The 288,358-nt window shown below is 39.6% G+C and overlaps 12 protein-coding genes across 20 annotated transcripts; 5 read left to right on the forward strand and 7 right to left on the reverse strand.

Annotated features, from left to right (window-relative positions):
- Positions 1-8,896: 8,896 nt before the first annotated feature.
- stpg2 (sperm-tail PG-rich repeat containing 2) lies at positions 8,897-76,303 on the reverse strand. 3 transcript variants are annotated; one of them, XM_074670826.1, is made up of 13 exons: positions 76,034-76,303; positions 75,684-75,787; positions 75,438-75,491; positions 73,910-74,077; positions 70,241-70,356; positions 69,036-69,147; positions 63,948-64,055; positions 57,518-57,677; positions 55,842-56,005; positions 55,588-55,674; positions 31,458-31,623; positions 21,535-21,650; positions 8,897-9,092 (listed from the first exon to the last, which is right to left on the reverse strand). In XM_074670826.1, exons 1-13 carry the CDS (start codon positions 76,137-76,139, stop codon positions 8,925-8,927), a joined length of 1,629 nt encoding a protein of 542 aa, XP_074526927.1. In that variant the 5' UTR covers positions 76,140-76,303; the 3' UTR covers positions 8,897-8,924. The 3 variants fall into 3 exon arrangements, with proteins under 3 accessions (XP_074526927.1, XP_074526926.1, XP_074526925.1); XM_074670825.1 differs by having other exon boundaries at positions 75,357-75,491; XM_074670824.1 differs by having other exon boundaries at positions 75,324-75,491.
- Positions 76,304-78,209: 1,906 nt separating this feature from the next.
- Positions 78,210-82,659, forward strand: bri3bp (bri3 binding protein). Its single transcript, XM_074671132.1, has 3 exons — positions 78,210-78,539; positions 79,922-80,024; positions 80,148-82,659. Exons 1-3 carry the CDS (start codon positions 78,363-78,365, stop codon positions 80,567-80,569), a joined length of 702 nt encoding a protein of 233 aa, XP_074527233.1. The 5' UTR covers positions 78,210-78,362; the 3' UTR covers positions 80,570-82,659.
- Positions 82,660-85,521: 2,862 nt separating this feature from the next.
- Positions 85,522-91,242, reverse strand: wdr31 (WD repeat domain 31). The gene is made up of 10 exons (XM_074669505.1): positions 90,969-91,242; positions 90,404-90,474; positions 90,053-90,185; positions 89,730-89,804; positions 89,485-89,629; positions 88,786-88,886; positions 88,567-88,634; positions 87,787-87,928; positions 87,317-87,479; positions 85,522-87,199 (listed from the first exon to the last, which is right to left on the reverse strand). Exons 2-10 carry the CDS (start codon positions 90,448-90,450, stop codon positions 86,997-86,999), a joined length of 1,077 nt encoding a protein of 358 aa, XP_074525606.1. The 5' UTR covers positions 90,451-90,474; positions 90,969-91,242; the 3' UTR covers positions 85,522-86,996.
- A 1,985-nt stretch (positions 91,243-93,227) lies between these two features.
- Positions 93,228-110,478, forward strand: LOC141789932 (guanine nucleotide-binding protein G(q) subunit alpha). Its single transcript, XM_074669504.1, has 7 exons — positions 93,228-94,293; positions 105,435-105,619; positions 107,918-108,072; positions 108,177-108,305; positions 108,746-108,875; positions 109,788-109,941; positions 110,219-110,478. The coding sequence occupies exons 1-7, from the start codon at positions 94,158-94,160 to the stop codon at positions 110,407-110,409; spliced, it is 1,080 nt and encodes a 359-aa protein (XP_074525605.1). The 5' UTR covers positions 93,228-94,157; the 3' UTR covers positions 110,410-110,478.
- A 4,377-nt stretch (positions 110,479-114,855) lies between these two features.
- LOC141790144 (guanine nucleotide-binding protein subunit alpha-14-like) lies at positions 114,856-124,167 on the forward strand. The gene is made up of 7 exons (XM_074669813.1): positions 114,856-115,166; positions 120,060-120,244; positions 120,434-120,588; positions 121,183-121,311; positions 121,408-121,537; positions 121,606-121,759; positions 123,755-124,167. Exons 1-7 carry the CDS (start codon positions 115,046-115,048, stop codon positions 123,943-123,945), a joined length of 1,065 nt encoding a protein of 354 aa, XP_074525914.1. The 5' UTR covers positions 114,856-115,045; the 3' UTR covers positions 123,946-124,167.
- Positions 124,168-125,009: 842 nt separating this feature from the next.
- vps13a (vacuolar protein sorting 13 homolog A) lies at positions 125,010-158,711 on the reverse strand. Of its 3 annotated transcripts, none has more exons than XM_074671314.1 (76): positions 158,510-158,711; positions 157,822-157,865; positions 157,697-157,739; positions 157,525-157,620; positions 157,176-157,277; positions 156,063-156,172; positions 155,875-155,934; positions 155,675-155,734; positions 155,310-155,390; positions 154,870-154,927; positions 154,418-154,545; positions 154,207-154,313; positions 153,915-154,086; positions 153,204-153,266; positions 152,448-152,580; positions 152,219-152,313; positions 151,941-152,083; positions 151,594-151,795; positions 151,380-151,494; positions 150,896-151,032; positions 150,639-150,771; positions 149,906-150,023; positions 149,667-149,808; positions 149,472-149,583; positions 149,183-149,358; positions 148,899-149,055; positions 148,656-148,735; positions 148,478-148,537; positions 148,047-148,245; positions 147,809-147,925; positions 147,500-147,603; positions 147,152-147,319; positions 146,434-146,741; positions 146,169-146,316; positions 145,718-145,889; positions 145,488-145,612; positions 145,225-145,394; positions 144,885-145,132; positions 144,524-144,705; positions 144,286-144,429; positions 143,971-144,180; positions 143,612-143,755; positions 143,273-143,374; positions 143,019-143,171; positions 142,676-142,934; positions 142,230-142,390; positions 141,873-141,976; positions 141,436-141,748; positions 141,188-141,324; positions 140,742-141,036; positions 140,536-140,640; positions 139,791-139,937; positions 139,244-139,375; positions 138,972-139,105; positions 138,635-138,703; positions 136,907-137,039; positions 134,957-135,014; positions 134,697-134,868; positions 134,208-134,361; positions 133,938-134,084; positions 133,703-133,784; positions 133,538-133,607; positions 132,978-133,092; positions 132,739-132,852; positions 132,483-132,628; positions 132,319-132,400; positions 132,085-132,198; positions 131,868-131,943; positions 131,545-131,708; positions 131,401-131,446; positions 131,181-131,304; positions 129,399-129,513; positions 126,656-126,741; positions 126,395-126,518; positions 126,217-126,291; positions 125,010-126,136 (listed from the first exon to the last, which is right to left on the reverse strand). In XM_074671314.1, the coding sequence occupies exons 1-76, from the start codon at positions 158,607-158,609 to the stop codon at positions 126,086-126,088; spliced, it is 9,825 nt and encodes a 3,274-aa protein (XP_074527415.1). In that variant the 5' UTR covers positions 158,610-158,711; the 3' UTR covers positions 125,010-126,085. The 3 variants fall into 3 exon arrangements, with proteins under 3 accessions (XP_074527415.1, XP_074527414.1, XP_074527416.1); XM_074671313.1 differs by having other exon boundaries at positions 144,524-144,708; XM_074671315.1 differs by lacking the exon at positions 138,635-138,703 and having other exon boundaries at positions 144,524-144,708.
- Positions 158,712-159,447: 736 nt separating this feature from the next.
- LOC141791095 (C2 calcium-dependent domain-containing protein 4C) lies at positions 159,448-161,956 on the reverse strand. Its single transcript, XM_074671316.1, is given in 3 exon segments — positions 159,448-161,121; positions 161,124-161,711; positions 161,858-161,956. Coding segments are annotated over 2 exon segments (1,227 nt in total). The 5' UTR covers positions 161,653-161,711; positions 161,858-161,956; the 3' UTR covers positions 159,448-160,423.
- Positions 161,957-172,051: 10,095 nt separating this feature from the next.
- On the reverse strand, positions 172,052-173,976 carry foxb2 (forkhead box B2). The gene has a single exon (XM_074670827.1). It carries the CDS (start codon positions 173,513-173,515, stop codon positions 172,550-172,552), a length of 966 nt encoding a protein of 321 aa, XP_074526928.1. The 5' UTR covers positions 173,516-173,976; the 3' UTR covers positions 172,052-172,549.
- A 7,346-nt stretch (positions 173,977-181,322) lies between these two features.
- On the forward strand, positions 181,323-230,848 carry LOC141789944 (uncharacterized). 5 transcript variants are annotated; one of them, XM_074669519.1, is made up of 20 exons: positions 181,323-181,739; positions 192,840-192,941; positions 195,028-195,230; positions 195,723-195,889; positions 197,982-198,089; positions 200,040-200,128; positions 209,172-209,321; positions 209,521-209,852; positions 209,985-213,566; positions 216,559-217,095; positions 218,316-218,404; positions 218,733-218,948; positions 219,065-219,244; positions 219,560-219,659; positions 220,087-220,218; positions 221,382-221,468; positions 221,848-221,946; positions 222,435-222,476; positions 228,145-228,177; positions 228,893-230,848. In XM_074669519.1, the coding sequence occupies exons 1-20, from the start codon at positions 181,701-181,703 to the stop codon at positions 228,921-228,923; spliced, it is 6,318 nt and encodes a 2,105-aa protein (XP_074525620.1). In that variant the 5' UTR covers positions 181,323-181,700; the 3' UTR covers positions 228,924-230,848. The 5 variants fall into 5 exon arrangements, with proteins under 5 accessions (XP_074525620.1, XP_074525619.1, XP_074525621.1 ...); XM_074669518.1 differs by having other exon boundaries at positions 181,324-181,739; positions 216,556-217,095; XM_074669520.1 differs by lacking the exon at positions 222,435-222,476 and having other exon boundaries at positions 181,324-181,739; positions 216,556-217,095.
- A 95-nt stretch (positions 230,849-230,943) lies between these two features.
- Positions 230,944-233,472, reverse strand: LOC141789945 (beta-1,3-galactosyl-O-glycosyl-glycoprotein beta-1,6-N-acetylglucosaminyltransferase-like). Its single transcript, XM_074669523.1, has 4 exons — positions 233,019-233,472; positions 232,782-232,875; positions 231,602-232,006; positions 230,944-231,466 (listed from the first exon to the last, which is right to left on the reverse strand). Exons 1-4 carry the CDS (start codon positions 233,318-233,320, stop codon positions 230,981-230,983), a joined length of 1,287 nt encoding a protein of 428 aa, XP_074525624.1. The 5' UTR covers positions 233,321-233,472; the 3' UTR covers positions 230,944-230,980.
- A 13,141-nt stretch (positions 233,473-246,613) lies between these two features.
- LOC141791091 (beta-1,3-galactosyl-O-glycosyl-glycoprotein beta-1,6-N-acetylglucosaminyltransferase-like) lies at positions 246,614-249,359 on the reverse strand. Its single transcript, XM_074671309.1, has 4 exons — positions 248,899-249,359; positions 248,662-248,755; positions 247,448-247,852; positions 246,614-247,312 (listed from the first exon to the last, which is right to left on the reverse strand). Exons 1-4 carry the CDS (start codon positions 249,198-249,200, stop codon positions 246,827-246,829), a joined length of 1,287 nt encoding a protein of 428 aa, XP_074527410.1. The 5' UTR covers positions 249,201-249,359; the 3' UTR covers positions 246,614-246,826.
- A 2,753-nt stretch (positions 249,360-252,112) lies between these two features.
- Positions 252,113-257,220, forward strand: rfk (riboflavin kinase). The gene is made up of 4 exons (XM_074671411.1): positions 252,113-252,665; positions 253,671-253,822; positions 254,833-254,935; positions 255,096-257,220. The coding sequence occupies exons 1-4, from the start codon at positions 252,584-252,586 to the stop codon at positions 255,266-255,268; spliced, it is 510 nt and encodes a 169-aa protein (XP_074527512.1). The 5' UTR covers positions 252,113-252,583; the 3' UTR covers positions 255,269-257,220.
- The last annotated feature ends 31,138 nt before the right edge of the window (positions 257,221-288,358 follow it).

The raw sequence follows: 288,358 nt of genomic DNA on the forward strand, positions 1-288,358 counted from the left end.
TTTAACCAGCCCAAAACAGCACACGTCACCCAGCTGTCAATCTCTCTTTACTGGCTTCTAGTAGCAGCTCCAATCAAATTCAAAGCTCTTCTCCTGGCTTACAAAACATTAACAAGAATGGCTCCTGCCTACCTGGGGTCCCTCATCCAGGTCTACACTCCTTCTCACCCACTACACTCTGCTTGTGAAAGACGACTGGTGCTCCCAGCCCAGCGAGGCTCCAAATCACTAGCCAGACTCTTCTCCTCTGTTGTGCCCAAATGGAGGAATGAATTACCTAACTCTGTACGGCCCACAGAGTCCCTTTCTACTTTTAAGAGAAGTCTGAAAACTCATCTGTTCCGGGAAAACTCAGGCACTTAATCTGAGCCTTCTCCTCTTTGTCCTCAGGGGGAGAATGAGTCAGTAGGTCTAAGACTCTGCTCTTGTGATTTTTTAGCACTACCACCGTCACATTTTACACTCTTCAGACCAGATGTGATGTATTGTTTGAAGATCATCATGGGATGTTACAGTTATGTTTCAGTTTTATGGTGGTATTAAAATCATCATCATTATATCGTTTTCTATGGTATCATATTGTAATTCCAGCTAAACTTGCTCACAGGCATGCTCATTTTTATAAAAGAGTTGAAGAGGTTCACCTGGGGAGACTTTGCATGGGAAAGATGAATTATAGAAGATGAATAACAATAACCTGAAACATATTAAACTGGTCCTTGAAAAGCTTTCCTACACAGTTAATTAGACCAATGAATGTATAATCCCTGAGCTGCTTTTTCTATAACGCATTGAATCAACAATATGAAACCATCCATTATATTTCAGGAATATGTATTCATCTATTCATCAACAACCTCTAATTTATTTCATTTTACAGTATTGTCCTGAGCGCTGACTCATAATGATGTGAGGGAACAGCCGTTATTACAATCATGAATATTTGTTTGCAACTTGTTATGCTGCATATCTCAACTTTACACAAACACGATGTCTCTCCTGTGATTCAGTGCTTTGCATGATTTTCCCTGATTCACCGCTGCTGCTATCTGTTTGAGGATGAGCCCTGATAATGACACCGAGATGAACGCAGCAGAATGTGGAAATGAAATCAGACATCTATTCTTGAACTACAATGGCCTGATGGGGAAAGACAGGAGCGGAGGGCGAGGGACGGGGGTGTACAGGTAAATTAGATTGCAAGGGAGAGAGAGGGCCAAGCAGCACAATGTGGGAGAAATGGAAATAAATCAAAAGTGTGAAAAAGAAATGATATACTGTGGTGAGACTGAAAGTAGGGTAGTGTGCAGCAGGGAAAGGGAGAGGGGGGGGAGAAGGAGGGAGCTCTGAGGAGAAAATCAGCTGCTTTCTAATGGGCACTGATTACATCTCCTCCTAAATGTCAAGTACATTTCCATTTAAAGTGCCTTACTGCTTAAAAAGGCATGAAGAGACGAACGCCAGGGCCACACACACACACACACACACACACACACACACACACACACACACACACACACACACACACACACACGGGCTGATCCACAAAGTAATAGTCCACATGCACAGGAACACAGAAATGCAAAAACATGTCAGCAAGAAACACAAGTGAAGTTGAAAGTTGAGTTCAGTCTGTGAGAACATGTGTTCATGCATCACGGCTGAAAACATCCCTCATTTCACATCCATGAATCAAACCAAAATGACAGGAGCTGGAGTAAATCTTAACCTCATCAATAAAACACACACACACACACACACACACACACACACACACACACACACACACACGCTTCTTTATCCTTTCATTTCTACCCGCCCTAAAATCTGCTGTGAACCAATGAGGTGTGTCCTCCCATCGGGGTTTAGTAATGACTGCCAATCAGGATCACCATGGTTGTGCCCAACAGCAACAACCAGGAAGATAGATGAGAGGCCCTGAGGCCTCCACTGCACTGGAGCGGGCAGAGCTTAGGGATGGCTTCAATATGTCACCGTAACAAACACATGCACCGACACTCCCACACACATGGTAAAAGCCTGAAGAGAGGGACAGAGTGTGTATGTGTGTGTGTGTGTGTGTGTGTGTGTGTGTGTGTGTGTGTGTGTGTGTGTGTGTGTGGGCGTGCGTGGATATAGTAAGGCAGCATCTGTTTAGACATAAAACCAAATAATACTTAATGTTTTTCTGAATGGCTATTATATTTGTAATTCAACATCTGTCTATATATATATATATATATATGTTTATATGTATATATATATATATATATATATATATATATATATACATGATATATTAAATCCTTCGTCGAATATTGACCTTGTGGCTGAGAAAAATTAACCTGACATGCCAGACAAACAGTTCATATATCCACCACGGAAAATATTTCCCTAGTTCATCTGGGTAGCAGCTCTTCCAATTTGTTTTCAGAGGCGGGACTTTAAAATAAAACCGCAGCTGGTGATTGGACGACCGTTCTCATTAACACACTCACCACAAGTACGAAAGTCTGCTGACGTCACGTCTGCTCCCACAGCTCCCGCCTCTCTTCCCTGATTGGGCCGGTTAGAATTTAGCCAAGTGAAATTGTTGGTCATTGGAGCCTTTCAAGATGGATCTGCAGGAGTTCAGAAACTGAATCAGGCAGGTCCGTCTGCTCTGCAAGGTTAGAGAAGACTAGGGACAGCTTTAAGATAACCACACAGAAAACGTCACCTTCTGCATAGTTTGTTTTGCAGAACATAGAGACACAACAGCATTTCATAACCAGCTGAAAGACCTGTCACTCTATACTTCAGCACACAACTCTCAAATATTCCCTCTAAGAGAAGAATTTGGACCAAAAATCTCTTCCCTACCATCTTTAAAAAACTCAACATCTGGCCTTGGGGAAATAAAGAATTTTAGGTTACGATTTTATTTCTACCTTATGTTTTGCAGTGTGTGAAATGTGTCTGCATTTTTAACTTTTTAATTAATCATGAGACTTTTTTCAAGAAACACTTTGTGAGAGCACATAGAAGTAAAAAAAAGCAGAGGAATAACAAAGAAAACAAAGTTTGAGGTCTGCATATAACAGTTACATGCATTTCCCACATGATACAAGGCAAAACTGCATATGGTCCAAAGCCTTTATCAAAACCCTTTGATAAGTCTCAATGGACTTTTTTTTAGAAGCATTAAAGTGTAAGCTTCCACCTTCTAAAACAAACCACCCATAATGCACCTGTGCCCCACGTAAAGTGAAAAATCCTGCATGTGCAATGGTCAGTAGTAGGAAGAGCTGGATAGTGGCTGCCCAGTTGTAATCGTGTCTCATTCCACTCTCTGTATCTAAGTGAGGCCTGGCTGTCTGTTCTGCTCTTGTCAGCACTTGTTAACCTCTGCATCGATTCTACTGCACGACTGTATATCTCCTTTAATCAAAGACACCAGCTAATCTGGCTTCAACGAGCTGTATTTACAAGCGTGAAGCTGTCATCTCCTGATGACTGTGGCTGAATATAACCCTTTGAATTTACATGTATTGACACATTGAGTAATAAGGTCAGTGGATGGTTGACAAAAGTAGAGTGACCTGAGTTTTTATTTCTATTTTTTCTCCGATGACTTCCCCTGCTTTTGCAAAGATGTATCAAAGAGTCTAAAGATACAGATGTATAATCAACTTTTCACAGTCTATCTGCATGCTTACTATGTCATAAACACATGAATATACCACTTTGATCTTGGTTGTTGCAGTAGTATTGGCACATTGGAGCAATGGCCTCCTACTTTTTAATTAAGTATGTAAGCCATACGTTTAAAAGTCTCCAGAAATCAATAGAAACATGAAAAGATATAGACAAAATGTCAAATAATGTTTGAGAAATTAAACATCACAGTATCCAATTATTTCAAAGCATGGATCCTAAGCATCATCTCAAAAAAATATGTCTTCTTCGTATTACAAACCATATAATCCACAACAGCTACTTTAACATACTCAAGAAACCCTTAAGAATGTATATTGTCTGCTTTGAACACCCACTAGTGCATAAAGTGATGTGAAAGGAAAATAGTAAATTTGGCAAAAAGAAAGAATCAAATAAATCAGCAATAATCATCAACTACCTTTGCCATCCAGGTTATCTTAGGATGACTGATCTTGTATTATTTCAGGGACTTGTGTGAGCGTTATTATAGGCCAGGTGCAACACATGCAAGTCAGTGTGGCTGTTTCTTGACATCCAGGGGGAACATTTACTTCTGTTGCAGTGTGACTAGCTGTGTGTCTCATTTTGGTTGGTTCAAGACACATTTCCCTCTGAGGACAATTACGTTTAATCTGTGTAGCTCTGTCTGTATTAAAAGCTAAAACTGACAAAATAACGGGCTATGAATATTAATTTCATGCATGATTTCTCCAAAAAATTATACATCTGCTAATTGCACAACTGAACAACATATGCTTCAACAGTTACATCCCATAAGCTGTTATTTCCTGGAAGCAGACCTTAGCTTTAGAAGCTGCTGGTTGTTTGTGCATGTTTTTAATGTATGAGAGTCATGCTGCACCCACTAAAAAACACAGATCAATTTACCCCTGTTTCATGATTTTCATGAGATCTCTCAAGTACAACGCCAAGGTTTTTAAACTAATTAGATTTAATAATGGCTCAGTGGCAGAGACAGACTGCTTTAGTCAATGAGGTGATAAAAAAGGGCCGTCTGATTCTTGCATGGGCACAAAGACAATGAAAGTAGCCATCATGAGGGGACAGTGTAAGGACGCTGAACAATACGTCTTCCTCTCACACAAGACATCTGTAAGTGATGCTGATCAGTGCCCTGCAAGAGACAAGAAGAGGGGAGGAAAAAGGGCCCATTTGTGCATCGATCAATTTTATGCCCCTGGTCTGTTTGCATATTTTAGGCCTATAAACAACATGAATGATGTGCCGTGTAATGCACCATAATCGAGATTTATTCAATCTAGGGTGGAGGGAGGAGATGTTCACAATCCAAGAATCAGGAGAAGATGGTGTGTCTTGGTATGAGTGAGTGTGTGTGTGTGCATTTGTGTGTGTGTACTGTGATTTATTTGATTTAATTAGATCGCCGATGTAAAACAGCTCGTGGGGAAAAAAGGTAAAGACGAGTGCCGAGGGAGGCATAAATAACACCAGGCTCTTTCTCCTTCCTCTCTCCTCTCTTTCTTTCCTCCTCTGCCTCTCGTTTACTTTCAACTCTCTGATCTTCCCTCCAACCGTATATAATCTCTAATTTTTCCCTCATCCTTCTGCAGCTCTGCTTTTTTCCCCACATTTTTCTCAGCTTTTTTCTCTTTCCATTTTGCTCCTAATCTTCCCCCTCCCTTTTCCTTTCCCTGTGCTGCGCTCCCAGCTGAATAATGATAGGGGGTAAACACCTCATTAGGTTAAAAGGCCCACAGGAACAATCAGAGACATGGTAGTCGGCCGAACCTGTTACTCTGCACGCCCACTGAGACATTTTGAACACAGCAGGGCGAGGAGGGAATCTTCGCAGGAAGTAAAAGGAAAGGTGAGGCAGGAATTTTAATGGGAAGGATGCCTCAGATTGAGTATGAGCAAATAGCATTCAAACAACAAGATCTGTCCTCTGTTTTAACACCTCTTTTGGGTGTCCCACTCCACTCTTTGTCTTCTAGGGCTGAGAACACACACATTCACACACAGCCATGAATAACTGATTTATGGTGAGTGATCAGCTGAGGAGGGGAGCATAAATCTACTCTCTCTGCTGGTAACGGCCAGTAAAAGCAGTTTATCTGACACTTTGAACCGCCTGCGTCTCCTCATCTCAGCCTGCCGTTGCTACCCCTCTGATATCAGATGTGCAAGGTCAGGAACTTAACTTCACCGCACCATCACGCTTTTTCTCATGAACTCACATGAAGCAACTGCCTTTTTTTTTCTTTTTATCCCAACATGACCTTTCCATGCATTTAATTCTACCCAAATACCTTCCTCCTAATGCCCAAAGACTTTCAATGAACATGTTTCATTGCTCAAGGGCAATGCTGCACATTTTAATAATTTTTCACTACATTACATGTACAAACTGTCCCTTTAGCCTGTAAACTACCTTACCATAAATACCAGTGGTCTGAGCCCATGATCTAGAGGTGGGAGCGAGGGAAGAAGACAGCTTCATGGTTTTGTGAGAATGTGCGTTCTGCCAAATAATGTTCTGCTTTTGTGAAAGGTAAATGGACTTTATAGCGCTTTTCTAGTCTCTCAGACCACTCAAAGTGTTTTACACTGCTAGTCTCATTCACCCATACACACCACATTCACACACCGATGGTGGATTTCCTTTTGGAAACCATCAGTTTTTACATAGTACATCCACACACCACTGACCGACAGTGAGAGCAATTCAGGGTTCAGTGTCTTGCTCAAGGACACTTCGGCATGTGACTGCAGGAGCTGGAATCAAACCCCCAACCTTCCGATTGAGAGGCGACTCCTCTACCACTGAGCCACACTTGCTCCACTGTCATCAAGTCCGACAAGCAATACCTGTTTACTTTGTTCATGGAAGGTAGCAAAAGTCAAAACTTGTCTTAAAATACTAAATTCAGCAAGATTTACCTTGCAAGTTTATACAATATCTTATTCCAAGATAGCAAAAACTGAAAGTCTTAAAAATCTGCCAGTTGAAAAAAATATTCCTTTTAAAGTTTCCTGAATTTCAAGAAACAAGACACAACTTTTTTTCCTGATTCCATTAGAAGAGTTTGATTTACTGATTGCAAGCATCCCAGGCTATGTTTTTATGGGCTTCTATATCACAGAAACGTGACATTTTTTTCTCACAATATAAATGTGGCATATATTTGGTATAGTATGACATTTTTCAAAGAATTTACACAAAAACACTTGTTTATCTTTAAGTTTTAAGCATTAATTACAAATAATTTATCACAGAAAAAAATGTTGCATTGAAAAAAAAAATTCAGGCTAGTACGATCCCACAGTGTTGCCAAAAAAAATGAGCAGAATGAAAGTCGGCTCAGATTTGTGGTGGTGTGAATGGGTTTGTTGTTAGTGTTAATGTTTGTTTTTTTTTTAATCGATTCAGTCATCTACCAAAACCCATTTGATCAGAAAAATGTTGCTTCTTGTGTCAAATATTCATATCATATTGAAATGTGGTTGATGGCGGTTAATTAATTGTAAAGCCCCAAATCATTAAAAAAAAAAAAATGTTTTTTTTTTTTAATTTATACCTAAGTAAGGTTTGATTCTGTGTAACACAGATAGTATTTTACTTTTAGCTTGTAAACTGAGCTGTTAGTGAGTTTTAAGAATGGGAATGTGCCATTAAAAAGTGCAATGGTGTCACCTTTTTCCAGCACATTAGCAGCAGGAAGCAGGAGAATCTACATTGGCTTAACTACAGGATTTAAAAAAAAATAATGAGTGTTTGGGATTTTGATCCAGTCGTGATTAAACACATGAGCAATGATAGCCAAAGATAAGAACCACATCAGAAAAAACTAATAATGTCACTAAAAAGACTTAAGCACACAACACAGGTATGATCTCTGAGAGGCGTGTTCTCTCTCCTGTATTTCTCTTTCAGTTTGAAAGTCTCCATACATCATACAGCATGTTGATGGTTAATGTGCACATGTGAAATCGAAGGTGGAGCTGATTTGGTTATGGACTAAAGCATACAAGTTTATAACAATGAATATTAAAGCAGAAGTTATGAGTCTTCTATGTGACTTTCACACCCGTTTCCATAGTCAGCACAAATATGCATAATGCGTACCTTCATCATTTATGCATGCTATGTAATAATGTATGGCTGAAAATCTTTCTAATAGCAGTTTTTCTAATTGTCTCCTGTGCCCGTTCATTTTTATTAAATAAAACATGAATTCTAACTCTCCTGGTTACCCTGAATAAATATGGAGGCTGTATGAGAGTAAATCATGGTTAATACATACTATGTCCACCTTACACTTAAGCAGTTTGTGTGTTGTCATACAGTTCAAGCAATGAAGTCTAATCTATATCACAGAATCCTCCAGCAAATCCTTTTCAATCTTTGTCTTGTTTATGTCAGATTATGATGCATTGATTTCTGCTTTAGGAAAACAAAAAGCCCCGTGGACGTCCTTTTTTGGTTAGCATACGTTCAGGAGACCTCAGGCTGTATTTATATTAATAGCTTTTTAATTGTTATTGATTTACAGAGGGGTTTAAACAGGGAGCTGATCCACAACATAGCTGAATCAGGGTTGTCATTACTCAGGGTAAGAAATGAGGGAAACATCAGCTGTAGATAAGGGATGAACTGTGTATTTTACCCCCTAACACTGCATAAATGATGTCTTCTTCAACGAGCTGCCTGAAAAGATAAAGAAAATAGAAGGTTTTTTGTTGAAAAATACAAAGTAGTAGCTGTTCAAGTATGTAAATAACTTTGAAGTGAACTCGAACATAAATTCTTATAAATTAGGGCTATTATTACATAATTAGACTTGGGCTTATTGGCACACAAAAATATACATCTCTATTCAATTAGACGGAGTTTACAGGCTTCTTAAGTCACATCTTAGAGTGTGGGAGGGGATAAAAAAAACGTAAATAAGTCGATAAGTGTTATTGTTACAGTTTAACCATGATTTATCTAACTTGTTAAAATTATTCTAACTTACTTTATTTTTATACATGTTCTCTTTAAAATAAATGCTTTTTTATTTAACTTGTTAAATGAAAGCTAAACTTTAGAGATTAAAAACAAGCAGATTATTTACTCTACAATCAAAAGAATTCAATAGAATCATAAATATTCATGGAAATCAGCTTTTCCAATGAATTAAAATTTGATGACCTCTCACCCTGCTCACCTTTCACCCCCAAACTTTGACCTCCACATGGGGCTAAGAAGTGCGGGTGGCATTCAAGATATTAGGTGCAATGGTGTTTATGGTCTTGTGGGTCGTTAGAGGGCCAGGGGCCACTCGGGGAGAACAGCAGGGGCCCAGAGGGTTGTTGAGTGTCACGTTGAAGGTGCCCTTCATCACTGTGTTCATGAGGCCTGGACTCAACTGGAGGCACACAAACAGAACAGAGGTAAGAGAAGAGTTCAGGGAGATGGGAAATGTAGGTAAACAAACAGAAAAAAAGCTCTACACACACACACACACACACACACACACACACACACACACACACACACACACGCACACACACACACACACACACACACCACACACACAAACTTTAACTCAAATACCAAATTCAGTTTGCTTTTTAGCTCTGAAGCATTCACCAAGTCAGTCCCTCTATAGAAAAGACCAGATGTGACAGATCAAGGTAAGGTGATGGCAAGTCTCTTAACGTGAGGTAGTAATTCACTTTTTTAGACATTTTTACAAACACTGCTTTTTCAGCTTCACTTCAAAGAGTTGTACAAAAAGCTTACCATCCCTCAGACCATGAGCCTGTTGAAGAAGTGGCCTTGTTGTGGTTCAGGCTTCTGACTCTCACACTCAAGGGTCAATATTAACACCAAGCATTTACAAATAGCAAATTAGAAAGCTACCACAGAATTTTTGGGAATAACAACAGTTGTGTTTTTAGTTAAAATAAAGAAAAAACAAACCCAACCCAACCCTAACCCTCTAGAGTAAATACAAAGCTCAGTCTCTCTGTAAAGCCAATACTCTGAAATTTGAACCTCAGCAGTCAGACTTATTGTAACTGTAACTAATATGCAGTTACATAACAAAGAACACGCATAAATTGATTTTATTTTGTTGTTGTTGTAGCCTGAATTTTTTAAAATTTTCTTTATTTATTTATTTATTTATTTATTTATTTTTTATTTTTATTTTTATTTTTTGGGGGGGGGGGGGGGGGGGGGGGGTGTCATGTAGCACTCGTGGAAGTCTGACGGTATGGAATTAAAACTGAAATCAGAGTATAGGGGTGTCCATTAATTTCATGCTCGGGGGTTTGTTGCCTCTGGAGAGACCATGGATGGACCCAGGGGCAGGCTGGCCATCGGGAAATACGGGACTTTTCCCCAACAGCTGGCCTATTCCAGACCCTTACCAGCCGGTGGTCGGAGCGTTTTTATTTTAATTTATTTATTTTTTTAATTAATGATGTTGATAAAACAGAGCCGCAGCAGCCTGCCCTGCCAGCAGCAACCCCGGCCGCAGATAACACAGAGTCTGTGAGACGTGAAGTCAGACCGGGTCAATCTAATATTTTGCAAAATAAGGGGGATACAGCCCCTCTCAAATTGGACTGATCCATTTTCATGTTTTGTTTTCAAAAAAAGAAGAAAAAGAAGGATGGAATGAGTAAGCATGACGAAAAGAAAGAAGCAAGAATAAGAAATGGGTGGAGCAGAGAAACTAAGGGCAAAATAGAAGATGCTACTACAGGATGCGGCCAAATGTGTAAAACTAACCGATCTTTTCTGTGGAGGGGCTGCAGTCAGCCAGGCCGCTGACCACACGGGTCCGAGTGGCACGGCCACAGCAGGTTAGCAAGTGCAGCCTACATGACTTGGCATGCAACCTGCTTGTGTTTTTGGATGTGATAAGAGAAATTTAAAGGTATAGTAGCCATCAATGTTACACCATGTGGATCACTAATCTGCTTTATCAATTAAAAGTAAAATCCACACTAGTTGACCAGAAAATATATTTTTTTTAAATATTGCAAAAATATATTCGACATTACTCAAAAAAACATATTTCAGGAGAGGCTCTCTGTGTTCAAAGTTAAAAAGATAATAGCATATTTAGATCCAGGCGGTGCATTATGTTTTCCTGTTCTGTGTCTACATTTTTTTTACCAGCTCAAGAGAAATACATTAAAGTGAGTAATTATTTTACTAAAAGAAAAAAAAAACTCCAAACAAAAACAATGAGCAGATTATCAAAATCAAAGCGAAAGAGTGAGTCAGTGTGTATTTTAATGTGTGTGTTTTAACACTACATTCTTTGAAACATAGCTTTAACATTCATCATTGTTGCTTTTATTGTTATTATTAGCTGAAAAGGCCAGTGCAAGTCACAGCCAGTGTCGGGACAAAGAGACAGATGTGGAGGGACAGGAGGAGGAAGAGGAGGAGGAGGAGGAGACAGAGAAAAGACCAGGAGTGTCAGGTACAGGTGCACTGCACAGGACTGTTTTGTAAATTGGTCTTTGCATGGAATAGGAATAGGATTAAAATGTTACATGATGATTTTACAACTCCAGTCACACAGAAACAATAATCCATCTACTCCTGTAGTTATGTTCTGAAATAGATATGTTTTCTCCCCCCAATACAAATTACTTATAGCTAATTTTCATTATTACCTATCATAAACGTAAAAACCACACAGTGGTTTCAATTGTAATGAAGTATTTTCATACTTTGAGTAAAGTACTTGTGTTAAAATCACGGTTGCAGTTGCATCCTTCTTGCGGTCAGATAAAAGGCCTCTTGACACTAAGCTCCTGGGCTGAATTTAAAACCCAGTCCGTCCCTGGATGGACCTTATTGCTCAAATAAAGTGTCAAACTAAAGGACTAAAATATTAAGATCTGAAACACCTCCCATAATCTTTAAGCCTCTGTTTACAAAACTAAAACATGATGCAGGTGTTTTTGTGTTTGGTTTGGTTTGGTTTTGCAACAACTCCTTTAAGTATTTGCTGAAGTATTCTGTTATTCCATTAATATTTATTTTTACTTCCTTCATTCAATAAAACTGACGTTCATGAGGCTGCACATATTTGTAGAGCACCACAAATTCAATCCATAAATCTACTTGGGCTCATTTATTTGGTATGCTTAAGGAGACAGAGGTAATCTGGGTTCATCTTCATCATGTCATTAAAATGAGACAACACACAAAATATATCAGCCTCTCTGTCTGTTTCATGTCTGACAAAGGGCAACATAAGCCTTATCTGAGGAGTGAATCAATAAAAACGTGCATGTTCTACAAAGTCTGACCTTAAATTCACCTTTGAAATGAGTTGAAAACACAAGACTGTCACACACCAACAAATCCAGAAGCATCCATTACTAACTTCAAATCAAATTCAGATTCATACACATATGTGCAGACAGACTACACATGCTTATGAACTGTAAATGGCACACAGCTCCCTCTTAACCTACCATGTCTCCCACCCAGGTGCTGCTTGAAGAATCTCCTCATTTTTTATCAAAACACCGCTCTCTCCTTCCTCTTTCTCTCTCCTTCTCTCCTCGCGTGCACACATACATCAGTATGCCAGTAGTGCCACAGCAGGATTTAGGCACATCGGCGGGCCCGCTCAGATCTCAGTTATTGATCCTAATGGGAAAAGGGTTGTGGGTTCAACTCTAGGTCACCCCGAGGGTTGCCCAGGAGGTCGGGGGGATGAGGAAGAGCCCTTGGAAGTGGTTACACCACCAGCATGGCAATGATGGATGAGATTAAGGGCTGTTTCACTGGGTCAAAGGGGGAGAAGGTAAAGGGGATCCATGCAGGGAAATGATGATGATGTTACTCTGTGAGTACGCAGATGTGCGAAGCATGCTCACACACACACACACAGAATAAAGTGTGCAGAGTCTTTCCCACAACAGACACACAGCACATGACACAAAGAGAAAAACAACACAGGCCTCATTCCATACATGCATAATACATGTTGACTAAAGCTCGGCGGCTCATTCTATGTAGGACAGGAGGAATGTGCACATTCACTGCTCTCAAAGAAGGCTGTTATCGACAGTAACACAGAGACACATCCATAATCACTACACAGTGTACACAGTCATCACACCTTAACAAGTAAAGCATCTTTCTGTCAGAGCAGCTTTACTGATTCATTAGATTTCCCCCTGATCTGATGCCTCTAAGTTTAATTTTGGCAGAAGGAACAAAAAGGAAGAGTGAAAGATCAGAAGTGTATGATTTGACGTCATCAGCACCTCAGCGTGCTAATCTATGTGGAAGTTCGGAAATTAAGTCTTTGTGTAACACTGATGTCTGCCATCAAGGCTCTCAACACCAGGATCTGCACAGATGGGGTGCAAATTGGAAAAGCAGAAGTGAACCTCATGGGTTTTAGATGAGCAGCAAGGTTTATGCTGAGGAGAGGCAAGAAAGTTGGATTACAATGTGGTTCATTTGTGCTGGCTGTGTGAACTCAAACAGGGCCACAGCTGCATTAAAAAGACATTTCGGGCGTTTTAAACCTGCCGTGACAAGACCCTGACACAACAATTATACTTGTTACCTGGCACCAACTAAAGTCACAAATATGAAGACACCAAAATCAAACTAAATATAGTTTTACTGATTTTCAAGTTTTATATGAACAGATACAAATACCCCACATAAACTGAAATTTTTGCAAGGGTAAATCTTTTTTTTTTGGTAAAAAAGGTGAAACTATCTTTTTGTCTTATTAGACTTAATATGAGACTGCCAAGTCCAAAAAAGTATCTCATTTCCACACATTAGAAGACAAAACCATGCCTGAATGGCTTGATAAGAGAAATGCGCCGATGGGGTAAGAAAATTCACTCTATTTTCTTGAATTACAACATTAAATGTATTTAAAAAACTTGACAAGCAATTTTTCCTGACCCTATTGAGAGATTTTTTTTTTCATTCCCACCAAGCCACCAAGTCATCATTTTTGTCTTTTAATATCGTAAAATAAAGCATTTTCCTGGTCTTGTCAGCTGAACGTGTGTCAGATTCAGTCTAATAGGACAATTTCTTCTAAAAATAAGAAATACAAATTTTGGTTAGAAGCACTGCCATGCAGTGGCAATTGCTCTAAGATTGCAAATGCCCTAAAATGTCCCCAAAAAAGTGGTGATATGTTCTGCTGTGTGTACATTTCATTGACAAAATATGCGCTACAATTTCTTCATCTTTTGTTCAGAATCAGCTACCTATCACAGGTAACTGGCTCCACCTCCTTCTCTTTCATCACCTCAGCATCTCAGCGCTTTAAAACAGTCAGACGCTGGGCGTCTTCTGACTTCAGCGGGGAAGTGTAGAGTGGGTTGTTCCACTGTGGAAACTGCAGTAATTGGATAAACACTGGACTTTGTCCTGCCCATCGGACGCTCAGCATCTCCAGGGACCCCCCCCCCACCCGAGAACGTGCAAACGGAGGGGTAGTAGGTAGGGGGAGTGTTTAGGGGGCGGTTTGTAAAAGGCCCTGGGGGTCTATGAGGCAGTGGGCTGGCCTGGACCCTGGGCTTCTGCATGGTGATTGGATGATCTGTCTGAGGCCGAATCTCTATTTGATTGACAGTGAAATGAGCCAGTCAGCGATCTTGAAGTATAACCCTTCACTGGAGCATCTTCTCAGTTGTTCTGGACTGATCCGGAGGCTTTATCGATCCCCAGCCAGTTTACCTTTCTTAAAAACAACGAGCATTTAGAGAACACTGGTAAAATCCCTGGAAAAAAACTTGGTTGGTACAACAGGGTCACACATCATTGCCTTGAAAGGAATGGAGGGTAGAAGTTACGTTTAAATAAATAAACAAATTTATGACAAGGGTGGAAAAAAATGAGGTTCCCCTCCTTGACTGACCAGCAGCCACCACTGCTTTCATGGCTTCAGATTTGAAATCAGATTCTTGCAGCAAAGACAAACCTTTCACATAACTAGCTATTGTACTAAAAATCGACTTAAATGGGGTAAAAGCGGGATAAAATGTCAGAATTTTCCTCTTGATTGAAGCTTAAACTTCCAATAAAAAGCACACATAAAATACAAAACATCTAAATAAGAAAGTCGAACTCAACCACATAGCATGCCAACATTATATGGGGGCATCAAATTATAAAACCTCTCACATGGAGGATTCATATGTAGGGACTTGAGCTCTGTATGTGATCTGCACTACACAGGTGTTACATTTTGGCAAATTTGACAGCTTTTAATTAATTTTTGACTCTTCTTGGAGACACAGATGTTTTATTTTATCTGTATTTATGCCTTTAACACTGGCACCTTTCTCTGTTAAATAAGCTCAACCAATAAGAACGTTGTCAGGTGAGAAAGGTAATTGAGCCTCCTCTCCAGGAGTAGACGCCTCACATGATGCGTTTAATGGAAACACTAAATGAGTCCTCGCCATGACCTAATGCTGCTCAAGTAGAAAGCTTTGTGATATTACAGCTCCATGTATGGATGGACGCACACATGCACACTCTGATGCTCAAATAGCTTCTGTTCCATTACGCCGCCGTCTGCTTCAGATTGCAGGCCCTCAGAGCACATTTTCAGCTGTTGAATTTAACAACCCTCTTTAGCTGCTCGATTTGCTGCTGTCTGTCTCTCTGCTCCTCTTCCTCTGCGCTTTTCCATCACTTTTGCAGTGCCGTCTCACCTCCCGCCCGGTCTCCCATCTCTCTCTCTCACCCTCTCTTTTCCTGTCTTCAACACTCTCTCATCTTTGCACCACTTCACACCATCTTTAACTCTGTGGGGTCTGTGATGCTGTAAAGATTCACAGTCACACAGCTAATCACTGAGACAAGAGCTTAGACATGCATACAAGAGAAAGAAAAGAGGAGCTTAACCTCCTGAAGCTAAAATTTGACAGCTCACTCGCATAGATTGCATCAACACAGCATGCCTATACTTTTTATACATGCACAATGTATAAACTCAGCATGAAAGTCAACTTTTGATAAGTATTGCAAAACTGTTTTTGGTGTTTGTGTAATGTACGTTAAAATGTACTCTGATTCATTTACTAAGTAGGATGTTTGAATGTTTATGACTGCAATTAAAGAAAAGCACCATGACTTACAGTTCATACACTCAAACATAAATGTCATAGAATAACTGTGCATGTGTTACGTTAGGAAAAAAAAAATGTAGCATTTAATTTTTAGACCTTGGTTTTATTATTGCATTGGGAAAGACATTAGCGTTGCCATCTGTAGCTGCATGTTTTACTTCAGCTGTGTGTATTTGCAGCATGTGTGAGGATGGATAATGCAACTGCTTTCTTTAAAGAAAAGCTCCAATAATGCCGTTTTATTCCCACTAAAACAAGGGAATCACAAACTTAAAAGCAACAGTCCACAAAATGCACAGAAGAATCTGTAGACTTAACCAGCATGAGGAAATATTTCTGTTTTATCATCAAGTCAAATGTGTCTCAGAGTTGGTGGAGGTGATTACAGTGAGTACACTATAAGTACTTCAGTTATTTTTGTGCAGTTTATTAAAAAAAAAAAAAAAGATAAGATTGAGTGAAAATGGGTGGAGTTTGTTTTGGAACAAGTTGTCTTTATTCAAGACAACTTTTTACCAGACGAGGTAACTATCTTGGTATTTAGGTAAGGCATTCATCAGTACAGTTACACAGTGCTGTTGTCTATAATGTGACAACAAGCAAATGGAAGTTTGTAACGTACACCAGTAGTCGGCTATATGTAGTGCTACTAGCAGCCCAGTGCTAGGACATCTGTATCTGTAGGCTAATGTGACAACAAGCCCACTGTCAGCTCATACAATACTTTAGTAATTATCCAGTAAGATAATACTTTATCGTCTGATTGCTCAGAAATTTGTTTTGCACCGTCCAGCTCATGCCAACAACACACTGTCAATCATATTCAAAACAAAAGCATCACGTTAAAACAAAGGTACTAAAAAGTTAAGGAATTCCAACCTTCCAACTAAGGTCCCAATACAAGTACACAAGAATGTCCAACATTGGTGTAAGAGTGTATGTGTTCATGTGTGTGTGTATTGAGCTGTGTGTTAAGCTGTCCCTCCTCTCCTCTAGAGATATAGAGTGAGAAACAAAAGAGAACTTGTACTTATTTTTCTTTACAGTTTGGCCCCTTCAAACGTCTCCCTGAAGGTCTCCATAAGTACTAACGTGTCAGTAATGTGTAACATTAGTGAATCCTAGTCATGTCCTGTCATCTACCAAGACAGATCCGTCTCACTCCTAAACTTTGTCAGTTGGTGTGGTGTTGTCATGGAGCAAGGGTGGCCTACCAGTCAGAGACCAAGAGCCACACGGGGTCTTTCAAACACACTTCATCTCACAAGTAAGGAAATGACATAAAATGAAAATTAAAACATTTCCAATTTTCAAAACAAGATTTACTGTGTTTGTCAGTGTGTTCAAATTTTGTACTAGAGAAGGGAAACTGAAACTTAAGTATCAACCTGTACACCCAAACATTGATCAATACTGAACCCAACATTGGCATCAGTATATTAATATTTTAGATTGATCGGCACACCGCTACTCATAGCTTAATATATATTTTTATGAATGGATCGAAGAGCCACAGGCTGAAAGGCAAAGAGCCACATCCAGCCTTTGAGCCACAGGTTGGCAACCCCTGTCATAGAGATTTAGAAGTGCAGTAAATCAATCCAGTCCTGCTTGACCCAATTGGGAAGCTACGAAGTAGCATTTTGAAATAACCTATATTGGCGCTGATAATAAGTTTTTAAAGTGAGGAGTGGGATAGGCCCCATTCCTGGAAGGAAGACTTTTCAAGATCACTTTGAAACTTCCCACACCCCCTTTAATGCCAAAAGCCTCTCAGCATCTATTTTACTCTCTGACATGATTCAATGGGATACAATCAAATATTTAGAGTCAAAACTGGTTTTTGTTTTCAAGTTTCACTTAATGACCTGACAGAGTTTCATTAGAAAAAAAATGGAGCAAAGAATGGAGGAGGGTGAAAGAAGCTCAACAGTTTTACTCGTTGCAGTCGGCAGGGGAAAATTTCTGCAACTGAAGTTCCCACTTAAAGCAGAAAATGATGGAGCAGAAAGATGAGGTAATAGGCAGAGAGGGAGAGGGAAGAAGAAGAGCAGATAGTGAATTTTTTAATGCATGTAGAAAAATTCTAGGGTAAATACAGATAATTGGTATTTAAGTGACAAACTGAGAGAAGATGTTTCAGTGCCTGCTTTATGTTTTTTTATTACTGGTATAATCATTGTTTATCAAAAAACAGTAAGTTCCACGGAAAAGGAGAATAATGAACATTATGAGCAGGAGGCGAAGTCAAGGTGAGCTGCTGCTAGTGTTTCAAGCAGGAAAAATAACTACCATAACTCTTCTTGTTTGCTCGCTGGTGTGTGTATCTTTGGTATCTCTGTGTATCTTTGACCTGTGTCAGTCGATCGTTACTATAACTGTTGTTAGTGACAGCCGAGTAAACATTAGAGTACATTCAGCACCTAGAACACTACAAGCTGATATGAACCTGGTCTGACTGTGCTGACCTTTTGGTATGTATGAAACATTTTATACTTACATTCGATTCTGACAGATCCTGTCAGTGTATCTGTACATGTACATTATCAATACAGTTGCAGTGCTGTATGTCATGCTTGAAAGCACTCTGTGCCTCTGTTAATGGGGAGATGGAGACTTATCGATTCTGCTGCGATGGGATCACTGCAGATGCCTAATGAACTGAAAATAACCCACAGTTCACCTGCTAAAACTTTAGTTTCTTCCATAACGGTAAGCTTGCTAACCATAACATAATCAACAACCCAAGTCCAAGTTAATTGTGGACGGGCGTCTATCAAAAAGTTCAAGACTTTCCCAACAATTGTTCTTTTAGATATCATACATATTTCAGTGGAAAAGAAAAAAAAATGATTTGTGGCACCTCTATTTGGCTGCTGAACAAGACCGCTCCTGCAAGCACATGCAGATGAACGCCACATGTTGGCATCTCTCACTGGACACAAAAAACATCCAGCAATAAGCTGTTCCTCCTCACTCACCTCTTAAAAAGGGGGCATTATGCTGATGTTCTAAATATGAAGTAACAACGCTGTATATCAATACCTATACCAAGCAATTTTTCAAAACACTATGTATTTATATGTTGTAGAAATTCCTGAATCTGTCTGTAAACTTAAAAAAACACTCTTTTTGTCATGGTTTGTTATTTTGTTTGTATATTTCTGGGTTTACTTGTGTTTTAGTCTTCTTGTGTTTCTTTGTAATTCTGTGCTTGTCCTGTGTTTCTGTGTCACCTGTGTTACTCTTAGTTATTATTGAGTGTTCAGTGTTTCCGGTATTTGTCCTTGGTTTGTGTCCCTTGTGGTTTTGATTTGGTTCTTGTCATGTGTATGTCTTTTTGTGGCTGTCTTTGGTGTTTCAGTGTGTTTTATGTATTTGGTCTCTGTCTGGGCCTTTTTCAAACCGCCCCCTACACACTCTCCCTACCAGCTACCCCTCCGTTTGCGCGTTCTCGCGGAGTGTCCGCCACATTAAGGGCCATCCCAAACCGACCCGTGGGGAGGGGTAGTGGGCTATAAAACCCTCCACGAGCGAGTCTGCATGGATGCTGACTCACTGAACACGTGCAGCGCTAAATTGTGTCCGGTGTCAGCCATGGAGGAAGCAACAGACAAATGTAAGTCCAACGCATATGTGCCTGCACAAACACTGTTAAACTAACACAAATATTTAATGATTGTCATGCAGATGTTCACCACTTTAGATGTGCATGTTATTGATTAAGGTCTGCCTTGCATTTGTTTAGACAGTTTGTGTTTATTTGAGCGTTTAATATTTACAAAAAACAAAATAATTTATTCAAATAAGATTGAAACATGAAAAAATCTTCAAAAAAATAAATAGAAATGCAGCCAAAGAAGCGTGGGAGTAAGTTTCTTTTGTATTTTCTACGTTATATTTTCTTTTTTTTCTTTTGTCTTTTTCCGCCTGAGATCGAGTGAAGTTTCAGTCCCAAAGCTGTATTTATACCCTACACCCTGGTGAAGTGAACTTTTTTCAGCTGTGAGTGTGACTCTGTTACGGAGTGCACTTCGTCATGGAGGGGGAGTCTGTAGGGGGCGTTTTGAAAAAGGCCCTCTGAGTTTCCCTGTGTTTTGTTTGGTTTTCCTTGCATTTCCCTCCTAAGTTTTTGTATTTTGTTTCTTTTGTTTGAGATTTTGAATATTGAGTTAAGTTAAAATAAAGTTTTTGTTTTATCTGCTATTGGGTCCTCCTCTCTTGTTTTACCTGGGATTCCTGACAGTTTTCTCGAAATCATTTGCGATCTTTATGAGATCTTGACAAGATCTGATAAAATGCTGGGGTCATCGCTTTCTTCTAAACTATAAATTTCCCCATTGTGGGACCAGTAAGGTTTATCTTGTCTTAACCAGTTCATGACACTATGAAGGGGTGGGCCTAAAACACCAAGGTCTGCTCTTAGCTCTGCCCCCAACAGGCCTCAAGAGGATGTATTAGGGAAAAAGGATTTGTGGAATGGGGAGCCTCAAAGAAAGAGCCATTAAAACAAAGCATTTCAGACAGAGGCTGATATTATATATATATATATATATATATATATATATATATATATATATATATATATATATATATATATATATATATATATATATATGTATATTAACACCAGTTTTTGAAAATATAGTGATTTCTTTTGGCAGTAAATCATTTAAAGCTACTACAGGGGTAGCACAGTAAGCCCTCCTTAAATGACAGCCTAAATCATGAGTTGAAATTGAGCCTGAGTTTTGGGTTACTATGACTCTTGTTTAAAATTTGTTTTATGAAACACATAAACTACATCATTCTCTTAGTCTCAAAACCCACTCAAAGAAAAGAAAGAATTAAATCTTTGAAAGTGTCAAGGTGCTTTGCTTCTCAATCAAGAAAGGGTTGAAGAAAGGAGCTGCTGGGGACAAAAGAAAAAAAGAGTTGGGGAGACAGGTCCACACAGAGACAGCCACAGACTGAGAGACACAGCAAGAGAAAAGAGAGAACAGAAGGCCCTGTGATAACACTGCACCCATGAACATGAGTGTGATGATGAACTATACAGCAAGGTTTAAATCAAACTGTGCTTTTGTCTTTGATGTTCACTTCTCAATGTCAGCAGGGACTGGGAGCTACATTCGCTTTTTCAATCATCTCACACACACACACACACACACACACACACACACACACACACACACACACACACACAACCACTCGCAGCTGTAACACAAAACTGTAATTTATATTAAACACACTGAAATGGAGCAGACACACATTAGATTGTGGTTAGGTTTCATTACAGCTGTATTATGCTTCAACCAGAGAGTGCATTTGTCTCTGTCAGCAGTCTGCGGTGGCTGCATTAAACAACTTTTCACTTAATAACAAAAACACTTACTTTTACATGTTCCACTGAAGCAGGCTGCTCAATTAAGGACAACTCTTTCATAAACCTGTCCCACATGGGAGACTATATCTCTCAGCCTTGTGTTGCAAAAGTAAGGTTTATTCCAAATAATTTGAAAGTTAATGGCATTAAGAGTTTGCTCCTCATGGAGCAATTTGTTCATTTTGCAGGGATTAAAGTCACAGAGAAAATCTGAGGAGACAGCTAAAGTGTGTGCTTCACCACAGACCAACAACAAGGTCTCTATGCTCACTCATGTCTCGATATTCTCTCTTGAGGAGTAGAACGAAACGTTCAAACCTGTTTACCTGATAAGCTCCAGGCCCAGGATTGGTGTTCATGGAGGCTTTGAAGCGATCTTCTCTGGAGGAGATCAGAGCCGTTTGAGGGCGGGATTTCACACTGGGGTCGTACTGGCCTGGACCTGATAAATACACACAAACATACTTTACACATAAATGCATTTTTTTCCTGGGGGTTGGTAAAAAGAAATACTAGATGCAGTCAAGCGCAAAGGTGTTATCGACATATTCAGACCTACATGATCTCTAAAGGACTTCAGACGTAAAACCTACAGCGTTCAGATGAGTAGAGGTGTTATATTTTATTTAAAAAAAAAGACAAATTTAATCAACTCCAGTCTGTTCAATGACACCCAAAGTGAAATTTCTTGTTTAATGGTAGGAGACTTTAACTACTCCATATGTACTTCATAATAAAAGCAGCTAAGAGTTTTTCCACGGATTTTTCAGGCACTAAAGATGACTCTGTAACCTGCTTTTAGGTCCCAACTCATCATTCCCTTAAACAAGGGAATAAAAAATATTTCTAATAGTGATTCTTACAGTGCTCCAGTAGATCATATACAGTAGAGGTGTTTGTATGAATGTTTAAAGACAAAAATAAATTATTCTGTTGGAGCTTTCATGTTTTCCTCTCTTATATATAAAGCTACCTATCTGACTCATGCTTTCAGCCTTTCCACTTTATTCAACAACAAAAGTCACAGCAGCGTTGGTGCATTGTATACCCAGCTCTGTCTCCATGGGCTGCAGCTTAATGTAACTGTATCTGTCTGCTCTTTGATCAAAGAAAAGGGCACCAGAGCAGCGAACCGCCCCGCTGTCCATCACTATGACATGTTACACAACTCAAAACACTGCAGGGATTAGAATTTATTTTTCACTGTGGAATGCTTCTGGAAAAAGTCACCATGTTATGAATATACTTTGAAACCTACACAAAAGCAGATGGAAAGAGACGCATTGACGAACACCCCCTAAATCACGACTAGTGCAACAATACGGGGTGAAAACACTGACATTAAAGAAAAAAAAATTACACACACTTACACATTCACTGTGCTGCAGATAAACACTAGAAGAAACATTTTCAGTGAAGTCTGAAAAATGTAAACTGCTTTCAAAATGAAGAGGCTGAGCCTCAGGGTTAAACAACGACTTCATAAATCTCTTTTATTATTTAAAATATCAGCTGCCAACTTTTCAGAAATCATAGAAACAACTCAACGGTTGATTTTGAAATGCTCTAATGGACCTCAGGGCTGCAGACTGTACTCAATGCATCAAAAACGGAGACAAGGGCAATAAAAAAGAGAATCCATCACTGGTTTGCCAGTTTTACAGTCAACCAGCAGGTAACTTCCATCCATTATCTTCTTCTTAAGCCTATTCCAGCTGTCATTGGGGGTAAGGTGGGGTACACCCTGGACAGGTTGCCAGCCTATCACAAGGCTAACATGTAGAAACAGACAACCATTCACACACAATCTCACCTACAGGAAATTTAAAGTTATCAATCAACCTGATCACAATATTGTTGGGCTGTGGGAACTGGCACATGCACTGGAGAAAACCAAACAACTCCAAACATAGGGATGGGAATTGAAAACCGGTTCCCGTTGTGAATCGATGAGAAATGTTTCAATCCAGCGATATTGTTAGCCTTTGTGCTTAACGATTCTCTTATCAATTCTTTACATTGTGCCAGAGCTGCTGGAGCTGTTGGACCTTTCGTCGGCTAGTCTGCCGCAGCTATCTTAGCTTAGCAGTTAGATAACGTTTCCCAAGAAAACTCTGATTCAGGATTTTCAGCTTGAAGTTTTACTGAAGAACTGACTTCATAAAGAAATGTAGTATTAGGGAAGGCCGCAAGGGGCGCAATGTGCGATTGACGTGTCTCCGTCAGCTCCCGCTGATATGCTCTTAATTTAAGAGTTTTTTCAGTGATATCATTACTTTTTTCTTACCAAACTCTCGGCATCTGAGTCATAAGGTGCTTGTGAACATTTTGAACGAACAACTAGCTGTTGATGTATCTGAGAAGTGCAGCAGGAGGCAAAGAAGACCTGAGCCAAGCCACAGAGAAGCGTGGGAAGCGTGGAAAACCCACAATGGCGGCGGGTACCGAATCAGACATTCTCAAGGCGATTACTGAGTTGAAGTTGGACTTTTCCACGTTTAAAGTGGATCTCTGTACCACCTTGGATTCCCGAATTGAAACTGCTACCCAGCTTCTTCGAGGGGATATCATACGTTTTCAAGAAGAGATCCGCCCAGCAGTATTGGCTCTAACAGAAAAAACGGAGTTTCACGCCACCAAAATCCGTGATCTTGAAACTGCTGCTACCGCTGCCTCAGACACTATTACAGCGCTGGATAAAGAGGTAAAAAGACTATCTAAGGAAATGAAGGCTGTGCAACAGAAATGTGAAGATCTGGAGGGACGCTCTCGTAGAAACAATCTCAGGATTTTTGGGATCAAAGAAAATGTGGAGGGTCCCCGTCCCACTGATTTCATCGCAGGGCTGCTTATGGACTCACTATCGTTGGATAGCTTGCCGATCATCGACCGCTGCCACCGCGTCTCCCGAGGCGCTCTGACCAGCGCAGCCGGTGAGCGAAGCCGACCTCGCGAATTCATTCTACGAGTCCATTTCTTTCACGTGAAGAATGAGATCCTACAACGGGCACGTAACTCCTCTTTGGAATATCAAGGGCAGCGTTTCTTCATCTACCAAGACTATACACCCACAGTTGCAAAACAGCGAGCGGGTTTTGGAGAGATTAAACGGAGGCTGCGTGACTACCCCGGGGTGAAGTATGGTCTGCGTTTCCCTGCCCGCCTCTGGCTGTCCTACGAGGGTAAAAACTTTTCATTTGACTCTCCGGAGAACGCACTGGCCCACTTTGAGCATCACATTAAGAAACAGTGAAGGAATTTAAAAAATGCAATACCGGATGATGGACCGTCACAGGCACAGCTGATGTGAGTACAGTAATGGCCTGTGTTCATGGGACGCTGTTTGAGTCTACCAATCTGCACAGCGTCGAGGTGCGCGCACTGAGCTGTCACCTGAGAGTTTGATAATGATTAGACCCATCTTCAAATGTTTAAGTAGGTAAGCTATTATTATTAGTAGTATTAGTATCAGTGTTCTTGTTTTCTTATCTTATTTAATATTAATCTATCCAAGAGGGCGGTGTAGGTACCTGAGTTAATGTGTCTCTATTTGAGAAATAAATACATATCTATTTTTGTAAGCTTCCTGCCGCACCAATGAGCATTGATGGAACACCTCTTATTTATATAATTGTCTTTATTTTTAAACAATTTTTCTTTTACTATTTTCTTTTTTTCTCTCTCTTTTGTTGGGAAGGATGGCACATTTAAAAGTGATAAATATAACTAGTCTGAGTCCATGTAAAAGCAAATAGATATCTCTTTTCCTTATTTCTATGTCCAAGTATTAACCTCTCTTTTGTATTTTTTTTTTTTGTTTGTTTGTTTACTGATATTGACTCTTAACAAATTTCTTTTTTCTTTTTTTTCTTTTCTCCATTTGTGTGCCTTTTTGAGTGTGAAGTACTCACTTGCTAGTAATTGTCATATTATGAGATTATTCCTTTAAAGTTTTTCTTTTTTTTCTTTTTTTTTTTTTTTTTTCCCCCCTTTTTATTAGTTACAAACCTATTTATGCACTGTTGGTGCTCTTATGATATGGGTTAGAAATACTGATATTACTGATATCACTGTTTAACTTGTGGCTTTGAAAGTACAATGACAAATGGGGAGCTAGAGGTTTGTGGGAATTAGTAATCTCTCACAAACAACTTTGGGAAGAACATGTTGTGTTTGGGCTTGTACCTTATTTGGGGAGGTACTTCCTGGGGTGGAGGGGTGGGGGGTTGGGGAGGGGCGGCTCTCTCTGTATTTTGTTTCCCCTTTTTTTCTGTTTCATGCTCTTTTGTTGTTAATATATCTATCACATCACTGTGTTTTCATTTTACCGTCTGTGTGTTCATGATGTATTGTTTACTATATGGCGGGGAGACTTAACAGTATAGGTAAGGGTGACCAAAACGGTATGAACTTCATTACTTGGAATGTCAAGGGTTTAAATAATCCTGTTAAGAGGAAAAAAGTCCTGAGCCATCTCAAGGGTCTGAATGCACACTTTGCTTTTTTACAAGAAACCCACTTAAAAACAAGTGACCAATTTAGAATAAGGAATGACTGGGTTGGGCAGTTGTTTCATTCTAATTTTCATAACAAGACAAGGGGGGTTGCTATTTTAGTAAATAAGACTACACCGTTTATTGCCACAGATGTGATAGCAGACAATAAAGGAAGATATGTTATAGTGACTGGCAGTCTTTTCTCCATTCCCCTTGTTTTGGCCAATGTATATGCACCCAATTGGGACGATACAAACTTTATTTCCACCTTTTTATGTAATATTCCGAACATGGACTCTCACTCACTAATTTTAGGTGGAGATTTTAATTTGGTGATGTCACCGACCTTAGATAAGTCTAAAAGGGCAACTGCCCCATCAAAATGTGCACTGCTAATTCAAATCTTTCTTCGAAAGTATGGCCTTTGTGATGCATGGCGCTTTTTGCATCCCTCAGCGCGACAATATTCTTTTTTTTCTCATGTACACCATACATTTTCTCGCATTGATTATTTTTTTATGGACAACAAACTTTTACCCAACCTACAGCACTCTAGCTATGAGACCATAGTTATTTCTGACCATGCTCCCCTTATACTTAAATTGAAATTTCCACAACCCCCCCCAAAGAGTTTTCAGTGGCGGCTTAACCCAGTTTTGCTCTCAGACAAAAAGTATATTCAGATGATATCTGCAGAGATCCCTTTATTTTTGAAGAACAATATAACCACGGGTATGTCGTATTCTATCATATGGGAGTCTCTAAAAGCATATTTGCGTGGTAAAACTATAGCTTATACAGCCTCCATTAATAAGACACGCACGCAACGTCTTGATGACCTTAACAAATTAATTTCCTCTCTAGACCATAGATACTCAACAGACCCTTCGCCGGAGTTATATACACAACGCCTTTTGCTTCAATCTGAGTATGATAGCATTACTACTGTACAAGCAGAGAGTTTGCTCCATCGAGCTCGCTATAGAATTTATGAGCAGGGCGACAAGACCACCAAATTACTTGCCCACCAGATCCGCAAATCTGAAGCATCACGCCTTATCCCCCAGATAAAAACGAGCTCAGGTGCGATTACTGCTGTCCATGAAGAAATAACCGATTGCTTCAAACAGTTCTACACCTCCCTTTATGCTTCAGAGTCCTCACAGGACCCTCATCTGATTGACTCATTTTTTAATGGTCTTATCATTCCTTCAATTAGCGGAGACTCTCGTAACTGTTTAGAACATGGATTTTCATCAGAAGAAATAGAAGCTGCCATATCAACCATGCAGAATGGGAAAGCAGCCGGTCCAGATGGCTTCCCCAACGAGTTTTATAAAGCTTTTGCTAACCAGCTTTCCCCTTTTTTATCATTATTATTTGCAGAATGCCTCGAGAACTCATCTCTTCCTCCCACATTTTATCAAGCATCAATCGCTCTAATTTTAAAGAAAAATAAGGACCCGCTGGAGCCTGGTTCTTATCGAGCAATATCCCTTCTAAATTCAGATTACAAAGTTCTAGCAAAGCTCTTAGCAAAGCGCATAGAGAGCCCTCTACAAGAAATAATACATCGGGACCAGACAGGCTTCATAAGAAACAGACATTCCTTTTTTAACATTAGACAACTTCTCAATGTGCTGTACTCACCATCCTCGAAAGATCCTGAAGCAGTAGTATCGTTTGATGCCGAGAAGGCGTTTGATCGCCTTGAGTGGGACTATTTGACATGCGCCCTTCAAAGATTTGGATTTGGACCTAAATTTGTAACGTGGATAAAGATCTTATACTTGTCTCCTATGGCTTCAGTGCGTGTTAACAATATTTCATCAGAATATTTCCCTCTTCAACGTGGCACAAGACAGGGGTGCCCTCTGTCCCCTCTGCTGTTCGCTTTGGCGATGGAACCTCTGGCCATAGCACTACGGGCTAACAATGATATCCAGGGCATTTCCCGTGGGACTAGGAAGCTCAAACTCTCCCTGTATGCTGATGACCTACTTCTATTTATTACTAATCCAAATGATTCCCTACCCAAGGCTTTAATGGCTATACAAGTATTTGGCAAAATATCAGGATATAAGCTGAATGTGGGGAAAAGCGAGTTGTACCCCGTTAACAATCTTGCTTTGAATACTTCGTACTCACATTTTGAGTTAAGAGTGGCCCGTGATCAATTTACATACCTAGGTGTGAAAATAACAAGAAAATATTCAGACTTATTTAAAGAGAATATTGCTGTTTTAGTTGATAGTCTTAAACAGTCCTTTATATTTTGGAAGTCTCTACCTCTCTCACTCATTGGACGGGTCAATATTATCAAAATGAACGTGCTCCCAAAGTTTTTATATTTTTTTCAGTGTTTACCTGTTTTTATACCCTCATCTTTTTTTACTTCAATTGAACAAACTTTTTTGTCGTTTATTTGGAATGGTAAAACACCACGTATTAGCAAAGGACATTTGCAAAAATCTAAGGACCTGGGAGGCCTTGCATTGCCCAATTTCAAATTATATTACTGGGCTGCAAATTTCAAAAGTCTCCTATACTGGATGCTGTCAGACGAAGAGCACATAACTCCTCTTTGGGTTCAGCTAGAGTCACAATCATGCAAGCCTGCTGCCCTCTCTTCTTTACTATGTTGCACTTTACCTCTCTCTTTAAAAAAATGTGGCAACAATCCAGTGGTAAAACATTCATTCAAAATCTGGAAACAATTTCGATTAACTTTTAATTTAAAACACCTTTCCATGTCAGGTCCAATATCACAGAATGTAACGTTTCCACCTTCATTAAACGACAGAGCCTTTAAAGTTTGGCAATCATTAGGACTGACTTCCTTATCGCTGTTATACATTGATGATATATTTGCCTCGTTTGCACAGTTGAAAGAAAAATTTCAGTTGCCTATGTCTCAGTTCTTTCACTACTTACAAATAAGGGATTTTGTTAGCAAAAATACAGTTCAATTCCCTAATAAGCCCATGGGAACTTCTCTAGAGGATATTCTGAGTTTAGCCAAAGCCCAAAGGGGTGTAATTTCAGGTATTTACAGAACAGTTGCCAGCCTTTTGATTCCACCATCTTTTTTCAAGGCACAGTGGGAAAAGGACCTGGGGGAAGAACTTGGCGAAGAGACATGGAGCCTTATTTTAAACAGGGTTCACTCCTCCTCTTTTAGCGCAAGACATTCTCTTATTCAGTTTAAGGTAGTCCATCGCATTCACTGGTCCAGGGCTAAACTGGGAAAGATATTTCCAAATACCGATCCGATTTGTCCCTGCTGCAAACAGGAACCAGCAACTTTATTACATCAGCTCTGGACATGTCCGAAGATCTCAAATTTTTGGGGCCTTATTTTTAAATGTTTTTCAGAGATCTTTGAATTTGACTTCAAACCGTGCCCTCTAACTGCTATTTTCGGGATCCCTCCAACTGGCAGCCCTTTGACATGCTCTCAGTCTGACTCAGTAGCCTATGCCACTCTGTTGGCTAGACGCGTTATACTGTTTAACTGGAAACTTACCTGTTTGCCCTCCTATAGCCAATGGATCAGAGACTTACTAAGCTGCCTTAAACTAGAACAACTTAAATTCAGCTCTCGTGGAAAACCTGAAAGTTTTCATATAACTTGGTCTCCATTTCTAAAATATTTCAGCCGTGTCACCCTGTGACTTTTTTTTCTTTTCATCTTTTTCTTTGGTCTTGGAGCCCTGTTACACTACTGACGGTCACAGTGTCTTTTTTTTTTTCTTATGTGATGTGAGGATCAAACATGTTTGATTTTTTTTTTTTAATTTATTTTTTTTATTTATTTTTTTTAATTTATTTTATTTCTTTCCTCTCTATTTTCTTTGTACTATATTTATTTTTTGTATGAGATTTAATTCCAAAATGTGGGATATATTTGGGTTTTGTTTATGTACTCTTTTTCATAGTTTTTGTTGATCTTTCCTAGCTTTGTCAAAAAAAAGAACAATAAAAATATCTTGCAAAAAAAAATAAAGAAATGTACATTACTCTTTCACAACACCAGATTCCCATTCAGTACATTCAACAGGGTATAAATCTCCTTATTTACCAAAAACTACAGGAAATTACATTGATATGCTAGCAGTTAGCATAAAGTAAACCTGCAGGCTCATGGCTGGCTTCATAACTAAGGCAAGGTTCCAAACATCTCGTCCATCTCTAGATGGCCTACATCAGTCAATGATATATTACAGGACCATTAACGTCTCACGACATGCAAATTTTACTTATTGTTATTTATTACGTGCAGAGATATCAAGATCCAGTGTCCAATTTCATACATTTTTTTCCTTATAAACTCAATGAAAAGTTATTGACACCGAAAATTTGTAAAGCTACCTTTTGTACAGGGAAAGTTCACATGAGGAAATGATAAGGGGATCGATAAAGAATCGGATCAATAAGCAGAATTGATAAAGACATTCATATCAATAAAATCTTAACAATTCCCATCTCTATCCAAACAGCTTACCACTCTCATCTTATGACTGCACAAACGTGATAGTTTGAAGTTACACACAAACACAAACCAACTAAAGGACAGTATTGTATAAAATAAAACACCTTAAGCTATTCCTGAATTTAATGGACTGTAAATGAGAAACCTATTCTTCGGGGACTTTGAGTGTGTTTCACAAGCATTAAGTAGTTAAATCATGGGTACTATTACAAAAACTTGAGTCACAGGGGGCCGGCATGATGAGGAGTAGAAGGCTCCCTAATGTTCTATACAGGCCTTCTTATAATGCAAATATAATAATGGGCAAAAATGATTATATGTGTGCATTACTACACACCTATCAGTGTGTTTGTGTGTGTGTGTGAGTGAGTGTTTCAGAGAGCCTGTTTGAGTCTTTCACGTGCTTGCATGTGCACATCTGCTGTGTGTGCGTGTGAGTGAAGAAGAAACACTATTGCAAACAATCCAAATCTATTTATATGCAAATTGGATTTTGGTTAAACGATTTGGGGTGCCTCGTGGGTTGAGTCCCTTGGTGAAATGGGGCTACTCATAAATTATCCAAGTAAGTCATGAATCTATCAATTTTGAAACAACATTTTTCAACGGGAGTGTAATTGAGGTAAATATTAGGTCAGAGGCCCGCAGAGATGGAGCTAATTGGACTGCACGATGGAGAAGAGGTGGAGCCGTTTGGCTGATAGATAGATAGATAGATAGATAGATAGATAGATAGATAGATAGATAGATAGATAGATAGATAGATAGATAGATAGATAGATAGATAGATACATAGATAGATAGATAGATAGATAGATAGATAGATAGATAGATAGATAGATAGATAGATAGATAGATAGTGTGAACTGACCTTTTAGCTAGCTTAATTTTATTTTCTGATTAAAAAGACACAATTTGTATACAATGTGTAGGAAGACAGACTGATAGAGGAAGGAATGAAGTCAAACTCTGTGAGTAACCTGAAAACTCTCTTCATAAAACAATCCAGGCTTCAGCCATTTATCAGCTGCATTTTTCTCACTTTGTCTGATTTTCCTGAAACAGATTTAATGTTACTTCATATAAAAAGTATCCCAATCCACAAAGATGAGATGAAATTCAAAACCTACCCATTAAAATCTTGATTCTCTCATGGATCAATATCTTTCCAAGCATAATAAATCAATACAGGTTCTGTTAGTTAATGCTGTTATGAATGTGTGTGCGTGTGAGTGTGTGTGTGTGTGTGTGTTTGTGTAACCTGGTATACTTGGGTCACATCGCAGGAGGAGGCTCTCCCTGGGTGCAGCAGAAAGGAAGCAGCTCTGACGTCTCTTGGCTTCTTCACTGCAGGGTTGCAAATAGGAGCGACCGTTGGCCTTTTCAAATGACTGACTCACATTATAAGTGTTGGGTGGAGGGACATCCTGCAGCAACGAGAAAGCACAGAAGAAACTGTTGGTTAATATAGTAACAACTTATACCACACAGACTAGGCCTTGCTAACAGCACTGTGAAGATAAATCTACCATCACGTTTTTTAAAGTTTGACCACATCTCATATGGAATGATTGGGGAAACATCGTTTTTGACCTATACTGCAGTCAGGCACCAGGGGGAGCAGTTTTTTTTTACCTCACTTGCCACAAAAGCAAGATGTCTTTTTTTCTAACAGTTTGTGGTTAAGACCTGCACTTTCCCATTAAGAGCAAGCCATAAACATAAAATCAGTTGAGTCAGTAAGTTAAGAATTGTATTTTTCTGCTCATTGTTAGGCATAGATTTTGTTTTGTTGAAAACTAGTGCGCTTAAGTAACTTTAATCATGTGTGTGGATGTATTGTAGGAGGTGTCATCGATAAGCTTCTGATACAGAGTTTTGAAAACCATTGCAAACAGGGTTATTTTGGAGAAAGGCTTTTAGTATGCTCACTGTAAATGCTGGTTAGAATTTGAATATGAATTGAAAACACTTGGCTCTCTATCCTTTTCATATCTTCTCTTTTTTAACTTCAAAACTTTTTATTATAATGAACAATTTTGCTCCTGATTGACTGTAGAAGCCAAGCAGTATTGGTAGCAGCAAGGTAAGGTTAAAGCAGTTCATGCTCACTGACAGGAGGACATGTGCAGGGAGTGACTGGATGTCACAAGCTTTTTTCATTTTTCCAGTATAGGGTGCCACATCTACACCTCTTTATGCCCCACCTTCAACATGAATGCCACAGATGGATGATGGTGGGATCAAATCCTCTGCTGTGCCAGTACTGTGGGTAGTAACAAGCATTATAGAGGCAAGATGAGACTGCTGTGAGCCAGGAGAATGTTCATCCCTGAATGTGTGTATCTTATTTTTAGCTGTGTTTGCATAATAGTGTAGCACAATATTAAATGATATAAAATAAACATTACACCAAAGCAACCTGTTGCAGTTGCAGTTGGAGTCTATGCAGTCACCAGAACAACATTTATGAGAATGTTATACCATTACCAGAACTGGATGCAAACTTTTTAGCTCCCAACAAAATGCAGTTGAACAATAAAGCTGACAAACTAAAAAGCAATTTTGAATAGGTGCAAAAATCTGTGTCAATCCCTGTAAGTATTCAGAAATTTTAAAGGTCCCATGTGATGCAAAAATCACTTAATTAAGTCTTTTAGTGAAATTTGTGGGTCTTTGGCTTTCCTCCCAGCCCACAAAATGTGATATTTAATAACCAAACCTGTACTTAGAAGTGCTTGTGAATGTAAAATCCTGACCTAAAACGAGCTGTTTGGATTTGGGGGATTTGCTGACGTCAGTGATTTCCTTTTTTGACCGATCATAAGCAAGTCTGACCTGATTGGTCCACCGGAGCAGATACCCCTGAACCTCCACCCTGCCCACCCCCCTCCCCGCTGCTGGTGGGAAATCTCTCCAGCAGCAGGGAGGAGAACACCGAATTTGATATATATATATATATATACACACAATCTATGGTTTTTGGCTGTAAACTGCCACATAGTTCCATGCACAAGCTTCCCATCTCAGAAGAAGACAAGTCTAAGTGGCTACAGTTCATTTATCAAGGAAATGACCCAGCTACACTCAGTAAAACTGTACATGTTTGTGCTAGTCACACCAAGGCCGACTGCTTCTCCAACTTTGGACAGTACAACAGAGGGCTAGCGAATAGACTGGTCCTGAATCCAGGCGCATTACCAACCATCCACCAACAAACCCCGGACCCTGGAAATGTGAGTATTTTAAATACTGTGTGCTGTGGAGCGGATGTAAGAGCTTTTCCTCAGTCTCCCCCCCTGTCTCTGTGTTAGCTCCAGGATGCTTACTTTAGCTGCAGTTAGCCTGTTGTTTTAGCCTGTAATGTTACGGTAAACCAGCTTTGCTGTTTTCTAAACATTGTGCAACCGGAGCACGTGGCCCTGCCTTCCAGTGACGTGGAAAAGCGGGGCGGTATCAGCCGTGGCTCATTTACATATGAAGGCCACGCCCACTAAATCAGAGCGTTCTAAACAGAGGGGCTATGAGAGCCTGGAAACAATGCTGCTGTGCTTGATTTATTGGCTATTTGGACCAAAACATGTTACTACCATTTCGTAAAGACATCAATGATCCATATTAAACTGCAGAAAAGGAGCGGAATATGGGACCTTTAATGCATTTCATCAAATGACTTGTGGTGCTAAAAAACAGGACCAAACTTTTTAGACATCCTTTTTAAACCAGTCAGCATTCAAGTATTAGCCTCACTACTTTCACCTTGTATATACAGAAAAGCCTGTTAGAGAAAAAGTAATGCATGTAGTGTCTATATATCAAAACAGCTGTATCATTAAGATGAAAAAAAGTTTCACCTTTCACTGTCACACAAACGTGTAAAAACGTAACACAATCTCACTCAGTACCTGGTATTTCTGTGGTCACCTCATTAGATTACACAACCTACTGTCCTCTGTGTAACAGTCGCACATTCATTATACATAACAAACGACCCTCTCGCTATCTGTAATCAGTGCACACTGTCAGAACAAAGATGATATTACCAATGTAGACACATTCATGCTAGAATATCAGAGCACAGGCGCAAGGACATGCAGTACATGTCACATCATTTACATGCAAATGCAGACAAGCAAACACACCCACACACACACACGGACAGAGATGTCCTCCACGCTGCAGCTGAGCAGTTTATTCACACCTATCATTATCCAGATTCTACATGCAAATGATGGAAACATGGGCACCATTGCAAACATGTTACAGGTAATATAAGATAATCAGCCACCATAATAAGCTCATTACATACATGGTCATTAAAGATTTGCCACCAATTAAGAGTTACATCACACTCCACCTGAAGTGAACATCTATTGGTTCCTAGATGTGCAGTTTAGGATCTGAGCAGAGAACTGGGTGAACCTTGTTCCCAAAGTTGCACTCGCCTCGCTGCAGTGGAGTCTAAGTTACAGGGGATTTGTCTTGTCTGTGGGTCTTTGAATAATTGATGGCAAAGGCTGAATATAGCCTGCTCGATCCATTTATCCTAAACATAGAAGAGCTTTCATTTACCTCAAACTGTCATTTCCCTACTGCTGTTTTCTCCTTCTCCTCCTAGGTAACAGTCCATCTTTAATCATTGCTAACCCAGGCCATTTAGCTTTTCATTATCGACACAGTGGGAGGAAAAGGAGGCAAGCATAACATGTGCACGACAATACAACCTCGAACACATGCAGAGAGAGTCAATTTGTAGGTGCACACACACTGGCACAAACAGGATTCTGTGGGATGTGGAAAGCAAATGTGGCTCTGCTGAGATGAATTGAATGATGGTGCGAAAAAGAATTTGGGCCACCTGTTACTGTATCCCATGGTTCGGTGTGTCCCCTGGTGGATTTGATACACTCATACACACATAGAGAAATGCACATACCCGTAGTAACACATCTGTCACAGATCTTATCTAACGGTGCAGTGCAATCATCCTCCAACGTGTGCTACATAATGTGCACAGGCGCCTGTCGAGGTGCCCTATGGTCCATAATTACACCTGAATCTGAAGCCAACCACTGTTCCCAGTCGCAGTCATCACCTATTGACAGCACTCAGGTTGTCTTTAATTACACACCCTTGACATTTAGACAGCTCAATACTTATCTTGCCACATACACACAGACACACACGTTCTTCCTTTTCTTAATGATTCTGTCACACTGTCCTTGGCTGTCAAGGAAAAAAAAATCTCAGAGTGCATATAGTATACTGGAGGCAAGCAGTGACACAGAATCACTGAAATAAAAACAGATGTTGAGCTGGCACCAAGAGTTACTGTGAGGCCTGACAATCATTTCTAGTGGAACCAGAGAAAGAAAAGTTAACAAGAAATTATAAACTTCATGGTATTGATACTCACAAATACCCCATTTAATAACACACACAGGCATAGTTTGAGTAAACCATGTGGATGTTGAAATTTTGGGAATAATGTAAGAGGGATTCTAAAATCATGGAGTCACAGTAAACACTAAATAAACCAACAGGTGAACACTAAATTAACCAAAAGTAGATGGAGGGGGCAATGCAGCATGAACTGAGCAAAGTATATCCTGAAGTTTATTCTGCAAGTCGCAGTATTTTCTGTCATGGTTCTCACATGGTGTTTGCAACAACAGGCCTCAAAAACAATCAACATATTGCATTATAGATATCAAAACACTCTGGACTAAATGATGGGAAAATTACCTGCAGAAAAGTTGACAAGAGTATGAGAGGTTGACGGGATATGTTTCCTCAGTTCAGAATTAAGTTTTATTTTACATGATCCGAGCAATTACCTCAGAGATCAACACCGATGAGCCCTTTCTTTTTTCAGGTGACTTGCTTGTTTAAAAAAGAAAAAATCTTAGGGTGTATTCACACCTGGATTGTTTGGGGCAGTTGCTCCGAAACAGTGAGCAGACCCCTAAAACCCCGGTTTGTTTCGGCATATGTGAACACAGCAATCACTCTCATATGTGGGACAAAACAAGTGGGTTGAGATCCATTCGAGCCCTGTAGAGGTTCCTATACAGTGAGAACACAAACCCTCCAGCAACCAGCACAACTGACTTATAACTATGGCTCACACTTTAGGGATGCGAGCAGTGGTAGTCAAAACAGTAGACGAAGAAGAAGTAGAAGAATCACCCACAGCAGCAGAAGAAGAGGAGAAGACCAAAGAACTGAAGAAAATGAGTCGTGGGCTCATGTGGAGCGGTACAGAAATAAAGTGCTTTATGGAAGTGCCTTAATTCAGTGGGGACTCTTTAAAACTACATGTGTTGATAGCATAGCACACACTGTTACATGAGCTATAATGCTAATAGCCACACACATTGTTGATGGTCCATGAAGATAAGGGAAACTCCCCACCTTCGGTGTATGATTTCTGACCAATGAGAAAAAAAAATTGATCCCATATGGCATTTGTTTGCAACTTTGGACCACAACAAATATTTGCATTGTGAACACAAACAAACCAAGTGACAACTGCTACAATTGTATTATTTTTGCCCCTGAATCAGAACAAAGGAAACAAGCCACAGGTGTGAAAACACCCTTAGTGGCAAATATAATGAAAAATGTGGGGGGTTTTTTCCACTTTTTTTTTTATATTGTTGACTGATGGAAAGCAACCTCTGTTAAACTGGTGATTATTTTTCAATAACACAATGGTTTTAAGGTGGGAGGTGTTTTTAACAGTTTTAAATACTGAGTGCTAGTTCTGAAAAATGCTGTCTTAAGAAGCTTTAGTGAAGGCTTCTGCACACAGCTTGGAAGTCGTGACTCAGCATACTCTGTGACAGTTTATCTGATTCTGCACTGAATCTTGTATTTGGGTAGCAAAATTTTAAAGCTGGGCATCAATTCCTGCGCAGTTTACAAGAAGGCATAGAGATGATCACTGTCTGTTCGGCTGCTCCTGACTGGTCAGATAAGTTTCTGACAGGCCTTCAGCGTCTGTGGGAGTTTTCAAAGAGAACTTTCAGTGTGGACACTCCAGTCATGCCTAAAAATCACACTGTGCTGGAGAACATACATTGCTAGCTTTGTTTGTAAGTTGTTGCTCCCATAACGGGAGGTGACATTCCACCACAACATTTATACCACCCCACACTGTATGTACCTCCCTTTTTTCGTCCATTATAACCAACACTTTTGTAGCTGTCAACAAACCGTTTTACTGTTTCATTCTTTGCATGAAAAGGCAATGCGACGCACATTCCCAGTTAAATGGCCAGCAGTAAAGAGTTTAGAAAAATGCAAACGCAGTTTCAGTTTTGTGCCATTATCTTTCTTCGCGTCTTCTCTCACTAATGGCCACTCAAACGCACCTGACAAGCATCTCACTAATGATTTGGCTTAGTATAGTCAGTGACAGCTTTGACTAATGGTCCACATAACACATGCCACGTATGTGTGTGTGTGAGAGAGAGCTTTTTGTGTGTGTGAGCATGCTACTCTTGCCTTCCATTCTTCATCCTCTCATTACTCTTTAAACCTTTCATTCTTTCTGGTGGAGCACAGTGCTATTTTCAGACAGTATTTCCATATTTCAGATCATCATGGAGGAAGAAGTACAGATTCCCTCAGTGTGTGCACACTAAAGCATGAGCTCATCTGTACGCACTATATGTGCGTGGTATATCTACACTGCACTCTGCACAAACAAGCCATGACGAATCCACACACAGCAGCTATTAGTCAAGTTCACTATTTATGCTTAGTTGGTGATCACTCTGCCCTAATTAACCTGTTGTGCTGAGAAATAACTCAGCCTGATTTAAAAAAAAACAAACTCCTGAATGGTTAAAACTGGTCTTGGGCTCAATTATGGCTCTAGTTTGGAACACATTTGAGTGTGATGTCTCCTGGCTCTATGAGCGTTTTACAGCCTTTGTATCGTAGCCTTATGATGTGTTTCATACTGAATCAATTAAGTCCAAAATGATGCAGGTCGTCCCTGTTTTAAAAGCCCCGCATCATTAAAATCTAGACGCTCTGCACTTTGTCCTCAGTCTTGCTGGCGTATAATGCAGATAATGAGCAGGTTGCCCACATTTAGGGTCTGACAAATAATAATGACTTGACTTGAACTGTGTCTAACATGCACAGAGTTACACAAGGTTTATATCTACCTCTTCATATTGAGAACTTTAGGAGGTGACAGAGTGCACAGTGTAAAGAATCACTTTGTGTGTTTGTTTATCTTACATAACTGCATGAATTGTAATTAAACAAAAGTGAACACAGCTTTTGTCGCTTGTTTTCGCCCTGAAAAGACAATCTTTGTCACTGTGTGTCATCAGCACAGCTGGTGTCTCATCATTGGGCTTGATAACCATCTGTCTGCTTTTATCAGTCGAGGTAAGGCTGGTGTCATAAGGCTTTAATGAGCTTTCATACAGGTCTTCTATATAGATAGGAAGACAGAGGGAAACCATATGGGCCCCATTCACTTCGATTTCATTCTTTATAGAAAGCAGTTAGCGTAACAGTTTGCTGACAGCCACAGTTTTCTGCTGTTTTGTTGTCCTATATATCTTTCCTTCTACTTTACCTACCTCAGTCGTGCATACCTTTCCTAATTTCCGCCGCAGCTTCATGGTTTTCTCAGTTTTCCCCTCTCTTCTCTTAATTCAGCAACCTCATTACATTACTTTATTATGTGCTGAGCTAAATAGCTAATCTGATTGAAGTACACCAGTATGAAAAATTTTAATTCCACTTTAAACATTAGGTTTGAAGCTGCAGACTCACAGTTACTGTCTCCCTGTGGCTGATTTATATACAGTATTAATCAGTCATCTGTCCATGGAGTCAGGGTGGTTTAGAGTCCTGTGTAAACACTGACACCCACAGCTGGGTCCCTTCTGAACCTGCAGCCATCCAGCAGAGGTCCAGAAGGCCCTCTTGAGTAAACGCCCAGCCCAGGCCTGCTTACATCATGGCTCAGCTCTGCCCGCGCTCTCCCTGGCCACCTGCCGGGTGGCTGTCTGCTTGGCTCCTAAAATCATCACCTGCTACTAAACAGCTGTTTGCAACCAAACATACACAAAACACACAGCTGCTGCAGAGAATGGGAACGTGCCCACACCTTCAAATAGGCCCACACACACACGCCCTTACACACACTGCACACTGCACTACACACACAGCTGCTGGCCACAGCTGGTGCCCATTCTTTGGATGGAGAGATGTACATTTAGGCGTGCACATGCACACAGCGGACACAGCTGCTTACCACATGTGCTTCCTTTATGCAGATGAGGAGCTGGGTAACAAAAAGACAGAAAGTCCAAGAGGGAATGATCAACTTAGAAAAACTGATGAGAAACTATTACAGATAGAGACCAAAAACACCAGCCAGTAATATCACAAGGCCAGGCTTGCTCACGTTTCATTTCATTTACTCTGATCTGAAAGTGTCAAATAAATTCCCAATCAAATCTAATACTCAACTTGATGCCGGGCTGGTTTCTTCCTGTGTTTTTTTTTCTTTGATAAACAAACATAAAAGCTCTTAACCATCACTGGAGACTTACAAAAGCAGCTCAATTCAAACCAAACTCAACAGACTCCGTTCAGATCAAGTCCATCAAAAGACAGAAAAGATGCACCTGAAGGGCTCATCTTTGAAAAAAAGTTCATTTACTTTAGTACTGTACTGTCAGAGTTTGTGCTAATCTGTTTTCCAAACGTGGCACTGGATGTAGGAACTAAAAGAAGATAAGAAATAAAGAGTGTATGTGTTGAAATTGTCTGATCTGGTTCACTCTGAAATAATAAGTCATTAACAGATGCTGAAAGTGTGATAGACCCCTCACATAACAAATGACTAATTACACAGTGTTGTTTGTATGATGCATGGAGTGAAATAAGACGGCCGACACAGCACACTGCGCACCAAGGGATTCCACTTAGCAACAAGAAGAGCCTACAATCTCAAAACTTTAAATCTTGCTCAATTTCCTCAAGTCAAATGTAAACTTGGAGAAAACAAACACATCAGATTACAATAAGGTGCCGTCAAACTTTGCTAGCTGCTCAGCTACCTGGTACATCCAGCAATTTCTAACCCCTCCCCTTGTTGGTTTTATTCTCCCTTCTTCTTCACACTGCTTGCTTTCTCATTGGCTATCCATTTCATGTGACGATCCACAGAGTGTGGGATTTTCTTCAGGTTTCTCCCCACACAACATGAATTTATGTTATGTCACTTTCAAATCAGCTTAATTTCAGCCTTTTTTCCATTGGGGATCAAAACTGGAGCACAAACTTTTGGGGTTACCAGGCACAGTATACAGGGGCTTTCACACGCTTTTTTTTATATAATTAAAAAAAAGGATTCTTTTAAATAATGTTTGACTTTTTAAAGTGTGAGATAATATTCCTTATTGTAATGCAAAACAGCTACGAGTAGCCTGATGAAACATTACACAAAATCGTATTGAATATGAGTGCTGCTTTAAACAAAGTAAATGGCCAAGCGTGGATTAGAATTTCAGAGTGGCCTCTTGGGTAGCTCTACCCCTGATTCTTACAATCCATACTGCATTTCACAACCATGTTGAGGACATTTTATTACACATAAAACATTTGCAAATCCAGTGTCCAAAGCAATGCAAACCCTTTGATGTTCACATCTATCTTCTCTGAATTTGTAGTCGTCTTTAGTGTCCTTCCATGGAGCAATGATAGGTTTCCTGATGTCCATGTGCTGCACAAGAATTTCAACTGTCACTTAAGCTTTCTAATTATTTCAAAAGAAAGAAAGAAAGAAAGAAAGAAAGAAAGAAAGAAAGAAAGAAAGAAAGAAAGAAAGAAAGAAAGAAAGAAAGAGAAAACAGAACAAGTAATGTCTTTCAAAGACATGTCTCCAGAGGGCTTCTAGTGGTCACTTTGTACCCTTGACACAATCTTAAACTTTTTCAGCAGTGTTGGATTAGAAAGTGCTTGTATGAAGTAATGTCTAATGGTCTTTTTTTACCCTTTTAAAGTCAAGGACAAAGTTTGCCTTACTTATGGGTAAGGCAAGGAACTTTCCTCCTTTGACCTGGAACAACAACATTTTACAGTTTCTGTAGTAAATTACTTTTTCCACCTCCTATACTTTCTAATCGTCTCAATCACCACACACTTTGGCTGCCACTGTGTGTCTTCAAGGGCTGTGTGACCAACAGTGTTAGACAGTAATGCATCATTAGTACGCATTCCAGTAATAACGTTACTTTTACTAGTAACAAGTAGTTACGGTAATAATATCAAAGCTGCTTACACATATAATTACATTACTCCCTATAGTTATTAACCTGCTGATACCTTAACAACAATCCACAAGGTGTGCAGTTTTCCTCCAAAAAAAAGGCATCTTTATAAGGCGCTGCCACTGGCAGTTTTCGGGGGGGCGTGGGTTTGTTTTTTGGGATTTTTTATTTTAACCATACCTGGCAACCTTGGCTATTAGCTTAAAAGATGTGGCAGGACAAGTTTACATTAGTCACAGTTACATGAGGAGTTTTTTGTCTTTCCAAATGGAATCTTTCTGAATGACTTTTCCGAAAACAATAGTTTACATGGAAAGGAATATTCAAATCTCTGGTCTACATGCGCCGTATAATCAAACAGAATAGTCAATGGGGCATGCGCAAACAAACATAAACAAACGTAAACAAACATTAACAAATTGAGGAACGTTGGTTGCGTCTTAAGTCCTATTTGAGCATGCCCTGAAAGAACACACTATTTGAGTGGATACATGATACCTCGATTGGTTTGGAGAAAGGAATATTCCACCCCCGTGAAACCGATTAATTGGCACTTTTATTTTGGAATGAGATGTATTAAATGGTTAAATTCTTTCCGTTTGAGCAAAGAAACCAAATGCAAGCAGAATATTTGGGTCCATGTATATGTGGCTACTCAGCCGCTGGAAACATGCCGATTACTTTAGTTTTGTCGACAGAAACGACAACAGCAACAACATTGTCAGATGTAAAGTGTGTCCTAGCACTAGGTCTCTTTCAACTTAAATCAACTAAGTCTGGATTTAAAAAAAAATTGTCTCTCATCCTCAATTGAACCAGATGTGTATTACATACAGCCTGTAACTTTGATGTGTTCATAGGCTGCAGAAAAGACACACTGGCCAGTGCTTCTACTTGTGACATTCACATTGAGGTAATGTGCAAACTCAGAATCACAAGGAGAGGAGACACAGTTATCAATTTTGTGGGGCATAAAAAAAACAATATAATCAGTAGTGCAATATATTACTGTTACATTTAAAAGGAGTAACGAGTAATGAGAAACATATTACTTTTTTCAGTAACAGGCCCAACACTGGTGGCCAATGTAATGTAAGTGATGACACTGCATACAGCTAGCTATACAGCAAGAAGCAGGTATTAATTCCAGAGCAGAACAAGTTATTGTGAATATAAGAGAAGTCATGTCGTGTTTATCCACCTTTACTTGTAAAATGTCTTTTACTTTAAGTCACAGGCTGTTTTTTAAGGAAGGGCTGTTTTTCAGTTGACTTGTTTTATAACAGCAAGACAGCAGGGAAGTAACAATAACCAGGACTTCACAGCAAGAAGAGAAGAGAAAGAAAAAGTATTTCACCGAGTGTGTGTGATCTCTTCCTCCAAGCAATAACTTAGAGAGCATCCACACATCATAAAATCTGAAAGTGCTACACAGACAAGTTCTCCATCTGTGCCCCATCTCACATTTTAAGACTCACTTCTTCTGCTCTCTTTTTTCACTGTCTTCCTCTGCTGCTCACACATGCATTCTCATTTATTCCAGTCATTGCAGTCCTTCTTTTATCTCTATTTTCACTCATTTGTCCCTTGACAGTATCTCCCTCCATGAAATCTTTGCAAATCAAGATATGAAACAATATTCCTGTGTCACTCACTGTCACTGTTATTAGCAACTATATTAGATTTAGTTTTAGTCTTAGGATGAAAATTCTTTTTAGTTGAAAAATTTCAAGCTTTTTTGACCTTTACTGTTGAGGTCTAGTTTAAGATGAGGAACACTTTGAGATATGCAAGCTCTAGAATCCAATGAAGAGACACCTGTGTGTTCATAACTAAGAGCATTTATGACAGTCCCTGACAGTGCTGAGGTGACAGGTACATTGACAGGCTTCATCCAGACTCATCTGCATTTACATATTCCTTCATAGTCAACAGTTGATCAAAACGTGAACATCTTGTTTCCTCAAACCAAAAAGATTAACTATGAAAGAAACAATGCTCAGCCAATAACAGGAAGCATCAAGAATGGTCTATCAGACATTGCACTAGTTCTGCCTGTACTCCTGATTAAAAGAGAAATAAAATAGAGCCCTTACAAAAGTACAAAAAAGTGTTTTGACACATCTGTTCACTGCTGCTCAACTTGATGAGCATATTCATCCTCTCACAGGAATAATCAGCTATAATTTTATTGAACTTGTGGCTTTTCTAAAGCACCACTATCAGAGCAAGCAGAAGTAAATGAAATATAATTATTCCTGAATTATATTTGTAATGTCAAAATCCTTTGGGGTTTTCAGAGACATTAAAACAGCAGCCTCAACAGAACTGTTAGCTTTGGGGATGATCCCTTTTGTTGATTGTTATATGACACACATCCTGTTTCAATCCCTGCTAAGTGATTATTATGTTTTAAGATTCCAGGCTCTCATAGCCCCTCTGTTCAGAACGCTCTGATTTAGTGGGCCTGACCTTCATATGTAAATGAGCCACCGCTGATACCGCCCCGCTCTTCCACGTCACTGAGAGTGGAGCCATGTAACCATGACTACCAAGCTCTGAGTGCACAATATTTAGAAAACAGCGAAGCTCGTTTACCATCACATTACAAGCTAAAACATCAAGCTAACCACAGCTAAAGTTAGCATCCTGAAGCTAACACAGAGACAGGGGGGGCACTGAGGAAAAGCTCCTACATCTGCTCCACAGCACACAGCATTTAAAATACTTACATTTCCAGGGTCCCAGGTTTGTTGGTGGATGGTTGGTAATGCACCTGGATTCAGGACCAGTGTATTTGCTAGCCCTCTGTTGTACTGTCCAAAGTTGGAAAAGCAGTCGGCTGTGAAGTGACTAGCACACACATGCACAGTTTTACTGAGTGTAGCTGGCACATTTCCTTGATAAATGAACTCTAGCCACTTAGTCTTGTCTTCTTCTGAGATGGGAAGCTTGTGCATGGAACTATGTGGCTGTTTACAGCCAAAAACAAAGCAGTGATGGCTCTTTGACTTCAGCATTCTCCTCTCCGCTCTCCAGCAGAGGAGAGGAGAGTGGGCGGGGAGGGACTCTCTGCTCTGGTGGACCAATCAGGTCAGACTTGCTCCTGATTGGTCAAAAAATGGAATCGCTGACATCAGCACATCCCCAAAATCCAAACAGCTCGTTTTAGGTCAGGGTTTTACATTCACAAGCACTACGAAGTACAGGTTTTGTCATTAAATATCACATTTTGTGGGCTGGGAGGAAAGCCAAAGACCCACAAATTTTACTAAAAGACTCAATAAAGTGATTTTTGCATAATATGGGACCTTTAATGGAGGATAGTTTAACAATTTAGCTGTGAAGATGGAGGAAACTGAGACAGAGACAGCTTGACTACGATATAAAAAAGACATACTTTGGATCAGACTAATTCAGTCATTTGATAACTTAATTTTTTAAGTCAAAAAAAGGGATTCTCTAAGACCATCAGAAAGTAAAGATGGCGTACATGTGCGACACTGAGAACAGGTTGTGAGGAATAGGGGGGTATATGTCCAAGTTTATATTCTTGGTTATGGTTAAAATGAAAGTTTGGTCCCGTTGGGCCAGTGGATAATGCTACTAGACAAGCTTGCAAGCAATGTAGGAAAATCAGACATGCTAGGCCTTACGGATTCATAGTTGTGTAATCATGTTGCTGAGCAAGTGGATAAGAAGTTGAGTTGCATGTTGCTCTTAATTTGAAGGACTCCGTTAGATATTTTATGACACTGCTCTGCTGAATAATTAACATAGCATCTTACGAGGACAAGATCCGGCAACTGCAGATTGGTAAGGACAGGTAGACCAGCCATAAATACACAGTGGAAAACTGACTGATTCTCATGCAGAAATCAATACCAGTTTGTGTCATTTTCTTTTTTATTTGTTTTTGGCCCAGAGCAGAGTGGGAGGAGAGACAAAAAGAAAGATAGAAGGAGTGATAATCTTGTATGAAAAAGACTAGTCAATACTACTCTGCAGCCCCCCTCCTCTTTCTTCAAATCTTTCCATCCATCACATTTATGAACTGTGCAGAGCATGATGGGAGTGTAACTGTCTGAAGCCTCAGGGTTGGAGAATCACCAAGCACTTTTCTCATCACTCAATTGTGCATGGTCGTGTTTGTTCCTATGTGGTACAACATTTTTATGTGCATCTAAATTAATGCATGCAGATATGTTGTCTGCATGTCGTGGGTATTGTGGCGTACATTAAAGTGTGTGTCTGAGTGTGTAGGAGAACATTTTGAATAAGTCTTATCCTCTGTGCTTGTATGTGTCCATGCTTAGATCCTCAGAGGGAGTCACATCATCATCATTACCCTGACAGCTGACAGTTAAATCCATATCAAATCTATCACTCCATTTTCCTGTTTTTGTTCCTTTCTTTCATCACCCGACTCCCTTGTCTCCCATAAATAGAGGCTGCAGCGTGACATGCCATTAGCTGTCCATGGATATATCATAAAAATGCAATGAAACACAGAGACAAAAAGTCAATAAGTGACAAACCCTGGACCACTGCATATTTTCCCATCCCAGATCCTTCAAGAATACCTCGCCTGTGGCATTACCTCATGCTGCTGTCAAGCTTTTTGTCTGACTCAAATGGCTTTTTATTTATTTATCAACTTGATCTTTTTAAAGACAGACACAGCAATGTCTCACTTCTTTCCATCTTATTTGTGTTTTATCTGTCTTTGTTGTCTCTCCAGCCCTTCTTTGTCCATCTCCCCCAGTAAAATTTTCATTTCTGTCTTGTGCATAGCAGGGGGATGATGTTGCTCCTTAGTTTGATAAATGTATGTTTAGCAAACACTCTAATTATCTCAACCAGAGCTAATAGGATAGATAATTACACATTATACACAGAGGCACTCTCTCTGTCATTCTCTTTGTCTTTCCTTCTTTCCCTCCCACTGCTCTTTCCATTCAGAGTCATCCCCCCCCTCCCTCTCTGTCTTACTTGAGTCCACTGTGTGTGGTATCTCTTTCTGAGAGCAATCTGGTGTTTTTCCACTTGTAATTGGCATTAATGAGGTTTTCCGTGATGGCGTCAGGCCTCTGAATGATGTCTGTCCATGTTGCTTTTCCAGAAAACACAATAAAGCAGCTGCTCAGTATGATTTTATGTTGTGTGTGACTCTGGAAACAAGAGGAAGGGAGAACACAACAGGTCAGTCAGTCTCCAGACACTCCTATTAGCTCATACCAAAGTTACATTTTGATCAGGTGCACAAGAGGTACAACTGTGTCATCTGTAGCGCTTCGTTATATGTGACGCAGAGGCATAATTTTGCATTCACAGCAAGAAATTTTCACCAGTAAATTACAGTCCTCTTGGAAACGTGTACCTTCCAACCTTTCAATTCCAGCTAAAGCAAGAAAATGACAAGTTGGTGGTAAATGTACAATGAGTACAGAGTCATTTTTATAGTTGCCATGCTTTTGAAAGAGAGTGAATTACATCTGCAAGCAGCGGCAAGAGCTGCCAAGTTAAGGATGGAAATGTCTCCAGCTTTGAAGCGACTCCTTTTTCTATTTGTTTTCATTATTATTTTCACATGCTTGGTGTGTTATGAATCCTGTTTCCAATCACTGTCAGTGGTCAAAGTAATAAAAGCAGTGTTTTAATATTGTGTGCCTGATTCCATCGTACCAGTTTCACACTGACAAAGGAGAATTATGGAGCGTTGTTTGTTCTCAGGGTGGCAGATATTAGTGCAGATTATGTGAAATTTGACTGGCACAGACATTATTGTCTTCTCTCATCTGTTTAAAATGACTTTGGAAGAGTCAACAGATATGCAGGAAAAACAGTTTTTGTAGTATTGTCAAATATTGAACTTGTGTGTCTGAAACAGAAAATAATATTCTGATTCTTTGTGAAAGCATGTTCTATGAAAATACTTATATTGGAGCGTGCATAAATGATAAATTATAATTTAGTTGGCCTGTTTGAAATTACTGTCTAAAAACGCAATGAAGATGTTTGATGCTAGTTTTAACTGAGCCTTTTAACTAAGTATTGATATTTTTAAATATGATGTTTTTTCCAACACTTTAAAAACTTTACTGCCCAAGAAATCTCTTTTGATGATGATGATGATGATGATGATGATGATGATGATGATGATGATGATGATAGCTTTATTTGTCATTGCACATGTTTCAGAGCAACAAAATTACATTTCAGTTACATCCCGTCAAAGAGCATACAGTGACAGACCACAGACTGTATATAGAGTGGACAGCGTGGCTCCGCCATTTATCATTGTACAGTTTTGAAGCCAAAATACCCCTGTCACAGGTGCAGCCATTGTAGCAGTTTTGCAGCCAGAGTCTGCGCAGTAGAGACTGTGAGGTCTAATCACTTCTTGACTCTACTTCCTGACATATTTTACAGTCCCCGTCAATCATCGTTAAGTGTGACGTAAAACCTCATTTTTAACCTCTTATAGCTTATGAAAAGAGAGGACTTGAATACAAGGCAGTCAATTATATCTCCAAATCGCCACAACAATCGGACATGAGAAACATTTCTACGAGGTGTAAGAATTTTTTTTTAGTTTGACCACAGCCCATCTGGAATGGCTGGAAAGCCAGATTTTTTAACCTATACTGCAGCCAGCCACCAGGGGGAGAAGTTTTTGTGGAGACCTCACTTCGAGCTAAGCAAGACGACGTCCTTTTTTTTAGTCTATGTGACAGACAGGGGAAAGGACAAGAGCCGGAGAATTGGGAGGCAGCAGCGCGCTCAGCACCCTCACTCAGGTGAGAAAAGGGAATACAAGAGGCAAGTAGAGCAGGAAAAAAAACAGCCAGTTCCAGACTATGCTCTTTAAGACGAGGGCATAGTTTGAGATTGGGAAAAAAGAAACCTCAGCATATAAACATATGAACAACAAACAAAAAAAACAACTCAAGGACCTGCACATATGTCACTGGACAGACACCGAGGGGTGCGCTCGCATCCTCACTTGGGCGCATGCACATCAACCCTCAGCAGTTTATTTGTTTATTTATTTCAAAGGATCCCTGTTAGCTGACGCCAAGACAACAGCTAGTCTTCCTGGGGTCCAGACATAACATACAGTTGAACTGTAACAGAGCCAAAGAAGGCATTGAGTCTGAGGTTGTGTGTATGTGTTGATATTTGATTCTCAGGTGTTTTATTGGTCTTTAGACTGTGTTTGTTAATTGACACATACGTTATTCTCAAACTCAACAGACATTCTGAATATCAAATGTTTTTTTTCCTGCTCTGACAACGTAGATGTGTTTAATACAAAAGGATGGAAAAGGTACGGGGTTCATAAATGGATGATAAAGCTGTGGAGAAAATAAAATCTAATAAAATAATGTTCAACAGTTAAAAACATTCAAATGTAATTACACCTCTTGAGATGCATAAGCTTCCACATTGTTACATTATCACCTTCTCTATGTTAGCTGCAGAGCAGAGGAGATACTACTCACAATGTGAAAGCCAGCAGTAGTGAGGGAGAGAGGGGGGATCATCCACTAGTTAGTTAGTAAACATAAAGAAGACATAAGGAAGTCACACAAGAGAAGTAGAAGAAATGTAGCACTCTCTGCTGTTTACTAAGTGTGTTGTTATTTATTTTACATCTCACTGATTACCTTTGTTCCTGATTCTGTGTGCATTCCAGCCTTTGTGGCTGAGTACCCCACCCTTCATCGGTGTCTTGCTGACCTCACTAGAGTCCAACTACCTAATACTTAGGCTTTCTTGTCCTATCATCTGAGCTGTCTCCAGTGGACTTTTCCTTTTTTTGAATTCATCACCCCATCCTACCCGTGCGGATATTTTTTTGTGGGTTTGATTTTGTCTGCACCATTTATTTATTTATTTATTTATTTATTTATTTTTAAGATTTTATTGGGGTTTTTTTTCTCCAGACTCTGGACAATGAGGCTTTTGTTAAGTGTCTTTATTGAATTTTTGATACACTCCATTTTGAGTTAACACGATTTAGTGGGGGCTGTTTTTTACAACTTAGGGTTGACAGCAAACTCTTGACTGTCTTAAAGTTATGTTGTAGGGGGACAGTGGCTCCTCCTATTGGAGAAACCTGTGCCTCTACTTCTAATTCCTTACATCTCCTATACTGTGTCAGCATCAGAGCCAAAAGTATCTTTAAGTTGATCAACTTTCATCCGACGGCCAATGTGAAACCCATCCAAAACTGTGTTGTTTTGGCCCTGATGCTTCTCTGCACAGAATTTCTTCCTGTCTGCACTATGGAAGCCCTAGATGGTCATTTAAAATCAGTCACGTAAAACCAAACAGAAAACTAATTCAACTGCATTACACGCCTATAAAAGGCAGCACAAACCCAATACTGTCCAGTTTTATTGCAGTTACATAGAGATTTTGGGAAACTTTATTTACTGTAAAAACTTAAGCTATTTTTTTTTAAGTTTTCATTTAACTTTATAAAACATGCTGCTAAGCCTGGGAGCTGTTTAATGAACATATGCTTGAAGGCATTTGATTGCAGTTAAGTGTTGGAGTTTGTACTGTTCAACATTTTTTACGCCAATATTTTCATTTTGACTGCAAATGAATATCGGCTTCAAATATCGGTTATGGGCCTCCTTGCCTACTAATGATCAGTATGGGTATCAGCCCCAAAAAATCCATATCTATCTCTAATCTGTATCTCTAATCAACAAATATTTTCACCTCTGTATTCTTGTTACAGCGCACAGTTAGCTATCACCAACACCTTATTGTTGAACCAATGCCCTTGCCTCTGACACTACCTCACTCCAAGTATAACCATCCATCAGGACCACTATTAATCTCAACATCATTGGCAACAGAACAAAATCGACACAGATGACGACAGGCTGAGGCAAATTAGTGGAAAAGTGACTGACGGAGAGACAAAGCCTCCTGTCAGCCTCTCTCCTGTCGCTTGGAGGGACAGGAAAATATTTCACTGATGTATGGAAGAGAGAAGAATTCCATTGCCACAGGGTAAAACATCGGTCCAAATTAAATTCCACACTTATTCTCTCCCAGCGCTGCCTGAGGGTATCCCACGACCTCTGCTACAGAAGGTCATTATCAGGAAGTGTCAGAGGAGAAGGCAGGAGATGGAGAGAGAAAGGAGGAGGAGGAGAGAACATACCAAGAGCAATAAAGATGGAGACTGGGGGAAATAGTGCTGGAAAAGAGATAAAGGAATCCCTCATTTAAGATATGCTCCGCTCATTACAATATCTTCTTTCATGTTTGTCATTTTCCTCAACAACATGCCTGATGCTTTCATCCCTACAGACAGGTAATCATCCACTTTCAGATCCAGACCCATAGCTTAAGCCCAAATCTGACTTGTCATCAGATATTTGAACTAACGTTTTTGAAATGTGTTTGATTGAATCTAATATTTAAGCGCCCTTTGAAGGAGGATATGCCACAAAACTCAATCCAAAAAAATCACTTCAAGTTTTTCAATATGTTAAATATATCAAACTAAATATAGTATGTCCAGCTACAATCAAAGAGGAGCAGCCAAAATCTACAACATCAGATAATAAATCCTCTCATTGTGTTGAATGTGTCCTACAAGACAGCTGCTATAATTCAAAATGACACGGTAAAGCTTTCATACATCTGATTCTAAAATCAATGCAGTGCAGAAACTTTCTCCCACAAAATGTTAACCTTTACTGCAAGTTGAAGCTTTTAAGTCAAAGTACTGACGACATTAAATATCAAACATCAAAAAGATCATTAAGACATTCTTTTGGCCTTTTTTCCTTTCTCTCTTTCTCGTATCCCTTCACATGAGCGTGATCGTTTCCTGATTAGACACTTTTAATATCCGTCTCAGCAGGGGACCGTTACTAGGGATACAGTCGAGGCTGCAGCACTGCATGTGGCTAACTGTTACAGCTAAGACGTCCCTGGCTGATTTTTCATTAACTGGTCATAAAGGAGGCTCAGTGTGGAGCCATTACAAAAGGCCTCAGATCTTCTCCACAGAGCACTCAGAGGTAGTGCCTGCAAAGAGGAAGAAAGTGGAGCGAGACTTTGAGGGAAATATGGGTAGGATATTACATCTCTTAAGAAGAGTTTAATGAGCTTTTGGGTTTATTTTTTCTTTTTCCTTCGGTTCCTTTGGTCCAAACTCTGGACCAGGAGGAGAGTCTTTGTGACAGCTAGCCATGCTGTTTTCCCAAGAAGGGTTGCAGACGGACATGTGCTGCCTCTGTCACACACGGTGCCGCCAACTGTTTCTTTTCACCCTGACCTTGCCAGCTCCCCACCTGCGATTGTGGCCAATTATGTTTGTAGGAAAACGAAAATAAGCTGGAGGTACAGCTATAGGGAGCTGAACCAAGTTACAACTATTGTTCAATATTTAATCACCGTTTGTGTCTAGCATATAATGAAATTCTACTCCTGATCGAGGAACTTGCAGTCCTGCAACCCCCAGGTTCTGAATGATCTTCACCGTATCAGTGCATGCAATGTGAAATGCTTCTTGGACTGTGTGTCGTAATGCTGTCAAGTTTTCCACTGTCTCCATTAGGATTTAGCACCAGGGATTGTGAGTGAGCCAGATCATCCATCAGCACAATATACTGCGGCCTGACAACAAACTACACGGAGCCATTGTGGTGAAAAATGGCAAACAGTGCAGACAGATATATGAGGTACAGACTATTACAGAGACGATCAGGACCAGAATTCTTAATGGATCATTCTCTGCTTTCTAATGAGTGTCATCACACTCACTGAAGTTCATTTATGATGTGCACACAAAGTGAAGAATACACAAATCTGCATCATCCAACTAAACAATACATGTAGAAAGAAAAGCAACTTCATCCAGACTGTTCATCAAAATTATAAGTGTAAGAAGAGTGGTAACAGATGCCACACTCACACTATTGCAGACAACAAAAATTGATGCTTCTTATGATCCAGATAGTGGTAAACATAGTAGTAAGCTTTAACAGACATCAGCAGGGTGGAACAAGAAACAAAGCAACTATCTCAAGAGGGAGCTGAACTTAATCAGCATTGTTGATCTTGAGGACATATTTGATGTTACACCAGTGTTTTGTAAGGTGGCACTCCTCATCTGCCATGACAGCATCTCTCAGTCCTTTCCCTCTGTGCCACAGTCCTGCTGGTTTTATGTCCTACCAACTAGTTAATTGCTTTCACTTGGTGTCTGAGTTGAAAACCACATTGTGATTATGGTAGGGATGAAAACCAGCAGGGCTCTGTGTCCTCACAGCACAGACCGATGACTACAGAGAACAGGTGATGACAGAGCACAGCTGTTTTTATGACTTGTTAAACTTCGCTTTCAAAGCTGATGTTTGATGAGAATATAAAAGAATTTAACTGTTTGAATTCAGCTCTAGAAACCAGAGTGTAGAAAAATTTCCTCCATCTCCAGTTTCCTCTTTTTTTGTGTTTAAACATTGTGCTGAGTTAAACTAGGGGAGGCATCCATGAAAGCTGCAAGATGACAGACCTAACCCAGCAAACTGGCACATCACAGTATCAGTTCTCTGCTCTCTGTTATGAGTATGATATTGCACTTTAAACTCTGTTTCCACAGAGCAGTGTGATTTGCAGTGTTAAAATAATTTCTGTAGACCTTTGCCTCAAGATTCTGATAACACTTCTAACCTTTGGAGTAAATCAGAGTAAACACCAGCTGGTACCCAGAAGGGTACTTGAAAACACAAATTGTGTATCTGGAATTTTAAAATGCTGTTGCATACACTCAGGAAAAAATTTACATAATTTTCCCCAAGAACATTATTTTAATACTGGTGTCAGTCGCTAACCCTCACATCCAGCTGCTTCTCTGTGTTTCTTCATTAGCACATTATTTATATGCAAGAAAACACCTCCCTGTGCCACACAGGGCAAAGAACCACAGCTTTCACAGTTCAAATGTGTTATTTTTTTAAACATAGCACAACATTTGGTCAACATAAGCTGCATACATGCTGCAAGGGGAGTAAATATAAAGACAAGGCTTATCACGATTTTTTATAGAAATTTGATCCTGAAGTGGACTCAATCATTAAAAAAACAGCTCAAGAAAAAGATGCAACAGATTCAAGTGTTTCCAGTTATCACCAGGCTGTGCTGCTCCTATTTTAGAGAGCGGCTCTGTATATGTTATAAATTATCTATAGCATGGTGAAAGATTACAACTTAATAATTAACATAGATGCACAAAGCCCCTGATAAATAATCTGATTCAGACATGTGCCTACACGTCTAAAGCATTTAATGTGAATAAAGCCATGCACAAGTGACCTGTCGTCAGACTTTGAAATGAAGACAGAGGAAAACATTCTTCTATTTTGTTCAGAGCTGGAAATGCTCTTTTGGATGAGTGACACGAAATCCTGAGTAGAGGACAAGTAATCAAGTTGCCTTTTGGATTAAAATTTGTGACACATAACTGACATCATTTGGAGATAAAGCAGTAGGCGATTGGTTCTTTTTTTTCCAAGTTATTTTCATTGCTCTTTACTGCATCAGTTTTGTTTAGCACATACAAGATCTTGTGGGAAGATAGCAGCTGTGAGGCTTATTCCATTTACTACATTTAAAAATATTAAAGGTTCCATATTGTGCAAAAGTCTTTTAGTGAAATATGTGGATCTTTGGCTTTCCTCCCAGCCCACAAAATGTGATATTTAATGACAAAACTTGCACTTTGTAGTGCTTAAAACGAGCTATCGACGTCAGCAATTCCCTTTTTTGACCAATCAGGAGCAAGTCTGACCTGATTGGTCCACCGGAGCGAAGTGGCTAGAGTTCATTAATCAAGGAAATGTGCCAGCTACACTCAGTAAAACTGTGCATGTGTGTGCTAGTTACTTCACGGCCGACTGCTTTTCCAACTTTGGACAGTACAACGGAGGGCTAGCGAATAGACTGGTCCTGAATCCAGGCGCATTACCCACCATCCACCAACAAACCTTGGACCCTGGAAATGTGAGTATTTTAAATGCTGTGTGCTGTGGAGCAGATGTAAGAGCTTTTCCTCAGTGTCCCCCCTGTCTCTGTGTTAGCTTCAGGATGTTAACTTTAGCTGCAGTTAGCCTGTTGTTTTAGCCTGTAATGTTACGGTAAACAAGCTTTGCTGTTTTCTAAACATTGTGCACTCCGAGCTCGTGGCGCCGCTCTCAGTGACGTGGAAGAGCGGGGCAGTATCAGCGGTGGCTCATTTACATATGAAGGTCACGCCCACTAAATCAGAGCGTTCTGAACAGAGGGGCTATGAGAGCCTGGAAACAATGCTGCTGTGCTTGATTTATTGGCTATTTGGACCAAAACATGTTACTACCATTTCATGAAGACATCAATGATTCATATTAAACTGCAGAAAAGGAGCAGAATATGGGACCCTTAAAGTGTTCTTGTCCTGTACCTCTTGTTTAGAAAACCATGTCTGTGATTAACTTTGTATATTGTTTCTTTAAAAGCAATAACTGTTATAGAATTATTGGAAATAATATTTACATGACTAACATTACAAAAACTCACAATGAAATGGAATTTAGTAGTTTTAAACTAAAATTGAATGATTATACTCAGTATGAGGACAATATTTGTTACATCAGCTTTAGATTAGATAAGAGGAATAAAGTTACCAAGAGCGAAACACAAAAGAAAGATCACAGTAGAGGAAAAATCAGCTTTGGAGAAGAAGAAGAAACTAATTATCCAAAATCTGACCTGTTTTCTTCAGCATAAATGGGAATGAGGAAAGAGAGGAAAAGAAGAAGTCAAAGGAAATCATCTGCTGGAAAACAGGAACTCATGGCATAGCAGGTCAGATGCCACTGCTGTGATGTCCCAGTTTATCAAAGTAAAATCTTGGCATGAGATGCTGTTTTACTTCTTCTTGGGCTCCTCTGTTGAGTAAGTTTCTGTGGCTTAACAACATGGACTTGGTGCGAGGATCAGAGCAAGAAAAAGATAACTGAGGCAAATTCAAGAAAAGGAGCCAGAAGGTGTGGAGAAGGAGAGACTTACTTTAGCAGGTAGTGATAAACGTTCTGTGGCTGATCTGAAAACAGCTGTGTGCTGCTGTTTGTAACTCTCCTCCGTCTTCTTTTCTGTCTGAACACAAATACAGTAAATTCAGACACATGTACATAAAAGAGTGGGCTGTCAGAGATCAACAGAGCTTCATATTTCAGACTTTTAATCCAAGAGCATTCATCTTTACAGAGAAAAAGAAAACAGAAAGAAACATATTGAATGACCAAAGTGATGGATCTTCCTACCTCATACTGCCCTGGACTTGGGGTTTCTATCGATTCCTTGTTGTGGAAGATGAAGTTGCGTTGAGCAGTGGAGCCAAAGCCTCCCTTCCTGGTTCTTTCTAAAAATGCCTTTTTGAAACTCTCACAGGCTAAACTGTGCTCAGAGACATTGTAGGACCCTGGACCTGCACAGAGAACACAAATGTTTTTCTATTGTCACTCTTTTTCACTGTTCTGGATGTACTAGATCCACTAAAACCTCTACAATAACACAGCCATGTGGTAAAAGTCTGTTTAAAGCAACAGACAACAGACATGTGCAGCGTAGGTGTGACTTAGGCTTTAGGATATTTCAGTGTTGGCAGAACAAGCAGCATTTCTATTGGATTGGCTGGAAATTACGCATACGCTGAATTAAATGCCATATGGAGACACACGTGTTATGCCTTTGTTATTGGTTGTCTCCGGAACAATAGACTTCCATGTCTGCGTATGTGAGCACAAGCTTTGCTAACAGCTTGAGAGAGACAATGCTCAGAAACACAAAAGGATGAATCACTGTTAAACATGTTTAAGTACTTAAGCAAGTACTACTTCCAAAGACAAAACAGGCAATTCAGAGAGAACAGACAATGAAGAAAACATATCAGTCATTAATTCCATCGCAAATACAGACCCAGTCTTCAAGCCATCAAAATTAAGCCCTTTGTCTAAATTGCTCTTACCCATACACTCATACATTTTCATGCCCCCAACAAATGAGCTGAGTACAAAATGTTCACCTGATTCCTTACATATCCAACTCTCTGACAACATCATAAAAACATACGTTATACAACTCACTTCACCAATCAATGATCATTGTGCTGTGGCTGACTTGAGTATAAAAGAGTGTTTTTTTATGTTTCTTTAATTGCACACACATTGTAAAATAAAAGAACTAAAAAGTTCACAAAAGCCTGACATTTATAAAGAAAAAACTTTTGAAACAAAACCACAAATGATGAAATATGGTTCAACTTTTGAACACTGTCTACAGAAATGACAGAGAAGTAAGGCCTTTAAAATCAGCCGTGTGGTACAACAGTGACATTTAAGTGTTGCCTCACTTGTCAATTTTGTAGCACAACCTATACATCAAAACTCCATCACCTGCTTTTAAACCCCACACTGGTATTTAATCTTTCCAGACAAGTCATGGTTTCCTTCTTGGTGATGTAATGTTAGGTTTGACATAAATGTCTGATACTGAGGCTTTAATATGGAAAATAAATATTTGCTTTTCTACTTTTGATTTTTGATTAAAATTTTACACTGACTCACTACAGTGTTGGAAAAAAGGTATGCTATAAAAAGACATTAATCATTCACACCCTGATTTCAGAGGTAGCATCCAAATTAGATAAGATTAGATTAGATTAGATCAACTTTATTGTCCTTTGCAGGAAATTTGTCTTAGACAGCATTACTACTGGCCTAGGACGCAGTATTTTAAATGACAAAATACTAGACACATACAACAGTCACATAAGCAAGAGGTCGGTGGCAAGCATGGCCAGAAGTAATTGCGCAAGGATGTTAAAGTGCCATGCTCGACACAATACGCAGTGAAGCTAAGCAGAAACAAGTTAAAAACTGAGTTTAGTAGGTCATAAGAACATGATATAACTTGTCACACGTGTAATGCAAACGCTGACCTGGCATGGAGCATTTATTATGGTCAGGACTGAAGCGTGCAGCAGTGATGCCAAATGGACTTTTCTTTACTCCTGTGATCCTCCTCAATAGCTCCAGGGCACAGCGCGGGTCATTATATGCACCAACAGGGGGCGACACATCTTTCACAGGGCTGAATCTCTAGAAGAGAGATACAAGGAAAGAGACAACAGAGGTTTAAAAAAGTGACCATGGAGTCAGTAAGGAGGATTTTTTTAAATCTATCTGAGCTCTAGTCTCTCAAAAACTGCAAAAGCACAGCTCAGCAATGGCAGTGGTAGCTGTTATCTTTGTGGGCAGCTGTGGCTCCACTGTAGAGTTGTTCTCCATGTTTGTAACACTGAGTCAGGCTCAAGTCCTTCCTGAACTGGGGTTTGAGTGCTGATGACTTAGACACTGACTCTGACTTGAGTATTGACTTCATTGGGACTTGTAATATGTTGATTATTTTTCTTTGTGGCTGGCAAACAGAGGAGTCATGTTACAAAGTTTTGCTTTTTATTTTGGAGCAAGACTTTAAAACAGCTGCAAAAATATGTTGTTTAGAGTTAAAATCCACCCATAAAAGAGAGGAACAATCTGAAACCAAATGCACAGAAGAGTAAAATAGATAGGTTACTGTGAGCTGGCAGCTAGCTAATGGTAACACACAAAGGTCTCCAAAGTGACTCACCCTAGAGACCAGGATGTTTGGTTTGTCATAAAAAAAAGATAAGTTACAGGTATTATTTTTTGTTTATTAGACACCATAGACTGTAAAAAAAAAAAAATGGACGGTATCTTGCTCGGCTCGAAGTGAGGTTGCCACAAAAACTGCTCCCCCTGGTGGCTGACTGCAGTATAGGTTAAAAAATCCAGCTCTCTAGCCATTCCAGATGGGCTGTGGTCAAACTTAAAAAAATAATAATACTCCTCGTAAAAATGTTTCTCTTGTCTGATTGTTGTGGTGATTTGAAGATACCATTTGGCTGCCCTGTATTCAAGTTCTCTTTTTTTTCTAAAAAGTTTTGTTTTCATCAGTTATCCAAGGTTAAAAATGAGGTTTTACATCACGTTTAATGTTTATTGACAGCTACCGTTCTACTGTATTTTTTCCCAGGATTATAAAAAATATCATGAGCTAAAGTCAAGAAGTGATTAGACTCTCGAAAGAAAAAAAATTATATATTATTTAATTTTTTTAAATATGTAGGTAGGATCTACCTCTGATGTATCTAATGTTAATCTAATGTAAATTGAAATTAAAAAAAAAAAAATTCCACACAGGTCAATACAGGTAATAAATTGGGCTGAATGCCGCTTGTCTTTGGGAATTTTTTGGCGATGAGGACTCTACTTGGCCTCTTCTTTGTGGCTTCAGACTCACCTCTGTCTTTAAACACAGAGGACTCAAGTCTCTAATCAAATATGAGTATAGCATTGGTCATCTCTTAACTGGAAGGTTTGAGGTTCAATCTCCCACAGTGAAATCAAAGTGTCCTCAAGCAAGACACTGAATCCTGAATTGCTCCCAGTGGAACAGTTAGCAGTGCATGAATGGGATTGGTTAGTACTGATGGGTACTTCAAATTGCATCCTGTGCCATTAGCGTACGGATAAATCATCCTGACTTCCACTGTAAAAGCACTTTGAGTATTCTCAAGACACAAAAACAATGAGTGTGGTCTATTTAAAACTTCTTTCTATTGCCAATAGATAGATGAGCACTGTGTTATGACTGTCCGTCATATGTTTGTAGCGCGGATGGGGAAGCGCTGTTTTGTTTGTTTCTCTCTCTGTCCTCTGTCTCTCTCTAGTTCTACTTGCCGCTCTCCTGCAGGTGTGACCTATGATTGGCTGAGGGGTGTGGGGACGCACCGGCTTCTGGTTGGAGGAGGACGTCACATGGCGGGCAGCGATTGGCCGGACTTGAATGACGGGGTTTTCAAAGGGGGTTCCGGTAGTTCGGACGCTGGCCCTTCTGCCTCACCACCGCCATTCGTCTGAGCTGCATTAGAACGTTGCCAATCTGTGTGTGTGTGCAGTCAGTATAAATCTGACTTTGTCAGATTTTGAAGACTACGATTGCAGTCGCGGTAGTAGGGGAGAACAGCGTGGGAAGGGGGATTTTTTCTCCTGTTTTATGTTCAGGGAGTCAGTCCCAGGGTTTGTATGGTTTTTTTTTTAAACTCTAGTGTTAGGTAAGTTATTTTGATTTACCAGAGTGATTTTTGTTTGTTTCTTTGTTCGTTTGCTGTTCCTCCCTGAGGTAACCTAAAGGAAAAAAACAACCTTTTGAAAGAATAAAATATCGGGTTAAGACTGCAAACTTGATTCTGTTTCTTCGTTTCTGTGTTGAGACGCTCTGGTGGTGAGACAGGAGAGGTCACTTTATGTTATTTCCCAGCACCCCTAGACTGGGTCGTAACAACTGTTTATGATCAACAAATCCATCTACTTATCTTAAGCACAAATAAAATTCCAGCTGTGGATATTTAATCATGGCATTACATGCATTAGTTGTTGAGATATTTTGGTCAGGCAAAAAAATAGAAGGGGGAGGCACTTAAAACAAAAGAATGAATTATTTAAAGTGCACACGGCTGATTTTTTTTTACATGCACCTGACACATTGTTTTAAGAACCTGGGATCAAACCCTTTCACAATTCTTTGATGCACTCACCAGCCAAAGAACAAGCAGACAGACTCACATGACTGTCCATCAAGCCCCCCAGATGGTGTTGAAATCTGAGTTGTATTCAGACACGTGAACAGCAAATCAAAATCACAACAAGAAGAAAGAGAGAGTAAGAGATTCACTCGAAAGAGTGAAAGAGCACAAAATGCAAATAGACAGGACAGATTGGCGAGATAAGAGAGGAGAAAATGAGATCGAGGAAACAGCATCTCCCTTTCAAAAATAATGATGCACCCAATCAGGTATGTAATGTTCTTCGACTGTTTAGCTGATATCAGGGCTTATTCAGCACAGCCGCTGCATGGGCAGCTTCACTTCCAGGTACAGACCTGTTATCTGATAGCCTAACAACACCGGCAATCAAGAGCCTGAAAAAAGATAAGTTGCCTTTTCAGTCAAAATTACTGAAGGTGAACAGCGGTTCTGTGTTACTCTAAATTTCACTTCAGCTTCTCACGACTGAGCCATTAAGCCGCTTGTTATCGATGCACAGAGGAATAAAAAGGACCTCATTCCCTCTAGTAGCAGCATGTTCACACTTATAATCTCAGTGTCACATTCCTATTAAAATCAGCTTCCCTACGAGATGCTGAAATGACAGAGTTATCCCACGGTTTACTATTTGTTCAAAGTATCATCAATAGCAATTCTAATTTCAAGAGAATTCAGTCTATGGGAAATTGTGGGAAAATAAGAATAGATGCACCACTGAATTATCAACTATGAGGAGAGCAAAATGAATTTAAGATTAGAATTAAAAAAAGAAGTTAAAAGATTCGGGTGGGAGAGGAATGTGTTGGGTTTCAAAAATGGTGAAAGTATCAGAAGAGAAGAAAGACGGGGCAGCTGTTACATGACCATGACATGCTGTTTCAAGGCCAAAATAAACCGTGTTCATTCAAAATCAGCTGTGGAGCTCTGGTTTGTTGCAACCTGTCAATCTAACAATAAAGCCTTATTCATGGAAACACTTTTTTATCATTTCCATTCAACTTAGCTTTGTTGGTATTTCACACTGATCCTCTTCTGTTCTAGCGGTGGACTTCCATTTAAACAAATTGCAAAAAAAATCACAATCCGTTATTTCAGCTGCATTATTTTGGCAATATTCTGCATGTGTCCCACTTTGGCACTCAAGTATTTAGTTTTTTATGTTTTTGAAACATGCATCCCAATGTTTATTAGACATCACTCTTGTGGTAATAGGGTCAACTCAATAATAACTGTTGCAGACAATCTCTGCACACTTAGCATTGTTTTATAATGTTGTCCTTTATATTACAGGATCAGATAAAAGGTTTGTAAAGCATCAGAAGAGTGGATGGTCTCTGGGGACATATGTGAGTAAAAAGGAGAGACAGAGGAGAAGGAGAAGATACGGTTGTACAGGACAGGAAACAGGATGGCAAACGAGGGAAACACTAGTCCTTTAACCTTAAATATTCTCAGAGTTAAATAGCAAAAAAAAACTATGAGATTTAATGAAGGCATGAAAAAGAGAGAACAAAAAGAGAAATGGGTGATGAAGGGGGAGCGGGGGCAAGAGAGAATCAAGGAAAGGCCTGTTTTGACAAAGTGTCGGATTGATGCTTTGATATTGGGAAATTGCGACGTCAAAGGGAGAAGGAGAGGCGAGGTCTGGATGATTCCAGCTGTCCCTCTTATCTCCCCCTCTCCCCCGCCTCCTCCCTTCACTCCCTGCTTCCCTCGTTTCCTCTCCATCCCTCCGCAGGGTAACAGCGTCAGATGGAACTGGACTCACAGGGAGACTGAGATCTAAGAAAACTGTCGTTCCCCGTTCTGCAGATGACTTGTGACATGAAGACACACACATATAAAGTCACAGTTCTTAGGTGGGTGTCAGTGACGACATCACAGGGTCGATGCACTAACACAGCATGTGTGGGGAAATTAGGTCAGAATGTACTCTAATATACTCAAACACACACACACACACACACACACACACACACACACACACACACACACACACACACACACACACACACACACACAAGCAAACATATACAAAAGAAATAAAGCCCAGAATCTTGCATCAGGTGTTATAACTAGAAAACTAAAGAGTGTGTTTTCTTTATGTTCCAGACATTATTCTGTGTGTGCATGTGTGTTTGTTTCATTGTGCCCCTGAGTGATAATTGAATCATCAGTCAGAGAGTTTCACAGGAGTGAGTCTGTGGGGCAGTGCCACAGAGGAGTTGAGCTCTTCCTGAGAGGTAAAACTACTCATCCTCACATCCTTCATGTGTGCTCCTCAGAGCCTCTTAATTAACTCATCTTATCTCCCCCCCATGTGAAGAAACCTTCCTCTCCCAGTACATTAATTAAACAAGCAAAGCCTGGCTCTGTGTCTTGGATATGTAACATAATCTTAAATATTCTATATTACAAAGCCTCTCTCCTCTGAGATATAGTGAATTAAATACTTTGCCAACCAAAGATTGTCCCTGAGAGTCCTTTTTTTTTTTAACAATTTCTGAAGTCTCAATATCCTGTAAGTTGTTAGGTGAGACCTCCATTGACTGGGTTTTATTGTCCAGTATCATCCAGCTGATGTTTGACTGGGAAGGGATCTATGGTTATTGTGCTCCTCCAGACTAACTTTTCCTGCTGTCCAGTTCTGATGTCCATTGTGGCCACTTGCAACATTGGACAGGGTCAACAAGAGCAAACTAATTGGTCTGTGGCCAAGTGGCACCATAAAAAAAAAACTGCAATCCATCATGTGTCCTTTTACCTTTCTTTTAGAAAAAAAGTTACTATTTCAGTATTCTAATCCCTTGGGGGTTTTCTGTTGGTTCTAACAACACAGGCTAGTCTAGGGCTGAACAATTTTGGAAAATAATCGAATTGCGATTTTTTTAGACCAATATTGCGATTGCGATTTAGCCCATGATTTTCTAAGGGTGACTTTTATCTTCTACATTTTTCACTTAACACAAGTTTTAAGTCATTTTAGAGTATGACTAACACGACAAAAGATACTGTTGACATTCAAACAAGTCTTTTTTTACATTTCTTGAATGAAAAAGAAAAAGGAACACTGGAAAAGTTTACTGACCTCCCGTTGTCAGTAAGAGTAACAATCCATACAGAACAAAGTGATTAAGGGGTATGACTCTGCCAGCCACAATCATTCTACTGGATGGAGCTTTGTAGCTCACAGGGGAGGGGGGTGTGCCAGAAAAAAACAGCATTTTTACTTTTGCTGGTTTCAAGGGAGCACAAGTACAAGTTACTATACTTCCTCCAGGTCTGTGTACATGAAACTTTTTTTTTTTAATCGCAGCCTTTGAAATTTGAAAATTGCATCCTATTGCATTGCGATGTCGGTTTAAAATCGATCAATTGTTCAGCCCTAGGCTAGTCTGTCTTTTACTCTGTCACATGTTGCATTTTTTTTCCTCTTGTGACTACTTTTGGTATTGATCAGTTTGGCTCTAGATCCAGTTAAGTTGTCTTTTGCTAGTGATGTAATAGAAACTAAGAGAACCTCAGGTGCATTGGCCAAAATGATCCCTGACAAAAGTAAAGGCTTTATGCAACAGTTTTGTGAATTCACATCAGTTGTGCCGTTGAAATAAAGCCAAACACATCTAAACTTAAGCAAACTTCTGGAAAAAATTGAGGTAGGGGGGATACTGTTTCTCTGAGCTTAGGCTGTACTGACGGGTTTTTTTGTGAAGTGAATCAGATCCTGTTAGTTTTTTACCTCAGACTGAGAGAGAAAGGAGCTGGTGAACTTCGGCGAGCTACTGCAGGACTTCAAAGGCATCTCAAACTGACTTCTGATGTGATACTGACCAGGACCAGGAACTCCCTGGAGCAACCAAAAAAAAAGACAGAAATGTACAGTAAGTACACAGTCATATCTGAGTTTGCATGCTTTGATTACATGTTAAATGAGTTGCATCAATTAGAAGATTAAGAGCCACATTAGCTGTTTATGAAAACACTAGAAAGAGAACAGAAAGTAGAAATCTTTTTTTTCTCTGATTTCAAATTAAGTTCCATTGTTTAAAAAAGAAATGAGTGGGAGAAAAACTCAAACTCACATTTTCTTTTTTCATGGTGACAGGAAACAATTACATCTCAATCCTACGCTATTTCTAAGCAGTAATTATTTTAACTATCAAAACAGCCTACAACACCAGACCTCCCACTTGCAGAGGTGCTGAGCAGCACAGAGCCAGGACATTTTTCTGCTTTGGTAAACCCAGAGGATTTCTGGTTTAACTGTAAAATGGTTATGCTATCCAAGGCACTTGTTAGTAGTCAAACCAAATCTTGAGGAGAAACCTTGATCAAGTTTCAGCCTTGAGTTTTCTTTTTGCTAACAGATAAAAACAAGCACATTTAAAATGATGAAAAGTAAGCCACATAGTTTGTTTACTTTCTGCTCCACCTTCTGTTTCTTCTTTTGCCCTTAATTATCAGATGTTTCATTGTGGCATGCTTGTGTTCAACTAGAACACAGTGTCTCTGCCAATCATTAATCCCCCTGAATTTAAGAGCCGTGTTTCTAGTTTCTAAAAGCTGCCCTTCCTACTGAAGTTCACTGTAAGATTCTTTTTTTTAAAAAAAGCTCTAATTTTGCCTGAATCTAGCTGCTCTGTCAACATGAGAAATACAATCTGTTCTTTTCAGTACAGATTCAGACATCTTAATGTGTAAAGCTCTGAATCAGGAATAGCTTCACTTAACTACACTTAACTTCTTTGCAATATGAAGCCAGTCTGATTGGTCAGATCAGAAATTTTTCACCTTTGTGCTACTCAAGAGCAAAACTTGTCAGAGCCATCTCCATTTTCACACTCCTGGCCCCAACAACACATGTACAAACACCACGGTGGAGAAGCAGCAGCCACTGCACCACAAAGGAAACCTTATTAAAGAAAAGACTCCTTTCTCCTCATCCTTGCCACTGTCGACTCTGAAATCAAACCATGCTGACTCATGTGTATACATAGTTGTTAATACCCTGACTAGTGGGCTGCATTTGACTGCTCTCAAGTTCAGGCGATGGAACCTTAAACTAGTCTTAAAAAACAGCAACAAAAATAGAAACTCTATTTGACTCTGTTTAGTTGATTACTGAGGTTGTCACTGCAAACACAGCTTTTGAATGCATCTGAGGGTCTCACTCAATTTCTTGCTTTGAGTTTGAACTCACAAGTAGCCAAAAGCATTTTTCTTTCTATAATTAAAAAACATGTAACGGTATATTTTCTAAAAAAAAAAACACCCCAGTTGTTGATTTGATTTAAAGGTAGAATATTCAAGATCTAGAGAGAAACAGCTGTGCCAAGTTTTTCTGCTTCTGCATCTTCTTTTCTTCACTTTTTCCCCGCGGGAGCTGTACTGCTTCCCCATTTCTAAAAATATCAAGTGCTGCAAACATCAACAACAAAATCCATGATTTTATTAACATGGAAATGACATAATTTTTAAAAGGAACTGAAATTGAACCTTTACATTTACAGAAAAATCTGTACAAGCCAAACTTTTCTGCTTTTGATAGCAGACATGTACAAGATAATGGTTTATTTAGGTTGTTGGCTCAGTCTTTGCCCTGGCCTTGTCACTGTGCCTGTTTAATGGGAAAATACCACATTCACTCTCCCACACACACATATACAGAAACTCTATGGGACAGCAGCAGCCCCAAGTCATTAGAGGCAGACTGTCTGCTGATCCCTGGGAAGTAAAGGTGTTTGTCCTGAGTGTCCCCACTGTGGGTAATGACCCATCTGGCCAGTGTATGTACGTGTGTGTGTGTGGTGCATTTTGGAGTACATGTGTGTTGAGATGTCAAGTGCTAATGATGATGGATGGGGTGCAGCCATCATAGGGGGGTCCAAATACAGCATGGTGCACACAAAGAGAGACCAAAGAGAGAGGTAAAGAGTTGAAGTCAGGAAACATTTGTAGGTTGTTAGAAATTAGTTGAAGCAAAGTAAGCAAGAACATTTGCAATAAACTGTCATGTTTAATTATCTTTGCACAATCAAATAAACTAAAACTGAGCTGAGAGGAGAGAGGTAGAGAAGCAGAATGTTCCAGGAAATAGAGGATGAGAAAAAGAAAAGACGTAGGTGTAAATCCACGTCAGAACGAATACTTCCAGCACTCGCTCCTGAAATCCAGTCCCACTTTTTTTAGACTCTGCCTCACCCACTCTACCCCTCTGACTGGAGGAATAAGGCATCACAAAGCATTACTCTGCCAGCACATTCAAGTTCATATGCAGGTGAGTAACTCCCCTCAACTCAACCGGCTTCAATTTATCAATGTGTGTTTGTGTGCATGTGTGCGTGTGTTTGTGTGGTTGCCAGTCTCTAACTAAAGCTTGTATTATACTGCCCTCTATGGGCCAACACATTCACTGACATGTTTGAACAAGGCACAGAGGAGGGCTTTAATCATTTCATTTGAAATCAACTGTGCTTCTCATGAGTCAATCCATAGCGCTTTCCTTCTGTTATGAAACATTCTTATCCTGCAGTTTTCAAATCCTATCATGTCAAAGCTATCCATGAAGAATTCCATCTTCTTCAACACTGAACAATACCTACATGTAAAAGTTTCAAAGTTATACCAGTATTCTTTATTCATTCATTCATTCTACTTATCCTGCTTAGGGTTCCATGCACTCACACATATGGACAATTTAGAGTGACCAGTCAACCTGATGGGCATGTTTTTGGAAGCTGTACCCAAAGAGAGCCCACGCATGCACAGGGAAGACATGCGAACTCCACACAGAAAGACCCACCACACCTACAGTTAAAAAACTTTATGCCATCAAAATCTGAACAGGTCATGTATATTCCACCTCTAACAGAAATAGAAGGGATAACTCTGGATAATTTGGGAAAAAATGTCATCTTTCTAAATACTACAATGTATTAATGTCTAACGCTAAAGAGTCATCACTAGACAAACTAAATGCCTGAATAAATGACATTCAAGAGAACATTGATGAAGCAGACTGGAATAATGAATGTTTAAAAGCAGAGAAACAAATCATAAATACATATAAATGGATGACAAGAATGTACATTACCCCAGTTAAACTTCATTATATGTCTGCTAGTATTCCAGATGCTTGTCCTAAGTGTGTCAAACATTGTCAATGGAAATGTCTCAAGATTCAAGAGTTTTGGAAGGATGTTATAGAAAGCTTGTCAGCTGTTTTTAAAACAAATGTACCTCTTAATGCCAAGCTCTGTGTACTTGGGATTTTTCCCGAAGAATCCATTTAAACGTATTAACACTTTTAGCTAATACACTTTGGACTTCTTCAAGCAAGGAGAGCTATTGCACCGTGTTGGGAGAGTATGGATGCCTCTTCCTTGAGGACGTGGACAAAGGAACTTGCAGAATGTATTGGCTTGGAAAGACTATCATACTTTCCTTAAGGCAAAAGGAGAAAGTTTATCCAGCTCTGGGAACCTTATTTGACCATTATTGAAGCCAGAAGTATAGGCTTAGATTGAACAGAAATGGTAAATTTATTTTATAATTATTATCATAATTTTATTGTTATTTTTACGTATGAAAAGTGTGCAAGTTAAGTGTGTAGGAGAGATTGTGTAACTTGTCACTGTGTGTATGTATGTTTGGGTTTGTCTTATGGTCTGGAACTGTTTATCTGTTATTGTATGTATCTTGTATGTTAAAAAACGGCAATGTAAAAATTTTGGAGGAAAAAAAAAATTAAAAAGAAAAAAAAAGAAAAGACCCAACTGGCCAACTGGGAATCAAACCAGTGACCTTTTTGCTCTGAGGCTGCAGCTTTAACCATTGCCCTGTATGTTTAGCTCTGTATCAGTATTTTAAGTCTTGTTATTTCAATTGCAAAAGAAATAAATTTGGACAGTTTTAGGTTTTGGGCTAAAAGGTTGGGGCACAGTTTTCACATTAGCTTGGGATTTCTTAAATTTTGCATTGTAGTGTTGATTTTTTAACATCTGTCATTATTTCTCTTTGCAGATTATCATTTTATATCAATGTGTCTGTCAGACTGAGAATTTGTAGTCAGCTACGACTAGTCCCAGTGTTTTCTGCTCCCTTTCACACTGTGTGCACTTATTTTAAAATTTGTTTTGTGGAAGACAGCAAGTAAGTGAAAACAGTAAGTCAAGCACATTTTTTCTTGCTGAGCTGGGTAGAGGAATTTTAAATACAATTTAAAAGTGTTCAAAGTGGGTTATTCTAATAGATCCATGCAACCTGGAATAAAACTGAGATGTAACATGTTTAGAGGCAAACTGAAAAAAAGAACACACATTCTTACTGTTACATTATCTGAATTGATCATGATCATAATAAAAAGGTTTGTAAAGGTTTATTCTGGCATGTTGGTTTGGCTCAATACTTGTATTATGCATGCTGTGTGGAGAAGCTGTATAGTCTTAATGCATCCTGATAGGGTCTAAATGTGACCCCCTGTATGCAAATCACTTCCTCTGGAGGCCTGAAAAAACAGTTATAACGAATCATCTACTTTGACAATGCAAGTGTTTGCAATAATGGTCACCACAGAGGCTTAAAGCCAAAATGTGCTTATACTGTAGCTTGTTGTGTTGCTCTCAGGTGCCTCGAAAATCCAATAAAGTAGGTTTAATTGCCCCTTGTGGTCATATTTGCCACTTATTAGCAAGTCACATAGGCTCAGTTCAAAGGGATACGTCACCCACAGGGGCAGAGGCTGACATGGACATGAGTCCTCTGCAGCTTTTATCTCTTTCTAATAAGCTTGGCATGTACAACCACACAGACACAGAGACATCCTCACCTTTTTTTTCTCTAGCATGGGCACCAGTTCATGGTAACGAGGGATGAAGAGCTCAGCTTTGCCTCTCTGCCCCTCTTCATGGTTCATGTTCACATCCTGCATTTTGATGTTTCTGGGACACAGAGAGTCAGTTCAAACATCTTTAAAATAGGAGATACAGAAAAACACACACAGGAGATAAAAACAAAAAACCAAGTGTTGTTCAAAACGTACATATATTGGGAAACAACACAGGATGACAGCAGTGGAGATACAGTGCACTGAAGAGGAGGGGAAAGAGATGTGAATTAGCAAGGTACACTGGAGGAGATAAAGCATAAACAGAGAGGAAAGGAATAGGGGACATATAAGAATAAAACAGCTGTTTTTGTCAGCAAGAGTAATGGGGATAAAGTTCCAGTTATTTTTTAATTATTCAAATCATCACACGTGTATTACTGATAGGATTAGGTTGAGTTTAAATGTCTGACAACTCTAAGCGTAATTTCTTACACACATGCTCTCCCCTTTCGTATTAATTCCCTTATGAATGGTCGAGCTGGAAGAGTGCCCAGCATTGTACAGTTAAAGTGCTTGGTAATGCCTATCCTCCACGGCCATCAGGAGAAAGACTATGTGATAAATGTCAAATATAATGCCCCAGCTCCAGGTTCAAAGAAATATTCCACTTTGTTTGAACAGCTTATCTGTTCTGCACATCTGTAACAGCTCAGGAGCAGTGAACTCCTGAGATTTAATGTCCTGGATCATCTAATCTCTCATACATTTTGTCTCTTAATTAAAGCGTTAAAATGGGAGGAAGGTTGTGATTCTAATAACTGCATTGCTTTATAAAACTATGAGTTTCAGTTGTGTCTATCAAGTGCTAAAAAATCAATAAATGCTCCTTTGGTAAATTTAAAAAAAATGATTGCACATTTCATGAAACCCTTAAAGGGGTTGTCGCCAAATGAATAAAATTAACACTAAATATTTTTTTTTCTTTCCACAGTAAAATAAGGATACGTTGATGTATTAAAACAAAAATCATAAATGAAGAGTAAATAAGATGTAAAAAGTTAGAAAGTATGTTTCTGTCTCCAGAGAGTCTTTTCACACACATCAAGCTCCAGGAAAAGGTGTCATGTCACAATACTAAATGTTGGTTCCTGCTTAATGGGTGCTAATTAAACACCACACCATGAAATATATACAATAATACTCACATCTCAGGGTGATAGTGTCCTGGACCTGGTCCTTCCTCCACTGTTCCTGCCCATCTTGTCCCTGTCATATTGCCAAAGTGGACTCCTTTATACTTCTGTGCAGAACTCATCTTTGACTACAGAGAGAAAGATGAAAAGAAGGAACAGACAGACACCAAGAGAGAGAGAGGGAGAGGATGAAAGACAGAATTAAAGAGGAAGAACAAATGAGAAGAGAATTGGAGGAGAAAGAGATAACAGGAGGGTAAATGAATGAACAAAGACAGAGAAAATAAAATTGGCTTTTTCCAACTTATCGGGTTTCTCTTCCAGCTAGGGCTCATGAAGCTGGCGCTGAATGAAACGTGAAGTTCAGCTGAAATGCCAGAGTGTGTCAGAGATCTTGCAGAGAGCCTCTGTCCTTTCTTATCTTTGCAAGTTTTACAGCAGACTTTCCTCGCCGCCAGCCTTTTAGATATCAGCAGTTCACTCTGCAGCTTAACAACTGAGAGAGTTTGCATCCAGACAGGAGCAGGCAACTCCCTCTCTAAACACAACAGAGAGATACTGTGGATATTTTCTTCAAGATAAGTTGCAAAGGTTTACCAATAATTATATCATATATTACTCAAAATCAAAATAACCTCTGGGTTTTGAAACAATCAATGAGGATCTTTAGAAACTGGTAGATTATTCAGTAAAAGTCTACGCCACACACTACATGCCACACACAAGAGTTTATCAAACCAACAAAGCCAGTACCAGCTATTCAGCAAGAGAACATGATTGTTTCACAAACTTCAAAGTAAATCCAAGCACTATTGCATAGTTCACTCTCAAAACTTGCTTGTGGTGCTTGTGTTGGATCTTTTTTTTTTTTTTTTTTCAGATCAATACCATATGAGCACTCTCTTTTGTGTACTCACCAATACCGAGTACCAATACCACTAGTACTTTTGATACATAAAATTTCTATTAAAAGTGACAGATCATTTATCAACACAGTCACTTTGCCATTAAGTTAAAAAGAAAATACTAACAACTCACACTGAATTTAAGAGTCATTTTTAATAAATTAACAAGAGTGCCAAATAAAACAACCGTCAGAGTTTTTGTGATTTAAAAAAAAAAAAAACTAAAGTGCAAAATAAATCAGTTTAACCGTAAACTCTACCTTGTTCATTCATTTTGTCTGAGCAGGACCTGATGCTGGCTGCCGTGGTACCGCAGCAATAGCTACGGTTACATGAGGAGTTTTTTGTCTTTCCGAATGGAATCTTTCTGAATGACTTTTCTGAAAACAATAGTATACATGGGAAGGAATATTCCAATCTCTGGTCTACATGCGCCGCTATAATCAAACAGAATAGTCAATGGGGCATGCGCAGAAAAATGTTAACAACATGTGATTTATCAATGATGGGGGGAGACAGGTTTTTTTGGCAAGTTTTTTGTCCGTCCAGTCCTGAAATTATGTTCAGTTCTTTCAAAGTTTGGACAAAAACAAACTTTCCATTTAAATGTCCATTTGGATTGGCACGTTTCTTTTGGAATGAGGTGTATCCAAAGGTTAAATTCTTTCCATTTGAGCAAAAAAAACGAATGCACGCGGAATGTTTGGGTCCATGTATACGTGGCTAGTGACAGGCCATAGTGTCAAACTGCACAGATGACCCACTGGTGAGGAGGACTTACTCGACGTAAGATTTTTTTTGTCTTGAGTATCAGTTGCTGTTATCGGCAGCCTTTGCGAGTACCGATACTTTGAAAAAAGGCTGGTATTGGCCGATTCCAGAACTCGCCCATCCCTACACATAAGAGTTAGAACTTGAAGTTTAATGCCATTAGAGTTTTAGATAAAGCCTACTACATCACAAACCTTATGTAGACCTATGACGCTTCCCTTTGAAAATAAATAAATAAACCATAGGGGGATCATATTAACAGTTTGGTTTGTACTTTCTTCATTTAAAAGTCTTTAACTTGGCCCACAAAACTCGAGCTAATGTAAAAATCAAAAAAGAAACATAGAATCATGCGTTAATTCAAGCAGATCTTAAACTTCTTCTTTTTTTTTTTCTGAACACAACCTGACTATGTGCCTCTACTTTGTGCGGCAGGTTGGGGAGGGTTTGACAGGCTACAGAATCTAAAAAAGTTTCCCACTCCATGTGGTGCCTTTTTCTTAACTTCAACAGTGAACAGAGGACGAGATCTGAAATTCTGTCCCTTTTGATCTACCAATCCAGTTTTGAGAGAAGGGAATAAAGAAACAAAGATGCTCAGATGCTTTAAAGTAGAAAAAAAGGCATAACTGTTCAGCATCACACACAGTCACATGCTACGTGATGGTATCACAGCTGGCTTTGAGAGGTATAAACAGATCATTTATGTCAAGGAGAGCTTTTAAAAGTACATACAGAGACACAGCTTGTAGGTATGAATGTATTCATCAAGCTTTCAAAAGGTACTACAGCATGCCATTTATTATTTAAGTGAGGATAAAAAAGGGATGCATAGAATTTTGTTAGTAGGGTCACATGAGGGCAAGATCCAGAGCAGAAATTGCTTTGTGCTCTTTACAAAAGCCAACAAAAACAAAATAACACAAAAAAAGGTTAATTCAAAAGAATTTATAATTAGTATCAGCAGTATGGCGCTGTGCTTCTGTTACAATACATATGGCAGGGATAAGATCAGCATACAAGAGTTGTGTGTACATGTACTGTTGATTTATCCACACTCCACTAGATCTAATGCCTACTAGTCAAGCCTGTTAGCCATCTTTCACCACGATAAAGTTTTAAGTGCATTGAAGTAATAGCTATGCCAATGCCAAATTAGATCTAAAGATAGATAATATCTTTTAAGATCTTTTTGTTTATCCAATATCACTTATAAAGACAAACCCTGCTCCTTTGTTATCATTCTCATGTCTTATCATTCAAAGGCTGCTCTAGCAGCTTTGAAGTCACATTCTCAGACAGGCACTTAGTCCGCCAGTCAACACTTGTGAACTCTGTCCAAGCAGCATGGGACAGAGAAAGCATTTGACTTAAAAGAAACAAGTGCGTTAGAAGGAGACACAGACAGAAACAGAGGCTGGACTTTCAAAGTGAGAGCAGAACAGGAGCTGAGACCAAAAAAAGCCTTGGATGGATGAACCACTGATAGCCCTAAATCACAGCATGCCTCTGTGCCTGCGCTGGTGTGTTGACACAGCCTCGGCCAACACTCAAGGACACTGTTGACTTCCTCTGGTCATTAACAGATGAGAAATGACTTAATTGAGAGCCAGACCAGCAGGCATGTGCATTATTTTAAGTGAATATTGTAATATCGCTTGAAGAATAATTACTAATGGCTCTCTTTGTTGGCATGTAAAATGGATGAGCATTGGTGCGCTGTGGCTTTTTTAAAGTGGAGCTGCATTCATTAGCTATGGAAATGGGTTTTGGGCCAAGTGACTGGAGTGCAGGTGGGGGGTGTCAGTGGTGCATTAGATCTGCCTAACGCTAATGGACCTCGCCTTGCGGGCAGGCTGAGTACACTCAGATACACACTTGTACAGAAAAATGAAAGTACACGTGCATGCACAAATGAGTCCTTCACATTTTCTAATGCATGTATATTCAAGTTTTAACATGAGTGTGTATGTGTGTGCACATCTGTGTGCATAACTGCACCTACCAGCAGTGGATTGTAGTAGGCTGGCCCCAGGGTTGTGTCTCTGGGAGGAGGCTGTTGCTTGCGAAGCAATCCCAGGGCATCCTCCTCGTAGCCATAGGCCTGGCCCGGGGAAGGAATGGATGGGATGTCTGACTGATGAACCGGCGTCAGACTTTTGGCCTGCAGCCACTGCGCAAAGAGAAAGAGAGGGAGAGTGTGGAGGGAAGTCAGGGTTTGGGATGGAAAGGATGCCCTTGCTTACAAAAAGGCCAAGCAATCCTGAAGGCCAATGTGGGAAAAGGGTTGAGGGAAGGAAGGAGAAAGGCAAGAAAGATGAAGAAAGACAGGATAATGGAAAAAGTGCAGGTGGGTGGGGCACATTTGCTATGGCAGCATGCATTGAACCATCTCTAAATATGTAAAAGCTGGGGCACTCACTTTGAGCAAATTTGCTGTTCAATTAATAATAATAACATCTAGCACACAAGGAGAGAAGTTTTACCTTAACCTCGTGTTTATGCTCAGGTTATAGCTCAGAAGTCAGTCTTAGCCATGTCTGCATGCTCTGGACATTAATTTAACATAGTAAGTGAATGTACAGTACAGCTTAATTCAACCTCAGCTCACTGTAAGCCTAGACTTCATCTGTTTTTCCTTCCACAGTTTTACTGTTAAGGAAGCTGAAAGCCACACTGGACGTGTCATATTAAGCAAAACTGAATGCCTTCTTTCAAAGTCTAGACATTACGAATGGGTTAGAAGGCAACTCTATTTTTTGAATTGCACTTCATTTGCCTTTTTAAATGTGGCTTAATCCAGAAACCTTACCATGAGTTAATGAAAAACATTACTTTTTTAATATGATAAGATTTAAAACATTAAAGTTAATATTACTTGTAGTTCCAAAGTCACCATTTTGTCCCCCTCAAAGGCTTTGTGATAGTATTTGCAAATTCCCACAGACCAATGATCAGCCTGCCAGTAGCAGAGGTGCCAAAGATAAGCTTTAAATTATGGTCTCCAAGTACTAGCAGTCACCACTTTTAGAGGAGGTGCTGCTGTACATAACATTTGTTTAACAAATGGCGCAGAAGCAAAACTTCTCAGTGCACATTGCCTGCAAGAGTTTTACTTTCCACTGCTGGTTACACATGAGAAACTGACTTGCTGAGAATGGGAAAATAAGTAATAACTTACTAAACTTGACTGCTTACAATAAAGCTGTTTGTACAAGAATTACATAAGGTGAATCTTGAACATGTCATAACAAGACAGGCGTTTCTCACACGTATTCCTCAAAAATGACATGCAATAAAATGCTAATTTACTGTAGTAGGGCGATACAATAAGCTGAAGGGAGAGAATTGCTCATTAGACAATTTTATTCAACTGGAATATTTGTTTATATTGTTCATAGCTTCACCCATATGTCTACCGTTTTTCTTCCAAGCTTATGTTCCTGTCCTACATTAGTCACCCCTGCCCTGAGTGTGTTTCCTGAAGCAGGCAGCACATTGTAGGCCCCCGGACCCGGAGCCTTTGACAGAACCTCTTCAAAGCGTCTGGAGCGGTTCTGAAGACTACAGCCACCATGGACATTAAGCTGAGGAGACAACAAAAAAGACAATAAGACACAGGGATACAATGCTTATGCATGCAGTTGTATATTTTCCCATCCAAACTCTGCAACATTGTAATTCTATAATTTCATGAATAAGATTAATGTAATCATACTCTAACTGTTTTAAAGTTTAAGTTTTGCCTTTATTGTATGTAAGTGTGTGAACTACAGCACCTTCACAGGAGAGACGTCATACTGGCCAGGTCCTGGTACCATTCTACTGGATTCATTGATAAGTGGCTGTCTGCTAGTCAAAGACAGAAATGGAGCATAGCCATCTGCAACAAAACAACACGAAAAACAATTGTCTGTTTGATCCAACACAGCAAGTATGTAAGTATGTTTTATAAAAAAATATTACATTTTCCTGTATGATTTCAAACTTCCGTTTCTTTGATTCTGATCTGTTAGCACATGATCTAATTATAGCAACCTAAAAAAAAATCAACCCAAACCTTTATGACGCCACATTTGTAACGCCTTGAATCTGTGGGCTGTGTACATTATGAGCTAGTACTTCTTACCTTCTACTGCATTTTGGTTCTGGGTGATATCGTACGATCCGGGGCCAACCGTTGATGGAGTGGGACTTGATGTCATGAACGTAACTCTTGGAGCTCGCCCATACATTGTGTCTTTAGCTGCACACCCCCTAAAACACTCTGGAAGCTAAACGTTCTTTCTACAACAGGCATCTGCCAGAGTTGGTCCAATGGAGAAAACTTCGAGACTCGTTAAAGTACTGAAAGACAAAACATTCCTTCACTGCCATGTTGTAAGTACCGTCATGTCTATGTGGCACCTAACTTGCGTCGTTGCTAGGATACATTATGTACCGGTTACACAGCAACTGGTCACTCATTTTCTAGACCTTTTTAGAATAGTAGCCCATATATATATATATATATATATATATATATATATATATATATATATATATATATATATATATATATATATATATATATATATATATATATATATATATATATGAGTGTGTGTGTGTGTGTGTGTGTGTGTGTGTGTGTGTGTCATCTGGATGATACATCAAACGTCTCAGTTCTTTTTTTTCTGCAATTTTAATTCGTCATAAACAGTGCTAATCTGTCACTGTTGTGATAACAACTGTTACAGCATTATTTGGCCTTGTGTTCTGCCACTTTTCTCACCTCTCCCTTTGTTATCATCATTTGCAATTTTGACCTACTTCATGCTCCAAACCGCAGTTAAATTTTGGATAATGAGAACTCAGGGGAAAGCAATCCAAGAAACAAGTGCTTCCCTCAGCAGTGAACTGCATCTTTATCTGACTTTCTGTCATGTCTAATAAGCAAAGGGTTTGGTACACTTAAGTTTGACTGAAAAATCTTGTTAAGCCTATAGAGGAGACATAGCCAGAAAAAATGCATTTCAAATCAAAACAACAGAAAAGTAAAAGGCACATAAGTTTAACTCTTGTATAATAGTTGTGGCAGAAGTCTAGATGTAGGACTGAGAATTTGGGAATTGATAATATGGTTAAGTGAATGAATCTTTATTCTGATCATGTAGATGACAACAGTGAAAAATACAAATAAGTGGTAAATCAGAAAAAAATGAAAACAAAAGAAGACAATAACTTCTTAAGGTTCTCAGGTTACATGAGCAAAACGAGTGGGAAGAAGTTTCAGCTAATCTAATTCTACCCTTTTGAATTTTGCTACTTCCTAACAGAAATGATAACACTGTCTTAAATTTACCAACAATTTTTAAACATCTACACTGAATATACAATGTATCATTTATACAGAAAAATACAATCATAACTATACATTCTGTACAAATGCAATTACTATACCCTGTAAAATTCGGATCCAACAACAGAACAACATATTGTGACATTAATTCAGCAAGCAACGAAGTGTTGTGATCAGATGAGATGTTGTTTCTATTTGGTTCAGGTTTCAGAAAACACAAGGAAGCAATCACGTTTGTGTATACACTCAAATAATGTGCTAATAAAACCCAGACAGAATGAAGACAAACATATTGGCCTGAAACTTTCTCATTCTGAATGAAAGGATCCACCAACATGGGCAGAATACAAATTGTTGATATTTTGGATGAAAAAATAATGTTCGGTTATTATTATTATAAATACATATTTAGCAAGGAATGATGCAGGTTGAAAAGGCAGGACATTTTGCCCAACACTGAGTATTGTTTGATGCGCTGGGTAGAACCTAGAACCAGTGTATTAATAGAACAGAAATATTTCTAATATCGTCGTAGTAAAGCTTGAACCAAACCACTAGAGGGCAGCATCAAACTTCAGATAGGCGGACACTGCCTCAAATCTACAGGCAAACCAAAGATCATTTTGATTGTCGTCGGAAATGTCACAACCCGACATGACACCAATACATACAAAAACTATCACAAAATACACTTCAATAGTTATTACATTTACTGGTGTCCTTGTTTGAGTACTGTCACAGCTGAGTCACACCAAAAATGTCTTTTGAAATTTAATCGACTGAATATGACAACAAAGGTGCATACCGGTAACCTACAGATAATACCCAATAAAGACGCCAAAATGTCATCAGTACATCGACGACCCTATATCAACAGCATTTAACTCACTAACTGGTTAACATTTTTGCCCGATAAAATATCAAAACACAATTTAGTAAAAAGAAATACGAATTTATGATGCGTCCCTGAAGGCAGCACAGGTCATCCCCACCATCACAGTCGTTTTGACATCCTCTTCCCCAAACGAGGTGTCACATTAGGCAGCTGTTTTACTTTGCTTATTTGGCAAATCATTTTGATACGCATTTCTGTCTGACACCTCAAGGCTTTGCTAACATGAGGGGAATCAGGTTTTTCGTGGTTTTCTTGGTGCTATCCGTGTCTCTACTGTGCACAACCGAAGCGGCCAGGAGCAGGACCAGTAACCAGAACAGCTTCCGACGAGCAGCTAATGGCATCTACCAGACCCTGAGCAGTGTTTTCGGGGAGGACAACATCAGAGGGTTATATAAGGTGAGTGTAGTACATGAGATACAAGGTGTTTTCATCATTAGCTCGTAGAGGCTAACGCTCCTAACCAGCGCGGTGTTGTGGTCCAAGAATGGCGAACAGGAAACAAGCGCGCCGGGGCCTGGCAAACAATTTCATGGATGCCATTTTGGAAAATTAGCATTTATCCAATTTTTAGATAGATAGATGATGTCAGGTGATGTAGCATTACCTTAACAGTAGAAACATGCCTTTGCAAGGCCGATATTCTACCTTTGTTGGGCAACTTGCGAATATGGTCATTAACTGTGTTGAGTCCATCAGCAAGTGTGTCTAATGCATATGCTATAGCATCAGAGGTCCAGACTAACAGCTGTCTGTTTATGTTTACTACTTCTGCTTTAACAGAAAACTGTTCAGTTTTATGGACACGCTTTAGCATGTACGCTGTCATTGGTCCAGCTGTACTTCCTGCCTATTTTAAATTCAATGTTAGTTCCTGTATGTGGCCGCCAAACACACCATGAGAGCGAGCGATCATAATGCGCTTACGTCACCGCTAACTGTCAGTGGAGGGAAACATGTCCACCGTTAAATAGTATGTAATGTTTGTCTTGAATCAGTTATTGACAGATTTATTGGTAAGAATAATGGGTTTCAGAATGACGGCACATTCTTTTTCAACCGAAGCATTATTGGTGCCATTCATAACGTCATTGTTTTGAGATATGATAAACTGTTTGTCAAGTTTGTGGTTAATGGGGTGGATTTCTTCCTGTGAGAAGTCAGCATGTTTGAATTTTTTATAGTTGCTTTTGTCCATTCAAAGAAATTACGAGATTTTTGTTCTGCTGCATAATAACAGTAAAACTTATACCACTATCAATGATAATAATTATAGTTATCGTCAAATAACAAAAATTGTATTATATGTAACAATTTTCGAAATACGGTTCTTTACATGGTAAAAATGAAAACTGAAAGAAAAATGTAAGGAGGACGAGATTAAAAACAAAACAAGAACAGAAGAGTATCAAAAAATATAAGAAGGCTTAAAACTACCGCTAGCTAAAATTAAATCAAACATTAGAAAAAGAAGAAAAAAACAACTGATGAAAAACACTGACACAATTAAAACAACAACAGTAGACACAACATTAAAAATCATGCCTGAAATCAAAGCAGCATGAATGTGTTGTTTACAGCTGTTTTTATCATATTGATATAACAAAAAGTTGTAATCTGTGGTGGTAATGATGACTGCTGGGTATTAAAAACTATTAATGTCACAGTAAACTATTGCCAGTTTTTTTGTATAATAATATTACAGATGTGTCTTTTGATCAATGTTGAGAGTAAACAATAAAATGACCCATACATCTGTCTGCCTCTTTTTGATTTTTAAGTTTTTCTCCAAGACAACAGAGAGGTTCGTCCATGGTGTGGACTCTTTTATGGACACTATCTGGAAGATCTGGTCTGATTTGCTGGATGTGATGGGCATCGACTGTAAGTTTTTGTGTTATCACGTTGCTAAGAGACGGGGAGGATGATTTGTTAGACTGACATTTAAAAAAAAAATTAAACTCTGCTTCCACTCTCACTCCCTTTCCGTCTTTCTTTCCTCTGTAGCCTCAAACCTCAGTCACTACTTCAGCCCCACATCCCTCACCAACTCTCCAGCACGTGCCCTGCTCCTGGTTGCAGCTGTACTCTTAGCCTACTGGTTCCTCTCCATGTTCCTGGGGGGCTTCTTCTACCTGCTGCACGCTGTGTTTGGCCGCTTCTTCTGGCTAGCACGTGTCCTGCTCTTTGCCCTGTCTTGTCTCTACATCCTTCAGAAGTTTGAGGGTGACCCTGAGCGCGCAGTGCTGCCGCTGTGCTTCATCATGGCTGTGTACTTTATGACGGGTCCTGTGGGAGCGTACTGGCGCCGGGGAGGTGGCGCAGGTTCTCTGGAAGAGAAAATCGACCACCTGGACACTCAGATCAGGCTGCTCAACATCAGGCTGAGCCGGGTCATAGATGGCCTGGAACGCAGCGGGGAGCAGTAGGAGGCAGCCATGATGGGAGGAAGGGAGGGAGGGGAACATGTTCAACAGCTGCAGCTGATGTCAGAATGCTGTTTCCTGAGCACATCTGCAGAAACACAACCACTGGGTATTTACAACTTTATTGTAAGATGGGGGACTAATCTAGTTTTGAAAACAGTTCTTCAACTTCTTTAGTTGATTTAAGTTACAGAATACTGAAAATTCTCAAAGGTGTGGACAGCTTACATAAGTCAAACAAACACTTCTCTTCTTTTCTTTTCCAAGCTTTGGAAGCTTTTGGCTACATCAGTGAATATATCAGAGAGATGTCCAGTGTTGTCTCACTGCTGGCCGCAGCTACTTCTGAGAAACTCCCAAGTCGGGGCTTGAATTTTTATGTGTTTTGGAGAAAAAAATCGTCCATGCCTGTGCTAAAGCAAATTATCGTTTACTTGGTTAATTTTTGTCCTTGTGAATAATCCAGGGGTTTTATCGCCCCCCCCCCCCAACTATTGAAGGTGGAAATGAGCTGGGTTTATGATGCAGTGGACCAGTACAAACAATGTATTTCTTAAATGTACAAATCCTCAAGATGTTAGATAGTTGTTCATAGTAAGATTTATTTATTCCATTTTACTCCCAAAATGTTGAAATCATGTAGGTCTAGTTTGCCTCGTCATCTCATTATTCAATAGTGGCAATAGTTTGACATCAGGACCTCTTTTTCATTGTACATGTGTATGCCTGCGTATGACTGTGTATGCATCTGTATGATCTGTAAGCGTATGTGTGTGAAAGCGTGAAAATTTGAAAAAGCACTGTATCAAAACGACACCATCAGGCTAGGAGAAAATGAAATGTTGACATGCAGCAATATCTCAGGGAACCTTCTAACATCCATCTCAGATTGGGAGAGAGAAATGAAGCATACTGAAACCATGTCATGGTAACTTTTAGTCACTTGTCAGCTTTTAGATTTGGTTCAGAATCTGTTGCAAAGTATATAAAGAAGATCAGTCAACAATTTCTTGCATCATGTTGAAATAACTAGATTTATGATGTTATGATCAGATCAAGCCTTTCATCACTTTTGGTCATTGTTGGAGTTACAGCGCAGGTGGTGATCCTGTAGTTGGTGGCTTGTTCAGTGCCACTCCATTTAGACCTGGTGTACTTTCATTGCATAGTTTTAAGATGAAATTGGCATGATTACTACCAGAACCTGAAAACATTATGTGCTTCAGAGATTTGCTTATCATGGATGCAGCCACCATAGTTCCTTTTTTTTATTTTGTTGTGTTTTTTTTCTCTAATGTTTACTATGAAACACTGGATCTTTTTCCATCATGCTCCTTTTTTGTCTCCACTTTTAGTTCTCTTGTGTAAGTTTCTTTTGTAGAATCTGGACTTTGTACACATGTTTTTTTGTTTCTTTCTACAAATGACCCTAATGCTGTGCAGATTTTAGGGGTGGGGGTATTGCTTTATTGAGAAAGGATGAACCTAAAATGAAGTAGGAGTGTTTCTGTTGAAGTTAAAGGCTCTATCAGTTGACACTACTGTGGCCAAAGAAATAACCAGTATTTGTACCATTGACAGTCAGATTAACAAACTTCTCATCAACAATCAGTATGCTTGAGATGCATTTCCAGCCCATGTTCCACAGTGTAGAAAAAGTGCAGTGTCTTCAGCATTTGCCAAAATTTACCCCTGTATCTGTTTTTAAAAGATCCAATACAGCGTTTGTCTATAATACTCACATAAGACATATTGTGTTTGCATATGAGCAAACAAGCTGCAACAAAAGCAGCTTAATATTTGAGCATTGCTCTACTTCATGTGTATCACTAGTTTGAGAAGATATTGCCAATCATTTTGTTTCAATGTAGTCCAATTAGCCAAACTAATCTGGGCTGTTCATGCATGCTGTATTTCTAATGCCTATAATGTTACATTTACATGTTGTTGACTGCTATGGTAGAGAAACCATCCAAATTGTAATATGTGATAAATTAGCCAGAATTTGATTATAATAGAGATTTGTTGTCTCAACAATGAAGATTGCACTGATGACTGTACTGTAAAAACCAAATTCCTTCACTCCTATGTTATTGTTTTTAACATTGCAGGATCTAACTGGACACACATCCTTTGAATTTTTATCTCATCTAATCATCTCAATCATTCTGTAGATCTTCTGATTTTTAACATGTTCACAATATTAAAATGTATCCTCGAAAGCTAACTGTAGAAAACTTGAAAGAGGTGCCCGATCCTGTTGTCCCATAGTGTTTGGTTACCTTGTGTAGCCGTTAGCTTGTGTATGTTTTACTAATGGTAGCATGTGTGATTATGAAGGTGTAGATAGAGTTGTAAAAGTCCTGTTAGTTATTGAAGGAAGAAGGATTATAATGATTTCTCTGTTCAATACATTCATCTCATCCTGTTGTAATTACAATGTATGAATGAAAAAAGAATTTCAGTTTATGAAACAACAACCAGCTCTAAAACCCTTTCATCTCTTAGAGGAGACACTGTATACATAAGGATGCTACTGGCTCATGTTCTTGAATACATTCCCACTCAGATGTTGAAACAGTTTGAATGCTACATTCAGAGTATATTTATTTCTTTGTTGAAAGTGTTGAATAGCTAGTGTTTCATACATCTAATGTACTGTATGCTACTTATTCCTATTATTCCATGTAGCCTGCTTTTTATTACATGCCGTGCCAATACGTTGGGTTTTTTGTGTTATACTTAACTGTATCTATTGAATCTTGAGTAGTTGTTGATTTTTTTTTATTTCATTTACGCCTTTTCATCCAAATATTTCTGTACTTCAGTGATGTGGTACTCACCAAAATGTTCTGCCTGCTGTTGTCTACTTAGTGAGGGTGAGTGTGAGTCTTTATCAAAACTCTGTTTTCTTGTGTTTAAAGTGAAAATGAGGTCCAGATTTGAATAAATCAAACACCACAGTATGATGAAGTTTTTCCTTTCATTCAGTGATCATATATTAATGGAGCAGCTTAAGGTGTATAATCATTTTTGAAGTACTGGGAAGGCTCTTCTGAATTCTGCCACTTATCAGTTTACATATCCAGAATGGGAGTTGATATTTCTTCATCAAACAAGTTTCTGAAAACAAATTTATTTGTAGTTTGTAGCGTAGTGAATAGGTGGAACCTACTGTAGTAAACACTGCTGTATCTAGCCCGGGTGGGTTAAGATAGATGCTCAGGTTTAAAAGTTCACTTTACAAGAGTCACTACCACCAAAATTTTTACCTTAGCAAAGACCTTTAAAGGGGACATATCATGATTGTTTCTCCTTTTCACTATGCCAGACTAGGTTGCCTGTAAAGCATTTCTGCCCTCAGTACAAGTCACTTAGTTCCTTCATTGCCCCACCATAGCGTTCTCAATATCCTCATTTTAGGCCATTCTGAAGATCTTGTTGAAACGCTCCGTTTGGAGAATAACCTCCAGTAACCTCGCAACGTCACAGCCCTTTGTGCTCTGATTGGTCAGTTCTATCAGAGGCGCGGAGGGGGTAGAGCCAGGGGGCAGTTTTTGCAGCATGGCAGTATTTACATTATCGCCACATTGAATGGAGCAGACCGAGCAAGTTTGCTGTTTGCCAAAACTTCACCGTAAGGCATTGATAGTACTAATAAAATGGCAGAGTGTAGGATACGTCCTTTTGTATTGGACCCCGAGTCAGACCCGGACGGTTCTGCAGCTCAGGAGGAAGAAAATCCACCTCGACACAGATCATCTCAGGACGCTTCAGTGTGGTGAGTCAAACCGGTACTGTAACATGTATAGTTTATACGTGGAAATATAAGCAGACTTCACCAATAAACTATTTCTATAACAGGGCTCCATCCTGCTCCTTGACTTTTCTCTGTCTGTTTTATCCATCATGCTGAAAGTGTAGTCTAAAGATCGCCTCTACCGTCAGTTCATCACTACATTATTACCACAGCATTATTGTGGTCCAGGTTCACAGTGCATGTCAGAACAAGCATGCAAATATCACAGTCTCACAAGTATTAAGACATCTGCTAAAACTACAGTGTTTTAACTGCTAATTCACCATGTAAAGCCGAGCTGCTCAGCAGAGCAGAGTCCCTGCATCCAGCATCTGAGGGGGGATACTCGGCTCTTGGTGGGTGTATCCCTCGGTGGCGGTTGTGTGACTAACTGACATCACAGAGGAGGAGCTGCTTTATCAGATCACTCCAATAAAAAAAAAGGATCCTCGTGTCGTCACGAAGGTCGAAATCTCGCGGCCAAATGGCAATGACCTATTTTCAGAGCCATCAAATCTCGTTCTAGGATATCAGAAAAAATACAATATCTAATTTTTTGAAAATTCAGGGGGTGAAAGGTCTTGTTTTCAAATGTATTATTAAATCAGGGATCAGCATGATATGTCCCCTTTAACAGAATAAGATCATCGGGTGGGTCTTCATATTTTTCTGAGGGAAATATATCTTAAAGCTTATCCCCAAGAGTTCTCCAATGGGCCTACAAAGCATCTCCAAGACTCAGTAACAGTTTGTAATTGGAACAGTTGTGTAACCCATCTGTTTTATATGTTTCTAGAAACATATGGCAGAGCCCATCTACAGGCACACTGCCATGAGGCACACCACAGGTGGTGGAGGATGACTGTTTTGAGCAGTAGTCTTCAGGTTGAATAATTCTGAAACACATCATCAATATTATTAGAACACTGCAAAAACTCAAAACAAGTGTTTTTGTCTTATTTTTAATAAAATAAAATCTCATTAGACTTTTTACATGTGAGCCACATTCATCTTACAAGTCAACAAATATGTCTGGTTTTGAGATATTATGAGCCCAAAATAAAGCCTTAAATTGGTAAAAAGTTTACATTTCAGAAGATTCTTTAATCAAGAATAACGTCTTAATTGAAGTATATTTTTTTTTATATATTACAAGCAACTCAGGTCTGATTTTCAGCATGTCATATCTTCAGAGTTTTTGTAACTGAGGCTCCTGTGATTCTCTGTCACAAAGCCAGCCACTGCATTTAACACGCTGAAATATATTTTTAAAAGTGCCATGAAGAATATAACTTTCTCTACATTCTCAGCAGAATGAGGCATAAATCATTCAAAGTTCGTGGAAAATGTGTGTTACATACTGAAAATAAGTGTTTTTAATTCTAATGAATCAAACACAATGCAAACTGTTTGACCTGTTTTAGACTGGTTATAATACAAAAGGATCATCGCATTATTTTGTTCCAATATCTTGAAATAGACTGTTTTTAGTGGTTTAAATTTTTACCTTTAAATTCCCCCTGAACCGCCTGTCTTGTGGTTTTTGTTCCTCTAGTTTCACTAATCTCTTTGGTATCCAGGGTATCCTCAGATATATGGTATGTAATGTTATGCTGCAAAAGTAGTATTAGTGTTAAATTAACACATCAAATATGACCATTTTTAGTAATATACTAACATGTCCAATAAATCCATTCACTTTCCAGCATTTACTGTCTAAAGAAAGGCAAATCTAAATCATAGATCTAAATGCATTTTCAGACAGTAAGAAAAATGATGCAGTCTAACAGAGTCAACATCACAGCATCACTGTTGATAAAACAATGTCTAAATGCTTTATTCCAATATGTTACATTTAAATTACATTTTATTGAAAGGAGTAATACTGAAGTATTTTGCATAGCTCATTCTGACACTTAGTAAAGTGGATTTCGGCACTAACATTAGCATGATTTAGAAAGCATTGGTATCCGTTTTGTTTTTCAATTTTTTGTCAAATTCTAACTCAAAAAGAAGTACACTGATTCATTCTTGTGCTGCAATGCATTTTGTCTAAGGCTTGACATTAAAGCTATAGAACATACTAATAAACCCATCAGTTAAAAATTAAAACTCACATCTTTTTACTCTGGTTTTGTTTATGACAAGTAAAAATACACGTCTGACTGCACCTATTCAATTTTATCCAGGGAAAACTAAAAACATACTCTTAGTATGACAAGTAACACCTGACCAAATGGCTCATTTCCTGCTCTGAGAGAGCTTCAGAAGAAGTGAGAATAACCCCTGGCTATTCTTTTTTAGTCCAGATAGGCTGCAGTCCAAGCATGATCGGTTTGATGTTGAAAGTCTCCTTGGTAAATAGTTGATGTGACTCACAGCTGGAGACTAGTTATGATCAACATCCAGTTTGCTTAGCTGCACAAAAGCTGAACCCTACTGTCATTCTTCAATGCATGGTGGTCTAGTAGCACAAAAAATGTTTCTAGAAACATATAAAAATTGTAAAAAAAAAAAAAAAAAAAAAAAAGAAAAAAAAAAAAGCACAGTGAGGATGGTGTCTGTATCCAGCGATGCTGCTCGGTGAGTCACAAGTTCTTCGTGTTTCAAGATTACAGGTTGCTCCAGGCATCAGAAGCGTGCCACCACTTTTATATCCAAGCCACCAGCTCCACCTGAACTTCCTCCAGAGCCCTGGGCCTGGTTTGCCCCCTGCCCCACCTGGATGTGATGGAGGCCAGAGTTGAAGCTGGCACAGAGCAGACTGCAGGAGTCATTTGGAACCAGAGAAACCAGGGGACCTGCACCATCCAGAGATAGTGTCCCTAAACAGGCTGAGCATTGCATTAAAAAAAAAAATTGGAAGAGATTTAGAACCAAAAGTGTCTGTATGTTTGCCTACATGTGTGTGATTTTAGATATATATGCATCTGTCTAAGAGTAGGTGCTACCTGCTGTGTTCTGATCCCAGATTTTGATGGAGCTGTCATGGGATGATGTTGCTACCCGAGCCGTGCCCCCAGGAGGTGTTGGAAGAAACATACAGCAGGCTGTGGTTTGGAGATGGCCTCTGTACTCCACAACTTTACATCCGGGCTGACGCAGATCCCACAGCTAAGAACACAAACATAATTCTCTAGAGAACTAATGACGACTGTCCACTCGTAGTTTAGTGTTGTTTTTGAGATTTACTAAATGAGTCAGAGAGATTTCTAGTATGGTTTTGTTTTACAATAAGTTTTTAAGATAGAGTGAAAGTTTGCAGTTATTTGCTGAGTAGCCTTCTTGCTTCCAGTGCTTCACACGAGTAACCCAGAAATATGTTTTTATTCATCAACCTGTAAACTGTCTTTTTTCTTAATCACCTGTGCATATACTCTGAGTAAGCCAAGATCTACAAAAACTCCTTGAGTGTTCTCACCGTGGCTTCACAGCCCTGTCCTCCAAAGCCATTGCTGCTGGACACCAGGTAGTATCCGTTTGGAGAGACATCACAGTGGGTTTGGATGTATTGCTTGGCTGGGAAAGTGTTGGTTACCTGCCATGCACGGCTATCCCACACCCTGTGGGAAAAACACAGTGTGAAAAGCGTACCAACCCAAGAACATGAGGTGCATGGACATAACATTTATATTAACAAAGCATCAAACAAAGCACACTTTAAATAACAGTTCTAATCATACACTTCTGATTTTACGACAGCCAAACTAATAGCCAGGCAGAATCTAATAACTCTCACTGTGATGACCTGCTAGCTAAAACTGCATACAGGATTTTAAATCACAAGCACCACTGGTTGAGTTAAAGAAGAATTTCATTTGTAATTCCCCATCATCTCTTAAAAAGAGAATGCCCTGATACTTGAAGAGAGGTGCAATCCTCACATTTGCTACCACCACAGGTATGACAACTGGACACTGGTTGTGCAAGTAAATGAAAGACCAATTACTACATTTAAAAGCAGTAAATCCCTGAGAGGTAAATAAGTGACAACCCTATTGCCTGAGCTCCTTTTGATTTCTATTTCTATTCTATCCCATCAAAAGCTTGAAGCTACCATGGTGCATTAATGTTAATACTTAGTGTAGTGAACAAGAAACATTCCACATCTGCCTGTAATTGTAAGCAAACATCTAACACATTTTTGCTTAATTTGCAACATATTTCACATTACCAACTGCAACAAACCAAATATCTTTACCTCACAGTCTTATCTTCAGAGGTCTGGACTATAGAGGAGCTGCCTGGCACCCAACACACATGTGTTACCTAAAAAGAGAAAGTGGAAAGTCGAATCAGAAAGTCCGATTAAATGTCTCATTGATTTCGTACCCTTTTTTACTCGAAAGACATCCATCCTTAAAACAAGTTTTTGTACAGGGGCTTTGTGCATTGAAAAAACATATAATGTCATTCTTACCAGGTTTCTAGAAATGTTGTGTCTCTGTTCACATTTTGCAGACTCTATATCCCACAGGCACATCCAGTTGTCACGAGAGCCGGTACACAGCTTTCTACCATCTGGAAACCAAAATCAAATCCAGTTCATGTTTTTGTAGCTTAGCAATGGGAAAGGATAAAACTAGATAAGACGCTGAGTTAAATCAATTATCATAAAAATATATAACAATAAGTAATAGGGAATTCATTAGTATGCCTAAACGTACTTTCACTTTGAAAAGAAAACCCTTTGGAGCCCTGCGTCATGATAAATTATAGAGTAACACTAATGAATGAAACATACAAAGATAAATAGTTTAAATATTTAACATCCAAAAACATAAAGTCCAGTCAAATTGAAAAAAAAGAAAAAATATGCAAGTGGAATAATGTTGAAAAAATACACCATTTACTGTTGAAGAATCTTGGCTGACTGGGAGATCACTGAGGGACATTTAACTCTATATATTGTAGATAATTTTTATAATGCTTTTAAAAGCATACATAACTTAAGATTAATAAGATGAACGCAGGGGATATGGCAATAAATTACTGAAGGGGTAAAAATATTTTTTGTGTACTTTCCCACTCAAAACAATTATTTTTAACTTTATCTTAAGTAATAAATATGGTTTACAACTTCTGTTCAAATATCTGTATGTGACTAGTGTGTTTATACCAGGGCTGATGGCGACTCCATTGACGACGAGCTCATGGCCACAGAATTCCTGTATAGGATCATCGCCCTGATTCAGGTCCCACATCAGAACAGTTTTGTCCCGTGAGGCACTAAATATCCATGTACTACCTGGATAACACAGCACCTGGGAAACACATTAGGGAAGAATTAAATAAGAGACGAGACCAGATGGTACATTTTTCTACTTTACAGTACCACATCATTATCAGCAGCATTGATGTTACCTTGGTAACCTCTCGGTTGTGACCCTGAAAGGACTGACACATTCGGCCTTGCTTCCAGTCATACACCACCACTGCCTAGAGTGGCACATAAATACAAACGCATGCACCAAACATGTTAACTATGTGTTAAATCATTATCAGGTATTCATGAATAGGCATCTTGTCTTGCATAAGAGAACTGTCTGTGTCTAACCATTACAACTCCAAGTTCACAAAGTATATTTATTACTTAAAGAGCAAAGCAGAGAAAAATTAAATTTCATTTACTTTAGAGAAATTTTATATTATATATATTTTATAGTATATCATATTAAATGATTTACCTGGTCACTCCCACCAGAAACACACAGCTCTGGAGCAAGATTGGTGACAGTGTTGATGGACCCTTGGTGGGCAGGATCATATTGAACCACCTGACTGTCAAAGCTGTTATCAGCTTTATCTCCCTGAGATGCCCTAAAAAAACAACAACAATATTGTAAAAAGTTCAGCCAAAGCTATTTTATCTTATATACACAAATTTGTTAATTGGTGCTGGTCAAAAATAAATACATGATGGCATTTTATCTGTCTTTGTATTGTATCCAAACTGAAGTTTTCTAGAAGTTAACATAGTATATATAGTCTGACCTACCTTCTCCATCATGTTTATAATTAGTAGGCACACATCTTACCTGTAGAGCTCAGACCTCTTGCGAAACTTGCTCTGCAGTTTTCCCATTTCTGCCAGGATCCTCCAGCCACACTGACACACAGAAACCAATGCCTGTATTAATTGTACAACAATCACAGAGGAAAATTTCTAAACTATGCTTCAGTTGATTATCAAACAATGATCTTTATTTGGAGAACATTTAAAAACACAGTAACAACCCAGCAAGTTTCTTGCTATAAAAAATCTTACATAAAACAAAGACAAACCAGTGTTAAAGGATTAAGACACACGTTCTCACGCAAACACTTTCTCTCACACACATTCAACAAAGCCTTTCTCTCTCTTTATCTCAGCGTACTCTTCAAACAAATCGTCAGGAAGGAGAGGGCTCAAATCCTATTAGAGCCGCATCATTACTGTCACAAGGAATTAGTCGCTCGAAAACACCTGTTATGAACTGTGAGTGCTGGCAATCATTACGCAACATAAAAACAAAGCATTTTTACCGGTAAAATTAGTCCGAAAATGCCCCTTGACACAATAATAACACAGTTCTAAGGGAAAAGCGGTACATGATTCCTTACCTGTCACGGGCAGGTGTGGTCGCTGTAAGGCTGAGGCAGTATTGCTAACTCAGTAGCATGCTAACTAATCTTTATCCGTCATGCCAAGATGTATGATTGACTAGTAGCACAACAACGTGGACACACAAACGTTCACGCCAGCTAGAGTCGTTTTGGAACAAAGCAAGAAGCGTATCCCATTTACTGCCATGTTACTGACTCGTCCAGACTGCTTTAGAAAGTAAAGTGAAGTGTCTTTTAACTACTCAGAGCTACCCGTCTCACCGTAGCGACCACAGAGCGACGCTTTCTCGTATCTAGGCGAGGGGAGGAGGGGTCACATGACAGGAAGTAACTGAGAGCTATTCTTTCAAAATAAGAGCCTCATTTTTCTGTTAATGGATTCTTTAACCATTGTTGCTTTTCTGGTTGTTGCCCACTTTCAGATTCATCTGGCTTGCATTATCTTAACTTGAACAGTGTGTCTTTTAATGAGTCGAAATACAATTGAACACAGTACACTACAATGTCTTTATTGAACTGTATTGCTGATTACCCAAACCTTTTTTTTTAAGATCAAAGTAATATCTTGAACGCTAAAAATAGTAATTCATTATCTACAAATGTGGATTTTTTTTTTTTTGTTTGTTTATTTTATGGTCATTTTGTTTGTCTGTTTGTTTTTAAATACAGGAACAAATAGTGGTAAAGCCCATTATAATTTGTGATTGACAAGTTTAGAGTTATTTTTTGCATTCCTTAAAATGTGAATTCAGTTTGGAACTCCTCAGACCTGTTCAATACAGAAAGAAAGAAAGAAAGAATCCAAATTAAAGCACTTCATGACATTTGGATGGTTCTCATTTTTATGGAAGGTGGTCTTATAATAAGTATTTTACAGAGTTTGTGCTGGATATGAAGCTTTATTAGTTCAAATAAACCTCATGTCCCCATGGTGTAATCAAAAAATTATTCAGCTGAGGCTGGCCCACAATATGATTGGTTTCTACATTTGCAATGACTAACTGTGCGAGTATCTTCTTGTATGTGTCCACACCCTGTGTGATGTTGAAGGAAGGTGTGATGTTAACATATGCAAGTACACTGGTGTAACTCAAAAAGTAAGTGATCACACTTTAATAAGATTAGCTAGTTGATGAAAGATTAGCTATTAATAGTTTCCATCCAACAAATGTCGGCTATTTGGATATAAATCAAGATTCAGTTTAAGACAACTGTGAATAGAACACAAGAAGTTAAAATAATATCGACCTTTGGCAGTGTGTCCCACTTGAGAGCAAGTTTTTGACCTTCTTTACAGACACAGGTTGAATGGCTCCCCAAGGTGGAAATCTGGGACGCACCAGACTGGTCCCTGGGCAGCTAACATTAATTCTACAAAGAACAATTGTACAAGTTTTTTTTTTCTTTTTTAACCTTAACTTCAATGTGGTCAGCTAAAAGTGTAGTTCTTATCGGTAAGTAGAAAAATCAAGAAAGAAGTTACTGCTTTGGATTTCATAAGTCGGAAACATCACATGCAATCAAGCACTGACTCACTGGGATATCCCCATTTAAACTGCCTTTATAGGCCACTTAGTTAGGTTACAATCAACACAGTTCAATACCTATGTGAGGTGACCTCAATAGTAACTTAATTTGCAGCAAATTATTTGAAAGAGTATGACAACAGATACACTTTCCATTTAGTTTGATGGGCATTATTGTAATTGTATTTTGAATTTTTCATTTGAATAAAATATGGAGTCCCCCTTAAAGACCCCAATCAACCCTAATTTAAGTGCTAATTAAAGGGTTTGGTCAACTAGCAAAAGGATCATTTGATTAATGCAGCTAGAACTTTCTGGCTCTCTATCAATCATCAATGGACCATGCTTTATAATCACCATTTGGAAAGTAATCAACTTGATGTGTTGATTAGCTCTGACATGAGCTCATATGTGTGGAATTATTGGTTAGTATAAATCATGTATTTTAATCATAACGTTCTTTAGAGCAGATATTTTTGAAAAAGTAAGTGTCACTCACAAAGGATACTGTGACGAATCTTGATGATGCATACACAAATTTGTGAGAAGTCATAAAGTCATAATAATAACAATAATAATAATATTTGCACGCCATTGCACACTCATACCCGAGGAGTCATCTATACAGTCTATTGGAGTCGTGTGTTTCGCTTCTCCATTCATACATATTCCCTATTCCACAGGTTGGGGTATAAACGCTTGTGTGTGGCGTTTGTTTGACGTGACACTCCCCCGGGGCCGACGTCACTCTCTATCAGCGGAGGAGTGGATGGCCTCTGTAATAAAATACATGAAGAGAATTGAGGAAAGGGAGAAGATTGGCCGGGGGAAAGCAACAACACAACGTTTATTCCTTTCGTATCACCCCACGACTGAGCTGCGGACGAAGACGCCTTTTGTACTCAAACTGGGATTTCTTTTCGCTGCTGCACCGAGAGCCCTGGCTAAAATGCTACGTTCTGTGTGGCTTTCCCGTTTTTTTCAGCAGACAGAGAGAGATAACTGTACTGTATCCCAGCCTAGCGGATTGGAGTGAAAGTCCGCCATATTCTGCCTTACCACGCCCGGGAGTGGAGCCATTGGAAAATAAACGGACAGCTTTATTTACATGTGATTTACTCCTGTTGTCTTCTCCCACGGACGATAAATTGAATACGAGTGGATTTTGTTGGTTGAAAACACCAACATAGAAGACTTTGGAGAGGGTGGCTGGGCACGGATGGCAGTGCTTCACAGTTAACGAGATCAGCCAGAGCTGCACGGAGGATGTGTCTTTAAAGGATCTGTTGATCATATTGAGAAGGAAAAGCAGATTAAACCAATTAAGATTGCACTGATATTCATCTCAAACTGCTTTGGACACTTATTTTGGAGCTGTCGGGAGGCACAGACAGCAAACTGAAACGGGGGGAGGGGGGGTAAATAATAATTTCTGAAATATCTAATTTTGGTTCCCAGCACAATCTGTGCGCTGTACAGACTCATTATAAAGGGCGTCCACGCGTTATTTCGCCACAAGCAGGCCTGTATGAGGACGTTATTTGGCATTCACGGGCCTTGGTTGTTTTTTTTTTTTTGTAACGAATCTGAGATCTAAATGAATCAGTAACAGGAAAAAGGCGTGTTTTGCTCCACGAAATCAAACATAAGAGACTTAAAAATGACCCTGGAATCCATAATGGCGTGTTGCCTCAGTGAGGAGGCGAAAGAAGCCAGGCGGATCAACGACGAGATCGAGAGGCAGCTCCGCCGGGATAAGAGGGACGCACGCCGGGAGCTGAAACTGTTGCTCCTTGGTAAGCTCCACAACACGGCAGACACCCAGGGGAGGGAGATGAACACACATTCCTCACACCAAAAATACCTTTGTTTGGCTTGGGGGGCGGGTGTGGGTTAGGTAGACGAAGGTGGGGGTCCGCTAATGGGACCTCCCACCTGTGGTAGAAATATCTCAATGAAGGGAGTGAGAGTGCACAGATTGGCAGGTCAGCACAGAGAGGAGAGATGCCCTGCGAGGCCTACACTGCTCCTGGTGTAAAAACCACCTCATTTGAATAACTGTGTTGAGGAAACAAATGCTGTCCAGCTACTATACTCCCAACCAAGCTCAGTACATCTAGTAGCTTGACACCTGTACATCCAGGCCAACAGAAGACCCATCCAGGTGGGCCAAAGTCTGGCGTTTTATTGGGAGGAATGAAGACAGAATTGCAGCTAAACGCTGAACCCTAGCAATGATTACCTTACAGGTGTCACCTTATTGAGCAGGTTGCAAGCATACTTTTCTAGCATATGAAAACTGGTGTGATGGTAAACCCTTGGTTTTGTTCAGAATCAATCATAAATCATTTGTACATAACTCCCAAATAAATACCTATCTAAAGTAAATGCACATTTACCACTCCAGGGTTTTACCTCTGTGTGGGAAAGCAAAGTTGTCAATACCATCCATAAGTATTAGTCATGCTGGAGAAAAATGAGCAAAACAAGTCATCTACTCACCATCCCATTTTTTAATTAGATTCTAGCAAAAAGCCCATTAGCTTTGATGGCCATGGCTGTAGAGAGTGGTGTCAAGAAACCTCTCTTCCTGTTCCTATGCCCTCTTCTCTTTTTCCTTTAAAAAAGGCAGGAAATCACATCATCCAAAGCGTCTCTCCGAAGGCAGAAAGTATCCTTTTCACTTTTCATTGGAGTTTTTTCAAAAGGAAGGAGTAAATGTGTTTAGTTTGTCCCCCTGTGAGACAAAAAGGACGAAAAGAATCCCCCTCACCCAGACGTGAAGGAGCTAACTGTAAAACTATAACTGTGAACAGCTATAACTATGTTCTTGTGGCTCTCTAATCTCTTTTAATACTCAACAATTTGCCTATTATGCAAACAAAACAAGCCAGTTGCTGAAAACAAAGAAAAATGTTTGAGGACAAGCTGTGTGCCTAGAGAGTACATTTGTGGCGATCCTTAAAACTCCCAAAACAGGCTGTTACTCCAAAATACTTAAAAAATGGACAAGAACAGGATGGAGAAAATAAAGCAGGTGAAGTGGGAAGAAAAAAGTTCCCTACAAACTTAACAGATGTGCAGTTTCTCTGGTTTTGTAGAGGGAAGACTCAAATTTTATTTTAAGGTACTTGCTGAGAGTTGAGATTAGTGTTGTGAAGACAGTGTGAATGGTGGCATGCAAAAAAAAAGACAATTCAGAGCTCTTGCTCAGGGCGATGAAATCAGACTGACAGCTGTCACATGCACATTTCAGGCAGACTGACAATCCTACTCCTAATGGTGGAGTTATCCTGTGAACGTTGTGGGTGTGTCGGATGGCTCCATTCACACATTATGCTATTAGTGCATTGTGGGCTTTGTAACTCACTAATTGCTTAATGTCCTGTGGGATCTATCAGAAAACTCTCAAGTCAAGTTCAGAAGTTACTCAGTTCCTTGTAATTGATTTATATCCACAGGGAACGGAGACAATGGGGCCCACCCAGCACAACAAATGAACAAGTTTAAAACATGGCAAGCATTTAATCCAACCTCACTGTGCCTCTTATATCCATTTAAGTGTTGTGAACTAATGAGGGAGATGTATCAATTTTCAACAATCATTTAATCTGGGCAGATGACGAAAAAAAACGTAACTACCAACAGGGCTGAGTAGATGTAGCAACAAGAGGAGAAGATGGAATTTGATAGTGTGACAGTTAAAAGCTGTCAGGCGTAAGAGGTTCAAATCCAGCTTATGAGTCAGATATGACAGACTACCAAGGTAGGTGACTCAGGGAGAGTCTGATAATGATCAGTGTCGGCCAAAAAACGTTTAGTGGGGGCTTCTCAGCAGGAAGCTACTGAAAATACCTCCTTGAGTGGTACAGGAACACAAACTGAATCATTCATTGAACATCTGTCATGAAACATCAGTTTTCGACACAAGTTTATGACACTTCTTTGCTTCATGATTCTCAAACCATGGCAGAAGAAATATAGAATTGTATAATTGTGTTATAAATTTCAGCATTGCATGCAAGAATATTAATCCTGCCTGTGCCCCTCTTGCTGTAGAAGATGAATTGACTTAGCAGGTTCATTTGGGAACAATAAAACAAGAGAAAACAAAAAGGAGTCTCACTGGGGGTTAGCAGGATTTTTGGTTTCCAAAGTTTATTTCCAAAACAACTTTTCTTTTTTCTTTTTAAAAGATTGCTCAACAGGAAGAGGTTTTGGAGCTTAAAATAAATAGTTACATGCTAGCTGCTGTAGGAGATAATATATAGCTCATAAGATGCTAACAGTGTGCTTCGACTTAAACAAGTTAATAAAACCGAGCTCATCTGCAAACCAAATTACAAAGAGTGAATTTAATTAGTTGGGTTTAATGAGTTATCAAGAACTTGACATGTATTTTTCGGTGGAAGAATAAGCCTTCTTGGGACATGGAGATTAACTCTGAGACTGTGTGGTTAAAAACCCTTCACAGCATGTGGGAAGTATCTAAATATGTATTTACTTGAGATCTTCCATCAGCTCTATAGTTGCCATGCACACTGTTGTTTCTAAAGGAGGCTCATCAACTTAGCTGCTCAGCTGGAGGAGTTGTCAGCAACTTATCGAGGGGACTTAAGATAAAGAGTTGAGTCATTGTGTCTGAAGCTTGGCAGAGGGGGGGATTGCTCTGAAACACTCTGTCATTCTTTCCTTGTGAAAGGGGAATCCCATGCTTAATGATAAAAAGACAAGACTTAGATTGTCCTTCCATGTTTGTTTTACTAGAGCATGAACTTCATCTCTTTAAGCGTGACTGAAGGTCTGCAGACATGTAAGCCATCACAGGAGAGGAGGTAGTAACTGTCACTCTGTTACGTTCACTGAGATTCCAAAGCTGTGCAGTCATGGGAAGTTCACAGTGAATACAGAGGAGAGAAAAGCAGCAACTTTGTCTTCTCAGAAACATTTGATTCTGGGTATGTTTTTCCATCGAAGCATGATAAAAAATTTGTGAGCATAGATTTAAAGACTCATCTGTGTTACTTGATTTGTCAACATCTAAAATTCTTTGTATAGTGAGGTTTTCTGACATCTATGTGTAATGTAGTTCCTGAAATTAATTATCGTATCTACAAACTGCCTCATATGAACATGTTTGCTGTAGGTTCACATCAAAAGGTTCAGACCATAGACTGTATATAGAGTGGACAGTGTGGCTCCGCCATTTATCATTGTACGGTTTTGAAGCCAAAATACCCCCGTCACAGGTGCTGCCATTGTAGCAGTTTGCAGCCAGAGTCTGCGCAGTAGAGAGGATGAGGGATTATGGGAGACTCTGAGTGGAGCCGGGTGACAAAAATAATATATATTTTTTCCTTTCGAGAGTCTAATCATTTCTTGACTTTACCTCCCGACATATTTTACAATATATCCCCGAAAAAAATACACGAGGACGGCAGCTGTCAATCATCATTAAATGTGACGTGAAACCTTGTTTTTGACCTCTTATAACTAAAAAAAAAAATCTTTTCAGAAAAAAGAGGACTTGGATACAAGGCAGCCAAATGATATCTTCAAATCACCACAACAATCAGATGTGAGAAACATTTCTATGAGGTGTATTAATTTTTTAAAGTTATACCACAGCCATCTGGAATGGCTGGAGAGACAGATTTTTTGACCTGTGCTGCAGCCAGCCACCAGGGGGAGCGGTTTTTGTGGCAACCTCACATCGGGCCGAGCAAGCAGACGTCCATTTTTTTTACAGTCTATGTTCAGACGTACACACAGTGTAGGGTCTCCTAGGACTGCATACACCTGTTTATGTATATGCACTGACATAAAAAACACGGTGGTTTTTAAATAGTTAAACGTGAATCATTATCAAGCAGGTCTTCATCAGACAAATTGATTTAAAATTACTCAATTAAAAAAAAGTGGCACAGCCAAACTTGATTCCCCCAGAGAGCATTGGACCTAGTTTATGGAGCCTGGCCCCCTTTTTCCTCTCTTACACATGTATTTACGCACACACACACACACACACACACACACACACACACACACACACACACACACACACACACACACACACACACACACACACACACTCATAGACAAGTGGAATTTCCTCCGTAGTCACAGCTGAGCAGCATTTTAAATCACTGCAGTATTCCAGCATGCCCCACCTGCACCTTTGCGCTCAAATTTTGCATATCATCTGTCAGAAACATTTGCAAAAGTGTGCAATCACCGTCAGCTGCTTTTATCGGACGAATAAAAGCTGTGGGAACTCTGTCAAGGCTGCGACTGAACAAAGTCCACCGCAACCTTTAACAAGCTTTTGACAAACACATGGTTGTAATTGGGAGAGGAGAGAGCCATAAAGAAGTCATATGATTCTTGTGTGAGAGCAGCCAAGTTAAAGTGAAGCAAGAGAAAGAGCAGAATACAAACAGAAAACCTGCTGATCATTTTGCAGCATGACACAACTTCACTACAACACACAGTATAGTGTGGTTAAATAGTTTTCTACTGCTACCTTTAAAAGCTGGCTGAGCACACCAGACTTATTCCTAGACAGATTTAGTGTTGTGTTTTGTTTCATTTTATTCATGCGTCTGCGTTGTGCATTGGTATGAGTCTACCTACTGCTGTCTTCAGGCTGTCTGCCACAAACTCTGTATCGATTTGACGCCCACTGGAGTGAGTGTCTTTTCTAAAGCTGCAAAAAATATAAGGAAGCAACGTCTACAATTCTCATTCATCACTTTCAATCATTCCATCAGCAATGAATCACTTTTATCAATGGATGTCATAACATTCAGTCCAAACTTTTATACCAGAAGATGATTTTAACAGAGTGCTGTTATGCATGAATTGAAGTGTAACCTTGTCATCTCCTCACTTGTGAAAACTTTAAATTCAACACATTGAGTCAGTCACGTATAATCTCACGTTAACAGCAAATGTTTGAGCTGAAGCTTCATGCTTTTAGTCTCAGTGTCACACCCTTTTGATAAACGAGGAGCAGGGTAAGAAGTGACCAAAACTTAGTTCTCTATACATGTCTTCTGCCTAGATGCCACAATTGTCATTAGAAAAACACTGAGCAAACTCAACTAAGTGTCAGGAAAAGTGAGTATGATGCTCCAGTCTGGCTCTGTGCTGTGCTTTAACTCTCCTTGGGGTCGCTGCTAAGCTGTTGATTTTGAATTATTACCCTCCTCTTTGCTCATGCATTTTTAAAATCATGATGGTAAAGCATTTCCTCTCATGTTGTCTGCTTTAAAAAGGGGACTTCTCTGTGCACAGGAGTTAATCCAGGGAGTGGTCGGGGTGCCCATCGCCTATCTTGAATTTAATTGGCTACCTCAGTAGCCACCCTGAAATCCTACATTGGCGATGTTATGCTTGGCTGGTCACTTGTCTGATGATTTTTGGACAGATTTAGGTAGGACTGCACCGATCACAATTTTCTGGCCAATCACAGATCTTTAAAAAGCCTGACCTGCCGATACAGATTTCGTCCAATAACGATTTTTATTTTTTATTTTTTGTAACTGGCAGCATGTACCGTATTTTCCGCACTACAAGGCGCTTCGGAGTATAGGGCGCACCTTCAATGAATGGCCTATTTGAAAACTGTTTTCATATATAGGGCGCACTGCATTATAAGGCGCAAAGAGTAGAAGCTATAGTAGTGGCTGGGGTTGCGTTATGCATCCACTAGATGGAGCTGCGCTAAAGGGAATGTCAACAAAACAGTCAGATAAGTCAGTCAAACTCAGGCTACATCCACACGGAGCCGCACATTTTCCTATCCAACTATTTTCTGTGCCCTTTTCAAAAAAAGTGCGCTGTAAAGACGAAGCCAAAAGCCGTTTCCAGAGATCAGTTCAAATGCCAACCCTTTAGGGGGCGCTGTATTGCTCTAACAATAAACAAGAGAAGAAGCCCGGTCCAGCCTGTGAGCTAATGTTAGCACTTAGCAGAATACCTCTTTACAGGTTCTTACCACTTCCCGCTGTTACTCCGACGACGCCCCCTGACTACAGTAGCCATGATTACTCAATATGGATCCATATTTAAGGCGCATCGGATCATAAGGCGCACTGTCGGCTTTTGAGAAAACTGAAGGCTTTTAGGTGCGCCTTGTAGTGCGGAAAATACGGTACCTTCAATGTTCCAATCTTACTTAATTGAAAATCATCGATCAATACCTGTGAAACAATAAAATCTTTGTGTTTTAACGTAAAAAACCAATAAAGTGTCCTGAGTTTCAGGTCTCAGAGCAAAAAGCAACAAAGGCTGGCTGTCAGACCTTGCTGGAGGTATAGAAGATCACTTTCATATGTAGGATAGGCCGATCCCTGATCTCCCATCACTGATCCCCCAAATTTAAGGAAATTGGCACAGAAAGAGCGGCTGGCTGATCGATTGGTGCATGTCTAGATTTAGGGTCTATTTTGCTTCCCCCGTCATAGGGGAGGCGTGACATGATACAGGACTCATCATAGCCTATCATTTGTCCAGATAATCTTGAAGTGTGCTGTGTCAATATGACCACTATGTCTTCCTGACCTGTCAGAGCCTCCCTGATCTGGAATTGTTAATATTGAACATTTTTGATTTTAAGATTCCTGTTTGGACTGCCTCCAACAGTAATGAATACAGTAATGATATAAACAGACTGAGAGGTGTTGTCAGTTAGATGTTACAGCTCATGAGCATGGCAGAGAGGGTTAATAAAATTGTACACAGAGCCAAGTGGAATATTGAAAATGAAGTCAAGCTTGTGCTATTATTTACCTGTATTCTTCTCTTAAGAGGTGACAGAATAGACGGTAGAACAGCCAGCTGATGTGCTGTCACCCTCCATGTTTGTTTATCTTCTGAGGCACATTTGGTCATGTGAGCTTCTGTGAGGTCTCACTTCTACGGCATCAGTGACTCAAAGATAGACATGCTAAAATTTGGTCTAAACTGTCCTTAAGTGTGTGGCCTTCCCAAATTTTGATATCAGTTAAGATCCAACAGTCACCCCGTGTACCGCTTGCCTGACTTTCTAAAGCTCAAAAAGTGTCTTTAAGGCATAACTGTTTATAAGTGAAATCAAATCAGCCTTTATTTATACTACAGCAATGATGAAGAGGAACCGTCATTAGCAGTGATAAAGAGGCACTGGTTCTGTGCAGATGTATTTGATGGCACCCCTGCACAAGTCAGTGCTCCAGCTTCTCCACAGCCCAGCTCCAATTAAAAAAAGTCTGGACACATCCCCCTCTGTGCTTAACTGACTCTAATGCTGTGGTGCATTCTGGGTAAAACTTCCCACACTTGTCTGATGACTAACAATGAACAGACATTTTAAAGTGGAGGGAGACACCAAGTTTGTACGACCTTTTGATCGTACTTGATTATTTTTGGGAGCAAGTCCCAGCTCACGCTCAGGTTTCAGATGTCCAGAAAGAGTTCTTTCCCTTTTTTTTTTTTTCTTTTTCTTTTTTTTTAGGAGGGTGTCTTATCACCCTGCTTCCTCTGAGTCTGACTATGTTCTCAAGTCCAGGGGGCCTTGGTTTCCGGACGCAGAGCTGCATTAGATGTAGTCTCCTCATTCATTCTTGCTGACCTCAAACACAGGGTTAGACACTGCATTGGTTTGAAAGATGACTCAGCAGCCTCTGATGGAAAGCACACTTTCATGCCTAGCATACCTGCTGCCTCTCTTTCTTTTGGTATGACAGAGCAGAACCAGATGTTCAGCAATCCTGAAAAGTTTAGATGTGAAGGCTTTTGAATCATTTTCATAATCATCCTATGTTTACTGGTTATAGGATCTGGTTCGATTTCTTTGTGTTTTCATAAGTTTTGCAGTCTGTAGTCATTTTTTTTTCTTTGTGAAGAGTTTTCTTGGTGGATCATGAGTTGATGAGTAGAGTCTCTAAATTCAGTCTTGAAAATTACACTAAGCTATATTGAAAATCATTTAAAATAAATTTGATACCAGTAAACACAAAACTACTGTAATTAAGACATTTTTAGCTGAAAAGGTTTCAACACAGGGAGATTTATGACCCAATCTTCTTCAGGTTCTCTCTGCGCTCAAACAGCTGCAAGGAGACCAAAAGTGTGCCACACAAGAGCAAACCCCAAAGCCCAGCGGTTCACTTAATTCAAGTCTTTGAGATTACTCACTGTTCCACTTTGTGTTGTATTTTTAGTCTGGATGCTTCAAGGCATAAATTCTTATACAGCTCTAATTCTGACAGCAACAACCACAACTTGTAGTTGAGGTTAATGCAACAGTCAGGTGGACAGATTGAGTGTGAAGAGCAGGTTTTCTATACTACAAAGTGAATACTAAATGGACAACACAACAGCTTGTGTACAGCATTAGCATGTAGCACTAACCAGCAATTTTAAAATCTTGACATGAACCCGTCCGTCCATTTTCTTCTGCTTATAGGGTCGGGTGGTGTTGGCTTTGGGCTAACCTAGTTCACCCAGACATCCTTCTCCCAAACAGTGTTTTCCAGCACCTCCTGAGGGACTCCAAACATTCCCAGACCAGATGGGATATATAATCCCTCCAGTGAGCTCAAGGTCTATCTTGGGGTCTCCTCCCACTTCAAAAAACCTCCAGAAGTCATCTCCCGACCATTTCACCAGACTATCTTTAATGTGAAAGTGCGGATGATGCACTTAAGATGTGATTTTCAAACCTGGATTTTGAAACATCACAATGAAAGTGTAGAGCTGGTTGCATGGTCTGCTCAATAGTACTATTAATGCATTTTGTTTTGTGTAATGTATTCTGTTATGTCGTAATCAGCAACATTTAAGGGTACAACTAGTATAGGCATAATTAAAGTCACTGAAAAACAGTTGTGTAAGTAAATTCAAATACATGAATAGACACAGCAGCTTGTTTTGATTGCTTTTTGCTTCTTACAAAACAAACAATATTTTAAGGTTTGTGGGCACTCTAGGGCATTTAAGGTTACTTAAAATGTAATTGCTCTGAGTCTGGTTTTGTCATTACTCCCCTCCCAGCTCATTTCAGACTTCTAAATTGTAAACCCTACAATAGAGCAGCTCGTTCTCTTGAGGTTGTTGTATTTCACAAGTTTCGTCTGCATCTAGGTTTTCTAAAGGGATTCGTCTGGGGAGGCTAGTTTGGCTAGAACAGAGTTTATATTATACAGTAGAACAGAGGTGAAAAACATGCAGACTTTTATAGCAGGGACGGAAGGATCCACTGGAATGCAGCTCATGTCACTCAGCCACCGACACGCAAAACACACACATACACTACTCCCTGCCGCAGATATTCAAGAGTTGGCGGTGAGGTAGAGTCAGAGTATTCAGTCTGTGTGCTGACATTCTCAATGAACCAAAGAAAAAATACAGCCCAGCTCCTTGCACCCAAACAGTTCCTGTCACCAGGGGGAGGAGAGAGAAGTTGTTCTTGGTTTGGTTAGATTGGTGTTAAATTTCTTACTTGGCTGCTGTTTGTGTCGTGTTTACTGTACGGAAAGTAAAACTGAAAGAGTTTGAAAATGTTGACCACACATTAAATGCTATACAAAGGTTTTGTGACCATTTTTTAGCTGCACAATAATGGGAAACTGGCTTCAATTGAACATTTTGTTGTGAGGAATCTCATTTCCTACAACTCTAAACCTGCAGATGTAAAGTAAATGACAAGTCACCTGTGTTTGGATTACTTAGGAGTATAAGCATCTTTTAATGTAGCTCTAGTTTGTGGAAAACTATAAGAAAATAGATGCTGACAGCTTGTCCATCATTGTCCAGTTCAGCCAGCCTCCACCTCCACAGGGTCCAGGACTGAGCTTCTTCAGCAGTCTGTTCAGTCTCTGTCTCCTGTATACTGTCTGCTCACAGCAGGTGAAGCTCTCCCAATATGGCGTCGGCGTCTGATGTTAGCTCTGTTAGCCATGTCTGTGAATAGCATGATGCTACTCTGCCTTCTGTTATTCCCTCTGTTGCTGGGTTAGCACAGCTAGCTCGTCCATCTTATTGGAGATAGATCTTACGTTCCCAATAACGATGGATGGAAGGACAGGTCCATGTTGTCACTTCTTAGCTCACACCTGAGAACCAGCACGTCGTCCTCACCTCCTTCTCATCACCTTGTGGGAAGACATCAGGCCTTACACCAGTTAGCATTGACATGCTACAGGCTGCTAACAGCTGAGTTCACATGTTTACAATGTGGTCATGGTTACATGTAGGATCTCCAGACAAACACAAGAGAAAAAGTTGTGAAAATATCACTGAAGCCACAAAAAGTTTGGTGTCCATAACCAACAAATGAGCCAAACAAAGTAATGATCGACTCCAAATACAAAGATTACGAAAAAGAGACGAAAAAATGACAAGAAACGGAAAAAGAGGAGAGCTGCTGCAAAAGGCAGCCATAGCCAACATGGCGGCGCCTAGCAACCTAGGACCTACTAACCCCTAGACCCCCCCCATGAACAAAGCTGTCCCCCTATCATCTTTACTCATGCTGACCTTTACATTTGTACACTTGTAGTATAAGTCGTGTTTTCTGACAAAAAAAAACGTATCCATTTTTCATCTGTGAGGTATCTTGAAACCCCTCATAAGGGTTTCATATGACCTGCCTTTTTAGTTAGAAGTTGTGGGATCCCTTCTCATATCAACTGATGCTAAGTCTATACACAAACCCTGATGGTGGTGAACTTATCAGAAAGATAAAGTATGAAAAAGCAAAGACTGCTGTGTATTTGAGTCAGCAGTTAGAACCAGGATCCCAAAAGAAACTGAGAAAAGTCTCGAATGAATTCTTGTCTGTCAAAGCCACATGGAAGCCGTCACTGGTTATGAAATGTATCTGGTTAGATGAAACCCTCTGAACGCCTGCAACATAAACAAACTCATCATTTTCTCCTTTCTTCCTACTCAGGCACTGGAGAGAGTGGGAAGAGCACTTTCATCAAACAAATGAGGATTATTCACGGTGCTGGGTACTCTGATGAAGACAAGAGGGGTTTCACTAAACTGGTGTATCAGAACATCTTCACAGCCATGCAGTCAATGATCCGAGCCATGGAGACGCTCAAAATCCCCTACAAGTACGAGCACAACAAGGTAAATGAGCTCCCATATCAGTCAAACTCTTTTTACTTCTTCAACTGAATGTTATGGAGAGAAATATATTTAATGTAGTCAGGAAAAAATGACCAGACTTGGTTTATTTTAAGTGCTGTCTATCTTATTAGGAACAGACTTCCCTAATCGTTTCCTAGGCTTTTTGAGACTTCCTGTGTCTTTAAGCCTTCTGGCACTCCATCACACCCTGAATGTATTTGTGTTTCCTTAAGTGTCTGTGTATAACACAAATACACAAGAGAGAGAGCTGCCCTACAATACTTTTCCAAAATAGACATCATCTTCTGCAGATATTACGCTGGAGTGTTTGGGCCACCCTAACATTTAGCTTACGAGAAAAAACGATGTGTTCAAAGAAAAATAAGATGTTATTTAATGAGAATGAAGTCTTTGCTATGGGACACGGCTAACTGATATGAATGTTGAGTTATCAGATAAGAGGATACCTAAACACTAGCCATCCTCCTGCTCCAATTTGAGGGATGTCATCATCATCTTGTAGAATTAAATTAAACAGTTAAGGATGAACTAGGGTTTCATTAGAGAGCAAATCTACCTGATAGACTGCATGTCTTTAAAGAAAACTCTCTTTTTGTGCATGGTTTTGCAAAAGATGAGCAAAAAGTTATACTAATATGTAAATATTTATATTTATTTATATTTAAAGTGTGGGCTACTGTGAGCTTTCAGTCCGCCCTTCAAGTAGCATACAGGCTAGCTGTGGCTAAAGGCATTGTTTTTCTAGTATTGCATCTTTATTATATCACAACTTTTTTATTGTAACAACACAACTTGAATCTTGACATCCTAAGACTGCATTTCATGTATTTCCTAACATTAGGACTTCATTTTTGTAAAAAAAAAAATAAATAAAAAAATTGTGTCAGCCCAGATCCTTGTCATAAGATCATTTCACTGGGTTGTTGTTGTTTTTTAACCCTAAATTAATTAAAGTTAGCCTAATAGTCAGTGAAGGAAGTCACTTTTGTGACCTTATACTCATCAATGGGAGAGCTAAATCAAATAAAAGTCTTGTAAACATATATCAACAAACAAACCAGCACTATCAGACTGCATGTGCTAGTATACTTTGAGAATGATAGGAGAGCGTTTTATTGGTGCAGCTCAAAACAGTTCACAGGTGGTTTAAAAAGAGTAGCATATTCCAGTCTGTGCTTATCTGACCTAACAGCACAGACCTTCCAGCCCTGGACAGAAAGCAGCAGGTTTCCAGGTCCAAGCTCCTGCTGCTGTACATGTAGTGTGTAATGTTATTGTTGGATAGGTGTTTCAGTGTTTGTAATTGTCATCATGAAATCACAGGTAAGTCCAACCAGGAGGAAAGTTAAATAAGGACAACATAACCCATCATGAACATCCATACAATTGCAATATGGCTCAGGAGTGTCTGACAACAGGTTCCCCATTACACTCAAAAAAGGTGAGCCAAATCTCAAACGGCTGTCTGCCAGCTGCGGATTAAAAAACACTTCAGAGAATAAACTGTGAGATTTCACAGTCTTCAAACTTGGTCCAAAGTTTAGCAGGTGCTTTTTTCCACTCTCGGCTGTAGTGGTAAAAGAGTATTGTCTGTGCCTGCTTTCGCTTCCCTCAAGCACAGTGAGAATGAAACTGAATGTGCTGTTTCAGCCAAGCACTTTCACCGCTTAACAGGCTCTGAACACAGTACATCCCTCACTTTGAAAGCCTGACAGCAGCATGATGAATAAAAATAAAACTGAACCTTTTTCACTAAGGGTTAAAAAAAATGTAACAACAGTATTTTACGATGCCTCTAACGACAGTATGAGAATTATTGCTTATACATGGCCGTCATAGCTGACTGCTTTATGATTGAGCTACTCTGCCTAATAAAGTTGTCTAAATCTGAATCTCGTGTTAGTTATACATTTAAATTATTTTGTGCACTGTGAGAAAGAGAAAGTTTTATTCAGGCTCATGCTGGTCTTCTATCATGGGACACAGGAGAGTTTTAAAGGGAATCTGGGGCGGCAAAACTTTCCCCTTAATGGGTCCACCGAGATTCAGATATTAGGACCATGTTGCGCCTGAGGCTGTAAAGAAGTTTCTGGATATAAGATATGTGAGTGAGAAAATAAACCAGTATGACCTGCACCATGAATTCTTTTTCAGATAACCAGAAAAGCTTGAGGAAGTTTTATGAAGTGAAGTAGCACCATTTTCTTAAATGTGAAACATCAACATGAGTGCTGGAGCGTGTTACAGCTGTTTTTCCTCTTTGTTTCATTCCTCCAGGCCAACGCCAACATTGTGAGAGAAGTGGACGTAGAAAAGGTCAGCACAATGGAGAACCCTTATGTAGATGCAATCAAGAGCTTATGGAACGACCCAGGCATCCAGGAGTGCTACGACCGAAGGAGGGAATACCAGCTGTCAGACTCCACTAAATAGTAAATACACTGGAATGCAGCTCCAGAGATGAAGATGACAGAACAGACTTTCCACATGTGGTTGAGGTAAAACAAAGTACTCATTGTCCCTTCTTTGTCTGTAGTTATCTGAATGCATTGGACCGGATCGCAGAGCCAGTGTACCTCCCCACCCAGCAGGATGTCTTGAGGGTTCGAGTCCCCACAACAGGCATCATCGAGTACCCGTTTGACCTGCAGAGTGTCATATTTAGGTGGGTGAAGAAACATTTTCAGCAAGTCAGAAGATAACACTTTGGTCAACGCTTGAATTAAATAACTCATTCCTCCAGCTCAGCTTTTAAGTCATCCTTCAGGGGAAAGTATTAAAGCAAACATTTCTTTCAAGACGGATTACAGAGTCATTACTCAGCTGGGCAGGATTTCAGCAGGAGACTTTGACTAAAACCTGGGGAAATCAGGTCTGGATGTTAAAGACCTAATTCCAACCCTCAACTGGCAATCAAGTTTATGACATCATTTTGTATGAAACTTTCAACTAAAACCTGTTTGTGTGAGAACCCATGATGGATCTTGTAACTGATTCTTAGATGAAATATTAAGACTAAACTCAGAGATCAGTTCAGAGAAATGCCCTCGTTTCCTCACTTGCTGACTGTTTTTTTTGTCCTTTTGGTTGCTGCTGCTGCTACAGGATGGTGGATGTGGGAGGTCAGAGGTCAGAGAGGAGGAAGTGGATCCACTGCTTTGAGAACGTCACTTCCATCATGTTCTTGGTAGCGCTCAGCGAGTACGACCAAGTGTTGGTGGAGTCCGACAATGAGGTGAACAATCATTTCACAAAATGTGTTTGTTTTTGACAGGAAACAGCAAGTGATGTTCACATTTACATCAAAACCCCACTTTGTTGGATGTGTTATTTCTAAGATGCTAAGTTTTACTTCTAAAAAATTAAATTATTCCACATGTTGTGTAACGTTGGTTTAAGAGCTGATGATGAGAAACTTAAGTTTCTTTTTAAATTAATGAAAATCAGATTCTCCTCCTGCAAGGCCATGCTCCACCCTCCTTTCCCTTGAAAAGCATTTGTAAATGATCTGCCAGCTGTTTTGAATACCACCTCAGGCCATGTCTCCATCTTTGCAAGATAAAGCCTGTGTGCCAGTTTGTTCAAGTGTATTAATGAGCAGGTGTGTGTGTGTGTGTGTGTGTGTGTGTGTGTGTGTGTGTGTGTGTGTGTGTGTGTGTGTGTGTGTGTGTGTGTGTGTGTGTGTGTGTGTGTGTGTATCCATGTGGCTGCAAGCTTGCGATCTTGAGAGGAGCAGACGGAGCAGCTGCATGTCCTCTGTGTTCTGATGTCATTGTATTAGTTTCGATAACCCACAGGAGATGTTCTGTTTAGTACTTTAAACACGCTGCAGCTCATGTGTTGTGATATCTGGGGGTTACTGTTAGAGTGATTGTTTCATTTAATTAAACACTGACTGAAGTGCAAGTGGAGAAATTAAAGTCTTGAAGGCAACATGGCTGCCCCTCTCTCTCATCTTTACAGCTCCCCCTCTGCTGTGGTAAAGCCTTTATTAAAATCTGTAATTAATGAGGGTGAAAGACTGCAGTTTAATTAAGTGGTTTTAACACACTCTCTCTCTCTCCCTTTTTTCTCTCTTAATATGCCCCCCCCCACATCCTTTCTTTCTCCCCTGTCTCACCCATGAAATGATACACTCCCTTTGTAGAACCGGATGGAGGAGAGTAAAGCTCTGTTTAGGACAATAATCACATACCCCTGGTTCCAAAACTCCTCTGTCATCCTGTTCCTCAACAAGAAGGACCTGCTGGAGGAGAAGATCATGTACTCACACCTGGTTGATTACTTTCCAGAGTACGATGGTGAGTAACAGCACCAGTTAAATATAAATAACTGCCCTATATCCAGAAAGAAATGCTCAGATAACTTTGTTTTGGACTTATAATAAAGACAGTACTTACGAAAGTGTGTCTAAGGGCGACTCTTCATTTCTGCATCACATTAATGAATCTGTGGCTGTAAAAGTCTGGATTTCTTGAAGGATTGTGCTTTTTTTTTTCACTAAAGGTGCAGTATTCTGAAGAACACAGTTGTGAGCTAGAAGGTTTTTTTCATGCAGCATTCTCTCCTCTCCTGCAGGTCCTCAGAGAGATGCCCAAGCAGGGCGAGAGTTCATCCTAAAGATGTTTGTGGACCTGAATCCCGACAGCGATAAGATCATCTACTCTCACTTCACCTGTGCCACCGACACTGAGAACATTCGCTTCGTCTTTGCTGCCGTCAAGGACACGATCCTGCAGCTCAACCTGAAAGAGTACAACCTGGTGTAGAGCGGGGCAGCGCTGCCATCACACTGACAGACTGACTGACTGACTGGCACAATCTGTGAAGAGAAAGACCACACCCATTCATGATAAGAAAATCAAACTAAAAACATAATGGTTGCATAATATTAATTTATTTGCAATTCGTCAATCTCTTGTACGCCGAGGAGTTAGCGAAAACATTGGTATCTTGCAATTTAAGGAGGTCTTAAAATGTGGGGGGTCGGGCAGGTATTTGGAGGACTTGTACAGCAGCAGTCCTCACTTGTAAGCCTTGTGCATTGTGAAGTTTTTTTATGTTCAATCATTTGACAAAAACAAAACTACTTTTTGCACTTAGGTTAAAGTTGTTCTGTTACATCAGAAATAGAACGAATGCAGCACTCTCCCTCTCTGGCTTTTTGTTATCCCCCTTCACCCTGCCTTTCCCTGAAATCTGAAGCATCTCTATTTGACAGCATTCCCTTAAGAGCAGGCAAAACTGTGACTTTTAAATGAACACACGTTGATTTAGTGTCAATCATCTTCAATCATACTCTTATATACATCAACTTCGGTACCATCTGATGAGTAGCACATGTGTGATCATTTAAGTATTTCTTCACACTTTAAGGGAGCTAGCCTTGGTTATATGTCAATGGCACTTCTGCAGCATCTCTGAGAGAGAATTTGGCTTTACAAAATGCTTTCTGAGCTCTAAAGCAACCAGCCCAGGAGGCACGCAAGGACTTCTCTGGTCTGTCATGGAAATCCTGACAGTGCTGGTTGCTCCACACAGACTGAAGGGAGTGGAGGAGGTTATAATTTATGAGACAATGTTGTTAAATGATTATGTTCAACTGTGCCACATTAACGCTTTTTATTATGGTAACATGTATTTATTGCCAATGCCAAAACAACAACACAAGCACCAGACTCCACTCTGCGCTGTTTACTTCTTTAATGAAAAGTGTTGACCAAGTTATTCCTGCAGTTCTGAAGTATTTAACAAAGTAAACAGTATCTCTCCGTTTCCAAGCGGTCCAGTCACCATCCTAGGCGGGGCTGCAAACTCCACATGCAGTCATATTGTAGCTGATATTCTCCAATCACCACCCAGCCATCTTGACTGTTGTAGTTCAGTAGCAGTGGAGAATAAATCCATCTAATTCCTCCGTCAAAGGGCAAAGTGTTGTTGTCAGTTTGTACCAAAGTAAGCCCTTCTCGTCTCATGATTGGCACCAACAATCATTCCTGACTCACTTTAAGTATTTATTTTGCTACAATTCCCAAGAACACAAGCCTGTAATTTACATTTATTGAGGCATAGTGCAATTATGAATGCTATAATCATTGTACATACATCTCTCTATATATATGGCAGCATCTTTGTCGGCTTTGTAATCATTACTTTTTTGGCAGATTGAATGTGCGGTATTGAAAATATGTATCTATGTAATTGTATTGTATGTCTAATGGCTAATCCATTTTTGGAAGAAAAATATGTTATTTACATGTTTGTTTGTGTTGTCTTTTTTAAGACGAGAATGTAAATGACGTGTTTCCTTATCTGAGAAACACTGCTGGTGACAGAGGGGCGTCATTATCAAATAGCACATGGACCTGTCTGCTGGGACTTGAAGTAGATGGTTTGTAATTAGTTGTTTGTAATCAATCTCCCTCTACAGGGCGTTTTGTAAATGTTTAGACTTTCAACAAAGCACTTATTTAGGCTTAAATCAAATTACAAATAGTTTTTTTAAAAGATTTACATCACAATTCCTATGGAAAAGTAAAGAATAAGTTTGAGATTTAAGTCTCTGCACATATTGGGACCCCAAGCACTCCCAACTCTACAACCAACCACCTCTTCAAGGGAGTTGTTTCAGTTAAACAGTAAAACTAGGATAACGAGAAGACAGGTTATCTGATTTCAATAGCATCACCTACAGTGAAGTATTCAAATGCACCCCCACCCTTATAGAAACTTTACATACGTGAATGACCAAATAAGGATTATATGTGTTTCAAGTGCTTTGGGTCCATTATTCACTTCATTTCCATCATTTTAGTAAGAATGTACAGTTTATTCAAAAACATATTTATGGACAAAGCAACAGAGTAAAATAAGCACCTGTTCTCATGTACATATTGCCTTACTGAACATGCTGTGCCTCTGAAGTCCCATGCAAGACGAGGACATGAGATTAGATAATGGAAACTGAGATAGCTATCATGTTTTACCATTAAGAACACATTGTGAGGAAGATACCTGATTTAAAACCACTCCCCCAGTGTATTAAAACTCATTGAACAGCTTGGTGAGACTTGGAATGAACAAATATGGAGAACTTGTTAGCTAGGTGTCACTATTGAGATTCTGAACCACCTGCTGACACGTGCAGTGTTTTCTGCTGTTTTGGCATCAAGCAGTCTATTTGGCAGGTAACCAGCGCTCACCTGGTTGTCTTGTTTTTAAATTTTCAGCCAGCTAACAGGAATGGCTGATTTTAGCAGGAAACCACTCCTAAGAGTTCATTTCCAGACCAATCCATGATGTAATGTCAGCAAATGAGGCTCCATCAATAATCTAAGTTCTTATTAACAGCACAGGAAAACCTTTCACCACATATTTCTCTGAGTGTTCAAAGGTATTAAAGGGATTCCACTTCTCTGTGTGTTTTATCTGTACTATAATAATGTGATATGATAACTTAAAAAGTTACAGTGGTGAAGAAAAGAAGTGTGTGCCCAGACATGCCCATATCAGAGCTCACTTTTCTGCTCTCTTTGCTTCTAAATCATTCAAAGCTTTTCAGATTCATTCTTAAACAGTGCAACTATGATGATCAGTAGTTTGGATTTTCAAAAAAGAAAACAAACAAAAAAGAACTTTCACCCATTTAGCATGTTTCTAAATGATGAATGTTGGTTACAAAAAGTATGTTGCTAGAATATGGTGCCAGCTACCCCTCACAATTAAATTTATGGCATGAAGGTTGGTGTTAAAGAAAATTCTGTGAAGCAAGTGAGTTCAGATGTTAAGTTTCCATCTATTGAAAAGAAAAAAAAGTATAAAATATTGGACTCACCACAACTTACTTTGGATGCTCTTTGCCAGAAAAGAATCCTGGTGTGACCTTTTTATCCCGTAATATAACATCACTAAGACTCAAATATAAACATTTTTACTTACAACTCAAAATCATATTTCTTAAAACTTCAACTTTCCTTTAAATAAAATCATTTCAGTTTTTTTGTTTTTTTTTATAGTAAAGTTAAACTGAAAACTTCCAGATGTGACCCTGAACATCCTTTGCTGCAAGAAATCATGAACTAAAAATAAGGTCTGTACTTCTGCAGCCCCCCGACTTTAAGCACAGATATGTATTTAAAACAACTCTTCAGGCACAGCAGTGACCTCCTGAAGCTAAGCTTTGGAGAATAGTGGTCACTGTGATCTGTAAAGAATTAAAAGGTGAACCAGATGTGTCTGTTTAACTTTTATGACATTCAACAGATTATAGTAAGTGGGAGGGTGTTCTGTGACTAAACCTAGCCTCAATTGTTGTTGTTGTTGTTGTTGTTGTTGTTGTTGTTGTTGTTGTTGTTGTTGTAATTACTATTATTATTACTACTATTATTATTATTATTATTATTACTATTATTATTATTATTATTATTATTATTATTATTATTATTATTATTTTATCATTTGTATCATTTATTATTATTATTATTATTATTATTATTATTATTTTATCATTTGTATCATTTATTATTATTATTATTATTATTATCATTATTATTATTATTATTATTTGGTGTTTTACTAAAATGATGAGCACTTAGCACTGATGATTTATTAACTGTTTTGCCAAACAGTATCATCATGATCATCATGATCATCATCATCATGATCATCATCATCATCATCATCATCATCATCATCATCATCATCATCATCCTCTTCAATGACCTTTGACATCCCACAAGTCTGTAAGTCTTGTTCATTCGCTCTCGGTTTGGCCTTCCTGCCATCTAGTGGCGACTTGCGGAAATGACAGCTAAAAAAACTTTTTGCTTTTTTCTCTTTTCCGTGGAAGCGCGTCCACAGCTGTCCCGGTCCTCTTCCCTCATATTTAAATGCTGAATTAAAAAAAAAATGGCTCAAAACTACACGAAACACATGACGGTAGGCAATTCCTTATTATCCTTGTGTATGAAAAGTTTGCATCTCTTCAACGCGTTGTCTTTAATGGCTCAGGGCTGTGACACCTCTCTGGATGGTAGAGACACCACTGAGTGCGTGCGTGGATGGCAACTTCCCATTTTATCCTCTTCTATTTGCAGCTCGTGCCACGCCCTCCACGGTGCACGGGATAAGTTCAAAAGTGTCGTCCCTCTTCAAACCAACCACATCACCTCATCAAGGAGAGTCTTCTTTGTCTCAAAACAAACTCATCCCGGGACTTTCTCCACATTTTTTTTTAATCTGAGGAAGAGTTTAGTTAAAAGAAAGCTGACTTAAACAACAAGAAGGCATCACCTTTTAAAGATGCTGTGCGCCTTCTCCATCTGACTTAGCAGACTGAGGCAGCTTCCAACACATCAACTTCTACAACCGCGGGCTTTCAGAGGAGCTGCTCAGTGAGTGAGGACCATGGCTGGATGTTGTATCTCTGCGGAGGACAGGGAGAACCAGAGGATCAACGAGGAGATCGAGAAGCAGCTGCGGAAAGACAAGAGGGATTCCCGCCGAGAGCTGAAGCTGCTTCTGCTGGGTGAGCATCCCTGACCCTGCACCAGGGTACACTCCAGACCTCACACTGTGTGCACTAACTATTTGGGGGATTTAGATGTGGGCCAAACACCAATTCAGAGTAAATAGTTGTGATGTGTGTTACTGTGTATCAGGAACAATGAAGTTTCATATCTGACTGTTCTCTACATTTCCTTTCTCCTCTTATCCGCTGTCCGGATGTGCTGCACAGTGCACAAGCTTTTCCAAACTATCCAGGGTGATAGCAGTTGAGCACAACTTTGCACACAATGAGTAGTATGGGAGACCAAAAGTCACTTTTCTTCAAAGCTCATTTTATGTCAAACTACAAATAACACTAAAAGAAGAACTGTTATAGATCATGGGCCCTTTTTAATCATGCTTTTTGTCATTTCCAGTCAAAGTGTATGGATACAGAAACTCATGATCATGTCCAGTTCAGTTATCTCTGTGCATTCTTGGAGATCTGCGTGTTTGCTCCACGGGTGGAGTGGAACCGTGGGTGTTATCTTGCTTCCTATTACAACAACTGTAAGAGTGACGTTGGATGGAAGAGAGAAGAGAAACACAGTGAGAGGGGTTAGGTAGCAGAGAAGTGGTAGCACAGTGTCTCTGATGGAGATGCTCAAGGATGGTTTCATCCCTCATGTCCCAGTGAAGGGTTTTCATACTTCTACACAGCACACAGTCATATCTAGACATATGTGGCCTTTGGACTCAATGCTAATGTCATTTCCTTACTCTGGGGGATTCAAATGGTGTAATTGTGGCCTTGCAGGAGCACCTCAGGTAGCATGAGTCACTGTCCGGGCCTCTGCCTGTGGTGCTCGAAAAACCAAAACTAGCTGCTGTGGGCGCACCTCATGTAAAAATCATGCAAATACAGATCTGTGCAGCGTGTCAGCTGTGGATCTGCCTCTGCTGCTCTCTTGGAATTATCCTCCTCACGAAACTAAGGGACAGTTTCTGAAGTTATGACACATCCCCCTTGCTTTAGTGAGTGGTTATGAATCATTGAATTCTAGGATCTGAATTATGTGGCAGACATTAACTTAAAGCATTGTATAATTCCCTGTAAAGAAATTCTGATATCTTTTTTTGTGTTCCTTTATATCTGCATTTTAATTATTTTTTTAGAACTTTTTCCAAGCACTTAACCAAAGTAAGAAAACAACAGAGATTAGCTAAATTATTTTCAATGCAATTTTCAGTACCTGTGAAAGTTGTTTTGGAGGGGCTCATTTACCTGGTCAGAGTGTCTCATCTCTCTGTGGGTTTTATTGAGACAACCACAGTCAGGCTTCCAGAGAAAATGAGTGGGAGGAAAGAAAAAAAAAATCAGCACGTGAGGGTTTGTCTATCTCTTTCCATACAGAGACAGCACCTGAAAAACTTGTGGACATTGCACAAGATGTAAAAATACTTTGTGAGGTCTACTACATGAGTCATTTGGCTTAGCTTCAACCTGACTGCAAAGACTTTGAAAAAAAGACAAAAACGTGATTATTAAAGGTTAAAGTTCAAAGCCTTTACAGTTTTAGTAGTTATGTGGGCATAAACTTTAAAAATATGATATCATATCATATGTCAGTGAATTAAAACTTATTTACCATGGACTCAACTGACAGATCAGACAAAACATATGGCCCTAATCAACAAGAATCAGGTTGAACTGGTTTTTGTTTTCATTACTCATATAAGCAGGGCATGGGTCGACATCAAGAATAAAACAGATAAATGTTCATGCTAAAAGAGTATGCTGACATGTTACTTACTTAAAAATATCACTATAGTTTTTTTCTTTTATGGTTTAGATTTCCTATCCCCTAATGTATCAGTGTCAGGTGATGGATGTTTGTAGTTCTTATCTCAACAGAATTAACCCGTTTATTCACACAGCCAAAACATGAAACATAAAACTGTCCCAAAACCAGGAAGTGCAGGTGTGAGGTTGTAATTGTGGTCAAATCTGTAGGCGTGTGAAGTCCCATGTCGCATGTGTGTGTGCGCTTGAATAATAAAAATAACCTTATTTCAGTTACACCCTCATCAACCAAGGACATTTTTTGAAGTCCTCTCTTGGCTGAAACAATTGTAAAATCATAAATTTAAAATTATAATTTTTGTAAGCTTTCCAGACCAGACCTTTTGCAGGATGTGTGTGTAAATGTGCTTGTTTTTGTGTCTAACAGAGACCTTTGAATCATAGAATGATCACCATCAGGAGACAAGTGATTAACAAGGGACACATTTTGAGTCTCCTTTTTGTCGTACCATCATCATCCTTAAACAATGACAAAACCACTTAGAGAAAAACCCCCAGAACAACTTACATCATAAACACATTCATGCATGTGCACAGACACAGGTCACCAAAGTGCAGCAGAAATAATATACTATGTAAGAGATGATGTTTGGTGAACAAAAGGTTATGCAAATTAGAATTCCTGACAGGGTGAGTGGGAAATCCATGTGAGGCAGAATCTAATTTGCTTAGTCTACTTAAAGCTGGCTACAAACTTAAGACCAGCTCTCCTGTTACAATACAAGTGCATAGACAAAGTATGGATGTAACAACGATTTTAAATTGAAAAAAATCCATCTGATTTCCCAGCTGGTAACACCACCAAGGGTTTTTACCAGGGAAAGCTAAGCAATAGGTTGCCTGATTGATAGAATGTACTGTACGCCGAGCAAACATTTTCTTTGAGGCCTCCTATATTTGTTTACATGTCTGTCCTCATTCAGCCCTCCATTTTAATGAAGCTTTGCATTTAACACCACTTCGCACATAAAACAAATGACACATACTTTAAAAATGTCACTGTCAACACTACAGGTACCCATATGAGATGATTTTGACCAATGTTTTGTATTTATTAATGAGTATTTATTTATTAATTAAAGGACCACTCTAGGTTATTAATGATCAACAATTTATACATTTACAGCCTTTTTTAGCCAATTAGCAGTGACTTGAACAGCAATAATAAAAGCAATATTGAGTGTGATCAGTGATTGATGTATTTGGGTCAACAGGTCCTTCTTTGTGTCTCTGTGAATTTGTGGTGAGTGTAAATCTTAGGTTGAATTTAAAGTTATCCTTAAGGCATGGATTTTATCTGCCACAATATGCCTCGAGGAAGACAGAGAGAGAGAGAGACAGAAAAAATTGAACCTAAAGTTATGGCACTGGGCGTATCAGCCCCTCAGGCTTCTCATGTGTGTCTGAGTATTGCTTTGTATTATATTGACTACTGTCTGCAAAATGAATTGCCTCTCTGGAAGATTAAAGTTATACTCCACTCTACTCTTCACTTCTGTGGCCATCTAAGACAAAAAAGAGCTAATTTTCAAGCACAAATAAATGAATAACCAATTTGAAATTTTAATAGCAGTTATTGCTTTTACCATAGTTCCAACAGCCCCTGGTACTCTGGACTTCCCAGTGTTTTCCCAGAGGGTCACTACTGGGAATTAATAACATTTGTTATGGGTTTTGATCAATCAATCAATCAATCAATCAACATTTTCACATTCTCAAAAAACTGACAAAGTACAAATGTGTGAAAAAGACGTCGTTCCCCTTTAAACATCAAAATATCTTTTTTATTTGAACAACATTTATCAGCAGATCAGATAGGTATGACTTGTAAATGTATTTTATTGATTTAAGTTTGATTGGAGCTTCTAGTGATAAATGAACAGTTCAGACCTACTTCAAGAAATGAGGAAAAAAAGGGACACAGTCCTGATTTGGGCCCTAACATATTTCTCGAAAAATGTGTCAGTATGGATAACAAATGTTTCCTGATTCATGTGTAAAAGAAAAATATGAGTCATTTTATTATCAGTTTAAAAAGAAAAGTGGCCTCTGAGCTCATGGGAGTCTTACTCTCTCTTTGCCTCTGATCTCATAGTTTCCTTCCTTCCTTTCTTACCCATCCCTGCTCATCTCCCAGAAACTTGACTTGTAAACAAGGTGCATTCAAATACAGATGATTTGTCTAAGCCTGTTTCGTAAGATGTGAGGATTTAAGTATGCATGGTGCCATGCAAAGCAGCTAAGGAAGTCAAAGAAGTGCTGCTGGACTCAGCGTCTCCGAGAGCTTCCTCACACAGTGTTCAGGAGGTTTACATCCACACTAAAACAGAAATGAGGTGTGTGGGTTTGTGTGAAAAATACACACAAACACAGACACACACACCTACATGAATGATTAGAGCCACAACACACAAGCACGGCAACTTTCAATATTCAGCTCTGTTGAGAAACACACATTTGTTAAACAAATGATTCAGCACCACGTGGTCTGAAGGAGAAGACCAGGAGCATGAGCTGTGAGAGAAATGAAGAGGAACAAGACAGAGACTGCATGTGAGACTCTGTGTGTGTGTGTGTGTGTGTGTGTGTGTGTGTGTGTGTGTGTGTGTGTGTGTGTGTGTGTGTGTGTGTGTGTGTATAGCTTAGTGAGTGACTGAATAATGTCAATAAAAATACCGTCTTTGTGATGAAAAGCACCTACGAAAAGTAAGTGCCCCATACTTCGTTGTGTGCATTTATGTGGTAATAAATATTTGTTTGTTAGTAATAAAATCTCAACATTTTTCAATTTGACACATCTATTTTGCCGTAATTAAACTTGCAATGCTGAGTTCATGTCCAGCATGAAAAATCATCTACTCTTCCACTCTCTTACAGTCACAAGGATGCATTTAGGTATCCAAACATGGTACCGTTTGATTTTATGTCAGTTCCCCAGACAGAAATTGGTCGGCACCTATAAAAGTACCTAATTTGGTACCCACCCCTAGATGTGGTGTGAAAGCGAGTTCTGCCAAAAAAGTGAAATTTAAGGCCTTTCAAAATGAAATGAATGAATTCTTCCATCAGGTACTGGAGAGAGTGGTAAGAGCACCTTCATCAAGCAGATGAGGATCATCCATGGAGGAGGATACACTGATGAGGACAAGAGGAGCTACGCCAAACTAGTCTACCAAAACATCTACACATCTATGCAGGCCATGATCCGGGCCATGGAGGCACTTGACATAGCCTTCCAAGACCCCGGCAACCAGGTACACACTGAGGCCCACTGGGTCTGATCTATGTGACAGCACTGATAAATAATCTTTTCAGCCGCACGTCTGACCTGTCAGTTTGGATTTGGTTTCTGAGCAGGGGCCAAACAAATTCTCAAAAAAACAGAAAGCAAAAAAAGTTTATGAGCAGAAACAAAACAAGTCCATGTGTCTGCGTGTCTTTAGAAAAATGCGAGCTCCATTCTGGAGGTGGAGGTGGATAAGGTGGAGGAGATGGACCAGGGCCTGGCAGCAGCTGTGAAGAGTCTGTGGAATGATGATGGAATAAAAGAGTGCTACGAGCGACGCAGAGAGTACCAGCTGTCTGACTCCACCAAATAGTGAGCTCCTTCCTTCCTCCCTTTTTCTTTCTTTCTTTCTTTCTTTGTGGCTTCTTTTTCCTTTCATCCTGATCATCGTCTTTCTTTCTTATTTCTTCTTCATTTGCTCTTTTTTCTACTTTTCTGCATTCTTCCTTTCTTGCTTTCCTTTTCTCCTTTCTGAATGTTTCCTTGCTTTGCTTCTTTTTTCTTTCTTTCATTTATTCTCTTCTTGTACCTTCTTTTTGTTTTTATTTATTAATTTAGACAAAGTGTTAAAGTTTTCATGATGATAGATGGAATTGTAGTCTCCATTGCAGACTCTGAGGTTTTGTTTTAAGTATTGCTCAGTGTTGTTTATGAAGTTTATGTATTTTGTAAGTTTTTCCTCTTTCTTAACAGAAGAGAAAAAACTTGTATGTGTTTTTTTATGCTAACTTTTCAGTTCAGTTTTTTATTTTTTATTGTTTTCTGTGAATCATTAATGTTCATGTGAGATTTCCCTCCTGTAATAACAGAAAAGACTTTGTGGTAGTACAATGAAATAGCAGAATAAAGTGCCTTATTTGGAAGTGATTTCTAGAAGGGTTACAATTGAACTCTCCCCATCTTCAGCTATCTCACTGACCTGGACAGAATCGTGCAGCCTTCTTACATACCTGACCTGCAGGACATCCTCAGAGTCCGAGTGCCCACCACAGGTATCATTGAATACCCCTTTGACATGGAGAACGTCATCTTCAGGTGAGAAAGAGCTTCATGCATGTCGTATCAGAACTGTCTTTTTAATAAGTATAATTTTGGAGCGCCACATGTCCTCTGTTGGTCTGTCACTGGCAGGATGGTGGATGTTGGGGGTCAAAGGTCAGAGAGAAGGAAATGGATCCACTGCTTTGAGAATGTAACCTCCATCATCTTCCTGGTGGCGCTCAGTGAGTACGACCAGGTCCTGGCAGAGTGTGACAATGAGGTGAGTACAAAGTCAGATCCCTCACTGAGTAAAGTGAAACTGTCACGGCTGCTTCTTTCTCTTTCCAGAACCGTATGGAGGAGAGCAAAGCCTTGTTCAAAACCATCATAACCTACCCCTGGTTCCAGCGCTCCTCTGTTATTCTCTTCCTCAACAAGACCGATATCCTCAAGGAGAAGATCCTGTACTCTCATCTAAACTCTTACTTCCCTGAGTTCACAGGTATGGCTACCAAAACTACCAAGGCTTTGGTATGGGCTGAACTAGATCGACACTGATGGTTTACTGTTCAAGGTCTTTCACTCATACTATCCCCAGAGGATGAGACTGGAGAGATTTGGCATTAACTTTTGATGCAGAACTAGCTTGGCTGGTAATTTGGCTCTAAATAACTACATTCAGTCCAGTAAAACAGTAGTAACTAATTATTTTGGCCAACCTTTTGATATAACAACAATAAAACAGAGGAATTGAAAGGAATGTGTGACACAGTGTCATTTAAAAGCCAATTAAACATCCCAGAAATAGAAGATAAGCTTTAATCAGACCCTGGTTAGTGATATCTGAGTGCTATTAGCCAAATGTTGATGAAACAGGCTCACCTCGGCTGAAGCCTAGGGGCCCGACGTTTGGAGGAGCCCTCTGATTGGTCAGACTATTTTTTGGAAATTCACACGTTGCCTATCTGAACAACAGGTGCCCACACGGCCACGCTCAACGATTTGTTTACCTGCGTCACAGCCGGCCGCTGGTGCTGTCACCATAGTTACCAAGTCTGATTTTTTTTATGAGACTTTGAGCTTGTTTTTTGTTTTGTTTTTTTTTGTTGAAATCACTTGCAAATCTCATCAGTCGCAGGCTGTGAGTTTTTGGGCTTGATTTGTTGCCTGTATGATACAGCCTGATTCTCAACTCTTCACCAAGGTTAAAATAGTTTTGGATTTGTCATTATAGTTTAGTTTTAGGTAATTTTGAATTTTTTTTTTCCATTACAGTTTAGTTTTAAGTAGTTTTAGAGCAGGCATTCTAGTTTTTATTTAGTTTTGATTTTTGCAACAAGGCTTAGTTTAAGTTTAGTTTCAGTTTAGTTTTAGTTTTTTCATACCTTATTAACAAGGTGCAGAATTCAAAAAGGTCAGAGCAAATATTTTGTAATACAGTTTATTTTCCAGTCCAACATGGTGCTCACTGCTCAGTCAATGCTGATATTGAAATGTTGGCTGCTGCCTTGAACACAAGAAAATAATATAAACTTAGTATAAAAATATAAACATAAATTATATAAAAATAATATTAACCTAAATTACATAAAATTAATATAAACCAAAACTATATAAAACAATAAAATATGAGCTTAAATATTTAGAAACTTGGACTCTAACAAGAAAGACAGACTTAAATACAACTAAAGTTAGACTCACATGCAATTAAACTATTACAGATGCTCTAATTCATTGCTCCACCACGTTTTGTCGCAGCACAGAGCACAGCCAGTCAGTGCAGTAAACAAGCATGTCCCAGTGCGTTGCTATGATGGTGCTGTACGGCCGAAAACTGCCGAAAACTGTCGTAAAATTGGAAAATGTTTCAGATTAATTAAAATCCTAAAGGCTATAAACATTGTCAGAAACTAAAACTAAGGGCATTTTCTGTATAATTTTAGTTAGTTTCAGTTAGTTTTGTGAACACGAGATAGAGTTTTAGTTTACTTATCGTTTTTGTTTTCTTTTTTAGTTTTTATCAGTTTGAGTTAATGCAATGTATTTTAAATTTTAGTTTTCATTTTTAGTTTTGTTTTAGTTAACTATTATAACCTTGCTCTTCACAACAACAAGAAACATTTATTATTTTTTGTTTAGTCTAATCATTTTTATTATTTCTATTTCTTTTATTTTTTTAACAAATGAAAATTTTATCATTTGAAGTTTTTTTAATGTTGACTGTGTTAACTGCCAATTTACTGCAAACAAAAAAAATACACATTCATACTAATATCAAGGGGTCTATGGTTCAAACAATGTAGCAAGTCACCTGTTGGGCTTGTTTTGGGCTTGTTTCTATCGTAAGATCTGGCAACACTACCTGGAGTGTGTGCCCATGGAACAGCATGATTTATAAGGGGGAGCCCATAGATAGCACAGCCAAGGGGCCCATGTGTTATGTTTTCATTGTACACAGTCACACAGATGTTGAAATGATGTCAACGCTGCATTTCAGGACCTCAGCAGGACGCCACCGCAGCCCAAGAATTCATCCTGAAAATGTATCAAGAACAAAACCCGGACAAGGACAAGACCCTGTACCCTCACTTCACCTGTGCCACGGACACAGAGAACATCCGCTTTGTCTTCGTGGCGGTCAAAGACACCATCCTCAGACACAACCTGAAGGAGTTCAACCTGGTGTAGAGAAGAGCAGTGGGACAAAAAAGGGAAAAAGATTTCTGTTTAAAGATTAAAATATTTTGATTTTTCATGAATTAGACATTCAAAGAGGAACTACTGCCTGGATTCTGTGTATCGTTTGTTTTATGGTTTGGTTGAAGCCTTAAAAAAGGTCATTTAACTTCACAGAAATGTTTTAAAACTAGTGAGAAGGCTGCTTACTTATTAAACTACGGCTAGTCCTTCAAGGGTTGCTCCTTTATTTTATTCAATTCTGAAACACTTTTCTTTCACTGTGCCAGTTAGTGCCTTATTCACTCAGGAGAGTAACAGCCACTGAGTCTGTGACCTTGTTTTAGATGTAAATAGTTGAAACTTTTGCTCTGAAATTTGTGCTTTACTGTTTGAGAGGAGAAATAGAAATTATATTTATTGACATTTGCAATAAACAAAGTGACTAAATGAAGAGTGCTTTTTGTTTTGCTTGAGAGCAGCAGTGGCCAACCAGTCAGAGACCAAGAGCCACAAAAATTACCAAGGTACTATAAAGAGAAAGAGTCTTTAAAACGCACTTTCTGTCGCACGTAAACAAAATGACATAAAATGGAAATCAAAACATTTCCAATTTTCATGGCGAGATTTATTGTGTTTGTGTGTTTAAATTCATTCTTTGAGTCGTGTCAAAGGCAAATATATGTTTTTACTGCAGACGAGACAAAGCTCTATCTATCTAGATAGATAGATAGATATGAGTGCATGAGTGATTGAAAGGAGCACATGTGGAGAGGAGAAACTGAAACTTAAGTATCAATCACATCACCCAAGTATTGATCAATGCGCAATCCAATGTTGGCATATCAATATTTCAGATGGATCGGCACACCACTACTCATAGCAATATTTTATTTATCTAAATTCAATTTAAGAATGGATCGAAGAGCCGCACACGAAAAGGCAAAGAGCCACATGCAGCTCACGAGCCACAGGTTGGCCCCCCCCTGCTTTAGAGGCTTTGGGTACAAGGAAGAAGGGGAGAGAGGAGCGATATTTGAAACATGTTTTATTAAATCTTTTTGAAAACAGAGGGAGACAAACATGAAGCCACTGCAGTGAACACTTCTCTCCCTAAAAAGCAGAAATGACAAACATGACAGAAACATTAAGTCGTGTTAAACTGCGACCCACCTCAAACCAAAGCAAACCTTTAAAATATTCCTCATAGCAAGCCGCAGCTGATAATTATCACAAGCATCCGACTCTTTTAAATATACTCTTCTCTGCATAATTCTTCAATACAGTTGGCATTGCATATTTGTGGTATAAAAACATCAAAATTACAACCTGTAATGCCATAATACAGAATATTGGGTGAGGGTAGATATGTACAGGTAGCACACTTTATTAGAGCATTATACAGCAGACTGATCATAAGTAGGGTATAAAAATAGCATGCGTCTCTAAATCACACACTGAACAGTCGTCATCTCGCATAAATGTATAAAAAAAAAGAGGAAATATAGAGTAAAAGAAAGCAGACACAACATTTAAATTACATGCGTTACAAAGCTGTTCCCAAATATTGAAATTAGACTCCCTTTTATAGAATAATTCAGTAAAATTTACAGCAATGGTAAATGTGCTACAACAGTGATGCTCGATTTGGCCTCTGGTGTGAGATTATTGAAGAGTGTGTGGCAAACTGAACTGTGGCAGTCTAAAAGCTGAGGAAACCCTCCAGTTTCAGCAGCATTTTAAATTCAAGCAGATGAGATTTTAAGCGTGACTTTTAATAAAATAAGTCTCTAAAAATCAATGCTGTTCAGAGGGAGAAGTGCAAACTGCAAACAGAGTGATATGAAGTGTGGTTCAATCTGAGCGTCTGTTGAATCAATGTGCGACACCAGGTGGATATTTAGAGCACTTCTTTTGGCATGCACACACACGCACACACACACGCACACACACACACACACATACAAACATTCATCCTTTAGCTATCTGGCACACACTAACAGTCAGCATACAGCTTTGTTTGTGTGTTTTAAGGTAAACAACTGTAGCATGCAGTAAACAACAAAGGCACTGACACACAGGCTCCATGTGTGTATTTTCTCTTTTCTTCCTTTTTTTAAAATTCTGATTATTTCTCGCTCTTCTTGGCTGGTCAGTATTTTGGTAAACTCTCCCTTGCATCTTCCAGTTTGGCAAGAACCCACTGAAAATGAAGAAGAACCAAAGTCAGAAGCGAGGAGTAATAGAGCTTATTGACACATCTCACTCCACACTTCATCTTACCTTGGCGATCTCAGGAGTTTTGAAGTTTATGATCTTCCCAAATTCCTTGGCATGGAAGACAGATTTGACTCTTTCCTGCAACGCACAAGGCGAGACATTACGAGCCATTATTGGTGTTAAAAGTGAATAAAATGTTAACAACGGTCTCCTGGAACTGAATTTGGACAGATCCTCGTACCTTGGCCTCGATTCGCAGTCGGCGCTTCTCTACGATCATGGGTTCCTTGGTGAACTCTTCAAACAGATACTGCCACTCACAAGTCAGCTGTCCAAACGTGCCTTTAGTCACGAAAAATATTCCCCTGGAGAAGAAAAAATACCATTTTTAAGGTCAGTTAATGTTTAAACAAACGTTTCAGATGTTCATGGGTTTTAATGTTAAAATGCAACACCCATTTGAACATGACTCAACTTGTGTTTAAGTTAATCAAACACTCACCTCTTTGTGATCATTAGGAAGTCGGAGTCGTTGACTTTGGCATGAGCAAAGTATCTGTACTTAGCAAAGCGTCCGTTCTCAATTTTCTGAGGAAAGAGCAAAGAGAAGTGAGCAAACAACAGAACTTCAAACTAGCAGGGTCTGGATCAACAAGATATGATAAAACATCTCAAACAATAATGTTGAAAGATCTTTCCAAACAATGATGAAAAGCTGCACCGAACTTTACTCTGATGAAAGTGGATAATGTGGTGAGGTGAAGAGGAAAGAAAGGATGAAACAAAGCAGCAGGAACAAGTTTAAAAAATGATCTTTTTATTGAGAACAAAGGTGAAGGTGAATGACAGAATGGGGAAACAGATGGATAAGGAAACAGAAACTAAGAACTCAATTTAACAAAAATAATAATCTCAATGTTTCCTTTTAAAGCTTGAGAAGAAATGGTGATAAATAAAAGGTAAATACACAATCTTTAAAGAAATCACACATCAAGATCATAAAACTGAAAATAAATGATATTTCTCTCCATTTCCTTTCTTCGGTTTGTTTAAATTCTCTAAACATGGAGAATCGAACTGACAGCTGGCAAGCAGAAACACTGAGGCACAGACTACAAAGCACAAAAACTGGACTACATCTGTCTCTACTCGCTTCAACTGTTCTCCTCATCACCCTCATCCTGTGAGCCACACTCTCTGTACGCCAACCTCCTCTGTGGACATGAGAGGAGAGAGGAGTCAGAGTCAGAACGCAGAGAAGCAAAGAGAGCTGCTGTACGGTTAGGAGCCACGACAGAGACACACCTCCTCATGTTAAATCACAACTCTAAAAGTACTCCAAAGCTCTGAATGCACTACTTTCTGTCCTCAAAGGATGGGTTACTACATCAAGTATAATGTTAACTGAACTCAGAAACTAATGACTTCAAAGCATATCTTATCAGCTATAACAGACAGGTAAACAATAAGCATGAAAGGTGCTATTTGTTAGGATTTGTTTTTACTCTTATCCTAATCTATCTGAGCTAAAGGGGTCACTAACACTTCTATTCAAACACAAAGCTAAGGCTTAAGCACAGGATACAGATGATGACACATTAAAGTATTAGCTTTAATTTAGAAAGAATAGAATAGAACAGCACTTTATTTGTCATTGTAACAAGTGCAACAAAATTGCAAATTTATTAAATTTATTTATCATAAAATATATAATTTATTCATTATTTAAATTTATTTAAATTGAAACTAGAAAGCAAATATGGGTTGTAGATGCTTTGGCACAGCATAAAAGATCTCACATTTTCAAAACTTTAATTAAAGGTCCCATATTGTGCAAACATCACTTTATTAAGTCTTTTTTTTTGTGTGAAATTTGTGGGTCTTTGGCTTTCCTCCCAGCCCACAAAATGTGACATTTAATGACAAAACCTGAACTTAGAAGTGCTTATGAATGAAAAATTGTGACCTAAAACGAGCTGTTTGGATTTTGGGGATTTACCGACGTCAGCAATTCCCTTTTTTGACCAATCAGGAGCAAGTCTGACCTGAGTGGTCCAATGCAGCAGATACCCCGAACCTCCTTGCAGCCCACTCCCCTCCTCGCTGCTGCTCCAGCAGCCATCATTGCTTTGTTTTTGGCTGTAATCAGCCACACAGTTCCATGCTCAAGCTTCCCATCTCGGAAGAAGACAAAACTAAGTGGCTAGAGTTCATTTATCAAGGAAATGTGCCAGCTACATTCAGTAAAACTGTGCATGTGTGTGCTAGTCACTTCACGGCTGACTGCTTTTCCAACTTTGGACAGTACAACAGAGGGCTAGCCAATAGACTGGTCCTGAATCCAGGTGCATTACCAACCATCCACCAACAAACCTCAGACCCTGGAAATGTGAGTATTTTAAATGCTGTGTGCTGTGGAGCAGATGTAAGAGCTTTTCCTCAGTGTCCCCCCTGTCTCTGTGTTAGCTTCAGGACGCTAACTTTAGCTGTGGTTAGCCTGTTGTTTTAGCCTATAATGTTACGGTAAATGAGCTTCGCTGTTTTCTAAACATTTCATGAAGACATTAATGATTCATATTTAACTGCAGAAAAGGAGCAGAATATGGGACCTTTAAAGAAAAATCCTTTGAAAAAGAATGTCTTAACTACCATAAAAAATATCTGATTCCTTTTTGAAATGGAGCCATAGTTCTGCTCTAAAGACAAGCTCAATCCCTTCATCTCACTAACTAAGACACTTTAATCTGTCATCTTTCTGTACACTGAAGGGAAATCCTAGTTATTAATCAAATAGGTGCAGATCTGACCTGGAACTCAAAAGCACAAACTTCAACCCACTCCATCACACTCGACAGCTAAAATAACGTCAGGAGAAAACATGATTCACAGTTTCAAGTAATTGACAGCTACAGAGAAACTACTGACAGCTGGCTATGTCCAGGAAAATGTGCTCATCAACAATCCTGCCATACGTGTCAGTGCACAACATCAACTAGTGGCAGCACAGAGACCCCACACAGATTGTGTAAAAGTAAAAAAATGCTCAAAACAAAGCAAACTGAAAAGGAAGGTGGATTGAAAAAGAGAGTTTGTCTCCACTGACAAACTTGGGTGAAAATAATGCCTCATTGAAATCATCATTTGATCTCCTATAAAGGTTGAAGAATTAAAAAATGTGCACTAATCACTTGTTTTATCCTAGGTCTGTCAGTAGAGAGATGGTGATTAAAATATTCATGTCCTACCTGGAGCATTTGGCTGCCGACGCCCTCCCTCTCCTTATATGGGCGTATGACACCATCCTCGTGGATGAAGCGAGGAGGACGCAAAGATTCAACGTCTTGGGAAGTTTCTGCGGCCCTAAAAACCAGACAAGACAGTCTGAGACACGTCTTCAGCTGATGGGGACACTGGATACACCCATACACACAGGAATGAACCATACAATTAATGACCTTTCTGGAAGAACACAATATTTAAGAGGTTTTCAGATCCGGTTTTAAATCCCCTCACAGCACCAAGTCAGCTCTTTTAAGAGTTTTTAATGATATACTTTTAGCTACTGACTCTGGTGACTGTGTTGTCCTTGTTCTTTTAGATTTAACTGCTGCATTTGACACTGTGGATCATGATATCTTGATTTCTCGTCTGGAGCATTGGGTCGGCATTAGGGGCATAGCACTTGACTGTTTTAGGTCTTACTTGACTGATCGCACTTTCTCTGTCAGCCTTGGTGATGCTGTATCCCCTTCCTCTGCTCCTCTCTCGTGTGGAGTTCCACAGGGCTCAGTCCTAGGCCCTCTCCTCTTCTCTCTTTATCTGCTTCCCCTAGGATCAATACTTAGGAAGCATGGTATTGCTTTCCACTGTTATGCGGATGACAGTCAGATTTATGTCCCCCTCAAAAAGAATAATGAGCACTCTCTTCAACTGTTGTTTGAATGCCTTGATGACATAAAAGCCTGGATGGGTCTTAATTTTTTAAATTTCAATGATAAAAAGACTGAGGTGATGGTTTTTGGTGGTACGACTGGGACCCCCCCTGTAGATCTGGGTTCCCTGGCCCAGTACAACAAATAGGCCATCACAAACCTGGGGGTTAAAATGGATCCTGATTTTAAACTTGACGGGCAGATTAAGGCTGTTGTGAGATCCAGCTTCTTCCATTTGAGGCAGCTGGCCAAAATTAAGCCAATTCTTTCAAAGCAGCATTTTGAATCAGTAATCCACACCTTTGTGACCACTCAGCTGGATTACTGCAACGCTTTGTATGTGGGGGTTAGAGGGTCCTCCATCGCCCGTCTTCAGACTGTACAAAATGCAACTGGCACTCGTAAATATGAGCACATTACCCCTGTTTTAGCCTCACTTCACTGGCTGCCCGTACAATTTAGGACTGATTTTAAAATTCTTTTATTTGTTTTTAAATCTCTCCATGGTCTCCCTACGCTACGCCCTACCTCTCTGAGCTTCTGCAACCTCACTCACCTTCTCGTTGTCTCAGGTCAGCCGATCAGCTTCTCCTGAAGGTCCCTAAGACCAAGTGGAAGCTCAGAGGGGACCGTGCCTTTGCTGTCGCAGCCCTAAAACTCTGGAACGGGCTGCCTCAAAGTATTAAACAGGCCCCATCTCTGCCCGTTTTTAAATCCTTTCTTAAGACCCAATTTTCTCCCTGGCCTTTGAAGCACAGTAGCTGGCAATTGTTTTATTGTTATAATTAATCTTACTTATTTTATTTTGCTTCTTCTGTGTTTTTATTCATTTTAATTTGTTTAATGTCTTTTATATTGCTCCTTGTCTTTGAGAAAATCATTTTACTTATGTTTTATGTCTGTTCCTTTATCTTGTATCTTATTCACTCTCCTGTACAGCACTTTGTTTCAACTATGGTTGTTTTTTAAAGTGCTTAACAAATAAAGTTGGATTGGATTGGACTGGATACAGCATAATTATATACACACACAATGGCACAAAAATGTGTTCCCTTCACACATTTACAAACATACACACAAACTAAATGGAAATACCTCTTGATCCCTTGGAAAGTACTGCTGGCCATGTCAATAATGCCTCCTGTGGGTCTGGCTACTGCACCAACCAAACCCTTCCCAACACCTTTGAAGAAGCCAGCTGCACCCTCCTTCTGGGCTCCTGCAAAACATTTTTATCATGTACCTCATTGTTCTGTCCATAAACTTTGAACCACTACATGTTACAAAATCTGAATGATGGTATAAATCCACACACCTTTGATAGGTTTGGTAACAATCCCTGTGATCCCACTGACAAAACCCTGCAATGAAACGCAGAAATATTATCCTCACAGGAACAAATCGGTCTTGGTGGCAATTTGGATAATTGATGAAATTATTGACAAATTTGAGTACGTACAGACACTAATCCCTTCCCACCCCTGGTCAGCCCCTCTCTCAGGCCACTGGGCTGTTTGTTCATGGCTTCTCGTCTTTTTTGCTGGTACTCCTCGTCCATCGTTATGGCAGCGACACCCTTCGCCATGGCACCTGTGATCCTGGAGGCCGCGCCTGCTATACCACCTGGAAAGGCAGAGATGAATCTTTCAATAGAGCGATCACCAAGTATATCACAGTTTCCAAAAGAAGCAATAATCTTCATGGAGAAAGACTTTTGTATCTTTACAGATCTGAATTATTCAGTCACTTTTCACAGGTGTCATCTTCCCGAGCTGATCTTACCTACAGCACCTCCCACCAGAGCCTTCACCCCAAGAGCCATCCCCTCAACAAACTCCTCAGGCCCCTGGATGGCTCCCTAGAAAACCACAGACAACAGGTAAACCAAGTTAACACATACAGTCTAAAAAGTTGAAGAAAAGCTAATAGATAAAAACAAAAACATGACATCAATGGTAACATCATATTACATGTGAGTGTAGGAGTGTTACATTCCCACCTGATAAGGCTCATAGAAGAAGGCCTCCACTCCCTCTGACAGCCCTCTGATGAGTCCAAAAGGATTCCCGAGCACATCCAGACCAAGAACCAGCACATACATCTGTTTGATAGCCTGACACACAGATGTAGTGAAGAAGTTTCAGTTTGTCATGGTTGATTACCAGAGAAGCACAAACATGAATGTCCTCTGCGCTGAATTCCATTGCTTTGTATGTGGTTGTGTGTGCGTTACCTGCTTTGAATAATGTCTGATGACCTCCCACTGGAGCTGCTGTGTGGTGCAAAACTGGAAGGTCAGCTCAAAGAAGGCCAGCCTAAAACAAGAGACAGAGTCACACAGGTGCTGCTGTGGTCTGATTCTGTGTTGCCTTTTGGAGCAGGTGCATGTGTGCGTACTTGAACACAACGTCCTGCACGTCAGTGAGTGTGGCCCCAATACTCTTCAGCAGCAGGTTGAGGGACTGGACGGGGATGATTTCTTTGTCTCTCTTCTCCTTCAGGCCATCTTCTCCTCCTGTACTCAGAGAGAAACTGAGGTGCAACTGGAAACCAAAGACATGGAAAACTTAACTCACACCTGAAGCATGTTTTGTAGTTATTTTATGCATTTTAATGTATAGTTAAGTAAGTACAAACTGAACACGAGTCACACCTTGATGGGAGAGATGTGGAAGTATTCGTAGAGGCTGATAGGAGAGGTATCAGCAGCAGAGGCGTGGTTTAACTCTGTCTTTATGTACTCGATGTCCTTCTCAAACAGTTCCACCTAGAGGAAAAATAAACACAAGGATGTAAACGTTCAAGGTCAGGCGTGTCTTTGTGACTCTTCATGTCAATAGACATTATAATGAGTCACAGACATGACTGTTTTTGGACATGTGAGAGTCAGACCTCCTGTTCTGAGCTGGTGATACTGGCATCCTCGGCTGTGAACAGGTCCAGGATGGCATACAGGAACCCAAGATCCAGCTTCAGATCCATCTCCTGAATCAACACCTTGAAGTACCTGAGGAGAACAGAAATTCAGATGAGCTGATTTATCAATGAGCTGATCAAAATTAAGTGAACAACTTTTGAACCCCGTTTCAACTGGAGACTATTTAAAGTTTTATAATAAAAAGAACAGAAAAAAAGGCATGTGAAGATCGCTCATTGAGCTCTGTTTAATTGGAAGAACATTCCCCAAATGCTTTTTGACATTGAATGGATTGAACTAATGATGTCAATAAAATTCACATTATTGGAATAGTCATTTGTTACTGGATGTCAATGGCAGGAATTGGCTACAAAGCAAAAACAAATACTTTCCAGGCCTAAAGGATCAAAGGAAGCTGATTAAAATAAGAATTGCAGTGTCACTTTTGCCACCCAAAGTGATAAGAAAATCTGATAAAGAACGATCAAACAAGAAAACAAAGTGAGGAAAAGATTATAACAGAAAAAACAATTACTTGATGCGAGAGATATCGGAGTGCCCGGCTGTCCTCGTGACGATGCTGATATCAGTGAGAGGTTTGGGCTCTGTAAGAAAAATAACACATATTACAAACTTTATCAGTGCATATGGAGAGTACATGCAGGTACGGTTAACATTGTTTAGAAGGAGAATAACAGACCTGCATCCATGGTGATAGATTTGGGTAGTTTTACAGGATAAAAAACGTAAGGGAAGATGGCTCCTGGCAGCTGATTCTGGATCTGTGGCAGGAGAGGATGATTACTTCAGATTCACTCCATTTGAATGATTATTTTATAAATATTAAAAATATATGTTTACTGATCTGAAAGAAAGTGAAGACTCATCTATGCAGCTAATGGGGGGGGGGGGGTAGTTTGTTTAATTCTTTTCACCTGAATACGGTGAATTTGGACGCGGTAGGCACTCTGTCGCTGTGAGACGCTGTACTCCACCTTCACTCCAGGCAGGGAGTGTCTCCTGAGAGGAGCTTCACACGGCTCAAGCATTCTCATATCCACGCCATTGGGAGTAAAAACCACCTGGAGCACATTTACAAACACCACAGAATCAAAACATTTAGGCCCACAACAAAAATCAACTTTAAAAAAAAAGTGATTATCTGAGAAGTAAACCTACAAGAGTCAAATTTAAACGAAAATCACCTGGTAGTTGTTTTCCAGTTCATAGACAGCATTCTCTGATGGTCCAGATTCAATATACTCCTGAAATTTGTTCTCAAGCATCTCAGCTTCTTTCGTGCTCAGAGTCTTCCAGCGGTTCTTCTTCTTAGGCTTCAGTTCCCACACCACATCAGAGCTTTGGCAAGAAAAGAAAAACAGAGTGAAATAAATGAAGCGTGTTCCTCAAGCACTGCACAGATTTCATGCATAAACATACAACATACAACAGTCCTGACAAACAATCAAAACATTTCTGGAGCATTAAGACACCATCAGGTTGAGCACTGTTGCGCTTTGGTTATTCCATAGCAACAAACATTAAACTCAAGAGAACTGAAGTTATGTTTTCTTTGTTATGACACAAGCACAACTGCATAACATTCAGCAGAACAATAACTGTATCTAGGCCACATTTGCAAGCATTTATGTATGTAAACATAAGCACTGTTATGAGTGCTGCTGCTTATCTACCTTGTGATCCCGATAAAGGAGACTTCCTGGCTGCTGCTGTTGTTGATCAGAGAGACGCCCATGTTCTGCAGCGACAGGATGATTTCTTGTTCAGCCAGCTGAGCCTTCTCGCTCTCACAAAGCAGCTTGTAGATCCGTTGCTCTTCAGTGAACAGAACAACGCGCTGAAGACCTGCGAGTCAATCCACAACACGCTGATTTAAAACTCTATTGATGCTATAACAATCAAAGCCTCTTATTTCAGCCTCTGTGCATTTTACCTTCATAAAAGGAGATCAAGAACAGCTTTCCATCATTGTGCATGTCCTGTCGCATGTCCTAAAGATGCCAGGGCAGAAAAAACACACAAGCCATTTTATAGGCAGGACTGCTTTCTCATACTACACACAACAAACAGAGCCAAAGGTGCAGCAAAGATGATAACTCAGTAAAAAAACGCTTTTACAAGGTAGTCACCATAAACTCATCAAGCATAGAAGAAGTGTAGAGTCGTAACTAATACAACTTGAATAATGGCCAAAGTAATAAGACGAATAATCTAACTCCCATTTTTTTTCTCCTTGAGTCTTCACATCTTAAAATAGGCAAAAGAAATTTTATCAGAGAATAATCTTTTTAAGATCCTCAAGAAATCTAGAAAATGGGTCTTTCTACAGGTTTTCTAAACCACTATTTGAAAACGGTATTGCTGTTTGGAGCAAAGCCCTGAGGGAACACATGTGCATGAATGTTTTTGTGCTACTGAAAGCAGCTACCCTGGATATTTATTTTTACCTTATACATTTAGTATCTGATAAGATAAAGAGTTAAGATTTTGATTTTCACTTTTAAATGGAGAAATAGTGTCAAACTTTTCTACCATAAAAGTCATACTAAAAAAAATTAAATCCAAGCAAGTGTTGGGGACTATTTTTACTTAATATGAGCCCGATACACCTGAAAAGTCAAAATATAGCTTCAAGACATTAAAGGTCCCATGTTGTGCAAAAATCACTTTATTAAGTCTTTTAGTGAAATTTGTGGGTCTTTGGCTTTCCTCCCAGCCCACAAAATGTGATATTTAATGACAAAACCTGTACTTAGTAGTGCTTGTGAATGTAAAATCCTGACCTAAAACAAGTTGTTTGGATTTTGGGGATTTGCCGACATCAGCAGTTCCCTTTTTTGACCAATCAGGTCAACCACCAGAGCTGATACCCCCGAACCCACTCCCCGCTGCTGGTGAGAAATCTCTCCAGCAGCGGGGAGGAGAATGCCGAAGTTGAAGACCCATCACTGCTCTGTTTTTGGCTGTAAACAGCCACATAGTTCCATGCACGAGCTTCCCATCTTGGAAGAAGACAAGACTAAGTATCTAGAGTTCATTTATCAAGGAAATGTGCCAGCTACACTCAGTAAAACTGTGCATGTGTGTGTTAGTCATTTCACGGTCGACTGCTTTTCAAACTTTGGACAGTACAACCGAGGGCTAGCGAATAGACTGGTCCTGAATCCAGGAGCATTACCAACCATCCACCAACAAACCTGGGACCCTGGAAATGTGAGTATTTTAAATGCTGTGTGCTGTGGAGCAGATGTAAGAGTTTTTCCTCAGTGTCCCCCCTGTCTCTGTGTTAGCTTCAGGATGCTAACTTTAGCTGCAGTTAGCCTGTTGTTTTAGCCTGTAATGTTACAGTAAACAAGCTTTGCTGTTTTCTAAACATTGTGCACTCAGAGCTCATGGTGTCACTCTCAATGATACTGGAGACCGGGGCGGTATCAGTGGTGGCTCATTTACATATGAAGGTCACGCCCACATCAGAGCGTTCTGAACAGAGCGGCTATGAGAGCCTGGAAACAATGCTGCTGTGCTTGATTTATTGGCTTTTTGGACCAAAACATGTTACTACCATTTCATGAAGACATCAATGATACATATTAAACTGCAGAAAAGGAGCAGAATATGGGACCTTTAAAAGACAAAAATGAAGTTAAAAATGTGTATGTAATTTTTTTTAACTAACAAAGTATTAATACAAGAAACTAACCAAGTATGTTTGTCTCATCCTATTGAGAGATTTTATTTAATCTTCATATAAATTCAGGTGTCGTTTTTGTCTTTTGATAATTTACAATAAGACATTTTTCATGACTTTTAACATGATTTTGTCGTATGTTAAGTCTTGCCTAGATTTCTGCTTTTTGCAGTGCATGCATGCTGGTTACATTACCTCCTCACTCTTCAGCTTCCCACTGTAAGCCCCACACCTCCAGCACAGCTGTCGAGACCCCGTGGGTTCAGTCCACGTGTAGTGAACAGCTTTCCCTGCCTCCAGCTCCTCCTTCTCTGCCTCTTTCTGAGAGCTGCAGTGAAACCCATCATATCACACACAGAAACACACACACATCATGGATGCGTTATTACAGTCTTATCCTCCACTGATTAAGATCAGAGTGAGTAAATACTGACAGACGGCGGTACAGAGAACAATATGACAGAGAAAACAATAAACCAGAGCCCAACACTGAGAGTCTATAACTACGACAACCATCCAATCCGAAAGAGCCTCCACAAAGAGAACATATACAGATCCATCAACATACAGAGATATGATAGAATATAACAGAACGTGACAGTATGGCAGCCAATCCCTGAAAGTCCCCAACGTACTCTTCTGGAGATAAATGGTTTGTTTCCACATTATCCCATCCATATTATATCTGGAGCATATTAAACGAGCCCTTGTCTAGGATGAAGATGGAAAATAAGAATACAAAAGTCAACAAAACAAAACTACAGAAAGAAGCAAGAGGTGCGATTCCTCCGGTAGAATCCCATCCAGTCAGCGGCATTCAAATGATAGTTTTCTACAAGAAGAGATGCTTTAAGACCAGGAAAAGGAACAAAGAAACATAATAATAGATGAGTACAATGGTTTAGATGTCAAACCTGCTCCTTTACTTTACCTCTCTGGTGCCTAAACATTCTAAATCAATTTGGAGATTACAATAAAAAGCATAAAAGAGTGAGATGAATTATGCTGCACCAGTAAACAATTCAGAAAAAGTGCTTTAATACAGCAGATTATAAATATTTCCCCTCCAAAAGTCTGGTAAAAAATGTGATGAAGTATTTTAGATGAGTAGTGCAGGTATTGATCTCTGATCAGTAAAGATGAGGAGCAGATTTCACAGACAAACCAGAGTCTGAGGTGAAGCAGTCTGCTTCTACGACTTATCATTACCTGAAAATCACTCTGCACTCTGCACTCAAGTGTGCTGCCACTACAAAGTGGCTGTGAATTTAGCATTTAAATCTAGCATCAATTTATATATTCACGCTGCATTGTTTGTTTGATTCTGTCCTCTTCCCTGCTTCCTTTCTGTTCGTAATTGTTAAGATAAGATGTGTCACATTACATGCTGTATGCTTATTTCTATCAGGTGTCATCTTCAGACCAGAGCAGCTCAATGACTTTCATCTGTTACCCATAAAATACTTAAAATAAATGTCACCTGACATTGCAGAAAACAATCCATCTCTACAACTCTCTACAACAGTATATAATAGTCAGTTACCCTGCAGAATTTAAAGAGGATAATCGTTGCATTTTTGCTGTACTTGAATTATTTTACTGTGTTATTTCTTGCATAAAAGATCATTTGACAAGCTCTGAAATAAACTACATTTGCATAAACTGGTTCTCTTGCTTGGTCTCAATATTTTCATAACCTTTGGGATCAGAGAACTTTTTGCACTCTATTTTTTCTATAAAACTCAGCTTTTCTGCCATCTTTTTTCATGTGTGTTTTAACCCTTTTTAAAAAGAGAAGAGATACACAATAAACAACTTATGCAGCGTTTTCAGAGTCCCCTTTTTCCATTTCTTAATTCTTAAACATCCTGAGTTCAGAGTGTGTCACAAGAGTTTTCTTCCCTCCTCCTCGTGTTTCTCTACCTTTCCACCTCCCCTGAGAAGGAGAGGTCAAGAATCGAGTCAGGAACCCACGCTGTTTCTTCCAGGGCGCTGCATGACCCATAACAAACAAACATAAATGACTTTAAGGAAAACAGTCACTGTTTATCACTGATTGAAGAGATTGAGGTGGCTGAAAAAAGAGAGCACAGTATTTTCATTCAACACATTCAGGAAATAGATAAATGCAGCACTGCAAAAACTGAACATGTCATGTTCATGTTCTATCTGGTGCGAGTCGCTCCGTTTACTGCCCCTATCACAAATACTTAATTCAGTAAAGTATGATGACATTTTTCCTACTGTTTCTGTCTCTCACCTCTGATGGAATTGCAGAGTCAGGTCTTTGGTGTGGTTAATGATGAGGAAAGGTGCTGCGCCGTCATGGTACTCTGAGAATCTGATGGTGGCTGAGTGCTCTGACAGGTTCACGTCAACAGTGATCCCACCCACCTGAAGGAAAACAACAGTCTCAATCCTGAATGTATCAAAGATAAATATATTCTTAAATACCCGGTTACATTTTAATCTGATTACAAATGTGTCAAAAAATCTAATTATAAATCCCCCAGTATCTTTATGTCCACTCACAGAGTTGTCCAAATGCAGCAGGAGGCAGTTTTCTGGGCGTGTGAAGTCAATAGTTTGAGGAGGAGACAGACAACCTTCTACTTTGATCTTCAGCCGCTTGGTGTCGTTCTCGGGCCAGAAGGGAATGGCTGACTAAATGTTGAAATACACAAAAACCATTACTAACAGTGTGGAGTAAAAGTTTCATCTGAAAGAAGTTAGACAGGAAATGACTCAGTATTTAAGAAGCGTAACTCTGAAAAGATAAGAGACAGTTTCACGAAAGGAGTTCCTGTGTTTTTTTGTTTTTTTTTGAGGCACTGAGTCAGACTCTATATTGAAAAACCCACCAATGAATCTGTCCACCTTCTAACTGAACACCTACCACACTGATCTGGACCTATGGTTTACACAATCATTCATATAAAATATGATTGCTCATGGAAGAGCCAAAAGTAAAAACCTTCTGTGTGGTATCCACTTTGCAATGATGGTGAAAACATTGAACACATCAAACATGTGTCTGCGAGGAAAACCTGATGAAAGCTGAAACTGGTTTGACTCTGACCTGCTCTGGCTCAGCCTCGGTCCAGTTGTCCTGCCCCTCCTCACAGATGAAGACGCTGTGCTTGGTTCTGTTGACCAGCATGTAAAACGGCACAAAACTAACGATGCGAGTCAGACTGAAGCTGCTTGCGTCGATCTTCACACCAACCTGAGATCAGAAATACACATACGCAGATGTTGACAGTGGGCTTGGACAGAAACAAAACCTGCCTTTCTTACAAACTTAAAGAGGGGGTATTAAGCTTATCTTTATTTCAAATTCATACTGAACGTATGCAAATTTTTAAACTGCTACATGTTAGCATGTTGTAGAAATCCCTGAATCTGTTTGTAAACTGATCAAAGCAATCTGTTCAAGAAATATCATTAAGTCTCGATAAGACTAAGTGTAATGTTGAGATCATCCCATAAGGAATTCCCACACGGTTCACTACATGTTGGACGGAGGCTTTAAAACACCAAGGTTTGCCCATAGCTCTGACCCTACAAACTCTTGTCAGAACTCTTGGAGCAGGGGGCCTTAAAGAGACAGCATCTTAAAGAAAGAGCTGTAGACAGAAGCTTTCTAAGGTATCAGTGTGAGAAAAATAGGGATTTTTTTACAGCTGTAAATGCTGTAAAGCTAGGGGTGCCAAAGGGACAGAATATGCCCAAAAAAGCGTGATACCCCCCTTTTTAATCAATTAAAACAGAGCTCCTTAAATAAACATGTCATAGTGTATTATATCTGAATGTTAAGATCTTACCAGATAATCTTTATACCGGCCTTTACATTTGACATCTCCATGACTACCCACTGTGTCCAGGGAGAAATCATCAGAGAGCTCGCTGTCAGAGATCATGAGACGGACCTGAAGGTTGAGAGGAATGGCATCATTCTTACTTTTGGTTCTTGTATAACAGAAAATCAAGAAGTTTCAAAAAGCTGAGATATAAACTTCGTCTGTTTTACCTTGTTGTTTTTCAGGAAGTATCGGGGCTTGAAGGAGAACAGCAGGGGCATGTCGTAGTCCAGGGGGTGTTTGCGGTGGATGTCGTCAGCCTTGTACTGCAGCAGCCTGCCGGTCTTGTTCACCATCCAGTACGGTGAGTGGATAGCAACCACTGTCTGTCCCTGGTCATATTTGACATGCACTGCAATATCCAGCTCTGCCTTCTTCCTCTCCTCCCCTTCGCCATCGTCTTCATCATTCTCTCGTAAAGACTGGAAAACTATGAAGGTGATCTCCTCCTGATCGCTGCAGAGACTGCATGAGAATATTGTTTGTACTGATGAGACTTGGGCTTTATTTAACAAAATAACAGTTACAATATATCATCAAAAAAGTAAGATACAACAAATATGACTAAAAACAACACAGATTAACAAATGAAGGGAAAGAATAGATGAAGTTAAACCTGTAGTGAGCAGACCAGTCCTGAGCCAGGTAGTTCAGTAAGCAGAGATCAAGACTTGACTGGTTGATGACTGCAGTGTGAAGATGGGCAGAGTGGCCAGGGTCCAGAGTGGCCTCAGGGGGAGAGACTCCACTGTCCTGTTGATCACAGTTTAACAGTCTAACACACTAACCCAACCTTATACTCCTTTTCAATCCACAATAGCCGACCTACAATAAATAAAACAATAACCAGTCAATCCATCCTACCTTCAGCTTGTAGGAGATGGGGTAGGGCAGCAGGTTTCGGAGCAGGATGGAAGGCCACAAGTGAAGCACAAAGGGCACATCAAAGTTCTCCCCGGCACCTCCAGTGTGCTTGAATGTCACAGAATCTTTTACTGGCACAATGTTGACAACCATCACACCCCCCTGATCTCCACTGCGACGGCATGTCTGCTGGAGACGTCCCTCAGGCGGCTGGTTGCTGACGTCTTCGTAACTGAAGCCCTCTGAGCATTCAAACAGCTCGTCCTTGCTGTCAGCATCGCCCTCTGTCACCGGCTGCAGGCTCAGCTCAGACCTGAGGGGGGCAGCAGAGAGTAGATATAGGCATGTGCTATGTACTATGTCGGTGTTTATGGACAAAAAAAATACTGTTCGAAAGATGTGAGTGAACATTAGTTTACTTGTGTGTTTGCACTCACCTGTATGAGTCCAGAGGAACACAGAACTCTTCAGTGGGGAGAGCTGAACCCAGACATGTTGATCCTTCAAACACTCTGAATGGGATTGAGAAATGATTGATGATCTGCAGGGAAGAAGAACAAAGACAGACTGTCATTTCACCTCCTCTTTAATGACTGATACTGATTCACTAAGACTGCTGCCTTTTTCAATAACAACCCAGCTACATTACTGAAATACATACTGAAAGATCTGAAGTAAAAACGTAACAACAGTTAAATTACAATCCATCATTACTTCACACTATCATGTGTTTTTTCACCAATCAATGTGAGGCTAAAAATGAACAAATGTGTATACATTTCTGTGTTAAATACCTGAAAAGGAGAGCGGATCTTGATGATCTTGCTGCCCTCAACAGAGTAAATCTGACAGACGAGGAAGCGAGTGACCCCTGATTCTTTGTGCATCACACTGTACATTCCCCTGCCCACTTTGATCAAGGGAATCACACTGGCTGAAGTGTGACCCATTGGAGCTAGACAGAAAAGAAGTCAGAGTAAGTCATAAGCAGCTGACTTGGAGGTATTCCAACTAAGTTATTATTCAATTACAGCAGAAGGGATGGATGAGACCCTGACAGATCTTTATCTCAAATAAAATGGAAAACAAGATCTCATTATTGTAAAAAATGACATCATTAACAAACTGGTTAGAGACAGAAAAGAGATCATTCTTTAAGATTTTTGCACAACTGCACAGTCTTGGCAGAAGTATATACTCAGTAGGCTTTTTATAAATTTGTGTGTGCAGGTTAACTTACTTGGCTGTATAAAATAGTCCTTCCCACTTAAGGAGATCATGGCTGAAAACTGGTCAGAGTCTGTTTTTGCTGAATAATCCATGCCAAGAGTTTCCCCGTCCTCTAGCTGTACAGTGCTGTTACTGCTCTGCATGCCAATGGGAGAAAACATCTCACTGTGGCAGACGGACACCGGTAGGCCCAGGCGGTTTTTGACAACAAACGGAGCTTCATCTTTCTGGAAGGAGTCAGCCGTCTGTTTGGCAGCCTCAGCAAATGCCTAGAGAAGGTGAAAAACATAAACATTACAGACGACTGCACATCAAAAGACTTTCTCTTAAAGAGATCACAGCACTCCTCATACCGTGCCAAGGTTACTCAGCATGGCCAGTCCACACTTAGAGAGGGTGATGTTGAGCTGGTCTTTACTGCTGATGACAATGACCGTCTTGTAGTCTGGGATGTTGTAATCAAGTTCATCGGACATTCCAGTGGACTTCACTGGCTTCTTCTTCATCTTGTTGGAGGAAAATAAAACAGAATGAAGAAGGATGTGTTTATCTGTGTGCATGTATGAGTATGCATCGTGAATATGTATGTATGCATATGGATCAGTACTTTCAGTTCCAGTCTCCATGGTTTGAAACCGTCTCTGGTCTCATCTTCTAGGGGCTCCAGCAGTGGTTCCCAAACTCCCATCATCTCATTGTAGTAGTGAACCTAGAGGATAAAAACATACCAAACATATGATAAATTCTTCAGGTAAAAACTGAAGACTTTGAAGATTTAATAGAATACCACCCTGTACAAAATTTATCTAAAGGAAAAGACATGACATTCTCGTGCTGCAACTAACCAAACAGTATGGAATGAGGCTGTTTCACAGTGAAGAGTTAATCATGTTATAAAGATCAGTTTGTAGGATAAAGTTTGGGAAACACAGAAGTTGTGTGTTACCTCCAGGTTGAGCTCACTGTGGAGATTAATGAGTGTTGACCAATTTTTGACGTCTCCATGGAAAGAGGACTTGGCCAGCAGCATGGGGACAGTGCGGTGTCCAACTCCAGCCTCCAGAGTCAGACAGATCGACTTGATGCTTAACTGCAGGGACAGACAGCAGGAAGATCAACACAAACTGTCTTACACATCACACTGGATCACCTTTTTTTTTTGGTCAAAGCATAAAATAGTAACCCACTGCTAGAAAAATCAGAGGTTTGTAGCACAAAGATGAAAATTTGCTGCTTAACAATAGCACAGCAGCATAAGTGACTGTATATGAAATCAGTCACACAAGTCACAATGCAGCTTAGCACCTGTAACGACTCTCCTTGAGGTATCAGTGGGACCAGAGATGCTGTGTCCTCATCCCCCTCCTCTTCTAGAAACCAGAGCTTCAACTCCTTCCAGCTTCTTTTCTCCCACAAGTCCACAGGAACAGGACTCTCCAGCTCCTCTGGGGTCTCCGCTGTGGGTGTCAGCGCCGATTGGATGGTGATTACTGTGTTGATGATAATTGGAGATACCTAAGCAAAGAGAGATGAGGAACGGTTTAAAAAAAATACATGTATACAAAGAACTTTCAGTCAAATTTATTGAATCAGAAAGTGTCATAATAAACCAAGAGTCACCTTCAGAGTGAGAGAATTGATGGAGACCTCCATTGCCTGAGGAGATGTTGGGGTTTGTGAACTCTGAAAGAACACCTGACACGGCTGCAGAACAGTTGTCACATTGTTTTTCCGCTTCTCTCTCAAGAAGGGACATGCCACAACCTGCACAACAATAATAATCAGTCATTTTTATTTTCTTCGGTATATCTTCAAATGAATATCTTTTGCTGTCAATGTTACACAGATAAATACAAACCTTGAGGTCTTTGATAGCAGCAGTCATCTGTGATCCCTCAGCATCACTTTTCATCACCAGCTCACACTCTGTGGTCATCACCAGAGCCGGAGCATCAGCACGTGTCAGGTCGGCCACAAACACGATCTCTGGATTACGCACCACAACATTCATCTCTGTCTTTGACACCACGGCAGGAGCTGCTGCTGTGGAAGAGGAGCAGAGAAACAGACAGATTGAGACAAATAAAGAGTAAATAAAATATCACTCTAAAAAGCTCTCAGATAAGCTCTTATCGGATCTTTTTATAATGAATAATTATAGACACCTTAATGTGTTTTTAGCTACCTAACAAAGTTAAATATTGATATGATTAACTCACAGGACTCTTTGGATGTGACAGAGTTGCTGATGTTCTTTTTATCAGTAGTGCTCTTGGGTTGTGGCACTTGAGCAAACCCCTGCTGCGTGGCCTTGAGGAAGATATCTGCCACTGTCAGCAGGAACTCCATGCTCGCACACAGATACACGTCCTGCACCACCGTGTCCAGGGTTGTGCCATCGCGGCCCTGGTGGTAGTTCACCTCCACCATCTTATTTTGCTCTGCCCCAGGACGCATCGCCATCATCCTAAAGAAGATAAAGTTGGACAAACATTTGATGGTTTCAATGTAGATTTAAAAATAGAGTATCTCTGATAAACAACTGAGTGCCCCTCGTACCTCGGAGTGACCATCTTGATCCTGGGTCTCTTGTCATCAAGAAGACAAGCAGCCAGTCGCACTGCAGCCTTCATTGAGCCGTCAGAGAACATGTGGATGGAGGTGGAGATGGTGCCTAAAGTAAACTCTGCCAACTTCAGCTGCTCATCATGTGAATCCAGCTGTTGTATCTGAATAAAGAAGTTTACATTGTGTTATAACAAGTAGCATATGTTAGTATTAATTATTTGTAGTATCAAAGACACTCTGTGTTTATGAATTACCACATTCCCATTGGGGCTGTACAAGACGAGCGTCATTGAGTCAAACTTGAAATCCAATTTGAGCGTGCTCTTCATTTTTGTGGATTTCTGAGTCTCCACTACAGCAGCTGTCACCACCGTGTTATCTACAAAGAAATATCACCAAAAACATCACATTGATTTGTTTTTTCTGAAGTAAAACTTTTGCAACTTCTATACACACATGAGCACAGTCACTAATAACTCCTTACTGCTGGCTGGTCCCGTGGTTCCAGAGCCCTGGGACTCTTTGTTAGACACAGAGTCTGAGGAGTGGTCAGTGGAGGGCACAGTAGGGGGAGCTGGAAGAGCGTCAGATTTTTCTGATAGATTCTCACTCAGAGTCCTCAAAACCACCGTCATGTCATCCTGGCTGAGAATCAGCTGTTAGGAGAACACACAGGATTTTAGAAAACTACTTTGGAAAACAGTTTTTGAGAATTCATAACTTCTGTTTTATCTGTTTCAAGGGTCACAAAAGGCAACAGATAAAATAAGGGTAAAAAAAAAAGATGAGACTAAAATCATTTTCCAAACTTTAAGAAAATGACATGAATGCACTAATAACAGATAATCACAATTCATTAAAAATAAATGTAAAAAAGTAACACACATGATGTAAGAAATTAATCCCTCCACCTGCAACCATGTAGCTGAACTTACACTCATTGGTTTGAGATGTGCAGTGATCTCTATGTCGGGTATGCTGTGGTACCAGTTGGATGATAGATTTCTCTGGATTTCCAGGTCCAGACTGACAGGCATCAAAAGCTGCGTCTCTCCCTGAAAACCTTCATTTATATACGTGGTCCTGAAAGCAGAAACAAAAAAACAGGTGAAGAGAAAAGTTTTGATTGTCGTAACTTTACTTTTTTAAAAAATAGAGCAGCAGGTTAACACTGGTTTCATCAGAGGGCTGCTCTCTGACCTGTACATCTTGAGGTCTGTCAGTTTCACAGCCATTTTATCCACCACAGGTGGGATCTTGGCACTGCTTTTACAGGGCTGCTTGTCAAAACAGTTCTTGACTGACAGCAGACCAAGGTCAGCTACAATGACATTGGAGGAAGACGAGGATTGGGGCAGAAAGATGACGGGTGCATTAAAGTGGACGTTCAGGGCGATCCGAGTGCTTCGCTCTGCCAGCTCCTTTACACCTGAGGCAGCCTTTTCTGCAGCCTGGACTGTGACCTCAGCCAGAGCCTCTTTAGCCTCCTGAAAGTTATTGATGAAGGCCTGTCAGAAAAACAGGATGGAAAAATTAGAATACTGGAGAGCTGAATGTGAATAGTAGATTGTGTGGTTGGATAGGAGGATGAGGAAGATGTAAACAAAAACACACTTTGATTCTAGGAAAAGCATTGTTTTTAGTAAGTTCAGAAAAACATTACATCAGATTTCAGTTTACAAAATCTAACTTAATTATGACCATAAGGAAATGAAAATCCTCGCATAAGAATGAATTGCAACAGAACAGCCCCACCAACATTAACCCTCACAAGTAAAACGATTTTAAAAGTGAACTGCATGTGAGAAAGAGAGAAGCTGAAATTTTCGGGGCCCAAAAATCCTGTAATGATCTAGAAAATGTCTGAGCTCTTCTGTGAAAGCAGTGTCAGAATATGTCAAGGACGTCTCATTCTTACCAGAATGGAGGAGACAAACTTGTTGAGGAAGATGACCTGGATGCATCCCACAGTCAGGGTGACAGACATGTCAACGTTTGACATGTCCAGATAGGCGTCGCCTTCTGTTGCATCTGTGTAGTTTATCATCCGAAAGGCAAACACTTCCTTATCTGCTATAGACACAGCCTGCAATGAGAGTAGGAGATTCCATAAACTGTGAATAATGGAAAATGTAAATCAAAACCATCAGCCAGCTACTAGTTAAATACAGAGTCATTGATGTGACAAACCTTGAATACATGGCAGTGACACAAGTACAGAAAGATATAACACATTAATACAGACTTTAAGACTTCTGCAATTTACCTTTTTGTAAAATGCATCCTTGTCACAGTCAAGAATCACAATGTTTTTCAGGTTGGCCAGAACTTCCATCTCCTTCTTCCTCATCAGAACCTCAGAAACCAGACCTGGATTGTTGAAAAAAATGAGATAATAGGCAAAGGGGTACATATGAGAAACTCCATCATAAGATGGCCAAAAAAGGAATTTTAATGCAAAATATTTTTTAGGAGGGATTAATGATGCATTATGACAGATAAAACAGGAACAATTCAGGCAAATCCACAAAGGCATACTTTATGTATCAAACAGGAGATGTTTCAACTTTTATACCTTCAATACTGATTTCAGAGATCCTGGCTTTTTGTCCTCGAATGAAAACTTTCAGACAGCGGAGATCAGCTCTGATATGAAGATTCACCACATCTGCAAACTTCTTAACCTTTGTACCTGCGGGAGTAAGGTGACATGAAGATCATGTGAAGGTCAAAGGACATACTGTAAACACAATCACAAAAGAATAACAGCTTAATTTATAGAGATTCTGACTGGAGATTTTGAGAGCTGTTACTTTTTTTCCTGGTAATACTAGCTTCCCCCTTCTTCTCCTCCTCTCTCTCTGGCTCTGCTTCATCCTCCTCGGGGATGGTGGGGAGCTCTTCCTGTCCTCCCTCTTTCTTAGGGGAGGGAGGAAGGAGGTTGTTGAGGAAGTTCATGGTGTTTAGTAGAGCCTCTATATGGAGATGGACATCCAGGGATGAAAAGGTCACCTGATAACGGGAAATAAAATGTTAAAATATTAGTGGAAAAAAAAAAAATTGGAGCATGCATTTTTTTGTTTTTATGCTCCCGTATTATCTGAATTTTTTTCTTTTTTTGTATTATTCTCTAGCATTCAATATTAAAATTGCTCAAATTTACCATACGCTGTCCTCAGTATTAAAGCACAACATAAATACAAACACCTAGAATATCATTCCAAGTAAATAAACATTCACTCACCTTGATGAGCTGCTCTGTGTTGTTGTGCTGGGTCTTGAACTCAGGGCCATTTTTATCAGCCTAAAAGGAGACACAACACCAAGTCATGTTTCCACCAATTGTAAAACAATACTTCTTGTGGATTTAAAAAAAAAAAAAACAGATATGCATCATGTCTATCTAAATTAATCACTCATACCTTAATATACTCAAGGGTCAGCAGGTCAACCTCTGTGTTATCTAGAGTGGTGATCAGCTGAACCTGCTTCTCTTCAGAGTCTAAACACAGGAAGGAACAAATAAAACATGACACATAAGAAGAGCAGTAAAGATCTCCCTGACTTTAACTCATATAAATGATGATTTTAATTCAGTAATCAACAAATTTTGGCCCAGAGAAAGTGGAGGAGGCAACATGCTACTGAAAGCATGATATACTGACCCATGTATTCAGGGCACTTGAGGCAGATCTCTCGTAGATAGGTGTTCGATGTCATGTCAAAGGTGCGTAATTTCAGTTCAGTCCCCAGACCTTCTATATCCAGGTGCAGTACTGTGATTTCCTGACCTCCAGACAGGCGACACAACTGAACAGAAAACTGAACAAAGATGGCATAGAGGGAGAGGCATGTGGCGAGATAAAGAATGAAAAATTAGAACTACAGAGAGATGAGGAGGGAATTGGAAAGACATTACAGACTCTATTTGAACCTGACCACTCTGTACCTCGCTAATTTCAAAGGTCAAGATGAGATCAGTCATGTTTTTCTTCGTATCTTCCTTCACCAGACTTCTTCTTTTGTGTAGGTCAGCGTACCGCAGGGGCATGGGATTATCTGGAAAGAATGGTCGATCACCAATCGGAGAGCTGGGAGCGTCATAGAACAAATCTTCTTCTGACCCTGAGAGGTAAAGGAAGCAAAACCAAACAATGACCTCTGTGTTGCACTGTAGTTTTAAATGAACAGAAGTAAAATGTATTTAAAAGGCTGTTTATGTGTGCCATGTCTCTCACCCAATGAGGTGATGCTGATGGTCTCACACGACTCAAAAATGAGAGAGGAGCGCTGATCCGCCAAGTTCAGAGGTCTCCTGGGAGTGAGCTGAGGGGTGAACGACTGTCTTGGCTGAGACAAAAAGAACAGTAAATCATAAGCACCAAAAAAGAGTATCAAACTACACTGAACTCATCAACCATGGCTGTCCTCACCCTTTGAGTGGTGGATGGACCAGAGCTGTTTGTAGGTCTACTCTCAGGCAGTGGGATACTCTCAACCAGCTCGAGAACACTTCGAAGTTTTACATCAGAAATGCGAAGAGACAGCAGAGGAAGCTCTCCAGACATCTTATACCTACAAACATGCAAAGATAGAGATTTCACACAAATCTGAGCTTTTTGTAGTCCTGATCTTTACCACAATAGTGAATATATTCATAGTTGGAACTTACTTTGCCATGCGGGAGTCTTTAACAACCATCGCCCTGCTAAAAACAACCTTAAGATCGACTGGCTCCAGGATGTGGAGCGGAGACTGTCTCTGCTTACGGGCTTTTTTCCAGTCCCCATCTACCACAGAGAGAAAGTTCAACATTTCTTTGTACATCTCAAAAATCAAGGTGAGATTTGTTGCTGCAATGTATCTAACAGCTTATTAAAAGACAAACATCTTTAACGCTGTAGAGATGACACACAGCTTAAAAGTTTGAGAGAGACTGAGCTAAAATGCATGTTAGAGCTGGACCCTGTTTATAGTTAACATTTGAATTCAGACACCAATGGATCGGTGCTGGTTTCCTTGATTTCGGGGGATCGTGATCAGGGATTAGGGATCGGCCCATACTTATATTTGAAACTGATCTTGTATACCTCTGGAAAGGTCTGACAGCCAGCCTTTGTTGCTTTTTGCACCAAGACCTAAAACTCAGGACACTTTATTGGTTGTTTAAGAAAAACATGAAGATTTTATTGTTTCACAGGTGTTCTATGATTTTCAATAAAATAAGCCTGACCATTGAAGTTAAATGGTGTCAGTTAAAAAAATAAACAATAAAAATTGGTATTGGCAGGTAAGGCTTTTTTAAGATCGGTGATAGGCCAGGAAATTGTGATTGGTGCACCCCTAGTTTAAGTAAACTCATTCTGTATGTGACCTCTCCAATAACATTTGACCTGTGTATGTACCTGGTTTGCTGTGAAGGAACTGCAGGCTGCTAAGCTGAATGTCAAAACTGTCATAGGCTCTTAACATGATGTCTTCAATGTTGCTGGAGCCCACTGACAGCTGAGGCAGATCTTTTTTGCTTTGACTGGACATCTGAAAAAAGTGACAAAATAACCCATTCATTTAGCCTTAGATTCCACTGACTCCAGATTGAGATTTGTCATAATTGTGTTTAGGTCAAGTTTACAGCAAAGTAATAAGCTTTCAATATTCTGACCTGAAAGTGTCCAAGATCCAGCAGCAGGATGTTCTGAGTGCCATCATAAAAGCCAGTGTGTGGAATGATGACATAGGAGGCCATCAGGTTCACCTTCAGGTCCAGAACTTTCTGTGTTTCAATGACATACATCAGACCTGAAAGGCAAAGTGGAAACAGAATATCAGAATAACCCAGCACAGATCAGAAAAAATAAACAGTAAACCATCCAGTCAACAAATACAAAAACTTTTGTGAGACATGAAAATCGCTTTGTCCATAAATAAATAAATTCTGAGGCGAAATGTGTCAGGAAACAATTAGCCTCAAGAAAATAAACAGGAACAACACAATCAAGCACTTTCAGAGTGTACCCTTTGAAAACATACAGAGAAATGACTGCAAGAAAAAAAACTTGACTTAGGAATGTAAACATTTGACCAGCACAGATTTCAGACCAGCTGCTGACACACAGCGCAGGTCTGTGCATGTCTGTGAAACTGGCCTGTGGCTGTACGGTCCCTGAACTGCTCCAGTTTCATGAGGGTTGCGTTCGTGAGCTCGTCCAGCTGCAGGTCGTCAGGAGGCATGAAGAACTGAGACATGCTGTTCACTGTTATCTACAAAATCACACAAACAATTGATTTCAATGAATGCCTGTTGTTCTTTGTATATTCTTTATAATTGTACATACAGACAGATAGACAGACAGCACTCACAGCATCGTAGATAATTTCTAAGGGCTGTGATTCCACATGAAGCCGCTGGTCAGCACTTTCGTCCAGCGGGTTGATCTCAAACAGGATGCAAAGCAGCGGAGTTCCTGCTCCTGTGGCTGCCTTCCGGGATGACAGGAGCGTAGGTGCAGGACGGTTACTGGCAAGGCCTGTGACTTCAAACAAACTGAGCTGGGCTGTGATTCTGATAAAGAGGAGCAAGAGGAAAGAAAATGTTAGTGACTGGTATTTTGGAAGGTACTGAAGATGATGCTATTTGAAACATAAAGCATGATTACTTTGAAAGTGATTGAGGAAACCCCCACAACATAACAATTTAAAGAACCAACTTGATAGCCTGTGCCCCAGGTCTCTGTGTGAGTGTGGACATGAGCTCCCCAACAGTCAGCTTGATGATCTCCTTCTTGTCCTTGTCATCTTCGAACGACACTGTCAGCCTCTCCATGTGGAAATTCACCTTCATGTCCTCAAACTACAAAGAGATAAAATCAAAGCAAAGGAAAACGTTTTTTCATTTTGATCTTAATGACAATGCTTAAGTGGGATGGAGAGCAGAAAAGAAGTGTATTATTAGTGAACAGGTGGGAGTATGGGAAAAGTGACTCACATCCTTTGGCAGGTTGGGATTTGCGGCAGTTTCACTGTATCCGATGGCAGTGTAGAGTTTAGATTTCTCAGCAGGGGTTAACAGCCCATCAAACCCTGCACACAGAAACAGAGCAGGGTTAATTGGTTAAATCATTAGCTACATTAGCTGTGGACTTGAGGTGTCTGTCACATATTTACAAGTAAATATTATCCGATACATTCATTTTTTTTAATTTACTGCATCCTACCTCCACTCTTAACTTCTTTTTTTTGTTTTTCTGGCTCTTCTCCCCAGTTCCACATCCAGCTAAGCCAGCCCTGAGACTCCTCTTCCTCCATCTTCATCCCAGGACGGTAAATGCACAAGCCAGCTTTGCTTGCCTGTTAAAGTTTAAAAATTGAGACAGTTCTGAGCTCTTTTCTTCCTTTTTTTCAAGTAGACACATCTTCACACAGATAAAGACAATTATAAAGCATTTAAAATAATACGTATGTGTTTTCCATTACTACTACCAGTTCATGATCACTTTATTCTGTGTCCACAGGAAGTAATCAAGTACATCACTGGGTTGTGCACAAATGTTGATTACCAGTATTTTGTAACAAATGTATTGTGCTGTAAAATTACAATGTACAGAAAGTGGCCGTGCAGGGAAATCAATGTTTAGTGTTCATCTCCAAACAGATGTTCAGTAAAAGGATGACAGTAAAATGAGACTCAGCACCACCCACAATACTAATGTATGACACTTAAGCCAAAACCTCAACCACTTGAAGCGGATGTGGTTTCCACTATCTGTTTTCTTCCATCACTTCTGCATGGTATATTGTAGGAGACATACTGTATGAACTAAGCTGTGTGTAAATTCTATACGCACTAATTGAACCTGTTTTTCTGATTTAAAGCATGTTTGTTTTATCTTTCGTGTATAGAGATACTACAGACACTTTGCAGAATAAGTAGACCAGCACAGACAACAGAGAAGGTTAGACAGGAAGCTTACCTCCACCTCAGCCTGCTGTCTAGCCAGTGTGATGTTAAAAATATCCAAGGTCTTCTCAGGCTCCTGTGAATGATCACAAGACAAATTGATTAGAGCTCTTAGCAGCTTCCTGCTTCACCATGCAAGGCTGCATCCATTATGATTCACATCGGGAAATACGATGCTTACAGAGCAGAGGACAGAGAGAGGAAAAGAGCTTTTGATTTAAGGTTGTGCTTCTCTGGCAAACAATATCAATCTCAAATGCACTTCAGTCAATCCCTCTGTAGTGTTAGACACTGGCTAAAGGGTTGTGATTACGGCTAGAGCAGACAGTAAATGTAACTTACTGAAACAGATATTGAGGAGGTGATATCTTTGCAATTAACTACTTTAATATTACATTGCAGGTATTTCATGGACTATATATGAGGTCTCTAAGTCAAAAGGGTATTTGACAGGACACAGTCAAGCAAGCACTGCAGGTCCTAATTTGCAAAAGCAAGAATGTCCTGCAACTAGTATATTTAGGTAAAAGTCAGCCAGGAAAACTCTTAAATACTAATGTGATGAAGCACAGTGTTGGTATATAACAGCAATAAAATAATTTCTATCTACCAAAGATCCTTGAGACATATTATTTGAAATTCTTGTAAAAAATCACAGATCTAAATTTGCCTTAAACCATGTGAAGCATGTAAAAGATACAAACTTAGAAGCAAGCTGTCTCACCTGTAGTGCCCTCAGCAGCTCTTCAGTGGGTTTCTTGCTTGTGATTTTTGTTTTGTAGAGCTCTCGATAGCATTTCACCATCTGTCGATGACGCTGGATGTGCCTCCATGACCACATGTGGAGACGAGGCTTTACATCTACTTCCAGGATGCCTTTGATCACATATTTCCACCTGAAAGATAAAAACAGCAAAACTGGCACTATCAAGCACTCACTCATAGGAGGGGTTAAAAGACACATGTTACGCATTACAGCATAGAAAAAGCAACAAAAGGTAAATGTGTTTTCTAACCATATATGGGCGTTTCTGTGAACTTGGACCATGGGTCTGTACTTCCTGTATGGCAGGTTTCGTGTCATCATATCCACTGAGCCCAGAAGCTCCAAGATGCTAATGTACTGGAAAGAGAGGAAGTCAGCGATTACTGACAGATAAAGAGTACTGGGGTTATCATCGCTGAGAAACTTCCTCAAACATGCTTACATACTAAAAGCACACCAACCTGGGCTCTGTTGAGTTCGATTGCCACCTCACTGAGGTTAACCATTAGGTCCACTTTGGGAGATGAGTGGTCCACATCTGACCGAGGATTCATCCGCAGTTTAGCATCAGCTGAGATGGGACGAAAAACTGTAGAAAAGCAACAGGAAACAGATTATTTCAGGCAAATTGTCAACCATTGTATCATGTTTCATAACAACCTCTGAGGCTGTTAATTGCTGTATTTTCATGGATTACATTGAAGTGTGTTTATGTTAGTGTGTTTCACATTTTTTACGGTGTTTTTTAGGCAACGCAAGGATCACAAACCAAGTTACAATTCATATCCACATAAAGGTGAGTGTTCATGATGCCAAGAACCAAGTAGCTTTGGAATAGTTTTACAGGTTATGGAGACAAAATGTAACACAAAAGAAACACAACATGTATAAAAGTTACACCATATACACTCACTATAGTCATGGCCGACAGAAAGAGAGCTGTGGGTTTCCATGCTACTCTGAAGACATCGCTGTAAGACATAAAGGCAGAGTTGCAGCATTTACCACTCATTTAACATGTTTAATTTTTTAAACTATCACTATAACACGTTTGCAAACATTAAAACCAACAGTTTACAGCCTATCTTAAGAGAAATACTGTAAATTAAAGTTATGGCATACAAAATGTCCAAGAGCCTTAAAAGCATTTTAGTGACCGTTTCCCATGCTCATCAGAGGAATCATTGTAAAGACTCTCAAAGAACTAAAAAGGCTCTTTAATCCTGTGACTCAAATTTAACATGGCTTAATGTTCCAACAATGGCAAGGTCTTGAGCCTAAAATACAAACAAGCATGGTTAAATCCGGGCGGGTGGAGACAAAGTTCAATACAGTACTACGAGGGTGACTCACCAAAGCCTCGTCTGGAGTGTGATTGGAGAAGAGAGTCGAGTTGACATTCCAGTAGGCAAACAAGTCGTCGAGCTGAACCAACTGAGTTGAGGAAAAAAACAAAGCAATTAGAGTGGCAAGAGCTGACAGAGAAAACATGAAGCAGAGCTGACAGTGTACAAGGGTTTGGTTTGGATCTGGCCCCAACGTTAGACATTAAAATACAACTGCTGGAAACAACAAGAAACGCTTAAAAAATCCATGAACTTTTAATTTACATTAGGTGAAAGTTAGCCAATTATAAACGTGAGTCATCATTTGGAACACACTTGATAATTCCCGCATATTTTCAGTGTTAAAGTTTATAAAGTGATTGAATTTCTTGCCTTGAAGAAAAGCCTTGAATTTTCATCCAGAAGACTGGGGTTCCAGTTCTCGTCAGATGTCTGTATGATCAAACAAGACGTTAGGCTTTCACTCGTGTGAACACTGATTTTCAGTAAAAATGTGCTGAAAGTTTATGTGCAACTTTGCAATAAATGTAATACAGGGTATATCAGACATAAAGAACATTGCAATGCATTACCTGAAGGCTGAGGTTTTTAAGTGACACTCCAAAGGACAAAGGACAGTTTGGATTAGTGACCTGAGGAAAGCAGACAGTAATAAGAGCAAAGCCCAGGTCAGTCTGGTTTATCACTTACTGTTTACTTTACAGAGAAAGATTTGAGCTAATGTGTATACAGTACATGTTTAATCAGCTTGAACACTTACATCATCTTCATAGCGGACGTGGATGTTGGAAATCTTGACCTGCAGGTTTTTGATGACCTGAGTGACAAGCTTCTCCACAAAGGTGTCCTGTTTCTCTAGACCAGGGTTCTCTGTCAAACAAAAAGGAGTACCATGACTACAACACGTGATCAAGTCGCTCAGCTCTACCCAAGCTTGCCTGAGGAACTTTTGTTTGACCTTTTGCTCCCTGACATTTAAAATGATCTTCCACAGACTCTGTAATTCACTTATAAATAATAATAATAATAATAATAATAATAATAATAATAAATTTTATTTGTAGAGCACTTTTCATCAAAGCGATCTCAAAGTGCAACAATAAAACAAGGTTAAAATACACTCACACAGTCAGACTGTGCTCTCAGAACTGCTTTATTTTCATCTAAATGTGTTCTTGCTGGCTTTTTAAGCACAGCAAAATAAATAGGAAATGTCAGCTTGATTTTTTCCAGTTACACCTTTTTCCACTTGCATTCATTCACTTTCACTTAGTTAAAGAAGCAGATCAACATGATTAACTTTATATATATAGACAAATATATCCACAACAACTAATAACTGTCAATATTTGTACATTGCTCTCATATAAGATTAATAATGTGCCTTTTTGGCCCAGTACTGCTAAAAAATATTTCAAGGAATAAAGACAATGCCTTGTTTACTGTGAAAGATTAAAAGATGGTATTCACTTAGCATTTACAGAAACAACATGAAAGACATTTTTCAGCAAACTCACCCGTTAGTTTTCAGGCTCCACAGTGTAAAACCACAGTCAGAATCAAGTGTAAAAAACAGCTGACCGCTCTAACACAGGAACTTACAACTTGACAAACCACAACTACAAGGCTCCAAATCTGTGCGTTTGCTGTTTGTTGCAAACATTACAGAAAAGTACTTTTTTTAACTACTTAATCTGTGGCCACCCAAATCCAACAGTAACTGCTCGCAACTGACCAGTCTTAACAGCTGTTAGAGATGACTTTGGAGTAAAAAGTGTGACTTTATGCAGCAACACACAGGGTGTGTTTGCTTGAATAACACATGTTTACGCACAAACACATAAGCACAGCCCCTTTAAAATTAAGCTCAAACCTTGCTCTGCAGCTTTCAGCTTTGTCTCCTCTATCCGCTGAAGCTCCCTCTGACGAGCCTCCTGCAGCTGCTTTTCCTCTTTTTCTGCATCATACTTTATACCTGAAAGAAATGAGTCAATAAAATGTTAACTTAGTAGGTTTTGCTCAATATCCTTGTTTGTCCTCCTGACATATACAGTACAGCCATAGGTGAAAAGTGTCTGAATGAGCAGTATGTGTTGTGTCTATACAACATCAGGGTTATTTATTGCACTTGGCATGAAACATTTGATTTAACTTAATGCTTCTGTAATAATAAATCTCTTTCAAGAGGATTCAAAGATGCATAGATTAGATAGTGATCATACTTGCTGTCGGGACTATGAGCAGATGGACACCATCTAACGTTGCTTCCACAGACTGGGTGTAGAGGTTCTTCCATGGAATCTTTAGCTCCAGCCGTCCTATGAAAAGAAATGTATAATGAGAATAACCTTCACTTGTACTAATGCAACAGATGAGTTGAGTCAGAAAACTCACCTATATGACCGGCTCTCACTTTAAAGGGAATGTCAAGTTGACTCTGCAACAACAGAAAAGTAGTGTCATTCCCTCTTTGATCACATGGCAGCAACAGTGACATGACATTTATTTTATTAGCTTACCAATGCATTTTCTTTTATTTCAAGATTTGTGAGAACAGCATCCCCTGTGACAGAAGGAAAAGCTGATTACTGATTGCAACATTTTTTTAATTCTGATAAGCCACATATAAGTGTGACTTTACGTTTGCTTTTTTAATGACACACAAATGAACGTACAGGTATATAGCTAAATCTACTGCCAGGGCCAGACATGAAAGGGTTGGTGAAATGAGGACCTCTGTGTTTGTGTGAGCTGCTGCAAGTTGGCACATGTCAAACTTTAACCTGGAACTTCTTTTCTAATCCTATCATTTAGGCGAGGATTTACAGAGCAATCACAATCAGACTGTCTACATGATCTTGTAAAAAGGTCAAGATAAAACACACTGGCGAGTGATAAACTGAGTAAGTGAAAGGGTGTGACCCTGTACAGGTCGCTTTTCAGAAACTCACATGAGCGCCCAGCCTTGCAGCAATAAGCGACTATGCTTTGTTATCAAAATACATTGATACCAGACAGAGAGTCATCATGTCAGGTGAGCAAACTCGGACGCGCTGGACAGCTAGCCACATTTTGGGAAATTAACTGACGCCAACAGCTGAGGGAGCCTGTCACACACGACTGGTAATGGCTAGCGTCTATTAGCATCAGCTAGCTAGCTTGTTGAGCAAGCAAGTCCACTAACATGACAGATACAAGTTCAGTTACCTCCCCATATGCCAAGCTTGAGCTGTGAGCTGTCGAGGTTGACAACGTAGTCCCCTAAAAATCGGTTCAGGACATCGACGACCAAGCTTTCGAAGACCATTTTGGCGTTTCTTTCATCTATCTGTCACCATGTTTACATTCTGGGGACTCGCCTGTCTCAACGGCTACAGTTGATGTCTTGAGGTGGGCGGTGCTTTGACGTCATTACGTACCTGCAATAGAAAGAAAGCGACTTGCGTCAGACTCTGTTAACCACGCCCATCGACGGTAGATAAAAATGGCGCCATAACACGTAGAGAAGTGTTGAAACGACACGAAGAGGCTTATTCTGCCTCACATCACATATTTGACATTTCAGTGATTTTTTTGGTCACCCTGTGTCTACCTCAAAGGCAGCACCACAAGTCTGCCTGATTGTCGCTTCACATTACATTGACCTTTTGAGAGAAGTAACACAACCACATGGCCAGGTTGAATACTGTGATTTCTTCAGATACAGCAGGTAAGAGCGTAATTTCACCTAAAAACATGTGACAAGGTTTTGAAAAGTTACAGCGCCTACGGTGTCAGGTAAAATCTCCGTATTAGGTTTATGTTCGCTCGTTTTGTCTCCTTAGGTCGGGGTAGGGCTTCATCGATCAGTTCACCCAAAATCACACACCAAGATAGAAGGGAATAACAAAGTTCACTTTGTATCATTGTTGATGACAGATAATACACCAGAACAAAGAACACACTTTCTCTTTAAGGTATTTACACAGGTGAAAAACCACATCGACAAATTGAAAATTTTTATTTTGACAAGACCAAACAGTTAACTCACAACATCAAAGCAGTTTAAGTTGTTAGTATACTTTCAATCACGATGTGCGTCAGTGATTGCAGGATGACAGCGCACAATCACAATAGATCTCTGACTAATCAACTTAATAACTTAGTAAGGGAAGAAAAACTATGTAGGTATTGTATAACTGGCCACCTTATCCCCATTTCAATTTTGCTCTGAATGTAGAAGAAGATTCAAAGGTAGATTTACATTCAGACTGAAGTTCAACACACAAAACACAAATGTGGTTCTCGATTTTTTTTCAGTTGCAAGATTGCTTTTAATTGCATTATTTATTACACTAAGGCTAAAACTCCCACATCACTGATATTTCCAACAACAGGAGACAAAGGGGAACTTGAACAAGCTCTACAAAAGCATTATTCAAGACTAGAGATGTAACTTTATTTACACACTGTTTAATATCTCAACAATGAAAAAAAATGATTTTCTGCATCTTTTTTCATAAACCTTCATATTCTGCTTTATTTTTCTGTTGTTTTGACATTTTAGCCACTAGGGGGCAGAGTAAGCTTTTTATATCGTTAGTAATATTCAACAGCAAACATTCAAAACATGGATGCAAAAAAAAAAAAAACCTTATAGCATGTCTACATGCCCATTGCTCACACAGAAGTGCATCCATACTCACATTGTTTGATTTGCTGTCAGACAAATCAAACACCAGATGGATGATATAACAATAACGTGAACAAAACACATAATCCTGTTTTCATTAACTGTAAAACATGGACTTTGACTCTATCTACTTCATCTCACAGATCCAGGACTTGTTTGTATCACTTGTTTCCTCTCATTCTGCCTGAGATCAAAGTTCTGAGCAAGATTACCTAACAAAAACACACTTTATATCACACTGCAGTTTGGTTCGTGGTTGATAAAGCTTTTGGTAAGTAATGGACTTTGTAGAAATTAAATAGAAAACCAAAAGTACCATAAAAAAATCCCCAGTAGCTACAATGTGGGGTACAATGAGTGTTTCCAGTGAAGAAATTTGGAAACACTTAATATTATGTGTTATTTTCCCATCATTTGACACAAAATTAGTTTTTTTCAACAACTAACTTTTAAATTGGAGTAAGTAACTGGGACAGTGGTTTGGTGATCACTCCTATCACTGTCACTCTCCTCAGTCCTGCAGCAGTAGATTTATTCACCACTTTTAACCTGAGCTGCAGTTTCTCCAGATCCTCTCTTCTAAGCTCTGCAAAGAAGAAGTCTTCGTTAAACACAGGGCAGCTGCAGTTCCTGACGGTGGCACTCTCCTGTTTTTGCAGCAAACCAGGGGTCAGGTAGAGAATAAGCGCACAGTTCAGAGCCTGTCTTTCAGTGTTACTGTATATATCCTTTACTGACATCACACGGATTCTGACTGTGTTGCAGGCTGAGTTTGTATCGGTGGGGGAAGTGATAAGCTCAGTGAGGAGGTGCACTTTACCTTGGCCCTGCAGCTTGAAGACGTGCTCTTGTTGAGGCTTCTTCTCCCCTTGCAGGGGAAAGGGGGCAGATGGGGTGAAGGTCAGGGAGCTTCCCTCTGGGCTTGGAGAACTGCTGTGAGAGGTGGCTAGACTGAAAACATCCCTCTTCTCCCTCCACTTCCTTCTGTCCTCCCTGTTTTCAATCAAAGAGGGACAAGATGTTGCTCCCTTAAGACAGTATCTGTAGTTGGAGGATTTGATTGAGTAAGGGGAGCTGAGGGGAGAGGAGTCACTGGAAGAAAATGTTTCACTCTCTGAACTTCTGCTCTCTGACAGGCTCTTGCACAAAACAAAGGGAGGAATCCAGGTACAGACCTCTTCAACTGGTTCTTCTCCTCTGCTGGCTTAAGTGTTGGGGGAGTATTTTTTCTGTCAACAATATAAACAGGTCGCCTTGAGTGGAACAAAGACTCTTTCCTCCGTGTGTTGGGGCTCTCGTATATACCAGCCAAACCATAGGCCTCTGCAGAGAACGGCAAAAGTTTCTTTGCAGAGGTCACAGGTGCAGATTCATCTCCACTCTTCTTCATATCCTCTTTCTTTCCATATGTTGTGTTTAGAGAAATGCTGCTCTTTGGTACCTGGCAGAGTTGGTCAGGCGGGCTTGTCTCGGCTTCCATCAGCTGGTTTCTTTTGAAGAGCCGCGGTGGCAGACAGAACTCAGGGATGTTGTCTGGTGTGAGGATGTTGTTGGGCAGATTATAGAAGAGACTTTCCTTCGATGAGGGATTCCATTCCTCTTTACTCTTTCCCATGTAGCGACTCAGCTCAAGAGGAATGCTCTCCACACTGTGTCTGATCTTTTCGATAACCCACATGGTGACTTTGTGGTGGTATGATAAAATGTGAGTGTAAAACTGGTACCAAACCTTTTCCCCTTTGGCAATGAGTAAAAAAGACGTAGTTTAGGAGAATCAATCAACCAATGCATATGAAATAACACGTTTTTTTCTTATCTATATGAAGAGGAATATTTAATTTAATTTATTCATAATGATGAAATGGTAAAAACGTTCTCCTCACCTGCAGGTTCTGATGTACCTAGGTCCAAAAAAAGATCTGAATGAGTGACTGACACACCAGTGACAGATTTATAGGGCTCTGCTGTACTGATCTGCTGCCCCCATTTGCGTCACAAATGCTCAAAGGGCACTGGCCCCCATGCTAACAGATGAACATGTCATGTAGCGAAGATTGTTTGGTGGTTGTTGATCAGAATTAAGTGTATTGCTGTGCATTTTGTTAAGATACAGTGAGATCAAAAAGTAGAGTCATTCTTCATCAGCATCGAGGGATGGGTACAGAATTAGGTACTTTTGTAGGTACCAATCGAATTTAGTCAAAAGTACCAGGTACCGATTCGTATAAAATCAAAAGGTACCATGTTGAGGTACCTAAACCCATCCTTGTGACTGTGAGGGAGTGGAAGAGTAGGTGATTTTCCATGCCGAACATAAACGCAACATTGCAAGGTTATATATTGGAGAATAAATATGTTATATATAAACACAAAAAAGTGCCAAAAATTGGTACTGTTGAGTACCAATACCTGCTGCCAGGTACTGGGCATCGTTTCAAATGTGAAAAGTACCCATCCCTATCAGCATCAGCACAGAAAGATGCATTTCAAATGTACCGTAAATACGGAAGCTTTAGTCAGCCAAGTATTGAATCTGTTAAGTGAATATGATACTGCGCCAAATACTTTTTGACATCTAAGTTAAAATTGTTGTCATCAGTTTTAAACTCTTTACATTACTATCGTGTGATTAATGACAGGAAAAACATACGGATTATAACTTCACCATTAAGGCTTTTCTAAGCTGAAGTATGGAAAGTTTAATAGAAATTGACACAAACACAAGCGTATGAGTGTGTTGGGGGGTTTTTTATGATGACATAACCTATTCTGTTTTTGAGAGAACCGCTGACCTCTCGATCAAAGGAAACTCACACCCCAAGCCTACAGACCGCACCCACCATCTCAAAGCCCTGCTGACCTTTAAACAGTGGGTCATCCAAACACACCTGATGTGCCCTCTGCTGCTCTCAGTAAGATTATATTTTTGTCTTGGTCAAATCAATATAATATTGCTTTGAAGCAGTTTTTAACAGTCAAAATGAGATCGGATGCTGAAAAGTGCAAAACAATTGATGTTATAGATCATTGTCTTAAATCATTTAGAATCTACGTATATGATGTCCTTTATAACCAAGAACTCTGCAATAAATGTTAGTTTCATATTTAAAGAATGGGGAAAAAAATAATCAGGACAAATTTATGTTAAGTCATTAAATTCCAGACACTTTGAACATTTTCAACATTTCTAACATACCAATACCAAAATTCTCAGGCCAACATTCTATTAATAGACTGTATAAAACAAAATCAAATAAAACAATAAACCAAAAATAAACAATAAATGTAAATTAAAAACATTATAAATATAATAAATCAATAAATAAAATAAACATTAAAACCGGTTCTATTTCATTGATTACTTTTACAAATGATCACCATAAGAGGAAATTAAATGCCTTGTAGTTTTTATATGATGTGAATAATGTTAGCTCTTTAACCACAAGAGGGCGCACAAGGATGAGATTTACTGGATGTTACAACATTCAGGACAGAGACAAATCAGGGTTTGATATAAAACTCTGCTTTAAATTTGTTTGAACAACATGGTAGATGTTTGTTTGAATGTGTAGTTTGCATTTCTGTTAGTATCATAGTATTTTATGACATTTCAACCATTTCTATTAAACTAAAGAATCAGTCTCATCAAATTGTAAATGGTGCAACCACAAAAACACAACAATATTGAATAATTCATCTTCCTAGAAGCTATGCAAGTGTGGTGATAGTGAAATTTAATCTCAAAGTATATTTAAAATATGTGTTTTCTAGACTTGATAATATGGGTTGTGTTGTACTCAGCGAGTCAGTGTGCCGTAGACATCAATGTTTTCTCTCTATTTTTGGGTCAGTTGGTTTAAGATCCTTTTAAATTTCATTCCAGCAGTGGGCTGCTAAAATTATATTCACAGTTACTTTTTTTCACAATATCAATTTTTTTAAGAGAAACATTAGTACACCATTGACATTTATCGGTTACATGTCTTTCACCCATCTTTATTCTGTCTCTTCTACAGTAAGACATATTTTATTTTTGTAACACAACCAAAGCATTACACAGCTACACATCTGTTTGAATAATAAATACAACCAAAAGTTATTGGACATTTAAAATCTGTTTTGAGACATTCTAACCATCAAAGTCACACACCTATCTTCTATTATTGTTCTAATTAAGAAATGAATATGTGACAAATAACACCCGTTTTGCGTATGTGCCTGCCTGCTCTCGTTTGAGTGTGTTAGTGTGTGTGTGACAGAGAACGAATATGAAGATGATGATGATGAATACATTTGGGAGGAGTCAGGGGCCTCTGGAGCACCCAGGGGTCAGGAGGCTTTTTGTGCTAGTGAAAATCGACTTTATTACGGCAATAAAAACTCAGAGTGCTCTGTGTAATGGAAAGATAAATGATTGGGAGTCAGAGGAGGACCTTGCCTTTAACCGCTGTCAAGGCTGCAATTAACTCTAATGAGAGAACAGTGCATTGTTGCCAAGTGCTGCAACGCTGTCCAGTGCATTAGAGTTAAAACCTCCCTGTCCTGGTGCCGGCCTTTTTTAAACAACTGACAATGTTTCAGTTTTAGAGTTTGAGTTTGTTGATTCATTGAGTGAGCACAATGTTAACGAATCATCCAAAATACTTTAACAGTCTCATGAACTTGGTTTTGTATTCAGACTAATTTATGTGAAAGAAGGTTTAAGTTTTGAGACTTTGCCTATGGATCATGGAAACATTCATTTATCCCCAGTTTACAGTCAACGCCAAGTGACTGGTGCTATTGCTTGATATTCGATGTTGCATTAATGAACCAGCAGCTTGCAGAGACCATCAAAAACAAAAGCAGACCCTCTGTCTAAGGAGTCCCACTCACCTGTGAATCACAAATGCTATAACTGATGTATTTCTTCTCTTTCTCTGTTGTAACTTTATACAGCAACCCACTTGCCCAGAGCTAACACTGACCTTTCAGCCCCACTTCATGACAAAGAACGTACAATGGAAACCTCAGATCTGTAGTCACAGAGGGAGACCCTGACAAACTTCATCAGTGAGAGGAATCACTTATGACCAATCATCAGGATACAGTACAGTGTGGAGAAAGAGACCAGCAAAATGATCAAAGACCTGTCAAAATAGTCCTTTGATGACTATTTATGGTTCTTTTTTAAGGTTTTAATTTCAAAGACGTCCTGCTTCCTGTCTGTTTGCTACCTGTTTGCATCTCTGTTTGACAATTTAAGCCCTGTTTTTTTATCCATCCTATAAATGTTTTTGACCTCAAAGGAAAAAAAATAAATCCAGATTTTATAAGAACTTACTTTAAATTGAGTAATTATTACTCAGTTATAGAGTTTATGTGTAATATTAACAATCAAAATAATGTTTACTGCCATGAATGACAGTTCTGTTGACAGAAGCCAACAACCACATTACTCTTTGCTACATTACAGTAAAGCAGGAAAGATGATACTGAAAGTGGGAAGGGATCTTTCGATGAAAGTGTCTCATTCATACGTATACTCAGTTTTTTTGTTGTTGTTGTTGTTTTGTTTTTGAGGTAACAAGGCAGTATGAGTAAGTAACAAATCCAGAATACATTTTTACAAGCTGATTTTCACAAGAAACAAAAACCTGCACTCACCACAGAAATAATTCACCCGCTGTTACTCAACAAAACAAACTGTGATGCACTGAGGTAACAAAAAGCATGTTTTGAATATGTTTTAGAATTAAAAACTTTAATTTGTTTTACGACTTCATGTAACTTAAATAACATTTAAATGATTTTTACAGCTGTAGTTGTGATGCACAGTAATTAAATGTTGATGCTGTCACCAGAATTAGCCTGTTAAAAAGTTATAAACTAGCAACACTAGTTGAAGCTGTAGCTCTGGTTAAGGTCTACCGTCCTGTGTGAGCTGCCATCTCATGTTAGTCTTCTTCGTATGAATTAGTCTTGTAAATGTGTCCCTTTGAATAATTCTGAAGTTGTAAACGCTTCCAATTGTTTGGCTTCTTTATTTATAACAAAAAAAAAAAAAAAACAAGCTGGCACAGATGAAAAGTACTGCACTCACATATTGTATTTGCATCTTACATTTGGTAGACTTTCCAAGTGGAAAAGTTTGACTGAGTCATGCACACATTTTCACTGAAGTAGCCAAACAAATCATGTCTATAGATTCATGGCCTTTTTAATAAGCTAAACCTTTGTTATATGCTCCTTCTGTAATGCTGCCAGTTATTGCGTTTTACAATGCTTGATGAGATTGAATATATAAAGTACAAACTCTGCACAAGGGGGTAGCTGACGGTACACTTTGTTAATTTCCATTTCACTTTAATCTCTGTTATTGAGGAGTCAAACCAGTCTATGTGGGCACTTAACCTTTTATGAAATTGCTGAAGTTTTTTGGCTGCAGAACTTGTTTCTGTCTTTTGTCTGAACTCTTTAGAGAAGGTGAGAAAGTGGGGACGATGGAGAGGAGAAACAGTGGGATTGATGCCAAAAGCGCTGAACCACTGACCTGTTTGGAGTCGGCGCTAAAATGTAATAACGGCTAATAAGGTGTAATAATTTGAGCCAATAAAGAAAGGTGGCAGATTGAAGATGATGCGGCTTGTGCTGGAGGACCTTACTTAGAGGACGGAGCAGAGACAATGCACTTCAGACAGAGAGGGCAGATAAAATTTGACCTCAGATCAGTGAATCATTGTCCAATTATTAAGGAGGAAGAGTGCAGAGGGTGAGTATGCCAGAGGAAACTGTGTAAGAGCTAAAGGTAGAGGGGAGAATTATTGGACAACAGGCTGAAAAATTGCAACAAAACAGGATCAATTTGGAGAAAACCAACCACTGGAGTAAAAACATACAGAATCAGCTTCAAGGTTCAGAAAATACCAAGCAAAACTGAGATTAAAAAAGAGTGAGGGGAGGAAAGAGTAAATCACAGTTCCACAGCTGAAGGGTAGAGGGAGCGATATATTAATGTGCAGTGGGCCACAGTGACCTGTCGTTAGGACTCTCTCCTCTGACAGCTTCTCTCTGTCTTCAGGCCTCATGCCAATATGCTAATTCTCCTCTCACTGCCTTCTCATTGGCTGCCTCTGACTCCTGTCGACATGGGCCAGATGACTGTCCCTTTATCTTACTATTAAGGACCAGGGCAGCGAGTGAGTCAAGGCAACCATTACCAAGATGAGAGCACAGGCAGCCGTATGTCAGCTGCCTGCTGGCACTGAATCACAGATACTGTTACACTGAGTTATTACATTCAGCAGATCTGACTCACACAGTGACAGAGTGAGGACTAATGCATAGTGTGGCTTCTGGAGTGTACACAAAGTGTTTGTGGATACAGTGAAAACCAACAGAGGAAGCTTATTAAAAGTTGACCTGTGAGGAGTGACTGAAGATTCACTGTTTGAACGCTAATACAGGTTAAAGCTGGATAGGGTTGCTGACACGCCCCTTTAAAGGTCATCACCGTCCATCACTCTGTATTTCGCTGTGGATGTGCATGGCAGGCTAAAAATGTGAATATACGAGACTGTGACAATTAGTCAGTATGTTACTGTGAAAGAACACAAAGCTCATCGTAACACAGAAATAGTTTTAAAATTCTTCGCACAGGATAATTGAGTAATGGTCCAATCATGGATCCCAGGAAAATATGAAGAGTTCATTTGCAAAAGCAGATAACTCTGTTTTAAAAGAGAAAAGTTTTCAAAAGAAACAGCCGTGGCGTATAGCGGTTTCTGCAACAAAACATGAGCTTTGATCCGGTTTCCAACAGGAGATATTGGCATTGCACCAAAATGGATTTCAGCTTTGTAAACAATGCAACACAAAGAGTAAATCACACGCATCAACTCATTTTTTTCCAAAATGGCGTTTTTATCTGTTTTTGCAAATGATCTCTTCATATATTACATGTTTAAAAATTCAATCATTAAGATTGAAGTAGAAGATTTTTGGCCTGGGGTCATCACAAAAGTGAACAACGTCATGTCCCAAAAGACCGTCACACTTGTGGTCAGAAATTTCTTTGGTGCCTTTACAAAGTGATTGTATGTCATAAGTTTCAGAATACAAACTTTTCAATGCAAAAAATTGAGATATTTTGTGTGTGTGCTCATATGCAAATTAAGTGTTAGATTTAAATTGGAAAGTCTAGAGCCATAAAAAAAAAATTAAGAACCTACTTTATTTTTGATATAAATCAAATTTTGATACAAAGTTCACAAAGGTATTTTCTTACTTTTGCCTATTAATTTTACACAACCTCTTGGAAAAGTCTTCGACTATAACACTGGCACATTCAGCCTCATAAATCAGGTAATTCTGGCATAGATTATCTGAAATTAGGTAAAATAATGTTTCATGAAATAAAATCAGAATGTCTCTTTGTAACTTGATAAGATCCAATAGAAACCAAAGTAAATGCTTCAAGCAGCAAACATTAAATGCAGCTTTTCCATTGTTTTGCCTGTCTTCATTTTCCTGGTTGTGATGAGGAAAATTAGAAAACACGACTCTGTTTCCAGTGCTGAAAGTTCCTCTAATATCTTCTTTCTACTGTTTTCTGATCTTGCAAATAATGAAACAGCTCAATGCATTTCAGCATTCAATCATCAAACAAAGCTGTGATGTAGTTTTATGCAGAACACTTTTTAAAATGACTCCACTGATATAATTTATCGCACATGATCTGACTGAACAAAGAATCCTTTCACAGCAATTATAGTTGAAAAGAAATGAATTTAAAACTCTGGTGTTGCTATTACACTGAATAAAAGGCTGCCGTCTGTAACCAAGAATAATATTTAAGATTGTTCATGTTGGTGAGTGTGTGAATGTGTGTGTATGTCAGTGTGTTGAGTTACTGTGAATAGATCAGATCAATGAATTAAGCTGCTCATTAAGATGGCCTGCTCTTGCTGGTCATTAAGAAAATCGTATGTAGAATTTGCCACCCTGGCCCCTATGAAGTGTGGGTAATTACCGCTAATGTATCATTAACTATTCAAGAGTGTAATGTTTCGTTTCTGAGGGCTGACAGTGAAACACCTCTGACCTGATGTTTTATTCAGACTTGAGACCCGTCGTATTCATCTTAAAATCATATTTCACACGATGAACAGTTTTTCCATGGATACAGAGTCCTCTCATATCAATGTACCGTATACTTTCAGTGGTGCTTATAGCTTAACGTGTAGTTTGATGTTATTTGTAGTTTGAATGAGATATCACATCACTTTATTTTTTAGATTTCTTAAGCCTTTAAGTATGTTGTACTGCATGCAGGAGAAATGATTAGTTTATTAAAGAACAGATCCAAACTGAAGCTGGTGCATCAGTTAAAGGATGTTATTATCACCAACCATCGTCTCTTAAATAGTGTTTATCAGTTTTTACATTGAAGGCTTAGACTCTAATTTGGGAACTAGTTTCATGATCATATTTTTTTTTTAACTCTGCAGTCTCAAAAAGACTGTGGGATCATGTTGTCACATCAACAGGTAATCTAGATACATCTATGGTGGTTGGATCCTGTGTTAAACTCCTTGATGGAGTCTATAGCTCCTTCTCCCTTTGCCACATTACGTCTCCATTCCCTCTTCTTAGTTCCCTATTCTCTCTACTGCCCTATCATCCAGACAAAGACTCAAAAGCACAATAAAAAACATCTTTTAAAATATTTGTTGAAAGTTTGGTTGTTGTTTTGATATAGGTCCCTCTTTTTCCCTTATCCAGAGGAAGTTCAGTCAGTGCCACAGCTTTGAGGAACTGTTCCTTGAAACACTTGCTTTTCTCTCATCGTTGGAGACGCAACACCAGGTTATCTTCCATCAATTATCTGTAATTCGCTGATTTACTTTGTATGACTTTAAAGAAACAATTAGCTCTGTGTTCCAACTTTAAGTTCAAAAAGCTGTAGTTCATCACATCGATGTTTTAGTCTTTTTAAAGTCAATGGAGTTATCTAAAACTATTTTTTTTCTTTTCTTTTTCTTCGGTTTAAGTAATATAATTAACTTTGCATTGTCTAGGAGATTGGTGTATCAATTAACCTCAGACCACTCCTCATCAGAGACCACTCACTTGTAGAAGTGTATTGCACTGAGCTACTTTTATATCAACACAACACAAAAACAAAAGTTTTACATTCACACCACAGAAACAGAAACAGAGACATGTATTGAAGGAAATGTGACCTTGTAATATACTGTGCATACCAACGTGCCCACAGAAGTATATCAGCATATTTTCAGCCCACTCAGGAGGATTGTACTGAACTCATTTAACATGTGCTGTTACAAGCTTTGACACAACGCAGCATCACTTCCTCTAATACAGACGCCACATAAGCTCCTACTACTCTGTGTATAAACACATGTGCACATTAGGGGACCTCATGTGTTATTATGATTCCAGAGGCATTTAACTCTGGTGTTTTGAGGACAGAGGATCATGGAGGGTAATAATGGCTGCATTATTACTCCCCTTATTGTGCCTTAATTAGTGGCATTTAATTATACACTAATGCAGTGAAGGCTATTAAAGACACTGAGGCCTGCTGATCAGGGAATTAAAGTGACGCACACATACACACACACCTACAGGCAGAGGCACACACTATTTATGTAGATGCTTATGACATCCCGTTAAAATTTCAGTTCTCTTTAACTAGGAATCACAAACACCCTGCGGTGAAAGTGTGTGTGAAAACGTTTGTTGTCAGAGAGGTATGTGAAAGAGGAAAACCTTTGTTAAAGCTCAAAAAACTAGAAAGAAAGAAAAGTCAGCTGAATTGTGTTTAAAAAATATTACCTTACAAAAAAAAAACTGATTTGTTTTTGTAAACACTTTTCCTCTGCTTGTTAACGATGATTCCCAAATATATTTTAATTTTTCACTCCCACGCCTCACCTCCACTGGTGCATCTCAAGTATTTGTTCAGAGGCTGGTGTGACAATGCTGTTGGCTGTGGGAGCCTTTTGGATGCTAAACAGGGGACAGGAGGTTGAATATAAGTCATTTTCAAGGGGCTGAATCAGTGCAAGCTTCAAAGCTATGATTAAAGAGAGCAAACAAAAGAGCAAAACTTGATCCCATCGCCCTGCCTGCTTTTGAAGCTGTGAAGCTGCAGGTAAGAGGGACGGCTGCTCAGTCTGATGAGGACTATGTGCGCCTCTCCTGATGCAGCCTGCACCATCACACAGGCTTATCACAAGACTATGTCCCTTAAAAAAATCTGTGTGTAAAGGTGATGCAGTGACCTCAATTTAATCTCTCTGAGATCTCTCTGAGTAAATTTTGGCTCAGGCAGTTTTTTTAATTGTCATTTTCCCCATCTTTGCAATTTTTGAATCTCATATGTTAAAATAAAAAGATGAGCTTGAGAAAACAATTACCCCCCATTCTTTGCTGAATTTGTTAAAATTTACTTTAAAAGAGATCAACATTCCTTCAGCTAAATCCTCAAATCTTTACTTGCCCTCACTGGATACAGTAAAAAAAAAATACATTTAAAAAAAAATATATATCACAAGTTGTGTCATCAAATCAGTGTTCATCACCTCCACGGCTAAACCAAAAATGGAGTTTCAATTTAAACATATATATATATATATATATATATATATATATATATATATATATATATATATTATGTATCATCTGAATCTGTTCAAGTGCTGCTGTGACATGAAATAAGAAAGTTAATCTCGCTTGCATTTCATAGAGCAACTGGTGGCAAGGCAGTGATTGAGCAGCACTTGTTACTTATAGATTATTTTAATCATCTCACATTTAGAAATTAGCATGATTTTCTTTTATAATCCAGACACTTTAATCGGCACGAGTTTTGTCCATGAAAAAAAGTTGCTTTAACTTGTTAATACGCAATATGTCCTGCTGTATAACGTAGTTACCGGAGAAGTTTGTTATTTATGAATTCAGCTGTGTTTTGTAAACAGTGGATCCCGAAAAACACTCTTAAAAAACAACAACACCACAGAAAATTCGTTTTCAAGTTCTTTATAAATATCCTCAGATAAATAGTGTTTTAATACAAGCATAACATTTTTCAATGCACCGCAGTTACACACAAAAAAAAGTGCAACCGGCCTAATTAAAAACACGAAGGCCTGTTTATTTTAGCCGAACGGCCTGCCAAAGATCTGAATAAAATCAATAGTTTCAGAGCAAAAGTAGAAACAAAGTTGTAGGTTCGCATTTGGAAAGATTTTCAGACCTTTCGTCTCCTCGATGAAAGCTTTCTTTGGGGTTTAGCGTCTCTACGTGTCTGATTGTATTTAACAATGCCACATTACAGCATGTGGTAAATGCCCTCACAAAGTGTGCAAATAAATCTGATTTCAATCAACATGAGTCTAATAGAAATTAGAGGAAAATCATCACACAGCACAATGTTACCTGACTTTTTACTCCTACAGCTGCAAGAAACTTTAAAAATAACGTTGCTGATTATATGAATATTTGACGTGTTTTTAATGTCCTTCTTGTTCGCGTAACTTTTCAAAATTGTTCCGCATTTTACCCGGTTAGGACAGCAGGAGAGCCGGGTGGAGTGGGTTGCCTTTCCCCTCTAGCAGGTCGCTTTTCTCCATCACTGAGGCCGGCGTGCAGAGCTGAGCCGGGCCGGACTGCAGCCCCGTCAATCCCGGCACGTGGCCCAGGGCAGGGGTTGGTTTAATCGGCACGGGAACCGCGGGCAGGGTCTGTCCGTTGGCATTGTGGTACAGGCCTTTTGCAGACACACCGAAGGGAGCGTATTCAGAGGACGCGGGCACGGGCACGCCCCCCATGGACTCTGACAGCATTCCCACGTGCGGCCACATTGAGTTGACCACGCTGCTGAGCTGTGGCGGCACCGGGTAACCCAGGTGGTGCATGACAGAAGTTAGAGGGAGCCCACTGGCCATCACACCCTTATAGTCCCGTCCTATAATGTTCTCAATGGCGAAAGGGTGTTTGAACCCGCCCGGCTGTGCGCACGTTATGCCCCCGTAGCCCTGAAAGTGAGGAAGCCGACCCACAGTGCTGGCCTGCCCGGCTGAATGGTCATGGTGGGCTGATGCTGCACCCAGCTTGCTTCCCGGGTGGTGGTGGTGGTGGTGGTGGTGGAAGTAATGCATCATCGGGGAGCTCTTGCAGGCCATGTGCTCTGCGCGCAACACCTTGAAGCGCTTCCGTCTTCTCAGGAAGCTTCCGTTCTCAAACATGTCACCGCAGTCCGGGTGCAGAGCCCAGAAGCTGCCCTTTCCGGGCTGATCAGGCCGCCGAGGGATCTTGATAAAGCAGTCGTTGAATGAGAGGTTGTGACGCAAGGAGTTCTGCCAGCGCTGGGTGTTCTCTCGATAGTATGGGAATCGGTCCATGATGAACTTGTAAATGTCACTCAGAGGCAGCATCTTCTCGGACGAGTTCTGGATAGCCATGGCTGTCAGTGAGATGTAGGAGTATGGGGGCTTTTGGTCGCTGTAAGAGTTTTTTCCTGGACGAGGCATAGCTGCTTTGTTTTCTCGAAGTTTGTGATTTTAAATAAAGGCCTTTAAAGTTGTGTTACTAATGCACTTTTACTTGGCGATCTTCATATCAGTCTGCATCTGACGGATCTGCTCCAAAGTTCTCAGCCATCTGTTTTAAAGCTCGTCAGTTTTCTTGATATCTATCGGTGAAGTTTGTCCTGCAGGCCCGCTGCTGTCAGGTAAGATCCTCGTGAGGCTCTTGCATCCCAAGAAAGTTTCTTCTTAAGGCTTTTTCTGTCTACATCTGCACTTTGTGTCGTGCGTAAAAGTCAGTTCATGCGTAAAGTTGAGAGGTCCTCTGTTTCCGCGGCGATTATAGGAAGTGAGAGGCCACGTCGTTGCTCTATGTGTAATGTGTGCTCTCCTCTCCTCTCTTCGTGTGCGATGCTCCCACTCACTGAGCGCGGTTTTTGTAAGACCCCCGCAGGCCGCTGCCTCCATTATCTATTATCCAGACACTTAAGAAGGGACACGTCAGGGGAGAGCAGAGGGCTGCGTGCGTGCATGTGTGTGTGTGTGCGTGTGTGTCGCAGAGAGAGAGAGAGGGAAAGAGACAGTGGGATGGGGTTAAAAAAAAAAAGATGAATAAAAATGAGGGGTGGGTGGTGCTTCCTGACTCTTTTTGCCAATCAAAGAGATGTGCGTAAAGTACACACGGACAGATCTTTTTATTATTGTTTGACTTTACTGTATTTTGAAAGACTTTCTTTTCCTAAATCTTGCATTTCCAATAGTTCCATGATTGCCCCTGACCTGACCTTTGACCTTTGCCCATAAAACCTGTAATTAAGATCTTGACTGATCGATGATGATGATGAAAACCAGTAGTTTACTTTTTTTTTAAGAAAATAATTTAAAGCAGTATGCCAAAATATTAAGATATGGATACTCATCAGTGAGGCATCGTGCTGGGGGAAAAAAGAAAGGATGTGGATTTGATATCATAGTTACTATAACTGGATAAATAATAAAGGATGGAATATAAATTCTACCTCTTTGTTAAATTTGCTCGCGTGCACTTTCAGACTTCGCAAACAATAAATCATGTCTTCCTTTGCGCACAATCATCAGTGCGCTACTCCTCCACACACGCACAGCACACACACGAAGAGAGAGGCGCTGTTGTTGATTAATTGCTGTGAGGAGAGTCCGGCGGCTGTCTGTCTGTTCAAACACTCTCCGGTGAATCCTACAAGGATGTAAACAAACTTCATCCCCTGCTCTGAATTCTCCTCAGCGGAGAACAACAAAAGCTGCTCCCTTCCTCTTGAATTTTTTTTTGCTCCTGCAGCCAGGTGTCATGACTGGGTCCTTGACGGCTCCTGTCTTCCCCGGTGCCCCAGTGGGCCCCAGAATACATTACAATAATTAAGCCTTCCGTGATTTAGCCTCCTAGGAGAGAAGTCCAACAATGTAATTAAGGGCAAGCTTGCTGTATTAGCTATGAATATTCAAAACTGTGTCAATTAATTAGCCGCAGTATCTCCCCCGTTATGTCTCAGCCCTTCAAGCCCACTCAAAAGGTCAACTGTGTCGACGGAGAGCATATTTTAAAGACATCATGGAATTACAAGAAAATCACATTTTATTGCCCTCACTCGAAAAAGAGCGAACAATTATATCTTCATAAAAGCAGTGTGTTTTCTTTTGGTTTGGTTTTTTTTTTAACTTGCGTTTTTATTGTTGTCTTTGCGTGATTGTTTTCCTCGCGTTTGAAAAATGAGTTTGGAAACTCCGAGGCCCTCCGAGGCCAACGCGGGTAAAAAGCATCCTCTTTAAACGCCCGGGAAAGATCAATATTAAATCTGTTTTCACAAAGGGGGCCGTTAAATAGACACCGTGGCTGATCTGCATAACAAAATTAATTAGGTAGTCTACGGCAGTGTTCGCCTGCGCCAAACTCCTGGACAAATAACTAGTTGTAAAGCACACCTTCTGGGCATACGGAACATATGCTGGAATTATCCTTAATTGACTAATTACATAAATTACTCATTAAGTTTACAGCACATCAATTATAAAAGATGTATCAATTAATTTTGCATAAATTACAAGCGGCACGCTGCACGAAGAGGGCGGCATAGGGAATGAGGGTCGCCAGGAGGGGGTCTAATCTAAGGTGTGTGTGTGTGTGTGTGTGTGTGTGTGTGTGTGTGTGTGTGTGTGTGTGTGTGTGTGTGTGTGTGTGTGTGTGTGTGTGTGTGTGTGTGTGTGTGTGTGTGTGTGTGTGTGAGGGACGGTCGTCTGTTTGTTTCCTGTCTCTAATAATTATTTGTTCAGCTTAAGGGCAGAGATATTCTTTCTCTGTCTCCCTCTTGCAAAGGGAAAGTGTGGGGGTAATGGCAATTATACTAATAATAATAATCTTAAAGACCTCTCTCCAAGTCATCAGAGGCGCAGCGTCGCGGAGAGAGCCATTAAAATCAATTAGCGAGGCCTATTGTTTTCAATGGAAAATTAAACCGGGCTAGGACTGTTGTTCAGACGCTGTAAGCCTTACTTGTGTAATGAGAAATTATTCAGAGGCAAAACACGACAGATCTCACAGTTTTCCCATAGAAGAGGAGAGCAGAAGCACAAGCATTGACGGATTAAAGCTGCCTGTGTCTGCCTGTTGCCTTGAAGAGTTGTCAACTCAGCTCAGGTACAACTTTAGCAAAATTTCTCATCACTGTGGCAAACTATATAAAATGTACAAAGCACTGACTTATTCCCAAACTAACTGAATTTAAACAATTGTAACAACAATAAGACTATGAGAACCACACTTAAAGTCCATAAAATTATTTGATATGAAGATTAACAAATTTTACCTAAGGCACTAAAGGGTTAACACTAACCCTTATTGTGAGTTTTAAAGTAGTTTGTTCAAGCTCTTACTTAAACATTGCTTTTATTTCACCTGAAATAAACGTTCAGATGCAAGTTTGTGAGGCAATTGTAGTCAGACTTCAATGCTCTTTAATTTAGTTATTAAAGAATACGCTACTAAATTAGTCTCATAAATGAAAAAACAGCTCCAGTGAATGCACCTCTCACTTTACAGGATAAGCAGTAGTGTTTCAAACTTTGATCTGGATAGCTCCCACAAGGCTCAGTGAAAATGAGGAGGATGTCACAATATGGAACTTGAAGGAGTATTATTGAAACCAAAACTTGAGCTTCACATTCTTACAATTTGGACAGACAGTTAATTCAAGAGAAAACAATTGTTTTTTTAATACTGCTGAAAGTCTGTCATGTCCCAACATCAATTAATTTAACAAGAGCTCCGACTCAAGCCATTGCAGGCGTGTAGTAGTGAGCTGTTCAATCATGCAGTTGAATTGATCAGATGGTTTAAAGTCTTATCTATTACTCATCCATGCTCTCTAGCGGTGCACTTCATGCCCTTGAGTGTATCTTCTACTCATGAAGGGAGAGGTTGATGACAGCGGTTTAGAAAGCTGACGATGCAAAGCACATCTCTCTACATCGTTCTTTATTGAGGAGGAAGTTCATGTAGATTTGTTCAGTGAAGTAGCTTTGGACTTAGCAGTATTGATTAATGTGTGCAACTTTAAAACAATAAATGGCAATTGAATGTCTGTCTTCACAGTGTAACACAGTATGGGATTCGAGCTGTAAACAACACTTAAATGCAGTATTTCTGCACTGCATTGCACTGAAGGTTGATTAAGGGGGTTTAACAAACTGAAATACTGTATCCATATCTTGCTTTGTAATATTACTGTATTTCTACAGGTTTACTGCAGATATGAAATTTCAATAACTTCATAATGCTGTTGAGATTTTGTGGTAATTATACTTAGCTTCTTAAACCCTACGGTCCCCCAATCAGGGGACTTTGAGGAGCCCCCCACTCTGCAGCAAAAGGTCTAAAATGAAGCACTTATCATGTATAAATGAAGTCATATTGCACAGTAGATTATCAAACACCATCAAGTCATACTTCAACCAAACTTTTTGTTCAGTGGAGTACTACTTAAGTTGTTAGTGACATAAATACCAATACTGACAACTCTGAACAGATTTTACTAGTGTTAATTATGACACCAGACTGATTTAGATAGACCTTGCAGATGTAGAGATGCTCTTTTAAATTTAGGTGTGTCAGTTTTCTAATCAAGACCCAAAAACAGGAGGCTTGAAGGTTAAAGTCCCTGTGAGGGCTTTCCAAGTGATCTTGAAGAAGTCTCACTTCTATATTTGTCTGATCATGATCCACATTTTTAATGAGATTTTCAGAATCAAAATAGCTTATTTTAAAATGCTATTTCTCAGATTCCCTGTCCGCGTTGTCCAGGACCAGATTGGTTTATGGCACTTTGACAACACCATGCCGGCCTACAAAGTTTAGCATAGAGAAGAAAGATCTGTGTCTTTTTCTTCCAGAAAAGATTTCTTTGATTGATTTCATCAGAATTCTAAAAAGAGAAAGGGCAGAAGAGCAGAAGAAAGCTGTACGAGAGAGTGATAGAGCACAGGCTAAGGGCTAAAATACCGGTTAAGCCAGCGCTATTTGATTAGCGGCCCACAGGTCACATGCAGCCCAAAAGCAACCCTTGAGTGGCCTGAAAACAGCTGCCAAGTGATTGGGATTCGGGTCCTATGAGAGAAACATTTTTACCAACGCTGACAAGTTCTTACAAAAATTCCAACATTATCAAAAATATTGACTGCAACTCCTATTTTAATCCAGCAACTAACTCACAATGCATTGTGTCATTGTGTGTCAACATTAGCAGTACTACACAGGTGAAAGTAACGTGTCTCTTTCTTCCATGAAACAATAATCAGTAAGGATAACCACCAGTTTATTCATGTGTGGACTGGAAAGTATTTGTTTATTTATTTTTACCACCAAGTTCAAAAACCAAACAAATGCGTTTGCTCTGCAACGAGTGCATTGCAATGCTTAAAGATTAAAATGTCTACAGACACCACACTGAAAAACGTACTGCATTTCAGACAAACTTTCCCGGAGAAACGAGGGGGCGGCTAAAATTCTGAGTTTGACTGTGTCTTACAACCGGAGCTGTTCTACAACCTAGTGGCAACCTCCGGTCTAAGAATATGAGACAATGCTGAAGTGCTAAAATCTGCTGTTTCTCGAAGTGTTCACTTGAGGCTGGCTCCAGAAGTACTGGAAGTCACAAACACACCAAGCCAAAAAAAAGCCATTTTCAAAGCAGAAATTAACTTATTTACAGCCTGGTTCAAAAAATGTCTCCTGTCTGAGTCGCTAATTTTACTATTGGCACACACACTGTACGGGGGGTGAATCTTTTTGTAACTTGGCCGTTTAGAGGATATTAAGATCGCGAGCTCCCCCAATAAGAGGCACAGCTGAGGGTCACGTGACCGACAGGTACCTTATGGCTGCAGGCGAAGCCATTGCCACTACCAATATGGCCGCCATAGCTGATGTGCTTCATTTTCAGTCTAAGACTACAACATAGCAGACTTCCATAGCTCAGGAGAGGACCACAGCAGCCTCAATTAGCTGCTAAAAATGTGCAGCCCAGCTCATGTCCTCAGTCGGAAAACCCAGCCCAACCAAATTTTTAATTGAGCAGCCCTGGGTTAAGCCATTTGTGACAATGTTCATTCCAACCCACATCCAGCAGTTGCACTGCAGTGGTCTCATTGTGCATGAGAGTCTATCAATGAAATGAAGAGTGAGGTTACGTTTGGTTGGTGAGAGTGTAGTTGGTAGATGAGCACTGGTAGGACATAACAAGGATTCACTAACATTACGCAAACACACGACTTGACATGAATCCTGTCCTCACAACAGTGGGTGTTAGTTTCTCATGAGAAACACAGTCTTTATTCTGGAAAAATACAGAATTTTCCAGATTTTCCTTAAAGCTTCTTTGATAGGTATGTTGCCTTAGCCTTGCAGCAGAGTATCACCTGACTCCCTATATTTTCTCTTCATACAGTATTCACACTTTTTAACTGTTTTTAGTGTAAACCAGCTTACTGTGTATTCATGGTTTCCGCCAGCTCACTGTCCTAAACAGCTCCTTTTTAATCTCAACTTTACAGAAGATGCTGCCTCTTACATGTCCTTAGTTCTTCTGATATTTATCTTGAGAAGCAATGCTGCAATTCTTTCTATAACCACTTGAGGCTGGCTCTAAAAGCGAAGTCAATCCCCCTTAACTGCCAAGTTGCCCAACTTAACACAGTACTTTATAAGTTTGCAACTGGTACTTGAATGTAACTTTACCATTCATCATAAGATGTGAATCTTCTATACCTCACCAGTAAAGTCACCACTGACCATGACAAACTGCTCAATGTTTGCTCTGGAGGTACTGGAAACCATTTCAAACAAAATGATTTTTAAAGCAAAAACATGCATTTTTACAGCCTGGTACAAAAATGATAACTGTCGGAATATCTTCTTAAGGGACACACTGTACAGGGATGAAGTTTTAGAAATCAATTTGATAAGATTCAGAGTTTGTCCAATCAGAGGTGTAGCCTTAGTGGCAGACAGGTGCCTTGTAGTGGTTGAGCAGGAGGCCCAAAGCCTAGAGTTCAGCATTTCCAGTATGCTTCCAACACTCCAAAACTCTGTTCAGAACAGATGGGTAACAACACTGAGTCTACATCCATTTATTATACAGTCTTTGTCACTATACCACTTAAGTTATGTGAAGACTGCGTGCTGCTGTCACCTCATTTCTTTTAGAGGTGACTTCACAGCTTTCAGTCATGTACCTTGAACCCAGATGTTTTGTGTTGTCAGGGGTTGTATTAAAGCTTACTGTGATATGATTGGAGTTACAGGAAGTCCCAAAACCTCCAACTGAGACCTGTCTTTCAAAAGGGACATTTTAGGGAACCTGGGCACAACAGTTTGATTAAATGATTTACTTTGAATACTGTGGAACATGTTCCTAAAAACACACTTATGATTGCAATGTGAGAAAACAAATAAATACTCACAACTAGTTGAGTTGCAAATAAGGACTATTCAAGATTTAAGTTCAAACTTTGTCCTGCTCAAACTAGCCTGTTCTTGACTGTATATTATATTGACCGCATGCCCTGGTGCTCTTCTGTCTCTGCAGGGTGTAAGGCCAGAAAACTGCTCACTTTTGTGCTGCTAGACCCAAGGTATGTTCAAAGGTGACCCAAGAGAAACCAGATCTGAGTGATTCAGAACAATGGGTTAGTATAATCAGGTCTGTCCAAACCCCTTATTGGTTTTGTTTTGGTCTCCAGGTCCATAAATAGTAAGGCTATTAAAGCCTAAATTTAAACTCATTAAATTATTTATAAATTATTTTAATTAACTGTAGGCTCAAAGCACAACTACAGGTCGAAGATGTGTTTAATGAAAGATGAAGGTGGCAAAAAAATAAATTGTGAATTTTAAAGAGACAAGAAAATGCCATACTATATGAGGGAGACAGACATACAGTTTGTGGTCGCTTCTCGGGTTTTCTGTCTGGTTGTAACTCATGCGGTCATCTTTCAGGTTAATTAAAGTGCCACACACACACACACACACACACACACACACACACACACACACACACACACACACACACAGGAGTGCTTGCGCATCAAAATGAACCTGGCTATGGTTGGTTTTCATCACATTTGCCGCAACATATCAAAATGATTTCTCTTTCAAGTCGTGTCAATCCGATTCGGTTTTCCCGCTCCTGTGCACGAGGGCAGTGAAGGTGCAGAAATCACGTTAAACCCACCGGCACCGAAAGGGTGCTGTCCGTGGTGCTGGAGCGTGTCTTTCCTTCCATGCAGTAGCCTACGTATTTTCACTGGAGGACGCTGAGGCTATGGACTACACAGGGTGGTAAAGGTGTGTTTGTGATGTGTGTGTGCTCCTGAGAAAGCCGTTAAGCGGGTATTTGTACCGCAGGGAGCGCGATTGAATCACGGCGCGCGCCTCCGTCGGATCTCCTCTTCCTGCCGTCACACCCACTGCTCGGTGTTGTGGGTTCACCCCGTAGAGGAGGGGAGGACCCACAGCAGCAGAGTGCTGCAGTGCGAGCACAGCGGGAGACTTGCAAGCGGAGAGAAAAACACACACATACCGACTCACACACATCAGCAGCCTCATTGTCGAAACTTGGTCTATGGAGAGATCTGCAGCGACGCCGTAGCGACGCAGGCCGACATGGAAGAGTATTTGCGGAGGGTCCAGAGGAGACTCGGGGTGAGTTAAACGCAGGTTATGGCTATAATGAATGAGACCATGACGGGCAGGCTGGTAACGCCGTGCTACAGGCTGCGTTCCTGTTGCTGAAAAAGCGCACGACTAAAGCCTCTCACGTCCCCTCGGTCCTCAAAGCACCTGTAGATCTTTAAAATATGACAGAACAGGGGAGAGGAAGGCGTGTTTGGCCCCGCACAATGAGCTCGTTGTGTTTACAGGAGCATCAGTGTGTGAATTTGAATGAGGAGCTGCTACTGAGGGGGAGGCGTGACATCAACAAGTTTAGCCAGAGGCTGTGCTTCACAGCTATCTGGTTGCTCTGCAGATAGTGACTCATAATTTGCATTTGATCCAGAGATGGATATCTGCTCACATATTTTATTCTAAAATAAGCATCATACAAATACTATACAACCTAATGTACACAGACCAAATGACTGTGCACCCTCTGAAGCACACATGTTTGTAATAGATTATAGGTATGTCTTTTCTTATAACTTCACTGTGTACAATGTTTGTATACCTTTAGACTGCCAGGAGAGCAACACTTGTGCAGATGGTCACACGAGAAGCCCTGCCAAAGACTATACTCGTGCCCTAAGGCCCTGAGCTGTGGGGGCCCTAAAACTGCTCCCTCTGCACATTCAAAGAAATAAAACACTATCAGTACGTATGACAGTATTCTTGAAAGGTCCAGAGCTGTGAACACATGCTCACTACTAGCCCTCTGAGTTACGTATTCCAGCTTAATCATGTTCAGTCTTTGGTATGGGCTGCACCTTCTTGTTTAATTTCTTTAATGACAGCTTGACCAGGCACCTATCAATGTCAAGGGCTGATCAGAAAATAACATGGTCTCTTTCTGTTAGTCACTAAAGGGTACATACCCTATTATTCATTTAATTATTGATTGTAAAGAGTTTGATGCTTTGGCTCTGATTTTTATGCATTACAAAGAAACAATCAGATTCACATGTCTAGATACTAAAAACATGTTTTACTGATATTTCACAACAATCGTTGCCGAGCTTTATGATGTTCTTATCAGTCACATGCAGCTGATCCCTTTAAGTTCAACACCTCTGCAAGCTATACTTCCTCTTGTTGACCAAAGTTCAGGGGGTGAGTTTCCTTCTCAGTATACTTTGGCTGATCTGGAGCTTTGGGCAAAGTCACATGATATTCTTCAGCATGATGAAGATCATGTGATTTGATTAAAAGATTAATAATGCCCAGCAGACACAGATTTATAGCAGTTTGAGTTTTGTTTCATTTTTTTGGCCTTTCAGAGATCAGAACATTGAGTGCCAGCAATAATTTTTGACCTGAATGCAGTGGTTAACAAAGTAATCTCAACCTAAAGATCATTTAAAGGCTGTTCAAGGCCTCTGATTATAACACTCTTCACCTACAGATAAAGACTGTAAATGTAACAACTCACCGTATACTATAATCACAGGCTGTAAAGTAGTGATTGTCACCAAATGTCTTGAAACATTTGAAACATTTGCATAGGGCCCGGACTGAGTACTTCAAGGGTATTAAGACAAGTAAAAATGATGCAACTTCTTTCTCAAACTATTTTTTCTACAAATCTGTGTGAAGGCTCATGTACTACTTAATGTATCTTTTTCGGAGTAATTACGATTATTAACTTACTATGAAACTTTGCTAACCTGTTAATTTGTCCACGCTTTGTAAAAGCTGAGAAACTGTATTACTCCGTCAAAGTAGTTTATCTGATTGGGCTGCAGTGGTTATCTGTCTCATGGAATGTTAGATACTCATGGAAAAAAATAGTAATTAGGTATAGGGATGGGTACCGAATTAGTTTGGTACTGACTGAATTCTGTCAAAAGTACCTGGTACCAGTTCAGGTAAAACAAAAAGGGTACCATGTTTAGGTCCCCCAACACATCTTTGTGACTATGAGGAGGTGGCAGAGTAGGGGATTGTCCATGCTGGACATGAACACAGCATCACAAGTTTATATAATGAAGAATAAATATGTAAAATAGAAAATAATTTAAATTTTATTATTAGGCAAATTGATATTTTTTGCCACGTAAACACACAGAAGTGCCAAAAACTGGTACCGCTGAGTACAGCAGTGGCGATTGCTCTAAGACTGCAAGGGAAGCACAGCTTCCTCTAAAATGTCCCTAAAAGAAGTGGTGATATGTTCTGCTGTGTGTACATTTCATTGACAAAATATGAGCTAGAATTCCTTCAACTTTTGTTCAGAATCAGCTACCTATCACAGGTAACTGGCCCCGCCTCCTTCTCATTCATCCCCGCAGCGTCTCAGCGCTTTAACACAGTTGGACGCTGAGCGTATTCTGACTTCAGCGGGGAAGTGTAGAGTGGGTTGTTCCACTGTGAAAACTGATCGGTCATTGGATAAACGCTGGACTTAGTCCAGTCCATCGGACGCTCAGCGTCTCTGGGGGTCTATGAGGCAATGGGCTGGCCTGGACGCTGGGCTTCTGTGTGATGATTGGATGATCTGTCTGAGGCCGAATCCCTTTTTGATTGACTCTGACATGAGCCAGTCAGTGATCTTGAAGTTTAACCCTCCACCGGAGCATCTTCTGAGTTTTACAGTCAGTTGTTCTGGACTGATCCAGAGGCTTCATCAATCCCCAGCGAGTTTACTGTTCTTAAAAACGACAAGCGTTGTGTTTAAAGATTCTCTCTCTTTTCACCAATAAGCAGCTAAAGCTACAGCTGCGGAGCTTCTCCCCCTGTCACTCGCAGTTACAGCCTGTTGTAGTCTCACGTAGCAGCTCCAGCTGCTAGCAAGCTGTCACAGAGGGTAGAATTTACATTTAAATAAATAAATAAATTTATGATGTAGGCCGGAAAAAATGAGCTTCCCCTCCTTGACTGACCAGCAACCGCCAGTACAAGTACCAATTGCCAGGTACCGGGAATTGGTACTGTATCGTTTCAAATGTGAAAGGTACCCATCCCTAATTAGGTGTAGCTTGCATTGTCACCCTTGCTTAGACAACAGTTTACATTAGCATATGACAGCTTACTAGCTTATTCATTGTTCACAGCACTAGCTTGGAAGTGGAGGCAAATATTCAGTAACAAACTCTGATACCTAATAGGTAGAGATGCACGATGTAGTTTATCAGGCTGATTAGTCTGTTCATGCTGCATGAGGATAGATTGTGTCTTTCAATGTATGTCATTAGATCTGAAGATGTTAAGGTTATGAGTCTGGCAAAATTGGGCCATGGCTTACTTGACTGGCAGGCACGCACACTGTAGCTGTTGGTGAGGAGGTTAAGACCGATCTTAAGTTTTCATCTTTGCCTCGTGCTAGATTGACCTAAAGTTAGGTTGAGTCAGCTATAAACAGGCTTTAAAAACTTCACCAGTGGGTGATGTCACTGAAACTGAAACCCAGCTCCATGTCATGCATTCCTTCTTATTCAACTTTTGCTAACAGGCCATGATTTTAATGTTTTCACTATCAATTCTGTCAGATTAATGAAAGGATCATTGGTCAGATTTCCAACTTTGTACAATTAATAAAATTGTTGAGCAGCTTGATGATATAACAACAACCTAATGAGTAAAGGCAGGGAGATGGTTCACGTGTGATGATGGGGCATTCTTGTGGTTTAAATTCTAAGCTATGGATCGTTTGACTCTCCTAAGGGCTAATGAGTACCTACACTCAAGGTGAACACCAAAGCAGGTGCAAATACAGGCAGGTAGGACTTATTACAGGTCTGTAGCAGCAATGATACAAACATTTGTACAGCATGAACAGCCAGTCGGCAGTCAAATTCAATGGCACAAGAGCTTTTATCAGAGCAGTACTTCACTTAAACACAGGGATAACTGAAGAGAGGGAAAGATCAAAGAAGCAAATCCGCAGATTAGAGCACAGCTGGCTAATTTAGTGATAAAGAGAGCAGCTGATGAGTGTCATGGCTGCTGCAGATAAAGTGTAACACGTCATGAGTATCAGCCATTTCTCTCATACACACACACTCTGTTCACATGGACTCACTTTATCTCCTCTCCAGTATCAACTCTGATGATTTGCTCTTCTGCTGACCACTCTGTCTCTCTTTCTCTCCTTCCCTAACACTCTCTATCTCCCTCTGTCTCCCTCCCTCTCCCACTCTCTGGATGGCCCTCGTCCAGAACATCCATACTTCTAATTGGCTTGTCTCTGAGTGCGAGCTGCACCTGTCTTTCTTTCTCGCTCAGTTTTTCTCTGTATAGCTTCATCATATGGTACAAAGCTTATGCAATGTGCTGAGTGGACTTCCAGCATCTGTCCCTCTCTGTCTGAACACACACACACACACACACACACACACACACACACACACACACACACACACACACACACACACACAGATCTGATACAGGCTGTTGGCACTACTTTGGCTTTATGCGTGGACCTCATACTGACTTATTCCAAAGTCTAAAAGAGAATGAGAACATTTTAAACACAGTTTGTGTCTAAGGTGTGCAAATATTTGTAAGCCTTCTTCTTGATAAATGTTTGCCTTGGCAGTTAGTAGAGAGGCTAAACAAATTGCATGATAAAACAGGTCTAAAATGCTTTCACTAGCTACATATACATGGACCCAAGTAATCTGCTTGCAGTCTGTTTATTTGCTCAAACTGAAAAAAATGTAACCTTTGTATACACCTCATTCCAAAAGCAAAGTGCCAATCCGAATGGACATTTAATCATTAGCCACAGTTACATGAGGAGTTTTTCGTCTTTCCGAATGGAATCTTTCCGAATGACTTTTCCGAAAAACAGTAGTATACATGGGAAGGAATATTCCAATCTCTGGTCTACATGTGCCGCTGTATTCAAACAGAATAGTCAATGGGGCATGCGCAGAAAAATGTAAACATCACGTGATTTATCAAAGATGGAGGATGACAGTTTTTTTTATCACAGTGTTGCAATACTCTGTATTGCAAGTTTGTCGTCCATCCAGTCTTGAAATTATGTTTATTTCTTTCAAAGTTTGGATCAAAAACAAACTTTCCGCAGCAGTCCAGTGCTGACTGCTCGCCACCATTTTTAAAGTTAAGGAACGTCTCTAGTTGTGTCTTACGTCATATCTGAGCATACGCTGAAAGAACGTACCCTGACAACTTTCCGTTTGAGTGGATACATGATACCTCAATCGGTTTGGGGAAAGGAATATTCCACCCCTGTGAAACCGATTAAATGTCCATTCGGATTGGCACTTTTCTTTCAGAATGAGGTGTATACAAAGGTTAAATTCTTTCCGTTTGAGAAAATAAACCGAATGCAAGTGAAATATTTGGGTCCATGTAAACGTGGCTAGTTTCACAGGGGTGGAATATTCCTTTCCCCAAACCGATTGAGGTATCATGTATCCACTCAAACTGAAAGTTGTCAGGGTGCGTTCTTTCAGCGCATGCTCAGATATGACGTAAGACGCAACTAGAGACATTCCTCAATTTTAAAAATGGCGGCGAGCAATCAGCACTGGAGGAAAGTTTGTTTTTGATCCAAACTTTGAAGAACTGAACATAATTTCAAGACTGGACAGACGAAAAACTTGCAATACGGAGTATAATACCGTGAAAAAAAAAACTGTCGTCCTCGGTCTTTGATAAATCTCGTGATGTTTACGTTTTTCTGCGCATGCCCCATTGACTATTCTGTTTGATTATAGCGGCGCATGTAGACCAGAGATTGGAATATTCCTTTTCCATGTATACAATTGTTTTCGGAAAAGTCATTCAGAAAGATCCCATTTGGAAAGACAAAAAACCCTCATGTAACTGTGGCTACTGTTCCTCAAGATACTTCTGTGGTGAAACAGAGATGGGCAATGACTGAGCCAAAAAGAAAAATAGTAAAAACTTGGACTGATAGGTTCTTCATCAGGAAATTGATGTCATCTTTTCATTAGCTAATGTAGTCTCCCTTTCTCATGAGATTTTCTTTCCTTTTTGTGTCAAGAAGAGAATAAATTAAGTGTTTTTTCTTTACTCCAGTCTATTGTGCTTGACAGCTTTGCATTGCTCCAATGGTCTCCTCTCTGTAAGCAAACCAATGCAAACATTTAGTGTTACACGATATATTAATGTTGTGTTTAAACGCCCCGTGGCTTTTATAACAGCCTATTACTGTAAGCAAATAAATCTCTTTATTTTAGACTGAAGTTTGGCTGAAAATATGCTGAGGCAGCTGGACATCTAGAGGGGACTCGTAATATATTTCAAAGAGAGGAGGAAGAGAGGAGAGGAGGGAGCAAAGGAGGAAAGGAAAAGAGAGGGGTTAACTGTTGGGAAAGCAGAGAGGGATAGAGCTCAGAAAGAGAGGGCACTCAGATTGAAGGATATCAGATGGCCAATGCACACTCATGCACACACCCTTGTGAACACACACACACACAAACACTTCCCAGCTGTAGTATAACAGACACTGAGTGGCCTTTTCTCCAGCTAATGCATCTCTTCCCCTCTCTGGCCATCCAGTATTGATTTACTCTCCCTCTCTCTTCCTCCTATGTAGAAACTGGCTGCCCCCCCATCCCTCTCACACCTCTTCCCTTTTCAAAATGTTCCCACTGTCTTCATTTCCTCTCATTTTCTTCTCACCATTCTCGTTCATCTAATTTCTTCCTCCTCTCTTTGCCTTCCCTTCCCTATCACAATTTTTCACCTGTTTCTTCCCCATCTTGATCCTTTTTTTCTCCTTTCCTTCACCAATCTGCCGCCCATTCTCCCTAGATCTTAGCTCCCTTTTTTGTAAGCCTCTTTCCACTAAATGCCCTCCTTCCTCTAACCTCCCTCCTACCTCATTCTCACTCTAATCATGAGTCTCTAACCCCTCACCCACCCTCCCTTCCTTCTGTGTGTCAGCCTCTCGTTTCTACCACTCCCATCTCATCTATGGTCTAAATGGCGAGGTCCTACAAACAGAAATAAGACACCAAGTTCTTTCTCTGTGCATCATTAGCCTTACTTTATTCATCTATGCCAGGCATTAAGCTCCCATTCCTCACCGAGTCGATTAAACATTTCACATGTAAACTAATGTACTTAGTGTTAGCAAAGCTTACACTGCAATCTCTGAGACAGCATGGTGGGTCGATTAATTAAAAGTTAAAATGCTTTGGAAGACCGTGCTCTGCAAGATTTACTTGCATTCATTTCCCACATTCATCACAGTGATCATTTTCTGTAGCACACATTGATTTTACTGCTTTTTACATGGCTGTTACATTTGATCAGCTGTGGACTAGGATGGAAATAAAGAACAGCTCTTTGTAAAATATGTCCCTCCCACAGTTTTTGGTGACTGTTTCCAACATGTTTTACTGAACCATCATGAAACCAGTAACAATCCAGGAGCCTTTTTTCTCCCATGTAATACCCTCTTTGATCACAATTCCTCTGTGCCTCAAAGCTGCATGTGTGAATGCAGACGGCTGAATTTTTCACCCTGCCAGCCCTCAGGTAAAACTCCTACCAGAAGTCAGGTTGAGTGATGTGAGTATGCAGCAGATAATTTTTGAGGAAGAGTCACTGCAAGTGAGTTGAAGAGGCAGATGGCGTACGTATATCACAAGATCAGTGTGTGACCAGTTTCATTGTCGTGCAAGTACCAAAGCTGCTTCAAATTCATCTTCTTGGTATTGTGTCATTTCCATTTATTGGTTGATACTGTAAATACAGTAAGCATGTGTAGCCTTGATATAAAGAAGCAAACTTGGAGTCTGCTACCTCCACCATATTTGGTACTTTTTAAAAATTATACGGTAACTAACATGGCATCCTTTTTGCATCTGCCTTGCTCTATGGGATTTCCAGGGTTGCATTTCTGAACAGCACCTCTGACACTGATAAGTTCTGTTAGCTCCTGTATAATGTCTCCCCCCAAACAAGCTTTCTTACTTCTGATTAGATAGCTGTGCAGAAAAACTTCAAGGGAAGGCCCCATGTTTTACAAAACCAGACCACAGAAAGACTTTTAATGATTTTGCGATGCCTCAAAATCTCCAAGCTCAAAAAAAAAAAAAAAACCTGTGTGAAACCTGGCATTTAGAAAAGAGCCTTGTTGGCTGGGGGATTATTCAGACACACATTCACCTTTTGGTTTGAAACTCTGTGAACAACATCTCTTTGAAATCTTAAGGGCAGGCTGTTCCAAAATATTCAAGACATTTTCTGGAGAGTGAGAGGGAAAAGGTCTTTCTCTGCTGTATCATCTATCAAGCTGCAAATTGTCACCAAGAAAAAAAATTATGGCAAAACAATCATACAAATACTAATCTTTGTTGCATTAAGGAGGGGGAGCTGAAGTTTCAGAGGAGACCTACAGATCTGTTGGAATGGGTACCTTAACCCCTTACTGCCTGAATGGATTTGAATTATAAAAATAGGTTGTTTTTATGTTTTTTTGTTTGTTTGTTGTTGTTGTTGTTTTTTGCGTTCTTACAGATATTAAATTTAGTGGAGACTGTAAATCTGAGTATAGTACACACAATAGTTAAAACTAAGTTATATTATATATATATATATATATATATATATATATATATATATATATATATATATATATATATATATAGACATAAAAAGTTCATCCTTGACCAATTTATTGTGACAGTGGTGGATCTCATATGATCTTCGGTATGTGCAGACAATGAATCAATAATGAGATAAAAAGGTCATTTCAGCTGCATCAAGACCTGACAGGGTATGTGGCAAATTTGCAACAACAGGCATCAAGGGGTTAATGAAAACAGTTGCTTATGTTTTTTACACTGCTCATAGTACGGTGTAAGATTATTTATTTTTTGTTTGGTGTTTTTTTTTTTTCAAGTTATTCCTTTTTAAGTTTATTCCCTTTTTTAGAAGAGACAGCAGATGAGAGACTTGTAAAGGGGGGAAGTAGAGAGTAGAGGATCAGAGCATCAAACAGTCAGGCCAGGAGCAGATCCAGTGACCGCTATGACTTGAACTATGGCCTTTGTACATGGGGCAGGCGCCTAAATCACCAGGCCCACAGTGACCTTTCCATCACTTTGGTTCAAACAAGGATAGAATAGAATAGAATAGAATAGAATAGAATAGAATAGAATAGAATAGAATAGAATAGAACTTTATTGTCATTGTAACAAGAACAATGAAACTGAAGTCACAGCAGCAATCAAGAAAACAAAAGTAAGAAAGTGAATAGAAAGTGCAAAAAGGTCCATAAGAAAACAGATGATGACATGACTGTTAGCTCCGTTAGCCATGTCTGTGAATAGCATGATGCTACTCTGCCCTCTGGTATTTCCTCTGTTGCTGGGTTAGCACAGCTAGCTCGTCCATCTTATTGGAGATAGATCTTACGTTCCCAATAACGATGGATGGAAGGACAGGTCCATGTTGTCACTTCTTAGCTCACACCTGAGAACCAGCACGTCGTCCAAACCTCCTTCTCCTCACCCCTTGAGGAAACATCAGGCCTTGCACCAGTTAGCATTGACATGCTACAGGCTGCTAACAGCTGATTTCACATGTTAACAATGCAGCCATGGTTACATGTAGGATCTCCAGACAAATAAAGGAGAAAAAGTAAAAATATCACTGAAGCCACAAAAAGTTTGGTGTCCGTGACCAACAATGAACCATACAAAGTAATGATCCACTCCAAATACAAAGATTACGAAAAAGAGACGAAAAAATTACAAGAAAGGGACAAAGAAGAGAAAGCTGCTGCAAAAGGCAGCCATAGCCAACAGGGCGGCGCCTAGCAACATAAAACATAAGTTTGACCTCCTGGTGTGACTTCTAGTTTTAAGTTTACAAGAATTGGAAATTGGTGACTGCACTAGAAGGATCAGTATGCAGTTTGTAACTAATTGGCTAAATGTACGCATCTATTGCATATTCCTTTTGTATTTATATTAAAGCAACTGCATCTAAAACTGTAATGTGTTAGCTGTATAATATGCAGTAAGAGAACAGATATGAATAATTATACCACCTCACTTTTGACTAAGACAGTACTGAAAGCCCAAAGTTAATTTGTGAAGGTCATAAAATCTGGCCCAAGCTTTGTCTTTGAGAAGCTGGAGGATCATAAAGTTACTGATTCGGGCTACCTGCAAGAATCAAGCTCAGAAACACCAAAAGTCAATGTTTCCTTCCTGTCCTTGTTCTCATTAACTTACATCTTTCGTTCCCATGCTCCATCCTCTCCCGTCAGAGAATCCTACAAGCCCATTAAGATGAGCTGGAGATAGATGTGATATTCATTGTCTTCGTTTTGCTTCTTGATTAATGGTACAGGCTGCAGGGCTGTGAGTAAGCCGATTTGTTTCAGATAAAACATTACAGACTGACACGGAAACAACCAGTCCAAGCTGGGAATGGTTCAGGGTGATTTTGCTCCCAATTACCAAACATCATAAACAATTTCCCTTTCTATCTGTTCAGCGTTGTCACTGAGGATGCATTCAGAGCCTTAACGTTTATTTTAAGTTTCACGCACAATAGGCTACTGTCTAAACTCTATTGTGTTTTAATGCTACAGCTGGGATCTGCTTTATCTAAAAGGGGAGAAACTCAATTTTCTGCCTTTTTATCCAAGAGATGAATGTTGATCTCTGTAATGTCATTGTCATTAATGTCCACTTACTCTAAATGAGGAGTGTTTGTCTGCATTGTTTGGTGAAATTAATGGAACTCATCACTTCTCTGACAAAGCGTGCTACTCTCAGATAGCAGTGAAAGCATTTCTTCAGCTAATTTAGACCATTGCTGCACTGATTTCCTCTTGTGTAGTGCACATTGAACAGTATTCTCTTGCAAACTTCAGCTTCGTGTTGCAGCATCATTATATCATTATTAATGCATACTATTGGTTTGAAAATGCTGCAGTCATTTAACACAGTCATCCTGGCTCCCTCGTTATAAACAGTACAGCTTTATCAGCAATCGAAGCACATTATCTGTTCTACTGTTACCTGCTCTCTTTGACGGCTATGCTAATAAATATCACTGTCTGGCTTCTTGTCAGACGTGTTTAAAAATGACCTGGACGAACTAATAATATGTTTTTGTGTGTGTTTCCAGACAGACACATCAGAGAATCCTGTTCATGCTGTTTTAGGCGGACCAGAGCCAGATGTTGATACTGTGGCTGCAACGCTGTGTTTAGCACTGCACCTCAGCCAGGTAATGATAATTCTGTGTGTGTGTGTGTGTGTGTGTGTGTGTGTGTGTGTGTGTGTGTGTGTGTGTGTGTGTGTGTGTGTGTGTGTGTGTGTGTGTGTGTGTGTGTGTGAGTGTGAGTGTGTGTGTGCGTGCATGTGTGTGTGTGTTTGGTTCAAACTGAAAAATGTATGAAAAAACCCCAAAAATACAAAACTCGATATATCGATAGGATTTCTTGTTTGACAATACAGTGGGGAATAATGTATTGAACAAATCAACTTTTTCTCATCACATTTATTTCCAAAGCTGCAATTCAGACAAAATTTCTACCAGACATTGATATTAATTCAAATTTGTAAGATGATTTCTGACCAGGGAGTCAGAAAGATAGTCAGAAGAGTACTCAACAAGCCAAGGACCACCCTGAAAGTGCTCCAGAAAGACTTGGAGGCAGCAGGTACAATTGTTACAGAGAAAACAATAGGCAATGCACTCCACCGCCATGGCCTCGATGGACGCTCAGCCCACAAGACTCCATTCCTCAAGAAAAGGCATGTTGAAGCTTGTTTAAAGTTTGCTAAACAGCATCTTGACAAGCCTGTAAAATACTGGGAGAATGTTGTCTGGTCAGATGAGACCAAAATCGAACTTTTCGGCTGTCATACTACATACCATGTTTGGAGGAGAAATGGCTCTGCACATCAGCCAAAAAACACTACACCAACAGTGAAGTTTGGAGGTGGAAGCATCAAGGCATGGGGTTGTTTCTCATCTCATGGTGTTGGCAGACTTCATATAATTGACGGAGCAATGAATGGAGCCATGTATGTGGAAATTCTTGATATGAATCTGCTGCCATCCACCAGGATGATGAAGATGAGATGTGGCTGGACCTTCCAGCAGGACAACGATCCAAAGCACACAGCAAAGTTGACTCTCAGATGGTTTCAGAAAAAGAAAATCAATCTGTTAGAATGGCCTAGTCAATCACCTGACTTAAATCCAACTGAACATTTGTGGAAAGAACTAAAGAAAAGGGTTCACCAGAGGGCACCAAAGAATATTCAAGATTTAAAGACAATCTATGCAGAGGAACGGGCCGAAATTACACCTGAACAGTGTGAGCTATTAGTTCAAACATACAAGAAGCGTCTGGAAGCTGTCATTGCAAACAAAGGCTTCTCCACTAAGTATTAGATGAGTCTCAGTTAGTGTGTTCAATACTTTTTTCCTGTGTTATCGTACTCAATTCCACATAATCAATATTTATGGATCTGAACGTTTTTTTTTTTCATGTGTGGATTATTTGAGTTAATCCCAATGTCTAGTAGAAATTTTGTTTGAATTGCATCTTTGGAAATAAATGTGTTGAGAAAAAGGTTGACGCATTCAATACTTATTTTCCCCACTGAATTAAAATTGGGATTCTTTGTCAAAAAATCTATTTTTTCTTTTTTTTATTCAGATTCTTCATTTCAGTCTTTGGGTTAGAAGAAGGTTGCTACTTTTCTCCAGCAGAGGGTGAAATGTTTCTCTGACTCACATGATGTACATTTTATAGTAAAATATGGCTCCTGGTAGTCTGTAGACATTATCATCATCATTTAACTTTTTCACATGGTCTGGTGTTAAAAAAAGCAAACAAAAAAACGTAAATATCGAAGAATTGTAATTTCAATTGAAGGGGCATCCCAAAAATCATAACAGAATCAAATCACGTGAATAGCATATCGTCTCAGCCCTACTGGTCAAGTCAGAGTATTGGAAAGATTTGGGTGTCTGAAAACTGGGAGCATTGTTATTGCTTTCTCTGTATGTTTGCACAGAGAAAATATTTTATTTTTAACCTTTATTGGTGAGTGAATAGAAGCAGAACAGAGGAAACATAATAAAAAGATATTGCAAAGGGCCAGACTGTGGCCAATAAAGCCATGAAATTATGAAATACAGCTGTAATAAATAGAAGCACAAAAACAAAGGCTGCTTAAATTTCAGACATATTTGAATGAGCTGATGGTGCAAGTTGAACATTTAGCTTGGCAAACATATCAAAAGTGTGGGAAGCAGATACGTGTTCATGTGCTGTGTTTGCGTCTGTGTGCTTCAGAAGGAACCGTCAGGTGGAGTGTGTGTGCCGTTGCTGTGTGGCCAGCGATGTGATGATGCTTTGCCCGGGGAGACGGTGAGGTATCTGCAGACAGTGAAAATTAGCAAGAGCTCGCTGCTGTGGAGGGACGATGTCGACCTCACGCAGCTTCATCGCAGAGGAAAACTTTCACTGACACTGCTGAGAGATGGACTGTTGGATAGGTAAACAAACGCACATATGCAAATCATTTCAAAACACACACACACACACACACACACACACACACACACACACACCCACACACACCAAGTCAAGCAGCATTTAACTGTTTACAGATGGGGCAACGAGGGAGTTATTAAAATCTTACCTGAAAGAGGTTAAGTGAGTTTAGGATGTTTTGTGTCCCACTGGACTACACTGATCAGTGTGTGAAGTTGGAGTGAGTACACACTCACACACACACACACACACACACACACACACACACACACAGAATAACCACAAACATTAATAGACACAGTGGGCTCTGGTTTACAAGACTGTATTTGTTGATGCAAAATGAGATTGTGGGTGTGTTGGTGTGTGCATTTCAGGCCTGTGTGTGTTCATCACTCATGACCCAAAGGAGAATCGTATTTATGCAAATTCTCCATAATCACCTCTCCCTCCCCTGCAGCCTTTCACATCTCCTTCTCTTCTCTCCTCTCTCCTAGCTCTGAGTATCACACTCTGGAGTCCAGCATCCTGCGAGTGGTCCATCACGATGGGCAGCAGGATGCAGGGGATGATGGGGTACAGTCCGCCGTGACTACAGTCGCCAGGGAGATTCTTCAAGAGGCAGCAGAGCACGTCGGAGCAGCGCCAGAGGAAGCTCTCGGAGGTGAGGAAGACACAGGCACACCCCCAGGGGGGAGTAATGGGGCGGTGAGGGAGGACACACACAAATCCCCTGACATGACTCGCTTAACACCCACCAGGAGAGATGAAGAGGGGGAGAGATGAGGGGTGAGCGACTGTGGGTAAGGAGGAGAGCAGACAGACACACAGATCTCATTAATGGGAGTTTTTCTTTTTTTTGTGAAGTTCTTGAAGTCATTTGAGTTGTTGCTGCTTTGTCAGGCTGTCATTTCTCACATATTAAGAGAAGTTGTCAAACATATTGAAAATAAATCAGAAAACATTTTTTAAAAAGTGTCAAAGAAAACAAAAAATAGAGCACACAGTCAAAACTATTACAGGACAAGGACAAAATATGAACTGTTTGCTGTATTTGAAGGTTCCTCTTCACAATGTGTTTATCTTTGTTAGCTTGGGTCATATAACAATGGTAATTAATAACGCAACAAGAGATGATCTGAGTATTTTCAGATGGAGGGAGAGTGAATAGAGTGTGATGAAGAGAGAGAAGAAAAGTTAAGTCTGGAGACAGAGAGAAAAGAGGAGAGCAGGAAATTGATGTTCTTGGATGGTTGATTTTCAAGTTCATTGATTCCTAAAGAGGCCAACTTCTTTTTTCTTACACACTGTGTCTGAATACTTAACGGGTGATTCGTTTTGTATCAGTCAGTTTAAATTAGCTTTTTGTTGCAGCATATTTATGTGTCATTTTTATTCTGATTAAGCCTAAAACAATGCTTAACTAGAAAAGCACTCAGAGAGCACAGACCTCCGCCAAGCATATTGTGATTGTCACCAACACTTTAGTCCTACTTTAATGTTATACTCCCTTTCAGCAGACTGTCTGCTACAATATGGTGTTAGTTGCAGGTTTGTACAATAATTTGTTACCTGGCAGTGTTGGAAATTATGACGACTCAGTACATATTTCATATTCTGGATGTTAGTAGAATATTTCCAGGATCTGGATCCTACTTTTACATCTGTCAGAAATTATGGTGACCTTGTCTTGCATTGTTTTGCAAAGCAATCCAAACATTTATGGTGGAGTTATATACACATATGGTGAAAATGGCCAATCTCACAATTCTGCTTAGTGTGTTTATGCTTTTAATGTCCCTCAGTCACGACATCTAGTTACTTTATCCTCTTTAAGTTGAGGGACACACTGCTAACTTCTTGCTAACTGCTACTTCATAACAAGTGAAGTTCTAATGTTTACTTTACTTTTAATCATTGTTTGCCCCCTTTTGATGCTGTTAACTTCCTCCCTGGAAACTGAAAAGGAAAGGCCTGACCCTTTTGAAAATAAGACAGTAGCTAGCAACTGCTAGCATGTCTGTTGACGTACCATTACATTGGTGTATGTGGACCACCTGATATTGTAGTTGATATTAAGTAAGAGTTAAGTCATTTCATATGTTATCATCTTTTTATGTCTATTAAACTGTGTAAGACAATATAAACCACCATCGTGTCTTAATGTTTGGCTAAATGAAGCTTAAAACAGCTGCTAGTTAACGTAGCTAAGGCCAAAAACTGGAACGAAAAAAGTCTCACAATGATAAAGAATCATTTAAAAAATCCGTGACGGTGATCCAGATCACCTCCAAAATTTAATCACTTCTTCCTTATCCTATTTTGAACATTTCCTGAAAATTTCATCAAGATCCGCCAGCTACTTGTTGAGTTATGTTGTTCACGGAAAAACAGACAAACTCTCCCAAAAGCACAACCTTCTTGGCAAAGGTAATAACAAGATACTATCAAACCAGAATTATACTTTGCCTTTCTTTAAATATCAGTGATTTTATTAATAACTGTGTTTTAAATCATATACTTCTATGGTCTTAGCTTAACTTCTCAAATTCTGTTTCTGCTGGCATTACTGTACTTGGTGAGATGCAACTTCCCAACAATACAAGTCTGTTTCTAAACACACAAAACCCTCAACACAATCAAGTGTCAAGATGTGACAGGTCGACTTCCAAAACTTACTTAAATTTAACAAACCAAGAAGCAGAATCCTCCTCACGCACCTGTATGTTATTATGTTTCTTTTTATGTGTCCGCAGAGGCCCTACGACTGCAAAGTGACGCCTTTTGGATCAAACGAGGCCGTCGCTCATCGCAGCTTGAGGAGATCATGAGATCCTTGGAGCTTCACAGTGATGTCACTGCAGGTCGGCACGATTATGCCAAGCACTGAGATGCATTTTTGAAGAATGAGGTTTTAGGGATGTAATGATATCAAAATCTTACAACTCTACTGTTCAAAATTAAGTAAGATTTTGAAAAAACAAACAGACAAGGACTTGGATGAATGTTATTTATAAATCTCTGAGTAGCGGATGAAATCCAGCCATCCGTAGTGAGTGAAATGCACTCTGCTTGCTTGAGGCTTCATGTAACTTCAGCCTTTGTCTCTTTGTAGGAAGCCAGTAATACTGTTTGACTAAAGCATGTTTGTGATGGACATTTCTTTTCTCCAGCATTTTCACCAACCTGCATCCTATAACATCAACCACAGAAAACGTCTCAAGGCTTTTGGCTAAATATTCAGAGATACATCTGACAATTTGAGCTATTGCTTGATTGTGGGTCAGTGGGGCTGTTAACACTTGTTTGAGAGACTTTTGGACAGGCTGGAAAATTTCTTTGCATCTTCACATTTATTTTCTTTCTAAGAGTAACAATTTGCCAAGTGGCTCCTCATATTGCTCATATTCCCCAGTGTGTAAGCTACAGCAGTCTGGCAGTTGCTACATACACTTTTTTGTATGTCTGTCACCTTTTCTCATTTCCTGTGACATGAATGTTGGAAACACTTCCACAAGTCAGCTTTAAAAGCCACACACTGGAGCCTTCAGTATTTCAAGACTGAGCTGCCCCTCACCACTAACCCTGGTTTTCATGATTTTCACTGTGTTATACCTGAGGCAGAGTACACAGGATGATGGGCACGCACGGGACACTGCTCTCTGTGGCCTCCATTTCACTCCACTCTACCCAAAGTACACTTGTTTTTACCAGAAGAGCTATCCTTTCGAATAGTTACTGGTCCACAATAGTATCAGGACAGTTTTGTTCTTGCGCTATCATAAAACTGTCTATACCTTTACATCCATATATGACATGAAACACACCTGTTTTGGTTCCCAGGGGTCGTATCTTGTCCTGTTATATCCATAATGAAGCCATAGAATAACTGTTCAAAGCAAATGATAGTTAATAATTAAAAGCAATCCTTTTTTTGAATTTGAATTTAATTTGGATAGCCCCTTGAGATGCAGCATCTCATTTTCAAGGGGGTCCAGACACAAAACAGATATTTCGACATAACAATTACAGGACACAACATAAAATAAAAACAAACAAGACAGACAGACCATACAAACTGCTCTTCATGAGGTGTACATAAACACCCCTACATACCCCCCATCCCTGCCCAGCACTCAAGCATGATCAGAAATCAGAAATAAGTAAATACATAAATACATAAATAATAGAATAATAAGGTTATAAGAACTTTTACCACCCGAGAGCATGGACATGGAATTGCAACATTGGATTAAAAAAAATCAGTCAACAAATAAATCAATAGAACACAAAAATTAATAGAGTTAATAGAAAGTGAAATAAATAACCTCTTGTGATGTAGTCATGAAAAGTAGGCTGTTTTCTGATTATAGATGAGTCATTTTTAAATCTAGCTTTTGTGTTTTATTGATGGTAAATGAAAACCACTTGAGGTTAAGTCTGTTTATTTCTATTTTCTTTTTTTTAGCTAATACATCACCACAGTTTACTCTTTTATTGACAGTATTCTGAGCTAGATTTCTCAGTCATGTTACATCCTTGTTGTTCCTCTTCATAAACAGAATATAAACTGTTTGGGGTTTAAACTGAAATTAGACGCATTTAATCATCCAGGTCACATTGTTTCCGAAATTCTAAAATTCCAAGTGTTCAATTTTGCCTTTTGTAAAAAATATTAAAAGTTTTTCTACATTATGTCACACCTGGAGAGCATTCATAGCTGTGTTTTCTCTGTCTGTTGTGACATTGTTTTGTATTCCTGTGTGTGTTTTTTTATAACTGTCAGTCTGTTTGTGTGTGCTGGCTGGATGTAGACTTGGAGCAGCAGCTGGCTGTGGAGCTGAAGGAGTTTTCTGATGGAGAGATGACTGTGGCACTCACTTCGGTCACCACTGATAAGGAGGTACGTTTTTATCATTTAGAAGTTAAAACTACAGAAAAAATTCTCATCACTTGTAGTGAATTTAACAATGATGTGACATTGATGATGATAGACTAATTACTGACCCAGTCATGCGAGGCAGAAAACTTGATAGAGAGTTTCGGGTTGTTTTGTATCAGTAGCATTCAAAGAAAACTCACTATGGATGGGTAATTAGGTACTTTTATAGGTATTGGCCGAATTCTGTCTGTAGTACCAAGTACCAATTCACTTAAAATCAAAAGGTACCATGTTTGGGTACCAAAACACATTATTGTGACTGTGAGAGTGGAAGAGTAGGAGATTTTCCATGCTGGACATGAACACAGCATTGCAAGGTTATATACGAAAGAATAGATGTGTTAATTGAACAAGTACAACAAATTAATAATTATTTTCACATAAAAACACAAAAGTACTAAAAATCTGTACTGTTGAGCACCAATACCAATTGCCAAGTACTGGGCATCCGTACCAATAATGTTTCAAATGTGAAAGGTACCCATCCCTATAACTAACTACTCAGTTTTATACATTTTTGAGCCTTTGCTTACATTTAACAAAAGTATGTACTTTGGCGAATGTATTCTAACTAAATGAAAATGAGACTGAGGCATAAGTCTAAAAATGTGTTTAGATGCATGACAGAGAAATATTGATAGCTTGATATAAAATCTTAGCGTACATATATTATATTTATTCATGGGGTTTATGTCTAATGGTATATAAATTACAGCTCTTTCCCTTTGAAACAGGTTCTTAAAAATAAGCTGGATCAAACTTGTGTAATTTTTCAAAGACAGAAGAAAACAAAACTTTGAAATGGAGAAAAAAGTTTCCTTGGATGGCTTTAATGCGATGAATATATCACACCTGCGCTGTCGTCTCATTTTGGGTGGGGAGGCCCTGTGATGTTATGCATTAAGATGAGATGTAGATGTAGACACAAACCCAGGTATCACCTGCCTCCCCATTGCTTTCCTAAAACTTAACACAGACTCACATGTAGAAACACACACACACATTCTCTTATACATTTGTGGAATGTTTGTGTTTACTTCTTTTTCTATCGGTCTTTCTTTTTTGTTCCTCATTTTCAAACATACACGCACACACACACACACACACGCACACACACACATATACGGGGTGCTTTAAGCCTTTAAGCATACCCCTCGCTCTCCCTGCTGCAACTTCTAATGTGCTCCCCCCCTCTCACCACCACTCACCCCCCCCCCCCCCCCCTCCCCACCCCACCCTTTAAAAAACAAAAAAATCATTCATTATTTCTTTTACATCTCCTTTTCACTTCCAAAGCCCATTTTTCTCAGTGGCTGCCTAGCGTGCGGTATTAGGCTATGTGTAAAATAAATGATGTCTGTAGCCGTAGGGGTATGGCTTTGCCTCCCCCAGAAAACTACCTAACGTCCAAGGAACATTAAACACCCAGATCCTCGTTTAGCGAATAAATAACCATTCATTTGAATGGCTTTGTCTGCGTGTGCGCACCGGACTTTGTGCATATTTTACCAGCGCTGTGCCTACATGCTGTGTGTCAGGAGCGTGAGAGAGAGGGAGGGAGGAAGAGAGAAAGAGAGAGAGGGCCCATTAGAGACTTAATATAGAATAAATGGCCAGGGGCCTCTGTGTCGCCAGCAGACCCTCCAACTCCACAGCGTCATGGTGGGTTACTAATGACCTGAGATCGGGCTCCAAAATGAACTCCTTATATTCATGTCATTTGCAGTGTGTATATATTTATATATTATTTTTTAATTGTGTTTGAAAAGAGAGCAAAACGGTATGAGTGTCATTTATTGAGGGGGCTTAGGGAAGTTCTGCCTTAAATGATTCTTTCCAGAAAACTAAATAAATTAGATTCAATTAGTATTTAATGGTTTATGTGTTATGTGTTTGTCAAAGTGTGTTTTTGTGAGTGTGTGTGGTGGCAGTTAAAGAAGACAGAGTCAGATTTTGGCTGTGATTGTCTATTTAGCAAAAGAAAAAAGTGCTTGGCTTAACGATATGGACACATGGTATAGACTGACTAATGCTTTTCTTCATCCTGGACAAACATACATTAGTCAGTGTGTGCACAGCTTTTAATGGTGGGAAAAAAGACAAGGAAAAAGGGTTTCACCGTTTATAAATCACAGCGACTGTCAGGATGTTTCCGTCTATCGTCTGTATCTACTCGTACAAATGAAGTATATATACTGATTTAATACTCCACAGTGATACATTTCTATCAGTTACTCCCCAAAAACTTACTAGTTAAGCTGAAACTTGAGTAATAAAGCTCAAGGACTACTTTTAGTGATGTTTCAAAGAAAGCTGCAAGTGAGCAACAAATGTATGAAATAGTCTCAGAGGCTTTGTGATGATTTTTGTACATATCTTTAAAAAAAACAGGATACCTTTGGCACAGTAAAAGCAAAGCAGTGATGTGTATTTAAAGTTCAGGTTTTATCATTGTTTTTATTGAGGCTCTCTCTGCAGTATTTATAAAAGAGCACTTGACATTTACCTGCTTAGTGTATCAAATTATATATAATGAAATAAAGCAAATAAATCACAATCAACAGCTCCAAATATCATGCATTTGAACCTCAGGCTGTGTTTCTATTGGAAGTATTTACTGTTTTTTGCTTGATTCCCCAAATCTCAAATCTGTGATCAAAAAAGGTTCCCTAATTTTGTTGAAATAGGAGCTTAGAAAAAAAGAAAATACATACACTAACATAGTCCACATTAGTTTTTCCTTTTTTTTTTTGTAACTAAATCCCTCATTGAGTTAACTTCATTCCTAAAATTTTTCGCCTGGGTATGTAACGTTTGAGTAGACTTGAAAATTAGACGTTAAATTAAAACATACTGTGTTTTATGCACGGCAGAACTTTCTGTCTACTGATGTTTCTGTGAAGTACTGACAGCCAGCTGAGGAGCATCTTTTATTTATGTGCAGAGTTCAGTTTTGGAGCAGTGGTCCCCAAATTATGGCCCGGGGGCCGGATATGGCCTGCCTCCACATTTTGCCTGGCCCCTGAACAATACCAGAGGCGCATTATGACTTTTTTTTTTTAATGTCTGTCCACATGATCGAGACTTACACATGCATAGAACGTAACTTTCTTTTTCACCCTTCTGCAGTGTTTGCCCTATCTGAAACCCCTCCGTTAAAAAAAAAAAAAAAAAAAAAAATCCTGTTATTCAACCATACCGGTAGTAAAATGTATTGAGCTGGTAGGTGTTGTATCACTTGGTTTGGTTTCTTAGCCTGCTTGCTTTCTGGTTTTCACAATGAAGTTAATGAAAGAGAGCTGCAAACAGTGGTGTCTACAAGTAAGTTGATATTTCATGGTCTTTTTTTCTGTGAAAAACCTGAAAAGGTTTATTTAATTATTATCTATTTTATAATAGTGTTATATATTTCGTTAATAGTGTTATTGTTTATTTTCTGATTTTTTTTTTCCTGTCAAGATCCCAGAAAGGGTTATTAATATTTGGTTATGCGTGGCTTTCTGGGAAACAATAAATATTTACGTTTGGACACTTCTGCGATCGTCACACTTTTTTTTGCAAACTGACCCTGGCCCACCAACAGAGAAGGGGAAAGTTGTTTGGCCTTGACAGGAAAAAGTTTGGGAACCCCTGATTTAGAGATTCTGCAAAAGTCAATAAGGGGTCAAATGCCTTGCCTAAGGGCACACAGTCATTGTGCTACATCACTTGTATGTGAAGCTTAGAGCGTTTCGAGATAACACAATGTAGGCAGACTTTCTGCCTGTAACTTTCTGACCGTAACTGTTTGCGTAACTCACATGACGCTGAATTTAAATTCTCTGCGAACACATTATTCACATGTTCATGCCAGTTGAGTGTGTGTTTGTTCAGAGGTTTTCATGGCTCAGTACTAAGCTCCGGCAGATGAAGCATTGGCCAGATAAAGAGTTTTCATGCTGTGGAGTTGATGAACTATGAGAAGGACAGGAGCCCACAGCTACACACAAATACACACATGAATTATGTGTTTTGCATGTTTTAATATAGACACCAGTGTTTCATTAGCATGGTTTATTTGTCTTCTCTTATTGTGCAATCTTTTACCACTTTTTCCACTGTACAGAGGAAAGTGATAAAAGTTTACATTTTGATTAATCCAGTACTGCCTCAGGAAATTAATTATAGCAATACTATTTGTTTTTCATCTCTGGTACACAAAATCTATCATTTTGTTTACTTGATAACTTTTCTTTCTCATTCCTAATGATCTATGTATCTGATTTGTTGATCCTGATACTTCTGTTCACGTTTGTGAGTCCATCCCTCCATCTGAGGTATGCTTTAGGTTTCATTTTGGCGACGTTGATTGTCTCTAATGTGTTGTTTGTTCATAGTCCTCCGGCCCTTCTGTTTGTTTATGCGGGGCCAGTTTTGCCCTACGCTGCTTGCACAAATAATTATGCTGGCTAATGAAGGGGCCCGCAGCCACGGCTCTCGGTAAATGCCTTTCTGATGAGAGGCAGTAGGAGACAGCAGGTGCAGGGTAGGCCTCCCAGGGACTAAGATTGAACACCAAGAAGTCAGGGTGCCACGCCCTCCATCATTTCCTCTGACTTCTTAGCTTTGGCTCTCAGTCACACTCAGGCCGGGGTTATCCATACAGAATGCTGTAAAGCCACTGGCCACCAGCACTTTATTTGACATCCATTTCCTAATTCTGTTTGCTGTAATTTGGTCTTGATATTAGTTTTGATTCAGAGTCAAATACATTCACACGGATCATATAAAGATTTATCAACTTCATGTGCGCAGCATGAATGTTTTCTTCTGTCAGTTTGTTTGTCAGAAACACATTATAATGAACTTTTCATAAACAAATTTATGATGTTTATTTAAAGACTTTGGAAAGTAGCTGCAGAAGAAAGTCATCAAACTGTATCTTAAGTAACTTGTACTGATGTTGTTTTCTCATCATCTCCCTCTCCGAAACTCTCATTCTTTCTCTTTCCCCATTTTCACTCTCCCCCTGTGGCTTCCTTGGGCTTTGAGGGCAAACAAATAAACAAAACAAAACATTTATAGACTCAGAGCTCGTATCTTGGCCCCAAAATCCCTTCACTTAGAGCTGAGTGAATGGAGCATGTGGAGAAGGCCCATATGAAAAAGACAGAAAGACATTTGGGCTTCCTACTTTGCAAACTTTTACCCCCTCCCTTTTCCCTCTGTCTCTCCGAAAAACTTCATAAGCACTAATACTCTTGTGTACGCGTGTGTGCGCATGAATGTGAAAGACTGGTTTGACTTTTAGTGTGTGTGTTTGGCTGTGCCCGTGTGCACGTGCGTGTGTGTGGTATATGTGGCACATGTGTGCATGCATTTGCATGCGTGTGTTTGAGCAGGGTGGTGTCAGCTCGCTCCTTGCCACCCCATTTGCTGTAGCTGTACCGCTGTGATCACAGACAGATGTATAAATCAAACCTCGCTTGATGGATTCATCAGGGTGGCGAAACGATCGCCTGAGAAGAACTCGCAACTCTCTTAGCGTTCTGTGTTCTGACGGAAAGGGTATGCAAAGAGCCTAAATGGATGAACGCTTGATTAATTCTGTGCCGGAGATGTTGGCGACAGCAGGAAATGTGTTTTTGCTTTGACTGTGTTTGCACGGGAATTTACGCGCGCGGGGCGTGAGTTATGAGGCCTGAGTTTTGTACCTAAGGCTATTGTGCATAATGATGGCAGGTTGGGAAAACTGCGAGCAGCCGCTAAAGACTTGCTACCTGTGGAGCAAAGACAACCAAAGAGAGAGAGAGAGGGCGTGCAAGTGTGTGTGTGTGAGCGAGTGTGTGTTTGTGTGTGTGGATTGAGGCCTAAAATGGAAGAAAGATAAAGCCGCGTAAAAGAGCAGAGCAAGCCACGAAGAGGGAAAGTTATGGATGCGCAGGCGCACAGGTGACATAAGATATGTTAGCAGATGTTAGCAGTAAATACTCCGGTAAGGAAGTAATGCCACCACAAAGAATTAAGTCAGATGACATAAAATGCTTTTGATACAAATTCACCCAAAGAAGGTCAACATTAAGTTGTTAATTTGTAGAAGTTGCTTAAAACAGGTTGTTATCCAAATTTATGTGATTCATTTTTCTAACCATTTACACAATATCTTTAACAACTGAGTTTTCTACATTTGTTGTGCTTTCACAATCATTTCACAAGCATCAACTTTTTCACCCCCAAAAGTTGAACTTATTTTTTTTTTCAGCTGTGGGTTTAAAAGTGGATGGAAAGGTTCCTGGTAATTGAATTATTTCCCCATCAAAACAGCATGGCTGTTTTTTTTTTGCATTCTTGATATTTATAACCTTTTATCTCAGTGGCCCATTCTGCTATCCCACATGAACTTAGCGGTGAGATAAGTAACAAACACTGGTATCCATCAGTTATTACCTACTTTCATATACTGACTCTTAATGTGTTGGTTGTAGAGGTGGGCTGATACACTTTTTTACATTCCGGTCCAATCTATTAAAACGTAATTGTGCCGATACCCGATCCATACCGATACAGTAGGCAACATAGTAAAACATAAAACAAACAAAACATTCTCAGTTCCAAGTCATTTATTAAACAGCGTTGCAACAACCTGAGTGCAATATGTATGGCATGGTATGTAGGGATGCACCGATCCAACTTTTCTGGTTCAGATACTGATACCGATGCCGATACTGATCTGATACCAGTGTTAAATAATAACCTGCATGCCCTACTGTGGGATCAGACTGGTAATGTTTTGGGTAAAAGGCAAAAAATGAGTAGATGGAAAAACTGAAGTGAATATTTATTTAAACTATAAAATATTCAAATGCTAAGCACTATTTTGGTAAAATCAGCACTTCAGTAAGTACAGAAATTCTATTTAAATGTTAACTTTTATACCCTGTAGACTGGTAATGCAGCAAAAAAGTGCATCAAAGGAAACTTTTTAAATCAAGTGGCCAAGAGCGCCAGTGAAAAGAGGCATGGAGCTGTTTGCCTGGATCGGCCCACTTTCCCACCGATACCGATCCAGCTTTGAGGGGCACTGATACCCGATACCAAGATTGGTATCAGTGCATCCCTAGTTGGTTGTCATCAGATTCATCTCTATAATCTCAAAATTGGAGCTGGTTAAACTGACTGACTTAAACTAATCACTGAGTGATTACAGTTGCTTTGTCTTCACTTAGTTCTGGCACAAAGTTTCTGTGTTTTTGGCTGCCTGCTTTTTGATTTAACTAAAAACACTGATCCTTGAGATATTAAAAATTAAGTTGACATTACAAATGAAGCTCAGTGCTTAAAGGTCAAACCTTTGTTTGGGGAATTCTCAGCTTAGACACTCAGTAAATGAGAAACAGGTTTCTGTGTCCAGATCCTTAGCCTCCCAGAAACAGTTAGCAAGTGGATTTTATGGCTAATATGTTGGTAATTTATAAGAAAAGGCAATCTGTGTATCTGGGGGTGGCAGAAAGAGGGAGGATGAGGAGGGGGGAGGCAATATGAGTAGTAATTTACTCAGTTAAGAGCCAAATGGCAGACAGACTGTCGCCCTGCGTGTTATCTTGCAGATTTGCACTCTGCTCGTTTTCTGACTACATTTTCCTGCCAGTGTGTGTGTGTCAAAATGTGTGTGTGCCGTTTGTGTGCACATGCACACAGTTGGAAAGTAGCTTCAGAGCATCAGCATCATTTGTGCATTTCTTTGTACAGTGTACTGTAAATCATGAAGACTTTATTGCTTTGCCAGAGCTCATATGTGTACATACTGGTACATGTTTGTTCACTGAGATTACAGTAGACGACTGCAGGCGGATTTATGTGTGTGTCTGCATGTGCAAGAGTTTTATGTGCCTTTACTGGTGTTTGTACTTCTGTGAGTGAATATGTGTGTTTTAACAAATCTTAGGAGGCTTCATTGCACTCATCAGGATATCAGAGTTGAGAAATGGCAGTGTCAGTGAAGTGACAGTTGTGTGTGCGTGTGTGTGTTTGAGGATTGATGGGCCTGTATCTGACAGCAGCCATATTGCAGAGAAGGAGAAGGATGGGATGAAGGAAGGATCAGGGGGGAAGTATTGAAGCCCCCTCATCTTCACAGGTTAATATTGACACAGCCTGGGCAGAAACAAAGCCTACAGCGCTCATCCATCACTTTCAGTGGACCCATACAAATGTACCCATACGCACACAGGCTCAAGCAGAGAGAAAGACCACACACACTTTAAGATACAGCACACAGAGAGGAAAAAAAACCTCAAGAAATCCAGACACACAAATGAATGTCAAAGTTTAGATTTTCTCTCTTTTTTTTCATGTCTTTTCTTTCTTTTCTTTTCTTTGAAAGTTTTACTTAAATAAGCACAAAAACAATTTTAGGAACTTTATAAAACAAACAGTAGCACAACGAATCTGTATTAATCAAGCAAATATGTTTTCAAAAGTATCACTTTGCGCATTTTATGTGTAACCCTGCGTTGCAAATTATGGTTGCAATAACATTGTTGTTAATCATTTCAGAAAGATTGAAAAAGCAAGTTCCCTTGACAAACAAAACAATTAATTAATGCAACTTTCTGTCCATCAATCATTGTGCGTGTCACTGAATTACCATAATCTGTGCATGGTGGCTGTTTTAAGAGCAAACAGATAATTTCCAAACAATAAATCACAAAGTGTCTCTCTACCCCTCTGTGAGCTGTGACAGCTTCGTCTCTCATCGCTACTGATGAAGACTTGCTTGAAACCACTCCAGTTTTAGAGAAACTAAATCATATGGGCAATGAAAGGCAGAGGTCTAACAAAGTTTCTCCTACAGCTGTGACCAAGATGCTCAAAAGTCTTTCTTAATAACTTAAAAACTATTACAGTCGTCTTACAATTGCTTAGTCATTATTAGCTGGTATACCATCATTTATGCTACTGGTATTATAATTCCAAGACTAGATAACCTTACACATTTCTATTCTTTTCTTCTGTTTTCTTCCAGGACTGGCGTGATTACGTGGACGTGTTGAAATCATTCAGTCATCGTCATGGCTATGATGGTCTGGTTGTTCTCCTGTCAGTTGATGATGCACTTCATCATCCTCGCCAACAGATGGCTGTCTACTCAAGCAACAGTGATATTCTGAACCAGGTAAACAGAGAGTAAGGAAATTTGATGCATCCCACCTCACACTCTCCTGCCTCTCTCAAAGTTATCCTATCTCACAAAGCCAAAAAGCTCCAAATGTCATCTTTGATTTAAAAATAATAATCATAAATTAGTTTCACAATGTGCAAAACTCTTGCTTCAAAAAGTAAAGATTTTAACAACATGCTGGCTTTCATTTCAGATCTGCTGTGAGCTGGAAGAGTGCTCTAGCTGGTCTCTTTCTGGTGAACTGGAGGCCAAGGAGAGTGTCCAGTTGTACCACATTCCTATAAACACCACTGCATCTTCTGGCACCCCTCCTCTGCTGGTGGAAGAAATTCAGGACCTCCTCAAAGACTTTGTGTACAGACGGAGCTCTGTTTTAGCTTGCCATCCCAGCAGTAGGACCTCTTCCACAGAGGGAGTGGCAGGCAGTGTGGAGTTTTCCCAGGGATCATCTGGGATCAATGACATGGATGGGTCTGACATAGAGAGAGCTGAGGAAGGCAGTGGAGACGTGGTAGCAATCGCGAGGTAACGATTACCTTTAATCTGCTTCACTTAGTGTCAGTTTCATTAATCTAAACATAAAATTGGGGATTTAAATTATTTCATCAGCAACCTTTAACCATTTTGATAAGCACTTCCTTTTATACCTGTTTACAGGGTGATGGCAGAAGGGGAAGAGGATCCAGGAGGGGCAGGAGTTGCAGGAGTAGGAGTTGGTGCTGGTGGGGAGCTTGTGAGCCCTGACAGTGGAATGACCACCATTCGCAGCAGCCGTTCTTCCAAGGAGAGCTCAGTTTTCCTCAGCGATGACAGTCCAGTCGGAGAGGTTACAGGTGGAGGGCTAGCAGCAGGGCCAGGAGGACTCTTTCTAAGAAACCCCTCTCCCCTGGGTTTATTGTCTCTATCTCCTCCTGTCCTACCTGAGAGGAGGAAGCAACACTCTAGCAGAAACAAAAGTGACAACTTTGACCTGTTTAGTTTTGACCCGCTCAATAACAGCGACCACTCCTTGCCAACAGGAGCTGAACTGGCAAATTCAGGAGCAAAAGTAGACGAAGTACAAAGAAGGCCAGGGAGCGACAGCTTGTCAGAAATTGAGGAGCTAAGCTTGCTGGATTTTTCAGCTCCTAACTCATTTGGCCGTCTTGAAAGTATAAATTCTTCAATTGACCACCAAGGTAACATGACTGACACTGTGGTTCCTCCAACCCCTGTCAACAGCGTTGTCGGTAGCCGCCCACCCAGCAGTTGTGGTGTTAGATTTTTTCCTGAAGATGTTGTTGAAAGGATCAACGGGCTGCAGCAAAAAGACAGTGTGTCTTCATCACTGTCAGAGACCTGGGATGAACTTGGCTTTGATGCACACGGTGCAATGTCATCAAGTGATAGTAACGTCTGGAATAGGAACAAAGAACGTGGGAGTCCAGAGAACATATTGGAGGAGGAAAGAAGAAAAGAGTCAATGCAGGAAAGAACAGAACAAGAAAGCAGAGAGGAGATCATATTGTCTGAGAGTACCAGCCAAGGAGGAAGACGCCTTGAACCTCAGCTCAGTCTGGTCACTGAGCAGACAGAAGCTTACGACAACTGGAACTCAGAGTCTGTTTTCAAGGACCAGTGGAACCCTGTCTCTTTGACCGATCTGCAGTTGACTCCACCAGAGGAGGAAATAACTGGAAAACGCAGAGCTGGTACCACTGGAGTTAAAGAGCAAGCATCCTCATGTGCAAGAAAGAAAGCAACCTTGAACACTTTGACACCAGATACATCTAAAGAAGAGGATGAAGGGCCGCAAGGGAAAAAAGGAGACAGACAGATGGAACTTCTGGACTTCTGGACTTACTCAGCTCAGAAAGGATTTCTTAAATCTGACAGTGGAACCACAACGTCCTACCCTGAATCCTTAGATATGTGGAACATGACAATCAGGGATGATAGTCTATCACCTCTCACAACTCCGGACAACTTGTCTGAAAACTCAGGTTCTTTCTCTGGAGTGAATCCAAATCTTGGAGCTGGTGCATCTTTAGAAAGTCCACTTGGATTCCCAGATGGTGGGATGGCAATGTGGAACACCACCATACAGGAAGACAGTTCCTCCACAATAACAAGCCCTGAAGGACCTGAAAATGAAAAGAACATCAGCCACATGGGATCACTGGATGCTGGTGATTCTCCTGAGACACAAGCTGGAAAACACGTGGAAGAGGATAAAAAGAAGGAGAGAGGTATGAATGAAGGTTTAAAGAGTCCTGAAGAAGAATGGTGGAGAGGTAATGAACCCAATGTGAAAATTGTCATTGAGGAGGCTGAAGATAGACCACAGGGGGAAGAAATTGGTGACGATGACATCATAAACTCCGAGAGCCAAGATCCATCTGAACATTCAGAAAATAGGACTTCCTCATACCAAGGTGCTGACCTGTGGGATCTACCTGTTCCTGGCATGACCACTTCCACATCAGAATATGATAATGTTGGAGATGGCACTTGGAGCCTTTCATCTTCCCCTGAAACCTGTGCTAGTCCTGAAGTGGACATGATACAACTTGAAGGGCAGTCCAGCCCTTTTATAGCTGTGCCACAATTTATTCAGACGGATAGGAGGCAAAACCAGAAAGCCAACCAAAAGACTGAAAACAGAGCAGCATCTTCAGACAACCAGGTGTTCTTATTTGAGGGAACTAGTGAGTTGGATCATAGGGTTGAGGAGGGGGTAAGTTGTACTGTGAGTGGGTATGATGACAGAAGTGGAGAGGTCTCAGAAACAGCTGATTGGATAGAGCCACCCAGTGATCATTCCCCATTTCTCCTTCTGGGCTGTTCAACTGTTAATCAGACCACCTCAGGCAGTCATCATGCTAGTCGAGGGGAAGCTGATGGTACTCAAATCCCAACCTCAAGTCTTGCTGATTGGGGCAACGTTGGTTCCAAGAAAAATGTTGGCTTAGAGTCAGCTTCAGCTGATCTGCTGATAAGGCCTCTCTCTGAAAGCAAAGTTAGTCCCAACAGTGAGATCACTGGTACTGCAGAGGTTAAAACAGCAGAGACCATGTCTCTGAGCTCCAGCTTTGGAGGGGAGAAGGACAGCCTGCACCCAGGTAGTTGTGATGAACTCAGGTCCAACTCTGATGGAGATTCATCATCATGCCTAGAGATGGACTACATCATTGTGTCTGGCACTGTTAAAGAAGCTGAAAGAGAGTGGGATGATCGGCCTAAGCAAGCTGAGAGGCTTTCAAAGGGAACGAGAAAGCCCATGGAGACATTTAGCATGCTTTCTTATGCTGCTACAGTGCTGAAAGCCCAGGCCCAAGCTGCACGTATAGAGCATCCAGGTGAAACAGAATCAAGTAGCCAGAAACAACAGATTAGTTATCCTGAAAGTGAGCTTGGTGCAGATTCAGATAAAAATCAAACTGTCTTATCCACTTATTACCAAAAAAGTCTTAAAGATGATACTGAGTATCATATGGAGCCAGAAATGATCAGTCTGAGCCAATCAAAAAGTCCCTCTGAAGCCATTCACCGTTCAGATCCAAGGCCATCAGGTTACAGTGAAACACAGGCAGAAGAAAACTACGATGATAAACCAAACACTGTGGCCAGAAGTGTTTCCCCATCATTACGATTTCCATCAGACCACTTCCTGAAAACCAGAGAGGAGGTTTATGTCCATTCACAGATCTCAATGGAAGATTCAGATGAAGGTGGGCACTCACCCTCGGCACCTCCACCATGCCCCACCTCTCTGGGCGACTTTCAAACCTGGAGAGGTCAGATAGAGGGACAGGACACACCTCAAACTTTATCTGAACCACAATCCCCTGCATTCAGCAACAGCTCAGTCTCCCACACTAGCTCTTTTATAGGTACCCCAGTAAGTGAATCTGGTTATTCAGCTGACAAAGGTCTTGGTTTACCATTTTCTGGAGATTTAATGGAAGAAGAGAATGACGAAGAAGAGGAAATTGATACCGAGCAGAATTCTCTCCCACCTGAAGTAGGGTGTTTGAATGAAGAAGGACAACAATTAGGGTCATCTGATCTGCTCAGTTTCACCGAGGAGCTGGTTGGAGGGTCTTCATTTCAACACACAGATTTAAAAACACAGGAACCAAAGAGGAAGAGTCTGCAGAGCACGGTGGATTACCGTGACGAACAACCAGTAAGAACTGTTGGAGGACAACAGATAGGAGACCTCGAGGCTTCGCAAGAGAGCTATTCATCTGTTTCAAGGTGTGTTCAGTTTTTCTACTTCTTTCACTTTAATGAGCTGTAGCTAAGAAGCATAGTGGGTCAAACACTGTTCACAGAGTTGGTGGTACAATTCCCACTTTGTCTTGTCCACATATCTGGGGTCCCTAATCCCCAAATCACTCCCTTCATACATCTTATGGTTTGTATGCATGGAAGCTCACCACAGATCCTGCATGCTTCTGAGATGAGTCACGGTAAAACAGAAGATTAAAAGAAAAATGCTACATTAATCTACAGTACTTGCACAAAAAGAAAGTGTGGATTCAGGAGAACTCACAAAACTTAAAAAAAAAACTTTCAGGCTACCTAAGTTTTATGGTTTGGAATGTTTTAATGTATCATAGGTCATTACAATAGAAACACAAAATTTAAATTAATTTAATTTAAAAAAATAAAAATTCTTTATGTCTCTCTCCCTTTTTTAATATATAAGTTGTAAAAATTGTGTTCTGTAATAAAGCTAAATGTGGCTGCTGTTCTACATCACTGTACCAAATTTTATTTTATCATTCTCTCATCAGCTTTATGAGGTGGGGCGCACTTGCAGCGCTTGGTTTTACTGGCATGTTTGCGTTCAGTAGCAATTTTGGCTTTCTGACAGCTAATGTAAGTGATCGATTGAGAGGATTGGCTAGAATTCCCAATCACCAGTACTTTAAAAAATACAAAAAATGTCCCAATCTGATTCTAGGGATCGGGACATCCCTAGTCTCAATTCAAGAGAATTCACAAAACTTTAAAAACTTTCAGGCTACCGAACTTTTGTACTTTAATTTTTTTTTTATTTATCAAAGGTCATTACAATAGAAACCCAAAATTTAAACACAATTTATTCAAAGAATAACAATTCTTTATTTCTCTCTTTTCCTTTTTTGTTGTAGAAACTCATTTTTACTCAGATGCATCAATCCATGCAGATAGTTTTTGGTTTGATTTTTGGTTGGTTTGATTTATAGGAAGAAAAAAACATTTTAATCAGTGCTGATGCTTCCAATGTAAGATGTAGAAGTAGCTCTCCAGTAATCTTGCTTCGTATATGCACATATGTTTGTGTCCTGAATCCCCGTCACACACACATGCTTACCACAACTCCCCTCAACCCAACGTCCCCCCTGCTGGGATTTGAGCCTCTGCTTTCTCAATGGGATCTGTACACCAGAGGAATATTAGCATCCTTGAACAGACTGTCGAAACAGAGTGAGAAGACCCTCCTGGGGGACCTGTGTGTATGTGTGTTGTTTAAGTGATTGACAGACTGGGGCTGACAGTGAGGATGTGTGAGTGGGTATTAATGGTATGACAGAGCCAGATTATGTGTGTCCATATTTGTTTGTATGTGTGAGAGAGTGCATGGCTGTATTTCATGTGTTTGGCAGTAAGCTTTGATCTGCAGCTCTGTGAGTGTGTGTGTGTGTGTGTGTGTGTGTGTGTGTGTGTGTGTGTGTGTGTGTGTGTGTGTGTGTGTGTGTGTGTGTGTGTGTGTGTGTGTGTGTGTGTGTGTGTGTGTTTATAAATCTGTTTACGCCTCATTAAATATGCATTACCTGCCTCATTACAGCTGGAGCTTCTCCACAGTTAATGGAAACAGCTCCCCTAGCGCTCTTACAAGGTGTGGGTGTCAGTGGATTTGCAGGTCTGCGTGTGCGTGTGTGTGTGTGTGTGTGTGTGTGTGTGTTTGTGTTTGCCAGCATACTTCATTATTACTGGCTAGTTTTACAATGTAGGTTTTTTTTTTTTTTAAATTTGTAACTGAATGCCATCTGATGCTGTCTTGTGAAGCAGTATCGTCATTATTGTGTGGAAACAGTCTGTTTCATTCAGTGACTTGTCTGTAACGATGAGGCTTTATGAATGAGATTGATGCAGTCCTACTTTAGAAAAAAATTGAAAAACTGATTATATTAATGAAAAAAAAAATAAATTCAACCACAAAATAATAACATTGGGTCTCATTCACCAACCACACTTTAGAAAAATATATCTTCTGAAAACCACAATTTTCACAGACTTTAGAATTCCTCCGGTTTTCATCAACATTTTTGTATTTGTATTTAGTTAAGAGGATCCTATGCACATTTAATAGGTAATATGCAGGTGCAGTATGATTGATTATTTTATTTTCCTTCATTAAGCATCTCTATATTATTCAGAGTAGGGCTGTTAGTTCTACTTGTGAAGCAATTATAGTCTAACTATAGTCTATAGTTCTAAAACAAACACATTGTTTTTTAATATTCAGCAGATTTTCACTTGAGCACTCTGCAGTTGAGCTGCTGTATCTTTATACTTCCTGTTGCCACTATGATGCAAAATATTGACACCACAGTGTCTTTGAAAAACCACTTAGCTGACAAATTCAAAGCAATATGCACTGTGTGTCAAACATAAATATTACCTGGTGAATCTTAGAGTTTAAGATACAGATACAGATAATTATACTGAAAGTGATGCACAACAGCATCAAAATGCCTGCAGAGGATGTGTGCAAGTCACTATGGCTAGACCTAAATCCTTTCTGATCTGTAACAGTGTTTTTAAAATGAGCCGGTACTTTACAGAGGAAGCACTTTGAAGCTGTCTTCTTCCTCTAAGTCATGGTTTCTGACCACGCTGAGGCAGCAGTGCAGTTTTATATGGACAATAGTATTACATTTTATGATTTTTTTTTTTAATTCAAATGATTCTTGAATCAAGTTGTTATTGACTTATAACTGATGCTTTAAGTGGGAAAAACTTCTTTGGGGTAGGTACTTAATTTTCACTCAGTGTGGGGGGAATTCACTGAACAACTGTAACATCAGAAGTTGCAGAAGTATATTCCCTGAAAGTTGAGCCTGTCTGCTTTACAAAAAATCCTTTGATGATGCAGATGAATGGAATTTATTCTAGTCATTTGTTTTTGAAATCTTCTCTAAATGTTTCCCTCTCTCTGTTCCGATCTCCATCCCAACTCTTTTTTTCCTCAAAGAAGACACCAAGATGTGATGTCACAGCTTCCCTGTGAGCCAACCAATGAGAATGCTGCATACCAGTGGACAGAAGGTCAAAGTGTAACTCAGGGTCAAACCCAACACGGCTACAACTACCACCACATTGACCAAAGAACTGAAAACCAGAGTGCCCACTCCGCTTGCGCAGGCACAAAGTTCAGCAGCCAGCAACACACCACAGACGTCTATGCTGAGTTTACAACTGATGCAACAGCCGAGCGCTACCAACCTGAGCAGGCCGAGGGTTATTATGAGCCTGGAGTGAGTGCAGAGTACAGATTTGACGATCCAGGAAACAAGTTCAAATACATTTCTGAGAGCCAGTATGGAGATTGCTCCAACTCCATGTGCACCTCTGAACTCCAGTGCTCCCAGTATCAAGCTGGTGCTGTGTACGAGACAGACCACACTCATTACCAATTCGATGGACAGCCACTGGACCAATCAGATCTCTGTTTAAAGAGGGAGGATCATGCTCGCTATGTACCCGAGGGATATGTTCACTTCCTCCTCTCAAGGTGAGCTCTCACTCCTACAGCTTCTGGAAACACAAAAGTCTATCATCAGTTTTGACCTTTATTTACAGACTTTCACTTTTTTGAGTTAGGGCAAAGTAACAAAAATATTTTAGACAGGGATTTGTATACAGTTGTATTTTTAGTGTATAACTCTAGGGGTGTTGCATCAATTTTAAGTGCGTTAATGAGAGAGATGGGGCATGCAGTGCAGTTTTTTCACCACAAAGGGGCAGCACCGAGCCATCAAAACTGTGGCACTTCCTTTAAGTATCAAACCCAAAATTATTTTGCACAGAATCAAAAGAGGACTTCTGTATGAGGCCTAGATGGGCAAGTTTAATTTTTGTCACAGCAGTGTGTTGGATGTGTGATACAAGTTTTAAAAAGTTATTTTAAATGAACATGTTTCCGGATTTTTGAGTCATTTTTCCTTGTGCAGACCATTTTAGGTCAAGTGTGTCAAGTTTTCAAAACTGTCCTCGAAAAGAATTGAATAGTATTTGATATTTGTGCATGATTTCAAGAACTCTGTGTGGGTGTTCGTGCACTGCAGCGTAATTGCCCCTTGTTTGCCATTGTAACGTGGTTCTTTTTTTGCCCCACTTTATAATTCTGATGACCCTCCATCCCCCCTTTTTGGGACATGGTCCACCCCTGTGTGTGTTTGTGGGTTTGTGTGTGTATGTCACGGCGGACTTTTCCACAATCAAGTGGACACGTGACTTGATTGTGGAAAAAGAGTTTCCGTCACTAACGCTTGGAGGAGACTGAGAAAAAGGTTGGTGTCACAGAGATGTGCCTGTGTGTGTGTGTGTCTTTGTGTTTTTAATCATATGTACTGTTTTCTGTGCTCTGCCTCTCTCTATTGTTAGCTGGCCTTATGTTAATCAGAATCAGTTCGAGGGGCTTTGGTTGGGGGAAGGTAGCAACACTGCTCTGTATTGTTTCCTCTGCCCACACGTGCAGGCTGGGAATGAAGCAGCGAGCCGCTTTCTCTCCGTCCACTTTGTCACTTCTCTAATCTTGTATGTTTCCAGTCACATGAACAGATTTTAAACTCTTTCAGTGTCATGGGAGAAGTTAGATTCTGTGACTTGGTAGATGGTTGTCTTTGCCCTGTTTGGCCCGGTGCTCTGTGTTGTTGTGCCAATGGTGGCTGTGGCAGTAGCAGTGATAATTTATGTTGTGGCTCATTATTGTGTTTCTGTGCCTCTGAGCAGACACTCCCAACAAGGAGAGGATGCAGCAGGGGTGATGATGAAGACAGCCTCCAGCGAGGAGGCTGCGGAGGAGATGGATAACAGAGAAGGTAAAAAGTTCTGCTTCTGCTGTATAAAATCTTTTTTTCTTTTAATGCTGGTGGTCTTCATTGCTCCTTTAAGGTAAAATGGATGAGGATCAGGTCTGGAGTTAAATGATAACACGAACATAAATATTCAGTGATTATTATAAATGTTTTGTCAAATTCTTAAAAAAATCTTTTTAACTATATTTTGAAGAAGAGCTGAGTAGTTAAATTGTGAAAATTCTTGATATGTAGCAAAAAAACTGTGCCAGTGGGTCAACAACTTTTCTTTTTAAAACAAATAGAAACAAATGCAGAAACTAAGTAAAATGAAAACCTTTCCTCTATGTAGATCCATCATCGTCTGCAGATCTTTCAGGCGGGTCCAACCAGAGAAGGAAATTGGCAGCTCCACCTATGGATGTGTCCCTGGACCGCAGTGAGGGGTCGATTCTCTCAGAAGATGCTCTGGACACAGAGGACGAGGCTTTGGATACTGGTGACGACCTGGATGTCAACATAGATGAGCTGGACACACCCGATGAGGCCGAGGAGTTCAATCAACATGGTCAGGTTTTAAGTGGAGTCTATTTTACAAAAACAGTCTCTCTGTATACAGTCTATGATAAAGAAAAATAGAGTAAAAACACGCTTTCTGGTGGTACACCTTGCTGTCACAAACAGGGGTCCCAGAAGAGTCAAACCAGGCTGCAGGAGCAGCACCAATCGAAGCGACCGCAGGACACGGAGCAGCTGAGGAGAGCAGGGAAAGCAGGCTGTGGAGGAGCGTGGTCATTGGAGAGCAGGAGCATCGCATTGATTTGAAGTGCATCGAGCCGTACAAAAGAGTCATTTCTCATGGAGGTAGGCAAACACAAAATTTACATGTTCTGTAAAGTCAAATATAAACTAAATAAGTCCACTGGAGCTACCACTACAGTGAAAGGTTCAGCGTGAGGTCAGAGGACAACGCTGCACTTCCACATATGTTGATGCAATGAATGTGAAAATGAACACAATGAACACTCCTCCTCAGACACTTCACCATGACGAATGTGCACTTTTAAAGATATCATACATTGAACTGGAGGTCTCAGCTGTCAATTAAGTCATGATGACTCAGGAGAAGAGTTTGTAGTTAACCTCACTGTTATTGTATTTTTGTGTTTATATTTTCAGGTTATTACGCCCAACAGAACGCCATCATTGTGTTTGCAGCTTGCTTCCTACCCGACAGCAACTGTGCCAACTACAATTACGTCATGGAAAACTTGTTTCTGTAAGTGAAGGGAGGTTTTCACAGTCTAATATGTGTGTGTATAGAAATAAATCATGTGACATTGATTTTAAATTTTGATGATAGACCTCCAATCTCCATCTCCTTCACCAAACCATGAAACACTTTTCTGTATGGACTTTGTTTTTCACCCCAAACTCTTGTTACAAACTTGGAGGTCCTTTCTGTTGTGTTAAACCTTGTGGTCCCAAAAACGTCTAAGCTGAACATGGAAAACAACTCCAAACCAAACAAATCACAATCATATGTATTCTGGGTTTGATTATGTTTAACAAATGCTATTCAGTTATTGAGGGTATTACTGATGTTTCTGTCTCCAGGCAATGTCTCAACATATCATTCAGTCAATCAGTTCATTTAAGCTCAGTGCTTTTCATTTGTACATTCCTGTGTGGGTGTGTGTGTGTAGGTATGTAATAAGTACATTGGAGCTGATGGTGGCAGAGGACTATATGATTGTCTACCTGAATGGTGCCACGCCCCGCAGGAGGATGCCTGGTTTTACCTGGATGAAGAGGTGCTACCAAATGATAGACAGAAGGTAACTCACAGAAAACATATGTACCACTCCAAACAGAGTATCCAACCAGCAAGACGCAGCGCAAAAGTCATTGAACCTGGACAGAACTCAGCCTGTAGTTTATTCCTGTTTTTGAAAAGTGACACAATAAACTTGTGATCCACAGAGCTTCTCATGAAGGCCAGTAGAGGGTGTACCTGTTTGAGGTTTTTGTATCCAATAGGCTGGAATGAAAAAAATTCAACAAAAATAAATAAATAAAAATTTAGTGGTGTTTTACAACCTCATTCTTCTGAAAACTCATTCTTCTGCTCAGCTTCCCAAATAATTCAAACAAAAGTTGACTTTTTTTTCATCTACTTATTTATTAATTGACTTTATTGGGATTTTTGATACTGGATTAGAGTTGATTTAAGTCATTACATATCATTAATGTAACTCAAAAATAAAAAAGTAGACTGTAAATAACATCATTAGTTCTTAAGAATCACTGGCGTACAGTTTACTGCCAGGGGTGGGAGAAAAAAACAGTGTATCGTAGTAACTGGATTTTTTTGTCTGTTAAACGATTTCAAAATCAGAATTTTTTGTTCAATTTTTTTTTTTTTTAATTTAAATCCTTCATTTTAGTCTTTGTTTATAAGCTGGGTTGGAAAAAGTTGAAATGTCAGATCCCCCGAATAAATTCTAAAAACTGACTCACATGTGATGTGCATTTTTTGGGAAAGTATGGCTCCTGATACAGTCTGTAGACATCATCATCATCATTCAACTTCTTCACATGGTCTGGGGTTGAAAAAGCAAACTAATAATTGCAAAAATCAGAGATAACAAAGAATCGCAATTTAAATTGAATCGGTGCCCCAAATATGGTAAAAGAATCGTCCTGGCCCAAAAACAACACTGTTAAGACCCTGTTTTCAGTGTCATCTTTAGTTTATTTTGGAGCACAGCTGGCCCTGTGGTTTAGGTTGCGCTCCATGAGGTTCACCCTCATGCAGGTGGCCTGGATTCAGCCTGTGACCTCTTTCCTGCATGTCACCCCCCACTCTCGTCCGCTTTCTTCCTCTATCCAATTAAAAGCATAGAAGCCCCAAAAATAACTTTGAAAAAATACCTTGTCTGTTTCAGTAAAGTTTTTGTCTGTAAATCTGACATACCATCCTTATGTCTTTGTCCCACAGACTGAAGAAAAACCTCAAAATGTTCATCATCGTCCATCCTTCCTGGTTCATACGGACTTTGCTGGGAATCACCAGACCCTTCATAAGGTTTCTGCTTGTACTTTACATTCAGATGGTATACATACAGCACAGGTCTTAATTATGTTAGAAAAATGGAACACTGTTTAACTTTATACACCATAGAAAGTTTTGTCCATAGTGAGACGCCCTGTAGGGAAGTTTTCAACACAACCAGATTCCAGAATACTGCTTCACTGTCTCAAACTTTGGTTATAGTTAGAAGCTGTAATTGTTTGATTCAATTTAGTTTATTTTGTATAGCACATTTCATACGATGCAAACTCAGAGTCCTAGAAGAACTCAAAACCACCAGGAGAAATCCAGGAACGTGTGTAAAAAATACCTGAATAATCACACAAGAGTTCACATTACTGACACAAACTACTGTGATTTCTGTTTCACACAGCTCCAAGTTCAGCAGTAAAATCAAGTATGTTAACAGTCTGCAGGAGCTTGGAGAAATTATCCCGATGGAGTATGTCCACATTCCCCCCAGCATCATCAAGTGAGTAAACAGAGGGTCGTTTTTAACATCTGAATCAAATTTATTGAAAAAAGATATTTACTATACTATATTTAATATTTCACCCTCATGCGAGGATACTTTTTTGTTTTTATTTGATTGTTTTAGATATCAAAAAAACAGGTGTATGCAGTTTTTCAGGAAAACCAGCTTTTTTGTGTCCCTAAGAACGAGATGACAGCCATGTTATGATATGAACGACATGCAGCTTCTCCCTCTGCTGAACTCCTCCTGGGTCAATCAAAACCTGTTGGCCAAGTCCTTAAAACTGAGACGTAGTGGTAGAACATTGTTCATAGTATAACATTCTGTCTTGGGCAGGTGATTGTGAGGTAAAGAAAAAAAAAACATTTTTGAAAACTTCCTGACATAATTCGTGCTAAATTCTTGGTATATCTTGAATATGGTGCAAACTTTTATTCAAACCACCTTCTTCAGGCACGCTCTTACAACTCTCCCTCTGCCCCAAGGTATGACGAGGAGAGGGGTTTACACAAATTTGCATGCATGAGGTAACTCATCTAACCTGCCTGTGATAACCAGTTGGTTGCATAGAACTACTCCTCCCTAGACAAAACTTCAATGCTACTCTGAATAAGTTCATGCTAAGGACTAACCTTTGTCTGATCTTTGGCTGTCACCCTCTTTGACGTAAAAGATAATGAGTCAGAGACTGAGTTTCTTCTCTCCGTCTGTTGTGTGGCTTTCCTTGCTTCAGCTTTCATCTGTGACATTTTAACTCTTTAGAAAAACCACTAACAGCCAGATAACAAAGTAACTCCTAAAGCACAAAAATAAAAACAAAATAATTTGGGTACTTGTTTAATATGTTAAATATGGATCATTGATGTCTTCATGAAACGGTAGTAATGTGTTTTGGTCCAAAAAGCCAATAAATCAAGCACAGCAGCATTGTTTCCAGGCTCTCATAGCCCCTCTGTTCAGAACACTCTGATTTAGTGGGCGTGGCCTTCATATGTAAATGAGCCACCGCTGATACCACCCCGCTCTTCCACGTCACTGAGAGCGGCGCCACGAGCTCTGAGTGCACAATGTTTAGAAAACAGCGAAGCTCGTTTACCGTAACATTACAGGCTAAAACAATAAGCTAACCGCAGCTAAAGTTAACATCCTGAAGCTAACACAGAGACAGGGGGACACTGAGGAAAAGCTCTTACATCTGCTCCACAGCACACAGCATTTAAAATACTCACATTTCCAGGGTCTGAGGTTTGTTGATGGATGGTTGGTAATGCACCTGGATTCAGGACCAGTCTATTCGCTAGCCCTCTGTTGTACTGTCCAAAGTTGGAAAAGCAGTCGGCCGTGAAGTGACTAGAATTAAAATTAGACAAATAACTCACATTGAAGGTTTATGCAGACATGTTCCTGAGCTTCTTTTTTTTTCAGATCAGATAACTGACGATTCACTCCATCTTATCTGCGCACATATGCACACTCCAGTGTGTTTCAATGAGACAGTCAGAGCACAGTCTGCTGTTGTCTGATCTGCTCTCAGATAAACCAAGAAATATCAGAGAGGAGCTGGCCCACAAGGTGACGCGCTTTGTGTCCTTCGATGCGCCACGCTGTCATTCTCCTGCTGCAGGGACAGCATATATATATATGTATAAGAAGCTCAGGAACATGTCTGTATAAACCTTTAATGTGAGTTATTTGTCTAATTTTGTATATAGAGATGTTCACATTTAAAATCAAAATATCACATAAACAATTTTGACACAATCTTTTATCATTTTTCGTTTTTCCATTTTTAAAACCAGAACAACAACAACAACAAAAAAAAAAAACAAGTCATTTTTTTTTGTTTTTTTTTATTTTGTTTTGAAACAGAATAACGAAAGAACGAACCATACACAGACTTTCCTTGTCCACTTGTCTGCTTCTGGTGCCCCCTCTAACAATATCTGGAGTGAAAAAATGGAAGACGGAGGAAAACATAACTTATGTGTATTTATCTGCAATGATATCAGACATGCATTTACATAATGTGCAGTCCGCATGCACGAAAACCTTACCTTAAAAAGCCACAGCATTTTTTACATGTACAGCCATGTGTTGTTCAAACTTTGGTCGTGGAAATGACTTCAGCTTAGGGCAAATAGGGCGGTTACTGCTTGCAGCATGTTGCGCATCAGCTCACTTGTGGCAAGGAAGTCTTTGAAAAAATTGAAACATGCATCTGCAGAAAAAATAATAATGGTGCATCAGTGAACAAATTTTAGCTTAAAAGTTGTTTTCGATCGTATGATTTCACACAAAGTAAGAACAAATAAGCAGTTCCAGATTAGCCAATATAATGTACTACTACTGTACTGACCTACTGTGATGGTCGAAGTCCAGCTGATGAATGTAGCACAATGTCCCTTACCTTTAAACGTCAGAGGAGGAGGAGCTGGAGGTGGAATAGCCAATCAAACGTGTAATCTGAAAAAAGGGAACAGTTTTACGTCACATCCATCTCACATTGGAGCTGGCTTCCGATTCACGTTGGAGCAGTCGGCTGAGAGTGGAGGCAGCAGGACCCCTCTGGAATCTTTAGCCCCACAATCGTCTCACAGACTTGTCGGAGCTGCCCCAATAATTTTCAAACATGTTTGATATTTATCTGGATGATTACAACATTCATTCTCACTGAGGATGACAACAGCCAAGAGAGAGAGAGAGAGTCCCCTTACAAGAGACTGGACAACAGACAACAAACGCAGCCTCAAAGTGCAACTGAAAGGCTCCGGGTCAGCTGACTGCGCGCTCCACTGGCCCACTCAAGCCCGTTCAATAATGCCTTTAAAAATAACACATAACCACGCCATTTTCATACAGTAGCAAACTGTTGTTTTATCAGTGATTGGAGTGAGATCATGCCATTATTGGCTGATACAGCAACAGTTTCACCTCTGTCCCTCTGCGTGCGCGTAATGGGCACCGCTGCAGACAACTCCGCTTCTCTCTCCTCCTGTCCCCCAGTGCTTTAAAAACATCAGATCAAACAACTGAGCACATGTGGTGCATCACTCTCTCTGGTCAAATAATCTTGGTGAAATTCTGTAGTGTGTGCTGGTCAGTATTTTCAGATTTTATTGTTAGAGTGTGCTTAAGATTTAAGAGAAGATGATCTGTGAAGTTTCTCCTTATGTGTGAGATACAACCCGATTTCAGAATCTTTAAAGATTTTTGAAATCCTGTAGTGTGAGCCAGGCTTTAGTCTTGTCTTCTTCCGAGATGGGAAGCTTGTGCATGGAACTATGTGGCTTTTTACAGCCAAAAACAGCCACACTCCTCTCCCTGTTGCTGGAGAGATTTCTCTCCAGGTGCAGGGAGAGGAGTGGGTGGGGAGGAGGTTTGGGGGTATTTGCTCCGGTGGACCAATCAGGTCAGTCTTGCTCCTGATTATTCAAAAAAGGGAATTGCTGACATCAGTAAACCCCGGAAATTCCAAACAGCTCGTTTTAGGTCAGGATTTTACATTCACAAGCACTACTAAGTACAGGTTTTGTCATTAAATATCACATTTTGTGGGCTGGGAGGAAAGCCAAAGACCCACAAATTTCACTAAAAGACTTAATAAAGTGATTTTTGCATAATATGGGACCTTTAACAAAAATACATCTAGACACTGTATTTACTCTTTTTACCTGTGGCAGCAAGTTAGTTTCACTTATTTACTAAAGCCCTTAAAGCTATGGTCTACGATTAGAAGCTAGGTAATTATTATTACCAAAAAAGTTTCAAGGAAAAGGCTGAAGCAGGGAAGAATTATGAGCGATATAGGTGCCAATAGAGACTGAATATTGGAGAAATGTACGATCTGTGGAAAAAGCTGCAGAGGGATTTGGGACTGAAGACTGACGCTGAGACAGTTGAGTTTCTGTTGAACAAGTAATGACTTTGTTTACCACAGTGGGAGATGTCAGCTGAATAACTCTGGTTAGTCTGAGCCTGTACTGGCTAATGACTGAGCGCTGCTGGTCGGAACGGGTCGGCTCTGTCAATAGATTTTAGCATAAGTTAGCCACACATCTTTAGCATTGTAAACTGAGCTGGTGAAGACACACCGAGAAAGGTAAAGCCTCGCCCACAGTCGGCTCTGCTCTGATCAGCTGGCAGTGGCAAAGCCAGACCTGCTTCGCCGGCTAATTCATGGTTTTGATCGCGCCGGTCCAATTGAAAAAGCTACCACTGTGTGTTACAAGCAGGATGACTGCAGTGTTCGTTACATTTTCTGCCAGCCGCTTCTTGCTCTGTCGGAGGGGGCGTGTTATTAGGAGGCGAAGAAGGGCGATACGAGCTGGGGGGCGAGATCTTGGAACACGGGGGGGAGGGGTGAATGAGGCTGCGTTTTTCAAATGTGTCTTATCAGCCAAACTGGGTTTCAGATCATAGACCATAGCTTTAAGTCTGAACCCCATGTTTGATAACCGTAACTACCCTCAAAGATGTTAAACTATAAAAAACTGATTCAGACTTGCCTTATTGGTGTGTGTTAGTGTGTTTGACAAGTGTTCAGTCACCAACAAGAAAATGACTGGAGCAAAAAAAATAAAGCCAAGGACCAGAGTATTGATAGTTTAATTTTTCATCTTTGAATGGATTTTTAAACGTGCTGTTTTTATGTCTCCAAACCTTTGAATTTTAAATACACAGCTCATAAAGAACTGTGTTTATGATTTGGGTTTGAAAAATAAAACACCTTTCAAGTCTTTCTGTGAACAGGATTTCAACTCAATCTTAGTCTTTTCACAGCAAAACAGGAGCATATTCAAATTATCAAATTTATAAGACAAACTATTTTCTGTGACACCTTGATATTTAAATAGTAATATAAAAAGTTAAGACATTGTAAAAATTTAGTCTTAATTCATTTTATATTCATTCAGGACAGACAAAATAAACATCACAAAACAGTTAGCAGCCATATTATAGCCAGTGTAAGTATTAAAGTGTTTTTACTGACCCTAATCTGCAACACCTTTACCAAGAAACACTTTGTGAAAATAAAAGTTATCACAAGTTATTAAAACAGGGAAAGAAAATTTCTACTTAGTGTAACAAGATACAGTAAAGTGCACAATAAACAGTGGCACAGATACAGATAATAAGATGCTTGTAGAAGTTCATTATGTTTGGCATACCTGTTTCACAAGTTGAAATCCAGGTTGAGGCGTACTTTGTTCATTTTTTTTTTTTTTTCATAGACTGCTAAAGAATTATCTCATCTTTCTATGAAACAAGCTTTCTTACCCTGAACATATGAGATAAATAAGCCAAGACCTCGAGAAAACAAACAGATAGTACCCATCATCACAGGAAAACAGAGTAAATTTGATTTGTGGATTCACGTTCACTTAGGGCTGCCATAGTTTATGAATACATTCAGCAACAGAGTCAAAACTTTCAAACCTTACACACTGTGCCTTTGAGTGTTTGGTTCTCCTGATCCGCTGATATTAGCTCAAAATCAGCCTAATAACAGACGTTTCAAGGTCAGCAAAAAAAGCCTTTGTGATGACAAGAAAATGACAAGAAAATTAAAAACTCAGCTTTCCTTCAGGCTTTGTGCTGCATTAAAACCACTTTACACTCTTTACATCTGAAATATCACCACGTGCTCAATTTCCAGTTGCACAACACATCAATTATAACCACTTCTTATGTCTTATTGATAGGGACAGTCTCTGTGCAGCATTAACATGTTTGTGGCATTGTGTGGATGACAATTTGCAATTAAGCCACTCATATGTTTATGAAAAATGTAAATAGTCATTTTGCATTTCACATACTCTCTTAAACAAAAGACCCAGAGATATTTGGAAATTATTAATCAGGCTGAAGCCCTGTCTTTCTACTATTGTTTCCTTATGCCTTGTGCAACAAAGCATGTTTTAATTCTGAAAGTGTTTAATTTGATGTCAAATATTTCAGCTTTTTTTAATGGTGTATTGTTGGAAAATGATTTCCCCCTGAGCTTCAAACCTTGACTTTCAACCCCACTTTACAGCACTGATGCCTGTTTTCCTTTCCTTCCATTCACCCTCCTGTTCTAATGTGGCTACAGACTACTAATCCCCAGCAACTGCATGTGCACTGATAATATGATCCCTCTCATTCACTTGTTTCACTAACCTTCACTATCTGCCCTCCACCTAAATGCTATGCCAGACTGGATACAGAGTTGCAAGACACAGCAGAAAAGTAAGTAGGAGACTATTTTTCTTCATCGCAGAGTGAATTGAACAAACCACACAGTACGGAGGGAATACCATATGTTCCCACAATAAACTAGAAAATGATCGTAGAATGATTGAGACTTTGTTGTGGTTAGTCTGTTGCACAACATGCTCTGTGTGGTTAAATAAACATGACATCACTACAGAAACAATCTAAATGCTGTGGCTTTATCTAGTGCTGTTCAGCTCTGAGTATTTTTAGCAGACAAAAATGCGGCTAACATCATACTTTTGTTGTCACCTAACTTGCTTAACATGTTTGGTATTTCTCACGCAGTTCCAGTCAGTGGAGACACGCAAAGGCTTCTGTAAAACACAACTTGAAATCATTTTACACAAGTCTCAACTTTCAATTCATTTTGTATCAGGGAACGTTTTTGCATATTTCCTGTTTCCAACTTCTCTGCAGTAGATGAAGTAATTAGTTCAACTGTTTCTCCTCAGTGATTTCTCAATACTGTCCAGACTATCACAGGGAAATGTTTAGCATTTCAGTAGAGACAGCAGCAGTGCTGCTCGTGACTGTGACCCCTAATAACTGTGGAAGTGGAGAAGTGTTTGGCTGGTTTCTTTCTTTTCCTGAGGCTCAAACTTTTGTCTCGTATTTTCTCAATGATTCCACCTATTGTTATTTCTTTAAGAATATGAAAACATGCATAAATCTTTCTTTCTCTTCTCAGAGCTGACAGGAGGGGACACTCTGCTGTGTGACAATTGTGAAACACCTTGCTGCTGCCCATCTTTTCCCTGCATTTTGCTGCTGTCTGCAGCAGAATCTCTGAATACAAGTCAGCCTGCAGCATGATGTGTGTGGCTCATGGTTGATACTCCCACGGCTAGCAATGGGTGAGAAAGGAAGCTGCTGTGGTAAGAAACAGCAGGGAGTCTTAATGGAGAGACAGGTGGACCTGGGAGAGCTGAACATTACACTGTATTTACAGAGCAGAGACTGTCACTGTGCTGAGGGGGAGTTGCTTCATCCTGAACCGCGGTACCTTACACACAACTTGATTTTGGTCTTGATTTTGAAGCTTTTATTTTCTTTTTGGAGGAGCTAACTAACTGGCTTTGCTGCATTTGTGTATTAACCCAGTGTTTCTGTCGCTCTCTACCCTTTGTAACCTTGTTACAGTAGCTGGGAATTCTCTGAAGCCACAGTTAAGCTAATGAGTCTTTCTTCTAATGAGTCTAACCAAATTTATGTAAACAGATATCATAACACAGCCAACCTGCCTACACATCAACATTTGTATTTGTGTTCCTTTTAGAAATCATTATTTTTACTAAGGCAAATTCTATGAAGTCATTGTTTACAAAATTGGACTGATCAGTCTGTGCTGAAAAGCTTTTTCCTCCCATCTTTATTTCTCATCTAGCTGGTTGTTTAAGTGGGGATTATAAGCTTTCCACTCCTTTACATCTTTCTCTCCCTGTTAAACAATCTTTAAGAGGCTGTCAGTCCACTGATCTATTAGCAACGTATTTCACTGTGAACAAAAATGCAACATCAAATCATAAAGGTAGCAAAATAGCAGTTAAGCGTAGCTGCAAAAAGTGTTGCATGATTTTTGTAGGTACAGTTTGATATTTTCCCATCAGAGAAATGTAGAATGGTGAGATTGTTCTCAGTTCATCCTGGTTATGCTTGTGTGTAAAAAAAACACACAAGAGGATGAAATCCTGCTGACTGATGGTCCCAGAGGTACAGTATTACCAGTGCCTACTTCACAGGTTAGATTGTGTCTGCTTTGTTTCTGATCTTTTTTTTTTTTTTGTATACATTCGTGCTCGTGGCTTGCAAAGTATTAATTTGATGGGAAATATGTAGAATGTTTAACTTCATTAAAGATTGTTTCCTCCCCAACAGTCAATTTAACTTTTCTTTTCAAGTTTAAAGGAGACAGTTTTTTATATACATACTTACACAATCTATACAAAATGAAACACAATAGAATAAACACTCTTTAAAGTCAAGTGAATGAAATTCATCACATGCATCAAAATTAATGCTCTAAGTTCTTTGGCATCAACAATTTTCCCACACTAACACCAGACAGGCAACAGCTGTTCATCTCCTTCCCCGCTAAGTTACGGCTTTATGTTTCAGTGAAGTTTACAATATCTTCAGATTTTCAACGTTACATGAAAGTTTACCAGCATGGAAAAACATTAGACAAAGTCTTTAAAGGACTAATCCCACTTTCTTTTTTTCACCATAAACACATCTTTTAAGGACTAATCCCACTTTCTTTTTTTCACCATAAACACATCTAAAAAATTATTATCAAAGCAGTACAGTTGATGTTGGCACCCCCTGAAAACAAAGCTGTGGTTTTGTGGCCTTTTATGATCTTGAATTGTTCATAAATGAGAAGTATTTTATCATCTTCCTAGGACCTTTGAATTGAAAAACATATCACCTATTGTGCTTTGTGGCTGCACGTTGAAAATGTCACTGACTGACATGACCTGTCCGATTTGCTTTCATCAATCACAAAATGACATAAATATTTGTTCCCATCTTTTTTAAAGCCAGCCTGAGCTCCTCACAGGAGCTTGAAGTTTGTATAATTTTTAATGCTAACAGTCCTTAAAGAGGATTAAGCCCTTCTCAGTGGTAAAAAGAAAGAAAGAAAGAAAGAAAGAAAGAAAGAAAGAAAGAAGGAAAGAAAAAAGAAAGAAAGAAAGAAAGAAAGACAGAAAGAAAGAAAGAAAGAAAGAAAGAAAGAAAGAAAGAAAGAAAGAAAGAAAGAAAGAAAGAAAACCCACTAACGTAACTCAGCCAGTGCCTTTTGTCTTAAATACTTTTCCAAGCAGTAGATGGCGATTGGATCACTGTCTGCATCAAACTTGTTTGCAAAAAGGTGATGATTCTCCAACAGCCACTGCAAGTCTCCAGCACCATACACACATATTGACCTAACGTGGTTGCCCTGGCATTCTGGGTACACGGTGTCCTCTGACTCCTCTGAGCCCTCGTGCCGTGCCCACTTCACCAGACGTGCAATCGAGTTGATGTCAGTCATATCGTACTTGTGGTTAGGTCGCGTTGATCCAGGAACACCATGCATGCGTTGAATTGTTGCCCAAAGAAACTCATCTGGGCTGTAGGTGTCTTTGGACCACTTAATCAGGGCCTTGATTCGTTTGTCTCTCAACACGCTCCGGATGTAGCCTCTGTTCACCACAATGTAGGCGTTTCCTGACAGGATAGGAAGGTTGAAAGGAGGTGGCTTCTTTGCCTCTTCTGTCCGCTGAGGATGTAAATAGTAGATGAATTAGACAAGCATATAAGCATTATAAGTTTCAGTGTAGTCAGTCTAAACAAAAAAAAATTAAAGTGCAATTATCATTGTGTTGAAAATGATGAAGTTCTCAAATAGATTTACCTGGACGCTTCCATTAACAAGCTGATGAACATAGGAATACCTCCACTTTTTGTAATCTGGCATTTTTTCTGACTCCAAACTGTTCCCACCCCTCAGTGAACACAGCGCCCTCACAATCTCCAGATTGGTTTTCAGAGGGAAATCCTGACCACAAACGTTGATGAAGTATTTCCATTTTGTGCTCATTTCAACAAGATCAACCATACAGTTAAGGTCCGCCTGGACGCGTGGCCATCCAGAGTAGATCACACTCACGGCCCGGCTGACCATGAAGACGTTTGGGAAACAAGAAACGATGGCCTTGATAGCAGAGCGGACAGAGGTGTCAGACTTTTTGTCCACATGGACGCAGTAGTAGTTTTGAGGTGCATAGATTGCTCGAAACAGTCGCTCAAAGTTCTGCACCTGTTGGAAATGAGAAAAATGAATCCAGATATTTTAACTTGTCTTTTAATCTTTTTCTTTGCCCTGTTGTTAAGTTATTAGGAAGGGTGGTGAGTTTGGCTTATAGCATACCTCTTCATATATATAAATATAAATTTTGTGGATGTTATTGTGGCTAGCATTATGACACTTGTGCCCAGACACACAGTATTTTTTAGACTAGAGTGTAAACTGTACCATGGTATGCTGGTGGTGTACCGCTGAGGGCTCCAGCACGCCAGTCTAGTGACGGTGACATACATTCATACACTGAACTCCTAGAATCTGCCTCTAAACTAGCAGTAGGGTGGCCAATATGTAGCTTACTGCAGAACCATCAGATTCAGTTTCAGATTCAGACAACTTTATTTATCCCATTCATTTATAGCTTCCCAGTGTGCATCTGTACAGTCTGTCAACAACAGAAATAGATAGATAGATAAATAAATAAATAAATAATCAAGGAAACATATTTAAGCAGGTATCTTGCATTTGCGATTAGCACTTGGTGTGGCCATATTAAGGCCTCAGTTTGGAGCCTCATCCAGAAAATGATAAGAATCTTTACAGCTGAAGTTGTGAAATCCTGACTTCAAGTCTTAAGCATTGATCAAGCTCCACTAAAACCTGTCTTGAACTGATCATTGTAAATTTCTTAACAGGCTACCACCACCAAAACTGACCTTTTTTGTGATTCAGGTACCTGTGTATGTTTTAAGTAATTTGGATTTAAGGGACAGCTCTGGAATTCTCATACCTTATGATGCACAACCATTGAGTAAGCCAGAGGGAAGTCTTCTTCCTCCTGGCTCAGCGGGAATGTCAGGTATTTTCTGCTCTGCTTGAATGCCCTGTGAATGCAAAGTGTTAACAAGAGACCACAGACAATTGGTGCTGCCTTAGAAAAATGGTCTTGCTGCTAAATGAAGTGGATATCAGCAAACAATGAGCAAGAGTTTCACAACAACTGGAACAACACTTTAATGTAGCCTACTTGCAGTCTTGTGTTGCATTGATGTAGTAGTCATCAGGGACCAGTATGCTCTTGCGGAAGTCTTTAGTGAGGGTCAGTATTTTAGCCTGATCCACAGCCTCCCTATCTCCATGCAGGATTGCTGAACAGTCGCACACTCTCTCTGGGCCACCATCCTTATGTGTGTACTCCAGCCAGCTATACCTTAAAACATAGGAAGGGTCCCAGCCTGATTTGGGAATAATGATGGCCAAAAGTACCAACAGTAATCCCATGATCACAGTGAGCTTCAGCACTTGCCGTCTCAGTCTCTGCAGCTTCATATTTGGACTTTTTTGAGCAAGTTCTTAGACTAACTTCACTAAAAAAAAAAAAAAATCTGTCAGAGATTTATCTTTTTAGGACTTGTGTTCAAAATTTGTGAAGACTACTAGACCATTCCAATTTGAACCCAGGGAAACGGCGACACTGATGATTTTTACATTTGAAAACTTATCAGAATATCTGATTCTCTTCTGATTTTAGTTCTATCATATTATTTGTCGGTGGATATGTTCCCTCATGGATGCTGGTAGATTGATCCATCCATATTTTGAGCCTGGAAACAAGACAAGAGAGATTGTTACCAAACATAATACTGGAGACAACACAGGGGTTCAAGGTTTGAAGTTTTTAGTTTATAGAAAATTGAACAAAAAGTACCTGAAGACCAGGGGAAAAAACACTACTGAGTTGCTTGCTGCTGTGAAGGTGGAAGAAGAGAGTGGTTAACTAGAAAAGCAAGAAATTGTGCTGTGAATGCAGAATGCTGTAGCAGCTTGCCCTGAACTGCTAATGCAGAATGCTGAATATGGATGACTGAAGTAATGTCTGAAAATGGTTGAAAGAAGTCCTGAAAAGCGTGCACTGAACTGCTAATGCAGAAGCTTAACATGGATGACTGAAGATGTGTCTGAAAATGGTTGAATGAAGTCATGAAAGGCTTGCACTGAAATGCTAACGCAGAATACTGAACATGAATGACAGAAGATTTGTCTGAATGAAGTCTTGAAAAGCTTGTGCTCAACTGCTAATGTAGAATGCTGAACATGAATGACTGAGGATATGTCTGAAAATTGTTTTAAGAACTCCTGAAAAGCTTGCGCTCAACTGCTAATGCAGAATGCTGAATTAGCCTGCCATGAACTCTCGGATGAAAGGAAATGAATGGACGAATAAATGGAATGGATGAATGAATTTAAAGTTGAAATGGTTGCATCTATTCAAAAATTAAAGGAATGAATTAAATTTTAAAGAACATTTATGGAAATAATGACCTGACTGAGGGAAAATGCAAGTCAGATATCTTAAATGCTGTTAAAATGCAATCCTGTGTGTCCTGTGTGTGAGTTTTTTAACCATGTAAGCCTGTAGGCTGAGGCCCATCTGAAGCCAGATGTTGCCATGGTGATCATTGTTTACCAACTGCCATCAGAGAGCTGGTGGAGTCTGTTGATTCCCAACACATTCCCTTTGAAATCAGGGTGTAAAGGTGCTTGCAATTCTGACAAAAAAAAAAAAAAAGATCATGAAGCATGAATCAGTGTAATCTAAAATTGGATTTAAAAGTTTGAATGGCTGAATCAATTCAGGAATTAAAGAAAGGAATTTAAATTTAAAGAAAAAAAATCTAGGAAAATAAGGAGCTGACTCAGGGAAATGGAAGTCAAATGCTGTTAAAGTGTGATACTTTCTGCCCTGTGTGTGTGTGTGTGTGTGTGTGTGTGTGTGTGTGTGTGTGTGTGTGTGTGTGTGTGTGTGTGTGTTTGTGTGTGTGTGTGTGTGTGCGTGTGCGTGTGCGTGCGTGTGCGTGCGCGCGCATGCGTGCGTGCGTGTGTGTGTGTGTGTGTGTGTGTGTGTGTGTGTGTTCAATCATGTCTGCTGAGGCTTATCTAAAGCCAGATTTTGCATTGGTGATCACTGATAAATTAACACACACATGCTTGTCTTTGTTCCTGGATGTTTTGAGTTAGTATAAACAGCTGCATGAGATGAAAGGTTTCCACGGTGACCAGCTCGTTAAGCTGCAGGTGCAGGACTTTGCCCTGGTTAGTGTAATCTTCTGAAGATTTTGTGGCAAAGCAAGACTCCGAATCTCCTGTCACCTTGCCAAAACCGTGAGGGCTAGAATAAAAATGAACACACCGTAGGAATCCTGAGACCCTGAGGAAGCTGTCCGTCTAGTTTCATGCATGAAGGCCAAGAAATAGACCCATGAGAGTGATAGATAGATGAGGGAAATTTGACTGATCTCTGAGAAAACCCCTCAGGAATTAACATTGGAGTACATGAGTGCCGGATCTGACTTTGCCCGACAGTTGGCCATTTTGTGAAAAAGTGCTCCATCTTTTTGCTTTAAAAACCACTTTGTCAGAAGCAGGACAAGATTACCTACATTTTGACATATAATATACCTATGTGGGGCAAAAATTGGGACTAAGAGCAGTTTACCCAGAAGTTTTCCAGGTTTTGTTTCCCCCTCTCCCCACTCTGTCGTTTGAATCTCCCACTCTAAGCTGAAACATTCCGTCCAATACACACCAATGTTAAACGGCTCGAAGAGCTGAAAATCATCATCACATTTGAAGGGTCATTGTGAAGAAATTATGAATGCTTGGAAACATTTGAAATCCACTGAATGAAGCCAAAGGATAGCTGAATATTTTGAAGTTTGAATAAAATTTCTAGCTGAATATATGACTAAATGAGAAGGGTTTGAAGCAGGCTGAAAAAATGTCCTGAAGGGAGTAAATTTTGAAAATTCCGCATTCATCTCTATGGGACCGAAATTGCGTAAATCGTTCAATATCTCTGAAAGTATTTGTGAAAAATTTCTGAAGAGTCATAGCCCACCAAACCCCACTGAAACATACGTTTTGAAGTTTGACGGGTGAAAATCAGTTGAAGTTTGCAGAAGGAGTAGCGGTCCAAAAAAGCAGGTGGAAGAAGAAGAAGAAGAAGAAGAAGAAGAATTTTTTTTACACAGAAGAACATATGCTGTGAATGCATTCACAGCAATTAAGAGGCCTTGCCTAAATAGACTCATCGTGATTGTCTGCAGGTGCTGACAGACAGGTGACAGGTAAGAAAAACAAAAGACACCAGAGGGCGCAGTTAAACAAAAACAGTGATGTAACAAAATGGCAATGCACATTTAACCTCCAAATTATTGTCAAATAATATATAGATGTGATGATAAAGCAAGTTTCAATGTTCATTACCTTGGTGTTTGAGAAATCAAAGTCAGCCAAGCAACCTCATTAAAAAAGTTATTCAGATATAGTCATGTGTGTTTGTGTTTTGTTTGCTTTTTAAATGCTTTTCAGGAATTATTTATTTATATAGAAAATGCTGGTACAAACAAGCATATAGCGCTAAATGAAGGCAAATATTTTTGTTATTTTTATTGTTTTATTTTGTTTTATTTATTTATTTTTTAATTAAAGCTTTTACATCTGTGCATATTCTGTCTTGAATTTAAAAAAAATGCTGAAGGTTGACAGTACTTGTTCTTCCAGGTATTGCATTCCTCTTCTTAGCTGCAGAAAATGTCTCACTGAGCAGTCTATACTTTCTCCTTGTTACCTGTTAAATCTTTGACATTTGCAATAATCTTACATTTCCATGGGTGTAAATAATTACTCCTTTTATATTTTAAATCATTTTTATGCTACAGAATCTGCAGTCTTTTGATTGATTATATAGCTTGTTAAACAATTTACCCTTCCCCTTCTTTAGAAGGTACAAGTAGAAGTGGTACATCTGCCTCTTAATTTATGATAAATTAGACATTAAAAACTGACCACTAAAAGGAGTCATTACACTTTGAAATGTTGGTATAGAACTGTATTCCTATATGAAATAAAAGAAAGTGCAAAAAATGTCTCTTTTTATTAATTTTGATTTTTATTTTCCAAAAACAACAAAAGCAATGACAGTACACTCTTCACACAACACAAACAATTCACATGCCCACACACAGAAGGGATAAAAAAAGTGTCTTACCTGTGAATTGAACAAGGAGCAGGACAGATCCGAGTTTCTTCTTGTCTGCGTCTCGTCTTTCCCCCCTTGTTGCTGAGAGCTGTCTCAAAACCTGTTGGGTGCACTGGTTTTCCTTGTTTTCATCTATGCAGATATAAATGAAAGGCAGGGTATGCTTTGAAGGTAAAACTAGACTGTCCCCTCACCCTGTGAGATTGTTACAGAGTCTGTGCAGAGAGGAACTTTAAAAAGGCCTTCTAGATTTTTTTTTTCTTAAATCTGTAACGCTAGAACTTGACGTTAATGATGATAAGATATATAGTAATCTGTTAAAATCAAGATACCAATGAGGAAAGTAACACCACTTTTGAATGGGATAGGAATGAACAGTAAAAAGGATAACTTATTGATACATTTTACATACTTTTCCAAAAGTTATGTAATTCGTTTTTAGAGTTTTTGAAACTGTTCTTTATTTTTTTTATATAAATTCATTACTACCTACTTCTACTAAATGACCACTATACGCTCTATTGAAGGAAAAACAAGTATGCCTGCTCATACTGACAGTTCCACAAAGAAGGGGAAAAAATATCACCAAACATACACTCTGAAAGATACCTGCCGGAAAACCTTCACTGTGTGTGTTAAATATACTTATTTGCATGACTGAAGTTACTGAACTTGGGCTAATACCTCTACACATTGGGAAGACAGTGTGCCCTTTTTAAAAAGGTGAAAATGTGAAAATACATGTCAAATTGTATTTGATAACTTAAGAACCCCGTATTATCTTGTTTTTGTTTCTATTATTGAAATGTCTTATTCTTTAATTTATAATTAAAATTTTGAATTCGTGTCTTAATTAAAGAAATGAGAGCCTTTTCAGTCATCAATCTTTAACCACTCTTATGAACTACCTTATGCGTAAGTTGTTGTAGTTTAAAAGAGCAGCAAAAGCTCTGTATGAGTACACCCAAGGAAACCTAGATTAAATGAACTGTGAGTCTGTGCTGCATCAGCATTGGCCATGGGTGGTGACACTTGTTCATCATTCACATCACCCGAAAACATTCTCACCATGCGTCTTTAATTCCATGTCTTAACTTTTAGAGGATGCAGTTCTCTTGTCGCCCTCTTGTGGTTTAATTAAATGAAAATATATAATCGGTTAAATAACTTGATTCTAAATAACTTACATATAATTATACAGTCCATTACATAACCCTGTACGGAGACGCCGCGAAGACCAAATCTAGGAATTTGACTGGTAATAAAAACAACTTTTTTAACTGCTAAAAGAGTTGAAGAAAATGTAGGCCAGATTTGAAAATATGGCAGCATAACACTGGTGTGTTTTTATTTTTCTTTATTTTCGTGTCTAGTTTTTTTCAATTTAATTTCCAAAACTCAGTTGATTTTCCTCATTTAGAGGTAACACGTGGGGTTTTCCGGCCACAAAACTTCCAAATGAAGCGTTCATGCACCATTTCAATTGTTAGATTTCCCACAAGACATGAACGCAGCTCGTGACACAGGCCCCATTTTAGTCACGTGGTCAGTGACGTTAGCAGGAACGTTACACACGCATATGTGTATAACCACAGACTGTATATAGAGACTGCAGACAGCATCTGGTTGTCGGCGCTATTTATGTGCAAAGTCACAAATTTGAAGCCATCTTTCTATTCTTAAATAGAAAATCTTTTAGTTTTTTAAACAAATGATAATAATCCATAGATAAATCCACCAGATCAACAGTGACAAACCTTTTAAAATATGACAGACCATTAGATGTAAACTGGCATACCTGTAAAAAGGAAGGAATATGCCTCAAGATAAAACTGATTTACCAGTAAAAAAGTGGAATATGCCAGCAGATAAAACTGGTATACCAGTGAAAAAATGGAATATGCCAGCAGATGAAACTGGTATACCAGTAAAAAAGTGGAATATGCCAGCAGATGAAACTGGTATACCAGTAAAAAAAAAAAAAAAAGTGGAATATGCCAGCAGATGAAACTGGTATACCAGTGAAAAAATGGAATATGCCAGCAGATGAAACTGGTATACCAGTGAAAAAATGGAATATGCCAGCAGATGAAACTGGTATACCAGTAAAAAAAAGTGGAATATGCCAGCAGATGAAACTGGTATACCAGTAAAAAAAAAAAAAAAAGTGGAATATGCCAGCAGATGAAACTGGTATACCAGGGAAAAAATGGAATATGCCACCAGATAAAACTGACATACCAGAAGAAAAGTGGAATATACCACCACATGGAAACTGGTATACCAGGGGAAAAAATAGAATATACCACCACATGGAAACTGGTATACCAGTTTAATTTGGCACATGTGCGTGTACGGTAAGTGGCGGTAAGCATCCAGGCTGTTTTAAGTAGAAGAAGACGAAGAAGATTGGGTGACGCTGCTCTGCATTCGATTTAGTGAGATTCAGACACACGGTGGCTAATGCCAAATCAACCGATTGACCGCAAGCAATTACTACTTACTGTAATATTAGTAAAAGGAAAAAGCTTTTGCACCAGTCAGTTACGCTAAAAAAATGAGATGAGGCAAAGATGTGGCCGTCAGAAAGTTCACTTTTTTTTCGTACATACACGTAAACATTTCCAAAAGATGACAAAAACATTTGTTTTCATCACTACTGACATTACAATGAATATAAAAATCAAAATACGAGGGGTCGAAAACGGAATATACCAGTCTAAAACAAGTGGTATACCACTTATGGAACTGGTATGCCAGTATAAAAAACTGGCATATTCCAGTAGAAAGTGGAATATTCCATTCTGCCGAAAGTGGTATGCCAAAGTACACTTTTCGCTCTCGCTGTCTCTCTTTCCAGTTGCACAACACATCACTTATAACCACTTCTTATGTCTTATTGATAGGGACAGTCTCTGTGCAGCATTAACATGTTTGTGGCATTGTGTGGATGACAATTTGCAATTAAGCCGCTCATAATTTATGAAAAATGTAAATGGTCATTTTGCATTTCACATACTCTCTTAAACAAAAACACCCAGAGATATTTGGAAATTATTAATCAGGCTGAAGCCCTGTCTTTCTACTGTTGTTTCCTCATGCCTTGTGCCACAAAGCATGTTTTAATTCTGAAAGTGTTTAATTTGATGTCAAATATTTCAGCTTTTTTTAATGGTGTATTGTTGGAAAATGATTTCCCCTGAGCTTCAAACCTTGACTTTCAACCCCACTTTACAGCACTGATGCCTGTTTTCCTTTCCTTCCATTCACCCTCCTGTTCTAATGTGGCTACAGACTACTAATCCCCAGCAACTGCATGTGCACTGATAATATGATCCCTCTCATTCACTTGTTTCACTAACCTTCACTATCTGCCCTCCACCTAAATGCTATGCCAGACTGGATACAGAGTTGCAAGACACAGCAGAAAAGTAAGTAGGAGACTATTTTTCTTCATCGCAGAGTGAATTGAACAAACCACACAGTACGGAGGGAATACCATATGTTCCCACAATAAACTAGAAAATGATCGTAGAATGATTGAGACTTTGTTGTGGTTAGTCTGTTGCACAACATGCTCTGTGTGGTTAAATAAACATGACATCACTACAGAAACAATCTAAATGCTGTGGCTTTATCTAGTGCTGTTCAGCCCTGAGTATTTTTAGCAGACAAAAATGCGGCTAACATCATACTTTTGTTGTCACCTAACTTGCTTAACATGTTTGGTATTTCTCACGCAGTTCCAGTCAGTGGAGACACGCAAAGGCTTCTGTAAAACACAACTTGAAATCTTTTTACACAAGTCTCAACTTTCAATTCATTTTGTATCAGGGAACGTTTTTGCATATTTCCTGTTTCCAACTTCTCTGCAGTAGATGAAGTAATTAGTTCAACTGTTTCTCCTCAGTGATTTCTAAATACTGTCCAGACTATCACAGGGAAATGTTTAGCATTTCAGTAGAGACAGCAGCAGTGCTGCTCGTGACTGTGACCCCTAACAACTGTGGAAGTGGAGAAGTGTTTGGCTGGTTTCTTTCTTTTCCTGAGGCTCAAACTTTTGTCTTGTATTTTCTCAATGATTCCACCTATTTTTATTTCTTTAAGAATATGAAAACATGCATAAATCTTTCTTTCTCTTCTCAGAGCTGACAGGAGGGGACACTCTGCTGTGTGACAATTGTGAAACACCTTGCTGCTGCCCATCTTTTCCCTGCATTTTGCTGCTGTCTGCAGCAGAATCTCTGAATACAAGTCAGCCTGCAGCATGATGTGTGTGGCTCATGGTTGATACTCCCACGGCTAGCAATGGGTGAGAAAGGAAGCTGCTGTGGTAAGAAACAGCAAGGAGTCTTAATGGAGAGACAGGTGGACCTGGGAGAGCTGAACATTACACTGTATTTACAGAGCAGAGACTGTCACTGTGCTGAGGGGGAGTTGCTTCATCCTGAACCACCGTTCCATCAGTAGTTCATTAATTCCTGTTCACATCACCACCTCTCGTCCTCACCTTCACCCTCTCAGGAACTGTATCCCCTCAAACCTCATCCTCATTACCCTGCTTCCACAGCTACCCCACCCTGCTTTTAACAGCAAACCTGCAAACTGTGGACTTTTAAACATCAGGTCACTCAGTAACAAAACATTTTTATGTCATGATTTTATTTCCCAAAACTGCTTGGACTTTTTTATTTTAACAGAAACTTGGCTCACTCCAGACAGTTACACCTCTCTCATCGAAGCTAACCCCCCCCCCTGGTTTTACTCACCTCCATCAACCCCGGCTGTCAGGTCGGGGAGGGGGGGTGGCTGTCATATACAAGAAGGATTTTAAATGCACCCCCATCACCCTCAGTACCTTCAGTTCGTTTGAGCACCTTGCTGTTATTGTTTAATTGAAAGACCCTGTCCTGATTTTAGTCATCTATAGACCTCCAAAACCTAACACTGTTTTTATTCAAGAGTTTTCAGAGTTTTTATCCCTTTTTATGTGTAAATTTGATAAAATTCTTATTGTAGGGGATTTTAATGTACACGTTTGTTGTCCCTCTCATCCAATGACCGCTGATTTTATTGAAACTCTGGACTCTTTTAATCTAACCCAGGCAATACAGGAACCAACCCATGTAAAGGGACATTGCCTAGATTTGGTTTTATCTTCTGGACTTAGTCCTGTTGGGTTTTTAACTAAGGATATCTGTGTGTCAGACCACAAACTGGTTTTATTCTCTGTGGTTTTATCCAGCCTTCTTTTACTGATCATACTCCAGTTTTTCGAAGGGTTTTCAATTCAATGTCTGCTAGCAAGTTTCCGGAGCTTTTTATTTCTGCATCTTTAACAGCCTTCAACCCAGATCTTAATCCTGTTTTTAACACAGAAGAGTTTGTCTCTCTTTTTAACAGCACTTGTGGAACCATCCTGGACTCTGTAGCTCCTCTAAAGGCAAAAAGCTCTAATAAAGAGCCCCAGCCCTGGCTTACAGAGTCCACACATGTTTTAAAGAGATTATGTAGAAAAAACAACGTAAATGGAAAAAGACTGGGCTGGTGGTTTTTCACAACATCTGGAAAGACTCCATGAAAAACTACCAGAGGGCTGTTAAAGATGCAAGGGCAGCATTTTATTCTAATTTGATTTTAGTCAATCATTCTAACCCCAGAGTTTTATTTAAGGTTTTAGATTCCCTCACTAACCCCTCCCCCTCTTATTTTACTGACGCTTCTCAGGACACGTGTGAGAAGTTTTTAACTCATTTTACGAACAGGGTAATGGATATTCGGCAACAGATCTCTCCTCCTGATCTCCCGTTAGCCATAAGCAGGATAGTTCTTCAGTATTTTAGCAGTTTTGAGCTGGTGTCCTTATCCTTTTTATCAGATATTTTAGCCCATATGAAACCAGCTACGTGCAGTCTTGATTTTATCCCCACCAGATTTCTCAAAGAGGTTTTTAACACGGTTGGACCCAGTATTTTATCTATCATTAATAGTTCTTTGTCAGAGGGAGTATTTCCCTCTGCTTTCAAACACGCTGTCGTCCAACCCCTTTTAAAGAAACCAAACCTTGATCCCACTGATTTTAACAATTTTAGACCGATTTCAAAACTTCCATTTTTATCCAAACTTTTAGAGAAGGTGGTTTCTTCACAGCTTTTAAGTTTTATGTCTGAAAACAACCTCTTTGAGAAATTTCAGTCTGGTTTTAGAGCAGGTCACAGCACTGAGACAGCCCTCCTCAGAGTGACCAATGATCTTCTTTTAGCAGCAGACAGAGGGGAGGGCTCAATTTTAATCCTTTCAGATTTAGCAGCTTTTGACACAGTTGACCACGCTATTTTAATTAAACGACTCAAAAACTGGGTGGGTATCAAGGACACTGCACTTAGCTGGTTTCAGTCTTATCTTTTAGAGCGAACCTTTGTAGTCACCATAGGCAATCACAGCTCCTCTACTTCCACCATTGCCTGTGGTGTACCGCAAGGTTCAGTTTTAGGTCCAATTTTATTTTCTATTTATATACTGCCCCTAAGCCATCTAATTCAGCGCCACCAGGTCTCCTTTCACTGCTATGCGGACGACACACAGATATACCTTCCCCTGAGACCTGAGGACACACAGGGCCTAGCTGCTGTCATGAACTGTCTCAATGATATCAACTGTTGGATGGCATAAAATTTTCTTCAACTAAACAACTCAAAATCAGAAATAATTCTCTGTAACATACCAAATTCCCCCCTGATACAGTCCTCTCTCGGTCTACTCTCATTAAACATTAAACCTTCAGCCAGAAATCTAGGAGTCATCTTTGACTCCGAACTCACCTTCTCCACCCACATCAATAAAATCACCCAGTCTTGTTTCTTCCATCTGCGCTCCATTTCAAAAAATCAAACAAATACTCACCCCTCCAGATCTTGAAAAAGTAATTCATGCCTTCATTTTTTCCATACTGGACTACTGTAACTCCCTCCTACCTGGCTTAAACAAAAAATCTCTCTCTTGCCTCCAACTAGTACAGAATGCAGCAGCTAGGCTTTTAACTGGTTTTAATAGACGGCATCACATCACACCAGTTTTAGCCTCCCTCCACTGGCTTCCTGTCAGTTTTAGAATTGATTTTAAGATTTTATTGATCACTTTTAAAGCTCTCACAGGACGTGCTCCTACTTACATTTCTGAGCTTTTAATTAAATATGAGCCAGCTCGCAGCCTCAGATCCTCTGGCGAACGTCTCCTGGTCGTTCCAAAGTCGAGGCTCAAAACTAAAGGTGACAGAGCTTTCTCTGTCAGAGCTCCTCGACTTTGGAACGACCTGCCAGAGGAGATAAGGCATGCAGAGTCTGTTGGTTCTTTTAAATCACTTTTAAAAACCCACTTTTATAGGCTGGCCTTTATGTGATGCCGTCTTTCGTCTTTTATTCTTTCATTTTTTGCTCTCTTATTTATTTATTTATTTATTCTTATTTTTCGTTTATCTATTTATTCATTTAGTTTTTCTCTATCTTATTGTTCTTACCTTTTTAAATCCACCCTCCATATTTATATGTACTTATTTATTATTCTATTTTATTACTGTAATTACCTTATTCTAAGCCTGATTTTACCGAACTTTGATTCACGCTTGTTTCACTTTCAATCTTTTCACTTATACCCTTTAGGCCATTAATTGTTTTATCGTTTGCTCATATCGCTGCTTTATTATCATTATTCTGTTCATATTTATTTTTCAATTTTCTATATTTGTATTTGATGTTTGTAACTGTCTTTTATTGCACTTTCCATTGCCTTTTCCTCCTTTATCTCACTGAGTTTATGTTTTAGCTTTTATCCCAGTCCTCATGGTCTCATTTTACATTGTATGGTTCCTGTATTGTCTGGGTCCCTGACTATGCTTCCTGTTGCCCTCATACATGATGTCTTTCTCCACAAGTGCCTCTTGAACTGTGTGTTTTGTTTTTGTGCTTGTTTTTTTTTTGTGTGTGTGTTTATGTTAAAGCACTTTGTAAACTTGTGTTTTTAAAAGGTGCTATATAAATAAAGTTATTATTACCTTAAACATAACTTGATTTTGGTCTTGATTTTGAAGCTTTTATTTTCTTTTTGGAGGAGCTAACTAACTGGCTTTGCTGCATTTGTGTATTAACCCAGTGTTTCTGTCGCTCTCTACCCTTTGTAACCTTGTTACAGTAGCTGGGAATTCTCTGAAGCCACAGTTAAGCTAATGAGTCTTTCTTCTAATAACCAAATTTATGTAAACAGATATCATAACACAGCCAACCTGCCTACACATCGACATTTGTATTTGTGTTCCTTTTAGAAATCATTATTTCTACTAAGGCAAATTCTATGAAGTCATTGTTTACAAAATTGGACTGATCAGTCTGTGCTGAAAAGCTTTTTCCTCCCATCTTTATTTCTCGTCTAGCTGGTTGTTTAAGTGGGGATTATAAGCTTTCCACTCCTTTACATCTTTCTCTCCCTGTTAAACAATCTTTAAGAGGCTGTCAGTCCACTGATCTATTAGCAACGTATTTCACTGTGAACAAAAATGCAACATCAAATCATAAAGGTAGCAAAATAGCAGTTAAGCATAGCTGCAAAAAGTGTTGCATGATTTTTGTAGGTACAGTTTGATATTTTCCCATCAGAGAAATGTAGAATGGTGAGATTGTTCTCAGTTCATCCTGGTTATGCTTGTGTGTAAAAAAAACACACAAGAGGATGAAATCCTGCTGACTGATGGTCCCAGAGGTACAGTATTACCAGTGCCTACTTCACAGGTTAGATTGTGTCTGCTTTGTTTCTGATCTTTTTTTTTTTTTTTGTATACATTCGTGCTCGTGGCTTGCAAAGTATTAATTTGATGGGAAATATGTAGAATGTTTAACTTCATTAAAGATTGTTTCCTCCCCAACAGTCAATTTAACTTTTCTTTTCAAGTTTAAAGGAGACAGTTTTTTACATACATATCTACACAGTCCATACAAAATGAAACACAATAGAATAAACACTCTTTAAAGTCAAGTGAATGAAATTCATCACATGCATCAAAATTAATGCTCTAAGTTCTTTGGCATCAACAATTTTCCCACACTAACACCAGACAGGCAACAGCTGTTCATCTCCTTCCCCGCTAAGTTACGGCTTTATGTTTCAGTGAAGTTTACAATATCTTCAGATTTTCAACGTTACATGAAAGTTTACCAGCATGGAAAAACATTAGACAAAGTCTTTAGAGGACTAATCCCACTTTCTTTTTTTAAACACAAACACATCTTTAAAGGACTAATCCCACTTTCTTTTTTTCACCATAAACACATCTTAAAAATTATCAAAGCAGTACAGTTGATGTTGGCACCCCCTGAAAACAAAGCTGTGGTTTTGTGGCCTTTTATGATCTTGAATTGTTCAAAAATGAGAAGTATTTTATCATAAGACGTCTTCCTAGGACCTTTGAATTGAAAAACATATCACCTATTGTGCTTTGTGGCTGCACGTTGAAAATGTCCCTGACTGACATGACCTGTCCTATTTGCTTTCATCAATCACAAAATGACATAAATATTTGTTCCCATCTTTTTTAAAGCCAGCCTGAGCTCCTCACAGGAGCTTGAAGTTTGTATAATTTTTAATGCTAACAGTCCTTAAAGAGGATTGAGCCCTTCTCAGTGGTAAAAAGAAAGAAAAGAAAGAAAGAAAGAAAAAAAGAAAGAAAGAAAAAGAAAGAAAGAAAGAAAGAAAGAAAGAAAGAAAGAAAGAAAGAAAGAAAGAAAGAAAGAAAGAAAGAAAACCCACTAACGTAACTCAGCCAGTGCCTTTTGTCTTAAATACTTTTCCAAGCAGTAGATGGCGATTGGATCACTGTCTGCATCAAACTTGTTTGCAAAAAGGTGATGATTCTCCAACAGCCACTGCAAGTCTCCAGCACCATACACACATATTGACCTAACGTGGTTGCCCTGGCATTCTGGGTACACGGTGTCCTCTGACTCCTCTGAGCCCTCGTGCCATGCCCACTTCACCAGACGTGCAATCGAGTTGATGTCAGTCATATCGTACTTGTGGTTAGGTCGCGTTGATCCAGGAACACCATGCATGCGTTGAATTGTTGCCCAAAGAAACTCATCTGGGCTGTAGGTGTCTTTGGACCACTTAATCAGGGCCTTGATTCGTTTGTCTCTCAACACGCTCCGGATGTAGCCTCTGTTCACCACAATGTAGGCGTTTCCTGACAGGATAGGAAGGTTGAAAGGAGGTGGCTTCTTTGCCTCTTCTGTCCGCTGAGGATGTAAATAGTAGATGAATTAGACAAGCATATAAGCATTATAAGTTTCAGTGTAGTCAGTCTAAACAAAAAAAAATTAAAGTGCAATTATCATTGTATTGAAAATGATGAAGTTCTCAAATAGATTTACCTGGACGCTTCCATTAACAAGCTGATGAACATAGGAATACCTCCACTTTTTGTAATCTGGCATTTTTTCTGACTCCAAACTGTTCCCACCCCTCAGTGAACGCAGTGCCCTCACAATCTCCAGATTGGTTTTCAGAGGGAAATCCTGACCACAAACGTTGATGAAGTATTTCCATTTTGTGCTCATTTCAACAAGATCAGCCATACAGTTAAGGTCCGCCTGGACGCGTGGCCATCCAGAGTAGATCACACTCACGGCCCGGCTGACCATGAAGACGTTTGGGAAACAAGAAACGATGGCCTTGATAGCAGAGCGGACAGAGGCGTCAGACTTTTTGTCCACATGGACGCAGTAGTAGTTTTGAGGTGCATAGATTGCTCGAAACAGTCGCTCAAAGTTCTGCACCTGTTGGAAATGAGAAAAATGAATCCAGATATTTTAACTTGTCTTTTAATCTTTTTCTTTGCCCTGTTGTTAAGTTATTAGGAAGGGTGGTGAGTTTGGCTTATAGCATACCTCTTCATATATATAAATATAAATTTTGTGGATGTTATTGTGGCTAGCATTATGACACTTGTGCCCAGACACTCAGTATTTTTTAGACTAGAGTGTAAACTGTACCATGGTATGCTGGTGGTGTACCGCTGAGGGCTCCAGCACGCCAGTCTAGTGACGGTGACATACATTCATACACTGAACTCCCAGAATCTGCCTCTAAACTAGCAGTAGGGTGGCCAATATGTAGCTTACTGCAGAACCATCAGATTCAGTTTCAGATTCAGACAACTTTATTTATCCCATTCATTTATAGCTTCCCAGTGTGCATCTGTACAGTCTGTCAACAACAGAAATAGATAGATAGATAAATAAATAAATAAATAAATAAATAAATAAATAAATAAATAAATAAATAATCAAGGAAAAATATTTAAGCAGGTATCTTGCACTTGCGATTAGCACTTGGTGTGGCTATATTAAGGCCTCAGTTTGGAGCCTCATCCAGAAAGTGATAAGAATCTTTACAGCTGAAATTGTGAAATCCTGACTTCAAGTCTTAAACATTGATCAAGCTCCACTAAAACCTGTCTTTAACTGATCATTGTACATTTCTTAACAGGCTACCACCACCAAAACTGACCTTTTTTGTGATTCAGGTACCTGTGTTTGTTTATAAAGTAATTTGGATTTAAGGGACAGCTCTGGAATTCTCATACCTTATGATGCACAACCATTGAGTAAGCCAGAGGGAAGTCTTCTTCCTCCTGGCTCAGCGGGAATGTCAGGTATTTTCTGCTCTGCTTGAATGCCCTGTGAATGCAAAGTGTTCATAAGAGACCACAGACAATTGGTGCTGCCTTAGAAAAATGGTCTTGCTGCTAAATGAAGTGGATATCAGCAAACAATGAGCAATAGTTTCACAACAACTGGAACAACACCTTAATGTAGCCTACTTGCAGTCTTGTGTTGCATTGATGTAGTAGTCATCAGGGACCAGTATGCTCTTGCGGAAGTCTTTAGTGATGGTCAGTATTTTAGCCTGATCCACAGCCTCCCTATCTCCACGCAGGATTGCTGAACAGTCGCACACTCTCTCTGGGCCACCATCCTTATGTGTGTACTCCAGCCAGCTATACCTTAAAACATAGGAAGGGTCCCAGCCTGATTTGGGATTATTGATGGCCAAAAGTACCAACAGTAATCCCATGATCACAGTGAGCTTCAGCACTTGCCGTCTCAGTCTCTGCAGCTTCATATTTGGACTATTTTGAGCAAGTTCTTAGACTAACTTCACTAAAAAAAAAAATCTGTCAGAGATTTATCTTTTTAGGACTTGTGTTCAAAATTTGTGAAGACTACTAGACCATTCCAATTTGAACCCAGGGAAACGGCGACACTGATGATTTTTAAATTTGAAAACTTATCAGAATATCTGATTCTCTTCTGATTTTAGTTCTGTCATATTATTTGTCGGTGGATATGTTCCCTCATGGATGCTGGTGGATTGATCCATCCATATTTTGAGCCTGGAAACAAGACAAGAGAGATTGTTACCAAATGTAATACTGGAGACAACACAGGGGTTCAATGTTTGAAGTCTTTAGTTTATTGAAAATTGAACAAAAAGTACCTGAAGACCAAGGGAAAAAACACTACTGAGTTGCTTGCTGCTGTGAAGGTGGAAGAAGAGAGTGGTTAATTAAGAGGCCTTGCCTAAATAGACTCACCCTGATTGTCTGCAGGTGCTGACAGACAGGTGACAGGTGAGAAAAACAAGACACCAGAGGGCGCAGTTAAACAAAAACAGTGATGTAACAAAATGGCAATGCACATTTAACCTCCAAATTATTGTCAAATAATATTTAGATGTGATGATAAAGCATGTTTCCATGTTCATTACCTTAGTGTTTGAGAAATCAAAGTCAGCCAAGCAACCTCTTAAAAAAAGTAATTCAGATAAAGTCATGTGTATTTGTGTTTTGTTTGCTTTTTAAATGCTTTTCGGGAATTATTTATTTATATAGAAAATGCTGGTACAAACAAGCATATAAAGCTAAATAAAGGCAAAGATTTTTTTCTTTTTTTTTTTCTTTTTTTCTTTTTTTTTTAAATAAAGCTTTTACATCTGTGCATATTCTGTCTTGAATTTTAAAAAATGCTGAAGGTTGACAGTACTTGTTCTTCCAGGTATTGCATTCCTCTTCTTAGCTGCAGAAAATGTCTCACTGGGCAGTCTATACTTTCTCCTTGTTACCTGTTAAATCTTTGACATTTGCAATAATCTTACATTTCCATGTGTAAATAATTACTCCTTTTATATTTTAAATCATTTTTATGCAACAGAATCTGCAGCCTTTTGATTGATGATATAGCTTGTTAAACAATTTACCTTTCCCCTTCTTTAGAAGGTACAAGTAGAAGTGGTACATCTGCCTCTTAATTTATGATAAATTAGAAATAAAAAAACTGACCACTAAAAGGAGTCATTACACTTTGAAATGTTGGTATAGAACTGTATTCCTATATGAAATAAAAGAAAGTGCAAAAAATGTCTCTTTTTATTAATTGTATATTTTTAGTCTCCAAAAACAACAAAAGCAATGACAGTACTCTCTTCACACAACACAAACAATTCACATGCCCACACACAGAAGGGATAAAAAAAAGTGTCTTACCTGTGAATTGAACAAGGAGCAGGACAGATCCAAGTCTCCTCTTCTTGTCTGTGTCTCGTCTTTCCCCCCTTGTTGCTAAGAGCTGTCTCAAAACCTGTTGGGTGCACTGGTTTTCCTTGTTTTCGTCTATGCAGATGTAAATGAAAGGCAGGGTATGCTTTGAAGGTAAAACTAGACTGTCCCCTCACCCTGTGAGATTGTTACAGAGTCTGTGCAGGGAGGAATTTAAAAAAGGCCTTCTAGATTTTTTTTTCTTAAATCTGTAACGCTAGAACTTGCCGTTTATGATGATAAGATATATAGTAATCTGTTAAAATCAAGATATCAATAAGGAAAGTAACACCACTTTTGAATGGGATAGGAATGAACAGTAAAAAGGATAACTTATTGATACATTTTACATACTTTTCCAAAAGTTATGTAATTCGTTTTCAGAGTTTTTGAATCTGTTCTTTATTTTTTTTTATATAAATTCATTACTACCTACTTCTACTAAATGACCACTATACGCTCTATTGAAGGAAAAACAAGTATGCCTGCTCATACTGACAGTTCCACAAAGAAGAGAAAAAATATCACCAAACATACACACTGAAGTTACTGAACTTGGGCTAATACCTCCACACATTGGGAAGACAGTGTGCCCTTTTCAAATGGGTGAAAATGTGAAAATACATGTCAAATTGTATTTGATAACTTAAGAACCCCGTATTATCTTGTTTTTGTTTCAAATACTGAAATGTCTTATTCTTTAATTTATAATTAAAATTTTGAGTTCGTGTCTTGATGTAATTAAAGAAATAAGATCCTTTTCAGTCATCAGTCTTTATCCACTCTAATGAACTACCTTTAACGTAAGTTGTTGTAGTTTAGAAGAGCAGCAAAAGCTCTGTATGAGTACACCCAAGGAAACCTAGATTAAATGAACTGTGAGTCTGTGCTGCATCAGCATTGGCCATGGGTGGTGACACTTGTTCATCATTCACATCACCCGAAAACATTCTCACCATGCGTCTTTTTCCATGTCTTAACTTTTAGAGGACGCAGTTCTCTTGTCGCCCTCTTGTGGTTTAATTAAATAAAAATATATAATCAGTTAAATAACTTGATAAATTCTAAATAACTTAAATATAATTATACAGTCCATTACATAACCCTGTACGGAGACGCCGCGAAGACCAAATCTAGGAAATTTGACTGGTAATAAAAACAACTTTTTTAACTGCTAAAAGAGTTGAAGAAAATGCAAGCCAGATTTGAAAATATAGCAGCATAACACTGGTGTGTTTTTCTTTTTCTTTATTTTCGTGTCTATTTTCTTCAATTTAATTTCCAAAACTCAGTTGATTTTCCTCATTTAGAGGTAACAAGTGGGGTTTTCCGGCCACAAAACTTCCAAATGAAGCGTTCATGCATCATTTTTAATTGTTAGATTTCCCGCAAGACTTGAACGCAGCTCGTGACTCAAGCCCCATTTTAGTCACGCGGTCAGTGACGTTGGCAGGAACGTTACACACGCATATGTGTATAACACATGTAATATAAAGCGAGCCGGCTCTTTGACAGCCCCGCTGTTTCATTTTCACTGTCTCACAGCTAGTGGACGCCAGGGCAACGGTTGTTTCTTGGGGGGGTTACTTAAAAACAGGATCCTCTGGGCTGGACGTTTTAAGGACAGGCTGCCTCTGATGAAGCTAACTGTAATTAGCTAAGCTAGCCTAGCCGGTGAACTTTCACCATCTCGGTTGATTGGGTAACGTTCAACTTCATCCAACTCAAACCGGAAAGCCTGACAGCTGTAGGGGGGAAAAAGCCATAGCTAAACAAGAAGGACTTTGAACTCTACAGGGATAAGAGACGTGTTTGCTGTTGACTGATAAAAAAACGATTTCCTCCTTGAGTCGTTCGAGGTCATTCTATAGCGTCTGTCGAAGGATAGCCAGTTGTTATCTGGAAACTAGCCATGAAGAGTCTTCCGTATTTCTGCCGAGGAGAGGTCATCAGAGGATTCGGTAGAGGAAGTAAAGAATTGGGAATCCCTACAGGTGAGTTAACTATCTGCCTTCATGAGTATTATGATATCTGTAGCTAACATAACCTAGCTTACGTAGATAACGTTAGGTCAGTCTGGACCTGTCATCGTAATAACATTATATCTTGAACATCTGCAGACTGTTGTCGTGTTCTCAATTCCATCTGCCTTTATGTAAGAATGTGTATTTATATTCGATCGCTGTTTATTTCTATTAACTGGTTACTAGACGTGTGTTAACCTACAGCCACTCAACAGAACTGATGACGTCTTTTTACGCAACAACTGTGCATCGTTTTGACCGGGGTTAATGTGAGTGTAGTGACGTTCATTGCACTCCAAGGAAAGTATGAGCACTGCTATTTATCCAAATGTAACGTTGGCAGTTATGAGACACATATCTCTGTCAAAGGGTTTGGGAAAATACATTGAATTAAATGTTAGAGATGAGCAAATTTTGTCCAATCTGTAACATATTCAGTAATGTTCACATCTAGAAAACACACAGTGCTTAGTTGAACTCAATAAGCTGCCAAGGTTAAAAGAGATACCCTTTGCTGATACCATGTCATTAGAGACTGGACATCTCAGTTATAGCACCTGTGATGAGTTCGAGCAGGTTATGAAACAGAGTTAAAATTAGTACTGAAACCTCAAAGTGAGCCAGCAAGTTTGAATATTTCTATATAGACCCTTTTAATGCCTTAAACTTCTGCCATTTTCACACAAATGCCCTAATGCTACAATGATTTCCTGTTTTCCATTCAAAACATTGTTAACAGCAGCCTGATGCTCAAGAGCGTCTTTGTTTAAAACGTTTATTTTCAATGTGTACAAAATGATCAGAAAAGAGATAGGATGTGCCACCGCCTGCAGGGGGCGCCAAAAACAATTCAAACCAAAACTGAATTTCTAACTTCAGTGAAGTTCCATCAAGTGAGCCACAAAATACATGTCAGTCTGGTTGTGTGGGGTTTTTTTTCAATCCGACTCTTTCTGTTTGTTTGTTTTTCTCCAGCTAATTTCCCGGACTCTGTGGTGGACCATCTCCCGGCAGATATTAGCACAGGGATCTACTATGGCTGGGCCTGCGTCGGTAACGGTGATGTCTTTAAAATGGTGATGAGCATTGGCTGGAACCCTTACTACAAAAACACCAAGAAATCCATGGTAAGACAAAAAACATTCACCAACAGCCTCTCAGTGTTCAAACGAGATAGAATCATGATTATTGTGAGTGTAAGGTTTGAGGCATACATCTCTCTACACAGCTTTGGGTATAAAACAAATATCCCATGGAAGGATAAGAAAAAAAATTACTATCCACTGAAGTTTTTTTTTTTTTTTTATCAGAAGTATTGGTCCCAGTGGCATTAATCATCACATCACATGAATGTCAGTTGCAGGATGCTAAAAAGGCTAATTGTAAGTGTCTTGGTGTGTCATATATGATGCCATAGTTTATTTAGAGGGCAGTGTTGAGCATTTCTCCTCCCATTTGGAAATAGCCTTGTTGAAAAGAGACACATGCTCTCTCTTTTCAGAACAGAGGATGAAACAGGCTCTAATTGTTTTATAACCTTAAAAGTTCCATCATGGTTAAAGAAAATCAAAGGAAGAGCAAAAATCATTGATATTGTGTAACACAGACGGCTCAAGTTTTGTAGATTGCTTCTCTAGGAATGAATGAAGATTGCTTTGTTCATGGTTGTGTCACACAGGAAGTGTTTTGGTTGCATGAAAATTCAAGGATTAGTCCTATGTGTCCGAAAAGCAGAGAATCTAGAGGACAGACGATTAACCTGTTTTTCTGCAGGCTGCATACAGAAGATCTTTGCAAAATACATTAAATATGATAAGATGAGGAGAGCTGTGTTGGTTTGATAGCTAGATATCAAAAGCATGCAGAATTTAATATGAAAGCACATCTGAAAGGCTTTTCAGAGCAAAAGCCTGGTCTTTTTTTCTGTGGAGAGACTGTTTGTTCTCACAAATCGCTTTTGTTTGAAGTTATGTCCTGGACAGTTGTTTGGTGGGAGCAGTAATTACACAGTGTTTTATTTAAAAAAAATAATCATGAAAAATATTGTGAAATAGATGGTCACTTTTGTTCATCATACTTGAGGTTTTTTAAATTTATTTTTTATTAATTCATTAACTTCTGGTGGTTTTGGTTGTAGGAGACGCATGTAATTCACACATTCAAAGAGGACTTCTACGGGGAGATTCTCAGTGTTGTCATGGTGGGCTACATCCGTCCAGAGAGAAGCTACAACTCACTTGGTATGACATGCTTTTGACATAAACATACGTTTACTCATGCAAGCTGAACTGCTGAAAAACACATTTTGTTGGCCTAAGTACATTTATCTCTTAGTCTCACCCTTTATCCTCCATCTCCATCGCTGATGCTGACTTTTCTCTGTCTCCATTATTTTTTCAGAAGCCCTCATAACAGCCATCAATAACGACATCGAGGAGGCAAAGGTCAAACTGGATCTACCGGAGCATCTCAAACTGAGGGACGATAACTTCTTCACCAGCGCTCACAGCTCATCCTCTACCCTGCCCCCCACCACAGCATCCACATCCCAGACTATTATGAATGGTCACTGACAGCTGGCTGTGACTGCAGCACTTTGTGCACATACAGACACACTCACACACAGCGAAACAACACAGAGGGTTCTGTACATGCACCTGTGCTCATTAAAAAGCACAGCCTGGTTTTGAGATCTCTTTGCTGTCACCATGGCTGTACATGGACAAAATCATACAACCAATCTTTTTTTATACCATTTTTATTTATTTTTGCCTTTTAATTTTCTGTAAGGCTACAAGTTAATAGATTTTGTTTATTTATATACTCTTATACCAGTTTGCCTCTTCAGCTACTGTGTATGAAGCTCCTGGGCATCGCTGGTCCTGCTGTATATTTGGAATCTTTAGTGTGAGAGTTCAGTATGATGGTGGCCGTAAGAGAGAGGCCGTTTTGCAATGATCTGTATATAAAGAATAAGATAAATAGACTGTAAAAAACTCAACTTTATGATCACCAACCAGCCATAGGTTAAATGTCTCTTGCTGTTGCCGTTCATTTCCGAACCAGATGATCAGAGTCTAAGTAGACATTATTAACTGTAACAAAAACATAGTTTGATGACTTTATGCAACTACAACGCTCAATGCAACTCATTTCTCTGCAGACAGGGAGATTAAATTTGGACATTGTGAGTTAATTGATGTTACAATACCCTTGTTCTACTTTCATTTGTCTCTTGAGGAAGTTTATTTAACACCAATGAGCCTTTTGTTTTAGTGATTAGATTTACTTTTAAAGGGCATTAATTCAAAAATTTGAAATACAAAATTTGCTTTAGGTTGGGAAAGTTTTCAAACTTATTATTGCATTTCTTTCCTTTCAGTGGCAACTGACCGCTCATCATAACTTAGCTGTGTTAAAGGTGATCTGCAAATGAAAGGTGGATAGCAGAGGAAACAACATGACTTGACTTATCAAGCCTCTTCTTTTGCTAAATTGTTCGTTTTTAGTGAGTTGATTCTGTAGTTGTCACAACAGCTCAGCTGATGCTCAGATCTTCAGTCTTCAGTCATCTCTCTCCCTCTTTCTGTTTGTTACAGATAGTAAAACATTAACAGACAAGATAAATAAGGTCTACGCATACAGTCTGCTTGTACCCAGCTCTGACAGTTACAAAGGGCAGAAGTCCCTGAGGTATATGCACGTGACTTTACACCGTAAAAAAAAAGGATGACCATGCAGGAGTATGAACAGAAAACATACACTTAATTTATTGTTTTCATATACACACAGCAGTTTTTCATGTCTTATCACTCAAGGTTCAAACAAATGCTTTCCTATAACTGTTTCCCAATCCCTGTGAGTAGCTCTGAGTACCTCTCATTTTTTAACCATGAGTGTGTGTGTATGTGTGTTTGTGTGTGTGTGTGTGCTTGCTGCACCTATTACAGAAATGTACAGAGTTTAACTACAAATGTTTAGAGTCTTTGGACCCTTGTAAATAATTGTGTTAAATGATGAAACCTAGAAATTTTGGACATAGTTTGTTATGAAAACATTCAGGGGTGAAGGATTTGACAGCAGCTGAAATGATGACACATGTCTTGCAACAATCCTGTCCAAAGAGGAGCTGAAATGTCGGATAGTTTCCCTTCAGTCAGGTTGTTTTTGTTTTATTTTTTTTTACAGTATGGTGCATCAACGCATAAACATTACTTCACTAAAGTCATAAAGAGGCTGCTACATGACGCCTTCCTTCATGTCCATCATAGTCAGTGTCTAAAGCACTTAATGGAGAAACCCACTGTATCTTTTCTCATTGTGTCTGTCAGAAGCTTTTGTGAAGGAAGTATTCAGATCACTTCATTGCATCACTGTGAAAGTGTTTTTCCATGGCCAAGTTTGAAGAATGTAGTTTACACAGGGACCAGGGTTACTGCATGTATAGTCTCAAATTCTGCTCATCCTATCTGTTTTCGTCCTTCTGTTATACGTAATCTTATCAAATAAATAGTTTTTATCAGAACACAGCTGCCACTGAGTTTTCTTTGCTACATGTAAAGAAAAAGTGTAATAGGGATTAAAACCTGGTATGAGCACTGACTAAAAGTTGTCACTGCAGAAAACATGCAAATGTTCAAGTATAACATTTATCTTATGTGCATGAGAATTCAAATTAAGACCTATCTCCCATGTTGTCTTGGTTTCATAATTACTGAGTTATTAAGACTGATGTTGGACTTCCCCTTCTTAGAATCACATGTCATGTTTCAGGACAGCCAGTGTCAACAGCAGATGTCCACCAGTCAGTGTTTTATGTATGTGTTGAGTCTAGCTTGAGACAAAACATCAGTCTCGACTTTTTCAGGCTAAAGTTGAGCACAAGCTGTTATATAGCGACCTTGAATCATGAGGATAGTCTGACACAGCAGTGTCTATACAAACAAGTCTTGGATTAATATCTGAAAGCTAGGAGATGTAACAGAACAGTGTCTCTGCTGCATTCTCATACACTTGAGACACCAAAGAAATGGAGACTTTCATAAAATTTCGGAGAAAAATGAAGAATTTCATAAAATCCTTTAATGAGGCTGACGAGGAGCCACGCTGCCAGCTTACACAAGTCAGTCACAGCAAACTAATAGAAACATTACTGAAAGGGGAGCAGAATTGTTTTTATCTAATAGAGGCAGCAAATAAGTGATGATTTCCGCCTGAGCAGACAATTTATCACCTGGTTTATTGGAGTCAAACTGTGCACAGCTGTAAAGTTTTGTTTGCTTTTTAAAATCCAGGTAAACAGGAGCTGATGGGCAACAAACACAGAACAGCACAGCAATGTAAAATATTAGGAGATAAAGAGTACAAACCTAGATGATGCAGAAACACATTCATGTTTGGTCCAGTTGCGGAATAAAATCAGTTGTAAAGAGAGACAAGAATGAACAAATTGAGCTTGTTGGGTCTATATGTAGCATGTCTACAGTTGTTTTTTTCTCTCTTTTTCTTTGTATGGCTCATTTGTTGGTCATGGACACCAAACTTTTTGTGTCTTCAGTGACATTTTTACTACTTTTTCTCCTGTGTTTGTCTGGAGATCCTACATGTTACCATGGCCACATTGTTTACATGTGAACTCAGATGTTAGCAGCCTGTAGCATGTCAATGCTAACTGGTGCAAGGCCTAATGTCTTCCCACAAAGTGAGGAGAAGGAGGTGAGGACGACGTGCTGGTTCTCAGGTGTGAGCTAAGAAGTGACGACATCGACCTGTCCTTCCATCCATCGTTATTGGGAACGTCAGATCTATCTCCAATAAGATGGACGAGCTAGCTGTGCTAACACAGCAGCAGAGGGAATACCAGAAGGCAGAGTAGCATCATGCTATTCACAGACATGGCTAACAGAGCTAACATCAGACACCAACACCACATTGGAAGAGCTCCACCTGCTGTGAGTAGACAGGATCCAGGAGACAGAGATGGAGCATGACTGAAGAAGCTCAGTCCTGGACCCTGTGGAGGTGGAGGCTGGCTGAACTGGAGAATGATGGACAAGCTGTCATCATTTATTTTCTTATGGACCTTTTTGCACTTTCTATACACTTTCTTACTTTTGTTTTCTTGATTGCTGCTGTGACTTCAATTTTTTTGTTCTTGTTACAATGACAACAAAGTTCTATTCTCTTTTCTAATTCTCACTTAATTTATAGCTGCATTAATTCAAGCTACAGTAAGGACCTTTGATACTCTGTCCGTGTTTTCCACCCCTGCCACCAAAGTATTTTGTACAAGTATTTACACTTGTGACTAAATGTTTTGTTTGCTGTTGTGGGTCATGTTGGGGCACTCTTTTTTATTCATTCATTTAGTATTTCATAAACAGCTGTAATAACATCTGCCATACCTTTACTTCAAATCCTTTATTTCAGAAAATGTAAACAAACACACAAAGTCATATTTTCAAAACAACTTTTCTCATGATTGTGGAGAAATACACTTCTCACAATATTCCAAATTCGTTGACACAAAGTGTATAGGTTAAAAAATGTGACATTGCACCAACATTAAGAATCATACAGTAAATGGACAGAAAATAAGTCAGTATCTGTCAACTAATAAGCAGCATCTGATGCTGACCATCACTTCATAACCAAAGGGATTCAGGACCTGAGCAGGTTTACTGACTGACTTTACACAGCATTGATTTGTATATGTCTATACCAGATTTACATACCACTTACAAAATTGTCACAGCTAACAGTCTAGATATCATCACTGTGGTGAAATATGAGGTTAGGGATAGTTTGACATGGTTTATCCCTATGAAAAGATGCCTTGTTAATATTAGAAAAACACAAAACAAGCACTGTTATGATCACAAAGTGTGAGTGAAAGTGTGTTGTAAATTCAGCAACTAATTTTACTTCAGATATATACACAGGATAAAAAAAAAAAACTTGTCATTTTCAGAGACCCCCATTTTGGAGAAGTTTAAGGTCCCACATCATGCAAAAATCCCCTTATTAGGTCTTTTAGTGAAAATTGTGGGTCTTTGGCTTTCCTCCCAGTCCACAAAAGGTGATATTTAATGACAAAACCTGTATTTAGTAGTGCTTGTGAATGTTAAATCCTGACCTAAAACGAGCTGTTTGGATTTTGGGGATTTGCCAACGTCAGTGATTTCCTTTTTTTGACCAATCAGGAGCAAATCAGCGGGGAAGAGAATGCAAAAGTTGAAGAGCCATCACTGCTCTGTTTTTGGCTGTAAACAGTCACATAGTTCCATGCACTAGCTTTCCATCTTGGAAGAAGACAAGACTAAGTGGCTAGAGTTCATTTATCAAGGAAATGTGCCAGCTACACTCAGTAAAACTGTGCATGTGTGTGCTAGTCACTTCACGGCCGACTGCTTTTCCAACTTTGGACAGTACAACAGAGGGCTAGTGAATAGACTGTTCCTGAATCCAGGCGCATTACCAACCATCCACCAACAAACCTGGGACCCTGGAAATGTGAGTATTTTAAATGCTGTGTGCTGTGGAGCAGATGTAAGAGCTTTTCCTCAGTGTCCCCCCTGTCTCTGTGTTAGCTTCAGGATGCTAACTTTTGCTGCAGTTAGCTTGTTGTTTTAGCCTGTAATGTTACGGTAAACGAGCTTCGCTGTTTTCTAAACATTGTCCAACCGGAGCACGTGGCCCTGCCTTCCAGTGACGTGGAAGAGCGGGCCGTTGGTATCAGCAGTGGCTCATTTACATATGAAGGTCACGCCCACTAAATCAGAGTGTTCTGAACAGAGGGGCTATGAGAGCCTGGAAACAATGCTGCTGTGCTTGATTTATTGGCTTTTTGGACCAAAACATGTTACTACCATTTCATGAAGACATCAATGATCCATATTAAACTGCAGAGAAGGAGCAGAATATGGGACCTGTAAAAAACAGGTAAAAATCAGAGTGCTGCCACTGATGAGCTGCTTTTTTGAGTTAATAGGGTTATTCTTTTTTTCTTTTTTTTGTCAACATCTCCATCTCCTATCAGAGGTTTTTGAATGAAAAAAAAAAAACTTAAGATGAACAATAAAATGTGATTTAACCACAGGAGGAAGAGATACTTCTATCACATCAGCTCCGGTTTTATTTGTATGAGTAGCTCTCATCATCATACTCGAGCTCAATCTCATCATCATCCAAGAGTCCATACTTAAACTTCCTGTACACTGTCCCATCTTGTCCCATATACACTATATCTTCATCATCGTCTTCTTCCTCATCCTCACACTCAATGATCCTGTCGCTGTACTCCCCAAAAGAAGAGGAGCCATTCTGTGTGGCAACGCCTCCGTTGGTGTCCAGTTTCTCGTAGCCCCCAGCTTTGGTTTTGGGTGCAATGTTGAGTGATTTGGATCGATTGTTGAGGAAGAGGAAGACCCCTCCTCCTATAGCGAGAACCATCAGGACACAGACAGTGATGAAAAGTCTTGCAGTTCTATCTTGGCGGTCCTCCAAATCCCACATTTCCTTTATCATAAAGTTGAAGCTCAGGATGCACTCATCTGAGAGGAAAACAAAAGAGACCCCAAAGTTCAGTCAGACAGAAGGGATCAGTGTGTTTTAGAAGACTCTTTTCTCAATGAGCAGTATTGTTCATGATGGCCAAAGGCCTACAGCTTGGAAAATCCTGCATGAGGTACTTTATCGCTATTACGCAAAAACTCTGGAAACCACTGTGAGTTAGGAAAATAAAATTCATGTTGACATGGTGGGAAAGCCAGAAATTAGATGATGCTCAAATGAATGACGCACAAGAAAAAATGTGACGTATGACGTATGATACATCATTGATTTCCCCAAACATTTTTAAATCCTAGCAGAATGTGACTAAATCAGATTAATCCCAAATTTCAGAGTGTTTTTTATTTTGGTTTACCTCGTGAGATGCTGCAATCACAGCACTCCCAGGATAACGGTTTACCATCATGCCTCGTCTCTTTTCCACAGCAGGACAGACAGCGGCTGTCATCAGACAGGATCTGAACAGCAGGACACACTGTACAGTTCCTCTTAGAGGGACCTCTGCAGTCCAGGCAGGATGGATCACAAGCTTTACAGTTTGGATTATCACCCTGGGGAAAGAAAGACGACTTTGAGATTCAGCTTTTAGCTCACACCTTGGTTCCTTTGTGTAGATAGTTGTAATTCTCTCTACAGGAACATCAGGCTAACATCTCTTTAATCATTTAGGCCCCATTCACATGACAATGTTTAATCTGAAAACACTAAAACGCTGTGAAAACACAGTAAAAAAAAAACTCTGTTTACACGGAAACGCTGATGGACTAAAAATGCTGTAGTAAGCATTCCAGGCCTGTAGGTGGTGCTATAACTGTCTTGTCCAGGAGCTGCTTTAGGGAGATTTCCACCAAAGTAGAGTGGAGCCAATCATCTGTTGTATTGGGGAATACTAAGTCAAAAAGTGGAGCAAAAGATGCTCATTTTTATAAAGACAGTCAGCAGATACAGCAGATTGAGCAGCACAAGCACAACAGGGTAGTTGGCGACGATCGTAACAACGGTACTGTTGTCCTGTTGTATGCACGCACGCGCGAGGCAGAGTATGAGCGTTTCCACTGAAAACACCAAACCCCGGGTTACTGTTTAGACGGCAATGGTGGCGGCAGCGTTCCAGAAAAATCCCACTCTAGAGGCTGTTTTCAAAAGTTTACCTTTTAGGTCGGCTGAAACGCCGCTTCTGTGTAAACGCGAGGCTGAAACGCAGCAAAACTTTTGTGTTTCACCCAAAACCGTTGTCGTGTAAACGGCCCCCTAGTTAGTCCACAGGTAGCTGCTGGACCATCAACTGAAGGCAGCTATCAGTCTCATATTTACTCTGTTTAGCAGAATTTCTGATCTCCTATTCCCCTGATCTTCTGTCTGAACACCACATTAATCAAACCTTGGCATCTGATCTCATGCTCAAACTGAAAATGAAAAAATATGGATGGTATAACAGCTATCCATAAGTTGAGCCAAAACCTTTAGCGCTCCCTCTAGTGACTGGCTGCAGTAACATGCCTTACGTCATCAAAGTTACTGTTGCTCTGTTTTATGTGCAAGTGTTCATTCATTGAGACGTTAAGTTTTTGTTATTTGATCTTGGATAGACATACTGTTCATTACCCGTTTAGCAAAGTAGAGGAGAAACAAGAAAAGGAAGTGTAACAAAAACTACTGAAAGAGTCAAATAACTTTTCATTGCCACAAGTTTCCACTTCAGATAGATCCAAGAATCTGTTCTGCTGTGGGCTGTTCCAGTCTGAGGTATCATTGACAGTTTCTCAGTGAGTTACAGTTGTTTTAGTAAACAGCAGAGGAGAAAAAGAATCCCTTTTATGCATGTTTTGTCTCCATAATTTGCAATTTGTCAATGCCCATCAAGGCAACGCAGTGTGTCACGAGTTTCCCATTAGCCATTTCTCAGGAAATTTCTTTCCTTGAGTTGAAAAAAACTGGGTTATACAAGCCAACTTCAGATACCCCACAGCTAACACCATAGTGGCCACCATGTCATCTGCCCTGCATCCCATGTCTTAACTTTCAGTTCACTGAAAAGAAACATCCAGAAAAAGTTACAACTGGGCAGGCCACAGAGCTACTTTATGAAACTTGCCTAACTTATTTTACAAACTTTCTGCAAAGAAGGGCGAAAAAGACCTCAATCGACAAGTTTTGTTATGGAAAACACCTGCAGGCAAAAGTGAGGAAAGCGTGGCAAAAAGGGCAAAAATTAGTGAATACAATTCAGTTATTCAGTTCAGGTCTTATTTTTCACTTCCATCAGCATCTTTAAGTCCTGTGATCCATAGACTGTATGGCGCTGCTTGTTACCATTGTACAGTTTTGAAGCCAAAAAAACCCCTGATGGCACCGCCATTGTGCAGACAGAGTCTGTGCAGTACAGACCATGAAGGACTAGGACTGAGTCTGTTTTGAACCAGTTGACAAAAATACATTTCATTTTTTTTCTTCTTTCAGAAGTCTAATCTTTTCTTGGTTCTCCCTCCAGATGTATCTTACTGTTACCTAAAAAACTACCAAAACTGCAGCTGCCAATCAGCGTTAAATGAGACGTAAAACCCCATTTTTAACGACAAATAACCAAAAAAACACAATTTTTCAGAAAGAAGAATAACTGAATACAATGCAGCTCAAAATTCATATCACCACAGCATATGGGTGTGAAAAACATTTCTACAAGGTGTTTTTTTTTTTTTTTCAAAGTTTGACCACAGCTTATCTGGAATGCCTGGGGAGACAGAGGTTTTTGACCTGTACTACAGACAGTCACCAGGGGGAGAAGTTTTTATGGTGCCCTGACTTCATGCCGAGCGAGATGACATCCAATGTTTTTTGACAGTCAATGGTCTGATCTCCAAGGTAAATGCTGTACATTTTACTTATTAAAAACAGTTTAGTGTTGTAGATTTTACTGTACAGTATTTTTATACATTTTTTAAATTGTTAATATATCTCTTTATTTTTCTGGGGTTCGGGAAAGATTAATGGAATTTCAGTTTATTTCAACAGGGAAAATTAATTTTTGAATTACCAGCTGCATCACAGAACACATTAAACTTGCAAGTCAAGGCACTACAGTATGAATTCACTGTTTTTGTATAAACCGCTTTACAAACAGAGTGTCACTTACTTCTGATTTTTCTCATTTGATAAATATGCATCAGGTGCACCTAACGTTAAGCTGAAGCTCATTGTCACCTGTGAAGTAGCATAGAAGCCCACAAGACAGTTGGATTCACAGATGCCACCCATACTTCTGAAGCCGTCATAACAGGACTGGCAAGCCAAAGCGCCCTCTCCTGGAAGGACAGGGAAGAAATTAAACATAAAGACAGTGAGAGGTAAACAATGTAAACATTGATCCATGGATAGTAATTTGACATAATTATTATTTAATAGATTTAGATAACTGTCGATCACTTCATCATGGAAATGGAGCATTATACATATTACAAAGTCATTACAAAGTCAGAGGAAGATCACACAATAGTAAATTGCAAATGTCATCACATGCTTAATCTGGAACTTCCTAATTAAGAGCGTATCACAGCACAGAATACAATGAACAAGACATTTATTGTAACCGTGCTGTGACTAATATGCTCATGAGAACCTCATGATGATTTCTGAAAGGAAGTAAAAATCAACACAGCCATTTCACACTGAGTATTGTGAAACATTTCAGACACCCATGACGGGTTTCCTTTACCGCTGCAGGTCTTGCAAGTAGGGTGACACCTGTAACAGGTGTGGGAGTGTCTCCTCTGGTAGAAGCCTGGAGGGCAGCTCTGCAGGCAGCGCCCCCACTGCCTCACCAAGACGTAATCTTCCCTACAGCTCAGACAGTTTTTGTTTCCTGGACCCCAACACTGACTACATGAGGGGTCACAGCGCTCACAGGTCATGGTGCTGTTGTTTCCAAAATGACTGAAAGAGAAAAAAAGACGCCTTATTAGTTTGAGATGGAGAGGAGTGAAACAGACATCATGTTTGAGTGTGTATGTGAGTGTTTCATCGAACCCTTCGGAGCAGGCTTCCACACAGCTGCTCCCCTGTTTAAAGAATCCAGGTTTACACTTGACACACTGCACACTGTGACGACCAACACATGACTCGCAGCTGAAGTGACAGCGCTCACACACACGATCAGTCTTATCCTCCGCATAGAAACCTTCAGGACACTCCTGCACGCATGTGGAGTCTGATGGAAAAATGGATAAATTTAGGATCTGAGCAGCACAGGAATGTTAATCAGAAGTATTTGCTTTAATAACGGACTCAGCAGGAAGTGTGGCTCGTTGCAGCTGTGGCAGTGGTCTTTGCCCGGTCCAGAACAGCGATGGCACAGATTGTGGCATGGTTGACAATCCCCCTTCTGGTCTATGTAAGAGGTCAGAGGGCACTCACTGTACCACACACAGTGTCCGCTGGCATCTTTATATCTGTTTGTGTCACAACTGTCGCAGTCTGCGGGCCCAGGGCCTGTGCAGCCGAGACATGTCCAATAACAATCTGAGAAAAGGAAAATTCACAGAGACACTTACTCTAAAAATCCAGCACAGGCTCAATTCAGCATGATCAGAGTGTCTTCTCTACCTCTGCATTCATTGGTGCTTTCATCATAGAAAGTCTTTGAGGGACAGTCGGGCAGACACTCTCCATTGTAACGGACAGCTTTGGGGTTGCGACACACATCACAGTCATCATCATCAGGACCGTCACATGAGGCACAATCAGCATGACAACGCACACACTCCTCCTGCTCCTCGCTGGCAAAGAAGCCAACTGGACAATCATCGACACACTTGTCCTCGTGGAGGAAGTAATATTGACCACACTCTAGGAAGAGGAAAAGTGAAACAGAGAAATTTAAGTCAAAGGCTTTAGATGATAAAAATACTTTCCCTCTTACTGTGACAACCTTTGAACGGTAATTCTTGAAGTATTTAAAGGAACAAACTCAAACAAAGAAAGCTTTTGAGCTGCATTTTGGAGTTGATTTATTTATTTTATTACTCATTTATTTTGGAGACTTGAAGCTACTCTGAGGGCTTTTTCCCTTATTCATTTTATTCTTCTGTGGATGATAAGAAAAAAGTTTTCTTTTTTTCCTGTTTTTTTATTTGCTTTTTTCTTCCAGTCACAGACGTGCCCACTCTAATGGACTACAGTTTTTTGTTGTTGTTGTTGTTGTTGTTGTTGTTGTTTTATTTTATTTTATTTTATTTTATTTATATATGGGGTGGGTGGGGTGGGGGGGTGTCAATGAATAATCGTCTCTTTTTTATACCTTTTATACCTCAACATATTTTTACACGTTTACTTTGTATTAAAAAATATCCTTGGTGTTGTAAGATGTCAACTTCAGTTGACACGTGGTCAATTGTAATTTTCCTGGAATAGAAGGACTGACAGGATTTACCAGCAGGGATCCACAGTGTGGTGTTCATCTAAAAGTCAGAATACTGACTTGCAGTTACAATGACTGACCACTGAATGTACCTCAAAAGAATGGAGCAGCAGATTCCAATTAGGAGAAAGTGACTTCTTAATATCTGACCACAATGCACCAGAGAGTTAAAAGGCTGAAAATGAATATTGATGCCACTTTGTGATCCTCAACACATAAAATTTCTGTTTTCATTTTTAATGCCTCAAACTGCTGCCATAAGTATGCTGGAGAAACAGTTTTTTTTTTTTTTTACATTTTCCATGACAGACAGTCTCAATAAATTACAAGTTTCACTGTTGGAAAAAAATCAGAACAATACTTGCCTTTTATGTGTACTACAGTTTTTAAAGTACCAAAAACCTAATATTTCACCAATGCAAAAACTGTGAGTAAGTCTTTTTGGGCTCTTTTTTAACTTATTAGTCCTAATGTAAGCCACATTCAAATTATAATAAAAGAAAGCAAGATATTAAGAGATAAAATTGATGATTAAATTGCTTGCCAGGAGAAAAATAAATCTGTGAATACGATTAGAACAAAATAGTAATTTCTTAATACAAGAAACTTTTTTTTTTTTTTTTTATATATTTTCCTCCCAGGCAGATTTTTTTTTACTCTTTGCATGTAATTCAGGCATCATTTTTGTCTTATTATCTGGAAATACTCTTTTTGTGGCTTAAAAGTCATTTTGTAACAAAATAAAATTTCCTAGTTTGGAAGTTTTCAGCTTGGATCATATTTCTTTAATCGGTAAAGTGAATTAATGGATCTGATGATGTTTGTATAATATTTTGGGTTTTTTTTAACTTTTGTTTTCAATTAGATTTTTTTAATCTCTATATTTAGAAGCATTTTATAATTTGTTTTTTGGAAAAGTTAATGAAAAAAATAGTTCATTAAAAATTAATCTTTGACCCTGACAGCATTTTTTCATCTTCGTAATATCAAGAGAATTAGACACATCTTGTCTCGGAGCGATGCTGAGAAACTAGTCCATGCTTTTGTTTCTTCTAGGCTGGACTACTGTAACTCTCTTTTATTCAGCTGTCCTAATAAGTCTATAAGGACTCTTCAGCTGGTTCAGAATGCTGCCGCTCGGGTACTGACTTGGACTGGGAGGAGAGAGCACATCTCTCCAGTGTTTGAGTCTCTACACTGGTTACCTATAAAATCTAGGATAGAGTTTAAAATTCTTCTTCTGACTTACAAAGCGCTTAATGGCATCGGGCCATCATATCTTAAAGACTTAATCGTTCCGTATATTCCGTCTAGGTCACTGCGTTCTCAACATGCAGGTCTGCTCGTTGTACCTAGGGTCTCTAAAAGTAGTATGGGAGGTCAAGCCTTTAGTTATCAAGCTCCTCTTCTTTGGAATAACTTACCGGTTGAGGTCAGGGGAGCAGACACGGTCTCAACCTTTAAGACTTGAAACTTTCCTTTTTGATAAAGCTTACAGTTAGAGCAGGATCAGGTCTGAACCAGCTCTTAGTCATGCTGCTATAGGTTTAGACTGCTGGGGGGAACTGACACACAGGGCTCATGTTTCCCTCTCTATCTGTCAGTCTAACTTCTAGTCTTACTGTCCTGTTATAGTTACTGACCATACACCTCTCTGGCAGGATCTGAGTTTGTCTTGTAGGTTCCTGGGGATTGGTGATGTGGACGGCCTGCTGCTGTGCTCCTGTCAGACACCCTTTCTGTGTGTTTGGTGTGTGTGTGTGTGTGTGTGTGTGTGTGTGTTCGTGTGTGTGTGTGTGTGTGTGTGTGTGTGTGTGTGTGTGTGTTCGTGTGTGTGTGTGTGTGTGTGTGTGTGTGTGTGTGTGTGTGTGTGTGTGTGTGTGTGTGTGTGTGTGTGTGTGTGTGTGTGTGTGCTCGCGTGTGCGTGCGTGCGCGTGTGTGTATCCCTCTCTCTCTCTGTCACACCCCCCCCCATACTTCTCTCTCCCATTCTATCTCTCTCTAACCCCAACACAGTCTCCTCAGATGTCTGTCTAACATGAGTCTGGTTCTGTCCGAGGTGTCTGCCCGTTAAAGGGAAGTTTTTCCTTGCCATTGTAACTTGCTAAATGCAAAGTCCTGTACTCATGGTGGATTAAGACAAAATAAGACTCCTTATCTTGTCTTGATGTTGGGTTTCTGCTAATAAAATTTTATGAACATTTACGGGTCTAGACCTGTAAATGTTTTTGTAAAGTGTCTTCAGATAATGTTTGTTATTATTTGGCGCTATACGAATAAAGATTAATTGATTGATTGATTGATTGACCTTCTCCCCACATTTTTCATCTTCCTAGTCGTCACTTCTCCACCCAGTGTACTCACTCTTGCACAGGCCGTCATCGTTGCACTCTTTACAGTGCGCTGGACAGCGATAGCACTCTGTCTTTGAGGCATGATAGCCTTCAGGGCAGTGTGACATACAGGTGTGGTCCAGCAGGAAGTAGTTTCCCCCACAGCTCAGACAGTGAGAAGAGTTTCCTCGGCAGGACGCACAGTGAGAGTCACATGGATGACACACATCGTCTTGAGGAAAGCCGCTGAAGAAGGAGCAGAGTGAAGAGAGAATCAGTGATGCATTGCAATGGTGTGTGTTTACGTGTGAGTAAGGAACTGGGAAGATCACCTGGGACAGTCCACCACACACACTTCATCGTGAAGGTAAAGGCCACTGCGGCAGCGCTGGCAATGCTTGGCGTCCAAGCATGTGACACATCCCTCAGAGCAGTCCTCACAGCGACTGGAAACCTTGTTAGCAAAGGTGCCGGATGGACAATGTGACATGCAGGTCTGTCGAGTGGTCAGAAAACGACCTGAAGAAAGAGAAATGGAGCCAGGGAAATAAGAAAAATCATAAAGTAAACAGATGATGATGGGGGTTCACTATCTACTACAAAAAAATAAAACACAAACCTGAGAAGCAGCTGGTACAATTCTCCCTCCCTGCTCCAGAACAAGTCTTACAGAACGCGTGGCACCTCTCACAATCACCCTGACCTGATGGTAAGAAGAAAACATGGGAAGAAGAGAAAGCATCAAAGAAACTGGAGGGATACATGACTGAGGAAAATATACTAAAGATTACATTGTTGAGCACTAAAATACAGGTACAAAAAGTTTCAGGTGCACCTGGCAAGAAGCAATCACAGGTAATACAGCGGGTTATATTGGTATTTAATAGTTAAGGCAGAAAAAACGTTTATTTTTCAAGATGGGGAGGACAGATTTAGGCCAAATACACATTTTTGGAAGGATATTTTTTGAAATCTTGAGTTATTAATGTATAAATTAATTTTCCCCTCACTGTTTCTGAATTGTCTCTCAGGACAGGGCTCCAGCTGTCTGCCCTCCAAACACTCTCCGTTCTTCAGTGTGAACCCTTCTTCACAGGTGTCACAGTCATCAAATCGTGGCCCTCCACAGGTACGACAGGCACGGTGACAGGGCTCACACTCCTGGCTCTCCTCGTCCACGAAGAAACCGTTCTTACAGTGATCCACACACTCTCCATCTGGACACAAGGGAACACTTTTTACTTCAGCTTTAACCGCTTTAACTTCTCAGTCATTTAGAGAGAACAGAGTCTGTAAGTATCTGTCATTCTCTTTCCACATTACTCTGTCAAAAACACAAAATACAGTGGGGAAAATAAGTATTGAAGGTGTCAACTTTTTTCTCATCACGTTTATTTCCAAAGATGCAATTCAAACAAAATTTCTACGAGACATTGATATTAACTCAAATAATTGACACATGAAAAGAAATCATGACATTCAAGTCCATAAATAATGGTTATGTGGAATTAAGTGTGATAACACAGGAAAAAAGTATTGAACACACTAACTGAGACTCATCTAATACTTAGTGGAGAAGCCTTTGTTTGCAATGACAGCTTCCAGACGCTTCTTGTATGTTTTAACTAATCGCCCACACTGCTCAGGTGTGATTTTGGCCCATTCCTCTGCACAGATTGTCTTTAAATCTTGAATATTCTTTGGTGCCCTCTGGTGAACCCTTTTCTTTAGTTCTTTCCACAAATGTTTAATTGGATTCAAGTCAGGTGATTGACTAGGCCATTCTAACAGATTGATTTTCTTTTTTTGAAACCATTTGAGAGTCAACTTTGCCGTGTGCTTTGGATCGTTGTCCTGCTGGAAGGTCCAGCCCCGTCTCATCTTCATCATCCTGGTGGATGGCAGCAGATTCATATCAAGAATTTCCCCATACATGGCTCCATTCATTGCTCCGTCAATTATATGAAGTTTGCCAACAACATGAGATGAGAACAAACCCATGCCATGATGCTTCCACCTCCAAACTTCACTGTTGGTTTAGTGTTTTTTTGGTGATGTGCAGTTAAATTTCTCCTCCAAACATGGTTTGTAGTATGACAACCGAAAAGTTCGATTTTGGTCTCATCCGACCAGACAACATTCTCCCAGTATTCTACAGGCTTGTCAAGATGCTGATGCTTTAAACCAGCTTCAACATACCTTTTCTTGAGGAATGGAGTCTTGCGTCCATAGAGGCCATGGTGGTGGGGTGCATTGCCTATTGTTTTCTCTGTAACAATTGTACCTGCTGCCTCCAAGTCTTTCTGGAGCACTTTCAGGGTGGTCCTTGGCTCATTGAGTACTCTTCTTAATATCTTTCTGACTCCCTGGTCAGAAATCTTAAAGGAGCTCCTGTGTGTGGCCTGTTGATGGTAAGGTGGTGCTTCTTCTACTTGTGAATAATGGCCCCAACGGTGCTGACTGGAATATTCAGGTGCTTTGATATAAGTCTGTAACCAGTTCCATTCTGATGCCGAGCAACAATCAGGTTGTGAATGTCTTCAGAGAGCTCTTTGCCTTTACCCATCATGAGGTGTGTCGTATTTAACTGCTTGGAGAAAAAACAACCTTTTTTATAGGACCATCAATTTGCTCTAGCCCAGCTAATGTTGGTTTGCACTAATTGGAAGTTTAAGTAATAATTACTGACAGATTTCAGGTGGTTTGGTGCATTTCCTTGCCAAAGTATACAGCCTTTCCATGGCGTGTTCAATACTTTTTCCTGTGTTATCGTACTTAATTCTACATAATCATTATTTATGGATTTGAATGTCATGATTTCTTTTCATGTGTGGATTATTTGAGTTAAAACAAATGTCTGGTAGAAATTTTGTTTTAATTGCATCTTTGGAAATAAATTCGATGAGAAAAAAGTTGACGTGTTCAATACTTATTTTCCCCACTGTATCTTAAATCTTACCAGAGACGTAGAGCCCTTCTTCACACCAGTAGCACTGCGACCGGTCACAGATATTACACTTCTTGTCTTCACATGGCACACACTCCATGGTTTCTTTCACACTGTAAGTCTGATCGGGGCAGGACTGATGGCAGTCTGTGCCTAACCTGACAAGGAAAGGTAGAGTGTGTCAGTACACTGATGTCTTAGGAATGGGTCTAAGTTAGTGAAACTTGACTGAAGAGACTTACCGGTAGAAGTCATCGTCACATTTGAGGCACACAGTTTCCTCAGCCCCTGAATCCTCTGTGAAGAGGGGCAGAAGTTTAGAGGATTGCTCACAAAAAATCTTGGTAGTCACACAACTTTTTTTCCCCAAATAAATCTATAAACTAAATCTTCTTTTTATGAAACAACAACAAAAAATTAAGAAAAAACAGAATTAAATCATTTCGACATCATTTACTTATTTCATTCTGTTCAAACCCTTTGTCTCTTTCATACCCCTCTCAGAAAAAAGGCTGTCCTTCATCAGCTCATCCAAAATGCTGCTACAAGAATTCAACAAGCTCCCATGATTCAGCTACAGGTTATTTTTATGAATTGATTGAAATTTAACTGTTTCTTTACAGGAACAGAAAAGTTTAACTTTGAGCTTGTAACTGTGAATTCCACAGGCTGCACTGTGATATTACTTGTTCACCAGCAGGAGGCGCTCTGACCACACATAATACATTTGTTCAGTCCTGAAAAGAATTCAGTGACAGACATCAAGTGTGAGCAATAAAAAAATAAAGGAAAAAGAAATTAATCAAACCTAACAAGTCTTTTTAATAGGTTTTTAAAGTCAAAGAGTCTCAATTTCAGATGTAAGTTTCTATCATCCTCCAGATGTTTGCTACTGCTGCTGTGTGTGTTTTTTGCAGTCTGTACAGCAGGTGTAAAGGGAAAAAAAAGTTTAATATTTGCTGTTTATGTGTTCTTCATTTATTTAACACCTGGTGAGGAATATGTCGCAGATTTTTTGAATATATCCAGGTTTGAGTGAGATTTACTTTTTGAACACACGTCAAAAGCAAAAGTTGATTTATCTGGGGGGTTTTTTGGTTGTTTTTTTCATTTGTTGCAGAAAAAGAGCAGCGCTGTTACCCCTCAGTCCAGGAATGTCAAAGTACCCCTGAGGACAGAGGGAGCAAAAAGCAGAACAGGAAGTAGAAGAAGAAGAGTCCAGGTAGAAAGTAGGATAAAAAATGTAGTTTAAATTTTAACAGATAGAAAGAAAGGGAGAGAGAAGGATGGAAATAACTCCTGAAAAAGTGCCTTCTGCTGGCATTCCCCTGGGACATTCATCCTCTCCACAACAGCCTCGATCGACCCCCACACCCCATTCCTCTCCCCCTCTACTTCCAGCACCCACAACTTAACTCTGCACTGGTTTGCACTTCAATATGGTCGACAAGCCACTACCTGTGAAAGCAATTACTCATACAGAGAGAGACCGGGAAAAAAGGAGGAAAGGTGGGAGGGACAGAAGAGCCGGAAATCATGCCTTCAGGCTCTGTCTATGTGAAGAGGGAGAAAATAGCGCCCGCATAAATATTAACCGTGGAAGCCAGAGGAGGAGGAGGGGGTTCAGCAGAATTTAAACTGGCACACACATCCTGAAGTATGCACTTGTGGAATGTGGTTGAACTCAAACACACACATGCACACACACACGCACACACACACACACAAGCTTTTTACTATACACATAACTCAAGAAGATTTTTGATACAGAAAAAGGCGACAGATGTGTGCGATATAATGAAGCAAAACATCCGTGAGAAAAACAGCTTTTCTTAAGCAAGCTGAGCTGCACAGCATCAAAACAGCTCAACTCTGGAGGTGAAAAGAGCTTTAGAGCGCCAGCAGCTTCAGCAGCAGCAGGCGCCTGGCTCCACACTGAAGAAGCTGCAGGATTACTGTGTTTTATCACAGGTTAAAGAAATATTCTGGTGATTTTTTTTCCTGCCCGGGAGAGCTCTTACAGTTGGGACTACACAAGTTGTGTGCATCAGTACAATTCACAACATTACACAAAACCAGGGCTGGTCCAAACCACCACTACACCACATGGTTTTACTCCATAATGTGCAGAGAGGATTAATGGCTATGAGCTGATGTAGGATTTGAACTGAGAAGGTGCTGACACATTTTATCACACACTGTCAGGCAGCCGAGCTTGTCACAACAGAACACAACAAGTTAAAACACAAACATTTAGGTCAGTAACCAACGCGCCAGATCAATCTGTAGATCCACAAAAATCAAGTTGAACATCGAGCCAACATCCTAACAAGACAATGACATCACAGTATGAAGACACAAGAGATGAAATTCTTTACCATCTTTGATTTGAAAATGAAGATTGACCTATTGATGAGGTGCAGTAATGTATAAACAGGGGTGGCCACATGTGGCTCTTTGCCTTTCGGTGTGCGGCTCTTCGATCCATTCATAAAAAGATATATATAATTATGAGTAGTGGTGTGCCGATCAATCTAAAATATTGATTTATTGATGCCAACGTTGGAATCAGTATTGATCAATATTTGGGTGTACAGATTGATACTTCAGTTTCACTTTCTCTTCTGTAGTACAAATTTAAACACACAAAAAAAGTAAATCTCAATTTTGAATCTCAATTTGAAAATTGGAAAATGTATTGATTTTCATTTCATGTCATTTTGCTTATGTGTGAGAGGAAGTGTGTTTGTAAGACCACGTGTGTGACGTGGCTCTCTGTAGTATCACGGTCATTTTTGTGGCTCTTGGTCTCTGACTGTTTGGCCACCCCTGATATAAATAATTGTATACTGAGAAAACTTAAACACCTATTTAATGAACTTTTTATCCCTACACTTTTAATAAAATTCTGTTGTTTGGATATGTAACAAAGCAAAACATCTGGGCTTTCTTTTGTGGCCTTTTAGGGACCAGTAGACCCACATTTCCACTAAAAGATGTTTCTTACATTTTCTTAGTCTGATCATAACATTTAACTCATCCTCTGTTTGATTCAAACAGTTCATCCAAATCCCAAAAATCAGAGTTTCCAGATAACGTGATATACAGCGGGGCCTCCGATCCCAACCAATGACTTCATAAGCTTCAGAAGCTGAAGCGTGGCATGGGCACGCACACACATTCGTCTCACAGACTGTACGTGCTGTTTCATCTCCACTCAAGCTGGTAGCATCATGTCACAGGGCCAATCATCTCAAATCTCTAATCTGCTGACTGACTCGTTAAGCTTGAAGAATTGTGATTACTGAGAGTGGGTGGGGGTTGGAGGGCTGGAGGGTTGGGGGGAGGGCTTTGGTGCTGGGTGTTAGACAGACAAGAGATAGTCCACCCAGAATGCTTATTGACATAATAACAGCCTCCACCTCAGACACTATGTCAGCAGCACAATAACAACTTCCAGAAAGTGACAGAAAGAAGGAAGTTTTTATCCGACGGGGGCGGGGGGTGGAGTGGGGATTATACTCATACTGTATCCTTTGTCTCTGGTTTTTAAGCAGCACAAATCTTGTACAAAACAGCATTCAGAAGAAGATTGTTTTGGCATCATGTTTTGCTCAAGACAAAGCTGTTGACTCATTTGAATGAAGGGAAACAAACAGTGAAAGGCAGAAACAGTCACTCAGGAGTGGGAAATCATTTCTCTTTAACCCACGGTGGAATGCATGAAGTCTGATTCTTACTTAGAACGTTAACGTTAACAGCACCGTGTCTGGGGCTGTGTCAGTCCACGTTTAAAAATCGCCTTAAAACCCATTTTTACTCTTTGGCTTTTAACATCGACGAGACTTAGTTTCTTTGCCCGGTTTTATTCCTTTTCATTTTCTTTTATTCCCTTTTATTTGTTTTTATTTGCTTTTAGTTGTTTTTACTATGTTTTCTTTAATGTGTCTGTTTTTACTTACTGTTGCTACCATTTTATTTTTATCTACCTTTACAGCACTTTGTTTACAGCTGTGGTTGTTTTTAAAAGTGCTCTTTAAATGAGGTTGGTATGGTATGGTATGGTGCTCTTTGTACTTAATTTTCAAGGATTTATCAGTAATGAGAGAGAATACATAGGGAGATAAAGATCAGTGTCAGCATCAATAGTTAACTTATTTTCTAATGAACTTCTGTTTATCTGCCTTTATTAGGTCTCATGCTTTGGACACACTGCACGTCAGCAACACAAGTTTTTATCCCCTACTGTCACTCTGTGCACACTGTGTGTGTGTGTTTGTGTGTGTGTGTGTGTGTGTGTGTGTGTGTGTGTGTGTGTGTGTGTGTGTGTGTGTGTGTGTGTGTGTGTGTGTGTGTGTGTGTGTGTCCCCTGAGAGTGAGTAAAGTTCTGCTGCCAGCACTGCAGTGCTTTGGTGGCACGGTTTCATTGAAGAACAGACTGAAAGGGACAGGAGAAGAGAGAGTGAGGGGTGAGTAAGACGAGGTCCACTCACTGCGTTCACATTGCTTGCAGCCTTCATCGCAGGGAATACAGTCGACATCCTCTGCGTCCGCAACTTCACCTGAAGAGAACAGCAGACATAAGGGAGGGTTAAAACAACGTATGAGGTATAACAAGATGGTGACACATTGAAAATGACTCATTATGAGTTCATTTAAATTGGTCAACAGAAAAAAATGCTCATATTACAGGTTTTTCGTGTCAACAACATTTAATTGAGTTTATACTGTAAGTAAATAAAATGTAATTGGTCCCTGATTCTGAATATTTCTGGGCATAATTATACAGAAACAGGTAAAAATAGCACACAATGTGACATTGATGTACTGTGTTGTAATGTGTGAATAATTCAAGTGGGCCATCTAGTGTCTCAAAGTGGTTATAGCAATGGTTTAAGTTGTTTGGAAGCTTTCTGTAGTTATGAAGTCAGCCATGAGCCTTTCAATTACCTGTTAGATTTTGACATTTGAAATTCTCAGTATTTTTTAAAAAGAGTTGATGTGATATGTTTCTGTGATGAAAGTTGAAATTCTATTCTGAGGCTGAAGTTATACTGATGTATGCTAACTGCTAGCATATCAATGCAGTTTCCCATATACGTTAGCATCAAGCTTGCGCTATTTTGTTATTTTGATAAACAAGGTGATTTCTACCATTTTGAATGTACTGAATATGAATCTACTGAGAGAGTAATGTACATTTCTTTATGAAGTCAGTTCTTCAGTAAAACTTTAAGCTGAAAATCCTGAATCAGAGTTTTCTTGGGAAACGTTATCTAACTGCTAAGCTAAGATAGCTGCAGCAGACTAGTCGACGTAAGGCCCAGCGGCTCTGGCACAATGTAAAGAATTGATAAGGGAATCGTTAAGCACAAAGGCTAACAGTATCGATGGATTGAGACATTTCTTATCCATTCTCAACAGGAACTGGTTTTTGGGTCCCATCCCTACAGACAGCCATGACAATCATCCTGCTACCCCTCTTCATGATTTACTGTTGTAATGTTTCGTTTCATTTGTTGTTGTTGATGTTGTTGTCATAAACTATTTAAAGTAGCTGCCACTCTTGCCTTATTTTAGAATTTCCCCCATTCACCATCTGTTTCTACTCACCTCAAAAGTCATGGGGTTTTTTTTGTTTAACTTTATATGTTGATCTTTTTTATCTGCTCTCTGCCTAGGCTGAGAAAAGAAGACCCACCAGTGTCCACCTCAGTGGAGTTTCAATGCTCTACATTTGAAGATGTCTGTGGGGCCTGTTCTGACCTGCCTGCCTCGTATAATAAGAATTTCATCCCGTCCTCCCACCCATAAACTTTATTTCTTCACATTCAGACTCTCGACATAACTCCTCAGCCCTGTCCCACAGTCAGTGCTGTGTCTGCTCACCTAAACCTCTGCTTATCTCAAACATCTCGCCCAAAATATTTCAGCTCTTTCTCAATCCCGCTTTGGCTTGCTTTCATATTTGATCTCATAGGATGAGATAAAGGGCGATGTGTTTCATATTTCACAAGCTCTCTGAGGACACGAGTACGTTCAGGGGTGAGACTGAGCTGACAAAACTGACAACACACAGCAGACATGGATTCATTTATCTTTGTCATTTCTTAAATTGTATTCGGTTTTTCTGCCTCTCAGAGAAAAATAATCACTGTAAGGGCATGTGAGCATCCCTAGTAATTCGTTAGTTTATTCAGATTTTTTTATTCTCCTACAGGTAGTTATGATTTGTTAAACAGTTTAGTTGTCATACATTTTTTCATCCTTTTAATAACAACCTGATCCTTTCATTTCATGTAAGAGGCTTCAATAAAAGGTTTTTGTGTCTCTTCATGAAAACGTTTCATCATTAACCCTTTAAAGCCCGACCCATTGAAAAATGGCCAAAAGTATTCACATATTTTTAATAATCTTTTGAGATGTTGATAACCCTTTTAACAAAATCTGCAATAAGAATTGCCTCATCATGTTGTTTATGACATATTTTTATGTATCGCATTTGATAAATTATGCAGTTTGGGCACTTTTTATAGTAAAGTTTTTAATGCATTTGCATTCCTGCAATTCAGAAGACACTTATTTTAAATCAGCAGCAACAATTTAGATGTTATTCTTACAGCAACTTCTTGAAAATTAGCCATGATTTTCTTAGAAAAAGAAATGTATGGACAATATCATGAGAGCATTCAAGGCAGATAAACAATTTCAGTTGCCTGCAGTGAAATGACAATTCGTTGGGGGAAAAGAAAAACAAAACAGAGAATTATACGTTTTTGAGGACACTATTTATCATGTTGGTGAGACAGAAGTCTTTACAACTCATTTATCAAATGTGATACATTCAGCATAATAGGATGAATGAAACGCACCAAACCCTCAAATGCAATTTCCATTTCCTAAACGGTTTATTGTAAAAGAATACAGAACGAAAATCTCTGTTTATTTAAAATAAATTACAGGCAACCCTGCTGCCAGTATTTGACCATTAGTTTTTACAGAAAAGTAATTTTTGTCGTGTTGGCATCTTGTAACTGTGAGTGATGCACACAGTGGAAATGAGACACTGCTGCACACTGATATGTTACACTGTGGAGGGCACTGGCTGTCTGTGCTCAACATGGCACGGACCATGTACCCGATGTTTGATGGCCAATTTTAAAATTGAGAAAAAGGTGAACTGAGTTCCTTTTTTTTTTAAGTTTACTTTAAAACACCACCACTTGGGCAGTTGTTTGATTAGAGCACAAACAACATCAAATTGTACGGCAGTGTTTAATATCCACAGCGTTACTTCCTCACTCACGGTTACAAAATGACATCACAACAAAAATTATTTTGCAGTAAAATAACGGTGAAATACCGACAGCAGGGTTGCCAGCGTATAAAACAAACAATATATGATATCACTGTAAAAAATAAATTACAGTACATGCACTGTAAAATAACAGGAAATTATTGGCTCTTTCTGCTGGGAGTGTTTTACAGTGACATTTTTTACAGTGTACAGTTATCAGGTCCAAATTTCCCATCTGAACAGCACATGTGTTCTTTGTTTTTAACTCTGCCATGTTAGGTGACTTTGAGTGTTTTAAAAGTGTTTCTAAATAAAATATATAATCTTTTTTTTTTTTTTTTACTGTTTGACCAGCACATCTTTCACACTTGACTCTACTTACACTTACTTTTCTTTCTATGTACTGATCAAAGAAAAAGTCATTCTGTCTAAATTTCTTCGCCGGTTCATTCAATGGTAAATCTCTGACTCTAAATGTTGTCACACTTTCTTTTGGCTCTTACTTTGTTTTCATTTTAATTTTTGCAACAAAATGAGACCACTGTGCTACATGTGTGTTCACCAAACTGATGTTTACCAAGTTCAGCCCTGAGCAGTGACAGTGGTGCTCATCAACAGTGGCATCCATCAAACAAAAGTCCCCCCTGAACTCTTCATTTATCCATTGAGAGTAAGAGGAACATGCTGGTTTTTCAACACACAACTTTACTCAAAATAATGACCGCTGTCACCAGCCTAATCAGGAATTTCTCTATATGATGCAGTCACTAAACGGAGTGGGGTTTCTTACCTGGGCTGCACTCCAGTGGGACACATTGGCCATTTTTGACTTTGTGTCCGGGGTTACATTGGATGCAGCGCTCTGCTGATGAACAGATGAGGCACTCAGCAGAGCACGCTTCACAACGTTTCCTCCAAGAGTGAAAGAACCCTGCTGGACAGGCGTCCCGACACTGACCCTGATACAGATACCTGGACACTCCAAACTTATCTGAATAGTGAAGATGAGAAAGGGACATCTTTTACAGAAATGTCATGAGGGAAAAAAAAGTGAGGCGTACAAAGAAACACAGGTTTGTCTGTAAATTATTGTATTTAGTGAACATGAAAAGGTAACATATTCATCCTGGTTTTTCAGCCAGCCACTTCCTCCTCTCACTTCACCTCTTCTCTTGTTCTCCATCAACACTCTGCTCTGCAGTTTGGTCTTTCTCTCCTTTTTCACCACCAAGCCGCAGCAGGGGTGTCAAACTCCACAGGACTATCAAAGGTCAGTATCAACAACCGCCTGCTCAGTGTGTGCCAGCAGTCATGTATGAGCAAGTGTGTGTGTAGAAGAGGGAGGGGGGCTGGCCAAGATAAGAGACGTTGTTTTGAGAGAGAAATGACACGGAAAGGAGACAGATGGAGGGTCTCTTCATGTTATTATTGTTATGTCTCATTGAGCCTCAGACAGACCTGCAATTAAATGGAACCACATTTTGCAAACACAGTCGGCAAACTTACTAGCTAATTGAGTGGGGGTGTGTGATTTTGTGTGTGTGTGTGTGTGTGTGTGTGTGTGTGTGTGTGTGTGTGTGTGTGTGTGTGTGTGTGTGTGATTTTGTGTGTGTGTGTGTGTGATTTTGTGTGTGTGTGTGTGTGTGTGTGTGTGTGTGTGTGTGCGTGCGGGCATGCGTGCGTGTGTGTGTGTGGGTGTGAAGGGGAAATCTGGTGTTAGTCTTCTCCTTGCCTGTCTGGTGTCCTTATCTTTTTTCTGTGTGTGTGTGTGTGTGTGTGTGTGTGTGTGTGTGTGTGTGTGTGTGTGTGTGTGTGTGTGTGTGTGTGTGTGTGTGTGTGTGTGTGTGTATAACAGAATCTCCCAAGTGTTAATACATTCATTCTGACAGCTGTAATACTCTCTGTGACACTGTGATAAACACAGTTATTAGCATAACCTTCATGCTAATATTTCCTCAGCTGTGAGCGTCTAACAGCATCCTGGTCTTATCGCACTGATTAAAAATGGTTCTTAAAAGATTGCACACAATCACTAATTCAATCAAAACTTAGGGTTTGTAAAAAGAAATAAAAATTAAATGAAGTAATAAAGCCTACAGCTTGTCCTGTAACTGAGCTGAAACCTGAGAGATGTGCAGTGACCCCTGCTTGAGGATACGACCAACGAATGACTGATCCCCCCTTTAAACACATCAATCAGTGAGCCTTTGGCTGAATTACAGCTTTAATTGGACCCATTTACTTTTACAGGATTGATCGGTGGAGTCCAGCTCAAATGAGCCTTGGCTTGATCCATGAGACTTTACGAGAAAAGCACAATTTCAGGGCGAGATGGATGGATTTTTAAGTGAACAACACGGCAGTTTGAAAAAGGATACCTGTGTATCTTCAGAGGAAAAAGAAGCACAGGGTGGTGGAAAGGAAATAATAATAAAAAAATGCTTTATGAGTTTATGCTTTAATCTGCATAAACAAATGCTTCAGCTTGTCATATCAAGTCTTGTAAATCTGACTTACTGCTGAGGTGTGTTTTAGGTTCTTTTATTTCTGTGCCAAATGTGCATGTTATGACACACGATGTGAAGAAGGTCAGATGTGACTTTAAGCTTCAGAAGATGTTAGTGTACCTTTGTCACAGCTGGTGCAGTTGTCCGGTCCCTCGTCTGCGCAATCCTGGCAGGTGTGGTGACATAAATGGCACTGCCTGCCCATCGCATAACGCCCCCTCTGACAGCGGATGTCACAGTGTCCGTTGTCATAAAACCTGCAGGTCGTTTCAGATGTGGTTTTAAAATGACACAAAGAACAAACCACAGAAAACAGTTTTCAGAGTGAGTTTGGTTTTTCCTTTGAAACTGAAATACAAATTAGGTACAAAACTTCAGCTGTTTACTGATCTGAATACTAAACTTCTTGGAGGTCATCTTTTGCTTTTTATAACTTGAATCAACAATAAAACACTGACCAGAGACTTACATTTCAACAGTATCAACTTTGGTGGTGTCAAACTTATCCACAGCTGTTTTGTTCTTGAACTCACTAAAATCTTAGAAAATATACCCAAGTTTTAAGATTATTAACGGGGAAGCCAACCAGTCACAGACCAAGAGCCACAAAAATTACCGTGGTACTACAAAAGGCCACATCAAAAACTCACTTCCATATGATGAAAATCGATACACTTCCAAATTTTGAAGTGGCATTTATTGCGTTTGTAAGCGTGCTTCAATGCGTACTTGGAGCTGTGTCTAAGACAAGTTTCTGTTTTTACAGCAGAAAAGACAAAGTTCCATCCATCTATCTATCTAGATAGCTATGAGCACATGTGCAGGTTGAGAAAAGAAACTGAAACTTAAGTATCAATCTCACCACCCAAGTATTGATCAATACTGATCCCAACATCAATATATCAATAATTTAGATTGATTGGTACACCACTACTCATAACAATAATGAATGGATCAAAGAGCCGCACACCAAAAGCCAAAGAGCTGCAGGTTGGCCACCCCTGGATTATTGTACAGAATTTACTGTACTCCCATGAGCCTTTGCCAGTGTATTTGTTGGATGTCAAAGTGACCAAAGCAGAGAGTTTTTGCTCTTGCGTCACCTTTGAATTTTTCCCTTTCAGACAGAATTTCCTTCTTTCGGACTGGAAAATTAAAAGGACTCACACATTGCATCATTTGAATCAGGATGTTATCAAATCATGTTCATGGTCTTCATGTCCTCACCGTGTTTTGGGGCAGACGGTGCAGTCCTCTCTCTCCGGACCAGAGCACTGCTCACAGGTGGCATCACACAGGTGACATTTCCCGTGTTTACTCATGTACTCATCTGTAGACAGAGAGTAACCATAAAGAACAGCAACATTTTAAAGACTTGGTTTTTCTTCTTATTTTGTTGTCACTTACATTTTTTTTGCCTCATGCTTTATGGTGTTTTTAACAGTTTTGTATTCACTTATTACTTCTTTTTGGCGCAAGAGTCCTTAAGCTTTTTTGTGACCTGCTTTAACATGTCAGGAGCTGTTTTCCTTTCACTGAGCTCATTACCCCTGGCACAGCCAAAGATATGACTTTTGTTATCTAATTCTCTTTGTGGTTGAGTAAATCACAGTTGAGACAGATGTATTCAAACATCAGTTGAAAGTTAAGGTGTACTCCCTTACTGCTGATGGCTTTCACTGTAAACAGAGGTTTGTTTTGGTTTTGAGGTATTCTTCATTCTGTGAGATTCCTGATACAACTAAAGAAACAGACGCAGCTTAGGGCTGATTTTATCATGAGCATGAAGTTACAAAACCTCTTCAGATACCAGAAACAGAACAGACCTACACTTCCTGTCATACTGAACGAGAGCACTGATTTTTTTAAGAAGGCTTCATACTTTCACCTTTTACAGTTAAAAAATACTATATATATTCCTTATAACTTCATGACAGATTAGTAACTTTAGTTCGCTGCACTTTGGGGAAGTCATATATTACATTTACACCACATAAACTGTTCATCAACTAAAATCTTATCCTTAAAGCATTAAAGGTGCTGATGACAATGTTATTGTTAAATCTACACTGAAAGTGTGGGACTTGATCAGAAAGTGGGAAAAGACAATTAGTGTTTTATCAGCAGTCACCCCAATACGGAAAAAATAAACTTTCCACCAGGTATGATAGACGATGGGTTTTCTCTGTGAGAAAATGCAGGTATAAAAATCCTAAAGAGTTTACATGACGGGGACAAAATCGTGTCATTTGAACAACTACGACTGAAATATAAGTTACCTCAAACACATTTTTTTAGGTTCCTAGAAATAAGAAGCTTTTTGCACAATCATCCTGGGTCTAAGTTTGGTCTAGAAATGTCATCTATTGAGGTATTACTGTTTAAAATGCACAGAAATTGGTTTTACAGGAAGTTGCTACAAGGCCTTCTGTAAGTCCAGGGTTAGAAGGTTATATTTGATCTGCTCCCTGTGGAGTATTTGACATGTTGGTCCAAAGGGAAAATTGGAACTTTCCATCACATTTGGACTCCATTTCTTGATTTTGTGGGACCAAGAACATGTAGAATATTCTGGCAGTTGCTTCCTAAACCGAAGAGTGTTGGCTAAAAGAGAAGGAGAGGCTCTGCTGTCTGTGTCGATTCACTTCCTGTATGTATCTGTGTCTGTTGTGTGTGTGTTTTGCCTTGTTTATCTGGTAAATGATATGAGACTGTGCTGTACTCCGTGTAGGGGTTTGGGGAGTGGTGATGATTGGGTGGGAGGGTGTAGGAAGGTGAGTGCATTTACTGTGTGTGTAGGGGGGGGGAGTTAAATGCAATATATATGTTATATCTGAGTAAGATAAATATGTGATGACATAATGTTAATAAAAATATTCATACAAGAAAAATCTTATCCTTGCTAAATAGGAAAATTACAAATGGACAAGGTGACTTTTCAAAATTTTAAAGCAGACATGTCTTTTCAGATTATTTGCAGTTCCTAAAAATACAGTCGATGCCTCCAAATGTTGCAACAAGTTCACACAAACAAAAGTGTAAACACTCTCTGAGGGTAAACTCTCCTCTCTCCTCCCATTCTCAAGACTCTTAATTCAGTAAAATTAAATAAGTGTTTCAGCTTTATGAGTCTTCTTAAATGCAGCTCTGTTCAAAAAGAAACAGGTAATAGCACCATCAGGTCTCAGGCTTGACTTGCTAAACTGAGAAGACATGATGGATCTTAAAAGAAATAGTTGACATTGTGTAGCAATTTCAATGAGTATGTCCTTTAGTTTTAACATAAGAACAAACGCCTTCCTGTAGTCACATCCTCCCCCGCTGAAAATGTTGAAAATGTGCGTAGGCTTTGGGAGGTTGGAAAGTTTTTGTTTCAAAATGAAGTACACGCTGGAAATTGAGTTTGGGTGCCAGAAATCTCAGCACCTGGCAAAGCAATTGTTGAGTCACCGGCATTAATCAATGCTTTGTCGCACAGCAGGTACATGTATTATTGTCAACCTGGAGTATGCAGCAGTAGGAATGATTCCTTTGCAATTAAAAAAATAAAACAATGAATCATAATTAAAGAATGATCATTTCATTCGCCGCATGATTGAGTGCTACATAAACTTTGTTCACATTCACGAGGACTTAGATAAATGTTTATGAGCCTCTGTGTCCAAAGTTTCTGGAGGATTGGAAAGAAGTTCTTAGGAACACATCAACCTTCAGCTTCACATTTGGCAGCGCTGAAAAGAGTCAGAACAAAAGAGGCATCAACATTGCCTCCTATCCCACCTTTGTATAAGACAAAGGTGACAGACACAGGCTCAGGCATAAGGACGGAGCAGTGTGTGTGTGTGTGTGTGTGTGTGTGTGTGTGTGTGTGTGTGTGTGTGTGTGTGTGTGTGTGTGTGTGTGTGTGTGTGTGTGTTAGCATCTTTTAAGGCAGTGGCGAGGTTGTGTGAGCTTTCTGTGAAAAGCTCAATTGTTCCCTTCAAAACAAAAGAGCTTCTTTGTGTACAAACACAACAGGCGGTGGCTTCCCATTCAGTAGAGCTCTGCCGAGGCCGACAAACAGCCCCCGAAATAAGGCCGTCACTCTCCCTCACACACACATACACACAAACACACACACACCAAGTGCTCGCGCATACACAGTCGCACAAATTGTCTCCCTGTCTTTCTGTTTGTCTCCCCCTCTCTCACACACACAAACAAACAGGGAGCTAAGTTCTCAAGGGACAGAAAGCCGCACAACTCCACTCAGCAAAAGCAGACGCTTTGGACTCCCACTGCAGACAGGAGGAGACTGAAGGAGACTGAAGGGAAGAAAAAGAGTTTTAAACTCTGGGGAGGGAAACTTTTCCGCTGTTATGGACTAGGCTGACCTTGTGAGGACATTGACAGTCTACTCTGAGAGGAGGGAGAGCTCTGCTGGCAGATATCACACTGACATCAACCACACCTGCTCCTGAATCCCAATTCCCCGGCCCTTCACCCTCCTGATACCTGCACAGACATGGACTCAGGGAGGAGGGAAAAGATGTATTCACTGTAAACTACAGGTGGTCAAGACAGGAAAGCTTATGTACCACAGTGTGAACACAACACTGTGCACTAATCACCACAAAGAAAATTAGCATCTTATTTGGGTGTACAGTCAGGATCATACCATCAATACTTTTTAGAAGAAGAAGTATCTTCCATGAGCAACAACAGAATAACTCTGACAATGACTTTGAGTGCATAAGTGGGAAGTACAATAAAGTTCAAGCATAGTAATTACAGCTTCAATTGGCTCAAGAGATTTTGACGTGTTCCTTTTATTCCATTTTTCAACAAATGATCCCATAATCACAGTAAAAGAAAATTATTTAATTTTTCTCCACCTGGCTTAGTAATGGTAATTGATAAGATTGTGTCAATACCGATGCCCTTATTGATTCTGCTTACTTATGAATAACTTATTAATTCCTGTTGTGAATTTTCTTGGTACAAAAAGTAGCTTTACAGGTTTTCTGTGTCAACAACATTTAATTGAGTTTATACTGTAAGTGAATAAAATGTAATTGGTCCCTGAGTCTGGATATTTCTGGGCATAATTAAACAGAAACAGGTAAAAATCACACACAATGTGACGTTGATGTACTGTGTTGTAATATATAAATAATTCAAGTAGGCCACCTAGTGTCTCAAAGTGGTTATAGCAATGGTTTGAGTTGTTTGGAAGCTTTCTGTAGTTATGAAGTCAGCCATGAGCCTTTCATTAGCCTGTTAGCTTTTGACATTTGAAATTCTCAGTATTTTTTACAAAGAGTTGATGTGATATGTTTCTGTGATGAAAGTTGAAATTCTATTCTGAAGCTGAAGTTATACTGATGTATGCTAACTGCTAGCATATCAATGCAGTTTTCCATATACGTTAGCATCAAGCTTGCGCTATTTTGTTATTTTGGTAAATAAGGTGATTTATACCATTTTGAATGTACTGAATATGAATCTCCTGAGAGAGCGTAATGTACATTTCTTTATGAAGTCAGTTCTTCAGTAAAACTTCAAGCTGAAAATCCTGAATCAGAGTTTTCTTGGGAAACTTTATCTAACTGCTAAGCTAAGATAGCTGCAGCAGACTAGTCGACGCAAGGCCCAGCGGCTCCGGCACAATGTAAAGAATTGATAAGGGAATCGTTAAGCACAAAGGCTAACGATATCGATGGATTGAAACATTTCTTATTGATTCTCAACAGGAACTGGTTTTTGATTCCCATCTCTAACCTGGCTCTCCCTTCCTTGTCCTCTCACTGACCTCTCTCTATAGATGCTCATTCTGCTCTTTTCTGTAGTCCCATGTGGACAGCTGTGGTGATGTTCTGGCTCTCACTGTTCATCTCTCCTCACGTTTAGGTCGTGGAGGACACATAACTTACCAGTGGAGCATGAATGTTGGGATGAAGACTTTATGTTTGTTTCAAAGAGAACTATTTTCAAACAGGAAATGTTAATGTTTCCCTGCCCAAAACTAGTTTAACACATCTTCAGTTTCCATAGTTCAAAATCAAGACACATTTTGTCCTACATCATTATAAAAACAAAAGTAGATTTAAACAAATATTAAGTTTGCACTTTAATCAAAGCAGCCAAGCGTCATGTTGTTCTACTTTTTGAACTATGTGTAATTAGAGTTTCTGAAGCAATGATGTGAATTTCAATCACCGTTTTCATTTTCTTTCTTAAGAAGAGAAAAATGTCAGTTCAGGCAAAGCCCAAAGTCAAGCTCAGCCCACACTACTTTAGCTGCTCATTGGGTCAGTCCCATCAGCAGCTCTGTGCATCTGATCAGCAAATGGCAAATGCACTTTCTATTTGAACTTAATACTAAATTTCTTGGGGTTGTCATTGATCAAAAGCTAACATGGAAACAACACATTGAATACATTAAAGGGAAAATCTCATAGTCACTTGCAATCCTGTATAAATCTACAAATGTATTGAATTCCAAGGCCTTGCTTTTGATTTACCACTCATTGATTGTTCCCTTTATGTCTTACTGTGTTTAATTGTGGGGATCCACCTTTAAAACCACCATGAATTCAATAATAAAACTGCAAAA

The sequence above is a fragment of the Halichoeres trimaculatus genome, unplaced genomic scaffold (assembly GCF_033239565.1).
Source record: "Halichoeres trimaculatus isolate MK-OKI-2021-1 unplaced genomic scaffold, fHalTri1.1 fHalTri1_scaffold_5, whole genome shotgun sequence".
Lineage (NCBI taxonomy): Eukaryota > Metazoa > Chordata > Actinopteri > Labriformes > Labridae > Halichoeres > Halichoeres trimaculatus.

What these genes read in the sequence shown, in the direction of transcription:
- stpg2 (XM_074670824.1), bottom strand. Translation starts at nt 76,139, where the DNA reads ATGTATGGGCGAGCTCCAAGAGTTACGTTCATGACATCAAGTCCCACT. An exon ending in ATGACGTCTCTCCTGTGAAG is followed by an intron (nt 75,492 to 75,683) that starts GTGCTGTAGTTC and finishes TTGTCTCCTCAG; the next exon opens with CTTAATGTCCATGGTGGCTG. An exon ending in CCTACTACAATCCACTGCTG is followed by an intron (nt 70,357 to 73,909) that starts GTAGGTGCAGTT and finishes TTCTCTCTGTAG; the next exon opens with TCAAAGATGAGTTCTGCACA.
- bri3bp (XM_074671132.1), top strand. Translation starts at nt 78,363, where the DNA reads ATGAGGGGAATCAGGTTTTTCGTGGTTTTCTTGGTGCTATCCGTGTCT. An exon ending in ACATCAGAGGGTTATATAAG is followed by an intron (nt 78,540 to 79,921) that starts GTGAGTGTAGTA and finishes TTGATTTTTAAG; the next exon opens with TTTTTCTCCAAGACAACAGA. An exon ending in GGATGTGATGGGCATCGACT is followed by an intron (nt 80,025 to 80,147) that starts GTAAGTTTTTGT and finishes TTTCCTCTGTAG; the next exon opens with CCTCAAACCTCAGTCACTAC.
- wdr31 (XM_074669505.1), bottom strand. Translation starts at nt 90,450, where the DNA reads ATGGGAAAACTGCAGAGCAAGTTTCGCAAGAGGTCTGAGCTCTACAG. An exon ending in TTTCTGGTGGGAGTGACCAG is followed by an intron (nt 89,805 to 90,052) that starts GTAAATCATTTA and finishes GTGCCACTCTAG; the next exon opens with GCAGTGGTGGTGTATGACTG. An exon ending in ACAACATTTCTAGAAACCTG is followed by an intron (nt 88,635 to 88,785) that starts GTAAGAATGACA and finishes TTCTCTTTTTAG; the next exon opens with GTAACACATGTGTGTTGGGT.
- LOC141789932 (XM_074669504.1), top strand. Translation starts at nt 94,158, where the DNA reads ATGACCCTGGAATCCATAATGGCGTGTTGCCTCAGTGAGGAGGCGAAA. An exon ending in CTGTCAGACTCCACTAAATA is followed by an intron (nt 108,073 to 108,176) that starts GTAAATACACTG and finishes CTTTGTCTGTAG; the next exon opens with TTATCTGAATGCATTGGACC. An exon ending in CTGCAGAGTGTCATATTTAG is followed by an intron (nt 108,306 to 108,745) that starts GTGGGTGAAGAA and finishes CTGCTGCTACAG; the next exon opens with GATGGTGGATGTGGGAGGTC.
- LOC141790144 (XM_074669813.1), top strand. Translation starts at nt 115,046, where the DNA reads ATGGCTGGATGTTGTATCTCTGCGGAGGACAGGGAGAACCAGAGGATC. An exon ending in CTGTCTGACTCCACCAAATA is followed by an intron (nt 120,589 to 121,182) that starts GTGAGCTCCTTC and finishes CCCCATCTTCAG; the next exon opens with CTATCTCACTGACCTGGACA. An exon ending in ATGGAGAACGTCATCTTCAG is followed by an intron (nt 121,312 to 121,407) that starts GTGAGAAAGAGC and finishes TGTCACTGGCAG; the next exon opens with GATGGTGGATGTTGGGGGTC.
- vps13a (XM_074671313.1), bottom strand. Translation starts at nt 158,609, where the DNA reads ATGGTCTTCGAAAGCTTGGTCGTCGATGTCCTGAACCGATTTTTAGGG. An exon ending in CTCTGAAATCAGTATTGAAG is followed by an intron (nt 147,604 to 147,808) that starts GTATAAAAGTTG and finishes TCAACAATCCAG; the next exon opens with GTCTGGTTTCTGAGGTTCTG. An exon ending in TCAATTCTCTCACTCTGAAG is followed by an intron (nt 144,181 to 144,285) that starts GTGACTCTTGGT and finishes CTCTTTGCTTAG; the next exon opens with GTATCTCCAATTATCATCAA.
- foxb2 (XM_074670827.1), bottom strand. Translation starts at nt 173,515, where the DNA reads ATGCCTCGTCCAGGAAAAAACTCTTACAGCGACCAAAAGCCCCCATAC.
- LOC141789944 (XM_074669518.1), top strand. Translation starts at nt 181,701, where the DNA reads ATGGAAGAGTATTTGCGGAGGGTCCAGAGGAGACTCGGG. An exon ending in AGAGATGGACTGTTGGATAG is followed by an intron (nt 195,231 to 195,722) that starts GTAAACAAACGC and finishes CCTCTCTCCTAG; the next exon opens with CTCTGAGTATCACACTCTGG. An exon ending in TCACAGTGATGTCACTGCAG is followed by an intron (nt 198,090 to 200,039) that starts GTCGGCACGATT and finishes GGCTGGATGTAG; the next exon opens with ACTTGGAGCAGCAGCTGGCT.
- LOC141789945 (XM_074669523.1), bottom strand. Translation starts at nt 233,320, where the DNA reads ATGAAGCTGCAGAGACTGAGACGGCAAGTGCTGAAGCTCACTGTGATC. An exon ending in AATGCAACACAAGACTGCAA is followed by an intron (nt 232,876 to 233,018) that starts GTAGGCTACATT and finishes TTGCATTCACAG; the next exon opens with GGCATTCAAGCAGAGCAGAA. An exon ending in TTGTTAATGGAAGCGTCCAG is followed by an intron (nt 231,467 to 231,601) that starts GTAAATCTATTT and finishes TTACATCCTCAG; the next exon opens with CGGACAGAAGAGGCAAAGAA.
- LOC141791091 (XM_074671309.1), bottom strand. Translation starts at nt 249,200, where the DNA reads ATGAAGCTGCAGAGACTGAGACGGCAAGTGCTGAAGCTCACTGTGATC. An exon ending in CAATGGTTGTGCATCATAAG is followed by an intron (nt 247,853 to 248,661) that starts GTATGAGAATTC and finishes CATTTCCAACAG; the next exon opens with GTGCAGAACTTTGAGCGACT. An exon ending in TTGTTAATGGAAGCGTCCAG is followed by an intron (nt 247,313 to 247,447) that starts GTAAATCTATTT and finishes TTACATCCTCAG; the next exon opens with CGGACAGAAGAGGCAAAGAA.
- rfk (XM_074671411.1), top strand. Translation starts at nt 252,584, where the DNA reads ATGAAGAGTCTTCCGTATTTCTGCCGAGGAGAGGTCATCAGAGGATTC. An exon ending in AAAACACCAAGAAATCCATG is followed by an intron (nt 253,823 to 254,832) that starts GTAAGACAAAAA and finishes TTTTGGTTGTAG; the next exon opens with GAGACGCATGTAATTCACAC. An exon ending in GAGAAGCTACAACTCACTTG is followed by an intron (nt 254,936 to 255,095) that starts GTATGACATGCT and finishes TTATTTTTTCAG; the next exon opens with AAGCCCTCATAACAGCCATC.